Source organism: Caretta caretta, chromosome 2 (assembly GCF_965140235.1).
Source record: "Caretta caretta isolate rCarCar2 chromosome 2, rCarCar1.hap1, whole genome shotgun sequence".
Classification (NCBI taxonomy): domain Eukaryota; kingdom Metazoa; phylum Chordata; order Testudines; family Cheloniidae; genus Caretta; species Caretta caretta.
In genome coordinates, this window is record NC_134207.1 from 134,764,426 (window position 1) to 135,052,783 (window position 288,358).

At 42.6% G+C, this 288,358-nt stretch overlaps 3 long non-coding RNA genes across 3 annotated transcripts; 2 read left to right on the forward strand and 1 right to left on the reverse strand.

Moving 5' to 3' along the window:
- The first annotated feature begins 16,157 nt into the window (after window positions 1–16,157).
- Window positions 16,158–146,812, forward strand: LOC142071099 (uncharacterized). The gene is made up of 3 exons (XR_012667075.1): window positions 16,158–16,379; window positions 131,519–131,612; window positions 145,501–146,812. It is a non-coding gene; the product is annotated as an uncharacterized LOC142071099 (long non-coding RNA).
- LOC142071097 (uncharacterized) lies at window positions 20,936–28,878 on the forward strand. Its single transcript, XR_012667073.1, has 3 exons — window positions 20,936–21,102; window positions 24,257–24,441; window positions 25,248–28,878. It is a non-coding gene; the product is annotated as an uncharacterized LOC142071097 (long non-coding RNA).
- Window positions 146,813–200,412: 53,600 nt separating the features above from the next.
- LOC142070826 (uncharacterized) lies at window positions 200,413–271,693 on the reverse strand. The gene is made up of 6 exons (XR_012666749.1): window positions 271,632–271,693; window positions 270,437–270,505; window positions 207,031–207,108; window positions 204,108–204,196; window positions 202,933–203,671; window positions 200,413–200,556 (listed from the first exon to the last, which is right to left on the reverse strand). It is a non-coding gene; the product is annotated as an uncharacterized LOC142070826 (long non-coding RNA).
- Between the last annotated feature and the right edge of the window lie 16,665 nt (window positions 271,694–288,358).

Below are 288,358 nucleotides of genomic sequence, written 5' to 3' on the forward strand. Positions count from 1 at the left end.
CCCGCTCTCCTGCTGGTGATAACTCACCTTACCTGATCACTCTTGTTACAGTGTACATGGTAACACCCATTGTTTCATGTTCTCTTGTGCATATAAATCTCCCCACTGTATTTTCCACTGCATGCATCGGATGAAGTGAGTTATAGCTCACGAAAGCTTATGCTCAAATAAATTTGTTAATCTCTAAGATGCCACAAATCCTCCTTTTCTTTTTGCTAAAATAAAGGTATTTTTGTTTTCACTATAAATGTGTCTAAGTGCTGTAGTGTTAAGAGTCTAATCTTACAAGCTGGTACTGTTCCTTTGGGAGCAGCAGGCCAGATGTTCCTGTGAGTATTCAATGGTTAAGGGGCTGGACAGTATAAGGAATGCTCGGAGCAGGCTTGGGGGTTGGTGTGTGCCATTCACTAATCTGCACAGAGGGAATGAAGCCCTAGAGAGCAACGCTTGTGTTGCCAGAGGCTGGTGGATTCAGGGAGCTGATCCACAACAGGCACGGACAAGGCTGTTTCACACTAAGGGTAGGTGATTGTGAGGTACCACACAACTCTGGGTACCCCTGGGGAGCATCACAATATGGTATACATGGAATATGTAGAAGTGTAGTATGGTATAAAAGGATTTATCCATAGACCTGCAAAATTCACTCACAGCTTCATGAGTAAGGCAGCCATCTGACATTCATGCTGATAAAACTTATATACTTATTCAACACCATAATATATAGTCTTCATATGTACATACACTGAGCAATACTTAGATTTTAGTATTTTTATCTTACCATTTCCTATGGAATTTAAACTAATGCACAATTATATCATCATACATTCATGTATTTAAAAAGTTTTCCCACAGATATGTTAAACAGTTTAGTATTAACAATGCACAGCATCTTTAAAAGCTTACTATAGTCTTTAAATGGTTAATAATTTTCAGCGGTGATTAAATGTGTTTTTCCAATCTGTGCAATATCTGATTCATATTTTGGTGAGAACAGATTTATAAAATACAGATGCATCATAAATAACTGATGAAACTGATGTGTAAAGTCAGACATTGTTCTATTTTTATTTTTTTTTTAAAACCCCAGCATTGAATTACAGCATGTTTTAAAACACTTTCATGGACAGATATGAGTCATCATGGCAGCATTTGAGATTTAAGGAAACACAGTCTAACATTCTATTCTCTTCATAAAGATCCCAATTCAGGAAAACATTTGATCACCCGTTTAATGTGAAGCACGAGCTTACGTGCTTTTCTGAACTGGGGAAAAAATAGTCTAAATACCACAGATCTGATGCCAAATTCACCTGTAATAATACCAAGAGACAGGATAGATTATAAACATGGGTAAATCTTAGAGGCATTGTTTGGCACTGGAAAATCTTATTTACCATATGTCATATGTAGTATGTTAAACATGTTTAAAATATGACAAAATATAAACTATAAAAATTTCAAGCACAGCCAACTTGCCAGATATTAAAATCACCTGGTGCATCGTATTAAGCTGAGGATATTTTGAAAATGAACTTGTGCTATGAGCAAACATCCTAAGGTTGAGCTGAAGAGACATTACTGAAAAAATAGACTACGAAAAATCTCAGGCAAAAATTGAACTGCTGTTTTTGGTAACTGCTTGTTGATGAAGCAAATACTTACATGACAGTAGATAGATTTTCATGTCAGTCTCTGATGTGTATTGTAAGAGACAATTGGTAAAATACAGTTGAGAAACAGATGCATAACACTGACAACCGTTGCATTACTAAGAACCATGCAAGTGTGTAAAAAAATGTAACGGGTAAACTAAACATATTGGTTCAGTTTTACAAGCTAGACTGGCTCCAAAAGTTTAGAAGATACTGAAATATTTGATAGAGACCCCCACTTTTTTTGCATAACAGGATTCTTTGCACCCTCCATTGACTACCTGAGGGATCCTCTCCCACATATGGCATCTTCAAGAACCAGCTTAATGACCCTGCTTTTCCCCCCACTGCCACTCTCTGGCATCTTGGGAGTCTAGTTTGGGAGCCTCTTAGTTCTAGAGCCCCTGAACCAAGTAGTTCTTCTCCTGGGTGAAATTCACCCCACTGCAGGGACCACCACAATTCTTATGCATCACTTAAATGGGGGCTGCCATAGAGAGGTGAATTTCACTCTCAGATTATTTATTCCACGTTCTCACAGGGGGACTGAAGTCAATGAAGAGAGTCCAATTTACTTAATTGGGTTTTCGGTCCCACTCAATATCCTTCATTCCATTTCTGTAATAGCTGGAGACTGATTATCCGAATCAAACCTGAACACTAGACCTTTTGAGGTTCATCCATCACTAATTGCCATGCATGCATACACAAAGAGGCAAAGTTAAATTAGCCATGCACATTTTAACTGAATTTCATGTAATTAAAGCTCAGTTTTAACACTGCATTTATGTTGCTTCTTTTAGGCTATAATACACAAAAAGAGCCAAACTCATTGTTGGTGTAACCAAGTTCAGTAGAGTTAAATCAGAAAATTAGTAATCTTCTCCCTTCGCTCAACCCCCCAACATCTAGATTTATATTCCTTACATCCATTGTGGTCGGTCAACACCAAGAGATTTAATCTAGGGTGGGTTTTGTTTTTGTTTGTTTGTGGGGTGGTGTTTATCTTGTAAATTTAATTTATTTTAAAGAGAAAATGAAAACTTAATTTTCACAGATGGGTTTCTTATCTGCTACCCATCTTAATAGGGGATGTAAAATTCCCCTTTATATTTTGTCTTGCAATGGATAGAGGAAATGTTTTACTATCATTGTTTCTCCTAAATGAATGAGGACGTGAAGTCAGCTAACTGAAAGCCTGTTTAGGAAGTCATGTTCTCATTATCTTTTTTTTCTGACCTCTGAGGACCCCTGCATTTCTTTTGTGGGATTCCCATATTTGATGGCAGCAGGAAATAGAGGTAAACAAATTTACAGGTTATGGAACATGCTGTTCAAAGTCAATAGATCTACACATGAGAACAGTTAAGCACGTTCATAAGCATTTGGAGGATATGAGCCTAAAGGAGGAAAGGGTGGAAGAAGGTAGCAGTCGTAAGATTATGCAATTAAATAATCTGTGTGTATACAGACTCAATGTTCAAATCATTAGTTTTCCCATCCCATAAAATATTAAATATGGGACACTCCCAGAAGGAAGATTCAAGCACTATTTATTATAATCTAAATTGATCAATTTAGAATTTCACATTTGAGTTACTTCAGAACTCTTGGGTGAATACAATCTGGTCCTGGTGACTTATTACTGTTTAGTTTATCAATTTATTCCAAAACCTTCTCTAATGACACCTCAATCTGGGACTGTTCCTCAGATTTGTCACCTAAAAAGAATGGCTTTGTTTTGGGAATCTTCCTCACATTCTCAGCTGTGAAGACTGATGCAAAGAATTCACTTAGTTTCTCCGCAATGGCCTTATTGTCCTTGAGTGCTCTTTTTTTTGTGGATACAGACTAACACTGCTACCTCCGATACCTTTAGCATCTCGATTGTCCGGTGGCCTCACTGGTTGTTTAGCAGGCTTCCAGCTTCTGATGTACTTTTTTTAAAAAATGCTATCGCTTTTTGAATCTTTGGCCTTCTATATGCTCACTACTTTTATATTTCCGTATTATTTAATAGTTATTGCATTTCTCTCTTTTCAATTAGATTTGCATAGGAGCACAATTTTTTTTAAAATACAATGAGCAAGAAAAGCCTCAATCCTGCAAACTCTTAAGAACATGCATATCTTTACTCACAAGTTAGGCACATGCTTCAATCTATACAGGACTAGGTCTGTAGTCTAAAATGTAAGTCCACCATCTCATTCTTAAAAGAGACCAAAGAAAACTCTCGAGTGATGAGTGTGTTATTTTGTTTTACTCTACTGTTAATGTTAGCGAACATTTGACCATAAAGAATTGCTTTAAAATTACAGTGTGCCACACTGAAAAAACATAAAACCTAATTTTTCAATATACCTCCATAATTTATCCCCAATATATATGTTAATGGCAATTAAATATTGTAAAATAGCACGTTAATAAGTTAATACTAGTGTAGTTAATTTAATGTTGATTCTAGGCTTTAATGGTATATTATATCTCTCCATAGATGGACATAGGTATGTTCAGATCTTTTTGGAATATAAGCTTCAGACTGAACTAAGAGTGGATACCTGCTTTCATCTGGGGCTTGTTCTCTTGGAAGAAAAAACACATTCAAATTTATGGTTTGTGTGTATGGGATAGAGGGAGAAGGAAAGCCAACAAACAGAGGCCTTGATCCAGCAGATACTCACACACATGCTTAATTTTGACCAGGAGTAGCCCCACTGAACTTTAAGCAGGTCTGAAGTAAATGGGACTACTTCCATTGCTAAAGTTAAATATTTGCATAAACAAATACATTTTCTCTGTCTCATCTGTTTGCTTATGCTAGGAGCCTGGTATTGAATGCAGGTCTACCAGGTCCTGAGGCAGCAGGCTTAGCTGCTGCGCCACAGAGATGCACAAACCTAGCACCCCTGATCAACAGTCTTCATGCTAAATGCCTACAGACCCACAACAGCAACACTCTGGGCCCCTGATTGGATGGACAGGCAGCACTCTCATATGGTATTGGGCTATATAAAGCCCCTAATAGATAGCTTCCTCTTCCTGAGCAACAGACCAGTTTTTGCTAGTTGCTCTCTAGACCACCTTGCCTGACCCTACCCTTGCCACCTCATGCTAGTAAAAGAATTTCCATTGTCAGATACAAGCATTTCAGGTAAGCTATGGATGCTAAAACTAGTCCTTAGTCTTTCTATGGTGGCATCACTAGTGGATGTGTCCATGGGATAGGTGTCTACCCATTTGGAATGTGCATCCACTAGTACTAAAAACACTTCCCCTCCACCCCCTGACAGTATAATCAATGTGTTCTCTCCGCCAAGGCTTATCTGGCCACTCCCAAGGATGGAGTCGAGTCACAGTAGTCGAGTCACTCTGGACAAATAAAACAAGATTGTACCTTACTTTCAATATCAATATCCATTTTTGGCCACCACATGTAACACCAGGCTAACCCTTTCACTTTAGTAATATCTGGGTGTGTCTGATGGAGTTCACCCCTTTTTATTTCACATCCTTGCTTTGGAAAGATGACCCATGCTCCCTATAACACATGCCCATCTTGCACACTAAATTCACTGTGTTGCCTGTAATAAGGTGTGAGTTCCTGATCACTTTTGGTCTGGCATTTGGGGAATCTGTTTTTAACTATCCTAAAAGCATTCAGATACACAAACAGTGAAAAGTGAAAACAGAGTCAGTGAAGAATCACAATGTTAAGGAATATCAAATTTCACATGGAGAGCATGTGTCAGACTGTTATGTTTTCCTGGGTACCACATCACCCAAGGGTGGTATTTTCATAAGTAGGCTAAATTTTGTGCCCACAACTTTTAGGGTTGCCAGATGTCCAGTTTTCGACAGGAAAACGCCCAGTCAAAAAGACTGGCAGCGCCAGTCGGCAGCATAGCGGGAACCCAGAGCTAAGGCAGACTCCCTGCCTGCCCTAGCTTCCCACGGCTCCTGGAAGCGGCTGCCAGGTCCCTGTAGCCCCTAGATGCATGGGTAACCAGGTACACTCTGTGTGCTGCCCCCACCCTGAGGGTTAGCTCCGCAGCACCCATTGGCTAGGAACCACGACCAATGGGAGCTGCGGGGGCGGTGCCTGCGGGTGTGAGGGCAGAACATGGAGTCTCCTTGGCTGCTGCCGCAGCACCCATTGATCATGGTTCCCAGCCAGTGGGAACTGTGGAGGCAGCCCTCAGGGCAGGGGCAGTGCGCAGAGCCTACCTGGCTGCCCATGCATCTAGGGACTGCAGGGATCTGGCGACCAGTTCCCAGGAGCCTCGGTAAGTGTCACCGGAAAACCGCACCCCAAATCCCCACACACACCCCAACTCCTTGCTCCACCCAACCCAGAGTCCATTCCTGCACCCAAATTCTTTCACGGAGCCTACCCCTCTCCCCCCCACGCCCATCACCCTGCTCCAGCCCCCTCCTGCACTCCAAACTCCTCATCCCGAGTCCCACATCCCCAACTGGAGCCCATCCCTCCCTCCCACACCCCAACCCCATTCCCCAGGCCGGAGTCCCCTCCTGCACCCCAAACCCCCTCATCCCTGGCCCCACCCCAGAGCCTGCACTCCCAGCCGGAGCCCACACACACACACCCCTTGCACCCCAATGCCCTGCCTCAGCCCGGAGCCCTCTCCCACACCCCAAACCCCTCACATCCGGCCCCACCTCAGAGCCTGCACCTGCAGCCGGAACCCTCACCCTCCTCCCATACCCCAACTCCCTGACCCAGCCTGGTGAGAGTGAGTGAGGGAGGATATGGGAGAGGGGATGGAGCGTGCAGGGTGGGGCTTCGTGGAAGGGGTGTTCGGTTTTCTGCAGTTAGAAAGTTGGCAACCCTAACAACTTTGTGCAAGAAGTTTTGCACTTGTAAGTACAGACAACCCTATCCTACATTCCTTGCACACCCAAAGCCACTTCTGAAGTCAATAGATCATATTGAATTTCTGTACATAAAAATTTCTTCAAATTTAAGTCAGATACTTATACCTGTACTACCACTGATTTCAGCTGAGCAGGATTAGACCCTACATGACTATTGATCAACAAGTGTAAGTGCTTTTTCCACATCCAAATGCAGACTCTCCTGCAGGTATAAATGACTGCATCCACAAATCAAATTCACAGGTGAGAATGACAGTTATCCTGCACTTACACCAACATAAATAAAAGCAGAACCAGGCCCAGCAAGACCAGCCACTGAATGGAGGGATTGCTAGCTGGTTAGATTTTTAGTGTCTGACCACCAGTTGGCAGACAAAACATAATCCTAATATAGAAAGCAAAACCAATATGGATTGGATTTCACAATGTTCAATGTTACACCTTATTTGGCACATATATTTGTGACATGCCTGATGTTGTACATCAGTAACAGAGCTTCTTAAAAATAAAATCTTGGTGTATACTTGGACCAGAAGAGCAGAATCCTAGTGCCACTTATGTAACGTATTGGATTTGGCTTTACTTAATACTAGTCTTGTCAAAAAGTTACTTACACAAAGCTTCTCTTTCTGAGACAATTCCCCCTCCTCAGTTTCATTGCTATAAGTATTTTGTACAAAGCCTCTGCTTGAATTCAAGCAATCTTCCACAAAGCCTGCTAAATAGTATAGATGAAATGCAAAGGTAAAAAACCTAGCCATATCTTCCTGCTTTATCACTAATTTCTTATATCATAGTAGTGCATAGAAGTCCCAGTTAGGATTCGGGCCTAATCAGGCTAAGCATGAGTTTAAAAAAAACCAAAACCTATAGTGAGGCAGATTTGGTACCTAAAATATGAGTTGTGTTTTAAGTTGTACTTGTTTGCTTGGTTTTACCTTGGAAATACTAGAATGTCAAGTCCCTCTCCTGCTGGGACAGGGACACACCTCCCTGATTAGGGAGACTAGATGCAGAGGCAGAGGCGACCTCAGGAGACAGAGCAGTGAGTGGTTGCAGAGTAGCAGCCATGTTAGTCTGTATTCACAAAGTTGGAGAACATGGATAGCAGTGGAAGAGCTGGAAGGGACACAAAGTGCTGTTCCCTTACATGCCCTACGAGCACAGTCACGCACACCCAAAAAACATACATTCACAGCATAACATGGTGTAACTGGGGAACTTTTCAGAGAAGTCAAATCAAGGCTGTCTATGAAGTCATGACCCTTCCCCCCAAAAAAACAAGAGTCAATGTTTTCACCTACATATTCCCACTTTCCACTGTGACATTCCCCTGGTGTTATCCGGACCAGCGATCTGCTAGATCACTCCAATCCTTGACTCTGGGAACCAGCCTTACCCTGATCTGCTCTGAGAACCCCCACTCCCGGGCTGTTCACGCACAACCGCTAGCATGTAATCTGCTCCCAGCTACAAGAGTGAACACTTTTGGCCAGTCGCTGCTTGGATTGTGCAACTATATGGCACTAGTCAGTATCTCCGGTCCCAGACACAATGCTAGGAACCTCCATCTTGGAGTTTCCAGTTATGCCCGCTGGACGCTGCAAGCTTATATGAGTTCATCAATTTAACAAAGAAATTGATATGTACCAGGCTTGTTATCCCAAGGGGAGTCTCTGGCATGCTTCAAACCAAACACACTGCTTCAGGTAGAACAAACAAATGTATTAACTACAAGAGGTTGACTTATAATCACTTAAAATCTAAGCACAACAAGTCAGATTTGGTCAAATGAAATAAAAGCAAAATGTATTCTAATCTGATCTGAACACTTTCGGTGCCCTTAGAAACCTAGATGCTTCTCACCACAGGCTGGCTGGTTGCCCTTCAGCCAGGCTCACCCCTTTGATCAGTGCTTCAGTCGCTTGGTGGTGATATCTGTAGATGAAGGTGGAAGAGAGAGAGCATGGAAAACATCTCTCCCTTTTATCATGTCCTTTCTTCCCTCTTGGCTTTGACCCCTGCCTTCAAAGTCAGGTGAGCATTACCTCATTGTGGTCCCAAACTGACCAAGAGAAGGGGGGTGACTCACACGAGAGCACAGCAGATCCTTTGCTGCTGCTTAGGCCAGTGTCCTTTGGTCCTGTGAGGCTGGGCTGGGTTTGTCCCATATATGCCCTGATGAGGTGTGAACTGCCCCTCTGCTCCTGGAGAGTTTTGCCTGGGCTTGTTGTAAGCCATGAGGACACATTTGCAGCTTCGTAACTATATACATGAAATTACAACCTATAACAACAATGCTCATTGCATCATGAGCCTTCCGAAGACATCCAATATGACAAACTTTGCATTGGATATCACACAATCATATTAGAAGGATGAACATGGGGCTGCAGGGTGTTCCCCCGAGGTAGAGTGTCTCACCCACAATTTGTTATGGATGTCCACATGCTGATCCTGAATCACGCCTCCTCAACCCCATTTAAAGCAGGTTGTCCAGACAGAACTGACATCAGGTAGAACAGACAGAAGCCTGCATTTACTGCCCTTTACTACCTTAGCAATCCATTTATTGTGACTAAGGCAATGTAAGTCACTGATAGGAGCACACAGTTTTTTATTAAATGCTTGTCTAAAATGTACACTTCTAAAAATTTTACAAAACAAGGGTTAAAGGAGGTTTCCTCTTTTGGAACACAGAAAAATACCTCTCAGAAGAATGGTTCTCACTTTCCTTGGGCCTAGAAGTTGTGGGGCTTTTCAGCTATTTCCATCTCTAGCATAGCTTGATGTTCGCAAAACCATGTAAACAGCTGCTCATGTTTCTAAATCTTCAGTCTTAAGAGAAACATTGTACATTCAGTGCAAAATGCAAAACAAAAAACAAACAAAAAACCTCCGCTAAGAGAAGATCAGGGAGGATTTGCACCATACAGGAACTTATTGGGCCTTTATCAAATGTAGCCATGGAATTGTATGTTTTCATTGAGATAAAAGTAAATATTGAAAATATTAGCAAGCAGAATTTATGAAAGGGGAGGGCCAAGACTAAATTTATATGTGCATCTGTTCCCCCATTGAACCCCAGGTTTTTAAACAAATAAGCCAGCCTGAGTTTTTTTTTTTTTTTTTTCCTTTCCACCAAGCCAGGTGGCCTTGATCTATTCACAGCTTATAAATCTCAAAAGGCAGTTCACTGTAGCTGTAACAGTCAACTCTTTACAACTAGAGAAGGGGGTGAAGGGAAGTTCATTTTTATGGTGTAAGTAATGTACCAACAAGATCAGTATTATTTTTGTTAACTGGAATGTAGGTTCATTGCCTGATTCTGTTAATAGAACTTTTTGATCTTATTCATCAACACATTTCACAAGAATATCAAATTACTTCACATTTATGGGGGGGAGGGGGAGTTTTCCATAATTCTAATTAGTCATTTTAATATAACATTAGTAGCAGTAAATTAAAATGGACTCAGGAAATCTACTTTACACAAACATTTTCTTATTAAATTAAATCTCCTTTTACTTTATTTTAGTATTATTTACCAGGAGATCAAAGAGCCTCTGTTCACTTGCTCATTTTTATATTAAAACCTAGGGAGAACTGGGATTTTAGTTTGAGATTCACATATTGACTTTTTTCTGTTTTGGAAATTAGAATATGCTTTTCTTCACTAATATTATTTCCTTGAGTAATTAAAACACCTCATTAGAAGATGCACCAATAAAGGCGGCCTCCCCAAGAGCCTAAACAAGAGGCTGAGGGAGAGAAAATGCTTAGTTGTCAAAGCCAGTGTTTCCCAAACTTGGGACGCCGCTTGTTCAGGGAAAGCACCGGGCAGGCCGGGCTGGTTTGTTTACCTGCTGCGTCCGCAGGTTCGGCCAATCGTGGGAGCAGCGATTAGCCGAACCTGCGGATGTGGCAGGTAAAGAAACCGGCCCGGCCCACCAGGGGCTTTCCCTGAACAAGCGGCGTCCCAAGTTTGGGAAACACTGGTCTAAGCCATCCAAAATTATTAATAAGATGTTTTGCATCATTTTATAGCCAAAATTAAAGCAGATCACTGTTGTTCACACACCAGTAATGTATTAAGGCTTAAGCAATTTCACACAGGATGTGCTCTAAAAATCCATTAATTTCAATGGAAAGACTCCCATTGACTTCACCAATTTCTTCAGCTGAACTAACAAGCAAAAGGGCATACTGGATTTTTTGACTGAAAACAGCAGCCTAAAATCTGAATGTGGACATGGAGCCTGGCCACCTCCCTTGGAGGAGAGTGAGATGGCACAGATGGCAGCAGAGGCACTGAGAGTTAACTCTCCTCAGCTGAGCAACACCTGGGCAGATGGTGAAGGGCCTGAGTGGCCCTTGCTTGCAATGCCATCTGACAGAGCTTACAGACAGCAATCAAAGGCCAAGCATCACCCCCTGCCCAAGGATGAGAGGGAGAGGGAGAGGAAGAGGAGATGGCACAGCACCCCTACACTCCATTTTTTGAGAGAAGGGGACAAATATACCTACTGGAAGTGGGGAGGTTGATCTGTTAACTGTTTGCATGAGTTCCTTTTTCCTTTCAGCATGTCTGTCTCCTCTGCAAAACTGTGTCACATCCCCTTTCATGCTGGCCTGAGTATCTTCAGGGTCAGTCCTGTATAGGCTGATGCCTCTTATTCCTGCACATGGGGATAAGTCATCTCTCAGAGGATCAAGATCTGGCTCAGGATGTATTACATAGATATAGCACCCGCAAGCGCCAACCCAACTGCTGAGAGACCCTGTTGCATGGCATACACTTCACTCAAGCTAGAAAAAAAAAAAAAAACCACACAACATTTTAACATAATCAGCTTTTAAAAACTGCAGGAACGAGGTTCACAAACTAGGGCTATGTCTACACTACTGCAGTAAGTCGACCTACGCTACGCAACTCCCGCTACGTGAATAATGTAGCTGGAGTTGATGTACCTTAGGTTGAGTTACCACGGGGGTCTATACCACGGGGGATCAATGGGAGAAACTTTCCCATCGACTTTACCTTGATGAGAAGAGTAGGGCGAGTACAGGGGTCGACTGGAGAGCAATCTGTTGCCGATTTGGTGGATCTTCACTAGACCCGCTAAATCGAGCGCCAGTGAATTGATCGCAGAGTGTTGATCCCGGCTGTAGTGTAGACATAGCCTAGGTGAGTTGCCAAGAACCACCTTTGATGTACTGACTATTTTATACTCCCATTGACTTCAGTGGAAGTTAAGGGTGCACAGAATCTTCCACGATCAGACCCTAATTTGGCAAAACCCTCAATCTCCGAAGTTTGCAACACCTCAGACTTCAGATAGTTCACCCATTCCTAATTGAAACAACTCCTTACGAAAACAACAATGTTGTGTTTATATGATCCCATGGTACTTGGTTATCTGCCAGCATTACTCTTTTAGGGAGTTGCGCACAATATAAAACCCACACACAGTTTTGCACAAGACAGAGCACTGAAATTTTTATAAAGGAACTTGGAGTCAGTTCAGACTTTTACTGGATGAAAGAGAGTTTTAAAAGATGTCTTTACTGGTGTAAAATGTTGCCCCCTGGGAAAAAAAAACAAAACAAAAATTGAAGTTTAAAAAATATTGGCAGGCAGTTATCTATACTCTGAATGGGATAGTGGCGGGGGAAGGGCACCTCCATTTTTGAAAAAGAGTTTTGTAAGACTTGGGATATTAACTCTTGCTGCCACAAACATTTATAGACATCTAATATATTTAGGACCAGGTTATCAAAGTTAGCCATACCTTATAATGGGAACTGTGCTTGAGTTACAGTGTAATGAGTGCTATTACATCATAGTTTTGCTTTTCTAACACCACCAATTCATATTACCGGGAGGTTACATACATCACTATACTTTTACCCCTATTGTTCTTATGACACATACTACTAGAATTCAGCTATATTAGCCTCATTGTATTTACACTCTAGTTATTCTCAGTTATGTATTGCATTTTATTACAGTATGTTACCACTAATAATGATACAGAAATCAAAAAGCAGAACTAATGCAATTGCAATGTAACTACTCTGTAATTAGTCTCATTATAAAATGACCCAAATATTTGCATGTACTTATGTGTTTAGACATCAGAAAGCATGCATCCAAAATTGGTGTTTGTGCCTGGATGTGTCCAGTGTAGATGTCTCAGGAAGCCTTAGACATCCAAGGCTTTGGATTTTCTTAAATTGTGAAAACCTCCATAATACAAGCATTATTTAGGTCTGGACAAACTTTTCAAATGTGAGATCCTAAAGTTACACTAAATAACTGGCCTGATTTCCAGAGGATGATCATCTGCACTAATTAGGAGTCTCCTTTATTTAGATGTCTAAATATAGATTTAGAGCCTAACTTTAGGATCCTACATTTGAACACATTGTTCTATTTATAGCTAGAAACTGTAACTATCTCCACATGTTAAATCAGAGATAAATTCTGGTTGCCTCACTAAGGCAAATAGTTCCATTGAAGCTCAAAAAATAAAGGTTAGCCCTATTACTGTGGCTGTAGTTTTTATTTTATCCATTAAAAACCTAGTGTAGGGGTAGGGACCTGTTGGCTAGAGTCTGGATATCTTGCATGTTTGGCTTTGCATTATCGATGGTCTTTCACTTCTCGATCATCAGTTTGAATTCAACCCTGGTTAGTGTTGAACCAAAGATTTCATGGCTCTTCAGTGACCTGTCTGAAATCTGTGATGTCAATCCAATTCCTAATGGACAAATTAAAGTGATTTGGGAACACAGATAGTTGGCATTGTTGTTGGCAGCCTCACTGCCATATACTGAATTAACTCTCCAGTGCCTGTGAGTGAGCACGCACACCTAACTTCTAGAGGAAGATTTTGTTTATTGATTACCTGATTTCTAGTGACTGAAATACATACCAGTATTTAACTCAAACTTTAAAATGCACTACAGAAGTACTTTTATATATGTAGATAGAAACTCTCTTATTGTTTTGATTCTTTTACCATTGTGCAGTGTAGACAGTCTATATGTATGTGTTTAATACCATGGAACTGAACGTTCACTCGACTGTGAGAGATTGCCATTCTATTCAAATATTGCATGCTATGGGACTAAAATACAGACTGAATTTGGAGATGCCAACGTACAGCCAAAAGTCTGCCATACCCTTCTGATGTAGTCTTAAAAGATGGAAAAATAGCTTAGGAGGGATAGCTTGCCACTGTTATATTTACTCTAACTTAGCAAAATGCGCATTCCTCATTGCAGGCTATGCCTGTTCTGAGTTTGAAGGTCTGAGTTCAAATCATTTGAGTTATCCAAGCACAAAAAAACAATCTGAAAAAATATCACAACTGGTGGAAAACACTGGTTTTTAATGCTTGACTAACTCTGAAATGGCTGAATGGACTTTTCAAGCTCCCTATAAATATTCCACTCTGGGCTATGAGCAGGCATGAGAAATTTCCATGCAGAAACAAAAAAAGGGTTGGGGAAGCAACTGAAAATAAAAGGACTTACACTAGAATTAAACTGCCATCTCAGCTGCCAGCTGCAGCATTCCTGAAACCATTAGACAATACAGTCAGCTAATGAAGCTGTAAAAAAACAAACAGCACATGAGCACACGTCCCTCACATAGTACACCTTAGCTTAATGCAGAAAGTTAGCATGGTTTTTAGCTCTCCTATCCTATCTCATAAATGCAATGGATCTGACCTCAGTTGCTAATTTCTTGTTTGCTACTATTAACTGATATGCTGCTCTTCATGTTTACATTTGTCTGGAGACTAATAGCAAAGCTTTCAAGAAGCAGATAGTGCTGTTAAAAATAAACAAACCAAGGTCTTCAAATCAAACTTTGCCATTGCAAATTAGCAAAATACAGTTTTATGTACAACCATTTTTTGGTCTTATGTTTAAGTGGAAAAATAGTAATTAACTCTTGATAGCAGATGAATCTGAACACAGTTTGAAGAGTGCTATTTCTTGGATGACCCAAGTACAAATACGACCCCCATGAGAGCTGAAGCCCACTAAACTGATGCCACTATTAGTCCTCCAGCTTCCCAGCTCATTACAGCATTGCTGTAAATGACTGTTACTGAAGAGATACAGCTACTGTACCTGAATGCTCTAATAAAGACCGGTAGGGCAGGATGCCAGTTTGAGAGAGTTAGGATACACTTATAAGGATCGTTCGTTACTGGGGAGCAATTGGATCTCATGACATACATGGAATTAACAATTCACCAGTTAATTTTCTTATATACATACCACATCATACTTGGGGTCTCCTGAAGTTTTACTCCAAAGCATATTGGCAGTGACCTTGGGAATGGGAACACTAAGCAGGGATGATTTAAGACTATAACCTTCCCAGTCACCCAGTCCATCTCCTACAATTGCATAGAGATGGATGTGATATGATCCAGCTTATTTTACATGTTTTTGGATATTGTGCTAGGCCATCAATCAAATCTTCTATAGTAGCACTAACTATTGTCCAAAGAAGTTGCCTGTTAACGTGGGACAGAACATAGCAGGAGAGCAAATGTTTTTTTGTTTGTTTTTTTAATTGCTTCCATGAATATTTGGAGTTGAATATTAAGTTTAAGTTTCTGGCAACTACATACTTTACTATTGTGACTTTTACATCACCAGAACCCTACAATGAGATAGCCAACAACTACGCATTATGGCTCTATTTATTCTGTTGGACACCATGTCTCCAATACTATTACACTTCACTCTGTTTGTAAAGCAGTATTATCTGACATTTTGTGGCCCTACCACCTTGTGCTGTGGTCTCAGCTCCCACGAGCTAGGCTAGGGCAATACTTAAAACAGGAAACTTTCAAATAGCTATTTGCTACAAATAACAATGATAATGCAGTATGCAGCTTGTGTGTGTGTGTGTGTGTGTGTGTGTACGTACGTACAAGCAATGCCCTAGCATGACATTGGAGCAAGGTAATATTTTGAATGAACCCTGTAGCTAAGTTCCTTGTAGTTACCTGAATAGGGAGCTGTAATGACCACATTTTACCCATCTAAGTGTCATAACACAGGAATTATGTTATTGGATCAGGTGGATAAGCAACTGAGGGTTGTTTGCAAAGAACAAGGGACCCATTTCTGATCTGACAAACTCATTACACCAACCTATATTACCGAGTATTTATCCATGCGGGGTAACATGTAAGGTATCTAAAGCAGCAATTCTCAACCAGAGGTCCGAGTCCCCCTGTGGACCCGCGAGCAGGTGTCAGAGGGTCTGCCAAACAGAGTCAGCATTGGGACCCAGGGCAGAAATCATAGGATTTGGGTGCTAATAGGAATAATATGGGAATTTGTAAAGACTTCTGTCAAGAAGGTAGGCTGCCCTATAATGGCTATAGTATGCATATTTCTTTAGGCAATAGTTCTTTAGAATTACTTTTGAAGATTTGTGGCTACATTTTTTTTTCCTAAAAGCTGAGCCTGTGTCTTTTCCCCCCTTGTGCCCACAAATGTGTCTTGTCTCCAGCACACTTATCTATAAGTATGCCGTGTCAGATATTCCCATATTACAACTATAGCTGGAGTGGGAGAGGAGAGTGGAAGGAATTCTGACCATGCGTTTTGTGTCAGGAGCACAGAGGACTGGATGCAAATTTTATGAATAACAAAGTTCAAAAAGGATTAATTCGGTTATTTATGTATGAAGATCTTCTAGCCATGGGAAATGGAAGAAAGAGTCCAGTCATGGGAGTAAACAGTAATCATCTGGCTGTAGAGATTGCTCAGCCACCTCTGTGACAGAATCAGGTAAGACAGCTGAATACAGGAATTCACATTTTTCAGGGAAATGCATTCAGAGCAGAGTGAAGAAATGAATTCCAGAATTAAACAGTGTACTGTGTCTATCTGGTTCCTTCTTGAATGCAAACTGCATACACCAGTATGCCTACAGACTGCTTCATTTTAAGTACTGTGAGAATTTGAAACATGGTGAGCAAGAAGAATGTAAATGTCCCATTTTATTTACTTATGGTCAAGAAATTTTCTTCTATTTGAGGATGAACACAAGAGTCAAGTGTGTGAGCTGAGAAGGCAAGATATGCATTCTGAATCTTCATATTATAGCTATTATTTTATTATGGTAGCACCTAAGGGCCCCAACTGAGATCAAAGCCCTATTGTGCCGGGCACTGTGTAGATACATAGAAAGCCAACCCCTGCCCCAAACAGTTTACAACCTAATGTGACCAGGGACGGCAGATTTGTATAATTTTTGGCGGTGCCCAGAATGGGTCTAGTTCCTCCCCTCCCCCCCATAAGCCGATATATATTTTATTAAATAATGTAAAAATGGACTGGAAACCATAAACGTTTAACAGTTTCCTTTTAATGCACAATATCACTATTGTAAGAAAAAATTATTTAACTAAGAATATCAATGTTATTAATACTCTTCTGAATACAGAAACAACCCTCAAAAGCAAATATTTTCTAAAATTAAAACACATAGCTGATTGTGATTCTTTTCTGTAACTGGCCGACATTAGTGCAGAAACATTTACCTGTGATTGCAGAGCAGCATACTTCATTACCGCTTCCTTGTGACATTTTTTCGTGTGATGTAAAACCACACAATGCACGTCTCCAATCTTGAAATCCAGACGAAATAAATGTTTGTTTGGCCTTTGTAGAAAATATTAAGATCTTCTTTTCAGAACAGTTTTTGCAGACTGAGCAAAAAGCTCTGTTTAATTCACTATTGTATTCCAACCACTTAAATCCTGATAGCCAAGACTGCTGAAAACTCCTTTTCTTATCTTGTAGATTTGCCACATCTTTCTTTTGTATAACTTCAGTTTGAAAGCTGGGTATCGAACTCAGGCCCTCACTTGATGAATTACCCTTTTCTTCTTTTTCTCTGGGTAACTTTATTACGAATTTATCCCTTGTTGATTGTTAGTGGTCCTACAAATCAAGAATTTGTTTCTGGGATAAAATGAAGCTACAGCGCACCGGCGCCACAAGATTTCAAGGGTCAATTAAAAGTGGAAAGTCAGAAGCAGCACTTACCTACTTCAGTATATTTTATTTTGTTGTACCTGCTGTGACGAAGTGGGAATGTTCTTAATGTTTTCTCTGAATACTGTGTGGGTGCCTCAGTTTCCCCTATGCATTTCTTAAGGATCTAGGTGGTGGGATAAGGGTGTGTGATTGTTGTAGAGCCCTAGAGAGCCAGTGTGATGCTATCTGCCACACCGTGCACCTCCTGCAGTGAGTCTGCCCAGGCAGGGCTCCTGGGGAAGCCAGAGGGCCTTGCACCCCAACTCCACTGTCAGACGTGCCTCTCAGCCAGCCGGTAAAACAGAAGAAACACAGTATAAAACAGAGCTTGTTGTAGGTACAGAAAACAGGACCCCTAAATCAGTTCCAACTTGGGGGGTGGGGAGCCTAGACCCAAGTTCTGGGCCTCTTCCCGTTTCCCCAGCCAGCTCCAAACTGACACTGCCTCCGGTCCCTCCTCTGACCTTTGTGTCTTTTCTGGACAAGGAGGCCACCTGATCTCTTTGTTCTCCAACACTTTCAGTTGGCACCTTGGCCATCAGTTGCCAGGAGATAGAGTGTCGGCCATTCTCTCTGTAGACAGCATCACACTGGCCCTCTAGGGCTCTACAACAATCACACACCCTTATCCCACCACCTAGATCCTTAAGAAGTGCATAGAGGAAACAGAGTCACCCACACAGTATTCAGAGAAAACATTAAGAACATTCCCACTTCATAACACCTGTATACAACCAATTATAGACTTTAAAGGGTGTAAAATAATCAAGTATTGTGCTAAATAAGATCATACCCCAAACTGATCGCCAAATTTAAGTTGCATGTTTTTCCCCTCAGGTGAGGGCTCTGGGGTGTGGCTGGGGATGAGGGGTTCACACTGAGGAGGGGACTCAGGGTTGGGACTCAGGGTTGGGGTGCTGGGGGCACAGGCTCTGGGGTGGGGCAGGGCTGGTGACGAGGAGCTTGGGGTGCAGACAGGCTGCCCCAGGGCTAGGGTCAGAGAGGACTCCCCCCCGCAGCAGCGAGCTCCAGGTGAGGGACCCCCTCCCAGCACACTCACGCTGCACGTGCTCCTAGGGCCCCACTCAGGTCCAGGAAGCCCCCTCGCCTCCCCTACGGTGGGTAGTGGGGGGAGGGTGGGGGCTGCCATCATGTGTGGCCTCCCATGCTGCTGACCCTGACCATAGCCTCACGGGGGGGTGGGGCTGCCCCTTGCCCAGTGTGGGGCAGGAGTGGTGGCTGCGCGGGAGATCACAGGAGCAAATACTCACCGAAGCCCCAGCAGCTGCTCAGGTGAGTGAGGTCCCCTCAGAGTCTCCTCCTGGGGACGAGGGGGGGGGGGGGCTGCCAAGCACGTGGGTGCCTCCTCCCCCGGTGCAGCAGTCAGCGGCCTGCCTCCAACTGCCGCCGGCGTCTCCTGTTACCACAGGCAACAGCAGCCGGCGGCTGCGCGCGCGCTCTCCTTCCGGCGGCAGCCACGCTCCGCGGGGGGGGGGGGCTGCTCCAGGCGGGGCCGGGGGAGAGACCGAGCTCCAAATATTGGGGGGGCAGGGCCTCCGGCTCTGAATATTCCTGGTGCCAGGGCTCCAGGAGTCCATGTAGCGCGCTGCCTATGAATGTGACAGCAGGTGGGAGAAAGGGACGACCACTTTTCCTCAGTTTAGGGGCGGGGGCAGACTGAGGCATAAAAATTTACATCCCGCTTCCTCACAGGCACTATTCACGTGCTTAATTTTAAGTACTTAAGTGTGTTGGTTTACTAAGGCGCCTAAGAGACTTGCTAAGATCATGCAGTCTGTGGCAGAGCCAAGAAATGAACGCACATCTCTTGAGTCCCAGTCTAGTACCTTTTCAAACACTTGCTGTAAAATAGTAATTGCTCCTAACAGTGAAGTGTAAACTTTGCAAAAAAAAAAAAAAAAAAAGTCTTTACTGTCTGTGTCATCATGCATACAAGATGTCAACTGTATTAATTTTAGAGACTAACCCATTTATTTGAGCATAAGCTTTCGTGAGCTACAGCTCACTTCATCGGCTGCATACTGTGTGTATATAATGTCTTCTGCAGTTTCCACAGTATGCATCCGATGAAGTGAGCTGTAGCTCACGAAAGCTCATGCTCAAATAAATTGGTTAGTCTCTAAGGTGCCACAAGTCCTCCTTTTCTTTTTGCGAATACAGACTAATACAGCTGCTGCTCTGAAACTCTCGTTACAGTGTGTATGGTAACACCCATTGTTTCATGTTCTCTATGTATATAAATCTCCCCATTGTATTTTCCACTGAATGCATCCGATGAAGTGAGCTGTAGCTCACGAAAGCTTATGCTCAAATAAATGGGTTAGTCTCTAAGGTGCCACAAGTCCTCCTTTTCTTTTTGCGAATACAGACTAACACGGCTGTTAAAATTAATACAGGTTTCAAAGTAACAGCCGTGTTAGTCTGTATTCGCAAAAAGAAAAGGAGGACTTGTGGCACCTTAGAGACTAACTCATTTATTTGAGCATAAGCTTTTGTCAGAGAACACTTCAGTCTCTCTGGTCACTTGATTACAGACCTAAGAGTGGCAATATTACAACAACAACAAAACTTCAGAAACAGACTCCAATGAGAGACTGCTGAATTGGAATTAATTCTCAAACTGGACACCATTAAATTAGGCTTGAATAAAGACCGGGAGTGGATGTTCATTACACAAAGTAAAACTATTTCCCCATGTTTATTTCCCTCCCCCCCCCCCCCACTGTTCCTCACACGTTCTTATCAACTGCTGGAAATGGCCCATCTTGATTATCAATGCAAAAGGTTTTTTTCCCCCTCTCCTGCTGCTAATAGCTCACCTTAACTGATCACTCTTGTTATAGTGTAACACCCATTGTTTCATGTTCTCTGTGTATATAAAATCTTCCTACTGTGTTTTCCACTGTATGAATCTGATGAAGTGGGTTTTAGCCCACGAAAGCTTATGCTCAAATAAATTTGTTTAGACTAAGGTGCCACAAATACTCCTGTTCTTTTTGCGGCTACAGGCTAACACGACTACTACTCTGAAACCTATCCTGGTATGGTTTCATGGTTAACATTTGCTTCTCTTTACACTACATTATTGTAGCAGCATTAAAGATTTTCAAAATGGACTTTATCCTCCTTTTGAAATACTGGAAGCAGTGACTTGAATCACTAGCCTTCTTTACAGTTAAACTGGAAGAGATTCCTCCATGCCCCTAGCTCAGACCTGGTAATCTGTTTTCCTGCTGGGGGGGTGGGGGGGGGGGGGGGGGAGAAGAGCTAGTAATGTAACTCTGGCCCCTGCAGAGGTTAAGAAAGCTGCAGTCGTCTTGAATTTGGGAATTGTGTGTCTGGCTAGAATCCCAGACTCACGCTCCAAAATGAGGCTGCTACTTTGAACACATAAAGGAAATGGTTTCCTTAGCAACAGTATCTGAGGAGAAGAAAGTGTGTTTGACAGGTAAGTGCATATATGGCTTCTGAGAAAGATAGCAGTGCCCCACTGCCTAGAGTACTGTTACCGCTCCTACATGGTCAGGAAGCTTTGGACATTGGGAGGGGATTATTTTGTCTCTAGGAAAGCAAAAAAGGGTCACAGACACAAGCTTAGACTTTGTTTAGTTACAATATTTACACCTCCTGCAGATTGCAGTTTTGAGTAGTGACAGATATTAAGCAGCAAAGACATTCACTCACAAGGGCTTCTGAGGAACAGCTCTGCCAGCATGCAGGAATTGCAGAGGAGATACTCCCTGCTGAGCCTAATGCTACCTTTTCTATAGCTGCTTGGCAACAAAATGAAATCTACTCTCACTCAAGTGTTTTCAGTGACATCCTCGGAAAGCAAATACTGGTGGTGCCAGCTTATTATTTAGTGGGGGCTACTGGTAATTGTTTCTTCCCTTCTTGCACAATTTATATTCAATATAATGTTATGCATTTTTACCACAGTATTAGTACTGATTTACCATTTAGTAAATCACTAGTTACAAATATTATCTGGCCTGTTAAGGGTCAGTGTAAATCATGACCAGTACACATTTCATATAGCTCTCTCTCTCTAAGTCAACTCAAATATGAGTTTTGAATTTCTTTCTGAACTCAGTCGTGGCATCATTTTTATCTCTTGTGGGAGTGAATTCCCTAGTTTAGGGCCCAGCTCCTGAGAGTATTCTGTCTACCTTGTTTGTGAGTCTCCCCTATTAGCCATAGGTTCATGGTTCCAGTGGATTACAGCTGTTCTGGAAGGATATGATCATGATGAGAGAAGCAATTTCCTAGGTAGCTAGGGCTGATCCCATGGAAGACTTTGAATGTCACCACAGCACTCAGATTGGACTTTGTATTTAATAGGGAGCCAGTGCACAGAGCTTTCCGAATGACTGCATGTGTGATCAAGAGAAAAATCAGGGCTGTGTGATTTCAAGTGATAGATCTGTAAAAGCCGGGCTGGATTAGCTTTTTGTGGGCCCAGCACCAAATGTATTTGTGGGCCTACCCCCCAAGGAATGATTGTAAAAGAGGCTGGAGGCAAGAGCACAGTGGGGTGGGAGTTAGAGTTGGTCCCTGGAGTAAGGGAGGGGCAAGGGTAAACTGCAAGCGCAGCAGGGCTGGGGTGGGGGTAAACAGGATTCCCCCCCACCCCTGCCCACAGGGTGGATACCTACCTTCTCCCTGGTTCTAGCCCATTCTCTTAGTCTCTCTCTGCACTGAGTTGCCCCTCCTCCAGTGTGACAAAGTGGGAATGTTCTTAAGGTTTTCTCTGAATACTGTGTGGGTGCCTCAGTTTCCCCTATGAATTTCTTAAGGATCTAGGTGGTGGGATGGGGGGGGTGATTGTTGCAGAGCCCTAGGCAGGTGTGATGCAGTCTGCACAGAGAATGGCTGACACCCTGTCTCCTGGCAACTGCTAGCCTGGGCCCCTCCCCTGCAAGATGCCAACTGAAGGTGTTGGAGAACAAAGATCAGGTGGCCTCCTGGCCTGGGAAAGGGACAGAGGAGGAGCTGGAGGGGGTTGCAGTTTGGAGCTGGCTGGGGAAATGGAGGGAGGTCCAGCACTGGTGTCTAGGCTCCCTACCCCCCAAGACGGACCTGACTGAGGGGTCCTGTTTTCCATACCTACAAGCTCTGCTTTGACTGTGTTCCTCTTGTCTAATAAACCTTCTGTTTTACTGGCTGGCTGAGAGTCACAGTGAATCGCAGGAAGTGGGGGGTGCAGGACCCTGACTCCCCCACACTCCATGACATCCAGCAGCAGCAGGACAGTTCTCTTCCAACCCTGTGGGGTGGGTGTTGGGAGTGGGAGGAGCGGAGGCTAATGTGGTTACTCCTATAACTGAACTTTTCGTTTGCAGTCAGCACTGCTAACCAGACACTCAGGTCCCATTTTCTACTGGAGTTTCCAGTCTAAAACTGGATACCTGGCAACAGGGGTGTCACAGAAGCCTGAGTGGGGGAGGAGGGGCAAGCAATCATTTTTTAAAAGTGAGAGGGTTAAGCTTTAAGCAGTGAGAAGCAAGGTGTGGGTGGGCAGGCTAGGAAGTGGAGAGGAGCTAATGGGCAGGGCCATGTCTGCTGTACGGCCCAGGTAGGTTGGAGACTGGGGAGGGGGGGGGGAATCAGATGACACAGTATCCCCAGTCCAGGTGACATGACAGCCAGTAGTGGATTTAGAGAGTTAGTGGGGCCCCCCAGCCCTGTGCTCAGCTTCATTTTTGGGGCCCCTCCTTGGGACCCAGCCAAGAAAAATAACATTCTTTATCCTCCTCCTATAAGTAAAAAGAAAAAGGAGTACTTGTGGCACCTTAGAGACTAACAAATTTGGTGCCACATGTACTCCCTTTTCTTTTTATGGACACAGACTAACACAGCTGCTACTCTGACTCTTATAAGTAATAACAAGTAAATGAAAATAAAGTGAGGTACCTTGATTTTTTAAGTGGTCTGTGGGAAAAATAAGTTGCACTAAAAGAACAATCAGAGGGTCTCAATGGACCACTTAATAATCTTTCCAAATATTGTAAAAAAACATTGGGGTGAGGGCAGGAGGTTGGAGTGTGGCACGCTTACCTGAGGCAGCTCCTGTTTGGTGCAAGGGGTGCAGGTGGGAATAAGGTTGGGGGGGTGCAGATGTGGGGGGGGTGCAGGAGTCAGGACAGGGTGCTGGAGGTGTGTGTGAGGGGGTATAGGGGTCAGGGTGGAGGGGTCAGGTCAGGGAGCTGGGGGTGTGGGCTGGGGTCATGGGGGTGCTCATGGCAGGGGGCTGGAGGGGGCAAGGCCCCTCCCCCACCTCTTCTCCTCCTTGGAGCAGCGAGCGCACTGAGGCTCCACTCTTCCCCCTCCTTCCTGTGGGCAAACAGCTGATTGGCAGCAGGGGGAGGGTGGAAAACGTAGCATGCTGGCGAAACAGGTGGGGGGGAGGAGCTTGGCTGCTGGCGGAGGCTGCCCTGCTGCAGCAGGAGCCGGAAGCACCAAATTTCTGTCCCCATAAGGGGGCAGGTGAAGAAGAGCCAGCTGGGCCGGGCCCCCTTTGGACTGTGGTCCTGGTGCCATGGTAAATCTGGTACTGTGTAAAAGCAAGAAGTTGCCCCTTATATATTCTGGGTTTCTTCTAGGAAGGATTTGAACCATTTTAGGGTGTTTAAGGTCATCCCTTCAGTTTCTTGGAGGCAAAACAAGAGTGTTTGATCAATACTAATGTGCGGCAGTAAGGTCCAGCAGCAAAAGTATGAATTTAATTTCCTTGTCTATAAGAAGAAAGAAGTCATCCACAGGACCAACAACTGTTGTCTATGACCTGGTAAGTCATGTCTATACTAGGCAAAAACGGTGTGTGGTTTGGTTCCCTCCCCCCTCCATGACCAGCTAACAGGTTTTACTTTGACTTTATCTTAACCAGCTAAGATGTGCTAACACTAAAACTGCCTTGTATATGCTAGGATTTAAACATGTTAGCAACACACCCTTTTTTCCTCCCCTGTGAAGACAAGGCCATACTCCAAAAGAATTAGAATACTGTCTGCTAAAAAGCTGTGCTGGAGACTGACACTTGCTTAGAAATGGATGGTGGTATTTAGAACAGTCTAGTGTTAATTACGGCTGTCTACAGTAAGTCCTAGGCTGGTGGCTGATGCCTCTGACACTGAGCCAGCAAGGGTTAAACAACCAGCAGGCTAAGTGACCCCCCACAACCTTTAAGGACATATTAGAGAAGTACTGAAATGGTAAACAGGGCAATTTCTTGTATATAGTTATCAAAGCCATGTTATGTAAACCTGCATTGTTAGAGTATTATGAATAGATACCAATTGTATCTGTCTGGGTTTATCTCTATCTTGTTAGAGGTTAACACTGATCTAATTAGTTTGTAGACACTAACCTTCTTTTGTCTGTTTCATTACTATATTATATTGATTCAGATATCAAAAGGGATATTAACATTTAGGTGAAACCAGTGGTGCAATAATTGTCTCTTTGAAGTGTCTATGAACTGCTTGAATGGTTAATTGCCTTATGCTAATCAACACAACTTGTTACCTGTGTATATATAGGAAATAGAAGTTTAGTTTCAAAACAATATACACTGTCTATTCTTCATCCTGGAAGGCCCCTGATGTGACGTCTACTGTCAAGAGGCTATTAGCCCTCTAGAGACCTATAAAGGAAGCTTCAGGCCTGATCCTCACAATCTCAGCTCTTCTTAAACTTTGTCAGAAGAAGTTCAAGCTGCAAGACTGAGGTCTCCAGGCCTATGCTGGAATATCCCTGCAAATTCTCATGAAAGAATTTTTTGCAAACTCTACACATTGATTGCCTATTGGACTATAACCCACTGAATTGATTCTGGAAGGACTTATAAATCAGCATCCTCACCATCTCTACTATGAAATTGACTTAAGAACTTCATTCATATTTGTATGTATAATCTTTTAACCACAGTAGCTTTTTCTTTAGTCAATCTTAGATTAGTTAATAAGAATTGGCTATCAGCATGTATTTGGGTAAAACCTGAAATAGTCATTGACCTGGTGGCAATGTGTTCGATCTCTTGGGATTGATAGAACTGTTTGTGTGTTATTTTAAGTAATCCTCACTACATTTGACTTGGCTGTCTGGTTGGGAGCCAATAACTGGATTGCTTAAGGGGAACTATATTTTTGGCTTTTGTAACCAGTAAGGTATTACAGAAGCTGTTTTGTGACTGGCTTGGTTAATCTAATTATAATAAACCACCAATTTTGGTGATTGTTTGCCCCATTCTTTGGCCTTTGCCCTGATTGAGCATTCTCAGTGTGGCCCGATGGACAAATATAACTAAGTCTCTCATCGTAAGGTGTTTTCTTCAGCCATTGTATCACTTTTCAGAGTAGCAGCCGTGTTAGTTTGTATTCGCAAAAGTACTCTTTTTCTTTTTGTATCACTTTTGTGACTTTTTTGCATCCTCTCCCATTTTTCCATCATCCTTTTAAAAATGTAAACACCAGAACCGTACACAATATTGCATTATCAGTCTCACCGATGCCATATACAGGTAAAAATCACCTCCCTTCTTCTCTATTGTTTATACATCCAAGGATTTGAAGTATTGCATGGGAAGCTCATGTTTAGTTGCTTGGCCACCAATCTTTTCCAGAATCACTCTTTCTAGGATTCTGCTCCTTCCCACCAACTCTATAGGTATGGTGTGCAATCTTTGTTCCTAAATGTATAAAGACATAGCTATCATAACTAAGTCTTCCCTAGTAACCTAAATTGTGACCCTTTTTCATAAGCACTTGGAAAAAACACAAGGACCTGATTCTCAATGCTTTGTATCTTGTGTAGTGTTTGCACTCTATAGCGGAGGTATCAGTCCTCATCCTGCAAAAAGAAACCTACACAATACCTTCAAAAGAGGAGCCTGGGGACTCAAATTTCATAGTTTTGCTAGACACTGAAAATCATGGTCTTCAGACAATATTTATGGCTTTTTACAAATAATTTGTTACTCACTAATCTCCCTTTTTGTCCTGTCTACATGAGTGTCTACGTGGGTGTTAGCACATTCTACAGGACCATTCAAGCTGAAGTGGAATGCTAACTACTTCTGCCAAACTATCTGTTTGATCCAGGAGTGTGCACAAGTGGGGTGGGTCAAGCAGGTGTGCCCCCACTCCCAATAATCATCCGGGGCACAGAACTTCTGTCCCTGGAGCTACAGAGGCAGAAAAGATTGAGCTCCTGCTGGGGCAGTGTGGAGGGAAGATCAAGCTCCTGCCCAGAGCAGGGTGGAAGATCGGGCTCAGGCCAGGGCCAGGGAGGGAGGAGCAGCAAGCTTCCTGGGGGAACGAGAAGGGGCAGTGAGCTTCTGTGCCTCTCCAAAAGAGGTTGTGCATGCCCCAGTTCAATCTTCTATTTGGCTGTGATGCTCAGAGTACTTTTCCCAGACTTGAAGAGCTCTGGGAATCTTGAAAGCTGCTCTCTTACCAACAGAAGTTGGTTCAATAAGAGCTATCACCTCACCCATCTTGTTTCTCTAATATCCTGGGACTGATATGGCTTCAGCAACACTGCATACTTGCATCTTGGGTAGTCATTTAGAATTTCACACCCACTCCGTAAAAGTATATCACATCAGAATGCTAGAGGTACACCCATTTTACCCAGATGTAAATAATTTTACAAGATGCAAGGCAGAGACTCAATACCATGTCCTCTGCCCACCACATGGTCACATAAGGGATGACCTGGCATACCAAAATCCAAACTCCTATTCTACAAATGGTCTAAGGTATATTTTAACACTTTGCTTATATAATTAACGACTGCCCTGTACACAGATCTTCCAGGATACTGTGCAATGGGCCATTGCTTTCATGGAAATGTTTGAGGAAACATTTTGCAAACTTTTCTATGAAATTAAGAGTTTAGACGATAAATAAGTTACATAAAAATTAATTGGAGATCATATATATTTACACATACACAATCGGAGTAGCATCTGCCACTATTGTTAAGAATGCATCACGGTTTCAATCCTAAACCACAACTGTAGTTCAGTCACTTGTAACTTTCCACAGCTATCTGCGGGATGTCCTTTTCTCCAAACAAAGAAATGTTTTTGGAAAATTTGAGAGGGGAAAGAAAAACAAAAACAAAAACCAAACACCCACCAAAATACGGTTCAGTAGCAGATTGAATTAAATATCTGCACTATCCTTTAAAAGAGTGACCTTGTTTTAAACAGCTCTCCTGGCAAAATGGCCAGAGGTAGAAAGTTGAGATTTGGCTTGGAAACTGCGGTTTTCTACATTGATGACTTTTAAGTATTGCAGTGAGTATTGGTTTTCATATGACAGTTTGAACTTTACAAAATATCACATTCAGCATACACAGTAGATTTGGTATCTTGCTAACTAGTAAAGAGCTCAGCTAAAGGAGACCACTCCATGCATGCATGGCTCTCAAAAGAGAGGACAAAAAGGGTAGTAGGGGATATCAAGCCTCCTGTAGAACATTTGACAGCAAAATATTTTGTAAATATATTAGAAGTTCTAAACTCTATTGGTACTTTACTACATTTATTCTGAAAAAACAGGCTTCCTTAGTTATCATGGCAAATCCCAAAGCAATTTAGCCTCATTGCAGATCCCCTAGTATCATGAGTGCAAATATACAGGGCACAGAAAAGTTAACTGACATCTAAAAGATAATTTGAATGTACAAGATTATGAATTTCCAGGGCTGGAAGCCAATGCTATATAGCCCATTGGGAAGCTCTTCTTTCCAATAGTATCAAGCTACTGGTTGAAAGTTTCAAAGCAGATTAATATTCACTGGAGTTGTGTCTTAAATATTCTAGATGTCTTTAAAAATCTCAACCTGCATTTCTAGCCCTTTTGGGTCCTGAGAGAGCAGACATGAAATCTGTCACTGGTACAGGACAGTATTACCTTTCCTGGGCTCTGTCTACTGTAATTTGAGTGTGGAAGGAGAATAAAATATTGCTCTAATGTAACAAAATTTTACAAAACAATGGGAGCTGCTTGAAGCTGCATAAGGGTTTTGAACCTGGGAGGTTGGATTATTAAGCAGAATGCAAGTGAGGATATCTACAATGCCTGATAAATAAACCTTGTCACATGAGAAATTTGTCACATGGATATCAATGTGTAGTACATTGCAAATGTTGAAAGGCATTTTGTAAAGTACAAGATTCTCAAGAGCAAAGTGTCTCCAAGACTTAAAGTGCATACAATTAAATATCCACATAACATGGAGTGTTATTACTGTTTTTACTGTATAAGGTAATGCTTAATGTTGTAGCTCCTACAATGTTGTGGGTTGTGGCTGTCCCTCAGTATGAGGATGTCTGCTGGGGGGAAAAAAAGAGTCAGACTTTGATGGCTGAGGTGTCCAATCCATGCTTTACAGGTATTTCCACATGAGGCTTGTGGTTGCTTGGAGAGAGCATCACTGCTGGCCAGGATGCTGCACCCTTTCCCTCCTCCTCTGCCATTTCCCAGCCTCTTGAGCAAGGCGATTCTCTTCAAAATCAGGCTGAGGCTTGATGTATGTGATGACGCCATTGCAGTCTATTGCCAGCCAGCTCTTCCCAGTTCATGGGGTCAGTGCCTCCCTTCTTAAGATCTACTTTCAGTGTGTCCTTTTAGCATTTCCTCTGTCCCCCACGGGTCCTCTTATTGTGATTAAGTGGAGAAAAAAAAAGTTTTAGCTGCAGAGAGAACACTGATATTGGTGTGATGATCTTCCCATCTAATTACAGAGAATCTTCCTAAGGCAGGGCTGTTGGTACCACTCCAGATGCTTAAGATGGCTTCAATATGTCACCCATGTCTCACACCAATAAAAAGGAGAGGGGATGACTATTGCATTGTAGACCAGGATCTTAGTTTCCATCTGCAGATCTCTGTCAAAGACATGATTAAGCAACTTTCTGAAGGCAAAACGGATCCTATGTTCAATCTGTACATCAAGATTGGCTGTCTGGGAGAGGTGACTACCGAGGTAGGGGAAATGCTCGATGTTTTCCAGGGGTTCACCACTGATGACAGTTTGTGGGAGAACAGGGGCAACTTGTGCTGGAACAGGCTGGTGCAGCACCTTAGTCTACCAGATGTTGAGGGAAAGTCTCAGGCTCTGAGAGGCACCTGAGAAAAGATCTATGGTGAATTGTTAGTCAGCCTCTGTGTGCACGTGGATATCACAGTCATCAGCATACTGAAGGTTGGTAATAACAGTCCTGGTGACTTTAGTTTTAGACTGAAGATGCCACAGATTGAAGAGCTGGCCATCTAAGCGATACTCAATCCTAATTCCAGAAAAAAAAGGCAGTCACACATAAGAATCAAGATTACGGCAAGGTAGATGCAGGGGGGTGGGGGGGAAAGGGTTGGAACAATACAGTCCTGCTTAATACCAGTACACATGATGAATGGGTCCATCTCCACACATTAGAGGATGGTGATGGTTATCCCATCATAAAATAGCCTGAGAACACAAATGAACTTCAGTGGACAACCAAACCTAGAGAGCACCTTCCATAATTCTTCATCACTGATGGAATCAAAGGCCTTAGTTAGGTCAATAAATGCCAGAAACAATGACTGGTATTGTTCTCTACACTTTAGATCTGTCATGCAACAGAAAAAAAAAAAAGCCAAAAACAGTGGTGCCCAGAGATGGGCAGAAACCACACTAGGATTCTGGGAGAACATACTTGACAACAAGGAGGAGACTGTTCTGAAGGATGTGAGCAAGGATCTTCTCAGCAATGGAGAGGAGAGCAATGCCTTGGTAATTCCTGCACATTGACTTGTCCTCTTTCCTAAAGAGGACACAGTATTGGCATTCTTTAGGTCAGGTGGAATTTCCTCATTAACGTAAATTATAACAAGTTGAATTTTTTGCATGAGTGCTATTCCACCAGCTTGAAGACCTCCAAGGGAATGTTATCTGGGCCTGGCACCTTTGTTTTTTCTAGTCTGAGTGATGGCTCAAACTTACTCAGCAGATGGGGAGTCAGCAAGAGGTTCTATTACGGAATGCTGAGGAATGGACTTAGTGGTGGTAACTGGGACTTCTGATTCTCTGTTCAATAAAAATCTCAAAATGCTCCTTCCAACATTGTTTGAAGGCTACATTGTCCTGAAGAATGATGGAGCGGTCCTGGGATCTCAGAGGAGTTGTGCCACTTGAGCTTGGCCTGTAAATGGCTTTTGTTGCTTGAAAAAAAAAAAAGCTTCTCATGCCATATTGATCAGCGAAACTCTGGATCTCCATGGGCTTTGCTTGCCATCACTATTCTTGATGTCATGCAGCTGCCTTTGAACTGTAGCATTAAGCTGATAAATCTCTTGTTTTTGCTGGTTAGAGGGTTCACTTTGCCAAGTGCAAAATGTGCTTCTCTTCTGATGAATATGTGCCAGGATTTCCTCATTGTTCTCAAACCAATCCTGATGGTGATGAGTGGAATATCCAATCAGTTCAGCACATGACTTGTGAATAATGGTCTTGAATGCCTCCCAATGTTCTTGGATGTCACTGATGTTGTCAGGTAGATTAGAGAGCTTCTCACTGAGGTGTTGAAGAGTATCAACTAGTGTGATTTTGAAGTGCCTTGATAGTAAATCTCTTCTGCATTTCTTTTGGTTGTTTATGGTGTTGTGGTGCAAGCCACATGTTCATGATTGATCTGACCAAACAATGGTCTGTCCAGCAGTCATCTGTACCTCTCATGGCTCAAGTAATATGCACATCAGTATGATCACAGGCTCTGACAAGGACATAGTCAAGAAGATGTCAGTGTTCAGAATGTGGATGTTTCCAAGTGATCTTAGATTTGTCCCTCTGTCTAAAGATGGTATTTGTGATAAACAAATCATGCACTACACATTTGCAGAGGAAAATGCTATTAGAGTTGACTTCCTTCACCCCTACTTTCCCAGTGATGCCTATCCAGAGTTTGGGGTGTTTCCCTACTCTTGCACTGAAGTAACCCTAGGATAAGCTTGTCTTCCTTGTCTGTGGCAGTGAGAACTCCATCAAGAGCACAGTAGAACTGCTCCCTGTTGTCATCACCATCTAGTGACTGTGTCATACTGGTTGTTACTAAGCTTAAGATAAAGTTAATACCCATACGGAGTTCTAAAAGCGGTCTGGTAATCTTGTTCTTGATGGCAAAACCAACCCCAGGAATACGCCTCTGTGATAATGAGAGGGGGGATTGCTCCCTTTTGTGGGCACCCAGCCAGCCAGTTGGCTATGGAATCCCTCTTGGTGGTTGTTCTCTACTTGTTTTACCTGTAAAAGGGTTAACAAGCCCACAGGTAAAAGGAAAGGAGTGGGTACCTGAGCAAAAGAGCCAATGGGAGGGCTCAAACTTTTTAAAATTGGAAAAAAGCTTCCCTTTTTCTGTGTTGTGCTTCTCCGGGAAAGAGGGGAACAGGGAGCAGTTATGCTGTGAGAAGCTGAAAGCCAGGTATGAAAAACCATCAGATCATACCTAAAGATTGCTTATCTGAATGCCAGATATGTAATTAAATTAGGGAATGCCTTGGAAGATAAACCTAATTGTATTTCTGTTTATTTCTTATTGGCTTGTGGACTCCTCTGTGCTAACCCCAAATGCTTTTGTTTTGCTTGTAACCTTTAAACTGGACCTCAAGAAGGTTATTCTTTGTTTAATTTTTGTAAGTGGGTTTTTTAAAATCTACCAAAAGCCTAAGTTAGATGTATTTTCTTTCTTTTTGTTTTTAACAAAATTTACCTTTAAGAACAGGATTGGGTTTGTGCATATGTTGTTTAATAAGCTGGTGGCAACAGCTGATTTCCTTTGTTATTCTTTTTCAGCTCTTCCCCGGGGGGCGGGGAGTGAAAGGGCTTGAGGGTATCCCACAGAAAGGAATTCCCAAGTGTGCCTTTCTGGTTTCAAAGGGGTTTTTTTTGCACTTGGGTGGTGGCAGCATCTACCCATCTAAGGTCAGAGAGAAGCTGTAACCTTGAGAATTTAATGCAAGCCTGGAGCAACCAATATTAATTTTGAAAATCCTTGTGGGACCCCACCTTCTGTACTTGAAATGCCAGAGGGGGAATCAGCCTTGACAGCCTCTCTTCAGGTAGCTTTCCTTTTCAGTTGGTCTTCATTTGCCTGATGGGTCTCATTTAGTGTAGGAATATCAATGTCATATCTTGCTATTGTGGCACTATTTCTTTCAAGACAGCCCCTGCTCAGGGAATCCATGAAAGTGTGAACATTCCAAGTGGCGAACGGCATTACTTTGCTTCGTGTGTTCTGACGAGATGTAAAGTGAGCCCCCTGGACACAGCCATCTAGCTGGGGTTGGGGAGGCGGTTTTGAGATGGCTAGAAAAGGTGCCCTATACATAGGCTCCTTTCTCATTCAGGGTAAGCAGATGGAATCCTAAAAAGGACTGCTCAGTTGCAGCCACAGCTGCCAAATTGCACTTCTGTCTCACTCATCCAAGCACAAGATGACACCGCTGCAGCATGTGTACAGATTTGTGACTAGGGACTCTCAGCCCTGGTCTACACTGGGGGCAGGGGGGGAGGGGATTGATCTAGGTTACGCAACTTCAGCGATATGAACATAGCTGAAGTCGACGTGCTTAGATCAACTTACCGTGGTGTCTTCACCACCGTGAGTTGACTGCTGCTGCTCCCCTGTTGACTCTGCCCACGCCTCTCATGCCGGTTGAGTACAAGAGTCGATGGGAGAGCGCTCTGGGGTTGATTTATCGCATCTAGTCTCAACGTGATAAATCGACCCAGCTGGATCGATCGGCGGGTAGTGTAGCCATACCCTGAGAGATCAGTGCTCCTGTTCCCACCACCACTTCTCCATCACTCCAGGACTTTGCCAAGGGTATTAACATCTCCCACTAGCAGAGTCATACAAGTTAAATCTTTTAATGTGGGGGAGCTAGTGTGCAGGTGGCAACCCCATGAAATGTGACAGGAAGGAGTCCTGGATCCAGTGGCAGGAAAGTCCAAGACAACCAGAGGTCTCGGTCCTGCTTCAGCCCTCATCCACCTACAGTGTAACCTTAGTAAGAATCTCCAGTTGCCAGTATTGCAGATAAATAAGCAGAAAATGCAAGACTAAGTGTATACCAACTAGATCTTAGAGAAATGCTTATTGTCAGGTGAAAAAAATGTATGTTTCGATAGCTGATCATACCAACAACAGTATGTTTCGATAGCTGTTCTGCTTGAATCTGACCATTTTATTTAGATATGGAATTGCTGCCTACAGGTTATAACCCATTAGCAAAGAAAATATCACATGGTGCTGAACCTACAAAGACAATTCCATATACAGCCTGATTAAATCTCAGGCCATTCTTGTAGTAAGCTATGCAGCACCCTCAAATTTCTTGGTTCTATTTCAGGTTTTAGTATGGTTGACCCTAACCTATTGGTACTTACAATAGGTTTGGCATCATGTATGTGTCAGCACTATGATCTTCCCCCCCATTATGTAGCCAGTCCCCCTGGGACTGGAGACCCAAGTGGTGTTTGGCCATACACATTGACTTTCTCCTGGTGCCACACTATTTCTATAGTAAACAGAGCTTATTCCAATTGTGGTACTGGTATGTCTGTTCAATTAATGGACCTATAGGGAGTTAATGCTAGAATGAACTGACAGGAAGTCAAAAATAGATAACTAGTGTGTTTAAATATTTACAAGAAATTCGGGGAGAGGGAGGAAATGGAATTATACAACACTGAGCAAGTTTTATCTTAATCCATCTATTCTCTTCAATAAAAATGGAAACAAATTAAATATAAAATATTTATGAGCCTGGATTCTAATCAAGCAGTCTGTTCTTATTCAGCACAGCACTTCAGCATGTTTTTAAATCCCATTGACTACAGTTGGAGTTAAGCATGTGTTTAGGCACTGTGCTCAATAGGGATGGACTTAAGTACATGCCATGTTGAAGTAGGGACCTGGAGAGCACTACTTCCACGAGGAGTGGAGACAGCCAGTTCACATACAGCCTGCTTCTTCAAAGTCAATGTCAAATTAAGCCCTAGTTTTTGCACAATTACAGCTTTAAATAAATACGTATAGGGTAAAAAAACCAAAGTGTGGAATTTAAAAACTGTCAATCACTAGGAAAGCGGCGCTTGGTGAGTAAGGCTATTGCCTGTATTAATGTTTTGGAGGAGAGATTGGATGCGCTGTTGAAGCTTGTTGATAATGCCACTGGGCAAGTTATTTCAGATAGTAACAATCTGGAGGATTGTGAGAAACTGCAGATGGATTTTAATGCATTAGGTTGTGCGCACAACAGCATATGTAATTTGATCAATGTGAGGTAACATGCACTGGCAAAAATAGCCTAAATTCTCAAACACACCAATGGTCTGAGAAATTATAGGATTCTCTCAGTGGGGAGAAAATACACAGGAGCAGTTTTGGACAGCTGAATGAAGATGTCAACCTAATGTGCAGCAGTAGTTTAATAACGCAAGCTGGATGAGTGAGAGCATTCTAGGTGGGATACAAAATAATTCCCTTTACATCAAAGGGGAAGGGAGTTTGCCAACATTCAGTGCACTGTTCATGTTCCACTTTTTCAACTTCTCAGATCTAGGTCAGATTTTAAAAGTACACAGAAAACAAAGATTGTTAGTGGAAACCAAGTCTGACAGATTGCAGAAACTAATCAATTCTGAGTCGGATTCTCCTCTCACTAAACATGGTTACAAATCAGGAATAATTTCCCAGAAGCCAAAGTTACATTATTATAAAATTAGGAGAAGAGAATCCAGCCTTCTGTATTTTTCAGGAAGAGTCAAGTGCTGGGTGGCAATTGATTTAGGAATTTAAAATTTGTGAAGTGTTGTGGAAATAAACCCACCTTTATATTTTTACCATTTCTCCTAATGAGACCAAGGGGTCATTTGACCTGGAAAGGTAAGAGCTTTAGGAACAATTTTATATTTGTTCTTCATACATTGTAGAGGGAAGGTCATTGAGTCATATACTTTGGCTATATTTTAACAAGACCTGGCTCATTTTATGATAAGTAACACTGGTCCTACTGCAAATAATGTAAGGGTTACCAAATCTCATGTTTCAAGGAAGGAATTTTTGTATATTGGTGCCTACCAGGATAGTTGTATTAGATATTGGGGTAGAGGGAGGACTCCTCTGAAGCGTTATATATTGAGTACTGCTACTGACAAATTGGCCTTGATGGATCAATATTCTGATTCTATGTGTTAAATCCTGCAAGACATGGTAACCTGATCATGTCCATCACAACTTGTCAGCCAATATTTATGGGCTGTAGGAGACAGACTTTCAATGAAAGCTTGACAATCAAAGTTTAGTTCCATCATCAGAAACTGTATGCAGTCGTGTTTCTGAACCTTTGGAGGCTAAGCTAAAAATGAATCCTAAGTAGCTACCCACTGAGTCATACCTGGCCATAAGGGGGGGGGGCGGTGTGGGGAAAGAGAAATGGGTAGAATTTTACAGCTTCTAGGTCTCCATGAACGTCAGGAGAATGTACTCCGCTCTCATCTTACCATTACTACCATGCCTTTGCTCCCCCCCCCCCCGAAACCTATCACAGTGGTGCTCCCCTTTCCTTCTCCCCTAATCAGATCTGTGGAAGATTCTACAGCTGGCACTTCACCCAGCATCTCCACATCCAGCCCAAATACAAACAGCAGCACCCAGATTCAAATTAATTAAGAGATCCAGACACAAGAAAGGGCACTCGTGCTGTCCACCTACATTTATGTGAGCAATTACAGTTGCATACACAACTCATTTGGGCCCTGAATTTCAGCTTGGTCTCTACTTTCATAAGTGCAGTATTGCATCTGTGAATAAGTATACCCACAAGTTTGTGCCTGCTTTGCACAGTGGGCACAAACACTAAAAGACGTCAAACATAATTTCATTTGATCACACCAAATACAAAATTATAGAGGGAATTCTGTTTATGGGTGGTTTTCCATGTAAATCAGACTATGTCTAGATGCTGGATATGTTTATGCAATTGTTTGTGCAAATTTATACTGGCTTTCACAGGTTCACCTCAAGCTTTTTATTTTAAAAAAATCTGACCCACAGTGCCAATAAATCCATCAGTATCTGTTGTAGCTCCCCCTCTGCATTTAGTGCTGCACACCAGCTACTTGTCCTTTACACGACTTGGCTTCATTTTGGATAGGATTGTTATTGGACTCTAAGATGCCTTTTGTAGCAAACCCACCTCACATTTTAGAGAATTTGCACCCCTCATCTGCAGTGTTCTGAATCAACCCAAATCCCTATTGAAAAAGGGTAGAAGCAGCCAGTGAAGAGCAATTTCCATTTTGAGATTAACAAACCACCATTCTGCTGCACATCACATCCACCCTGTGGATATGGCTGGAGAATTTTGCCCTAGATTATTGGATTTTCCTTGCATACATATTTTTGTCCCTGGACATCACTGTCCTTGATAGGAACAACTGCTGGTATGTCTAATGACAGTGTCACATGAAATATGTACAGTATATTGAATAACTGTTTCCCTTAAGATTCATACTCTATTTGCAGTAGAAATTATTCGCCACCTTTAATTTGGTCTTTATCACCATCACCATGTGCGGTTATATTTGACGTTGCTTGCTTCAATACTTTAACAACATTTAGGAAATGTATTCTTGTCTGACTAAATAAGTCTGCTAAGAGCATCTATTAAGTACTGATATCCCTAGGGTCTGGACCAATTTTTTCCCTTGTATTTCTTGCCTGGTGAATCTGAGTTATAAGCACTGTCTAAATCATATAGCAGAAAGAAAAACGGTTGCCTTAGTAACAAGGCAGACCCAATCAACTGCATAGTCTCCCTTGAGACAATCTAATTTGTGCAGCGGAGAGAGGCTAGAACAGGTGGCTAAATTAGTATGCTAGACAGCCTCAAAATATTACACACATATATAGATACAAATACATAAAACTGTAGACACAAAATTTACTCTATGATGTACACTTGTACACCAATGCTCTTCTTTCAGCAATGCATTTTGAAAAAAAGTAAATAGTATCCGAGTCACAAGGGCACAGAAGACCCAACAGCAATGGAAATTCTGCATTTCCACTGCAACAGCAGACAGAGCAGGGGAGAAATCAGGGCTGGTTCAGACAAACACTGCCAAATCTGCAGTCATTGATGGGTGGGACCTCCTGCCAGCAGGGACAGGTTGAAAAAACTAGCATGATGTTTACTGCTCCAGCCCCACTGCCACATGATGTGCTGCTTCATGCTGACAGCATGATCTGTTGTGGTGTTGTGCTAATCCCCCAAGGTGCTCAAGTTCTCCTCTTTCATGACCCTTTCTAGGACACATCACCAGCTTTTTTCCTCTCCTTTGGTTTAAAGGAGACCTCCAGCCATTTTTTCTAATGAATATTAAACTGTCAGAGCAGATCTGGACACATTTTCTATTCTCCTTACTCCTGTTGTGGGGGGTTCTGCTCCAGCATTGTGGCATAGGAATTTGGGGCAGGTGGGATTAAAAAAAAAAAATCACATGCTTTTATCCCAGGGTCCCAATCTTTTAGTTGGCAGGGGAGTCCAGGTTTGCTTAAACCCATCCTGGGAGAAGCCAAGCAAGTGAACTCAGAACCCCCGCAAACGAAGATACTATGTGCAGAGCAAAGACAAATTGTTTGGTCCAAGATTTGATTTATGCTACTCTCTCAGTACTGAGATCTTAATTTTCTAAAACTTTCATTAATATAATTAATACAAAAAACTCCCACTGTGGGCTAGATTGTGACTCTCAGCACAGCCTGAGCAAGATATGCTGACCCAGGAGCTACTGTGACCTGAACACACATTGAGTAACAGTTCTTCCCTCCTTGCCCCTATACAGATGGAATTTACTGCTAGCCTATACCAGCAGTAAATTCCAACCTTTACCACACATGAGCTCAATTACACTAGCCAGCACGTCATTGTCTTCCCTCCCCACGCACCTGCTTCCAGGAAGGAATAAGTGAGTGATTAGAAACTGATAAGTTTGGGTAGGGGTTAAGGAGGGCTCATATTCCCGTTTCAATGTGTAGTCCAGTTAAAAATCGAGGCCTATGGAAAAAGGACATAGTCAGTGCCTTTCTTTTCAACGGATAAACCTTAAGATGCTTTAAAAAGGTTCAGAATTGAAATCTTACTAGGCATCCTAATATTGATATGAAAATTCTAGTGTCTCCTTGTTTTGGATTAGTTGAGACTATCATGAGAATAGCTTCTTACACTGTTAGTACATCAGGTTCCAAACCTGACTGAAAAACTCTAGAGAATAAAGCTGTATTAAACTCTTGACAAAACTCCAAATCAAGTGAAACTTGGGCTAGGTTTGCCAAAAACTTCCACTGAGGTTCATATAAATTTTGAGTGAACGTGGTCCAAGTTTTTAAAAATGTACTTTGTGTGTCAATTTTTAGTTTCAGACAAAAGCCGTAACCAAACTTCTCTGGCACAATGCCATTGAACAGGGGCATAACAATGTTTGGGTGGGTTCCCAAGCTCAGAATTAAAGTGGCCCACCCCATAACCTTCTCCTTAAATAGTCCTACTTCTACTGTGTTGGGTCCTCAACTCACCACCTCCATCACAAGCCTGCAGCGGTATGGCTCCTCTCTTCCCTCTCTCTGCATATCCACATCTACTGGTGGCCAGCAAGAGGGGCTGCAGCTCCCTGCTATACTTCTGTTGAGCAACAACTCCTTGTGCTACTCCCGCAGCTCCAAAGGGTGCTCGTTGACGCAAGTGGAGCCAGTTGGCAGATGGCTAGGTGGACAACTTTCAAGTACTTGCCAGTCACTTCTCCCAACTCCCTAGCAGCAAGTGGAGCATCTTCAGGGAAAATGGAAACTTGGCAGTTCTCTTCCCTCTTAGCTGTGCCATCTGTTGAACATGCTCTGCCCCCCATACCTTCCTCATCACACTTTAGACAGTTGTGGAGGCATCCTTTGGAGCCTGAATCTCTCTGCAGCAGCAGCAGCAACTCCTGCGGGGGACTCTGGAATCAGTGATAGTTACATCATGCCTTTGAAGCCAGTCTAGTTACACCAGAGATGAATTTGGCTACTGTGTTCAGCATAACAGGAGGTGAATATATGTCAAAAAACACTGTGACCCAGGACCAAAGAGGTACAGAAAATATAAAGAAAAATCTCTTTGAACTTCAGGTGTTTGGGTTAGTTCTTACCTTATCTGACATGGCTATTTGTCTTCAGTATTTATATGCTCCCCATCACAGTAGTATCTGAGCACCTTACAGTCTTTAATGATATCCTCATGACAGCCCTATGAGACAGTACTCTCCTATTATCCCTATTTTACAAGTGGAGAACTGGGGCAGACTGACTAAGTGACCTGTCCAAAACAGAAAACAAAACCCCCCACTCATCACACAGGAAGTCTGAGACAAAGCTGGGAACTGAACCCAGTTCTCCCAAGACCCAAGCACCCTAATCACTACCTCTCACATATCTCACTGCACTTTGTTTACCTTTGTAATAGCTTCATCTATCATCAGAGCACAACTATAAAGACATTTCCCAATGGCATTATAGTAGCCAGCCCCTGCAGTCCTTGCTCAGGCAGCATTTCCACAGATGATATTTTGAAACTGTAGAGGAGTTGCCTAGCCCCTTGTGCCCAGGGTGCTTCAGCTCTACCATGCCCTCTCTTCTCCCACTTCTAGGCCCCTTTCCTTTACAGAGATTCCACTCACTTGCTTATCCAATCACCATCCTGCTACAGGTCTGGGTTTATTCAGACAATAACTCAAAGGCCAAAAGCTCATATGTCCACAAATCTGTTCCCAGGCATGACTCTTAGCTGAGAGCCTGGGTTTGGCTTGTAGCTGTCCTGCTCAGAGCTGACTTCCCAGAGTTGGCTCCCACAAACAATTGCTCAGCTCTCTTATAAGGAACTAGCTACTTGCAATTCCCTACCTGCGCCAGGTGTCTCTGGTTAGCTCATTTAGCAAGCCTGCTCTAGGCTTCAAGTCTCTTGAAGGCTGCTCCCTCATACCTTCTTACTCCCTTTGCTCTCTCACAGAAACCAATAGGAGCTGGCCACTTCTACCACTGACACTGTTGGATACAAAATTCTGTTTAATCCAATGAAATGCTAATGGGGATTCCTTCAGTTGTGCACTATTCCCACCAAGAATACCAGTGGAATAATGTGCCATCCATATCATGCAAAATCCCAGCAAAATATTGACACTGTAAATGGCTTCTGAATATCTGTTACAAAGCAAATCTTAGTAGGCAATGTCTCTTTGAAATACATGGGATTTGTGTATGCATGCATCCAATCTATACAGCACCTCAGTTATAATGCAGCATCTGCAATGTAATGTGGAAAGCAATGCATATAAACCACTAAAAAATAGCTGGTGTTCATTTGTGGCTGATGCATTTTGAAACTTAAATCTCAGTTTCATATATACAAACACATACATATACACACAGAAATCAAAACACCCTAGCATATCTAATGAACTCATTCAATGCCTTTTAATCCATGACTTTCATAAGCATAAAGTCAAAGGCATTTATGCAAACCACGTATATCTTCTGTCAGTTGAGTGTCTTAGCTTTTAAAAAATATGCTAAATACACCCTTCTGAATGGGTGTTGCAACTGAACTGGGGGATTCAGTTGATGGTACTCTTCTCATCCCCTCCCACTCTAACCTATACTAAACCATTGCCCTACAATGGCAGTAGGGGACACTGCTGCTGCTGCTGGAATTGTGTATTTTGGAATAGATGTAGAATCGAAGGACCTGATTTTCCACTGCCTTGCACCTTGTTTAGTTATTTACACTAGTGCAAAGTGAGTGTAAAATGTTACCATTAAGATGTTAAGGACTCCCCCAGCAGGAAGAAAGCCCCAAGTAATACAGCCAGTGCAGCTAATTTAAGCCCTCCCTTTCACATCCCCTGGGTATAGGGGGCATGGCCAGGGGGCAGTTGTAGCAGGAGTGCTGCTGTACTGTGTCCCTCAGTCAGTGTAACATCCTTGATCAGACCTGGGGTGATCAGGTGTAACATGAAGTTCACGTAAACCCACTTTTGCCCTCAACTTAGTTTCTGCATGGAGTAGAATTCAGCAGACCAAAGGATTAAGTACACTGTGTGTTTGTAGAGAGAGACCTGCATAGGTGCAAATATTTGTATATCTATTATACACACTTACCACTAAATAATAAATATAAAATATGTATGTCTCATGATTGCTAGCTCTGTTCTTTGTTTTCAGTAGACCTATTTAAAGATCAGCTCCCTAGCACCATCATTACAAGCACCAAGACATTTTCAGTTGACTAAATTTATACAGTGAATGGAAAAAAAAATGGGAGCGAGTCTGTTGGAAAACAGAAGGCAAGGATATTAATTGAACAGTACCTTTCCATCACTGTGAGGGAAATTGCTGTAATGAACAAATGCATGATGGTCATTTCTCTCTGTTCTCAGAACTGATTCAGAACACTCAGCTGAGAAGGCAGCTGTGCCGAGCAGGTCACTGGTGAGCACTGCAGGAGTCCTGTATTCTAATGCTATTCAAATAAATTAATGCTTTCTGTTGTCATTAGCAATGCCAGAAATATATTTTCTTCCATAGTAGCACAAAGATTGGGCTGGTTTGGCCTTTAAAGATTTGAAAAGCCTATTTGTGCTTATTTTGTTTATTTGCAGCTTAAACTAAAGACCAGGCACTATCTATATTTCAGCAATTCAGTTCTGAGGAGAAATTTTATTAAACCTAATGCTCTAGAGAGAAATGGTAATGGAATTAAATAGTGTACAGTATTGCGATGCTATTTGTACTGATCACTACATTTAAGGTTGCAAAAACATTTCCTGTAACACCATCATGTTTTCACACTCCACTTCCTGACACATTCCCTTTTTTGGATGCCAATTTTCGATTCTGTGTTTAATCTGTGACCAAAGGTGAAATTTGGTGGTTGGTGTGGTTTGTTTTTTGAAGGTTTGAAGAAAAATCCTTCAGTCATTTTTGAATTATTTATATAATCATGTAATTGATGCTCTATCCCTGGTGGATGAACTCAGACATCATCTAGAGGTTTGGGATGATGTGACCAGAGGGAGATTTGTGTTACACACACTTTAAATCACAGAGACAACTGAAAATTGGCTAAATTTTGAAATATCTTGAAATATCTGTATGTAAACCATATGCATTAGGAAGTAGATGCTTTACTAAATCTGAAAAACAAATACAAAACTGGACAAAGATTTTCAATTGCTCTCCTGTCAATCAACAAAAATCAAAATAGCATCCTGCCCCTTTAAACTAACCAAACTTCTCCAAAGAGGGGTACAAGAAGAGAAAAAGCACTAGATGTATCTCAGCCTACCAGGGAGTGCTTGGGCATACTCCAGTTCAAGGCTCACAGCCCAAGTGGCCTTTGCTTCCATCCAGAGCCTCTCTCTCTCTACTTCCATTTGAAGAAGACTGGGAGACACTCACCTTACCCTACCATCTTGCTGATCCTGGCATGAAGGGAAGACAGCTATGGTCCCTTGGCAGAGAAGCTGCCTGCCAGGAGGTTATCAGTGGCCCCAGTAAGACAGTCTTAGTGGAGAGAAGGGGGCAAACCAGACTGCACAGGGAAGTTCACAGGAAGTCAAGGCACTGGGAACAGACAGTTCAGTCAAGGAGTTTGAATGTGAAAGAAAGATGCTGCTGCTGGTAGACCGGCCGGAGAGGTCAAGAGGGCTCCTTAGTATAAAAAAAAAAAAAAAAAAGATTATGGGAGATTTCAGGGCAAAGGAACCAGAACCAGGTGACAGGGGATGCAGAACAAAAGAGCCACATGAGATCAGGGAATGGGCCAGAGAGAGGGGAAGAATACAAGGTGTGATGGAAGTAAGGAGTTCAGCAAATTTACATACTGCGGTCCAACGGTTACTACGTAAAGAAACACACACAGAGGTGCGAGGAGAACCCTGCTCCATGAACGCCAAACTCAGACCTCTCTCTGTTGAGCTACAGACCTCCTTGTGGGAATGGGAGTGCCACTAAAGGGAAAATACATTCATCCAAAATGAGCATACTACGTAAATCCCCCATATAAAACAATGTATCTGAGGTTTGCAGCAGGAGTGAATATCCTCTGATTTCCCTTTTCCCACCTCCCACATTGTCAGTGCCCTTCAGTGTTCAGTCTGTGATTTCTTTCTCTACAGCTTATCCCTGAATTTCTTCATCCAATCACATTGCTCTAAATATGTCCTGTGCTGACTTCTCTAATAAGTTGCTGAGTCAAAACTGTTCATATTAGCTTTAACATCCTCCAGTAACATTAACTGACAGCTGAGTGATCATAAGGACCAAACACCAATAGACACTCCATTCACAGACAGGATATACAATATTCAGCAACAATCCAGTCCCTTGAAAACAACCTAAACCTATTTGTAACTGACTCTCATATCTCATTAACAAAAGAGGTGCTTGTTAAGAATAAAATCTTATTTAACTTTACATCCACATTTACAGATCCCCGCATTGCTATATGAATTGTGACCCTCTGAATGCCCCAGCTGCTTTCCACACCCTTAGACAACAGCAGCTGCTCCACAGTCTCCTTCTTTACTCTTAACTTTTGCACTCTGAGTCTCACATCTGCAAATGTTACTCCTGAGGGCATTCTGCATGAAAAAAATAAAAATTCTGTGCCAAAAAATTAAAAATTCTGCGCACAATATTTTAAAAATCTGCAAAATTCTGCAAGTTTTATTTGTCAATAAATAAATGTAGAGGCTCCAGCATGGCACTGGGGAGCACAGGCCACTGGCTGCACAAAGGTGGAAGATCATCGTGCAGTCCCCCCACCCCGGGGACACAGGCTTAGCAGTCAGGCTGCATCCTACCCTGACACAGCACAAGGCCTGGGCCTGCCCTAGAAACACCCTGAGGCCCTGCCCCTCTGCACCAGGCACACCAGGTGTGCGGCAGGCAGGCTCAACCAGGCAGGATCCAAGTATGGAGGGGCTCAGTGTGGGGGGATTAAGGATGTGTGGTAAGATTCTGTGTGGGACAATCTGAGTGCAGGCAGCTCAGTGGAGGATCTCGGTGTGTGGGTGGGTTTTCTGGATGCACAGACGCTTGTTGGAGGGGTTCCAGGTGCAGTGAAAATGGGACTTTGCAGGAGCTTCCAGGTGAAGGTGGTTGCAGCTCAGCAGAGGGGTCTGGGTGGCTGGGGGAGTCTGGGTGCAGCTAGTTGGAGGTCAGTGGCATGGGGGTCTGGATGTGAGGGCTCTGGGTGGTACAGGGGGTGGGGCATCAAGGTGGGGGTTTGAGGGCAGGGAGCTCAGTGAGGGGTGTCTGGATGCAGGGGTGGGGGGTCCAGAGACAGGGGGTCTGGGTGCATGGGGGCTCCAGATGGAGGGGTTGAGGTTCAGTGGGGTGGGGTTTGGGTATGGAGGGCTAGGGGGGTTCTGGATGTACCCGGTGAGGCTAGGCAGGGGTATCTGGGTTTGGGACGTCTGGATGAACAAGGATTGGGTGGATGGTGGAGCAGGTCCCCATACAGTGACCCATCCCCCCACAGCTGAGGAGCAATGGGGGGAGGAAGTCAGGGAGAATGCTGAGCTTCCTGCAGCTGGGGGAGCTTTCTGGGGGTGGATCTGACACAGCCATGGCAACTCCTCACAGAGGAAGAGGAAGTCCTGTTCTCTCCTGCCTCCAGCCCAGCCGGGACTAGCAGTTCAGGGTAGGAGCCACTGGCTAGCATGTCCCCAGCCCCGAGGAGATTTACTTTTCTGCTGGCTGCGCTGAGTGCCTGAAACAATGTACCTGCACTGCTAGGGAGTGATGAGTGGCTGCTCTTACAGCTTCACTTTGCTTCCCTGTCAGAAAATTATTTTTCTGTGGGGAAGCAAAGAAATCTGCAGGGGACATGAATTCTGGACACGCACAGTGGCACAGAATTCCCCCAGGAGTAAAATGTCTCTCTCCCTGAATTCACTGCTAGCATCACAAACTCAACATATGCGCTCCCCCTATGTCCTTCCTAACTTCTTTCTCATGGTAGAAAACACCACCAGAGTCCTGGTTTCCCTGGCATGCAACCTCCCTTCATCCTCAATTCCTCCCATTTACCTCTCACATCTAGGCCATTGGCTAATCTTATTTCTTCCACAATATTTACCAGATCTGTCCCCTCCTCTCCATCATTACCACCAAATCGGTTGTCCATGCCTTGGTAATCTTCTTTCATGAGCTACTGCAAATTCCATCTCTCTAGCCTATGTGAACTTGCCTCACACCCCACCCATCTAAGCACTATTCTTTGCCTGGTCTGACCTCATCCCATTCTCAAACTTCTTCACTGCCTCCACATCAAATGGAAACTTACTTTCCTTGTCTTCAAGGCACTACATAGAGCTGACTTTCTCTGCATCTCCAGCCACACCTACACTCAGGCCCTGTTTCTGTCCCAGTTCTGCTTCTTGTCACTGTTCCTTTGCATCTATCTCCCACTGGTGCCCACATTTCTCCCATATCTAGAGCAACCTCCTTGATCCCATATACTATACAAGCTTCACACTTCTCCTGCAGTGCCTTCATCATACCTCATCTCTGATTCCCCATTGCTGGCTCACACTCCTAAGACAATTTAAATACTGTATTTAAAAAATAATAAATAAGAACAGAACTAAAATCCCTTTAGGTCATCAGTTTCATTTTTCCAGTGGAATGTAACTCATGGGAGGACCTAGCCATGGAGTGTCATGGACATAGTATACAGCATGCAAAAAACTAGACTGGATATTAGCATATTAAGTTTAAAACATTATCAGGCTTTTGTGCAGAAATGGAGATATTTTGATTCTTGCCTTCAAGCCCTATCTACATTCTAATATTTATTTCTGCTATAGTAATACCTAAGGACACCAAACAGGCATTAGGGGCACTGTACAAACATAATGCAGACAGTCTCTGTCCCAAAACTTGATTCAGCATTTGGACAATACACAAGAGACCGGGGGTGGGGAAGGGGAACAATTAGGAAGAAGTAGTGGAGGAGGTGGTAATGGCAGACAAGTGTGTGCATTAGTAGTCAGTGGTATCAGTTTATGAGTAGTATAATTGAATATGCCATGAACAAACAGGCAGTATTTTACGACTATTTTATTGTTAAATGAATACGTTGATTGTTTCCATGCAGCTGCAGTTAAAATATTATGTGTCTTGTGCTCTGGAAATGTCCCTTAAAATAATTAGATAGGACAGTACTGGACAACATAATTACTACAGTCTCTGGCTGCAGGATTTGACTGACACTATAAGCCTGGCATAAGTGACAAATGTGTCACAATTCATAACTTTGAAAGCTGGTGGGATATAATTTTATCTAACTGTGATCTTCGAAATCAAGGCAAGAGCCATCGCTCAATACTCTGAAGCTACATTCTGTTTCACCTCTATCTTAAGCTTACTTCAGCTAAGGAGGAGAGGTGGTGGCAATAGTTGAGCAATTGGAGTGAAATTAATGTCCCCTGAATAAAACCTGATAAGAAGCTTTATGCAAGTAGGAGGGGGAGGTTCAGCAATGTGAATGTAAGCCTTTCATTTGCCCTGATATTGTGTCATATGAAACTGTGATTTAGCCTACCAGTATTCATAGTGCTCCTAACTAGCTACCAAAACGTCACGTGACACTTTAGACTCTCCTTTAGAACATTCAGGCTTTTCGGCATATAAAACAATATATCAGTGAGGGACAGGGGATGCCAGTCGCCTGAAAATGGCATTTGCCTAGGTTGCCTGATCCCTGGAACAGTGAAGATCACAACATTACAGGTCTGATCTGGAGCCTTTCCTTACACTGAATTGGAAAGGTCACACAAGGATGGGTGACAGGATCAAGCTCTACTTAGTAGATAGCCCTGATCCTGCAGTCCTTCTCAGACATGACTGAGATCAATGAAAATCCAATTCTTATTAAGGATGAGGGGGATCAGGTCGAATAGATTATAGCATTTTGAAGATGTGTATAGGAGGGGCTACATAGTAAAATTACATATGGTAAAGTCTAGACAGGTCATCTGATTTTTTGCAACAATCTGGAAAATCTTCTGCTATTACAAATTGTCACTCTCTCCTTCTCAATAGATCTCCCTCTGCATCCTAACATCAATTTAGCACTCATATCATAGCTGCAGTTTTGCATTAGAATCCACATGGGTTTATGAGCATAATGTAAGAACAGCAGCAAATGTTTCAGCTTGAGTTGTAAATTCTTGCTCTTTTGACCATATGATTTATTTCATACGCCTAACACTTGAGCCTAAGGCTAATCACACACTGGAAATTAAAAAAAAGAAATCCAGTGCATTTACCCAGGAACTACTGAGGAAAAAAACTACCAGCTTGCAAAGACATTTGTAGGAATGCTTAACAAAACATTTTTATTCCAGTATTTAAAAAATGCAAATAACCCTCCATTGCAAGGCTAATTTAAAGCAGGCGCGTGTGTGGCAATCATTTAAAGCCCATTTAAGATCTAAAATCAGCAATAGTATATTGCATGTTTGAAAGAAGATCTGTGTTTTATGTCCAATGAAGCTGAAAGTTTATTTCCTATTCTGTCACTGAGACTCTCAAAATGCTTTACAAAGCAAATGTAAAAAGAAAAGGAGTACTTGTGGCACCTTAGAGACTAACCAATTTATTTGAGCATGAGCTTTCGTGAGCTACAGCTCACTTCATCAGATGTATACCGTGGAAACTGCAGCAGACTTTATATACACACAGAGAATATGAAACAATACCTCCTCCCACCCCACTGTCCTGCTGGTAATAGCTTATCTAAAGTGATCAACAGGTGGGCCATTTCCAGCACCATCTAGCACCAGCAGGAGAGTGAATTTGTGGGGGGGGGTGGAGGGTGAGAAAACCTGGATTTGTGCTGGAAATGGCCCACCTGTTGATCACTTTAGATAAGCTATTACCAGCAGGACAGTGGGGTGGGAGGAGGTATTGTTTCATATTCTCTGTGTGTATATAAAGTCTGCTGCAGTTTCCACGGTATACATCTGATGAAGTGAGCTGTAGCTCACGAAAGCTCATGCTCAAATAAATTGCTTAGTCTCTAAGGTGCCACAAGTACTCCTTTTCTTTTTGCGAATACAGACTAACACGGCTGTTCCTCTGAAAGCAAATGTAAATACAATCCATTAGAGCCTAACAGCAGAGGAATGGAAAATAAGGGTGGAGACTGTTCAAAGTAGTGCAGGAGAATTAGCAATATTCCTTTTCTGTTAATTTCTGTGAAAGATGTAGCTAACACGTCCCGTCCCCCCCGCACTACTTTGAAAATCTCCACTAAGATGGTTTGGGTAGGGAGAAAAAGAGAGAATCCGGAAAAAAGATGGAGTCAGTGAGACCAAGAGATATAAGAAAACTGCTCAAGAAGACAGGAGCTACAGGGAAGAAGATTTCTCTCTCTACCTCCAACTGCAGGAAGCCTTAGAGGAAACAAATGTTAAGGGACAGAAAAGAGGGAAGGAGAGCCATGAGGTAAGCCAAGGCAAAAAGTCAACATTAAACCTTTAAGTGTGAACTGGGTCCTGAAATGAATAGCACGCTAGCATAACTAAGGGTGAGGGTATCATACTCATTTTTGGTTGTACATTTGATGCGATAATGGCAGAAGCATTCTGCATTTCCTAGAGTCTGGAAAGCTTGGACCTTTATTTAATTATGGACCATGGAGAATAAATGAAAATACTACTTTTTTATAGAGAGATGGTGTGATGTGTGGAGCTTAATAGAAGAGGAGCATCTTCAGTTTTTAAGGGTCAAAGATGCAAATAGGTGCCTAGTGGGATTTACAGACGTGCCTAGGCAGGTTAGAGGCCTGAGACTTAGATACTTGCTTAGACAACCAGCTTAGGCATTTTTGAAAATCCCACTAACTGCCTGTCTGCATCTTTCAATATTTAAATACCTTTGTAAACCTGGCACTGAGACATTTAGCTGAAGGGAAGTCAAGATGTATCTAAGTTTCGCTGGTCAAAGCAGGCAGAGTGGACTGAGGTTGAAGAAATACTAAAGGTGTGGAAGGATATGTAGAGTTGAGGTTATTCATAACCATGGTAGGAAGGGGGATAAATGGCTGGACACTACAGGGAATGCTCCAAGGACTCGCTACCTGTACAGAGAAAGAGAGGCAATGCATTTGTTGTCAGAGACTGGAGAATTCAGGGAGCTGATCCACAGCAGACACAGACAAGATTTCCTCACGCTAAGTGCACATGGTGGTGAGGTGCCTCAAAACCTGGGTACCCCTCGGGAGTATCACACTTGCATGTATACTTTGTTTATTCATTTCCTCTTGGCGGTTTTCTATTATCAAGTTTCCTATTTGGACTCTCTTCCTCTTAAACCTCAAGGACTCAGATTATTAAAGAGGGACATCTGGCTTTATCTTCCAGCCATTGGGTCTTGTAATGCCTGTGTCTGCTAAATTAGAGATAAAGTATAAGTTTTTAAACAGTGAGGGAAATTAAACATAGCATCAACTTAAAGGATATGGTTAATTCTCCATCCTGAAGTCTTTAAATTGAGATTGAATGGCTGGCTACAAAATATGTTCTAGCTCAACCACAAGGAATGGACTTGATGCATGCATTATTGGGCCAAATTCTTTGGCCTGCAAGATACAGGAGGCAAGACTAGATCATAATGGTCGCTTAGATTTGATTAATCTTGCTCCTGTTGAGGTCAGTGAGTTCTGCCATTTGCTTCCATGAAAGCAAGTTCAGGGCTTTAAGTCACTCCAGCCACTGTTGAAATTCTACCCCCAGGGTGGCTGTAAATTGCATGAATTTATAGGTACAAGGAACACAATATTTAGACTAGGAGTTGAGTATAAAATAGGAAAATAGGTACCTTTAGATTAGCATGACCAAACCCAGAGGCAAAGGAGCAGGCAACTTGGCTAAAACTGTTGTATTGGCTTAACTAAAAGGAATTTCTATATGTTTTTCTGCATGGCATGCTGTAATGAAGGATATTACAAGACCATTCACAAAAGGGTCCTGCTGAAGTTATAGAAAAAGATTGGAAAGCAACATCTATGGATGAAATATTTGCTAAAAATATTAAAACATTCAGATCATTCTTTCGGTATTTTCAGCATTGATACTTCTGGAATTTAAATTTATTGATTACAAATCAAATTGCTCAGAGCTCAAATAAAATTAAATGTATTGGTTTCCATTCTTTGGCTCTGAACAATTTGATTTATAGTCGGCCTGTCTACTGAAGTAGTTCTAATTTTATCAACCCTCTTTCCTCTGATTTCGCTATTAAGTTCTTCAAATAAAGTGTAAGGTCTCTCTCATTAATAGGAGAACACCAAGTAGTAAATACTCACAGGATTTGCTCCTCAGTATCTGTCACTAACAACGGGTAAAAATTCAAGATTGGTTAGATAAGCACTTAAAGTTTAGATGTTAATCTGAATCTTATCAGAGCCATTAAACCTCTTGAGTTTGCAAAACTGGGCTGGAAATCTCACAAGAGCAGGCTTATTGCTAGATTTATGGCCCTTTCTGCTTATTTTGGACCACAAATATGAGCGCAGCCTTTCTTGAGGTATCTTGCTTCTGTAACTTTTAGGATCAGGAGTTGTAAGATGCAGGCATGTAAAAATAATGACAGGCCTGATCCTGTTAGATGCATTTTAAAATTATATCAGGGCCTGTGTCTGCAATGTGCTAAATGACTTTTTAGAGATACTGAGCATTCTCCCCCTCCCACTGACTTATATGAGAAATGATGCCACTAAGTGCCCATAGAAAGACACTTGCAGAATGTTACTGAAAACATGCATCCCCCCTCTGGAATTCCCAGCAGATATGGTCTCATTTCCTGTCCTAAACCACTGTGGGCTATTAACAGTTGCCATGTTTCCCCCAGAAGTGGCGGCTATTCAGAAGTGAGCAACGTGTTTAATGTATACAGCCTCAGAAATCGGTAAGAGTTTGTAAAACATTTGGGGACAGATTTTGTTGGAAAATGCTATATAACATCATTACCAAACATATCTGATTAAGTAGAGATATTTCTTAAGAACGCAATTACTGTGTTGGAAGGTGAGCCCCAAGGGAAGAATGTGAGCAGCACACATGAACCTTGTGCCTCATGTATTGACTTGAACAGAATCCGTTTGATAGCTGAAGTGTTAAGCTATTTAATAAATTAGAAAACATTTGGAACTGGAACTGTTTCTTGAGAACATTGATGGTACTCTACATATTCATTCCCCCATCCCTAGTGAAATATCCAGTGGCTAGGGAATTAAAGTGACCCAATTAAAAGGTCTAATTTTAATCTACAATATAGCTTCATAAGGTTCCTGGGTCACTTTTGAAAATAGTATTTAGATTCCTAAGTCATTCAAGCATTTAAAAATTTACCCAAGTAGTAAATCAGCAATAAAAGTGCAAAACTGGGATATTATAAGAACAAATTGTAGTGACTGATACCAAGGGGAGAAAAAGTTATTTCAATAGATGGGATGAAGAAGATTGTGTAACTACATGCCCTTTACACCACCAAGAGGGCAATTAAACAGGATGAAGTGGTGGAAACATCCAGTGAATCTTGTGGCTCCTCTACAGAAGGCTATGGGGACATTCCTATTCCAAAAACACTTTGGTGATCAAATTCTAACAGAGGAGATTATGGAGCAGCTTTAGCTCAAATTTAGGAACAAGAGTTCTGAATTAAATACAATGTGAAGATACAGACAAATATAAGCACTACATAAAGCCTGGATCTACAGTCCTTACTGTTGTGATTAATCAAATTGAATCCAATGGGACTATTCACACAAGTAATGGTAGCCCTATATAACTGGTTTTAACCAAATCTTCTATCCAGTGTTCATATTGGCGACACAGGTGCAGAGAATTAGCGCCAGGGGAAACTGCTGAAAAACAGAAGTGTTTTAACTGATGTAAAAATCTTGGCACATTTAAAACACTTATAGATCCACCAAGATAACACAGGAAAATTTGGCATGTTAGCCAGCAAAGACAAGAGGAAAACATCAATAAAAATGTACTTGTTGGCAAATGTGACATTAATGTATGTGAGATACTCAGTTATTAGGGATGAATGCATTAAAATACCTTTTAAACTAATAAAAAATGCTACTGCTAACAGACATTGGTTTCAGTGCTGACCCTAAACAGTTCTCCTTTCATTTTTGGTTCATTTCAGAGGCCAAAGAAATAGTTTAAAAGATCATGAATTGTTATCACGAACCTATCATTCTTATTCTTACAAAAACAATGTCACAAAAAGTCTTTCATCCTTCACAAATGAATTATGCCATTACAAATGTGCTCCTCTTACAGTTGGCCTATCTTGACATTTTGTTGTATGTTTCAGGGTTCTCTCTTTGTCCACACCATTTCATCCTGAGTAAGGCAAAGGACAATGGGCACATTGAGAAAACATTATAGAAGTAGCAAAGGCTTGTATCATATTTCCCAAAATATCTGTACGAGTGGTAGAAAATGAAATAATACATTCATGTGGGAATGAACATTTTACCTGCACAGCACTGGTATCTTAAAGTCCAATTACATATTACTCATTCTTTTTTTAAGAGATAAACCCAATAGCAAATTCATTAATTTTCCCTGCTCTTCTACAAGTGAAAATACCATTGGCTGTGCCCAGCTTGTTGAATTTTTGATCTCTGTAGAGATGATTCTCAAAGGGATTACACTGATTGTTCTCTAACCTTGTATTTGCCTTAAATATTTCACTCGCCCTTTATGTAAAACCTGATTTTTGTCTACACTAATCTGGCCACATAAAGGAGCCTGAGTGAAAATGACAATCAGGCCCTTAATGTCAATCAACTTTTTCACTGTGCCTGAAGCACACAGAAAATGTTAAAGATAATTAACTAGATAACAGGGACCAAACTTTGTGTGCTTTGAAACATATGTTTGAAATTATGCAAAGAAGGCAGATATTAAAAAGGTACATTTTAAAGGAAAACAAGAAGTAGTGTAACAGGAAAAGAGAAATAGCATGTGTTGTACTTTTGTAAATATTGTGTCAACAAACCCAATAACTCTTGTTCTAGTCACTGCCCCCATGTAAAGAGATGTTTGTTTCACTCCTGACACATTGTTAGCGTAGATTCAGCGATTTCCCTTGCACTGTTGAACTACGACCAATACAGCTCTACTGCTGCTAGCAACACTGGGAGTACCAATGTAGACCAGCCACTGGGGTTTAGCTGTGCTCACAGCAAATCAAAACAGCATGACTAAAACACTGGTTGCCCTTAGCATTCTGTTCACAAACAAAAGAGCTGCACGTGTGGTAGTGAAGAGTGGAAAACTTCAAGAAAAATGCTAGTGTAGACATGGCCATTGAGATCAAGTCCAAGATCCTTTTACACAAGTTGTGTTTTCCAAGGCTAGAGGCAGTTATCTAAAGAGATACCACTTCCAAGGAAAACTTCAGATAAGGGACACTTTGTTTCAGACTCAATTATAATCAGTTTTAAGATTGAATCCAAGAAAAACAAGGGAAGCCCATCCTAAAATGTACAGTTTATCCATAGCATATAACTCAGATAAACTTCAAACTGATTTCTGCATCTCTATTTGTTAATCTCAAGTAGTCACCAAATACCTTGTGAGAAGAAACTTCAACTATTGGGTTGTCTGCAAACTGTTATTTCAACTACTGGTTATTTATGATCTGTGATTAGTCACATAATGTTGTTTCTCCTCTCTGATCAGAGGACTAAAGCTTGTAAAACAAGAGAATAATGAAGTATGGCTAGCAAAGAATGCACTTCCAACATGAATTTAAGACTAAGAACCACACTTGCTACAAAGTATAAAACACTTTCAGGACTTGCAAACATTTTCATGAAATAACTGGCAAGCCTCCAAATACTCATGAACAACAAATAAAATCCCACAAATCACAGTGAGCTCACCATGTTTATATGTGAAACTATTTGCAAGCCACATCTGTAAAATTTAACAAGCTCTACCCAAATGTTAGGTTATTAAAGAATAAATATATTATTAAAGAATAAATATTAAAGCAAAAAAGGGCACAAACCCAATATTTTAAATCTATTAGGCAGGTCAACTTTAAGAACAGTTTGTTTCTGATGCACAAGGTGAAGGTCCCCAAAACACTAGCAATGCCATATCAACAGCATTAACTATTCTTCAAAATGAGCAAGAGACAGTAAAAAAACACAGAACAAAGCATGTTTTTGTACATCCTGTTCTATCTATCTTTTCCCTCCCCTAATCAGAGGGCTTTGCCTTTTCTTGTAGCTTTATCATTCAAGAGCTCTATACAGACCAATTCTCTGTAGATAATCGAATGATCCACTCTACTTGTGCCAAGAACACTACAATCACCAAGCCATTGGCTTGTCTCCCCTTTGCTCTTCTTTATTTGTGGATCCAATCAATTAGCTCTTGGACAGGGGGATGGAAAAGGAAGTGAAGGTTAGGCTGCTATTAGATTAAAGTTCTCTTTCCAGTCTCAATGGCTTTCTTTATATTGAAAAAGGCATTGTAAAAGAAGCATAGGTCCTGCCTTTTCACTAACACTGCAGGGTCTGAACAACAGCTCATTGGAAAATGAGGTTTTACCCATAAAAAAACTACAAAATGAACACTTTGGGACAAGAACTTTCAGATGAAAGGCAAAAGCTTGATTTGGAAATGGTGTCACTGTGCTTCATGGGAGTCATAGTTTGGGAGCCTCATGCCCTCATTCTCCTCTAGGGCTGGGCTCTCTAGCCAGATTACGTCTCATGATTCACCACAGTCCATGCTCTTCCTGAGCCACCACATTTCATCATGGGAGTTCCTGGCTGCTGTGAATCAGGGAAGATGGAGCCTGAACAGGCAACCTGGCCCGTAGGGGAGAAGAGAGGTATCAGGCACCTGAACTACAACTCCCATGAGGCAATGCGGTAAAGCTTCTGAACTGAAATATTTTGGTAATTTCATGAAGCATATAGCCGTCGATGGAATGCATTTTCTGATGGAAAATAGTTCCATCAAAGTTTTTCTGACCAGCTCTTGTGGAGAGCAATATGCACTAGTCCAGGGATCGGCAACCTTTGGTATGGGGCCCGCCAAGGAAAGCCCTGGGTGGGCCGGGCAGGTTTGTTTACCTTCAGCGTCCACAGGTTTGGCTGATCGCAGCTCCCACTGGCTGCAGTTCATTGTCCCAGGCCAATGGGGGCTGTGGAAAGCAGTGCAGGCAGAGGGATGTGCTGGCTGCCCTTCCCACAGCCCCATTGGCCTGGGACAGCGAACCGTGACCAGTGGGAGCTGGGATCGGCTGAACCTGCAGACGCTGCAGGTAAACAAACTGGCCCAGCCCGCCAGGGGCTTTCCCTGGCAGGCTGCGGGCCAAAGATTGCTGATCCCTGCACTAGTCTGAGTGACTGAAAAACATGCCAAGCAGCACATTTCACCTTCCTGCTCACTAACCTGAACTGTCTGGCTCTGCATTGGCAGGATGGCTCTCGACAGGTGCACAGGACTACTTCACTTCTACTATTGGACTGAGCTTTATCAAAGTAAGGACAGGACTCTTTCCCCTAAGTCTTTAAAAAGGAAGGGGGGAAAAGATCCAAGATGACCTTCAGTCTTGAGTAAATAAAAATCTTGCAAGTCTACTAATGAGTCCACTGTTAAGTACATAATCTGAAAACAACTCTTCTCTACATCTTATAAACTATCTGTGGACAAAATATTCAAGGCACCCTAAAAAACAACAGAAAGATTTATAAGCCCCATGTAAGTTGTGCAAGTTCTCATGTACAACTTGTTACACTTAGAACATGTTAGTGCATTCTTAGTGGACTCTTGTCTTTTACAGTTTAATTTTACTCATTTCTATAGATTCACCATTGTTACATGACAACAAGGGCTAGAGAACTGATATCTCCACCTCCTAAAAACAGGGCATCAGATCCTCAGCTGGTATAAACTGGAATAGCTTGATTGGCTTCAAAGGAGCTACGCTGATGTATACCTTCTGAGATCTAATATCCAGTTGCCAGAAGAAAAGCATATGCTAAATTGTACCGAGAATAATGAGAGCCCATGTAATATATGGTCAGAAAAGCATTGAGTAGGGGTGAATGAAACAGTTCTGCTAAACTGAAGTACCAGGCTGAACTTTAACTCAAAAAACTTCATCCAGAAACAAAAATATCAAAATGCTGCAAGTAAGACTCTACAAATAGGATTATCCTCTGGACATTATAGTGCTCCAGTTTACTATGGAGCTCTTTATATCAAAGCACAATCTCTTGATAGAGGTACTCAGTATAAACTTTGAGGTACAGAGTATCCACGCAGCACTGACTATACTCCCAAAGTTATGTCCCCACATGCATTGAACTCTATAAAATCTGGGATGGGACTATTACAAATAGCTTGTACTTCCAATAGTATTACAACCTGTATTGGATTCCCTGGAAGGAATACCATCTTTTGTTCCAAAGTCTTGGTGAGGAGTTCAAAAGGGATACACCCAGTGTGTTGGAGTCAAATCGGGAAATTGGAGGATTTAATTAGAAATTGCGTGAGAGTTCCTGCCCAATTTCAAGATAAGAAAGTTTAAAACAAGTCTGGAATCATGTCGGATATTCTAAAGCAGTGGTTCTCTACCAGGGGTACGCAGAGGTCTTTCCACTGAGTGCATCAACTCATCTAGATATTTGCTTAGTTTTACAACAGGCTACATGAAAAGCACCTGCGAAGTCAGTACAAACTAAAATGTCATTCAGACAATGACTTGTTTATACTGCTCTATATACTATACACGGAAATGTAAGGACAATATTTATATTCCAATTGATTTATTTTATAATTATATGGTAAAAATGGGAAAGTAAGCAATTTTTCAGTAATAGAGTGCTCAGACTAACACAGCTGTTACTCTGAAAAGAGTGCTGTGAGACTTTTGTATTTTTATGCCTGATTTTGTAAGCAAGTAGTTTTTAAGGGAGGTGTAACTTGGGGATATGCAAGACAAATCAGACTCCTGAAAGGGGAGCAGTAGTCTGGAAAGGTTGAGAGCCACTGTTCTAAAGCACGGGTTTCCGTCTGTGTGCCACATCCTCTGTAGAGTCTGAAAGGGCTTCCCTAGGGATCTACAGCATTACCACTGCCTCTGTACTCCTGTGACTGAGCTCCACACAGCTCTGGCTACTTGTAAATCCTCATTTACATGACTCCCTTCCATTCCATTGAACAGAGAAGGAAAGAGGCTGGAACCAGAAGTCATCCTGATTTCAGCTCTTCTCTCCTTTTCTTGATGGGCAAGGAGGAGCAAAAGAAGTCACAAGCTTAACGCCACACAGCACTGTTTTCTGGCAGTAGCCATGATTACAGGCTCCAGAGAATGCACTGGGAGCTAGTCCTGTGAGCACTTCCTAACTAGGCAGCAGTCAGACCTGGAGAAGGAAAGGAAACTAGGGTACAGCTGGTATTGGAGGAGGGGGAAATACAACAGCTAAATTTCCCAACTCAGTTTGACAAACAGTCACATAGAGTAGATGTAGTAAGGCCTGGTGTCAGTGATGGAGTGAATAATAGCCTGGTACTGGAAGTGTATAATGCAGATGATGAAATCCCTCACTGTTGTATAAAGAGAAGGGATGGAAAGAGGGGTGGTAATGGGGAATTAGAGGACATTTTTACAAGTGCAGGAAGGCAAGGGAGAAATTAGAGTGGGAAGAAGTACAGAGACAAATGGGAGAGAAGAGAATGAGGGATGGAAAAAAAGAAAGGAACATTAGACACAGAGAAGGAGGAGATCCAAGATACGTAACTGGAGGGAAAGCAGAAAAAAACTTAAAGCACAGGGATGTATTTAAAGACTGATAGCTTTATTGTCAAGAACTCAGAAGCCCTGTAATCCCCTTGTAATCTAACAGACGGATTACACCTAAAACAATACAACAGAAAAAATGGGTTGCCTATAGCCACCCCACAGATATATATATATATATATATATATAGCTATATATATATATATATATATATATATATATATAGCTATATATTCCTATATCTCCATTTGCAAAGAGGAAAAAAGAGTATAGTAGCAAACTTAACTACTCTAAGGAGAGCTTGAGCCTGAAGTGCAACACTCCAAACACTTATCTGGAGTTTGTATAAGTGAGAAACAGAAGGAGAGAGACCCTCAGGTACACTTTCTCACCCCAACTGCTAGAAGAGGACCTCATCCTCTCTGATTGAACTAACCTCATTATCCCTAGCCTGATTCTTGCTTGCATATTTATACCTGCCTCTGGAAATTTCCACTACATGCATCCGACGAAGTAGGTATTCACTCACAAAAGCTTATGCGCCAATACATCTGTTAGTCTATAAAGTGCCACAGAACTCTTTGCCGATTTCTCATTATGAACTCCCTTAGTTACAGTTCCCTACCAGGTGAGGACAAGACAGACAGTCACAGGAAAAACATTTCATTTAGATACATTTCCAGCCTAAACTACTATAATGCACCAAGAAGAAAAGGAGTACTTGTGGCACCTTAGAGACTAACCAATTTATTTGAGCATGAGCTTTCGTGAGCTACAGCTCACTTCATGATGAAGTGAGCTGTAGCTCACGAAAGCTCATGCTCAAATAAATTGGTTAGTCTCTAAGGTGCCACAAGTACTCCTTTTCTTTTTGCGAATACAGACTAACACGGCTGTTCCTCTGAAACCTATAATGCACCAGTTAACATAGAAAACAAATCTTGAATACTGTAACCCAGTCATATAAAAAAGAGATCAATTTAGGATGTTATTACATAGGAATTTCCATACTACATCAGAATCATGATCCATCTACTCCAGCACCCTGTCTTTGATAGTTGCCAGCACTAGCTACTTCAGAGAAAGGTACAAGAAGCCCCACGCTTGACAGATGTAGGATAAACTGCCCTCCACCCATGAATTTCTCATCCTAATCCCTATTTAGAGATTGTTTTAAACCCTCAAACATGAGGGTTTATAGCCTTTCCCAAACTTCTTAGCTTTAACTATTATAATTCTATCTATTCTTGTTACCCATATATGTGTCCAATCCTCTTTGAGTCTTGCTGTGTTCTTGCACCAGTAACACATGGCAATAAGTTCCACACTTTAAATCACATTCTGTGAAATAGTGTTTCCTTTTACCAAGTTTTGAATTTGCTGCCTTACCATTTCATTGCGTATCCCCTTGGCCCTATATTACGAGAGACAGAGAACAGAAACTCCAGCTCTACCTTCTCTATCCTATTCATTATTTTGTATACTGCTACCATGCAGCCTCTTATGTCCTTTTTGAAGAAAGCTCCCAATATTTTCAATCTCTTTTCATGAGAGTATTTCTATTCCCCTAATCATTCTCTGCCCTTCTCTGAACCCCCTCTAACTCTGCAATATTAAGGAAATGGTACTGCAAACAGCATTAAAAAAAGTCACTAAACCTCATGCATATAGGGTATGACCCAGTCATCAATGAAATCAATGAGAACACTATCATTAACTTCAATGAGTTGAATCAATTCTTAATTTTGCAAACTATATATAAAAAAAATATCCTCCAGCCTATTTCTTGGACTACTAAAGCCTCAATCATGCAAATACTTATCCACATGCTTAATTTAATCATATGAATCTTCCCATTAACTTCAGCTGGACTACACACACGAATAAAGTTAAGTATGTATGTGTTTGCCTACTTAGACCCTGTTGTGAAAGAGTTGCCTGAAAAAGAGAAAATGAGCACCAAAATCCCCAAAGGGTTCGATACTATTCTAACATTTTGTGAGTAAAGTTTGTTTCTCACTGACACAAACACTAATTATTGTTTATTCACCAAGTTTCTAAAAGTTGGGGAAGCATTCCATGCCCCAGTGACCCTCCAATCTGAAGTTTAGACAACACATAATGAATAAATAAAACCAGGGCTGAAAGCAGCATAAGAAATGACGTAGTTATTTGTCATACATGCTACATGTGCAAGTCTTGAAGTTTTGACTAGGAGAATAAGTGATAGAAAAGGATAGTAAATTTATAGTTCAGGGTTTAGGCCAATCTCTAATTATAGCTTAGGATGAGACCTAATGTGGGGGACAGATTATCCAACATCTGTCAACTGCAGGGTTCTTACACCTTCGACTGAAGCATCTGGTGTTGGAAGCTGTTGAAAACAAGATACTGTGCTACATGGATCTCAGGTCTGAACCAGTCTGGAAATTACTATGTATCTAAAACACAAATATCAACTTCTAGGTATAGATATACATACTTTAAAAAAAAACAAAAACTTAATGACTTGGATAGTTGAGGTTAATCCAGAGCAGACTATCTACTTTTGGAATGGAGGACAAGGAAGTGATGAGACAGGGGAGATGGGAGAAAGTAAGTCTCCTGCAGATACAGGAGACGTGATTACGAACATAAACAGAGGACTTCGGTCTTCAACCTTTCATGAGGAATACATTCACACTTTTTAAAAAAGGTAAAGCAAGTCAATGAGAGTTACTTCAGAGTTTATACTGTTAATCTCAGCTGATCTGGATGTGCAGAACCATCAGTTACATGCTCCCAAATACAAAGATCTGATCAATGTGTGGTCCGAGTATGCTGTCCTCCAGGACTTCTCCTGGAGTGGCAGGAAACATTCCTGAAAATAAGAGTATTGTACTATTTTTGTTATGTCTTCCATAGAAAATGCTTAAATATTCTGCTGCATAGTTTGGCAAAAGATTAAGTGTTGAAAAGGTAAAACTGAAAACAAACATGAATGTTTTTGTATATATGATTGATAGCATTAGAATTCAGTCTTGTAACTATAATGTAGCCACTCTTGTGGCTCACAAATTACATTTGCAAAGATTTGAAAAGATGCATCAATACAGTTTTATATTCATCATTTACAATTGCAATGCCTATATCAATGTAGCTTCTGCACAAAGTGAATCAATAAATCCTCTTCAGTGAAAAGTATTGATTTCCTGCCAAAAACGACTCAGCGGGCATGGTTGTGTTATGAAAAAAGCATACAATTTAACATGGGTGCAAAAAAAAAAAATCTTTCCTGGGATGTCCTGAGTTTAACTTCTGACACACCCAGCAACAATTTCAGATTACCCTAATTCAGAGGCTGTTTATAGAGTACATTGTGACATTGCACCCCATAATACTTTATAGAAATATGCTTATGAATGTAAATATGACATAATTAGAATATGTTTTATTCTAGATATGCCATGTAATATATCTGTGCAAAGGTTATGTTCTTCTGCATGTATTCATCTTATTTGTATGAATGTATCATTCTTGTATCTGAAACTAGAAATATGAACTATAACTCTGAGGTCCTATTGTAATTATGCAAAGTGTGGGCCATTAATGGTGGTTTGGAATCTTGATGGCTCCCGTTAACCAGGACAATTGACTGTAGATGGTTCTGTTTACTTGCAAACCTTCCTGTGAGACAGGCTGGGAAGAATGAAGGCTTGGGGTCTCACAGGACATGTGACAATGTCATCTGGTACTGGAATCCATCTTAAACCTGGTGCTTTTCCATTTAGAAGGAGGGGTGGGAACCCAGAGAGGGACAAAGGATTCCTGCCTTTTGCAAAAGATATATATGTGCGGGAACAAAATAAAGGAGGCTGCAGTCATGAGAAATCCCCTAGCTACCACCTGAGCTGGAACAAGAACTGTACCAGGGAAAGGATTGGGCCCAGACTAGAAGGAGGCCAGTCTGTCAAAGAAGCTTATTGGAAAGGGTGAGGTGAGATTTACCTGCATTTAGCTTCCTATTGTATTAGGCTTAGACTTGCGTGTTTTATTTTATTTTGTTTGGTAATTTACTTTGTTCTGTCTGTTATTACTTGGAACCACTTAAATCCTACTTTTTGTATTTAATAAAATCATTTTTTACTTATTAATTAATCCAGAGTAAGTATTAATACCTAGGGGAGCAAACAGCTGTGCATATCTCTCTATCAGTGTTATAGAGGTCGAACAATTTTTGAGTTTACCCTGTGTAAACTTTATACAGGGTAAAACGGATTTATTTGGTATTTGGACCCCATTGGGAGCTGGGTATCTGTGTGCTGGAGACAGAGCACTTCTTAAACTGTTTTCAGTTAAGCCAGCAGCTTGTGGGGGACGTGGTTCAAACTTGGATCTGTGTTTGCAGCAGGCAAGCATGACTAGCTCAAACATGGCAAGGTACTGAAGTCCCAAGCTGGCAGGGAAAATAGGCTCAGAGGTAGTGTAGGCACATCACAGTCCCAAAGGGGTTTCTGTGACCCAACCCATCACACACATTTTCAAAGATCATCTTGATTATGGTAATGTGGGAAACATAGAAAAGATTTGGAGGTTTGGCTTGGTTCAGATAAGATCATCTGAACCTCATTCAAACTTCTTGAGTCTAAAACACTGAGTTGGAAATTTGGGGGGAACAAGTTTCCATAATATTTCTGGGAGTTTCTGCTTCACCTCACACTGGAAATACAAATTCAAACAGCTTTTTGCTTAGTATTTTGGCCCTTCCCATTTTGATCCTGGTTGGAACCAGAAAGTGCAGATGAGCCAAAAATTGATAGATATTGTAACAAATCATTAGTCATCTACGGTGCCACAGTTGTCATTGCTGCACATCACTTCTTAGCAACATCAGGGACAGAATTTATATCCTCTTTCTCCAAAAGCAGAGCCCTCTGCTGTTTGAGCTACAAGAGAATCTTCATTAGCTTTTGGCAATATGTGGCCTGAGCAATCCTGACTCCAGCCGGTGGTCACTATACACACTAGCTGGTTCATTTTTATGGTATGTACTGTATCAGCTTGGTGACAGTGTTTTTATTCTGAAGATGTTTGTTGAGTAAGTCAGCTAAGAAGTACATGTCATGCCATGTTTGGAATTCATGCCCAGCCCCCATTTGAGACTCTGCCCCTGAAGTCCCATTGGCAGAGTGCCAGAGCAGCTGATTGGTCCACTGGCCCAACTTAAGCCAGGAAGCTGTCCAAACAACACTTAGTTTGAACTGTGTACCTTGTGCTCCCTGCTCCCGTAGCTTGACTTCCTGGCAGCCCGACCTGGCTTGGCTCCAGACCTCCAATTGTGGTTGTGATCTCCAGGTTGTCTCCTGCTTCTGACCTGCTGGTATTCTTACCCTGGATTCCTTACTCTTGACTCCTGACTGTAGACTCTGGCTCTGACCACTAGGACTGGCTGCTTATGACCCAGCCCTGACACCATGTGAGCTGAATCTCCCATAGCTGACGTCTAAATTCACAGCTATTATTTTAATTTCTAATAAAAAACATCACCTGTAAAATAGCAACACACTGCATTTTGTTGTTTAAATTTACAAAATAATATTCTCTTACAAACAGATCCAAAGCTCACTGAAGTCATTTGGAGTCTATTGACTTTTATGGGCTTTGGAGCAGACCAATAAAAAAGGATAGACTGGCCAAGACCAGAACCTTGAATCCAGATGTCCCAAAATTGAAGCCATTTCAAACCAAAACCTGAAACTTAATACAAAGGTCATGGTTAGTGGAAGGACTGCAGTTGTAGACAGACCGTGCATAGGAGATGGGGAGAGGGAAGCTTGCATTGGAAGAAGACCCTATATGTTCCATACCAAGTCATCTACCCCACTTTAGTGGGGAGGCAGACAGTAGTAGGATCTGTATTGTTCAATACATGAATCACCAACTAGCAGGTAAACGGGCACAGAATCCTGCACAGCACAAGAAGAGACTCAGACCCACCATCTCAACAAAGCCTACCCTACCCCCAGCCTCCTCCTGCTGCTCCCTGAGCAGACACTGGCCCTTCTGCAAAACATGCTTCTGCACTGCCAGCAATCACAGTTCTCTGCCTGATCCCATGCTGCCAGAATTTACAAAGCCCTTCAATTGCCTTCTCTCTGCACCTGAGGTCCAAGTCACAGGTCCTTCTCGATCACCAGTATGCCTGATGCTACAGCAGTCTTCATCCTCTGGCAGTGGTGGTCCTGTTAGTATTCCCTCTGTTGTTCAACCCTGGTGCCTGGAAGCTCAAGCAGTGCTTGTGGCATGGAGAGCAGTGACTCCTCCGGTTGGATGTAATGCAGCATAAGCCTCTGAATGCAACTTCTAAAAATTGGTTGCAGGGGGTCTCGTTGTTCCACCTTCTCGCAGCCTGGATATGCTCCAGGCACACAGCGGGATGACTAGGGTGCACCACACCATGCCTGAAGTGCTGCCATGACTTCAAGCCTCTCCTGGTTATGGTTGCACCCCTCATCCACCTGATTACTGCTGCCCATTTTATTTAGTGGGTTTGTTCATTATTCTCTGCAAGAAACTTCATCCTCATGCTGCTAAATCCCCAGACATACTTTTCAAAATGGCCATGCAAACATGCAACTATCCTGTCAACCTGTTTCCTATCTCACCACAGCTGAGGACTAATGCATTCTTACATCTAGTCTCAGTCATTTATTTTTTTAAATGCCAGTGCAGGTGTACACACTTCAGCAGCAAATGTTTATTCATCCTAGCAGTCACAACACCTTTGAGTCCCATGATCCGGTTTGTAAATACAACCTTGTACGCTCACACTTCAAGTGCGTATTGGGTGTGGGGGAAGGGCGGGGAGTGTCACAAATATCAGCAAAGCAAATTCATGGGTTTTGTTTTTAAGAATAGTTGTGAATAATTTTTTGTGTATTTGCCCAGCTCTCCTGTGAGCTTTACCAGAGGCACCAGCACCAGTCGTCTCTCCCATCCTGAAAGCTGTGAGCACTGAGGATTCCAAGCAGCTGTTGCAGGGCTCTTGCTGAAGCTCAACGTATATTTTAATAGAATTGGGAAATTAGCCAGATTTCCACTGCCACCCCCAGGGAATTTAGTATGACATCCTGTGCCCTCCCCCTGCTTCCCCACCACTTCTTGGTTTTTTTAAGCGAGAAACAGATAATCATCAAAATAGCCTGGTGTAGGAAAGTGTGCAGGTTTTTGAGAAAATGTTAATTCAATTTCTCTGCATGTTAGTTACTGTTCAGTGGCCTATTACAAAGGCCTATCCTCTTGATGCATGTCTCAGATAACACCCCTCCCAAAGCACAGAATAATCATCTCTCTTAAATAAAAAGCTGTAGTAGAGCAGTCTTCCGGAGACTAATGCACACGCAGGTTAAGATGTCTGCGCTGCCAGCTTTGTTTAAGGACAGCCAAGAAGGGAAATCAGTATTCCTCAGGAGAGCATTTTGCTGGTACAGTTGCCAGTTGCGGAGACTGGTTCAGTGCAGTGCTTTCATTAATAGAGTCTAATGGCCACCATAAGATTGAGAATGTGCAGACAGACACAAAGTATTAAAAAAAAAAAACATATAGAAGGTCTGACTGGCTTTGTCTGATTGGGCCCTTTATATCTTCAGAGGATCATGTTTATAAAGTAGAGCCTACTGATATTTATGAATTGCAAAATTAAGCATGTCCCTGGAGCAATCATTAGCATGAAAGCAACTGCTGTTCCTCTTTTGCCCCCTTTAGAGCTTCAGTACAAAGCAACTGACTCGATCTGAAGCAGTTGTGTATTTTAGGGCAACTTACAGGATTGAAAAGAAAATACAATTTTGATTGCACACAGCTAAAACCACATCTTTTGCTAACATTAGTATATCTCTTCCCATCTAAATGTCTCTCACAATGGAGAAAGATACAAATATTGTAGCCTACCATTCATATCAAGAAAAAAATGTATTTTGTATTCATTGTTATCAGACTCTCTCACTCTTCCTTCAAACACACTCTCTGTCATGTATGCCATCTGCAGTGTTGTTGTGTTCGTGTTAGTCCCAGGATATGTGAACACAAGATAAGTGAGATACAAATTTTTCAAGTTTTTCAGCAAAGAAGAGCTCTGTGTAGCTCGAAAGCTTGTACATTCCAGCAACAAAAGTTGGTCCAATAAAAGATATTACCTCACCTACCTTGTCTCTTTCATGTATGTCATTTGTCATTCAGCTATTAGTTTTTCTGCCTGTACTGTTGAAGTCTGCAAGATGTAGGTGGGAAGCATAAAAGAAGCTACTGGAGGAAGTTTGAAAGAAGCAGCCACAGGGAGTTTGAGTAGAGGAAGCATGATGACTGAGAAATGACATCAATAATTCCTGAGTAAAGGAATGGGGGAGAGAGCTGAAAAGACTAAAAATGACTGAGGATCAAACCCAAGTTACTGCTTCCAGACAGACAGCTTAAGGCGGAATGTGACACTTATCTCTAAGAAATGACTATCAAGAAAATTTACTTGGTGAGGTTATCTACTTAACTATAGCCCCAGTCCTGAAATAAGATGTGCAAAAGTGTACATCTGTGCCTGCACAAAGCCCCATTGGCTTCACAGGCATGCAACACTTGCCTGTATCAACAATTATTACTGTGATTTGGGTACATTTGTTCAGTTGTGATAGAACTGAAAACCGTTTCGGAAAAATAATTTTTTGCACCTTTCTATCTTGAACACCAGTCACCAGTGTCACAGAACTCCACATAACACCTTATTTCTATGGACTATTAAAAATGTATGTAAACCTAAGGAGTAATGGTCTCCCAACATGGTGACAAAAACAGGTGGTATGGTAGCGTTATATCAATTGAATGTAATGCAGATGTTTTCAATATGGTGTACATTTAAAGAACGTTAAGGTTGCAAAGAGAGACACTTGAAATTGGGAAATGCCAGAATTAAGGTTGCTTGTGGAACTTTAATTAAACCCCCTTCTGTATATGCACTAGGATACAGTTTTGAATTACATGATCACATATTTCCCCTCCCCTAGATCCCCTGCCTCACTCAATGTACAGGAAGGATAGTGCTCAGGGAACAAATCATAGTTATGTAACAAAGCACGTCATTGTCTGTGGTATCCCTGCCTCTGCTGTTACAGAAGTTGGAAGGCAGATAGTGAAGGAGTCTAGGGACTGCAGGAAGAGAAAGGATGGTCTTGTGGTTAAGGCAGTTAAACACCACCCTGAAGAACTGGATCAATACAATGGATGGGGACAGATAGGCACCTAACAATAGGATCAACAAAAACCAGAATACTAGGCGACTCCCTGCCTAAGCTATGCAATGGGAGATGCTGACAAGAGGTGTGTATTCTAAGCTCTGATCCTCTCATGGAGATAGGTGCCTAAATACAGGCTGTAGGGGAAAGCTTATCTCTGCTGGCGATCCACAACCAGGGACCCCTCACATAGTTAAGGGCACTGAGCATTAACAATACAGCTAATAAAAGTGCATGAAGCTATACAACGAAAGTACTCGCTCGCATATCCTGGGACCAACCCTGCTGCAATAGCACTGCAGAGTTCTCCCTTCACTAAATCTGGGGAGTTAATTTTTAAAATGCAGGCTTTTAAATTAAGGGATCTAAATCCAATGCCTAAATGGCTATTTGGTGCATACATGACCGTTTGAATATCCAAAGTGGAATTCAGCAGCCAAACTTAGGCCCCTAAGTTTCAATATTGGCTTGGGAGAAACACTGTTCCTAGTGTACCCCAAACAAGAATAAATATGAATTTTTATACTTAATTCAACCTTGGTAGGATCCTCTGGGAGCTTCCATTAGAGGTGTTATTCAGCTGATAGCCTCCACTTGTGTGGCAAAGGTAGCACTTAGAAAAATGCTGCCTGCTTGGCAAAATGAGGGGGGAAAATTTAAAAATTCATAGGCCAGATTTTCATGCCAGCTACAACTCTGGAAAGGCACATCATTTCACTGAAGAGACTGACAGCGAAGCATGGCTCACATCTTCACATACAAATAATCAAGTAGCGAAAATTGGTGCTGTAATTTCACAGGGCCTAGGCGATTGTGTGCTGTGACTGCGACTTATTGTAGTAACAAATGACTGTTTTCCTGTTTCTTCTACCCCCCTTTTCCTCACCCATTTGTTTGGTGTATCTACCTGTTATGTCTAATTATATGCTAAGATTGTAAGATCTTTGAAACAAGGGTCTGCTTTTTAATTGTTTGCGTTCAGTTCCTGATAGGGGCCTCTAGGGGTTATCGTAATACAAATAATTACTAATACTATAGGCAGCTCTGCTTGCAGTTTGTCCCTGAATTCTGTAGGGCTGTTTCTAATAAAACATGAAGGAGTGAGTTCTTCATGTTCTTTGTTAGAAAAAATTCTTAGTACATGTTGAAGGATTATTTGATGAAGTTCTAGAAAGCTCAGAGTAATTAATGTTGACAAGTGACCAAGAAGGAGTAAATGGGTGTGTTATCAAGGCTGCATTATGTTGATTGTGTATACATGAGAGTGTCAGGGTCTAAGAAACATTAATGCACTTTAATAATTTTAAGTGTTTTCAGTTCCTTGGCCTCTTTCAAATCTACCACTGAATGACTGTCCTTCACTCTTACTGCAACAAAGGAGATTCAGAGCAAAATGCTAGAGAGGCAATACAAAGGGGTACAGTAATTGAAACCTCCACTGATACTTCTTTCCAGATATACAGTGTTCAAAGCTACAGCAATATAAACATTTATTTTTTATCTGTTTGTAATTGAGTAGGAAAAGACAACTGACTCACCAACATGTCTCCGGTGAATATTTTGTCAGCCTGTCCTTTCTAAAGGATTCCAGCAAGATATTCAGTGAACTTGACATGGTCTTTATTTTAACTTGGAGTATTAGGGATACATTTTCAACCCCAGCCTCCCAATGTGTGCATGAAAAATTGCATATGTGACCACACATTTTGCAAGTACAAATGTGGACTGTGGACTTGAACTTGAAGAAAGTCAAGTGGCTTTACAAAACCCAGAGCATCAACAGGTTTTCCTATTCATGTTTAAAAGGAGCGTGTTCTTCCTTCGATGTGTACGGTCATTCCCTTTAGTATTAGATTAATTATAGCGGAGCCATATGTAGCACTGACACAAGAAATTGGAGTGAGTCTAAAGCGCTTTGATAATCTGGACCTGATTCTCCCGTGCCTCACTCCTTGTGGAGTTATTTATACCTGTGCAAAGTGGGTATAAAACATCATCCTTCGGATATGGCAGCATTTTACACTCACTTTGTATTCATTTTGCACAGGAGTAACTGACAAAGTGCTAGGCAGTGGGGAAGTCCGGCCTATGATATTATCTAGCTGTGTATTAATTATCATGTCTGTATCCTACCAGAATATTATATACTGTTGCTTAAATGAAGTAGCTCTGTGTTTCTATGCCTGTGGCAGAGCCAATGCATGACCATGGAGATTTCAGTCCCTCCGACTGTGACACATGCAACTCAGCAACTCCATTTAATCCGCCTTAGTCACAGATTTCCTGGTACCTGCCAGCCATGATGTCAGCTTTCCAGACATTCAAATGTGCCTGGAACTGTCTCCTTCCTGCAAGACCTCCCAAAGGCTTGCAACTATCTTGGGGCACAGGAATCAAAATCCCTACTGGGAGCACCAACAGCTCTTGATCATAAGGACAAGCTCCTTTGCATTTGGATCTCATTGTCAGCAATATTACCACTTTGCTTTTTGAAGCTAGGGTGCTTCTGAATATGCACGTTCGGCTCTTTTAAAGCAGGACGTAACTCTGTTTTGGCTGATTCACTCCATTGTTAGATTGTGCACCCCTCAGGATCACACAGTGGTGAGTCAGTCATTTGTAAACAGAAGGGAAAAAAACCACCAGTGAATAGAGAAAACCACAGGCTCCATTTTTTTGTGATCAAAGGCTTCAGTGTCTCCATGTAAAAAGAGCACAATTATTTGTTAAACAAAACTCATAGTATGATCTTTTCTGCACAGCCTCACCAGTTGCCTCTGCGTCTGCTGGGGCCCACTCTCTGCAGAGCTGAGAGAAGATTTACTGTTCAAAAAAAAAAAAAAAGACTTGCTTATTTTGGGGGATTTCCTGAGCAGAGATCGAATTTGTAAATTCTGCTGTCAGCAACTCCCACAGTGACTGATCTGAGGGCACCACAATTAACTCAATTATGAGACCAAAAATAAGATTCCCACCGCGTTTCAGGAGTGCAAGGCCAGACCTTCTAAACCAGCCTCGGTAAAGAAGGTGATGTAAATGTATAGGATTTGCAGGTTTGAACACACGAATAAAAACAAAATCACTACTGATATAAGAAATACCAATTTACTGTCTAAGCAGACAGACTCTATTGGAAGATGCTTCAATAATAAATAATAATGCTTATCATGCATGAAATTAAAGTAAAAAACAAATTTTGCAAAGAAACCCTCATTAGCATGAACCAAAGGGGTCATTTGCTCTACAGTGTTCAAGCTGGAGAGGCATAGTGGTATTAGGTCAGGCATATGAAGTGTCAGCGCATTGTTTTTGTGCAGGAAGTTGAGGGACTGGTTGGTTTCTCTGGGCACTGGGCCCAGTTTTTGTTTAGTTTTCTGTAAGCCCAGATACTGCATACAGGGATGGTCAGCTTAGAAATAAACAAATACCTCAGTGCATATAGTAAATTTACACTTCTCAGACTGCTGAATGCACAATGACTATGTAAGGCATCTTCCTGCATTGCTTAGCAAAAAAAAAACCTCCCATTGATTTCATTGGGAATTTTGCCTTTGTAAAGACCATAAGACTACACCTCAAAAAAGGTTATTTAAAAAAAAAAAACAGTAAAACTTCAGCCATCAAAAAACAAAGTAGACCCTGATAGTGCAATGAACTTTGAGCACTTGCATGAGATGCCCTATAGGAGCAGGAGCTATGATGCCTAAAGTTAGGTACTGAAATAATTGGCTTGATTTTTCAGAGGTGCTGGGAATAAACAGCAATAAGAACATAAGAACGGCCATACTGGGCCAGACCAAAGATTCATGTAGCCCAGTGTCCTGTCTTCCAACAGTGGCCAATGCCAGGTACTTCAGAGGGAATGAACAGAACAGGTAATCATCAAGTGATCCAGCCGCTGTCGAATCCTTATGGACTTTAGGCAACTTAAATATATGTCTAAAAGTAAATTTAGGTGTCTAACCATAGACACCCAGGTTTGAATTGAGGACAGTTGGTTCTCAGCACCACTGAAAATAAGACCATTGGGCCATATACACAGTTTTGTGGCTATAATGATTTCCAGTAGGCCAAAGTGCACAATTAAATTTGGGTGAATACTGCAAAACATTTCTCACAGATAGTCATTTGCTCACCACAACTACGCCGCTTTTGCATTAGCTTTCTGTGACTATTGAAGCGATTGAATTTTACTGGTACAAATGTTTGTGAATAGTCCCATCTGACTGTTCATAGAAACTGAAATCTAAAGGTGCATGAAGAACAATTGGCACCAGAAATGCTTGCACAGTCATTCAGTCAAAGAACAAACAACATTATGTAACTTCTCTGACCAATCACAACCAAGCCATACAGTCTCTAGTAAATACAAACAATTAATAGACTTGGAGAAATGCTGAACTGCTTGTTTATATTTTCAGAGCAGACAGAGGATAAATTCGTATATGCAAACTGTGATGAGAATATTGGTGCCATAATTTCACGTAGATATCAGTTGGTATGCGGTAACTGCTGCTTATACTAAATATAATCATTTCACTGTTCCTTTGCCACCCTCCCCCTTCTCTACCCATTTATTTGTTGAATATAATTGTTGCTCCTCATCATATGCTTAGATTGTAAATTGTTTGAGGCAGGGCCCAGCACTTTCACGATGTATGTGTGTGCAGTGCATATGGGGCCCCGACTTCATCATAGAATAAACTGAGCCTCATTCTCCTCTCACACTGGTGAGAACTGCAATTAATTCTATTGAAATGAATGGGGTTACACTGATACAAGAGAGCAGAGAATGAGGCCCATTGCTTTTCTAACACAAACAGATTGCAACAGGCTGCTAGCAGTACATCAGGAAACTCTCACTCTCCTGCACTAACATCCATTGGATAAAATTATTTTTATCTCCCTGATATAACAAATGAAAATCGTTACAATGTATTAAAGCAGTGGCGCTCAAACTCTCCAGATTAGTATACCCTTTTCAGGAGTCTGATCTGTCTTGCATATCCCCAAGTTCACTTAAAAATGACTTGCTTACAAAATCAAACATAAAAATACCAAGTGTCACAGCACACTATTACTGAACAACTGCTTACTTTCTCATTCCTACCATATAATTATAAATAAAGCAATTGGAACATAAATATTGTACTTATATTTGAGTGTATAGAGCAGTATAAACAAGTCGTTGTCTGTGTGACATTTTAGTTTGTACTGACTTCGCTAGTGCTTTTTATGTAGCTGGTTGTAAAATTAGGCATATCTCTAGATGAGTTGATGTAGCCCCAGGAAAACCTCTGTGTACCACTGTGTTAAAGGATCAATCTGTGTGGCTATGAAATGTCTTTCCTTCATCTTGATATTCATGTTGCAGCCAGAGACCATTATCCTAAGACAACATTCAAAATTCATGGGGTCTCTCTTAATTTTGCTCTTAGTTTTTCTATCTCACTATATATGTTTTTGTGATGTTGGCAGACCAGGTGCCAGCTCATGCCAAGGTCCCCATGTCTCAACTAGACAGACACATGGCTGGAATCCATCTGGCTCAATTGTGGATTAATATTGATAAACTGGGTATGGGAATTATAAGAAAGTGTTTAGTGTTTGCACTCTCAAGTGGTTGTGAGTTGCTGCATGTATTAATCTTACTTGTAATGTCTGAGTTCCATACTGTAATGTATTATTTGAGCAGTTGCATTGTGAGCTTCATTGACTCTGTGGGTATGTCTACACAGCAAAGAAAAACCCTCAGCTGGCCCATGCCAGCCAACTTTGGCTCATGGGGCTGTTTCATTGCTATGTAGACTTTGGAGCTCAGACTGCAGCCTGAGTTCTGGGACCCTCCTATTCTGCAGAGTCTTAGAGCTTGGGCTCCGGTCCTGAAGCTCGGGCTCCAGCCTGAGCCCTGAAGTCTACACAGCAATGAAAGAGCTGCACAGCCCAAGATCCATGGGCAGGAGTCGGCTAGCACAGGCCAGCCATGGTTTTTTGATTCATCCCTGTATGAATCGCCATATAGTAGAGGGACATTAATTAGCGTGAACGCTGCTCTTCTTCAGAAATTGTTATGCCTCTTCCAAAAAAGGAGATCCATTGATACCAGATGAGTGATGGTTGGATCTTGCAAATGGAGCTCCCCACATCTGGACTGAGGAATCATCAACAAAGGGACTAAAGATTCTTACTATTATTCTGCTCTCCTCCCCGTGAAGATATGTCATGCAAGTGGACTCCTCCCATCAGCTGAGTTTGCAGCTCAGAGCTCATGGCAGGAGAGGGATAAAAACCCAAAAGCAAAGGAACTAAGGCTCTCTATGCTGCTTGGACTCTGTGAGAGCAAGGTTTTTCTAGGCATAAGCAAGAGATCCCCAGCTGCTTAGCCTGGGTTAGCCCTAGTGGACAAATAGAGTTTGCGGATTATAGAAGCCTGTATTGCTTTTGAAAGCAAAGACTGTGACTCATTCATGTATCTATGTTTGCTTACTTTAACCTTGTAAATAACTCTCTAATTTCCTTTTCATATTTAACAAATCTTCATATAGTTTACTATAGGATTGGCTACAAGCGTCATTGGTGTGAGACCTAAAGCACAATTCACCTGGGGTAAGTGACTGGTCCATTGATATTAGTAGTAACATTAATATTGGTATGATTCTTGATGTAAGGGGCCATCTATCACAGAGATATGATCACTTGGGTGGCAAGACAGATCAGAGTACCCAACGGGATGTCTGTGACTCTGTGTCCAGGCTGTTAAAGTGCCTGAGGAGTTTGCACTTGGGACAGTTGGTTGAGTGAAATCTCAGTTTAGAAAAAACAACCAATTTGAGGTTTGTGCCCTAGGTTTGTCAGTCTGTCTTGAGGTTGGTACTCACACTCTTTTCTCACAGTTTAATTGACCAAAATAAAGACTGACAACAAGAAAACCAAGGAAGCATGTTAAATCTTCCAGTCCCGCGATCCAGGTCCTCTCATTACACTTCAGAAAATTCTGATCAAGAAGACAGTCAATGAAATTTCTCACAGAAAGAGCGAGGGTAATTAACAATGGGAACAACCTCCCTAGGCATGTGGTGGATTTGCCATTACCTGAAGTCTTTAAATCAAGAGTGGATGTTTTTCTAAAAGATATGCTCTAGCTCAACCAGAAGCTATGGGTTTGATGCAGGAATCACTTGTTGAAATTCCATGGAAGGTGCAATGTAAGAGATCAGACTATCTGATCAGAATAATTTCTTCTGGCCTTAAAGGCTATAAAATCTACGAAAGGTTAAAACTTGAGCTGTGAGCAATATAAAGCACTGGGTCAGTAGGAACCAAGACTCATTGGCTCTCTCAGCCCATTTTATTATGGTAAGGCATTCTGATCATGAAACTCGCCATCACAATTAGCACTAATGGGCACCCTTTTTGACAGCCTCAGAAGAGAGGCCAAGGACTGACTGGAAAGGGACAGTGAATTATGGTACTGTCTGACCCCACCAGGTCAGGGATGAGGCACAAAGCTGTACTGGGAAGCGGCACGTCCCCTGCCTGTGTGGTCTGCACTAGTTCTATTAACAGGGGACTTCCATTTCAATTGCAGTGCCATCAATCAACGTACTAAATTTCAATTAAAAATAAAAATAGAGCTGTGAAAACTTGAAAACATCCCCTGGCAGGCAAGTTCTCTCTCTCTCATTTTAAAATCTTAATTAAACTTGATGGGTAAAATTCCCGGGAGGGAAAACAGTATTTATACAAATTATTTTTGTCAGAGCTCACACAGTCTCAATTTAAACTTCACAAACTTGGCTACCTTGACAAGGGAGGCAAAGAAGAAGAGTCTGGCTTTTGCTAATGTAAAATTGAGCCCATTCTGCCACCTTTACTCTTGCATAATATAGTCCCTTATTCCACAAGTAGTCCCACTGAAATCAATGAGTGCGTTCGTGGTACTATTCAAAAGATGGAAGAATTAGGCCCATTTGATTGGTTGTTTTCTGGAATTATGGATCAGTCTGATTAGAGCACTTGCATGGACGGGGGCTGGCGTTTCTGGCTTCTCTGGAGATTCCATTTGTTTTTGTCTCCTCGGATACTTAAGAATAAAACTGGGAAGCATCTCCCTGTTTCTTGCACTCTGAAAATCTGAGAGAAGATGAGTGCTGCTCTTAGTATTAAGTCTAAGCATTTATCCCTGATTACCCAGACTGTAGTTGTGTGTTTGGTTTAAAAATAAAGAACCTTCCATGAAAAAAAAAATGTTTGGCCATGATATTCAAAAACTATTGCTGATTTGGGGTTCCTCAGTTTTGCCTGTCTAGCTTGAGAGAATTTAGAGAGGCCTGGTTTTTAGAAAGAGCAGAGCACTGTTCCCTCCAAAAGCCCCTCAAGCTGTCTCTTTTTTAAGGGGTCTCAAGTTAGGCAGCCAAAATCTGAAGAACCCCAAATCACCAGTCATTTCTGAAAAATCCTGGCTGTGAGCTTTGATTCTTTTACTCAACATCTGGTGCCAGAAAAAAAAAAGGGGGTGGGGGTGGGGAGTGGAGACCCTCCTTTCCTCACAAACTAAATAAAAGATAGAGACAAAAACAGAAATACATTATGGCGCTCATGGGCAGCAGGTGAACCTTGGGCCAGGGGTGCTGGAACAAATTTTAGAGTGGGGGGTGCTGAGAGCCATTGACTCAAACTGTGAACCCTGTATATAATGGAAACCACTTCAATCCTCGGGGTGCTGCAACAACCTCCGCACCCCTAGTTCCAACAACTATGCCCTGGGCTCGGGGAGGCTAGCCCCTGGCCTGGCCCACACCTTCTGCCTGAGGCCCCACCCCTCCCACCAAAGCCCAGAGGCCCCCCTCACATGTCCACCAGCCCCCATCCCCCACAACACGCCGGGAGGGTGGCGTGGTCCCCCTCCCCCAGCCCCGGAGCACCAGGAGGGTGGGCAGCACGGCCCCCACCAGCCCTGGCGCATAGGCCAGCCCTCATTAGTCCCAGTCTGGGGCCCCAGCCCCAGGGGGAACAGACCCCCACAACACAGTGCTGGGAAGTAGGAAGGGGCCTGAGGGTGAAGTTTGGGTGGGGCCACGCAACTTGTTTAGGAAGGCTCGGCCTTCCCCTGCCTTTGATACCCACGGCCCATGGTGCCACTTGCTCTGATGACGCCACATATATAATACACTGTGTGGAGAAAGAGTTATTGATACAATATAACTTCACAGTGTGGGTTCACAAATGCAGAAAGAGTTCTCTGGACTCTACTACAACATTAATTACTTTAGAATCTCAATGGAAATTTTGCTTTTTCCAGAACTGTCCGTTGCTTGGAGAGTCTAACAAGAAAAAAGCATGTTTATTTTGTGCAACATCTTTTATGCAAACTAGGTGACTGGAGGAGTGAGGGGATTTATAATTAGATATAGTGCCTGTAACAGGGCGTGCTCCCTCCCCATCCCCTGAGGCCCCAGAATCCGCACAGAATCTGTTCAGTAAGTGGCAGCTTCATGTGAATGTATTTATATTCCCATCACCAACACCAGTACAGTCTCATGCAGCAAAGTATTTACAGTGTTTCTTGCCCTCTAACCCTTCCCCACTGGGGTTGGAGATCTCTTCCTTGCAATCTCCAAGCATACTGCACTCAGCTAGCCCAGGTCCTCCTGCTCACATCATCTTTTACAATTCACATTCCAGAAAACACCATCACAACCAACACTATCTGGCATCCTTGTTACCAATCCCATCAGAAGCACCAAGAAGTGAAAGAGAGGGAAGACTGAATTACAGTAACCTTCAGCCCATAAGAGTGGTTCCTCCAGGACAGCATTGTGGAGTGTGGATGGGAAGCGTGGAGGAAACCCATGACAATGTTCCATGAAGAAGTCAGTCTCTAGGGCACTCAAGCAAATTTCACAAACAAGACATTTCCTCTTAAAAATCCACACCAAATCTATTGCCAAGTGTTTTACAGAATTAACTTCATGGTGCCAGGAGTTAACTATTTCCCAGCTGAGGCACCAGCTGGTGGTAGCCAAGAGTTGCTTGCAGTTGACCTGACATTTGTTTATATCTCCCAAATTTAAGAAAGGAGCTCCTTGTCTTTGTACTCTTCCAACTGATTGGAAGAGATGCTAGTTCTCTAAGCAGCCAGTTAAAACCCCTCACTTCCATCTATTACAAGCACTGAGTTTTTATAATATCAAACCAACACACACCTCTCACTAATCTCAGCACATAGCTGGGAAGAGTGTTAGTGAGTAGAATGGAAAACTAAGGTATGTTTAGTCATTCGTTATTAAAGTCGTACCAACTGTTAAAAAGAACTGACCCTTACTGGCGAGGGTTTGGAAGAAGGAAGCACAGAACACACTAGATTGCCAAGTAGGCACTACTGTGAGTAAGGGTTAATGTGGAAATGCACCATCCCTAAGGGGAGTTCAAGTAGGGATTGTGCCTAAGGGGAGTGTGCAAGATGAAAAATACTAGAAGCGCATAGACCAATATAGTGGGGTGGATAGGGCTTGGCTTTGCTTCCCCCAACCCTTTAAGAGCAAAGCGTAGTGTGCACTGAAGGAGCATAACCTTTATAAATAACTTTTATTGTATTCCAAGCTACAAGGGCTGAGTGGTTCAGATTTAGGAAGATGAGAAGATTTGTAAAATAGTTTAGGCAGATTTAATGATGTACAGGAAAAGGCTTCTCTGCTTATTAAATCCAATTATTTTCCAGGCTAGACAGCCCATAACTTTTCTGCCCCTGCATGTTACTGGAACTCAGAAGTCATAGCACAAAATAGTTCTCTGGTCACACAGATAATGAATAAACTCATTTGTCGGACTAATAAATAGACACGTGCATCATTCAGACTGAGGATGCTTGAGGGATGCAAAGTTAGGTAGAGCCCAAAAATATGTCTTGCTTTTAAAAAGGATCTAGGATCTGGATGCTTCCAAGAACAGGCACCTGCATACAGAGCATTTCACCACTAGTTTGATGGTTCAGTCCACCACAAGAGGGCACCAGACTAAAATTTAATACCATCTGATGGGCCTTAGGTGACTTATTTGAAATGAGTTATTCCCACTCTTTTTTTCTCTTGGGCAAATGTTCATATCACAAAACCATCACATTTGAGATTAATTGACTATCTTGTCCACACTGTGTTTGTTCTCACCCCTACAGGTGATCCTTTCCCATCAGCACTGAAGCATTTGGCATGTCAAAATAGTTAAGCTTGTACCACTGCACTCATTCTGTGGTAAAACTATATTTATGTCACTATGGTAGGGTTACCATATTTGAACATTCAAAAAAGAGGACACTCCACGGGGGCGGGGGTGGTGATTTTCTCGTGCCCCCCCCCCCACCCCTGGCCCCGCCACAACTCCACCCCTTCCCTGCCCCCATTCCAACCCCTTCCCCAAAGTCCCCGCCTCAACTCCACCCCCTCACTGCCCCATTGGACCCCTTCCCCAAATCTCTGCCCCAGCCCCACCTCCTCCCCTGAGCGTGCCCTGTTCCCCCTCCTCCCCCCTCCCTCCCAGCCGTGCAAAACAGCTGTTTCACAGCGCAAGCGCTGGGAGCTAGGGGGGGAAATCGGGCACTCTCTCAAGTGATCAACATTCACTCTCTTTCTTGAATGATCAACTCTTCTTTGGGAAAAAATAATAATGGCAAAATCCCGGACGTTTTTAGATATTTAAAAATTCCTCCCAGACGGCAATTTAAGAACCAAAAAGCCGGACATGTCTGGGAAAATACGGATGTATGGTAACCCTGCACTATGGCACCTTTTAGCAGCACTAAATTCACATGAAAAAAATTAAATTCAAGAAAAACCCAGAGTCAATAGTTCCTATGAATGATTTTAAAAATGGATTTAAAAATGGATCAAGGAGAGAAGAATAAACAAATAAGAGGTTTCTTTCAAAGCTGTGCAGTTAAACAAACTTGGACTGCTCTTCCTTTGGCTTCTAATTTATGTCAAAGAGATTCTTAGGATCAAATTTAGTCCTGGTGAAAAGAGACACAATTCTACTGAAGTCAATGCAATTTTTCCCACTCATGCCAGGGCTGATCCAGCTCCCACTGAAGCCAATGGAAATACTCTGACTTCAGTGGGAATTGAATAAGACCCTGGAGGGGGAAAGAGGAGTAATGCCACATGTTGTACTGGAGATGCCAAAGATGGAAACAAAATCTGGTCAATAGTTTGTATGTCGCAGATTCTTTGTCTGCACAACAGTTTAGTTAGATCCCCCAAGGCTCTATGAGCAGAAGTGTGATGGCTAAGCTGACCACTGATGCAATGGAAGAATTTGCTGTCTTCTGCTCAAAAAGCAGCACTCATGAGCTAAAAGCAGAAATTACTAGGTTTAAAAAACAAAACAAATTAAGCTGTCTCCTGTGGCTCTTGTTTCTCTGGACTCTGAATTTGACCAGATGGTCACTGGAATCAAGAAAAGTCATTCAAGAAGCAAACTGCCTCACTAGTTTTAAGTCTGAAAATAGTAGGGAATTAAAATGATCTCATCTCAGAGTTATTTTAATGCAATTAAGAATAATAATATAGTAGCAGAGAGTCAGGAAAATCAGATACCTACAGTCAGTGCTGCTGTCCTGAACAATTTTCCTCTAAGATCCTGTCTACACTGGAATTAAGCCATATTTTAAGAATGGTTCACCAAGTCAATGAAAGCCAGGCTTTACGGAATAACTGGGATACAGATAAAAATAAATATTCTCAAACCCCCTGAGGACAGAGGTAAATTGAACACTTTAGTTAGGGATAAATTCTAACATTTTTATTAACAATGAGTAGTACCTTACCCATTGTTAATAAAATGAGTTCAGTAGGATCTCCTGCAGAGAAAGGTATTGCTCAGTGTGAGTATGGTATCATAGGCAGGTTTTTAGAGATGAAGGGCCTGACTGTGACTGGATCTCTACAGGTGTTCAAGAATGAGAGAGAGAGAGAGAGAACAAGTCTTTTCCCACATTGTGATCCTATGCAGGGCCAGTCACAGTCCTCATTTCCTGTTCTAGCAATGCCACACGGGTTAGGCAGGGTTGGAGTGAGAGCAGGACCACGTATGTGTCTTCTCCACACCTCTTCCCCAGCCAGCTAAGCCAATCTAAAATTGATGGAGAAAAATCCAAGCTTCCGGTTTGGAAGAAAAATAGCAGGAAACTTATTAATGAGGTGGACAGTCAGACTTGATAAATATTTAGGGTTAGACCATGTCATTGTCTTACTTGGCTAAGCAGGAGAGCGAGGCTGGCATGCACACGTACACATACATGTGCACACCCGCGCGCACACATACACACACCCCAGACCCAAGTAAGACCAACGCTGATCTTGCCTGATGTGGAGCACTGTCCCTGCTCTATGGATACTTTCTCCTCCATCAAGATAAGGTGCAAGCTTTGGGTCATGCTGATGACTGTCACCCAAAGTACCTTCTCTATCTAGAAAGAATCCATCTGTTCCTCCCTGAGGATAACCTGTCAAGGAGATGCATGCATTTGTCACCTCTCCACTGAACTACTGTAATTCTCTATACCTTGTTCTAAGTGAAAAGTTCACAAACAAGCAACTGCTAGTGCATATGGCCATGATTCAACTCATATAATCTGATAAGCCAAAGAGAACATAACATGCTGGGGCTTCACAACCTGCTTCCCATTCACTACCTGATCCACTTTGAAATCTGCTACTGATCTAAAAATCTCCAAATGAAATAGGGCCACCTTCCCTTTTGGGACCGACCACAATAACTACGATCATCTGGCATACTGCACCTAACAAAGGTACAGGTAGAAACTGGAGGGAGACAGAGGAAGAGCCTGCACAATAGTAGCCCTGGGGCTCTGAAACCTCCACCCTGACAAAAGGACATCAGAAGGTGCCCCGCCCTTACCATCAGCTAATCACTCTTCAAGAGTCTTCACCACAGATCATGAGTAGAAGAGAAGAAAATGCCAGCAGCATGCACAAAATTAGAAGCCAAAGACTATACCACACAGCAGGATGGAGAAGAGAAAGGTGAACTATTTTCTGTCAAAAGTTAATAATTAGATACAGTTTCTTCCTTAATTTATTCTCATTATTTTTCTTCTATTTAACAACAAAACTATATTGAGATTTTTAAACAGAGAATAAAGTAACATATCCCGAGACTGTTGGGGAGCCTTCACCATATCATTTTTACTCTCCAGTTTCACTAACAAGTTGCTCTTTTAAGTTAAATCACAGTACAGCTCTTAGCTAGTCCAGCGAGAGTTTGACTTATAATATCTGTCTCGCCAGAAACCACTAAAATATTTTGCAGGAAACGCAGCCAATCCAGATGTACTTCCACAGTTAAGAAAACCTGGATAACAATACTCTTTGTGCCTTCACATACTGTGTGTGGTTTGTGTCACTGTGCTATCATCTGCAAGGATATAAATTACATTCCGTTTGAGAGAGAGACTTCTCCATCCTCTCTTTTTCTCAGCAGTAGGAGATGTATTTATAGTAGTTGCCTAGGAACCAGGTTTTTTGGTTTTTTTTTTAAGAAAAAACTACCTTATCATTAAAAAATAACCTTAGAAACCAAATTCTATGCACAGCAAATACAGGGCTGCTGGCTTTTCATCTTTGATATGATAATTATCCAAGCACGAGTGAAGGTGCAATGTACAGAGGTGAGATAAATACATGCTACTTGTTCTACCAGTGGGAACTCCCTTTATCTGTGTATCCAGCACATGGTGATGTAGTATAACCTTGAGTAGCATATAGCGCTCTGCAGAAATGTTTGTACCCACAGCACAACTGATAAGAATACTTTGAACTTGTTTCATCCAGTGCTTCCTACGTGTTTTGCAAATATTAGCTAAGCCTTGTACTGCAATGTCAAGGTAGGTAGTGGACCCAATCCTCCCCCACTTGATCAAGCAAGGCTTCCACTGATTACAGTGGGAACTTTGGCTGAGTAAGACAACCAGGATCAGACTTATTACCTATCACCACAACATGAACCAGAATGTGATTTTAAGAAGTTGCTTGAAAAACCCTGAAAAGAAAGTTAGGTGCTGTAGTGCTTTTGAATATCCCACCAGGTGCCTAACTGCATCTTTAGGTACCTAAACTCGTGAACCAATCTGACCCCTAGTTTTGAAAATCTTTATCTGATTACACTGTGGCCTTTCATTTCACACGTGAACTTATTCTGGGAATTTAACTGGTTTTACTGGGATTTCACTGATTACTAAGGGAAGAATTTGATCCAAGATCTTCAATTTGCAGGTACCTTTTAAAATAAAAAAGACCATTGGGAATCAAGTAAATACATGTAGTTATGAGGATTTGGGAAGTTAGATGGCAACTTCTAAGCTTTTTTTATTCCATGAAAGAGTCTTTTTAACACTGATGGAAGGGATATGATCCTACACGAATTGCATCCACGATGCAAGGGAAAGCTACTTGTCTATACTCAGCTCGGAGGAGGCAATACTTCCTTTTTCAGACAATGTTTGCAAATTCTAATCAAACTTTTTACAGATCCATAGATCGAACAAACTACACACTAAGCTCCCTACCAGGCAAACAACCCCATGTTCAATGGAACGATGTGCCAAAGTTAAATACTTATGTGTCTGTAGGATTGGGGCCTAAAGTTTACAAATATTTTGACAGCAACAATTGAAAACTATATTCTGCAAATTCAAAGGCAGACCAAGGGGCTAAGTTGGCCCTAGTATAAGTGGATGCAAGTCTTTTGAACTCAGTGTAATAGTGACCCCCTCACACCAGGTCTGAATTATTTGATCCCAGGTCTTAAAGGTAAATTGCAAATATATTGAACATGTTGCAAAATAGCAACTATACAAAAATAGAGAAGGCCAGATGATCCTCAGCTGGTGTAAAACTGATGCAGTCAATAGAGCTATGCTGATTTACTCCAGCTAAGGATCTGGCCCATATTTTTTAAATAATGTGGAATTTTTACCTGAGATGTAGATGTCTCGCAAATACTCAGGAATGCCATGTACAGCTTTCCTGCAAATTATTCCTAAGGGGTAGATCCACAAAAGGCCTAACTTCAACATTTAGGCACCACTGAGGTCCTCAGATATCCTAGGTGCCACCAAACTCTGGATCCTGAGTTTCTACCCACGAGCCCGTGCACATCAATCTACATACCCAGGTGCCTATATCATACCAAAGCTCCAGGGGATCCTCAAACCAGATGTTGCTTTGTCTATTTTGCTGAATAATGCAGTGCATAAATTATTTTGTGAATCTAGCCCTAGATTTAGATCTGAAACAACATCACATGGGGTTTGTCTAAACAAGCACTTAGTTTGCGACAAGCTAGGATAGGGAATCTACCCTGCACTAGCCTGGCATGCTCTAACTATTCATGTGAATCCTGTTGGCAAGCATTAACAGTTCATTAATGCATTTTGATCTAGTCCTGTTTCTAAGAGGACTAGACAAAAATGCACTACAACTGTTAATGTACCTCAGTGGGGTCCATATGGACAATTAGTCCACAGCAGACTACTGCAGGGTGGATTCACACCCCAGCTTGTCATAAACTAAGGGTATGTCTATACTTCCCACCGGATTGGCGGGCAGCAATCGATTCAGTGGGGTCAATTTATAGCATCTAGTCTAGACGTGATAAATCGACCCCCGAGCGCTCTCCCGTCGACTCCTGTACCCCACCGCCATGAGAGGCGCAGGCAGTCGACGGGGGAGCAGCAGCAGCTGACTCACCACAGTGAAGACACTGTGGTGAGTAGGTCTAAATACGTCGACTTCAGCTACGTTATTCATGTAGCTGAAGTTGTGTAACTTAGATCTATTCCCCGCCCCCCCCCAGTGTAGACCAGGCCTAAGTGTTTGTGTAGACAAGTCCTCAGTGGGACTATTTGTGGGACCAGACTTTTAAAATAGTCAGATTTTTAAAAGTACTTAGTACCCAAAAGCTCCCATTGTAACACTTAAGGCCAGATTTTCAACATCGCTCAGCATACTGGGTTTTGTCAGTTTCACTCTTCTGATAATCTGGCCATGTACTTCAGAACCTAAATGATTGCCGATCACTTTTGAAAATCCGGACAACCATTACCAGAATACAACATAGCATGATATATTGGGATTTGAGCTAACTGAGAAAATAACTGTTGTGTCACAACTTTAATCTGCAAATTACTACTAGGGAAGGTCATCTTAAATTCTTGATCTGTAGTTAAAAAAAAAAAAAAAAAAAAGGTCAGTCTGTATGTGCAAGTAAGGTCACAATTTAGGCAGACACTGAATTCTGCCCCTGTATTAAGTAGAAAGACATTCAAATCAAAACAGTCTTTAGGGTTAATAGACATATTTAAATCATTAGAGAAAAAGTGTGAAGTGATGTAGAATAAATGTCTATAATCAGTAAGCATCTTGCTGCTCTTGCAAGGTGACTTTGACTAGAAGCCAAGAACGCCTCTAAATGTTTTTCTATTTGTTTGATGTTTTTATTTGAAAGGCCTTCTCTCAGTTGGAATGTAATCTGAGACAGATGCTGATATTTTATATCTGGTTTGATTTTCAGAGCACTTCATCAAGCTCCTTATATTGTTCCTTTTTTTTTTTTTTTTTCCTAAGAATGCTACATTAAAGCTCCTTCAGAGGCAAAAATAAAGAAATAAATAAATAAATAAATCCTTCCTCCATTGTAAAATTTCCCTGTTTCTCCAGAGAGAATCCTGGCCCAGCTAGCTGCTTTTTTGAGGTTTTAAAGATTCACCCCCACAGGCTGCAATTATTATTTGGATCCCCATTTGAATTGAAACATTGTCTCTCAAGGGTATAATCCCCCGTTTTTGGCTCTGACCACATATGCTTCACGGAAAGGAGAGCTCAATACACAACTCCAATTTCTTTCTTTCTTTTTTTTTTTTGTAGCTCCATACCCACGAAAGCCCCTCAACAAGTTGTTTTATTATTATCATTATTGTACTTATTATGATAGAAATCGGAGTGCAAGCATAGCTGAACAATTATAGCAACATGACGGGGCCGACCAGCCATAAGCCTATTACTTAGTATGGGAAATATTATGTAAGGAATGCGTTCTTTGCTACAAGCCCATGAGTAGAGTGTTGTGGGTGTCACTGAGGTATACTAGCTCAAGATATGGAGTTAAAACTCCCCATTTGGCTTACTATACTCAGAAAACTCATTTCTTTGATTAATAAAATAAAGCATGTAACTTCCCTTTATTTAATATATGGAGAGCAGTGTCTTTTTAAATATGGCTTTCCCCCCAAAGAGTATCAAAAAGCATGGCACAAAGGAAAAGGGAACAACAATTATTTTAAAAGTCTTTCATTCATGAAGTACTTTGGCATTGCAATTACTTTTTCTTCCTCCTTTTCGTTTTAAATGAACTTATCGGTGGTGAAATGAACCAAATTTATAGCACAGGAACCAGAAACCTTATTTATCCACTGCATGGGCAGCTCAAACTTCACTCCATTGTTCAAACAATGTGCCTCAACTCTCACCTTGATGGACTGTCCCTGGGGCAAAAGGGCAATTAAAGTTTCCATGTCTCCTTAATTTGTGGCCTCAATGAGACTGTCAGTAAGGATGCCAGTTAGGCCCTATTTTCACTGCAGCACGCAACCTACAAAATGTTTGAACATAGCTTGATCTTGTATACTCAAGCCAGCCAGATTGTGCCATCAGCTGGCTTAGCATGAACCAGCCATTCTAAAATTATATGTAATCTTAGTTGTTAAGCATTGGCATAGATCTGCCCTTTCTGATGTGTTTAAGTTTGCATTTATCAACCCTGAAAGTAATGCACATTGGAAAACATAATCCCAGCTATACATACAAAATGATGGGGTCTAAATTAGCTGTTATCACTCAAGAAAGAGACTTTGGAGTCACTGTGGATAGTTCTCTGAAAACATCCACTCAATGTGCACCAGCAGTCAAAAAAGAGAACAGAATGTTATGAATCATTAGGAAAGGGATAAATAATAAGACAGTAAATATCATAATGACATTATATAAATCCATTGTATGTCCACACCTTGAATACTGTGTGCAGTTTTGGTCACCCCATCTGAAAAAAAAAAAAGATATATTAGAATTGGACACGGTATAGAGAAGGCAACAGAAATGATTAGGGTACGGAACAGCTTCCATATGAGGAGAGATTAAAAAGACTGGGACTTTTCAGCTTGGAAAAGAGACAACTAAGGGGCGTTAAGATAGAGGTCTATAAAAATCATGATTGGAGAGGAGAAAGTAAACAAGGAAGTGTTATTTACTCCTTCTCATAAACATAAGAACAAATTAATTTCATTTCACCCAATGAAATTAATAGAGGTTTAAAACAAACAAAAGGAAGTATTTCTTCACATACTGCACAGTCAACCTATGGAACCCATTGCCAAGGGATGTTGTGAAGGCCAAAACTATAACAGGATTCAAAAAAGAATTAGATAGGTTAGGGAGGATAGGTCCATCAGTGGCTATTAGCCACCCCATGCTCTGGATGTCCCTAGCCTCTGACTGTCAGAAACTGGGAGTGAACAACAGGGATGGATCCCTCGATAATTACCCTGTTCTGTTTGTTCCCTCTGAAGTACCTGGCATTGGCCACTGTCAGAAGACAGGATACTGGGCTAGAAAGACCACTGGTTTGACCCAGTATGGCCATTCTTATACATTTACCATAACCTGAAGTGAAGTTACATCTTACTGTCAGGACATATGTACCCCATCCAGTGGTCCCCAACAGGATGGGCACCAGATATCTGCTGTAAACAGCAGGCATTGTAGTGTGACTCAGCCATGGGCAATGAGACAAACAAACTGGGAATAATTTCTTCATCACAAACCAATATAAAGGCAAATGTTCAGAAATTCTCTCTCATACACAAAGGGTTAATGTGAGAAAACAAAACAAGACCAAGATAAAACCCTCCATTTTCTTCCCTTCAAAGATTCTGGCTTCAGAAAATTATATTCTGGGCTGAAATGACTCAGGCCACAGGAAGCTACATTCCTTTTGGTTGTTTTGAACCTCAAGATGCAAGAAACCCTTTGCTTTGTATTCTGACTACAACCCCAGGGTATCAGTTTTCATTGACCCCCCAAGCCCGAAAGGAGCATGGGCCAGATAATTCTTGACGTAGGCTGACATTGGCTTGGTCAAGCCTTTACATTGATCTAAGAACAGCAATTCATTTCACAAACCTACTGAACAGCCTTCAGCAGTAATGACTCTTGGACATGGGGAGCCCAGGGTAGGAACTAAAAAGAAATGTCTCCTTGTCCAGTTACCAGTTCACAGGTTATATGTTGCAGTTCCCCAACGTTTTAGCTGTATGTTTTAAAAACACTGGGTAACTGGTTTTCTTCACAGCTGACATCAGGGCTATACCATGACAGAAAAGGTTTCACATTGACTTAAGGCCTCACATTTCATTATCCAAACCTCACTGGCTCAAGTTAGAGGGTCTCAAGAAATGAAAAATCTGAAATAGTGTTAAAATGTTGCCTTAATTTACCACTAGCCATTTACGAAGGAGGGTAGCAGGACTGTGGCTTAATCAAAAGATCAGCTTTGAATCTGATTCAAGATATTGGAGTAAGCCAGACATAGGGTGGTTGGATTATTGAAAATACCAGCCAAGGATAACCTCTCTTAAACCCCCACACAACCCCGAATGCAGTGAAATGGAATATTGCATTCCAAAGGACTGCAGGATTGGGCCATTAATGCTGTGACATTGTCAAGGAAAAGGAAAGTAAGAGCAGAGTCGGCACTGCTGCAGACTATAGTTGGAAAGATATATACAACCGCTAAACCCACAAAAGGAGGACTGGAGGACCAATAGCAATACGGCATGAATACAGTCTGTGGGAAGTATGGCAATCATAATAGGAGCTGATCAGCTAAACCCCTGAACCCCATTTGTATGGTAAATGTGATTTTTTTGTTTGTTTGTTTCCCAAGTGAAATCTTTTTAAAGTGATCAGGAGACCATCAAGTTGAAAAGGTCTTAAGTTTCACAAGAGGAAAACCAAGTAATGTGAATGCCTTTGTTGGATTCAGCACTTCTAATGTAACTGGAATAGTGGTGGCCCAAGAGACCCAGGAGCTTAGGGTCACCAATCATTTCAGAGTGAGTAAAATGCCATGTTGCAAAATTTTCATATACATTAGGCTAAAAGTCCCAGGCTGCAATCTGCTCCTGGAAAAATTCCTCTGGAATTCAATGAGAGCAGGAATAGGCCCTCACTGTAGTGAGTAATATTAGGAGGGTAAGGCCTTCAAAGTAGCTTACTACAGTTACACATAAGTTTGCAGTAAAATAAGTAAAAATTATGCTAGAACAGCAGTAAGACTGAAAATGTAAATACACAAAAGAATCTTTGGCTACTGTAAATTTTCTCTGCACACTGTGTATAGTAGTTGTGAATTTCAGCCCTTTTTAAGTATCAGAGGGGTAGCTGTGTTAGTCTGTATCCACAAAAACAATGAGGAGTCTGGTGGCACCTGAAAGACTAACACATTTATTTGGTCATAAGCTTTTATGGGTAAAAAAACCAAAAAATACCCCACTTCTTCAGATGCATGGAGTCTGAAGAAATCCATGCATCTGAAGAAGTGTTTGGGTTTTTTTTACCCATGAAAGCTTATGACCAAATAAATGTGTTAGTCTTTCAGGTGCCACCGGACTCCTCGTAGGCCTTTTTAAGTTATTCACCCCCCCACACCCGCCAAAAAGAGAGCGGGAGAGAGAGAGAGAGAGAGAGTCTAGGGAAAAAATATAAATTGTCACAGTCACATTAATCAAAAGGAACTTAATGGGTTAAAAAAAAGAGAGTTAGGCTTGAAGCCAAGTTTATGAAATTTCAACCAGAAAGATTATGTTAAAGTTACAAAACCTTGCTTTTCAGTTGCTTGTAACGTACTAACGTACTCTATCCTCAACCATGGGATCTCTGATGATGACAAAATAACATTCTTTGGACAGGTTTCAGTGGTAGCCGTGTTAGTCTGTATCAGCAAAAAAACCAAGGAAGCCTTGTGGCACCTTAGAGACTAACAAATTTGTCTGGCCATAAGTTTTCGTGGACTAGAACCCACTTCATCAGATGTATGAAGTAAAAGATGCAGGAGCAGGTATAAATACATGAAAGGATGTGGGTTGCTTTACCAAGTGTTAGGTCAGTCTAATGAGATAAATCAATTAACTGCAGGATACCAAGGTGGAAGAAATAACTTTTGAAGTGGTAAGAGAGTGGCCCATTACAGACAGTTGACAAGAAGGTGTGAGTAACAGTACAGAGAAATTAGTATTGGGGAAATTAACTTTAGGTTTTGTAATGACCCAACCACTCCCAGTCTTTATTCAGGCCTAATTTGATGGTATCTAGTTTGCAAATTAATTCCAGTTCTGCAGCTTCATGTTGGAGTCTGGTTTTTAAGTTTTTTTGTTGAAGAATTGCCATTTTGAGGTCTGTTATTGAGTAACCAGAGAGATTGAAGTGTTCTACTGGTTTTTGAATGTTGTGATTCCTGATGTCAGATTTGTGTCCATTTATTCTTTTGCATAGAGACTGTCCGGTTTGGCCAATGTACGTGGCAGAGGGGCATTGCTCGCACATGATATCATATATCACATTGGTAGATGGTGAGGCTCGTTCACCTGCACATCTACCAATGTGATCAGATTAGGCCTGAATAAAGAATGGGAGTGGTTGGATCATTACAAAACCTAAACTTAATTTCCCCAATACTAATTTCTCCCTGCTGTTACTCTACTCTGAAACCTGTCATTACACTTTCTTGTCAACTGTCTGTAATGGGCCACTCTCTTACCACTTCAAAAGTTATGTCTCCTCCCTTGGTATCCTGCTGCTAATTGATTTATCTCGTTAGACTGACCTAACATTTGGTAAAGCAACCACCTCTGCTCCTGTATCTTTTATTTCGTACATCTGATTAAGTGGGTTCTAGCCCACAAAAGCTTATGTCCAAATAAATTTGTTAGTCTCTAAGATGCCACAAGGACTCCTCATTTTTTTTTATTCTTTGGACAAGTACCTTTTCGCTTCCAAACTATAGTCTGAACCAAATAGCGATGTAATGGATCTTTTAAAGAAATCCCTGGAAAGATATAGGTGTATGATCTTTTGATTATAAGGGGCTGATCCTGCAATGAGATCCATGTGAGTACACCCTGGCACACATGGCACACAATCATTTCAGGATTGGGGTCTAAGTATCCTTATTAACTTGTGGTTTTGTTCTGCTTATATAATCACCATGTCCAGCACCACACTCCAACTGCACAGCAAAATAAATCATTCTTAAAATTGTTTCTGCCTAAAATAATAACATTTCATATCACCTAAGTCCAAGAACACTGAATTGATGGTGCTGAAATATCATTTGGACTATATCTGAACAGGAATTACCTGTGGCCAAGACTTATTTTCCCCCATCTACTTTTCTTAAAATGGCTACAATCTTGTCTCTTGGATAAGGACTTTGTTATAGATTGTTATAGACTTTGTTATAAGGACTTTTGTTTCCCCACTTGCCACCATTGTAATACACTCCTTAAACCACTCAAACATTTAATTCAGGGACTGTCTGAAAGCCCACTGAAGTTAACAGGAGTCCTCCTTTTCCACTGGAACAGGCCATTGTGCAGAGTGAGCCTGCCTACTTGTTAAGAAGAATATTTCACCATAAGCATCTTGCTTCATAGTCTGTGTTGGATGTTGATGGCCTGTTCACTTCTGGGTGAAGTTTAAGGTATTGTTTTCTGACTTTTATATTTGTTTTATAAATTAAGATTATTTAAATAAAACCTCCAAATTCAATCTTTCTCTGGGCTTCCCATGTCTCCTCTGTTTATTACACATAGTATGCTGTTTCAGGCAGGGGAACATTGTGTCTTCTACAGGGTTGACCACTTAGTAAATAACAGTATAAATCATCGGGAAAGAGGGTACCACAAAGGCAGATGTGCTCACATATACCCTATCTATTCTTATAAACTTCTTTTGGAGGGGGAGAAGGGGCGAGGGTTGTGGATGTGTAAATAAAAATGTGTATGAATAAAAAAAAGTGTTTATCTTTAGTTAATAACTAGCTGGGGAAATAGTTTCATTTACAAGACATCTCATCTGCAAACCAAAGTTATTAAACCCTTCTCAGTCACACAAATGATAAATGAAGATCCAGCTACAGAAACCTTGGCACATATGCAAGTATTCCAGCTCAATCTGTTATGTGGTAATTTACTATTTATGTTTCATAGGTCAGAATGACATAGAAAATATAGGAGACGATAATTGTATTAAGTAGCAGACATTCCCCTACAAAAGCATGCTGCTTTTCCAACATCCTCATAAGACAACATTTCACTGGAAAAGAAGGATAAGAGAATCAACTTGAGTGAATCCCAAGAGATCTGGGGATTCAGTATGGATAAACATTCAGAAGTTCAGATACTTGTTATTTATCCAAGCTTACCGAGGTTTGCACCTTCCATCTCCAACATCTGCAAGGACTGCTGCTCCCTGTCCTCCCCTCCCCACAATTTCCACAGTGAAAGCACTACGTACTGTATTTCTTTTCTGCTTTGCGAACCTCGAGTGGGGGGAACCACAGAGTACAGAGAAATCTGAAAGAAGCAGTAACAGGACTTTTTTCATGCAGTCACAAGTTGTGTAGGAAGTTCCATGAAAGAAAGAAACAAACAAGAGACCTAAATAAAGAAGTGGGGGAATGCTGGAAGCTAGAACCTTTGCAAGATACAGGAATTTAAACAAACTAATGCAAATCTGTAAAAATTAAGAACAAGAGAGAAAAATAGTGTAACATTATTTTATTCAAACCAGTTCTCAGATTCAGATCTTATTCTGTGGTTGAGCATGACTTGGACCTATCCTTAAAGCATTATACATCCCACCAAACTTTCTGAACATATTCTATGCATGTTATCTAAATTTACATCTATACAAAACAAAAAGGGACATTAAGTGCCTTTGCCTAATGCCACAGAGCAAAATCTGCAGCAGAAGCTGGGAAAACAAATTTAGGTCTTGCTGACTTTCCCTTTTGAGTGGCCCAGGCTGTCTTTTGTACTAATATATTGGAATTTGTTGAATCTAGGTGTACTAGGAAGAATTATATAAATAACATTAATTAAATACTTATAAAACATTGAGACTCTTGGTTGGAAGTGACTAAACTGTGTAAGGGCTAAGTAGTGGTATTATATTATTTCAAAATTAATTATAATAGCACTACTGATTTCCAAATAATTTGTCTTTTTTATTATATGAAAGTATATCCTCTCATCTAGAACTAGTCCATTCTCAACAGCTGAAGAAAGCTTATGATACCATAGCAAATGCTGCATACTGTATATTTCAGGAGCCATGATACAGAACTTTTAAACTGGAAAGAGCAGAAATACAGAGATTAAGCAGTAGCTTTAACACACACTCCCTATCTATGATAACAGCTTTGGCCATAACTGGCTGAACTGAGAGAAATACTCGGAAGTATCACCAAGTAAGGAAAATTTTTGCATGAATCTAAACCATGTGCAGTGTTAGTCCCAGAATATTAGGGAGACAAGATGGGTGAGATAATATCTTTTTTTGGACCAACTTCTATTGGTGAGAGAGCAGAGCTTTCACAGAGCTCTTCTTCAAGTCTGGGAAATGTACTCAGACGATATGCTTACATTTCAATTAAAAACCCATTGCTGGCCCATGCCAGCTGATGGAGGCTCATGGGAGGAGCTGTTTGATGGCGGTGTAGATGTTCGGCCTAGGGCTGGAGCCCAGGCTCTAGGACCCTGCAAGGTGGGAGGGTTCTAGAGCTCAGACACCGAAATTAAACACACCTGAGCCCATCTCCTCCTCCGCCCGGGAGCCCAAGTCGCCTGGCATGGGCCAGCTGAAGGTGTCAAACAGTAGTGTAGACATACCCAGATCACCACAAATACAGGGTGAAACAGATTGTTTAGTATAAGGAATTAACACATATTTCAGGGCACCATTCAAGGTGATAGGGCCCATTAATACTCCTCCAGTATGGTGGGGGGAAAGGGGTGGGTGTCAGTTTGAGGGGGTGGTTGTTAGTAGGTTATAGATTGTTGGAATAAACCATAAATACAGTGTATCTATTCAGTCTATGATTTTTTGTGTCTCACAAAGTTATAAATTTAAGCTCCCCGCTCAGCTTTTAAAAGTGTTGTGCAGGTTTCCTTTGAGGACAAGGACTGATAGGTCAGATATAGAGTGATCATTTTTATCATGTGTGTGTGTGTTACTTCATTCAAGAGTATAGTGATTATCTGGTTTTACCCACAAAGTTGTTATTGGTGTGTTTCGTACACTGGATAAGGTACACCTCATGTTGTAACAGGCATGCGTAGGACCCATGGATCTTGAAAGGTGTGTTATGGGGAGCGTTGATCATTGTAGCAATCAAGATGTGTCTACAGGTTTTGCATCTGTTGTTCTGGCATGCTACTTTGAGTTGGTGTGTCTTGCTTTGTAGGAAGCTTGCTTCTGATTGATTATGAGTTTGGAGAGGTACGGGGATTGTTTGAAGGCCAGAAGAGGGGTTTCAGGAAAATTTCTTTCAGAATGTGGTCATCACAGAGTATGGGTTGTAACGGTTTAATGATACTCTGAATGGGTTCCAGTGTGGGGCAGTAGGTGACAACTGGTATATATCTGGTTTCTCTCTTTGGAATTACTCATGTTAATGTCATAAATAAAACAAACAACAACAAATCATACATTGCATGCTCATTACAGCAACTGTAATCTGAAGAGGATGGATAGGGATAGTGGGCACTATCCTAGGATTTTGGAAATGCAGATTGCATCCCCTGTACTACCAGACTTCCTGTGTGATGCGCAAGTCACTTAGCCACTCTGTGCCTCAGTTCCTCAGATATTTAAAAAAATATTATAATAGCACTTCCCTACCACACAAAGGTGTTGTGAGGATAAATCCATGAAACAGTGGGAGGCACTATTGTGGAGCCATAGAAATATGCAAGCTAGACTATTCTGTTTACACTGGAACTAATTTTGAAATGTATTATGCAAAATAATAATAGTAACAACAACAACAGGCACTTAAATACTTATTTTAGGTACCAATGGTGGGATCCACAAAAGTAGTTAGGCACCTAAGTCCCAATTTTGGCACCACTACAATCCATAAAATTTCTGTCAAACTCCAGGGGTGCCTAAATTCCCTTGGTGCCCAACTTTTTCACGGTCAAAGTTCCTTCGGCACCTATGTTTCTGCCTCTGAGCATGCACGCTGCTGCCTCCCTCTCAGTGTCCAGACATCTCACCCCAGAGTGACTCACAAACCAGAGAATCATGGGCATTTGGCTGCCTAAGTTGCATGCAAGGTCCAATCCAGTAGGTGTGCTCAGAAGCTGCTTACCAGACCAGGTCCAATCCAGTCACAGGAGAAAGAGGTGGTAGTCCCCTTGTAACTTTAGCCCTGTGGTTAGATCACTCCAGGGGGATGTGAAAGACCCACATTCAGTTGCCAGAGCATGAGAAAGGATTTGAAATGGGGTCTCCCACTTTTCAGGAGAGTTCTCTAGCCTCTGAGTTACCCGGCACTCTGATTTGGGGCTCCCTCAATTTCTCCTGTTAGAGCTGTTCCGCTGTGAATTATTATTGAAAGAGTGGTTGAAGCAGGGGGCCTGGACCAGATGCAGGGTCTCACCTCCCAAGTGGGTACCCTAACCACTAGGCTACAGAGTCATTCTTATTTTATCTGTGTATCTCTGGTCCAATGATTGTTCCCCTGTGAATAAGCACCCCTTGAGCTGATTTCAGCACCTAAATAGGAATCCAGACACCTAAATAGCCATGTAAGTACCTGAAATGGATGCTTAGTGCCAAAGGGCAACATTTAAAAGTGGCATTAATCTACTATACAGTATTGGCACTGCACACGCCATAGCCTTTGGCAGTAGATCTCAGGCATTGGCAGCAAGACTTTATGTGAGCGATTGCTTTCAGGTCACCCACAAGTTTCCTAAACCTGCCAAAAGTTTGTAGGAAGATACCAGTTGAATACCACTTTGCAGAAATGTAATATTTTGTATAATGGCCATAAATATAAATGGATTTTCTTAATTTGCATGGACCTTGAAAGAGAGACAGAACGAAAAGTAGAAAGGAGGAGGGAAAAGAGAGAACAAGAAAGGGGAGCAGCACAAACAAGAAGCGAGGGACAGAGTGAGACCCAGATATTTTATTCACTTATCCCCTTTCCCTAGCATCAGCTTTGCAATCCCCCACCACAACCCATCCCAAAGCATTTCACTCTAATCCCCCCCACACTCACCCCTTGAGAAACCTGGGGGCTGGGTAAGCAGCTCCTGGCAGCTCTTCACCCCTCTTCATTTCCCCCATGACCTAAAACACTGCTGGGAGCATCTTCACTCCCCAACCTAGGCCTGAGGGAGCTGTAGCATGGACAGCTAGGAAAGGGGAAGTAGGGCCTGCAGGAAGCAGCTGCTCCCCAATGCCATGCAGCATTCTGGAGTACTCCCAGCTCCTCAGCAGGGATCAGGGAAGAAGCAATTTAGGTTTGGGTAGCCTGGAAATAAGCCTACTGCACATCACCAGAGCTCAGAGGTATCCCGCAGAGCTTGTGCTAGCCCACTGGGGGCCTTAAGCAGGAATATTCCCCCCACCCCATCCAATACTAAAGTAGGCATGTTGTTATCATAAAAAGCAAATAGGGGGCCCCCTTGAGCTGCTCAGGGCCCTAAGCAATCGCTTAGTCTGCTTATGCCTAGCACTGGCTCTGGGGGAGAACAAAGATTGCCTGCACACACACCCTTAAAACAGGACGGAAGTGATGCATCAGCTGGCCCTCTGTATGGGGTGAAGAGTAAATCCCCAGAGTGGGGAGTCAGAGGTTTCTGAACCTAAACGGGGGATTCACTTGAACCTATAAATATTTTGCTTCCTTAACAAAACCATGCAGTTTTACCATGAACAGTTCACAAACCTCTAAGTAGTAGTAGCCTGAGGGGAGGCTGGAAATGAGTCCTTTCTTCCTATCCTGCCCAGAAAGTAGCACCCATCCCAGGAGTCTATTGGGAAGGTATAAGTCAACTGGGTGAGGATAAGTATCCTGTGACCAGTAATGGATTGACTATGCTAATAACTTTTGAGCATGCCCAATATGAACCAGGTGCTTCCAGAAGCCTAGGCAGCCTGCCTGACTCAGGTTTGAGCTGAGTACTCCTGCAACTAATACAAAATATGCTCCACCCTTTTCTCCAGCCAATCTGATTCTTAGTGCTTTACCAAATGTTCCAGCACCTGCATGGAAACACCAAAATGTTTTCTTTCTTCAAAGTCTTACCTAGGATTGAAAGGGGAAAATATAAAGTGAAAACAATCACTTGGGCTGTTTCATGCTGACATCTACAGTATGCTGGTGTCACACATTTCTGTGGCATCAGCTTTATGATATTATTCCGCATTTTAAGGCATCTTTCTCTCTTTGGTCAGCAAATGGAGATATAATCACCTCTCAGTAGTTACGCTCTAAAATTTAAGGGATTTTTAAAGTTCACAATTACAGGAGGAAAGGACTAGTTAGTTCCTGTTGCTGCAGAAAATGAACTTTGCACATTAAAAAAAACCCATCTCCAATATTATGAGGAACTTCCAAGAGACTGTATGAAAGCTGCTACCAAAGGTTTAAATGCAAGTTCCTTAAATGCAAAAAGCTGAAAACGTATAAGTCTAGTAAAAAAAGCAGAAGTAAAATCAGCTGATGTATATCTGTAGCACCAGCAGTGTTTGTCAGGGTTCATTTCTGCATTTGAATTGAAAAAGGATGTAAAGGAGTAAAAAAAGAAGGCATGATCATTGCTTCATCTATTGCATGCTAAAAGTTCCCTCACTCCATCTGCACTCAATCCTGCTCCCAAGAAATATGATTTTTTCCCCAGTAACTTTAATAAGCCATGGATAGGGCCTTCTTATTGTGGAGTCTCTTAACTAGAAGTAAACAACCACTGTATATTGCCACTTAACATCTTGTCCCTTACTTTGGGATGAGTAGGTACTAGATCCAGACAATTAGCTCAATTATCTGGGATTCAGAGTTCATTAACTTGACCTTAGCTTTAACTAGAAACAGAGAAACAAATAGTATTATTCTGTGGCCAGGATAAGTTTCTAGGATGGGGGAAAAGTCAGCCCACAAAGAGTCACATTTCTTCGCAATACTACTGCTTTTGCTACTTACTTGCCATGCTCAAATCTGAAGCTCACATTTAATAACCATCTTCACCAGCTTTTACTTCTGCCTGGTCCAAGTTGCTTGCTGTAACAGATGCAGAAGTTCATTGTCTCACAAGTAGATGGAAAGCCCAGGACACATATAACTACTTAATATTATAGTGGATTGGAAAACAGGTGAAATTATATGGGTATTTTAGGATTTTTTTTAATTAAACACTCAAGCAATGGTAGACCCTTGTAGATGAATCAAGCTGTGATCCTCAAAGATATTTCAGTGCCTAAATCAAGGGGAGTTAGGTGCCTAAGTACCATTAAGAATCTGGGCCTCAGTCACTAGTATTTATCTGTTCTTTGCATAAATAGCTTTGCTGAGCACAGCATTAGTCATACCTTAGTAAATACAATTTGCCTATTGGTTACTGAACCATGTCAGTCTGCAGCTGGATGAATTATACAGGGAGATTGCTGTGCCCACTTGAACATCACAAATTCAAGTATTATATTTCAAACTGAAGCTAAATGTTCACCTAGCTCACTCCTGCCCTCAGCACCAAGCAATCTGTTAGAACCACAGAAACCTTAGGGAGGATGAGGCTTTCACATACACTACAACATACAGAATCATAAGACTCTTCTAAACCCATCTGAAATGCTTTCAGAATGAAAAATCTATTCAAAGAATACACTATCAATAACATTCCTAAAGCTTTCCAGGTATTTGTTGCTAAGTAGTCCACTCAGCTCTCCATAAGTTCAATGATAAAACCTATCCCTGACATAAGGCCATTGACATCAATGGATTTATATTGGGGATTAATCTAGCTGAATATTAGTTAAAAGCCTTAGTGTCTGGAACAAAATGAAATAATTAAAACTGTTGTCTTCAGAAGTCATACAGAAGTCATTTGACAGCAAGAGTGGATTCTGAGGCAAAGAGTTGCCATTCAGTGTTGTAAATGGCCCCATTCAGATAACTATCGTTAACTATCAAACCAAGTAACACATTGTCTCTGGGTGAATTCAAACACCTTTTGTCAGGTGGATCCAAAAAGCCTCTTCAGTTTTGCCCAAAACCTGTTGTTTTGGCACTAGCCAAAGCAAAGGCATCAGATACTTTATTTTGTTTTGAAAATTTCACACAGCTTTCATGATGATTCTGGCATGGTTACACTCTGACAAGTGACCATAAAGAAACACTGAAAAGTTCCACAGTTACTGTTTGCCATTGGTTTCCATCTCAGATTTGCTCTGTGTTTTACTGTTCTCCAAAATAGATATTTGGTATATATACATCATGCAGACTGTCAAGATGAAGGTGGATTCAGGCAGTGGACCACAGTATGAGGAGCTGTGCCACCTTTTATTAACTTCACTGACAGCATTGCAACATACACATGTGGCATTAGTATGACTTAGCATGATATCATGATGCTATGTTATCATGTGAGAATAGTGCTTTGGCTTGCTGAAGTCATTATTGACTTTCAAATCCAGAGGGTTAAGTGTCGAAACTGCCCTCCCACCCCGCCAAAAAAAAAAAAAAAAGGAAGGTGTCGACCACTCAGTGAGGACATTTGGCAGGGATCTACCTGAATGTAACGAGACTGTCATTGCACCAAGAGGTTCTGGAGACATAATAAATTATATGGATTTAAAGTGCTTCTGATTTTGTTTTACAATGGGTGAAGCCATAGGTATGCATAGTTGGCAGCCATGGTCAAAACACCTGTTTCAAGAATGTTTAGACAAACTTTACAAGTACACATAATAAAATCAAGTATTTTATTTGTACAGCTGAGATATGCATTGTTGTTATTGCTCCGTACTTAAAGAGAATAAGGTTGCAAACTTCTACAGGTGTATATAAATTGTATGGTTTTCATAGATTACATGAATTTCAGTGAAGTTGCCTTTGATCTCCTAGACTATTGCTATAGGCTGTTGGTGTCTTTTCTAACCATTGGGGTTACACTGATTGTCCCATCTCTTAAAGAAAAAACAGGAGATTTTTCATGAGGAAGAAAATTAGCTTTCTAAAACATCCATAATACTGCATGACTCTAAGGGATATATTCTGATCTCAGTTATATAAAGCCACAGTTACTTGACTTCAGTATATTTACTCTGGATATAAATTGGTGTCAGTGACAACCAGATTTGACAATAAGATCTTTAAACACAGCTTGAAAAGTTTGTTGCTATAACGGAGCTGAGAGAGGAGATCAGGCTCACTGCAACTTAAAAAAATAACTTTTATAATTCTGATTAAATATTTTAAATCCTTATGTGGCCCTTTACGACCAGAACTATTGGAATTCTAAAAGAACCTAGAAAATGTATATGCTATCTTTGCAGAAATTATACTATTTAGCTGGTCACCCAGTTGCATGATGGAGAATTAAATTTTCTCAAGCAGTCCAATGACAAATATCACTTAGCAAGTAACAGCATCATTGCCATAATGCAATTTTATGACATTATCATATGGCTGATTAGATTTGACAAAGTCCATCTGATAGGTTATTCTGTTGCAAGATGCTGACTGGTGTCACTCTGGATCTGACGTGTCCACACAGCCATTCTAGTATGTGGAATATTGATTTCCACCACCTCCTTCATCATCTGATGGAAGGGTAATTGATTCTTACCTCCCTCATAAATTGCCATGATGTGTAACTGATGCAGCTCCAAATCTCCCTGACTATGGTGTGTTTCTACAGCTGCTGCTCTGCCTTAACATCAGAGGCACTTGTCCTGACACATTATTTCTTTCAAACCCTACTGCTCATCCATTTTTTGAATTTGTTCATAGTTACCCATGCAGTGGTTGTGGCTTATATGGGTGCTGACAGATGTGGTTCTAAAGATTTTGATATTTACCTATCTATGGTAAAAAGAAAAGGAGTACTTGTGGCACCTTAGAGACTAACCAATTTATTTGAGCATAAGCTTTCGTGAGCTGCTGTAGCTCACGAAAGCTTATGCTCAAATAAATTGGTTAGTCTCTAAGGTGCCACAAGTCCTCCTTTTCTTTTTGCGAATACAGACTAACACGGCTGTTACTCTGAAACCTATCTACGGTACTTATTTTTCCCTCATTCCCATAGTCTCTGAACACTTCACAGTCTTTAATATATTCTCACAACATCCCTGTGATGTAAGAAAATGCAATCATCCCCATGTTAGAGATAAACCCTGACCACAAGAAAATTAATTCAGACACAGAGGCACAGATCTTCAAGGGCATTTGGGTGCCTAACGCCTATTGATATCAACTGTGATTGATTTAAGTGGGAGTTACATACTAAATATCTTTTAGGTTCTGGCCCAGAGAGACTATGTGGCTTGCCCAATTACACAGTATGTTTTTAGAGGAGCAGGGACTGGCCTCAAGGTCTCTCAAATCCTAGGCTAGTTCCCTATTTACTAGACCATCCTTCCTCATAATATCATCATTCCTTTCAACTGTCAACATAGCTAATCAATGGCACACGTCAAACTACTAGGGGAAAAAAAATCTCCTAGGCCATGACTTCTGCTTGACTACTTTACAGGAGATATACTTACTGCTGCAACACAATGCAAACCCCTTTCGGGGTACAAGTCCAACAGGGGCCTCTCTCAGTGCCCTCTGTGATGTCTCTCTGTTTGTCCCTGCTCTGGAATAGATCAGTGCCCCGGGGCTCCTTTCCTGGAGGCAGCGTCTTCGCCCTCTCAGGGCCTTTCTGGCCCCAGCTCTTCAGCTGTGCCACTACAGTTCAGTTCCCCTTCTGGGATACCTTGAAGTCCAGGCCACTTTCCCAGTGGCTGGGGGGAGGAGGGGAAAAAACCCAGGCCCACCCTCTACTCTGAGCCCCAGCCCAGGGACCCTATAGATAGCAGCCATCCATAATGTCCCTTTAAATAAACTGTGTTGCTGCTATCACTCCCTGGGCCACTTCCCCATAGCTCCTGCACGTTCTTCACCCTTACCTAGGGTAGGGTTGCCAACTCTGACTGGAGCTATTCTAGGAGATTTTTTCCCCCACTTGACATAATGTCATTTTCTTTAAATATCCTATTAAAGTCTCCCAGATTGCTTTCAATAATCACCAGGAGCTTGATGCCAATTCCTTGAGACTCCAGGCCAATCCTGGAGGATTGGTAACCCTAACAACTGGGGCCTTGTCCTTGGGGAATCTCAGTAGCCAACCTGGAGCCCATCCACTCTCCTCCAGCTCTAGGGAGGAACTGAACTCACTCTGGCCCTGTGGCTCTTCTTATACTGACCTGCTGGGCCCTGATTGGGGGCTGCTTCCCTCACAGCCTCTCTAGACATCTTGGAGGACCTCTCTACTGCCTTTTCTGGGGTGGGGTGTGGGAGGTTTACAACGGCCTCCAGCTGGGGTGACCATAGACTCCTTGCTATCTGAGGTATCCTCAGGAAGAGCTATCTGGAGAGTTGATTCTTCTTAATGGCCACCAAGCTTGAATAGTCCATCACAATGGGCTGGGAAGACTGGCATGTAAACTACCATGTGGGTGTCACCTCAAGAACAAACACATATGAGATACAAATACATAGCCAATATTCATAACTTTTGATACAAAGATGATACATTGATGTAACCAGGAGGATCATACTTGATAGATTGTAACTTTACTATTGACACATTACATGACACATTTTGTATAAGATTTGTTGCTATTGCAGAACAACAGTGATACAAATGGTCATTTTCAATCATATGGCATCACAATAGGTACCTATCTATAAATACATACTTTATATGCTTCATTTTTCTTTAGCTGTTAAAGTGAAAGATTTTTAAAGCTAACTGTGGAATTTATTACTGGAATAACATATGATAAGATCTAGCCATTTTCCAACTGCACCAATATGTGAATCATAAGGTACAATCAAAGAGAAAAATCGAATAGTTACACTAAATGTCTTACAAATGTGTTTAGTGGCCCTAAAATGGAAGTAAATGGCTGAAAATGCATTCAGTGCTTTGTGAACAGTGCAACACTATTTGCAAATATTTCTATAATAGCAAACCAATTTTTTTCTTGAATTCACACAAATTCCACACAAAAATTCTGCTCAAATAGACATTATTGGTAGCGTAACATTGTTTGTTCAGTTACTTCAGCTCAGAGAGAGAGAGAGAGAGAGAGAGAGAATGGCCCACTAATAAAATCACTTCTGTCTTAGTTGTTTTCCTAACATTTTTTGTGCTTCCATTGATGAATGGCGTGTAGGGTGATAAATGTTGTGGTCAAAACTTAGCTGCAGAATCTCTTGGCAGTTATATCAATGCTTCATTTGATAAAGAGCTGATGCCTGAGTCCAACATTCTTTTTTATGCATACAATATCGTAACCACATTAGCATGGGATGATTTCATAATAAATCTATTTTGCCACATTTTGTACGTTGTAATTTTTTCATGAAAACTAAGCCAAATAGTAATTTTACTTTAAAAATTGAGCAACAAACTCACACGCACTCTCATCTACCTAAGGAAAATAAGCCACTGTAAGCTTTTGGTATCTGTACCACCATTCTGCTTCTACTGAATTCAATGGGAGTTTTGCCAGCATAGGGACTTTGGGATTTGGCCATTTGTCAACTAAAACAAACTTTTCTGTAGAAAATCTCTCAGTGATTATCTGAGACAGAAATTCTAGAATGTCTTCTATGTAGTTGGACAAATTCTGAAGTGAAGTCAATGGGAGTTTGCCTGAGTAACAACTGAGTAAAACCTTTCAGACTTTGACCTATTAGTGGTAGAGGTCATAGAAGGAAGAAATATCATGCAATTCTAAACATGACTAATATGATTTGAAACAAGGAGTAAGCTTTTGGATTTTAAGGCGTTATTGTGCTTCCACTCTTCACTGGTGTAAATCTGAAGTAATTCCACTGAAGTCAGTGGCATGTTGCAAGTGTAAAACTGGTGTAAGCGAGACTGTCACACTCGTAGTTGAATGGTGCACATTTTTTGGTGAGATTTATTACATTTTTGTTACATTCATATTGCTGCCAGAGTAATGCTAACTGTAGTTAAATGCTAGAGTCTGTTTATGTGTGAAGGCATATCTCCATTTAGAAATCTGAATAGAATAGCCTTGACACCTTTTCTGCCAGTGCACTTCTACTGAGGAATTCACAGGCTCCAGCTCCCAATTGGCTTCTGGGCATAGAGGCATTCTTGTGAAATGTTTAGATTTTGTTGAATCAGCATTTTCCAACAGAAAAACATTCCATAGGAATATTTTCAACCAACTCTAGCAATTAGCACAGGGACAAGCTGATCTTGATCAGAGCCTCTCAATGCTACTGTAAAAATATAGCATTTCCTGTGCATTTCCTGTGCAAAGTAGCTGCAGGAATACTGAAGTATTGAATTGACACCACTGGTAACATTCCCACTCTTATTTTGCTTTGGTTTAGGTTACTGGGGATTTTGAAATCTTAACACAATGTGATGATAGCCAACACTAAAATAAAACAGGGAGTTAAAGCTAATTTCCTCATGTCACTCTTTTGGGGCTCAATTTCCCATCTATAAGCCTTGGCAGGTTCAGAGGTATGGACCCTGTAGTGTATGTGCCAGTTAAAAGAGAAAAGAATATTAAAAGGGGTGTGAACTAATGTACCAACACAACTGCATTGCTTTAAGAATGGATGTGATAAATACACTCACGAAAATTGGAGTAAATTGTACATCACAATATAAGGGTAAATGAGTAAAAATAAGACACTTTAAGCTTTTGGTATCTGGTATCAGTCCTTGATCCTGAGGGGACTTAAACATGCTTAACATTATGTACTTATGAGTAGCCCCACTGAAGCCAATGGGGCTACTTGCAATATGCAAAGGTAAGCATGTGTGTAAATCTTTGCAGCACTGGGGCCTTAGTGGGCAGATATACCCATCCCACTATTTTTGTATAGGTGATACTATGTCATCTGATATGTTAGTTTCTGTTATGCTTCTAGAAAAGATACCACAGTATCAGCCAATCATTTTTCAGTTGCCAGGGGAAGTACATCTGTAAGCAATAATGTACTGCAATGGTCCGTGTTACCTGTAGGAAAAGGGGAGGGGGAAAGATAAGTTCTAATAGCACATGTTCAGGTAACTAGTGAATGTGTTTAACTACTAGGGAAGTTCTAGGCAGTGTGTTGTTTGAATAATTTTCTAGGGATTTGCTACAATATGCATCAGCCACTCTGACACGCTCTCTCTTGGAGCACTGTCAGAGAAGGAAGTTTTGAAAGAAAATTCAGCTGCAGTGATTACAAGAATCATTCACACTAACATAAAAGCAGGTATCTGGAGATTTAGCACCATCGAAAAGAAACTCACGAAAGGGCAAGAATTTCTGCCCACAAGCTATAATTAAAAAGACACTGTCAAAAAGCTTGTCATCCTTACTGGCCTATCAAAATTTTAAAAAGTTTAATCAAAAATTAATTATAAGTAGCTGCCTTTCACAGCATTATGGTTGGTGGTTGATTAAAAGAAAGAACTACAACAAGGGAGACAAAAGTTTGGGCATAAATCCTCTTTCAAGGATAATGCTACAGGCTCCCAGATAGAAAAGTGCAGGGAGGAAGGGGTATTCTACAAAGCATCCATATTACTTCTGGAAGGAAACTACTGCTGAGGAAGTTGGGGGGAAATTGTTTTGTTGAAGCTTATCTGTGTCTTCACAGATCTCATTCTTTTATGATTATATACTGAACAATAATGCTGCCTAATAGCTTCTCGTCTGATTCCTTCTCTCTGGTGAAATTCCATCAAGCAATTTGCCCTCTAACAATCCTTTCTCGCTCACTAGAGTATGCTACTCATGCCCTAATGCCTGCTATAAGGGACTACATAAAAGAATGAGCTCCTATTATGTACTCTTTCATCCCCTCCTGCAACTGAATTTCATTAATTCCTATGGTGTTGGCATTGCAGATTTGGATCCATGTCATTTGTTAAATTCATGCAATAAAAAAATCCCTTTAAATGGGATTTTCTTTTAATAAAAATTCTTTCTAACATTCATAAAGATGAAGTGTCATAATCATCCTTTAATCAGATTTGGAGGCTGGTTGCCAAATGATAATACTTGTCAGTAACAAAAATATGCAAGAGAGTGTCCTGGGGAACATTATGCAAATTGTCATAAAGACATCAATATATGAGCCAACTCCTGACAATATATCTACTAAGGCCAGATTGTACTGGGGCCTCTAGAGCTGGGTGGGGACAAAGACACAAAGAGACTACTCTGCCTGTGCAATCTCAGACAGGGAAGAGGGGCCATTCCACCACCAGAAGCAGAAGCAAGATGGTCAGGTCAAGAAGGCCAGAAGAGCTGCTTGGCCTAAGGACTTGGATGAAACCCAGGCTTCACAAAGATAGTGGGATTCTAATGGGGACTGTTTTCAGAAATCTGTTGGTTTCCATAGACCTGTAACTTAGCTGTGCTTTTTAAGAGTAAACGTATGTGTCAGAGACCAGGACACGGTGATCATGCCTAGTGGTTAGGGCTGGAGTTGGTAGCCAGGAATCAAAGTTGAAGGTTAGAGCTGGAGTCAGAAGTCAGATGCCAGAGCCAAGGGTCAGAGCCAAAGACAGAAGTCAGGTATCAGAGACAGGGGGTCAGAACCAGGTTACCTGGAGTGAGGCAAGGCAGAGGCAGGGCTGGGTCTGAGGTAGAACCAGAGCTGGGAAGAAGCAGGCACAGAAGCTATCACAGCTATGAGCAAACACTTTGAGACACTGCTGAACTGCTGCTGCAACTGTTGGGCTTAAGAGCTGTTTTACTGACCCTTCCAACCACCCAGGCGAGGTGTTCCGTTCCATCAGGTGGTCTAGCGCAGAGGTTCTCAAACCGTGGTCTGCGGACCACCAGTGATCCACAAGCTCCATTCAGGTGGTCCGCAGATAGTTCCCTAAAATGTGCACCTGGGCGGCCACACATGAGAATGAAGGGCCACCCACTTAATTAGTGGGTGGACCCTGGAGAAGACACACGTGTAAGGTGAGGTGGTGGCTTTGAGGGGAATAGGGGATAGGTGGGAGGGGACAGTGGGGTGAGAAAAAGGGGGTGGAGGAAATTTGTAACGTGCAGGGCTGTCGTGGCCAGAGAAAGAGGCAACTTTCCCCAGCTCCAGGGCTGCGGCTCCTGGGAAGAGATGACCCTCCTTCCCAGCCCCAGCTCTGTGGCTGCTGTGGTGGGGGAGAGAGGGCACATCCATCACATTAGAAAGGTAAGACTACTGATATTAAAATATGAGTTGTGTGCTTTTATTTGTAGAACAAAAATACGTTAATTATTATTAAGGTTTTTTTTATATAGCACTTTTATACAAAGTACTTTACAATAGTTAGCTAATGGTTCAAACAACATTTGGAAAGATCATTAAGTGGCCCGCCGAGACCCTTGGCAATTTGCAAGTGGTCCGTGAAAAAAAAAAGTTTGAGAACCACTGGTCTAGTGTGTGTAGCACAGCTGTGCTCATTAGGCTGTCAGGAGACTGAGCAAGCATAGCTGCAGGACCTTATTCCTGACAGTACCCACACTTCAGAGGCACCATCTTGGCATCCCCGGACCCAACTTCTTGGAGTAGGCTCTGTGAAAAGTTCACAACAGATTCAGGGCATGGATGCATTACACCGGTTCCCAGGACTGTTTGTTGGGCCCCTAACTCTCTCAATCCACAAAGTGTTAGTGTTGTCCTCTAGTAAGTCAGGAGTCAAGGATTAGTCACACTATCTACTCATCTTGCCTTTGGACAATGGTGGGGGTGAAGGTCTGGAATAGTGCAGGAAGGGATTCTAGCTATATAGCTGCAGGAGGGTGACATGAAACATGGGGTGAATCTTCAGGGATTTAGATAATTGCAATTTGAATGGGTTGATCTGTGCATCAATCTTGAAAAGGCGCAGCTTTTGGTAGCCCAGTATGGCCAAGGGGCAATTCCATTTAAGAGTGTGGGTGGGCACCCAGACCTCGTCTCTTACAGCAAGGTCAGGGGAGGCCTGACAGCCCTCGTCAGTGTGATGCTAATAACTTTCTTACCAGTTTGCAATTGCTCCTTGAGCTTGTGCTGAACTTGGTGGAGATGGGTAGCTAGATCTGCAACAGTGGGTGCCAGGGATGTTCGGATGAAAGCAAGGATGAAACCTGTAGTTGGCCCTAAAAAAGGGTGTTTACTAGGTGGAAGCATAGGTGACATTATTATAAGCAAACTTGACATATGGAAGCAGAGACAATCAGTCATCCTGATGATAATTCTAGAAAGTAGCAAAGGTATTGCTCAAGAATCTGGCTGATCTGCTCCATCACTCCATTAGTATATAGATGGGAGGAGGGGCTCAATCCTCAGAACCCTTAGAAATTCCCACCAGAACAGGGAAATGAACTGAGAACCACTGTTTGACACAAAAGCCTGTTGATAATCCATCGAGACAAAAGATGTTCTCCAAGAAGAGGCGAGACATTTTTGGGCAGCGGGGATGTCACGGCATAGCACAAAGTATACCATCTTGTTTAAGAGATCGACCACAACTAGATAGCTATATGCCCCGGGGAATGTGGCAGCTCCATGATGAAATTGATGGGTATGGTAGCCCATGGCTGAAATAGAACGGACATGATATGGAGAAGGCAGAATGGTTCTGAGCATGGACATTTGGTCTGGGGTCAAAGGTCACAGGATCTTGTGTCATTCTTGACTGAGGTGTGCAAGCCTGGTAACCAGAAACTCTCTTCAGTTAGGGCCCAGGCCTTGAGATGGCCAAAGTGCCCCGCAAGGGGCATGTCATAGCTTCAGAACTTGACTATTTCTCCTGTGTGTATAGAGCCCTTATGGTAGAGAACCCCACACTGGAACCTGAACTCAGGGGATGGTGAGAAGCCAGCATTATCCAGGGTCTGACAGATCCGAATGGTGAAAGTAGCACTAAGCAACAAAGGATGGATTGACATCATTAGGCTGTTATGACATTCATCTCTACCCCTTGGCTCTGGCATCTGGCCTCTGACTCTGACTCTGGTTCTGATCCTCAGCTCCAATTCCTGGCTACCAACTCCTGTTCTAATCACTAGGCATGACTGCCCACGTCCCATTCCTGGCAGTCTGAGCAGCTCCAACCAAACAAGGGAACAAGAATTGGTAAGCGGTCCAGCTGGTGACTAGTAAGGATTCCTCCCAGACCAATATTTTCCGGCCAGAGATAGTGGGTGCCTGACAGACCCTCCAGGTACAAGTGTCCGCCCTGCTTCTGCAGACTGTGGCACCACAAGGGACAGGCAGTGCCATCCCCAACTCTGACCCCCATCCCTGTGAGCCAAAAATTCCCCTGCCTGACAACTTGAATGGTGATAGTGACACATGTCGAAGGTTTTTTAATCATTGTTGGCTCCTGTTTCTGCTGGTCATTCTGCATGGACCAATCCGGGGTGGGACTGATCATCAGCCTGCTGATTGGGGCGGCTCTGGCCTGGGCATCCCTACTCCTAAAGAAACCGAACCCACTCATGGGCCAACTTGAGAACTTCATTCAAGCCCTGGCTCTGATCTTTAACGATCTGAGTGACGAGTGTACAGCTGAGGCCATGCTTCGGGTGTTGCTGCAGGGGCACTGACCTGTTGTGAACAGGGGCGGCTCTACCAATTTTGCCGCCCCAAGCACCCGCCGCCGAATTGCCACCACGGCAACAGCAGCGGAGCTGCCGCCGAATTGCCGCCGTGGGCCACGGACGGCCGCCCCATTCTCAATGCCGCCCCAACCACCTGCTTGGAAAGCTGGTGCCTGGAGCCGGCCCTGGTTGTGAAGTATGCTGTGAAGTTCTGCTGTTTGGTAGCAGACACTGAGTGGAACCACACCACACAGCACTATCATTTTTTGCCTGGCCCACATTTTCCTATTTAAACCTTGTTTTTCTCCCTAGTTGCTATGTGAAAGACCCACACAAACAACAGGGGAACCTGTCTAACTAACTGACCAACAGGAGAAAACAATAAAACTGACTACACACAAAGGGTGAGATTCTCAACCACATGGTGAGTGTCCGGAGTGGCATGAAGGGGCCCTAAAAAGCACACACACATGGTTCTGGTGGAGGAAGAATTCCCCCAGACAAGATACAATGGAAGACAGCCATATGGCTACCTTCCCAGGACATCCTTGATTTGCAGGCCCTGTTGTAGGAAATGGGGTGGGAAAGACATGTCAAGGACAGGCCCTCAGCATGCAGCACTGCAGAAATTCTGGGCTGCGCTGCTGAACTTGGGCAGCTGGGGACAGGCTGTCATAATATAGGCAGCTTTCCCGTGCTGTCTAAATTATGTCAGGAGCTACTCCTTTCTACAGAGCAGCCCATAACAGGAAGAGCACAAAGAGCTTAAAGCCACCTTAGCCTCTCTCCTCCACAGCCAGAGAGTTCTGTGATATATCTTAGAGGTGCAGCACAGAATCTCACTCAAAATGCTGTCAGATACAGAAAGTGGAGTACCCCTCACAACAGAGAAGAGGCGGGACTCAGATATAATACACACAAAGGGGATGCTATGTCTAGGATGCTGGGCAAACACAAACATTTATGTCCCTGGATTCTCCAGCAGTCACAGACTAAGGAACACTGCTTGTGTTGCAGAGTGGTCCTTTACTGGTTCTGCCTAAGGCCCTCACTATGCAATGACTTGCTCCCATACTTAACTTTACAAACTGAGTAGTCCCATTGAAGTCAACAGTAAAACTCGTATTGACTTCAGTAGAAGCAAAGTTAAGCCAACACGGGGCTTTCAAATTCCTACCCACAGAATTTAGATGTAATGTGTCCACAATGCCTAGGCTACTTTGCCTTTAGGAAACAGCAGGGCTATTTTAAATTCAAAAGCAGTTTGAGTTGTGTGGGTCATTTGGATTTTGCTTTCAGGTGAAGTTCATACATGCAATTTAATGTAGTAAGGTATCCAGAGAGTTGTTCTGTAGAGAATTATATATAGGAACAGAACAGTGAGACGTCTAGGTCACCTCTTATGCATTAGCTAAGTGGAAATTTACAATTTCACTAAACAGATTGCTTGGGATTTGCATTAGGGTGTTTGAAGGTGGATTTTCTTTGGTCTGGGGATGAAGAATTTGGAAAAATTGAGGTACGGCGTGGATGCTCAGGACTCAGGGTTGTTTAAGACTTCATAGATGTTCATTACTATTTTATAGGAACAGAAGATAGGACATCTTTTTAAAAAAAAGTTATTTCATGGAAAATAAGGCAGTTCAGAAACCCTATTTAAAAGGTTGTTATGTTCAGTTAGGCTACACAAAATATATTTATCCAATAATCCCACTTAGACTCTTTAAGTGGTAAACTTGAAAAGAAGAAAAGCAAGCCTTTTTTTTAATAGTCAATGACAGTCGAAAGGCACAATGATACTAATTAAAAGAAATGTAATTTTTCAATTTTTGAATCAAAAAAATAATGAAAAGCATAAATTTTGTGGATTTTAAAAATCTAAATGCTGGGTCCGGGTAACATAGATACATACAATCTCCACCAAACTTCTTTGTAAATGCATAGACTGCGTAGACTGTCGGTCCTTCATCAGTTGAGACTGAGCCGATCACAATACGTCTTCCAATCTTCTTTCACTCTGGCCATCCTTTGCCATGTTTGTCCATATCTCCTTGTTAGGAAATCATCCCACCTCTTTGGAGGCCGACCGCTTGCCCGTTTCTGTTCTCACGGATACCACTTGGCTATAGCTGCGGTCCATCTGTTGTCACTGAGTCGGGTCACATGTCCCGCCCACAGCATTTTGCTGAGCCTGCTTTCAACAACAACTTCTCACACTCCAGACTGCTGCCTAATTATTTCATTGGGGATGCGATCGTGGAGCGAAATGCCCCAAAATGTTCTTTCCAGTTCTTCAATCTTTCTCAGCGACCATGTTTCACTGCCATATAACATCGCTGGAAGCAGGGTTGATTTAAAAAGATTTGCACAGGTTGTTTTGCTGATCTTTCCTTGGAGGATGTCCTTGATGTCATTGAATGCGCACCATCCAGCTTTTTTTCTGCGCAACTGTTCACCTTTTTGATCGTGGCGCATGTTGACTTCCTGGCACAAATAAACGTATTTATCAATCTCTTGGATCTGCTCTGCTCCAGGAGTTATTTGGGTTCTTGGCAGAACATCTGATCTCATGTATTTCGTTTTCGACAGGTTCATTTTTAATCCGACTTGACTACTTTTCGTGTTCAGTTCTTTAAGCATTCTCTCAAGCGGGGCTGTAATTTTGGCTATCAGCACTATATCATCTGTGAACCTGAGATGGTTTAGCCGCTCGCTCTTGATATTAATCCCACCTTTCTAGTCTGCTCATCGAAAAACCAATTCAAGACAGGCTGTGAACAATTTTGGTGAAACTGTATCTCCTTGTTTCACACCTTTCTCGATGGGGATTCGGAGGGGAGTATCGAACAGTGATAATGTCCGTGCTGCACCCAGAGTTTGCTTCCTTTAGTAATGTGATATATTTCACACTGATGCCCCGTTCTGAAAGAGCTTCAAGAACGGCAGTAGTCTCTGTCCTGTTGAACGCCTTCTCATAGTCCACAAAGGCAATGCACAAAGGGAACTTGTATTCCCTTGAACGCTCTAGTAGTTGGTTTAGATTGAAGATGTGGTCTATCGTGCTGTAATTCCTTTGAAAGCCAGCCTGCTCTCTAGGTTGCTGTTCATCTAGGTTTCGCGACAGTTGGTTTATTATTATTTTAGTGAACAACTTATAGATATGCAAAAGCAGGCAGATCAGGCGATAGTTCTTTAGATTTTCTCGATTGCCTTTCTTATGCAGCAAGATGGTATTGGACTCTTTCCATCTGGATGGTATCTTCTGGATTTCCAGGTAGCAGCTGAACCTTTGGGCGAGAACTTTCCAAAGTTCATGACCTCCTGCCTTAAGCACTTCTGCTGTCAGACCGTCCTTGCCTGGAGCCTTTCCCTCTTTCATTTGATGGACTGCGTGACGGACTTCGCTGATGAGAACCGAGAGTATGTGTTTATCGGTTTGTTGAAGTGATGGCATTGGGATGTCTATACAGGAAGCAAACAGCTGGGCATAGAAATCCCTGCAGGTTGCCCGATCTGTTAGATCGGTTATTGATTCTCCATCCTGTTCTTCAAAGCTGATAATGATGACCTGTACAATGCCAGTTCCGGTTGGCATTTTTTGAGACTTACGATCTTCAGCAGCCTTTAAGAGCTTTTTGGTTAGAAATTTCTCAAAGTCTTCCTTCAACTTCATTCGTATGAGCTTGCAGAGAAGGGAGTACTCAAGCCTGCTGCTGCCATTTCTTTTCATTTTCCTCCTCATCTCCAATAAAGTCCTTGTATTCTCCGAGATTCTTCCCCTAGCTCTTCTTGGTCTTTCACGCTCTGCTGATTTCACACACCATTTCAGTCTCTTACTGAAGTTCTTATAATCATCATCGCAGTCATCCAGCAGGCTCCAATCTTCCCCATAAATGTTTTCCTTCAGGATTGCCTCATTGAAAGCTACCGGTTGGTGCCTTCTGTTCACCATATACAGCACCTTTTTCTCCACCTTCACAGTGAACGTGAGTCTGGCTCTCAGTAGGCGATGATCGCTACTGACATTGAATGATGGCACTACTGAAATATCCTGCACAATTCGTCGTCTATTGATCAGAAAGTAATAGATTTCATTTTTTGTCTATTCGTTTGGTGCAATCCAGGTTCATCTACTGCTGGTCTTTCTTTGGAACCAGATGTTACCAATGAACGTTCTCCTCATCTCTGCCAACGTTCTCCTCACACGTTTCATTCTCTGATACTGTACCTTCCTATGAACTTTTTGCCCTCTCTCCCTCTTCCAACCTTGGCGTTAAAATCTTCCATCACAATCGCATATGTGGAACTCTGAGCGAGGGTTTCCTCCAGTTCCTGATAGAATCCTTCCACATCATCTTCTTCGCATGCACTTGTGGGAGCATAGATCTGGATGATTTTGAGGGTACTATTTCAGTTCAATTGGAGGTAAAGCACCCCAATACGCGATGGCTTCAAATGGCATGAGACAATTTTCAAAGACCATTCCTTGTTTATGATGAATCCAACTCCTCCAATTGTCCTCGTGCCTTCTCCTTTTCCTAGAATTTTTGCCTGTTGCATTTCTAGTTTTGGGTTAGAAATGCAGCTCATGAAAAAACGTACTGTGAACTTTACAGCACAAATTTGCAGACTCAAAAGACCAAATTCAGACCAGGTGTACATCAACTTCATTGAAGTCAAAGTGTTCAGATAATTCACATACAGTTCCAAACAATTTTTTCCCCAAGACTTTTGTAGAAGACTGAGGTTCACCTACTAACAGTTGGGAGCTTATATTAGGCCTCGTCAGTGGCAAAATTGTTGTTGACAGCAGGGGAAGTAGGATTGGAGATGCCATGCTAAAAAAATATTAACTTAATTTGTACTGTCTTTGGTATCACAAAACAAAAATTACTGTTTTATGTTAAACCATTATTTAATTATATTATTAGTATAACAATATCACAATATATTATTATATTAATAATAATGATATTATAACAATATATTTAAATAATAATCTAAACACAATTATTATTGATTACTTGTACTTCAGTAGTACCTATGAGAGGGAGGGATAGCTCAGTGTTTGAGCATTGGCCTGCTAAACCCAGGGTTGTGAGTTCAATCCTTGAGGAGGCCATTTGGGCAAAAATTGGGGATTGGTCCCGTTTTGAGCAGGGGGTTGGACTAGATGACCTCCTGAGGTCCTTTCCATCCCTGATATTCTATGATTCTATGAGTCCCAGTGATGGACCAAGACTCTACTGCATTAGGTACTGTACAAACACAGAACAAAAAGATGATCCCAGGTCTCAGACTTTGTTGGACCTGTTATTGTTTAATTACAGTAGTGCATAATAGACTGTTGTTGTTTTTTCAAACAAGGAAGAAAAACTAGTTTGCTTATATCTGTGACAGTGGAACCAATTCCATATCTGTTCTCTTGCTTTAAAGATTTTGGTAGTAGTTTATATGAATTCTCCAAAATTGCATCTTACTATACCTGTTGTCAGTCCTGACTTCTGTAGTTAAATACTATATGTGCCAGATATGTTTTAGACGTGGCTCCTAAGAAAATTTCTGTTGTAACAAACTTGAACGAGATTCAGTGGAAAGAACTGAAAAGGCTGGTGAACCAGAATACTGACTGGTTTGCAGAGAAAACATTTATTTATTTATTTACTGTAAACTAATTTTGCACCCCTGCAGTCAGATCTGATCAAGTTTCCACATTCTAAATTAAAGGCAGATATCTCACTTAAAAAAAATAAGATTTTCTCATTGATGCCATAGTAGACATGGTGTTGCATTTTGCCAGGATATATTATTTCATGTCACAGCATAAGTTGATCTGACATGACATGTGGTACAATCCAACAAAAATGCATCCAGCATTTTCCTTTCTTTCTCTCTCTCTCTCTTTTTTTTTAAATGATTAAAAAAAACCTTGCCCACTCTCCAGTGGAGGTAACTGAAGTAGAATTGATTTGGGAGATTGTGACACTAAGCACCTCTGTATTGCCACCCTACACACTATTTTAATGTATGTAGGTGCTGGGCATTAAGAGTTATGGATATATACTAGTATTATTACTAAAGTGTGTATAAACTAGGCATGCCAGGGGAAGTTGGGAAACAGGTCTGCCTTAGACAAAGGAATATGTGTTTGATTCTCTGGCCAGCCTGATCTTCAGGAAAAGACTGTGAAGATTTAGTTTTACATATTAGGTAAACAAAGCTATTAAGCTAACAAGTGGGGGAAGAAAGAGCACAGAGCTTACTTCACCACCAGACTCCATGTCATCCTCCTCAGAACTTGAATACCCTTTACTTTGAGAGATAACCCACAGAAGAATCCATTTCAAAGGTTTACTAGTCTATAAAGACAGGGGGGCTGAACTTCAAGTGATAAGCAGTTGAATCAACTGATTATATACAATATGACTGTATTATGAGAGTGTACAGAGTGAGGTCTTTTTTGAAAGCTAATTACACATTGTGAAGTTTGAATGAGGAAATATGGATACTTTATGCCTTCAGTCTATGACCAAACAAAGGGAGAAAGAGGCTTTTCCCCAGCTAGGAGGGAAGGCAGCTATCTACCTCTCTCCGATGAAATTAAGCAAGAAGTGACCAGAAACAATGGAAGCCCCATTTACATAGGAATCAACAAGAGAATGAGAAGACCACAAGAGGGGGGAAAGAGCATGAGGCCATCCTGCCTCTTGAACAAAGTCATTGAACTTTGGAAGATATATTCAAAGACAGAAGTCATCTTGACATCCATCACTAGATAGACACAAGGGAATAGAGCTCTTGCAAGCTGAGAAAGCGGGGTCCTTCAACCAAGCAGGGGTTGAAGTCTCTGGAAACTGAATATAGATGAGTCACCTTCTTAGGCAAAGACGTTGCACCTAGGAAGACAAAGGAAGGGAGCCTCTTGTACTTCTGTGGTCCTGACTGAGGGAAAGTCAGCAATGGCTGGGAAGATGAATGATTCATGAGAGAAACCATCTTGAACAAAGCCTGTACTTCGCTAGATTAAATTTTAGACTTTTGGATGCATCTTTTCACTTTTAGTTGCTTGTAACCCTTTCAAACTTTAGTCCTTTTACTTGGCATCACTTAACTTATGTCCCTATTGTTAATGAATTTGTTTTATTTTTACTATAAACCAACTCAGTGCAGTGTTTAAAGGGAAGGATGTATTTACCCCAGTTAAATTAATATGCTGGGATGTGCTTTTGTATCTTTAGAGGAACAAACAAACATTATTTCTCTGAAGTGTCCAGAAGAGAGCTAGACATTGCAGAGCACATGGTTTCAGGAAAATTCAAGACTGAGAGTTTGTTGGGGTCATCCTATTGGTTGTAACCAAGGGTGGTGGAAGCCAGAATGGGGCTTTGGGGTTGTATATCATAGAATCATAGAATATAAGGGTTGGAAGGGACCCCAGAAGGTCATCTAGTCCAACCCCCTGCTCGAAGCAGGACCAATTCCCAGTTAAATCATCCCAGCCAGGGCTTTGTCAAGCCTGACCTTAAAAACCTCTAAGGAAGGAGATTCTACCACCTCCCTAGGTAACGCATTCCAGTGTTTCACCACCCTCTTAGTGAAAAAGTTTTTCCTAATATCCAATCTAAACCTCCCCCACTGCAGCTTGAGACCATTACTCCTCGTTCTGTCATCTGATACCATTGAGAACAGTCTAGAGCCATCCTCTTTGGAACCCCCTTTCAGGTAATTGAAAGCAGCTATCAAATCCCCCCTCATTCTTCTCTTCTGCAGGCTAAACAATCCCAGCTCCCTCAGCCTCTCCTCATAACTCATGTGTTCCAGACCCCTAATCATTTTCGTTGCCCTTCGCTGGACTCTCTCCAATTTATCCACATCCTTCTTGAAGTGTGGGGCCCAAAACTGGACACAGTACTCCAGATGAGGCCTCACCAATGTCGAATAGAGGGGAACGATCACGTCCCTCGATCTGCTCGCTATGCCCCTACTTATACATCCCAAAATGCCATTGGCCTTCTTGGCAACAAGGGCACACTGCTGACTCATATCCAGCTTCTCGTCCACTGTCACCCCTAGGTCCTTTTCCGCAGAACTGCTGCCTAGCCATTCGGTCCCTAGTCTGTAGCTGTGCATTGGGTTCTTCCGTCCTAAGTGCAGGACCCTGCACTTATCCTTATTGAACCTCATCAGATTTCTTTTGGCCCAATCCTCCAATTTGTCTAGGTCCTTCTGTATCCTATCCCTCCCCTCCAGCGTATCTACCACTCCTCCCAGTTTAGTATCATCCGCAAATATATAGGCTGCTGGTGTCAGAGATGCTGAACCGGGGCTGTGTAGCACACAGACACTCCGGGTGTGACCTGTGTGCTTGTAGGCTGGGTGTGAGCCTCAAAGGTTGGAAGTTACAGCAGTGAAGCATTAAGAGGAATCCAGGGTTACAGGGTAAGAGGTGACACAAACCCCTTACTAGTCTGGATTGCAGTTGAACTCCATAAAAGTGCTCCTATCCCACTTCCCATTTGTGAATATCAAAAGACAGCCCCAGATATTGGCTTCTACTCTACCCAGATATTGAAATAATATGGGTATTTCAAGTCAGAGCTGAAATGCATTGGCAGAGTTAGGATGGAGGAAGAGTGAATTCATATTGACTGCAAATGACTGCATTACTGCCAGTAGTTTTAATTTCTCACCTTCAATGTACATGACCTACATATTTAAAAATAATCTAAAAATATTAACAGAAGAACTTTGTAACCAAACTTGATAGCTGCCAGGAAGTCAGGTAGAAGATATACATAGTCCAGTTTGAGAATAATTAGGAAGAAGAATATTGTTTATCACTAGAAGCAGATGTGGTATTTCTTGAAAAGCTCATAGGCGTTTCTGGATGTGAGGTATTAGCATGCAGACATGGTCTTTAGTTTACAGTTTTGTAAAGACCTTCTTCAGCTCAGTTCAAAAACTTTCAGGCTGATTGGAGTCCTGCCAAAATTTAGAGTACATTGACACATTCAATCTATCTCGGAACTAACCTCATTTTAGCCTTGTCACCATTAGACTGATGACAAGAAAAAGGGCAAGTCTTCTATCGATCAGAGAGCAGAAGAATATATAATTTATCATCTCCATTGTTTATTTTTTCTTTCCTATATATGTAATTGAATTAAAATATTACATGTGCCCGACACAATTTTTTTAAAATGTTGCTCAGACCAAATGTTTCTGTCACTTGTTGAGAATTGATTGTTTACCTTCAGCCTACACCGAAAGGGGCAAATTCCAGCTGCACCATACTGAGGGCAGACCAAGAAGGGAATTGTAACTTTTGACAGTCACAATTCTCTTTCTGGCTCCTACTTGCTCTTGGACAGGGGTTCCCAAACTTGGTTTGCGGCTTGTTCAGAGTAAGCCCCTGGCGGGCTGTGAGACACTTTGTTTGCCTGAGCGTCCACAGGTACGGCCGCTCGTAGCTCCCAGTGGCCGCAGTTCACTGTTCCTGGCCCATGGGCAATGCGGGAAGTGACACAGGCAGGGCCACCGCTTCCCGTAGCTCCCATTGGCTGGCAAGGGCAAACTGCAGCCACTGGGCACTGTGAGCGGCCAGTCCTGCGGCTGCTCAGGTAAACAAAGTGTCTCGCAGCCAGCCAGGGTCTTACCCTGAACAAGCCGCAAATCAAGTTTGGGAACCGCTGCTCTAGGAGGATAATAATCTGCTGCTGGTATATTCCAGTAGCAGATTATTTCCCCTGCCAATTTGGCTAAACTGCACTCGCCATACTTTGGTGGTACAGATCAAGGCTTCATCCATTCCCATCCCTTCTCTCCCACTCCACACCCATGTGCAGTACCTTGAAGGAGCTACTCTGCTAGCCATGATACAGGTAGCACACACAGAGAAGTAAAGGGTCACCTTACACCCCCTTACTCCCCTGTGTGATGGTTCTCAAGGAACCCAGGACTACAAGTCACCTTGTTATCACCCTGTCTCCAGTGAGATGGAGACTTGCTTGTGCTCAACTTGGTGTCAAGTCCTTGACTCCACCAGCCTGTTACCTACCCGAACAATCTCCTCAGGGCCACACTAGCCCTTACTCTGTCTTGCAGGTTAACAATAGGTGCATCACAGTCCTCAAGCCCCTTTGAAGCATTCCCCTGTTGTGTTCAGTCCCTTCTTCACTGAACACTCACAAGAGTACCAGGTCTGCTGTCCCCTAGGGAACAGTGTACACCCCAGCTTAAATTATTCTACTCAGGATCACTCCTTGTACAATACCACAGCACTGAGATATATTTATAGTGAAAATAAAAGTTTATTATCTAAGATTTGGGAGTCCAGAGATAGTAAGTAAGGATTGCTAGAGACTAAATGTAACTTAGCAAGCTAACCTTCTGTCTAAAGAAGTTTATCTCACCCCAAGTGCCCTTTGCAGCATTTCAGCCAGGCCTGGTCTAGATCACGTTTTCATTAACGTAAACGCACTGTCCATTTACTTCCTGGGTGCAGGATAAAGGGGCGTCTTCCTGGACTTCTCCTTGTATCACCCAAAGTTTGTACCCAGAGCCGGAATAACTTCCCTGTAGCTTATTCACTGGAGTGCTGCCTCCCTGTTGATTTCACATTCCCCCCTCCCCCCTGTTGACTTTGAATGTAAATGGGGCTCCCACTGTGTTGGCTTACAATGCTTAATTTACATGCCGACTGAGGTAAATAAACATATTTTGTCTGGCAGAAAAACCTGTTTGTTAACTCTGCCTGCATACAAACTTTAGGAACATATTTTCAATATACGTGCATTACTCCTTACATAGTATCTATACATACATTTCACAATATATATTAGTGACCAGCATGATCCTGGATTTCATTTAAGATCTCACATCATGTTCTTTGGTGAGCCAGAGTGCACATACCAGGATATTCTTGCAACCCTTTTGCCAGTTGGCACTGAAGGCATCAGGGATCACAATAGGCACATACAGAAAGCCACAATCTTGTTCTAAATCAGCATTATGCTCCCAGGTCTTTGGGGAATAAAAAGGAAGATGCGCATAACACAAATTTAAAAAAAAAACAGCAAGTGAACATCTTTACTAATACAATGAAATCTTTTCTGATCATATGAAAAAGAGGTAAATTGGGGAATAAAATGAAAACTTTACTGCAGCAAATGCAGACTTAAAATCATAGTTATTGATGCTGATCTATAAGCCCAGCAATGCCTGTGCTCATTGGAGCTTTGGATCTACTTAGATAGTATTTATAAACAGGTTCACTGCATATCTATTAACAGTGGTACAAAAGCAAAAGCCTCCATGTTGTTCAAACACATGCTGGGTGTCATTTTTATTAACTAGAAAATGGTTACTGCAGACAGAAATCACCTAGTGAATTGGTCTTGGGAAGTAGCATTAAAGACAATGTTTCATATGTGCCCAATTTTATATTTGATCATCATGCTGCTTCCTTTCAGAGCTTAACTGTCAAAGAAAGAAAACTGAAATGACAAATGCTGACCCCAGTTAACCCTATTCCATGTGTTCTGTATTTTAAATCAGCAATTTCTGACAGTGGAGAAACTTGTGAGGAAAAAATTGCGGGTAAATTAATCCAGATCTTGTTTTTTAAAAGGAGAATATTAAAAGGGAGAGTGGGGGGAGAGCTATTTTAATCAAAACACCATTAAAGTAACAGAACGCAGATGTGTCCCTTCACAATGTAATGTCTGGCATGAACATTCATTGTGGCCTGGTTTATTCCCTAGCCCCAGATTTTATTCAATCTACTTTTTAAAGCCTCTGTATACAAATGGAATTCCTATTAGTGCAGTCAGTGTGAGTTGATATTTCTGGAAGGAAATGCTGCCTATTTTTACTCCTCCACAGCCCCTCCAAAAGGACACTGCCTTGAGTTCTTATTAGCATTTGCATTTCACTCTCTTGAGAAATGCATCATATAAATTAAGCTAGCTATTCACTTTTACACATAGTAATAAAAGACAACTCAGCATGTCAGAAATCTGACCATTACATTCTTTTACATGTTCATTCTGTAGCCTTGCTGAGGGCTGAGAGCGAGCAAATAGACCCAGAGAAGAACATACCCAGAATCTTCGAATCTGACAGCTTCCATTTTATTCATAAAAAAAATCAAAATTAGTTTTGATGGCGAAGGAGAATGAGAGGGCACAAATTCACTAGTTACAGAATGACACCTTGCTGCTTAGCTCATAGTAACTAAGGTTTATTCCTCTCTTTGGAGCTTTGAGAATAGGATCTCCTGATCAGGGAGGGATAGAAAAGGATTTGATGACTGCAGCCCAGAACTCAAGCAGAGTGTATCAGAAGACCAGAATATAAAATTCAATTAGCATCAGATATTGCCCCCCGCACCTTACTCTAGTTGAGAAGTACCTTATCACAGGAATAGTCCCACTGAAATCAATGAGACTGATCATGAAATAAGTTACTATTCAACATGAATAAAGATAGCAGAAGATGGCCCTTAAATAGCTCCTTGTTCCATATCCAAAATAACACTTCAGGCCAGGTTTCTCAAATACAGAAACCATCCACCCAAATACCGAAAACTAAGAAATTCAACTGTCAAATCCCCTCACAGCAACCAATTAACCACAGCTTACATAAAACATTACAATCCTCACCTGGCCTCATTCAATACATGTACATCAGCCAGTACAATCATAAGCAAACACTCCAGCAAAGTATCTTAACTTCTACCCCTGCAGCGATTCAACCATAAAATGTGAGACAAACTTTTCTACCTGTAAGAGAGTTTCTAGTCATCATTGACCACAAATATTAGAAGTTTGTGCAGCTGTGACATTTTATGCAAATCATTTGATGGGCTAATTTGTGTATATGTGTAATCTTCAATGACCTAGCCCAAGCTGTGATGGGTTAAGGAAATAGAGCTGCACGAAATTTGTTACCTGTGGATATGAGGGTAGGAGTGAGGGCATGTGGTGGTACTTGGTGTCATGCTGCGTGGGATATATGGGACAGTTTATAATATTGTTGATACCAATATTGTAAAATTGCTAGGAATCTGACCAGATATGCCATGTAAGTATCTGTAAAAATGTTATGATTTGCAAAGTATGCTAAGCTTGTTTATATGTTTATATCACCTTTGTATTGTAAGTTATAGACATGTATGGTATATCTGTGTTTCCAAACTGGTGCTGTACATCTGGGTGACATCCCCAGACAGATTGGCATCAGCACTGCCTAGATGGCCCATCAGGGGACATCAACTGTACAATGAACTCATTGAAAGGGTCAGGGGCTTCACCTTATGACTCAGCAAGGCATGAGGGGTCATGCCTATGGCCAGAACTCTAAGGCTTCCAGACCATGTGCTGGGCAGCTTTGTGTTTGAAACAAAGGAAATTCAAGCTGCCTGGCAAAAGACTATAAAAGGCAGCTGCATCATCTCCATTTTGTCTTCATTCCTGCTTCATACCTCTAGAGGAGCTTTGCTACAAACTGAAGCTCTGAACAAAGGACTGAATGACCCATCCAAGCTGTGGATGTGTTCCAGAGGGACTTTCAAGCCAGCAAACTTGCCAGTACTGCTAAGAACCTTATATATGGACTTTGAAGTCTTTATATGTATGTGACTGCTTTACCATTTAACAGCTCTCTTCTTGTTCTTTCTTTTTTCTTTATAATAAACCTTTAGCTTTAGATGCCAAAGGATTGGCTGGGAGCCAGTGGCGGATTTATGATTTTGCCACCCCTAGGCCCTGAAATAATTGCTGCCCCCCATATGAACTTGTTTTTAGTTATTTTACAAATTCGTGCCATCATTGGTGGTTTCAATACGCTCTATGATTGGTAGAATCGCAGTGTCCATAGACGCCGACTCCGTGGGTGCTCCTGGGCTGGAGCACCCACGGAGAAAAATTGGTGGGTGCAGAGCACCCACCAGCAGCTCCCCACCCCGCCCCAGCTCACCTCCGCTCTGACTCTGCCTCCTCCCCTGAGTGTGCTGCTGGGTGCTGCTTCTCCCCCCTCGCTGCCAGTGCTTGTGCATGAAACAGCTTTGCACGGCTGGGAGGGAGCGGAAGGAGGGGGGGTATGCCGCACACTCAGAGAAGGAGGTGGGGCTGGGGCGGGGATTTGGGGAAGGGAACCAATAGGGGTAGGGAGGAGGCGGAGTTGGGGGGGGACTTTGGGGAAGGGGTTGGAATGGGGGTGGGGGCAGGGACGTGGGGGAAGTTGGCGCCTCTGTCTGCTATTATAAATTTGCTGCCCATGCAAATTTGCTGCCCTAGGCCTAGGCCTTGTCAGCCTAGGCATTAATACACCACTGCTGGCAGCATGGTATTTTGGGTGAGATTCAACCTAATGTTGACCTGGCAATGTGGCTGGTCCTTTGGGGTTCAGAATAACATTTTGCATAGTGAGAAGAGTTTTTAAACAACACCTTACCTTACTGCACCTAGGTACTGATTGGGAGCCAGAGAACTAGAATACAATGAAGGGGGAAGTGTAATTTTTTTTTTTTTTTTTTTTTTTTTGCTTCTTGATAACCAGCGTTGGGGATCAGAAGCACAGTTTGTGACTGGTTGAAGAGTTTAACTTTAGTGTTAACCACCAGTTTTGGGACTGTCTGCTCTCCCTTTTGCAACATGCCCTGACCTTGGCATTTCCAGTAAGGGCTGCCCCAGGCACCCCTGTGCCACACTTGGGTAGGTGGGAAGATGTTTGAGGATGCTGGATGGGTGGGTGAGTACTTCAGGGTACTATGGTATCAGGATGCTGGGTTTGGTGGGTGCTGGAAATCTGGGGGCTCTTGTGGATTAATTAGTGGCTGTCTGAGGTGTGAGGTGCCAGAGGTGCTGGGGTAGCTGAAGATGCTTCTAGAATAGGTGTATGTTTACTGGTTGCCTGAATTCCTCGGACGTGTGGGATTTACTACTGGGTGCCTGGGGCCTTGCTGGGGATGGATTGGTAATGAGGTGCTTGGGCCTGTTTTCTGGGGTGTATGAAAGAGCCTGTGGCGGTATATATCCCCTCACTTTGTGCTGCTGTCAGGACAGCAAATACCTGCAGACTGGCTATAGCTATGCTTGGAAGGATTCAATTTTTGTTGGTAGATGTCAGTAAACGTCGATTTCACTGTAGGCACACAAACCGACAAGAAAATATTTCCACTGATAATCATCAACATTTACAGAGAGGCAAAGAAAAAAAATGCTACTTGAGAACTTCTTAGACTTTAATGATCTTTACTTTGTAAATTTTGGCAAATGTTGCTGACAATTTGTGTTTTAACAATCCGATCCCCTCATCCCATAATGCCCTCCACTGTGAAAATTTAAGTAAATAAGAATTGGGGGGAAATGCTTAAAACCCATAATTTTGCACAACTGTGAAAAATTTAAATCACTAAAAATTGAAAAAATGCTTTAAAATAAATGTTGATATTATCCATCGAAATTATATATATATATATTAAAAATAAGTCTGCCAAGCCTACCTACAACTCAGCTGCAGGCATTCGAATCCAGCTGAGATGTGGGTAGCCATGAAAGGGCTGCCAAACATATGAGTGTCACATGAGCTGCCCGATATTTGGAAGCTCTGTATTTTACTCTTGGTTGTGCAGCTGCTCTGTAAATTCTAGACACCTTTCAATGCACACACAGAAAGACACGCATAAATTCATGAATAACAAAGGAGCACAGAGAAAGCCAGCATTCCTCGCTGCCCATTTATACACCTGGGGTCACCAACTAAACACTCTAGTCACAGCTGGGATTTTTAAACCAATCATGTGATGGGGTGGGAAGGGTGAACTCGTCTTTTTTGAATGCGGGGAGTTAGCAGTAGTGCATGTGGTGTGTTTTATATTTAATGCACAAAACTAACATTCAGGCAAAGTACAGGTTGAGACGGAAAGCTGTTAGAACCAGGAAATGCTCTGCTCCCCCAGAGTCTCCATTTGATGGCTTTGTAAGGATGGATTATAGCTTTTTGCACATTGTAAGGTGACTTAATTTATCATCTGTTTCAGTGAGAAAGAAGTGTCCTATAGGGCTGTAAGATGCAGAGGGGTAGCAGAAAAGTAACAGATTCAGCCTCGTCTCCAAAAGAACCTGCTGCAATCCCCTAAAACAAATACTATGGGACCCATGACTCTCCCATTTCCTCTGCACCAATCCCCCCGATACAAACTCCCAGAGATATACAGGGCTCCAATTCCTTTGCAATCCCTCCCAGCCATGCTTCCCTGACAAGCCTTGTAGACCCTACTCCCATTTTGAACCAGAGTAGGTGGTAACATTTCTTTCCATTATTCTATTCTGTGGTATCACAGTGGTATTTGAGTTCTTTGACAGATGCTTTAAATCTCTTTCTTACAATGCCTCCAGACCATCTTTTCCAATCGAGTCCCAAGTCCCACAAAAATAATTCCAATCTCCCCAAGAAGACAGATTTTTTTAATTAAACAAATGTAAATTGGCTTTTGTAAATAAAGGAAAGAAACCAATATTTGAAAGATATCACTTGATAATCTCCCAACTTACTCCTGAAAAATACACCAAAATATTAGACATGGAGAGAGGAAAACAGAGGTGTCCCCAGGACTCTGTACTGTTACCAGTGCTGTTCAACATATTCATTAATGATCTGGAAAAAGGGGCAAACAGTGAGGTGGCAAAATTTCCAGACAATACAAAGATACTCAGGATAGTTAAGTCCAAAGCAGTCTATGAAGAGTTACAACGGGACCTCACAAAACTGGGTGATTGGGCAACAAAATGGCAGATGCAATTCAATATTGATAAATGCAAAGTAATGCATATGGAATTATGTTTTCCAAACTATACATATCAACCAATGAGGTCTAAATTAACTGTTACCACTCAAGAAAGATCTCGGAATCACTGTAGATAGTTCTCTGAAAATATCCACTCAATGTGCAGAGGCAGTCAAAAAAATGAACAGAATGTTGGGAATCATTAGGAAAGGGATAGATAATAAGACAGAAAATATCATATTGCCTCTATATAAACCCATTGTATGCCCACATCTTGAATACTGCATGCAGATCTGATCACTCCATCTTAAAAAAGAGAAAAGGGCAACAAAAATGATTAGGGGGCTAGAACAATTTCCATGTAAGTAGAGATTAATAAAACTAGAACTTTTCATCTTGGAAAAGAGACGACTAAGGGGGGATATGATAGAGGTCTACAAAATTATGACTGGTGTGGAGAAAGTAAATAAGGAAGTGTTATTTACTCCTTCTCGTAACACAAGAACTAGGGGTCACCAAATGAAATTAATAGGCAGCAGGTTTAAAACAAACAAAAGGAAGTATTTCTTCAAACAATGCACAGTCAACTTGTGGAACTCCTTGCCAGAGGGTTTTGTAAAGGCTAAGACTAGAACAGGGTTAAAAAAAAACTAGATAAGTTCATGGAGGATAGGTCCATCAGTGGCTATTAGCCAGGATGGGCAGGGATGCAAAACCATGCTCTTAAGTGTCACAAGTCTGTTTGCCAGAAGCTGGGAATGGGTGATAGGGGATGGATCACATGATGAGTCCCTCTGGGGCACCTAGCATTGGCCACTGTTGGAAGACCAGATGGGCTGGATGGACCATTGGTCTGACCCAGTATGGCCATTCTTATGTTCTTAAACAGTTCCCCATTTATTAGCCACACTTGTTTAGAGATTTCCCCATGCTTGTCCCAAAGCCCCACTATACACATTTAGAAACTCATTATCACACAATAATGTTGCCTCTTGAATCTCTACTTGACTTTTTTTTATTTCTATTTTCTCTCTCTTTCCCTCACTTTCCTCTTGCACATCCCCAGGAGACTGTGCTCCTAGCCACTCTGTTCTCACTATGCTGCAGCTGCATTCTCCAGTCTGCCCAGCAAAGTGAGGCGAGGCCCAAAATGGCACTAGACACTTCGTCTCCCACTCAGGTACGATCCTGATTTCACTGCTGACTTCACAGTGCTGGGCTTTGTACTAATAGAATGACATCATGGTGAGGAGACGAGGTGGGAAACTGCTTCATCTCTAAATACAGTATCTCTCTATATCATTCAAAAGGTATTTGTTGAGTAATTATGAATCAATAACATGAATCAGGTTGAGAGTTGCTGTAGAATATTACACACAGTAAGTTTCAGTAGGATTCATACAGGCCAAGATTTTCAAATATAAGTGCCTAAAAGCTGGTCTTCTCAATCCATATTTAGACAGCTAATTAAGCACAAGTGAGGAATCCTTCCTGGAGATTAACCTAAATTTCTCATCATAGAGGGCCCAGGTGGAAAAACTGCTCCCAAATCTGACAGACATCCAGGGATCCCTTGGAAGCCAAGGCCTTCTACACAGCTGTTCTGTGGCCGTCAGGAATTCATATACCACTCCCTAGCAGCAGAACCATATTGCCTGCTAGAGACTTCCCCCCTTTAGTTGCAACAATTCTTGGCAATGCCAGCATGGGATACATGAACGTTAATACAGCGAGGGGCTATTCTAATTTTTTTTAGCATCTTCTGTGGAGAGAGAAGAGGGATGTGTGACGGTGCCCCCCATAAGGCTTTATGGAAATATGCTTATGAATATATATGACATAACTCAAATATGTTCTATGCTACATATGCTATGTAACATATCTATGTAAAGGTTGTGATCTACTGAATCTATTCATCCTATTTGTATGCATTTATCATTTTTGTATTTGAAGTTATAAATATTGGCCGTGTACTGGCTTGATTTCTAAATAACCTTAGTAGAGCATTTGGTCAGTTCCTGGAGAAAGGAATTCGCAAAGTTAAGTGCCCAGTCAAGAAGCACGTAAGGCACAATGCATCTTGGAATGCTCCAATCCACATAAGAAGTCTTCCTGGAGACATTCAAGATACCATGTGGGCAGTGGCTTCTGCCTGTAAAAACTGTGAGTCATGCATGGGCTGAGTCACTTGCCCAGGTGACTCCAGAACTCCATCTTGGAGCTGGACTTTGCATTGGAAAGAGGAGGGGGTCTCCACCCACAAGAGAAAGTCTATTTAAGACCGTGGGAGACTCCTCCATTTTGTCTTCATCTGGCTAAGGAGATAGCCTCTCCACCCCCAAGGATACCTGAAAGAAACTGTGTCAGGGTTCCCTCCCCACTCTGAACTCTAGGGTACAGAGGTGAGGACCTGCATGAAAGCCCACTAAGCTCATTTCTACCAGTTTAGGTTAAAAACTTCCCAAAGGCACAAATCCTTTGTCCTTGGATGGTACACTGCCACCACCAAGTGATTTAGACAAAGAATCAGGGAAAGGACCACTTGGAATTCCTATTCCCCCAGAATATGCCCCCAAACCCTACACCCCCGTCCTGGGAAGACTTGAGAATAATATACCAACCAAATAGGTAAACCAGACTCTAAAAACAGAATTTTATTATGAGGAGAAGAAAAAGTAAAAGAAGCACCTCTGTAAAATCAGAATGGAAGGTAACTTTACAGGGTAATCAGATTCAAAACACAGAGGATTCCCCTCTAGCCAAAACTTTAAAGTTACAAAAACAGAAATAAACCTCCCTCTTAGCACAGGGAAAATTCACAAGTTGAAAACAAAAGATAATCTAACACGCCCTGCCTTATTTACTTACTCTTTCTGCAATATTTAGACTCACTTTAGGATGGTTTATAGGAGAAGGCGTTTTCTGACCTAGTACTTCTCTGCTTCCCAAGAGAACACCCAAACAAAGAGCACAAACAAAGCACCCCCCTCCCAGATTTGAAAGTATCTTCTTTCCCCATTGATCCTTTTGGTCAGGTGCCAACCAGGTTATTTGAGCTTCTTAACCCCTTACAGGTAAGGAGGCATTCTAGGCTACCCTTAGTTGTATGGTTATGACAAACTGGAACAAAGGACAGTAACTACAGGGGGTGTGAGTGCTTGCTGGACCCAGACTAGAAGGAGGCTAGTCTGTAAAAGAGAGCTTACTGGAACTGGTGAGGTTTTTATCTGTATTCAGTTTGATTAGACATAGACTTGCATGTTTTATTTTATTTTGCTTGGTAATTCACTTTGTTCTGTTTGTTATTACTTGGAACCACTTAAATCCTACTTTCTGTATTTAGTAAAATCGCTTTTTACTTATTAATTAACCCCGAGTATTAATATTAATGTATTAATACCTGGGGGGGGGGGGGGAACAGCTGTGCATACCGCTCTATCAGTGTTATAGAGAGCAAACAATTTATGAGTTTACCCTGTATAAGCTTTATACAGGGTAAACGGATTTATTTAGGGTTTGAACCCCTTGGGAGTTGGGCATCTGAGTGTTGAAGACAGGAACACTTCTGTAAGCTGCTTTCAGTTAAGCCCACAGCTGTTAGAGGACGTGGTTCAGACCTGGGTCTGGGTTTGCAGCAGGCTAGCAGGTCTGGCTCAAACCAGGCAAGGCACTGAAGTCCTAAGCTGCCAGGGCAGGAAAGCAGGAGGAGAAGTAGTCTTCGCATATCAGGTGGCAGCTCCCTAGGGGGTTTCTGTGATCCAACCCGTCACAGGGCGAATACATACGTCCCTAGGCCTGACCCTAGGCCCACTCTCTCTTCCCCTGGCCCACCTCAACTGCGCTCCACAGAGCCCTCCACTTGGTCAAGGGACAGGGGGAATGGTGTTGTGGAAGAATCCAGACCTCCTTTCCATAGTGAGGAGGTGATATCTCTGTATGGAGGAACCAACTATGCAGAAAACTAAATGGGGTTTATCTGGATCAATGGTAGGACGATGCACCTGTTATTAAGCCTAAATTTTCATTGGCTTAATTGGATCTCCTGACTTCTAGTTATACTCCTGTGACCTTGGGATCCCCTCAGTGCCAACTGGCAGAGAGCCCGCCACACTGTAACTCACATCAGGCCTGACACACTGATTCCCCCCGATACACTGTTGTAATAGTATGTATCTGAAAGGCATCATATAAGGTTTCATATGTAAACTGGTGACATGCTAATCCCCAAAATCATTGTGCAATGTACATATGGGTTGTGTACAAGGAGTGTACTGGAAATAAGTTTTTAAAATGTGTTTGGAAGGCAGTGTATAAACCCAGCCTGCACTACACAAAGGAATGCATGTTTACCCATCTGATTGGCTTGATTACAGGCAGGGGACAATGAAAGTACTTTTATTTGTAAGGCAAATAAAGCCATCAAGCTAACGAGCGGGGGAGAAGACAATTTAGCGATCACGCAGGCAGAGAGAATCTGCACCCCAGGAAGCCTTCCTGGCTCTTGAGGCAGAGACAATGGACTTTGGGTAATATAAGGGGAGCATAACAACATTTTAGTGATCCATCGCTTACGGAACACATGATATAGCACTCTGTGAGCCTGTGAAAGTTGGCTCCGCCAGCCTAGAGAGCTGGAGATGCTGATAACTTGATGCAAGTCAGAAAACTGCTTAGGCAAAGATTGTAACGTGCTAAAATTAAGTGTTAGATACTAGAATGCGTGGGGGTTTTTTGGAACCATATCTGTCTCTTTTTCTCTTGCTTAGTACCACTTACTTTGCTGTTCTTTGTTCATAAACTTTTTCTTGTTTTATTTCAAAACCATCTCAGTATTGTGTCTAAAAGTGAAGTGTGAAGCCACAACTAAACTAACTGGCTGTTGTGTGCTTTGTAGGCAGCAAACACTTTCTGAGAGTATCCAGTGAGAGGAACTGAATATAGCAGGGAGATGTCTCTGGGGGACTCGAGAACTGATTGTTACCTTCAAGGTAAGGTTGAGACTGGCAGAGTCTCTAGGAGTTTTTTGGCAAGGCAGGCAGGCTGGAGAGTCAGGGAGATGACACACAACTTAGCAGCAGAGAAGCTCTCACTTGTTGAGACAGAAGGGTATTGGTTCTGAGTGCCTTGAGCAGAACATCACAACACCTCATCCAAGATGGCTCTCTTTGGTATTTAGGCCCTTCAGATATTTGTAGTTACTTATCACAGCCCTTCTTCATCAACATTTAATTAAACTACAAATAATTAATTTTTCTAATCTTTAGTCCTATGTCAACTCTTTGAAGTCCTTAACCTTTTGGATCCTACACCCACGCAACATGGAACTTTTACTGACCTGTGCAGTGTTTCTTCTGATTTGTCAACCACTTTGTGCTGAGGAATCCAGAAGTATGTAGAAGTCCAGGTACGGCTTTACATTTTCCCCAAGCAGAACCTCATTTTCTCTTCTGTACATGGCCCAATGCTGAGGGATGCTGAGCGTCCTCAACCTCCTCCTGAAGTCAGTGAGCCCTTAGCAACAAAAGAATTGCCAGAGTGGATCAGACCTCATGTCCATCTACTCCAGTATCTTGTTTCTGATCAGGTGCTTCAGGGGAAATTGTAAGAAGCCCACAGCAGGCAGATGTGGATAATCTGCTCCCCCCATTAGGTCTTGTCCTGATCTCTAATAGTTAGAGATTGGATTAAGCCCTGAAGCATGAGGTTTAATATCTCTTCCAGAATTTTTATAATTAATTATGAGAACCCTGGATATTTCTGTCATCTATATAACCATCCAATCCCTCCATACCTCTGAGGATCAAGCCATATATTTATCACAACCACTGTATGTACTTTTTATAATTTGTCTGCACTCGGTGTTTGCTGGCAATTTAGTATCATCTGTAAATGCAATTTAGTGCTCGTTAGCCCATCTTCCAGAACTTTGTTATAAAAAATAAAAATACCTACTAGCTCTTGTATTTTTGGCTCTTGAAAACAATAATTCTACAAGTGTCATAACTGTTTAAAACAATATAAATTGACAAATACAGACACTGCTCTCTCAGGAACATGACTTTCAAGGATGGTATTTCCTGCAATGATATCATTCAAGATTTTTTCCGGATCATCTGTAGAGCATTGGATAATAGAATTACCTGCTGCACTTCTGAACTATTGTAATATTCAGAAGTACCAGTCAGAGAAAATACAATGCATAGGACAATTCTGTCTGGCTAATATATTAACTGCAGTGTTGTTGTAGCCGTGTTGGTCCCAGGATATGGGAGAGACAAGATGGATGAGATAATATCTTTTATTGGACCAGCAGAAGTTAGTCCAATAAAAGATATTATCTCACCCACCCTGTCTCAGTAATATGTTGGTGTCATTCCTGGAAGTGATCGATTTCAGGATAATTTGGGGAACAATGTAAAAGCATTGCAATAGCCACTGATGCTGCATGTGGGATGCTGGCAATCACCCGGAGGTATCAGCTAGGAATCCTTCATTTAATGTACTACTTTGACATTGTTATTCACCACATTAATCATAGGAAGGGGCGGCAATATGAAAATGTGGAGATTATTGGTAAAATAATCACCTGTAGCCCAGATTCATTTTTGGACTTAGGTTTCTTAACACTGTCAGAGTGCTGTAAAGTAGCCGCAGTGCAAATGAGACTCTGGCCCTATATTTTCTTTCACCAGAGGCCAAGCTTCCATGAAAAAGCTAACCAATTTTAACTGAGGAGAAAAAAATAGTCTTTCCTCAGTCTCTATTTCCCTCTCGCTCTCTCTGGGGTACAGTGAGAATGTGGGAACTGGATTCAATACACTTCATGTATAACCATGAGAGGGGCTCATTGTTATACTACTCATGTTCCACTGCATTTTTTTAACACACTTAAAGGCAAACATGTCAGGAATGTATGCAATCTAAAATGGGAGAAGAAGGTGAGATTATTTTAACCTTAAAAATGACAAAAGAATGATTGGTTAGCCATTAGATTATTTTAGCCCACTTTATAGAGTCACAGTAGAATGGTGAATCTACAGATACCAGGGCCAAAGTGTTCACAGGACATGAATAAATAGCACAGTAATAGATCACTGTAATAGATTTTACAGAAGTACAAAACCCAGACTCCTTTGCTTTCCGATCAGAGGAAGTCAACACAAATTGAACTTTATATATCAAAGTTGTACTGACGATTGATCCATGCTATGCTATATATCCTCAATATCATGCATAACGCTTAATTTTAAGCAATGCATTCATAAATATGCCTACAAATCAAAATATAGGCTTAAGAACTTAAATAAAGACTAGGAAGTCTTTCTAATACTAAAATTTTCAACCCTGCAGAGCAATGATGTGCAACAGTCATATAAAACAACTGCTGGAACTGACTTGTCACAAGATATTCTACTGATTTATATTGTAATCGTTGAGTGCCGGTTGGTTAGATTAGGAAAAAAGAAAAAGAAAGAATGTAGGGAGAAAAATAACTGTGGTACATAAAGTTCTGGTTCTGAAACTTCTGATCAGATCAGATTCATATTCACTTTTTGCAAAATCAAAACCTTTAAATATTCTCTTTCCTCTGCTCCTCTCGTTGTTCTACACATAGAGAAGATGGAAGTAATTCAAACCGGCAGCTGCAGGCAAATTTCATGGTAAAAATAGGAACTAAGAGCTTGGAGCTGATTCACAAGATAATTTCTTTAGCACTGAGGTTTATGCTCAGAAAACAGATTAGTGGAGCTTTTAGTTCACTGGATGAAGTCCGGAAGAATCAATTATGAAAAATGAGATTTTTCATAAAGGGCATATAATGCCCAACATTATTGCAAAATCTCTGTTTCTTTCCTAACATTTTGGATATTTATAATTTAATACGTTTGCTCCCAAACCATCCACAGGACAGTGCTCTGGTTTCCTCCTGCGCAGGAAGAAAAACTCCAACAGATGAAAACTCAAAAGCAGGGATGGTCAAAATGTTTCAAAAATTCAAAATGTCAGTTAAAATATTTCCTGAAAAAAGAAGACAAGACACTAGGGATAATTCCATGCCTTTCTTCTAATCCTGGAAAATCTCTGTGACAGATGTGACAATGTCCTGCCCAAATCTTATTGAATTAAGTTTAAGTATTTTAAGAGTTCATTATATTAAGAATGCAAACGTTTCTGAACTAATGAGGGATTGTATATATTTCCATGGGGGACAGGGTCCACAGCCCCCCAACAAGTAAGAACAGTGCATGCGGGGCAGGTAGGCAAATTCATGTTGTAACATCTCAAGAGAGCTATCACTACCTGGAGAGAAGTTCACATATAGTGGTTCAAACTGGATCCTCCAGGGACCAAAAGACAAAGAAGGGATTTCTGGTTAAATAGCCTGAGTTAAAACTGACTCAAGGCCCTCTTTCTGATCCAGCAAACAAACAGAACCTCAGGTCAAAGGGGATGCCAAACCTCAGGGAAGAGTTTGAAGGACTTTGGCCTTCAGAGCCCACATAAGACTGAGGTGTTTGTTCTTAGCTGAAGTTGAGATGAATGTGCGACCACAGGAAAAAACCCTGTGTTGAAGAGCTGTTCACAGGCCAGAGCCCTTGTTGGAGTGAGGGGGTGATCTATGGTGAGCTTATTAGCATGCATGTAGGTTCTTTGATTGTTTTAGTATGTTTTCTCTTTAATTCTTATACCTTAAGAATAAATGTGCTTGCTTAGAACTGTATGGTAACTTACCTATGGCAATTACACTGTGTAGCATGTCTGAGGAGAGCAGCAAAGCAGGTATGCCTAGACAGTCCATCATTTGTTGGGGATATGACAGTATTGTCAGGGAACTGCACAGCCTGGAAATACCTGGTCAGGAGGGAGAAAGACACAGGACCCTAGAGTGGATGCCCTTGCTGGACCATAGAGGGGGAATACAGGTGCAGATGCCCTAAACTGTGACAATCACTGAGGCGAAGCAGATGGCCATGGAGAGTAAACTTTTTACTCAACTCATTTTAGCAGTTGAATCGAACTCACACCACACAAGCTGAAACTTTCATACCAAAGTGACACAAGGGCAGGACTGTATTAGGAAAAACAACCAACAGAAAGGTATGCACACATGAATATGTAGCTATTAAGCATACCTATACCCACAAACAGTCAGACACTTGTGATTCTGCTAGGCCCTTACACAGGTGGATATTAGGGGGAGAAGGCGTAAAGAGCCTCCTTTGCCCACACCTCCTTTCACAACCCACATAAGAGCTATGCAAATTGTCTTCCCTGTGTTCAGAGACTGCTCTGTAATTACTCCCTGAGGACACAGCAAAGAGAGGTAAGGGATGGAGATTTTCAGCAAGTAAGTGGAGCAATGACTCTTCCCCCACACTCAGTTGAACTGGCCAGCTACACAGTAAGGAACATGCTAAAGTAGTATGGTAGCTGTGCCCTTTTCCTATGCTTTGATGAACTCTTCTCCGAGGCAGAATGACTCTTGTGTTCCCCCGGGAGTGAGTGTAAATCTGCTTTTATGCTACTCTGCGCCACCCCCAATGCAGGACTGTGCCTAACAGGAACAATCTCATTTTAAAATGTATAACGAGATCTTGCAAACTGCAGTATTTAATCATAAGGTTTGAGTATCAGATAGTAATGTTAAGGAATCTTAATACAATGGAATACTAACCTTGTTTTCAGTCTTAAAGAGAAACATGACAAAGGCCAATCAAATAGCAGTCAATAAAATGGATTAAGAAAATGAAATATATGATGTATCGAGTAAAGACAAGACAGATGGACATTATCAAGGTATAGAAGATCAGGGGACCTGTGTATGCTGTTTGTTGACAGAAAGGTTTTTGATTCTTAAGTCACAGAAATAATAATGCAAATATCTAGTGGAATACATTCAACCATAGAAGTTTAGGGAAATACTGTAGAATTCCCTCCACCCCATTCATTTAATTCTACTTTAAGCCTTGATCTATTTTGTAACAATGGACCACAGCTGCTTATATGCAGGATAAATCTGGAAATAAGACTAGTGCAATGTCAGCATTTGGAGCGATAAACTCTAGGTTTCTAGTGTCTCTACAAAAGGTATGTTTAATTGTCTCCTGAGGAGACAAGACATAACAAGATTAAACAATGATCATTTTATTACTATTTATTACTCAAAGATCACTTCAGAAATTTAAACTCCAGCAAATAATCATCTCCAAACTTGTTTACAAAACTTGTCCACCACTGTTTCCCTGGGCTTTAAAATGTAATGAGTCTGAAATACTGCACTGATGCTGGATTTTGAAGTGATATAAAAGAAATATATTGTAGGTATTAATCCTGCATTGATAGGATGTGAAGCAACAAAATGGCCTAATAAATCTTTTCAAACCTGGAATTCTATATTCTTTGCTAGCTATTAGCTGCTCAGAGTATGTAGGGAGCACAACACACTGGGTCTATTCTCAACAACTGCTTCTTTATTAACTTACAAAATAGGCCCCAGGGAGCAGACTAGGGTTGCCAACCCTCCCACTTTGACCGGGAGTCTCCTGGAATCAGGATGTATCTCCTGAAGGCTACTGAAGCCAATCCAGGAGATTTTAGGCTGCTAGAAGTCAGGTGGTGCAGCAGGGCTAAGGCAGGCTCCCTACCTGCCCTGGCTCCGTGCAGCTCCCAGAAGCGATGACATGTCCAGCAATGGTGCCTAGGAGGAGGCATGGCCAGGGCGGGGGTCTCTGCGTGCTGCCCCGCCCCGAGCACCAACTCCGCAGCTCCCATTGGCTGGGAATGGGGAACGGGAATGGGAGCTGTGGGGGCAGTACTTGCAAGTAAGGGCAGCAAACAGAACCACCAGGCTGCCCGTGAGCCTAGGAGCTGCTGCCAGACATGCCACTGCTTCCGGGAACCAGCCAAGGTAAGCAATGCCCAGCTGAAGCCTGCACCCTGAACCCCTGCCCAAACCCCAATCCCCTGCCCCAGCCCTGAGCCCACTCCCACACCCAAACTCCCTCCCAGAGCCTGCACCCCAAACCCACTTCCCCAGGTTGGAACCCCCTCCTGCACCCCAACCCCCTGCCCCAGCCCTGAGTCCTCTCCCTGAGCCCCCTCCTGCACCCAAACGCCCTTCCAGAGCCCGCATGCCAAAAACCATCCTGTACCCTAACCCCCTGCCCCAAGCTCAGCCCAGAGCCCCCTCCCACACTCTGAACCCCTCGGCCCCACCCCCCCAGCTCAGAGCCCGCACCCCATCCCACACCCCTGCCCCAACCCGGTGAAAGTGAGTTAGGGTGAGGGAGAGCACATGATGGAGGGAGGGGGGCTGGAATGAGTGTGGGTGGGGCCTTGGAGAAGGGGCAGGGGCGTGGCCTTGGATCAGGGATGGGGTAGGGGTGGGGCAAGGGTGTTTGGGTTTGTGCAGTTAGACCGCTGGCAACCCAAGACCAGGCAAAACTCCCTGAAATACATGTTTAGGGACTATCCTAAAATAACTATCCTGAACCCCCAAGATACATCCTCAAAGTTCAACCAAAATTCCTTGATAGGAAAATCAACACCTCAATATAGTAACTAGAACTCTAACTAGAGGTGCAGGGTAGGCTACCCAACCTCATGTGGTAAAAAAGGAAAAGGAAGATTACTCTGTCCCAAGTCACACACCCATGCACATACACTCTATCTACAGACTTAAGTGGGCAGGGGACTTGTGTCATCTTGTGGATTGGCAGCAGACTGGGGTAGATGTTCCTGGTGTGCCAGGACAGGCAGTTATTTCACAGGGGCCTCAGGACTGAGATTTCCTCAAGAGGTCCATTCCAGTACCTGCTTCTACAGTAGACTACCTCCCCCAACTCTGAGCTTGGGTAAATCACAGAAACAGTAGAGGCTGCTGATCCACCATCACAGCTGGAGATGGTGAGTCCTCAGAACCTGACTCAGGTTCCTGGCATTCTCCACAGGAAAGAAGAAGATTGATATGCCATCTTCTACAGCAACCTGACCTGTAGCTTTTACGATTGTGCCAAGCAACCACTTAGGCATTCCCACAAAACTGAGAACCCTAAAAGTACTCTAGGAGACAAAAAGCAAGTGCCCTGTTGATGGTTATGATTGTGTTTCATATTTTGTTAATGTTGACACACCTATTTCTGCAGGCAAGGTTTCAAGAAACTCCAGCAAGTTTATATCAGTTGCCTCATCAGTAGTTCTGCAGGCAATACCACCATCATGGCATGAGGGGCTGTTCTATAATTACTCAAAAACTGAGACAGCCTGGTCCACAGCAACCCCTCAATTAGCTTCCTCAGTCCATTCTTAAAAGACTGAACCACGCTTTCTGCCAATCCATGTATGGGTGGGTGGTAGGGAGCAGATGTTATGCGTTTCATCTCATTGGCCCTCAAAAAGGCCTGGAATTCTTTCCTGGTAAAGACACTAGCATTGTCAGAATCCATGGTCTCAGGCAATCCATGTGTGCTAAACGAGAAACAAAGCTCCTCAATAGTTACAGATGAAGTAGCTCCTCTGACTGGAATGACTTCCATCAACTTAGAATACACATCCACCTCTACAAGGAATATTGACCTAAGGACAGGAACAGTATAGTTGATGAGTTGTCTGATCCAAGGCTTCCTAGCCATTCCCATGGTAATAAATTTGCTACTGGAGGCAATTTTCTTAACTGCTGCCATGTGCGTCAGCCCAGTAATACTTGCTCTATCTCGCCTGTGCCATCAGATGTAACTTCTGGCCAGAGTTTTCATTTAGATTATCCCAGGGTAAGCTCTGTGCAGTTCCTGCAGTATTAACTTTCTTGCCTGGAGAAATATTATGACTCCTGATCCCCAGAGGAGAACACTGCTTTGGAGACTTAGTTCTCCATGCCTGTGAAAATCTGCTTAGTGGAGCTTCTTGCACTCCAGCTAAAGCTAGCAACCCTTCTTGAGGTACAAGAGGGTCTTCTGGTGTTCTACCCACCAGGAGCCAACTGTGGCTATCTGCATTAGCAATTGCCAGTCCAGGCTTATAGATCAGCTATTATTGGTAGGCTGTTATCAATAATTCCCAACATTGCAAGCATACAGAAGCCAAAGGGGAAATAGATTTGGCTTTCCCCAGAAGTCCTAAAACTGGCTTATGGTCAGTTGTTATAGTGAATTGTTGCCAATAGACATCTTGATAGAACTTCCTGACAGCAAAGACAATAGCCAAACTTTCCTTATCTAACTGGAAATGCCATTGTTCTGCTGACAATAAGGAGCATGAGGCATAGCAGAGTGGCCCCTGTCAGCCCCCTGCAGTACTTTTTTAATGCAAAAGTACTGCACACTGTAGCGTGAAGTATCACAAGTAACCGGGCATGCTTGGGGTCAAAATGCACCAGGAGTTTGGCTGACTTCAGAAGTTCTTTGGTTTCTTTGAAGGTGATCTCCTGATCCTTACCCCCAATGCCATTCTGATACTTTTATTAGCAATGCACGAAGGGAGGTCAAGTGGCATAAACAGATTTTTTTAAGAATTGTCCAAAATAATTTTAAAAAGCCAAGGTATGCCTTGAGCTTACTCAAGTTTTTTGGAACTGGTGTTTCTCTGATGGCTTTAACCTTTTTTCCTAGTGATTGCAGTCCTTTCCCCAAAACACAATATCCTAACTAAACCACCTCCTGGCCATGAAAACACACTTCAAGTGCTTGAGTGACAACCAGCTTCCCTTTACCTTTGTAGGACTTTGTCTAGGTACCACAGATGTTCCACTTCTGTCTCTCCTATCAGAAGAGCATTGTCTAGGTATACCACAACATGGCACAGTCCAACCAATAACCCTTCCATGATCCTTTGGAAGATAGCACAAGCAGAGAAAATCCTTAATGGTAAGCAGGCAGTGGCAACTTACTGTATGGTGATCAGTTGGCAAGAGCAAATGGGACAAGTGCCCAATTTTGCCAAAAAAGCCAGGACGTCTGGGGCCAAAATGGGACATATGGTCACCCTAGGCCAGGGGTCCACAAACTTTTTCAGTCACACTCCCCATTACCTCGTTCATCTCCCCTGCCATCCCCCTCCCCTGCAGGAGCCAGGGCCAGGAATGGGGCCAGGGCCTACAGTTTGGGGCTGTGAGTGGGGCTGTAGCTGGGAGCAGAGTCATAGCTGGGGCTGGGGGCAGGGCTTGGGTGGGGCCAGAGCAGAGGTGTGGGTAGGGCTGGGCCCTGCTGCACCCCCCCACACCTGACTGTTCCTCCATGTCTCCCTAGGGGGCCATGCCCCACAGTTTGGGGACCACTTCCTTAGGCTGTGGTAAGAGCTGGCCAGGGAGCTCAGGAAGCTGTGGGGAGCCCTGGACCCTGCACCTGCCTTGGGCCGGGGAGTCTGAGAGCAGCCCCAGCCCATGACCCGCAGGGCTCCCTGGACAGTTCTTACCATGGTCTGGCTACGCCAAGGAGTGGGGCCTTGGTGGGAAGGGAAGGAGCCAGGGTAGGGCCCCATGGAAGAGGGGGGTTGTGGGAGGCCCAAATGTTCTTTGTACCCAGGGCCTCAATATATCTTCATCCCCCTCTGTAAGCGGGTATACTGATAGAGCCCCTTACGTGTGTTCATAGTGCCAAACCCTCCAAGTGTTCCTCCAGACTAGCGATTGGGAAGTATGCAACATATCTAGCTTGGTAAACAATACTTCACCTGCCAGCTTTTGTTTAGCTCTTCTATACAAGAAATGGGATAATGCTAAGAGTGGGAAGGTTGGTTTACAGTTTGTTTATAATCACTGAATATACGTACAGAGCCACCAGCTACATGCACTACCGAAGCATCCCATTCAGAGAATTTCATTGGTTGGATAATCCCTGTGGTCTCTCAGTGCCATGATTCCTCTTCTACCCTAGCTTGTAGAGCATAAGGAAGGGGGCAACGCCCGCAAAAATCAAGGGCATGCAGTGGGAGCTACATGTATTTTCATCTTGAGATTCTGGAGTTCTCCCAGCTCTTCTCTAAATACTTGCTTATGGTTTTCCAAAAGGTCATTGATCGATCCTGTGCTTAGGTGATACAAAGGTCCCAGGAGTCTTTTCCAGTCCAGCTTTAAAGTGGAAAGCCAATTCCATGCAAAAACTTTGGCCCTGCCCCAGCTACTGCTACATAGAAAGGGAGATGAGTCCTCTCGACTTCCTCAACTTCCACCCTTCCCAGTATAGGAATTTTGTCCCTGGTGAAGGACTTCAGTATAGCTCAGGTAGGGGATAGAGTCAAGTTGAGGCAATGTCACAGGGTCCATTCACCATTACAGCACCTACTCCTGGACACTCTGGGGATTAACTCCACTCCAGGTGCTGCGCCATCCTCTGGCGGTCTCTCAACCCATCATCCACTCTCACCCTGCTGCACCTCTCGCTCCAGCTGCCTCTTTGTGGAAGGAGCATCAGCTGGGGACTCTGACCTGGAGGAAGAGCCAGATGAGTTGTATGCTCTCCTGAATCAAATGGACTCTTGTAAGGAACTGATCTTAGTCAAGCTACAGCTGGATGCTCCTTCCTTGGCCAGGAGGCCAAGTCGTTATGGTCCTCCCCTTCCAGGGTATCAAAGTCTTTTGAGGCAAATTGTCCCAGGCAGTCTGTTCTCCACTGCCTGGTACCTGCCACTTCCCCAGTGGCTGGTAGGGAAACTCACGCCTGCCCTCTACTCTGGTTTCCAGCTCAGAGGCCCTCTCAACAGCAGCCAAGGTCTGTCCTGTCCCATATCTTGCTGCTTTTCCTCTGTGCCCTTCCTACCTCTCTGGCTCTCCCCCTTCTCCAGGTTTGCCAGCCCAAACTCCCTCCTTGCAGAGAGGCACAGTAGGCTACTTGCTGCTATAGCCCCAAACACACCTCCCTTCTACCAGAGAGCAACTACAGCCTCACCTCCATGACCAGCTTCTGGGCTTTATACAAGCCCCTCCTATTCCCATCCAGCTGAGCCTCATCTAACTAATCCCTACTCCTTGGCTTCTCCTCCAGGTGCAGCACTGGAAGTTAATTGGCCCACCTTGCCACCTACACCCCTTCAAGTCTGATGTAGGGTGGACACCCACCCCAAGCACATATCAGCAATTATTTTGTAGGTCTCTTGCCCCAATATCATAGCTGCTGCCCCTGGGTCAAGTTTCATTTTCACATTCTGCCCAGTCAGTTGTAGTTTGACTAAGATCAGTTCCTTACAGGAGTCTGTCTGATTCAAGAGACCATACAACTCATCTAGCTCTTCCTCCTCCAGGTCCCCTGCTGACACTCCTTCCACATGGTGCCTCTTATTCCCCCTCTTCTTCCAGATATCCCCACATTCCCTGTCTCTAGTTCTGCAGCACCTAGCCAAATGTCCTTTCTTTTTACAATAATAACTCTCTGAGGCTTTATGCCTGCACTCCATGTGAGAATGGTCACACACACACACATACCCCATACACTGGTAGCACCCTCTGTTTTCTTAGCATTAGCAGGTCTCGAGGTTGGACCTTCCTGGCATGGCTTGACCATCCCTTTCCTATCCCCCAACTTGTTGATCCACTTGGTGGGGATTTGGGAAAGATTGTGGGTGCCTCTGGTGGCTGATTCCAGTGCCACAGCAATATCCATGTCTTTCTAGAGTAGTAGAGTGGGCTCTGCCAAAACCATTCACTGAATAGCTTCATTATTGACGCCACAAACACTGCAGCCATATAAAATATCCTCCAGACCATTTACAAATTCACATTGCGCTGCTAGCCAGCATAGATTTTCCACAAACTGTGAGACAAATTCATTTGGCACCCTGAGGCAGGAGTTAAATTTAAACCACAGGACAGTGGCAGATGGGTTTGGTCCATAATGATCTGTCACTACTTTAACTGTAGCATCAAATGACATCATTTCAGGAGTTCTTGGCTCCAGAAGATCACAAATAAGAATGTAAAAACGGCCATATTGGGTCAGATAAATGATCCATCTAGCCCAGTATCCTGTCTTCTGACAGTGGCCAATGCCAGATGCTTCAGAGGGAACGAACAGAACAGGCAATCAACGAGTGAACCATCCCCTGTCATCTAGTCCCAGTTTCTGGCAATCAGAGGCTTACAGATACCCAGGGCTTGGGGTTGTATCCCCGACCATCTTGGCTAATAGCCATTCATGGGCCTATCCTCTATGAATATATCTAGTTCTTTTTTAACCCACTTATTCTTTTGGCCTTCATAACATCCCATGGCAATTAGTACCACAGGTTGACAGTGCCTTGTGTGAAAAATAATCCCTGTGGTCACTAAATGCCATAATTCCTCTTCTACCCTAGCTTGTAGAACATAAGGAATGGGGCGACCCTCACTGTCAGGAATGGGGCAATTAGTTCTACAGGTTGACTGTGCCTTGTGTGAAGAATAATCCCTATGGGATTATTGTTTTGTTTGTTTTAAGCCTGTTGCCTATTAATTTCATTGGGTGACCTCTGGCTTTTATGTTATGTGAGGGGATAAATAACACACCCTTATTCACTTTCTCCACACTATTCACGATTTTATGAACCTCTATCATATCCCGCCTTAATCGTCTCTTTTCTAAAATGAACAGTTCCAGTCCTTTTAATCTCTCCTCACATGGAAGCTGTTCCATACCCCTAATAATTTTTGTTGCCCTTTTCTGTACCATGTCCAATTATAATATATCTTCTTTTTTTTTTGAGATGGGGTGACCAGAACTGCACACAATAGTCAAGGTATGGGCATACCATAGATTTATATAGTGGCATTATGATGTTTTCTGTTTCATTATCTATCCATTTCCTAATAGTTCCTAACATTCTCTTAGCTTTTTTTTGACTGCTGCTGCAAACTGAGCAGATGTTTTCAGAGAATTATGCACAGTGACTTCAAGATTGTTCTTGAGTGGTAACAGCAAATTTAGACCCCATCATTTTGTATATATAGTTGGGATTATGTTTTCCAATATGCATTACTTTGCATTCATCTGCCATTGTGTTGCCCAGTTTTGTGAGATCCCTTTGTAGCTCTTCCCAGTCTGCTTTGAACTTAACTATCTTGAGTAATTTTGTGTCATTTGCAAACTTTGTCACCTCACTTTTTATGCCCTTTTCCAGATTATTTATGAATATGTTGAACAGCACTGGTCCCAGTACAGATCCTGCTATTTACCTCTTGTCATTGTAAAAATTGACCATTTATTCCAACCCTTTATTTCCTATCTTTTAACCTGTTACTGACACATGAGAAGCCTTCCCTGTAATCCTATGATTGCTTACTTTTCTTAAGAGCCTTTGGTCTAGGACCTTGTCAAAGGCTTTCTGAAACTCCAGAAGCAGTATATCCACTGGATCACCTTGTCCACATATTTGTTGACACCGTCCAAGAATATCCCTTGAATCTTCCTGAGACGTACTCTGCAATCTTCTCCCAAAGGTTTTGTGGGATGGCAGCTATATTTCTTCTTCCCCAGTAGGACACTTTCCCATACCAGTCAGTGATAACTTCAGCAGACACCCTTGCAGTACACAGGCTAGCAGCATATGGGCCTGGTGGGCTTCAGGATGCCAGTAACAGTTGTGCTATCTGTGCCTTTTTTACCCTCAGGAGTGAGATATCAGTTAAAATCACCACCGCCTGTGGAACAGGGTGCCAGTATTCCGTGCCATTGCCCTATACTCATAGTTTCATGCAACTGACCAACTCCCTCCTCATCTCCCTCACCCCTCCTGGGTCATATTCACCATGGCTGGTGCTATGAACAGCGCCATGCACAAGCTCTCTGAAGCAGAAGTGTCAATGTCTTGTTTAAAACTTTCAGGGAGCATGGGAAGGGAGTTCTGAATCTTAAGTTTCACTTTCTGTTGTGACTATACTGACAATGGTACCTCTGTGTATTTTATTTGCAGCTGCTGCTGTTGTGGCCTAGAGGGATTCTCTCTCCACACCCACAAAATGCCTGAGCCAGATAAGAAGAAAGAAGAGGAGTCGGTATCTCATGTTCAATGAGATCCTGCAAGCTGGTGTTGTATCAGACCACGAACAAAGGAAACATTGCAGGCAGCCTGGAGAAGGAAAGATTGGACAGGAGAAAGGCCACGGAGTCCCAGCAGGAAAAGGAGAGGATGCACCAGGGCATAATGGGATTTCTCTGGCAGCAAACACAGACGCTGCAGACTTTTGTGGACCTACAGGTTCAACAACCTCAGGTTTTCCTCCCTTTGAAGTGCATGCAAAACTCCATTACAGCACCTTCCTCTACCCCACCACTCAACATTTCACGTGGCATCAAGTGTTACCTGGAAAATGGATTTTGGGATGCCCCTATGTTGGATCATATTAAAGAAGTTCTGTATTAAAATCACAAATGAGTTTGATTCCCCATAGTTTAAATTCCAGGGTATTACTAATTAAGAGGTCTCTTGGTTTTTGGTACTGTTTCTCTCCCTCTATGTGTGAAACTTGCAAGCTGCTAATTGCGTTAGTACATTCTAAGACAGGGTCTGTTCTCAAAGCAATTCACAGAGAGAGAGACTCAAAGCAATACTCTAACAACAGAAACAGCACCCAGAAACTCCCCGCCCTTTTGTTGTATTAACAATTGTGATTAAAATAGAGATAGAGGATGTATGTGGATGGATGCTTGGTGTGGATAATAACTGAATGATCAGGGAGGTGCCAGCCTAAGAATCCAGTGTCCATCAGCTGAAGAAGGCGTCAAGTGGAAATAACCAGAGGACCCCCCGGAGGGCAGACTGGAATCCACCCAACAGCCTCAAGAATGGGAGAACCAAAGAACAAGATAACATCTAGCAGCATGGAGCCGTCAGGAATGTGCTATCTGCTGATTGATTCAGCAACAGCATGATGAAGCAATTCCCATAGACTGGCATAAGAAGAAACTCCTATAAAAATGGACTCTAGAAAGTGAGAACTTTGGGGTCTGATTCTGCAAACCAATTTCCAGGAGCATCAGATGAGCATCTGCCAAGGCCCTGCTCCCTCCTCATGTCCAGGCCACCTGGCCAGTGGCTTGGCATGAGCAACTCTAAGGCTGGTAACTATGATAACAACTTTGCAGAACCTGTGTGTGTGTGTGTATGAATGAATGTGTGAATAAATATGAGATTGAATGGAATGTTATAGCTATAACTAACTGCTTACTATGATTCTTTCTGTATTCACAATAAATGTGGTATTTTGCCTTTTTCCCTTTAATAAGATTCTGCTGGTTTTTATTTTATTGGTATAACACCTATAATAACCTGCCTATCATCCCCGTAGTCTGTTCTTCATGAGGTAAAAGTTCTTAAATCATACTTTAAGTTTTACATAAGTGAAATACAATTAAACACTGTGATACAGCATGGCCAGAGGGCATCAGGAGAGTGTTAGAAGAGAGCCTTTTTCCCTGTAGAGGGAAGAAAGTTTGCTATAGATAAATTAAAGCACATGAAGCCAATTGAAGCACCTGAAGCCAGTCACCTGATAAAACCCCCCTGCTTCAATCAGACAAGGGAAGGAGTTGAAGCAGAATGGATAGATATTAGAGCAGTTTGGAGGAGTTGAAGTAGAGTGGATTGGTGTTGGAGCAGAGAGCAGTTTGGAGGGAAGTAGAGGAGAGTTTGGAGAAGTGCTTTGGTGGGCTAAGAAGACCAAGACCCTAGGTAAAGGGACACCTGGTTTGTGCAGGGCAGGAAGCCCCACAACCTGAAGGGCAGGAGAGGGAAGTAGCCTAGTTCAAGCCGTTTACTACTAGCCGGAGGGCCCCTGGGCTGAGACCCGGAGCAGAGGGCAGGCCCAGTTCCCTCCCTCTCCATTCCCCTCCTCTAGGACACTAGTGGGGCAGTTAATACTCTAGTTCAGGAGCAAGAAATGGTGCCCTGAACCCTCCCCAAGAAGAGAAAGCATAAGACCCATCAAAGTAGTGCTGGCAATTTGCCACAGCACGCACACACACACACACACACACTTATTACATACTATGCTATACTAAAAATTATATTATTAACTGGCAAGTTTACTTTATAAATCTGTTGGTTTCCCTTTTAAAATTACTTTTGTTGCTTTATAACTCTGTTGGTATTCTTCTTTAATTGCGGTTGCTGCTCAGCTCCTGGTCAGTCAGCTTGACTCCACTCCAGTTTTCTCCTCTCTCTCTCTCTCTGCAGCAGATTTTCTGACTTCTTTCCGGCAGCTTTTCTTTGGCTCCCCTCACTGGCTTTCAATTCCTCTGTCTTCTCCTGATCAAATCTCTCTCTCTCTCTGACTTAGATTCCAAAACTGTTCACTAGTATCTGGTCTTTCCTGGTGCACTGTGGCTCTCCTTTAACATACCTTTCTATTCTTACAAGGAATTCCCTCAGCACACGTGCTCAGTATCAGTCACTACCTCAGAGCTATGATTGACAGCTCTGACTTTTAAAACAAGTTGTGGCCAGTATGAGTGGACTATGACCAGCTAGCTCCTCCGTTAATTGACCTCTCTGTCACCCCTTACTGCACCTGCTCTGTAGCCACCAATCTTGCACATGTTTACTGTTATTTACCTCAGTGCTGTGATTCTGCTGATTCTCACATATAGTTGGCTTTTTTCCAGGGTGCCATTTTAGAAATTCTTGGGCTTTTAACTGAGCATGCTCAGGGTTCACAGCATGCATCTCAGAGTGGAGTGAGTCTTGCTTATTCAGAATAAAGATCAGGCAAAGTGGAGACTGGAGAATTTCTCTAGTTACATAGGGGCCACATCCCTACTACTTCCTCTCCACCCCAGGGGACATGGAGGACAACTACAGCTTCACACACTGACTGGTGAGAGCCATAGTTTCATAGTTTTTATCTAGGTAAAATTGACCTAAATATTCTTTCCACATGTTAAGTTCCATTAGCAGATTCAGTTTTTAATGTCTTTGTTTTTAAATTGCTCAGATATTTTTTGCACTGATTTATGTTACTGAATAAAATTCTATTATTTGGGAAATAATTCATTTTTATTAGTTCACAACATATGCTGCAGAGTGCCTATCTGTTCTGAAGGCATCCACTTACTTGTTACTTGTCACTGTACAGTGTGACACAACTCAGAGGATCAGCGACAAACACAGTGTAATGTTTGTAAATGTACAGCAAGTGCTGCAACATTAATAGGGTTATCGACAGTGTTATATTCATAGATGTGTACCAAGCACCACACAGTTCCTAACAAAACTCAAAACAGCAGAGTCAGGTAGAGCACACTACACTACAATGCATTACTGTGGCTCACTGTTAAAGTGTCCTTTAGGAGCCTCCCTGAGGCATATGGCTCCACATTGAGCTCTTCTAATAGCCCTTGTGTGGCTGTTCAAACTCAATGCACCGCTGTTCCACCTCTGCCCTCCACCCAGCAGCAATTTTCCCTAACTTTGAACTTAAGTTAGTTATCCTTTTGCTCCGCAGATATTATGCAGGACACAGCAGAGAGCTATAACCATTGCGATGTTTTTCGCACTGAGGTCAAATCTTGTGGGTAAATAATGCCAGCGCCCCTTCAGTGTACCAAAAGTGTATTTGACTATCCTTCTGCACCTGCTAAGCTGGTAGCTGACTCTTTCCTGGATGCTGTTGAGCTGGCTGGTGTATGGCTTCATGAGCCTGAAGCTCAATCAGTTAGCTGGTCCCCCAGAATCACTTCTGGCGTTTCATCATCGCCAGTGGTAATCTGCCAGTCAGGAAAGAAAGTCCCTGCTAGTAGCTGTCTGAACGGTCCTGTGTTTTAAAGATGCAAGTGTCGCGCGCGTTTCCCTGACCAACCAACATTGATGTCAGTGATGATGTCCCTGGTGATCCAACAACACCCTGTGTAACCATAGAAAGGTAGCCTGTTCTGCTGATTTACTCTGTGACAAGGTTGTCTGATGCTAAAATAGGGATACGTGCGTTGCCTATTGCTCCACCACCGTTTGGGAACCCCCTTGCTGCAAATCCATCCACCGAGTCCTGCGTGTTGCTGAAAGTCACAGTTCTGTGTATCAGAAAATGATTAATGGCCCCACACACTTGCATGACAATGGCCCCCGCGCTGGATTTTCCAACTCCAAACTGACCAATGGCAATTCAGGGTTGCAAGTTTCCATGTGTGCAATTGCCACTCGCTTCTCAACTGTCAGTGCAGCCCTCCTTTTGGTGTCCCTGCACTCAAAGGCAAGGATGAGGTTGGCACACAGATCCAGGAATGTGGCCTACAGCATCCAAAAGTTCTTCAGCCACTGCTCATCCCAAGACCTCAATATGATGCAATCCCACCCATCAGTACTCATTTCTCAGGCCCAGAAGTGGTACTCCACCTCCACTCCTGCAGCTGCTCTGTGAACACCAGCAACAACCTTCTATTGCTTCTTGCTATGTCCCATAGTAAGCTGTCCTTCAAGAAATCATCATGTTCCCCACTGATTCAGTTTGTCCTATAGCTCTGCAAATACCAGAGGAGTGTACATCCTGTGCTTGCAGTGCTTATGACAATAGTGCAGAGCTGTGCAGGCTCCATGGTTCTGTCAGAGATGGCGGACAGCAAGAAGTGCCATCTGGGTTCATGGGATTTTTTTAAAAGGTGCAAAGTTATGGGATATAGATGACATTATGGAAGGGAGACCGTTGCATGCAGAGAAGTTGACCTCCCAGTCCCCCCTTAGCAACCTGTTTCTGCCCCACCATGTGTTGCCAAAACTTCCCAAAGGCAGTGTACTGGACAGTGGCGGGTTGCTCACTGGGATACCTACCCATGGTGCACCACAGTGTATGTTGACACAAGCATTCCTGGTGAGTATGTGCAGCAATATACGAACTGCAGCAGCTTTATGAGGAAGTAACCAAAGTTTGCAGTGTATGCAAGTCCTAAGTTCCTATTAGCCTGAAAGCTCAGCTTCCTCAAAGCCTGAGCAAATAGAGTGTTTTTTCAGCATACCTGAACATCAACAAATTCAGGCCATTTTTGATCAAGAAGGATACTGACTCTCAAGGGCAGGTGCTGTCATGGAGATCACCCATACCTAGCAATAGTACTATGGCTCTCAACTACAGCTGGAACCATTTAAACCAAGAGCCAGAGTAGGTGAGGCTATTGACCTGAACTGGAGCAGTGGGTGCCCAGCATCTCTTACAGTGAAGCCCTAATTGCGGTTAAATAAATCAGGTGTAGAAGGGTTTGTCTACACTTTAAACACTGCAGCTGCTTCGCTATAGCACGTCAGCGTAAACACTTCCTATGCCATTGGGACGGGTTCCCCCGTTGATTTAGGTAATCCACCTCCCCATAGATGGAAGAATTCTTCTGTTGACCTAGCACAATCTACACTGGGGGTTAGGTCATCTTTTTTTTTTCACACCCTGAGCAATGTAACTGGGTCGACCTAACATTTTAGCATAGACCAGGCCTAAGAGAATTTTTTTTTATTCTCCTAATGTTCATTAGAGCATTTTAGTGCCTCATTAATTCTGACACTAGAATCAGGTTTGGTAAGCCAGGCTGTTAAGTTTTTATTCACAGCTACTGATGAGGTATGAGAAATTGCTTTGCAAAAAGTGTGAAAGTATCTCCTGAATGCAGTGACCCCTTTGCCAAGGAATAAAATGTGGACTCTGCAGCCTGTGTTGCTTCTTTAGATTTTAGAAGCATTTTAATACAGTCTCTTTTCTACTATGAAGCATCATGTATACAGAATTCCCCCATAATAGTTCTTCTACACACCTTGGATTATATGTCCCATGTTACTCAAGGCCCAGTTTTGCAGCAGCCTTCCTTCAGACCCAGGATGGATGGGGTTGTATTCATAGTGAAAATTAAAACACTGGGGATAAATTAGAGAATTAACAACTCTCTAAGGCCTGGAATACACTGAAAAGTTACATTGGCATAGTTAAAAGAAAAGGAATACTTGTGGCACCTCAGAGACTAACCAATTTATTTGAGCATAAGCTGTAGCTCACGAAAGCTTATGCTCAAATAAATTGGTTAGTCTCTGAGGTGCCACAAGTACTCCTTTTCTTTTTGCGAATACAGACTAACACGGCTGTTACTCTGAAATTGGCATAGTTACAACAGTCAGGTGTGAAAAACCATACCCCTGATCAATGTTGACATAACCACCAGTGTGGAAACAGCTATATTGATGGAAGAGCGCTTCAGTCAACATAATTAGCATTGGTCTGGGCCATGGTGTTCCTACATCAACAGGAAAACCCTCTCTTCAGTGTAGACTATGTCTATACTATGGTATTATGCTGACATAGTCTCCACAGTTCAAACATACTCTTAGTACAGAAATGTAATTCAGCTACTTGAGCGGGAAAGAAGAAATATTCTCTGAGCTCAAAAGAGACCAGTTCACACCTGTTGCCACAGTATTCCATTCAACAAAGCGCTGAAACAGAATACAAAGTTACAAGCATTATGTCATCAGAACGTATTCTTAGTGGTTGGATGTACCCTGAGGGCAATAAACCTAGCGACTTTAAAGGTTTATCCAAACAAATGCTTTTTTTGGTATTTCATACACCCCAAGTGGGACTGACTCCCTTTGTATCTCACCCATGTTGCTCCTAGATCAGCCAGGGAAGTTACTACATAGCTGTGTGAGCAGCTCTCTGGGCCCAAGCATGCTGCCTACACAGGGTTCACACTTATTGCCAGTCCAGGAATTAGCACATTTTCCAAAAATAATAGCTAATGAATGTATGGGGCAGATCCAATTTACTCACTTGCCTGTTATCACGGTATACCACACTCACTGTTTACTCAGTACAGTCTCGTTTCTGTTTGGAAATTACCTTGCACTATACCCAGATTACATCTATTCTACAGAGAAACAAACCTTTCTAAGGGAGTCAACCTTGGCCTGATACTTAGCTTTTCATTATTTGACTAAACTAACCAGTTCCTACTTTCTGAGGTTTAGCCAGTATAATATTAATCCCCTCTGTAATTAACACTCCTTCACACATTTCACAAAAATCTTATACAAAGGTTTGCTTACTAAACAAAAATGCAAAATGATTTCCAAGGCTGGTTCCTGATAAGCGGAAAACTAAGCGTGTTGTGTACTTGCATTATCAGCTGAGTGTTTTGTTGTTCTACATAACACAGATTTTTTTTTTAATTTCCTTTGTTTGTATTTTGGGTTTCAATTCAAATAGCTGATAAGGTCTATGAGTAAGGTAGGGTAGCAACTGTACCTAAGAGTCTTCACACAGTTTCAGGTTGGTGAAAAATGGGGTGTTTCTCATTCACCGGACTGATTTTTTAACGTTTGTGTGGCAACGCTTTAAGCCCATCCTAGTCTGCTGCATCAGAAATGTGTCCCTACCCTGGGCACTAAGGCTCGGCATTGCAAGGCCTAAGTGATAAAGGGTATATCTCCGCTACAGCCGCGCGAGCAGCACAGTTCCCATGCTGCAGCTGTGCTGCTGTAGTGTAGATGCTTCCTGTATTGATGGGAGGGGTTTTTCCAGCAATGTAGGTAATTGACATCTCCAAGAGGCAGTAGCTAGATTGATAGAAGAATCCTTCCTTTGACCTAGCCTCATCTACTCTGGGAGTTAGGTTGACCTAACTATAATGCTCAGAGCATGCAACTTTCAGTCCTGAGTGATGCACCTAGGTCAACCTTAGCTTTAGGTGTAGACCTTAGGCACTTAGGAGTCTGGGGCCTGGTCTACACTAGAAAATTAGGTCGTCTTAACTTCATCATTCAAGGGTGTGAAAAATCCACACCTCTGAGTGATGTAGTTAAGCCAACCTAAATCCCAATGTAAACAGCGCTAGGACAGCATCTCTTATTGGAAGAATTCTTCCGTTGACTAGCTACCTCCTCTCAAGGAGGTGGATTACCTACACCAATGGAAGACACCCCCCTCCAGGTAGCGTAGGTAATGCTTACACTGACACGCTACAGCAAGGCAGCTGCAACTCTGCCACTGTAGCATTTCAAGTCTAGACAAGCCCACAGTCTCATTGAATGTCAATGAAATTTAGAGTCTTAAGTACCTAAGTCACTTGGTCAGATTTTTAAAGGTATTTTGGAGCCTACTGGGATTTTTAAAAGCACCCAACTCCCATTGGGATTTAGGCACCTAGGTCCTTTTGAAAACTGAAATAATGTCTCTCGCATTTACAACAGCATGCCCGTGTTGAAAAACTTGAAAAGCTTGAAAAAACTGCACCAGAAATAATAATTTTTCAGAGAGAACAGGAGGCTCATTTTTCTTTTGGAAAGCCCTGTTTTTCCATTTAGCTTTCTATACTGAATACAGTCCTTAACCCTCCCTTATGAGGTAGGCATGAGACAATTCACAGAACCATGACAGATAGACATGAATAAAGTGGCTCCACAAAAAGAGAGCAAGTAGGGTTTTATTTTTACTGTGTCTTAATATTTATATTTACTGCATGCTCTTTAGTCATTTAAAAACTGAAGAAATAACCACACAGTATAAAGTCAAAATACATCTCTAGAGTTTATTTCTAGCATATGGTGAAAATTCCCAGCTTAGCTCAAAGAGGACATTTAATCAGCTATTTCTGATTGTCTAAGATAGGCCTGTGCCTACCTACTACATCATATGGTAGGTTATTGCCAGCAGGGATTGAAAAAGGTCCCATTTGGGTCATCTATTTTGTCATTGTGGCGAATAATAAGAAACCACTATTTTCTGTCTTCCTGTAACCAAAAATATCCTAAACCAAAATAATAGTTGCAGAATGCTTTTTAAAATTATCTCTCTCAAATGAGGCTTTTCTTGGCCAGAATCTGATGTTATTTTGGTTTAGAAAGTTGGGTTTTTATTCCCTACCCCCCAGTCTTTGGAAATAAATAATATGAAAAGGTCTTCATCACAGATGTTATTCTATCCCTAAATGTTTATGTTCTGGAGAATTTTGTATTGACAAAGCATAATAACTGTATTGTAGTTATTGTTGGGGAGAAGCTGGAGATTTGAGCAGAGGGAGGGGACACTTGAGATTTTGTTCACCCAGGAAGGCATTAGAAGCAGTAAAGAACTGTGGGATAAGTACATTAGCTGGAAGTTTCTTTAAAAATGATCAGAAGTAGAACAGTTAATAATGCATACATATAAATATCAATAATAAATATAAATAGTCATCAATAGGTTACAAAGTAATTTAACCCATGACGACAAAATGAGGTAGTTCACACCTCTCAGAGTCATTGTTTCAGCAGCAGTCTGCAGACTCAGGGCATGTCTACACTGCAAAATTATGTTGACCTAAGTTACATCAGCATATAGCCGTCATGGTAATTAAATCGCTTTTGGGTGTCCACACTACTCTCCTTGTGTTGGCAGCGTGTAATCACCAAGAGTGCTTGTACTGACTGTAAGGCCAGTGTGGGGCATTATGGGGCAGCTTTTGAAAACCAGTTGATGTGAGCAATGTAATCGCTACTCTGACTACATTGACATTGACTCTATTAAATCGGCACAGTGGGACAGTTAGGTCAGCGGGAGTGAAATTTTAGTGTAGATACTTACATAGTTAGGTCAATGTAAGATGCTTTGCATCAACCTAACACTGTAGTGTAGACCAGGCCTCAGCAATTAGCACTGCATCTGTTCGCACTTGGTTCATACTTGCAAGGTTATCTTTACAAGCGTAAGGGCTGGAAATGTAATATTCCTTTAACAGTGGAAGCTTAGATTGTGGCCAGGGGGAGATTTAGGAGCAAATTCAACAGTCACACAATCAAGGAATGCACAGGGTCATGACCCTATTCTATATCTGTATTACTACACACAGTACCACTGTATATCTCTTTCACGCCCAATTGTACTTGACTATGGGGTGAGAGCTTGATGGGGGCCAGCATACATTGGCACATTATACCAGCAGGGATTTTTCTTCTTGATTCACTTCCTGCTGTTTTTTCCTATTAGCTTCGTAGCTTTAATAGGGCTACAGAGCTAATAGCAAAGAGCTAATATTCTACTAGCTCTCGGAATGCAGACAGCAAAAAGAGACTTTCAAAATACTGCACTTCAGAGACTGGGTTAAGAGCAGTGGCAAGAAGGGAAACAGAAAGAAGTGGATCAGCAATTGTTGTATGGCACAGAATGAAGGAATCTTGAACGATCGGTCAGATGACAAAAAATTTGCTCATATTGTCCCTTTCATCTGAGAAGCTCAAGGTGCTTTTCAAAAGTGAGTATTGACCCCATTTTACAGGTGAGAAAACTAAGGCATAAAGAGATTCAATGGCTTACTTACAGTCACTCACCAAGTTGTGAGCAGAGTTGGGAACAGAACCCAATACCAATTCCCACCGATTTAATCACTAGACAACATTACCTCCTTATGGACAGATAGATGTACAAATCAAGTTTTGTCTAATAGGTCTGTCTTACCTGATTTAGACTGTACTAGTAGCAGAGCCATGGCGGTAGGCCTGAGCCTAAAAAATTGGATCCAGATTATTCCTTTAAAGGTTGGGTGGATTTGGTTTAGGTTTGTCCCAATGGCCTGAATACACAAAAGGAGTTAGACACCCAAATTCCTGTTTTAGGCCCCTAAGTCCCTGTTTCACAAGCACAGTGATGCACTAAAATCATGCTGAACCCGATAGGCGCCTCATCTCACTCAGCCCCTAAGTTTCTGCAGTAAAAGTTCCATAGGTGCCTAAGTTTCTGCCCCTGAGCATAAATATTGTTGCCTCACTATAGGCATCCAGCAGCCTCACAGTGATTTACAAACTAGGGAAAGATAGAAGTTGTTCTGCCAAAAATGGACCCTGGAGCAGGTTCTGCAGTAGCTCAATCACAGAATATACCAGGACATTGAGGGAATTAATACCTGCAATTCAGGGGACTGGATGGTGGCTTGTTTCAATTCCTCCCTTGAGGTGACATGTTGGAAAAGTCCATGAAGTGGTAAAGGAAGATCTGCATTGAGAGTCCACCTCCTGGACATCCAAAGGAGAATGCATTATGTGGTCTAAAGTCATGGTGAAGGTGCAGCTGTTAGTTGTGTTGACAGCTATGCTAATCAGTGAGGAAATCACAGGAAATACTGACCCAAGTCAGTTACTGATAGCAGAACCAACAGTGCCTAGTGAGCTCTGTGAAGACCACACATGGAGCATGGGATTTGAATGGAAGTTAGATAATTAAGTACCAGTGGAACCGTACTAATCTCTCAATACTGTGGTATTACTGCCATCTCTCAGACCACAAAAATGCCCCACATAAACCTTAGGTGATCTTTCTAGGGGCAGCCATGGCAAAGTGAATGACAAGAAATGCTGATGTTAGCATGTGGTGAAGTTGTGGATTACATGTGTTCAAGAAGTACCAAGCCAAGGAAAGTGTGTCATCAGCATTGCTCACAAGGGTCTGGAGCTTTTAGCATAGGAAGGAATAAAGTCAAGGTAATAGTTTTCTAATCCCATGAAATAAGTGAATTTGGTCAAATATTTGCAAGTAAGAGTTTGGATGCTGGAATATAGGGACTGATTTATTAAACTAACCAAGTTCGTTTTGGTGGTCCAAAATGGCATTTTTGCCAGAGGCACTGAAATACCTGGGTAATGTGGGGTTTTTTTCTAGTCACTTACTCTGTCAGTTCATTTCAATATTGCGACAATCAGGGTCCACACAACCCAAGGGGAAAACAGGGGGTCTGAACCCCAAAGAATAAGCAATTGAATAAACCGGTTGTATACAATGTATATTAAGTAAAGTCTTCTATGAAGGTTTGTAATGTTCTGAATTCAGGAGCCATTAGGAGATATGTATACAGAGTATAGTTATGAAAGTCTGCATGTATATATGTGAAGGCCAGTATCTACATGGTTGCTATCCGTGAAAGACTGGATCCCCTCTAGGGCAGAAGGCATGCTGGGAAACTCTTCAGAGACAATAGGTAAAGCTGTGACTCTGTCATGGAGGTCGTGGATGTCACGGATTCCATGACTTTCCACGATCTGTGTGATTTCCACAGCTGCAGGAGCCGGTGTGGCTGACCCCAGGGCCAGCTGCACCAGCCACTGCTGGAACAGCCCCGAAGCCGACTGCTCGGGCAGCCCTGGGGCCATCTGCACCGGCCTGCCACCCGAGCAACAGCCAGTGCAGCTGCCCCAGGGACTGCTTGAGCAGCAGTCCCGGGATGACCCCAGGGACCACCGGAGCAGCCCCCAGGGGCCTCCCCAGAGGCAGCCTGAGAAGGGTCCCCAGGGGCAGCTAGAGGCACTCAGGCCCCGCCAATGGAACAGGGGCCAGCCATCAGCCCCTGGGGGCCCCCCAGAGCAGCGGCACCCTGGGCTCCCCAGAGCAGCGGTCACCCTAGGAGCAGCTAAGATTTAGTCAGGGCTATTTATGGTAAAAGTCATGGACAGGTCAGGGGCCATGAATTTTTGTTTATTGTTGGTGACCTGTCCATGACTTTTACTAAAAATACCTATGACTTAATCTTAGCCTTAACAATAGGTCATTTGTATTAGAAAAGGGAATTTAGCTAATATAGAAGTGTAACGCTGGAGGCTGCATCTTTATTTATTTTCTGTGTAACTTACATGTTTGCATTTCCTTACTATTTCATCTGTGAATCTATGATTTTTTTCTATTAAATATTTTTTTTGTTTATTTTTACCACAGGCAGGTCTCTGTTCTTGTGTGTGCCCAAGTGACCTGATAATTGGGGGCAGGGAAAAGGTCAGAATGTCTGGTCATTAAGAATATCGGGAAACAGATTTGAGGGGACTTGGGCAAAGAGGGGATTGTTGAGCTCATACTGCAAGGAATAACTAGGCTGGTGAAAACCACCATTGAGACCTTTAATGCTTATCGGTTGGCCAGCGTTACAAGGCAGGCGGTGATAGAACCCTGTACTGGTCTGGGTGATCTGCAAAACGTCACAAATGTCATTAACAAAAGCTAAATCAAATAATGCACCAACATTTCCTGAATGTTCATCTGCATTTTTAATTATTTGGCTTTGGACAAGTTCCTCAACCTTTTGTAGTCACTTACCATAAAAATCTGTGTGGTTGAGTTTTTACTCACATTATGTTTTTCTTCTGGAATTTAATTTTAAATTTGTGCATACAAGTATTGGCTCTTGCAAACTCATCCAGTCAGGGAATAAAAGCAATGATGTGTGATTTGTCTGATCAATCCAAACCTGTCAACACAGATTGATTTGAAAATATTTATGATCAATCCAGATGATTAAAAAAAAACCTGTTACATCCATTTGAATGATTAACTTTCAAAGATGGGGAATATTCAATAAGCAGAAAAAGGGACTAAATGAACCAAGTAACTTATTTATGTGAGTCATCTTTCTCCTCTCTAACCGTCAAGTGATGCCAATCCCAAAATGTCAGTGAGTAAGGAAGTAACAATTTTCTGAAAACAACTGTGGGCCAGACTCACTCTAAAGCCTTTGTGGGAGTTAAAACCAGTCCGGTTACAGCTGTGTTCAGTAGGAGGAATCTATAGATATCCTTGTGTCAGATCCAATTTATAAAAGTGAGGAGAGTTAGCCAGCTGAGAAGTCAGTTTCTGTGCTATAGATAAGAAGTAAATTTTATCTGGGATAAGGACCTTATTAACTACTCAGAGGTCAACACAAACCTAAATTCCTCTGGACTCTTTTTTTGTCACCATAAAATTTGAAAACTAAGGTGAAGCTTGAATTGGTTCAAAAATAATGAGTTCTCAAGGGCATCAGAGATCAGCATAGACTAGGTCACAGCAAGTCAGAGGAAACCTATGCCATCCAGATCTTGACAGCTTTAAATGTATTGATCCTGAAAACATTAGACCCGGGTGATGTAGCTGTACATGTGAATGTAGGCAGTAATTGCTTTATGGTTGCCTGGAAGCTAAAGTTTCCTGACTCAAATCAACCATTGCTCAGTAGCTGAACTATAGATGTGCTGAGTGGCAATTTCTGAATATGTTGCTCACAGGAATTTAGTAATAGTAAGGAGAGAGACTTTAGCACTGTTGTGTCCATGGAAAGTAGGACAAGGAAGCGTGAAAATTGGCAGTCAGAGGATAGAAGCAGATGTTGTCTTAAGATATGAAGTCTACTTGGCTCACCCACACTATTCATCACCAGAGTGACCTTAGCACCTACTTATTAGGTTATGGGGGATGCTGCAAGAGCATAAATGTTGCTCCATTCAGGGTAGTCCCTGGTGAATAAATACTGGTCAGAAACGTCTGTGACAAACGTGGGCTGAGAAAGCCCACTGTTCTGCAGGTCAGGTATAGGTGGTATAGATGGAAAGACAAGAAACTGTTAGGCAGCAATGGCAATGAGTCCAGACATAGATGAAGGTGTGGGCATGTCTGGATCTGTACCCAGAGCCTGAGCCACAGTAACACATCTGCTATCCTGAAATATGGCCTATAACAACAGAACAGCATACACTGCCCAATTTAATATATAATCGTCTGATTAGGACAGAGGCGGATTAGGGGTTTGTGGGGCCCTGGACCAGAGCAAGTCAGGGCCATGCCCCACCCCTTCCACCTGCAGTCTCACACCCACCCACCCCAGCGCTCCTGTCAGGGAGCAGGGTCAGGGCATGGAGGCTTGCCCCGCTCCACACATCCAGTGCTCCTGCCGGGGAGTGGGGGAAGGCCCCATGCCCCAACCCCATTTCCCTGGCAGGAGTGCCAGGGAGGGCAGGGGGACTGCAGGAGCGCTGAGTGGGCAGAGTGGGGGAAGCACCTGCACCCCAACCCTGCTCCTTGGCAGGAGCGCCAGGCAGACGGAGTGGGTCATTGGCTGGGGTCCCTGGGCACAAGCCATGCTGGCCCAGTGTTTAATCCGCGACCGAATTAGGATAAAACTCATTCCCACGGTTGAGGCTTTGAGATGGACAATCTATTCATTGTGAATTTAGCCCCCTTCTCAGTTTGTGAATCATTCCTAAATCACTCCGATTTCTGCAAACATGTTTATTATTCACAAGCATTTGGATAATTTGCATAAACAATTTTCAGCCTCTGTACATGAACGATTCACCTTCGGTATTTGCTCTTTGTTGTTTGTGATGTATGATTGGTCACTTAAATTCCATGGCATCATTTTCACTCCCTGAGTGGATAACAAACTTTTTAAGGGGGAGGATAAAAGCAGACAAAAGACAAACTGGAATAAAACACTTCTAGCCTGAATTTTCAAACAGATAATCATTTGTGCAAAGCATGTGAATATTTGGGGATTCATGAAGATTTTGCTGGGAAATTTTCAAAAGCACCTACAAGATTTAGGAGCATAAGTCCCATTGACTTTTGGCAGGAATTGTGCTCCTAAATCCCTTAGGAGCTTTTGAAAATCCCACCTTTTAAGTATACCTGATACTCATAGAATAGCTCTGGTTGATGATCACTTTGATACCTATTAAAATCGTCATCATCCTTTGCACTTTAGCTGATGGTCTCATAGCATTTTATTTTTGATTCATTTACATGTGAGTTATACCATAGGGCAAAAATATTTTTCTGATCACGTTTCTTGCACACTATGTAGGACCCATTAAGAATATGAAAGGGTGTTTTAATTTACACTATAGGTCTGACCCAAATCCCAAAGGAGTTAGTGGACTGAATCCCACTGAATTCAGTGGGCTTTAGTTCAGGACCTACATGAACTGTTATTGTATAAGAAACATTCTTTAAAGAGTAGAGCAGTGGTTCTCAACCAGGGTATGCGTACACCTGCGGATACACAGAGGTCTTCCAGGGGGTAAATCAGCTCATCTAGATATTAACCTAGTTTTACAACAGATGAATTTTATCTGGGATAAGGATAAGGTTACATAAAAAAGCAAACTAGCGAAGTCAGCACAAACGAAAATTTCATACAGACAATGACTTGTTTATACTGCTCTACATACTATACACTGAAATCTAAGTACAATATTTATATTCCAATTGATTTATTTTATAATTATATGGTAAAAATTAGAAAGTAAGTAATTTTTCAGTAATGTGCTGTGACACTTTGGAATTTTTATGTGTGATTTTTTGTAAGCAAATATTTTTTAAATGAGGTGAAAGTTGGGGGTACTCAAGACAAATCAACCTCCTGAAAAGGGTACAGTAGTCTTGAAAGGTTGAGAGCCAGTGGAGTAGAGCACTTTTCCATTCTGAATCATGTTTAACAATATTATGTTTCTATGAGCAATGGTGGAGCAAGAACCCAATGAAAGTAAAACTAAGAGAGATAATAATTGGTTCCCTATTCAGCAGTCATGTCTGGTATTGTTTGAAAGAGATCACTCAGCAAAGACACAGGTGCCAGGATAGAACGTGCCAATGTTGCATTCACTTGAAAATGTCAAGTTATTACCTCTGTAGCAGATGGAGGAATTGTAAGTTAATTTATAAAAATGGTGGACATGTTGCCTGCAGCCAAATGCGCTAATTCTGATTTACTTGCTATCAATAGAACAACAATAATCACACTCTGTATTTTCCTCTGAAGCTCTCAAAGCACTTTAAAAAAAATTAATTCTCACATCTCTGGCAGGAGAGAAATGTAAACAATAATATAATAATATTCAATTGAGTCAACTGAGGAACATGAACATTAAAGGATTTGACCTCGGCCACATAGTGAATCAATGGCAGAGATGAAAATACAACTCATGAATGTTCATTCCTAAGCCCTTGCTCTGATCACCAGACTATGGACCAAGTTCTCTTATGGTATAAAAGGACAAAATTCAATGGAATTGCACACATTTACACCAGCAGAGAATTTGGTTCTGCATTGCCAAAATCCATTCGTTCAAGTTTTGAAATCCAGGCAATTTATAAAGCCAGGGCCAGATCATTAGCCAGTGTTAATCAGCATAGCTTCAGTGAAGTTGAGTGAGCTGAGGATCTGGCCCCCAATTTTAACATTTCAGTAGGACTGAGTTATAAAAGATTTTGAGATTGTGTTCTTCATTTGTTGGATCATCACATCAGATTTTACACTTAGATGTCTGAGAGGAAGTAACCATTAATATAATGTCAAATTATGGAAAAGAAAAATATTTAACTGCCTGACTTCTGATGCAGCTCCAGCACCTTTGTACCTGGACAATAAAAGAAAATCAACAAAGATGATAGTAGGGCTAACAAGAACAAATTAAATTCTGACACTGTTTTTTTTTTAATGCAGAAGATCAATTTGCAGAACATCAGTATAGATGTTTAGTCTCTGACCTTTCAATTTAGTTGCTAATCCTAATTCCCAGCCTTCAATAGCAGCTCTTGAAATTCTTGATGTAAACAACCAAAAATGCACTGCAGAACCAAATGTATGTTGAAATACCCTGGAAATATGAAGTGGAGAGACCAGTGTCAGGCCGATAAAGGTATCCAAAGGCATAAAGGCATTTTGTAATTGGACTGATTAAAGCACTGGGCAATATACCAAAGGGAACAGTCTTGTACTGGCACCCGGTGGACTGGACTCAAAGCCCTGTAAGATCCTTCTCTGTCACTGGAATTTCTCTCTTGCTCTCTCAGCTAATTCCTAAAGCCTTTTTTGTAGTTTTTCATTCGGCCTGTTGTCTCCTCTATATGCCATACACACACACATTTTTAAATGGATTTTTGCCTTCCACGCCCTGCTCCAATTTGCACAGTATCTCCTAAGCGGACTCTGAACCCAATAATGTTTGAGTTGAATTTTCAAACCCAGGAGGTTCAAGTGGGTTAGAAATTACACAAAATGAGTTCATCACCCACTAAGGTAGTGCCTTTGCCTCTTATTAATATGACCCTACATATATAACACAAGCATTTCAGTAATTGCTAGAAGAAAGAGAGAGAGAGTGTATATACACATTTACACAGAGAGAGTGTGATAACATAAATAGAAGTGATATAAATAACTTCTGTGACTTATGGGCCAGATCCTCAGCTGGTGTAAATCAGCATAGATCCATTGAAGTCAATAGAGATACAGCCATTTACACCAAGTGAAGAACTGGCCCTTGATGTGAAAAATGCTCTCTGTTAAAAGTCCACAAGAACAGTCTGTATTTCCGATTAACAATAAATGTGGGAGTTCATTTCAGAGAGGAAATGAGGATAGTAGCTGCTGTGTTCCTATCAGATTACTCACTATGGTCCTGATCCCACATGCCCCTGGGGCATACCCAGGCACTCACATGGAATCCCACTGACTTCAATAGGGCCCCACCAGACAGGCAGTGTTCTGCCCACACACACCACATTGCAGGGCACTCATTACTTGGATTTATTCATTAAACATCTGCTTCCTAAAGGCAACTCACCTACTTCTAAACAAGGGAAAACAAAGAGACTCTTTCACATTTCACTTTGCATCAAGTTATAGCCAATTCAGTCACAGCGCACCATAAAACCCAGTGACCTTTCTGATACATTGCATCAATTTACGTTGATCGTGGCTCTCCTGTTCAGCAACTGCTTAGCTTCTCTTCTTCCCTGGTTGGCAATCTTCACAAAATCACAGGTGTCTTAATCCTACATATCATAGGATTTATTCACCTTAAAAAACAACACACCATCCCAGATCCCTACAATTTTCTACATCTCCAGGGAAGGAAGAGGGGTAGAAATATCTATTTTTCTTTTGTGCACAAATGCTTTCTCATTTTCAACAGTGATTCCTAAGTATCAGTCCTCACTTTGCTGCAATAACACCAGTAGATGCTTTTATATGTACTTCAATACAGAAACACGTGAGGCCAAATCCTGAAGTCCTTACTGAAGTTTTATTTAGTCATCATTCAAAATTCCCACTGATGCTAAGGTGAGGGAGTCAAAGCTGAGTAAACATTTCAGGATTTACCCAGTAATCTCCATTTAATGTAGATGACTCAATTTTCCCATTCTCAATCCTTCCGTCCTTATCCTCCATGCTCCTTCTAATACCTTCTCCTATGTCTTCACTTGGCCTCTTTCTACCCTTGACTGGTTACACCCTAAACTTGGAAAAAAACTCCCTATTCCAGTGCATGCCTTTTGAGAGCCTACTTCTTTCACATTGCCTTCCAATGCTAATCTCCCTTCCCATACTGTCTGCACCAAGTTTTGTACCTGATCCTTTACTGTTTGCATTGTATTCGTTTGAGTAAGTTCTTCAAAACAGGAATTGTTTTTTACAGTGTCTATATACAGGGGCACATACATTTATGACACTCTATATAATTCTGTGTTTTAAAAGAGTAAATATTTTTAACATTCATGACTAAAAATTCTCTCTCTGGCTTTTCAATGTCTTACCTCCTAGCATCTATTGAAAGTGACATATTAGAAATCAGTTTCCCCCCTCCCACAAATGCTGACATGAACTATTCATTTCCAATGGAACTGAAGAAAAGTGGGAATACTGAAATGAATACTATTCTGAATTATGTTTTTGCCTTTTGGGTGATGTGAGCTCAGTGTTCAAAAGTGCCTAAGGGTACGTGTACACAGTGAGCAGCAGCCCATGGCAGCAAGTCTCAGAGCCCTGGTCAACAAACTCGGGCTTGTGGGGCTCGCACTATGGCACTAAAAATAACTGTGTAGACATTTGGGCTCAGGCTCTGAAGCCTAGGAAAGGGGAAGGATAGGGGGATCTTTGCTCCTCTCTGCAGAAGCTAGTGGATTGTACTTTGCTATATTATTTCTGCTTCTCCAAAGATGGGACTAGTGTGTTTTTTCTCTCCTCTTCCGCATGAGGGCAGGAAGCACAGTAGATAAGTATCAGTAATGTATTCATTATGGACCCATCTGTAAAATTCAAAATTGCACCAGACCCCAAATACCTGTAACATACCCCCATGTGGCCATCCTGTCTGTGGTATTCTGAAATATTTGATTTGGCTCCCACTTCTGGTTCCTGCCCCATATTTGGTTTGGCTCTTATTCCATTCTATAATTTGGTTTCCATTCTGTAGTTTGATTCTGAATATCTAGAGAGGAGACAACACCCTGGTTACTGTGTTGCCATGATAAAACCAGTCTCTATCGCAAACACTTCAGATGAGTCATATTGAGATACAGATTCACTTACTACTCTGCCAAGCTGCCTTCCTGTTCTTTGGAATCTGAACTGTCCTTTAAAAATAAAAGATTAACTGGGAAGAAGGTAAAGGAAACCTTGAAAATGTGGAACAGGTGTAACTGAGGCAAAAAGGTCTACCTGAGTGTGCAGAGAGCCTGAAACAATAGCTCTGAGGGTATTAATTGACTTATGAATTTCAATGAGTGTAAACGCATATGCCGTTGATGATATTTTAGATGTCAGTGTTGTTAACTGTTTCACTGCTGATCAAAGCATGGCAAAAAGGAATGGAAGTATCATATTATGAAGATCTACAATCTACTCTGCATAATAGCTTATTTTGACACTATGACAGGGTTGGCCTAGATGATCATACCATTATATTTTTCTCCAATCTAAAAGGATCCAAGCCCAAGGAACCAGCAGGTATCTGATCCCCACCAAGATGAAATCAGGTCTGAAGGGCCCCGCATAGCCAGAGAACACTCCTGATCTGCACAATCTACTGAGAACAGCATCTTATTTTGGCCTGTAAAGTGGCCAGAACTTGAAGGAATACCATTACCTTTATTTTTCCAATTCAGTCGAACTCCACAGGGACCTTACCTGGCTAACTGAGAGTAATATTTGGCTCATAACAGTGGGGGACTAGTGTGTGCAGGATGTCTTTGATGCCAGTAGACTCAATAGGGAAGATTTTCAAAGGCACAAAGGGTTAGCTAGGTGCCCAAATACTGTTTGTACCTTTGAAGCTCGTTTGAGTAGCAGGAGACAGTAATATGCATGGCATTCTTTTACATACTTGGTACAAAAATGTGAGGATTGAATTACGTAGGATCCATTGTTTTCTTGTGGAAAAAATACCCAGATTTCTAACTAGCTCCAGATCCAACAATAAAAACATAAATTAGTTTCCTAAATCATATGAGTGTTCATCCATCTCATAATATATTAACTCGAAAACACGTTAGTCAGCACGAGAACTAATCAAATAACTCATTGCAAATAGCACTGGTTGTGAATTCAGGCAGCTTTTTAGGTAAATACATTTTTCCATTACTTGACCAGTTCCAGCCAATGATGCGACTTTTCAGTCGTGGCTGGCTGAAGCGAATCTGGGGCCTACTATTAAGCCACTCAATTAAATCCCCTGGCTCTAAGATTCAAGATTGAGTGTGCACTTTGCTCTTCTCCCACACACAGCCTCCCAAACAGCTCTGGCATGTCAGCTGGGGCGCAGGAGGATTTAATCCTATGGGGTGGAAATGGGAATAGGGAATGTGTGCAGTGCTGCCAAATGTATTTGTGGGGGGAGTTAGGGAAATAGTAGGTTAAATAGGAGAGAAGCGCCTTGATATAGGGAAAAACACTCCAATTCCCCACCCAATTGAACTTACAACTCTAGAACTATGTCAGCATGAAGCAGTAAGGGAGCGGTGAACCTGAGGCAGCTGGGCCCTAGCCCACAAGAACATAAGAATGGCCATACTGGGTCAGACCAAAGGTCCATCTAATCCAGTATCCTGTCTCCTGACAGTGGTCAATGCCAGGTGCCCCAGAGGGAATGAACAGAACAGGTAATCATCAAGTGATCCATTCCTTGTCGCCCGTTCCCAGCTTCTGGCAAACAGAGGCTAGGGACACCAACCCTGCCCATCCTGGCTTACAGCCATTGATGGACCTATCCTCCATGAATTTATCTAGTTCTTTCTTGAACCCTGTTATAGTCTTGGCCATCACAACATCCTCTGGCAAGAAGTTCCATAGGTTGACTGTGCGTTGTATGAAAAAAATACTTCCTTTTATTTGTTTTAAACCTGCTGCCTATTACTTTAATTTGGTGACCCTTAGTACTTGTGTTATGAGACTGAGTAAATTACACTTCCTTATTTACTTTCTCCACACCAGTCATGATTTTATAGACCTCTGTCAATCTCCTTCATCCCCGCTCCCCCAGTTGTCTCTTTTCCAAGCTGAAAAGTTCCAGTCTTATTGATCTCTCCCCATATGGAAGCTATTCCATACCCCTAATAATTTTTGTTGCCCTTTTCTGAACCTTTTCCTATTCCAATATATCTTTTTTGAGATGGGACAACTACATCTGCACACAGTATTAAAGATGTGGGCGTACCATGGATTTATATAGAGGCAATATGATATTTTCTGTCTCATTATCTATCCCTTTCTTAATGATTCCGAACATTCTATTCGCTTTTTTGACTGCCGCTGCACATTGAGTGGATGTTTTCAGAGAACTATCCAGAATGACTCCAAGATCTCCTTCTTGAGTGGTAACAGCTAATTTAGACCCCATATTTTATATAAACCATTTGAATTTCAGCTGGGAGCTTTCTGGTAGCCAGTGCAGAGCATGGAGCACTAGTGTGCTATGCTCTGTTTTGTCTGCCCCACTTAAATTATGGGTAGTTAAGGTTACCAACTGGACCTTGCAGTTGGTCCTAGGTGAAGTGTAGTGCGGGTGTCCAGTCTAGAAGTAATAATGACAAGGATGACCAATGCCCACTTCATAGAAAACAGAGTACTGGTTTGGGGGCTATTCAGAGGTGGAGACGGGCATTTCTGGCCACCACTGCTACTTTGCATTCCAGACTGGCACTTTGTGTGTTTCAATCACAGTAAACTGTATTCAAGCTTTTTAAACTGAATCTTTTTGCATTCACGTTCTGATCATAAGAACTATCAAAATTATATTGGAAAAGATGCTTCTTAAGTATATATTGAATAGTGGGTGCACTACATTTCTATTAACTCTAAATTTGGCAGATCTTATATCATATGACCTGATAGATTTGAAACCTTTACTCACATTTGTAAACCTATAATTGAATTTCCTATTATTTAACCACTATTCGACTATTGCTATTTTATAAAATACTGTAACCTGCATACTAGTGGTATATTTAGTCATTATCTCTCATTATTATTAATTTGTTTTACATAGCACCTAGGAGCCCTAGGCATGGACCAGAACCCCATTGGGCTAGGCACTGTATAAATACAGAGCAAAAAGACAGTCCTTGGCTGTCACCAGGGTTTCTGCCCCAGAGTGCCCCTAGACCCTGGACTGGCAACGAACAGGAAAAAAAAGAAATTAACACAAATTAATTATTGTACAACTGTGGTAAAACTTTCTTCCTTCAGATACCCCTTATCGGGCTGTGGCCCCCAACTAAGTTCACAGACATACGTAGAGGAATATCCTCAAAAGGTGAGTCAGCATCAGGCCCTCCTTTTCTTCAGAGAGGAGCTACCAGACAACATAGTCCATCAGCTAACTCCTAAAAAACAGCACATTGGTACTATTTGGATGGGCAAATGCATCTTCATGCATTTTGAACAGCTCTTGTCAATAGATGATAAAAGTTATGGTGGACCTTCCTTCAGAATAGTTTAGTGGTAGCTGTCAATTTTTGCGAGAAAAAAAGGATTTTTGTTATATAATGACTTGAAAGGAAACATACTTTGAGTATATTTGTTCAAACATTGTTTATTAGTAAGCAAAAGGGAGCATTTTCATATCATGCTAAGGACCTTAAAATTTCAAATCTAAATCTATGATTAAACCACTTTCACCATCTAAATACTACATAATGTAATAGAAATATCTCTCTCCATGTTTTTTGAAGCTTTTACAATGTTACTAATGTAATTGTATGTTCTGCCATAACTACATTGACGAGTGTCCTACCAAGGTCACAATTATATAAAATGGATAATCCACTAACAATCCAGTATTCAGTGTCTGACTGGAATGTTATCTCCATGTGTATTGACATCTTCTTCATCCAGACTGTCCCCCATACTAACTATCACCTCATCCTCATTCATTTCTCACATATTTGCAGCCTACATGCTGAAGAACATTTGAGTCTGTTTGCAAGGAATTGGCAGTCAGATAGTTTACATTCTTTGATGCATTTACAAGCCATCAGTTGCAAGACTACCTCAGGGGCAGGTGGGCCTTTCATCCATTTTGTTGTCATCTCAACCTTCTCCATGATCCAGCCATTCCCTATTTCAGAGCTGTAAGACAGGATACTTCTCCCAGCTCCTATGCCAGATAGCAGCATGGTAAATGGACATAGCATGTGGAGGCAGTCTTTGCATGGAGGCAACTGGCCAGATTCTCCTTTCTTACTTAGAGCAGAACAGCTGGTGTCTTGGCTCATTCACCTCTGTGACATTTGGCTGCATACCTTCTACAGGGAAATTCCAGAAGAAGATGATAGAGGTCTGGAGACAAGACCCAGTGTTGCCCTAGCTCTGCCACTGCTCTCCGAAGATACTCTTCTCTGATGATCAACTTTAGGCCATTCACTTTCACACATCCTGCCAATGCAGAATCACACACAGTGAATGTGAACATTCCTAACAGGACCGTCCAGACTCCCTTGCCTAGTGATGTGCCAAGTTTGCTTACATTGCTTCATTTGCTTTTTGGTACCAGATCTTACATAGATTTTGCCTATGTCCCTGAAGAAAACCAGGGTAAGAATTAGCACATAAGTGTCCTGAGATACAATAATAATTGATTTGCATGTAATATTATCTGAGTGTCTGCCTCTTCTTGCAAAGAAGCCAAGTTCAGAAAGTTTGATGCCTTTTGTAAGCTTGTTACAGTATTCCTGGCATGTCTCACACATGGTTTTCTCACCCAGTTTCTCCAGGAAATAGGGCCTTTTCCATTCATAACATAAGAACTTGATGAGAGCAATCCGGGGTTGGCTACTCTGTTTCCAGCCTGTTATATGTGAATGCTATGTATGCACCTTCTCCTTTTTCTTTTACAGGATTTGAATAGGAATTCGAACAGGGATTTGAACAGACATTCGAGAGGATCTGTTACAGGATTTTTTCCAAATGGATTTGATGACTCTGTCTGTACAGAGAAGCCTCTTTTTTGAACTGCTCAAACACCTCAGGATGTTCTGTTTCCAACAGTGTGTAGTACACAGGCAAATATCTTGGGTTATTCTGCTTGTCATAAACAAAACACCAGGTTATCAAGACTCTAATCACGAATAGGTGTGGCCAATTAGCTTTTCTTGATGCTCAAATAAGACCAAGAACTGCATCAATGACATCAGTGAAACACATCCAGAATGCTGATAGGTTGCCATTTTCATGCCTCGAGAAGTTCAGGTTAGAAAAGCTGACAGATCCAAACACAGGATGGATGGTTGAGGACATCACATAGCTTTTCCATCTGGATGATTGTGTCCTTGAGGCTTTGTCAATCAACCAGATGGTGTTTCTCTATCCAGGTTTAAAAGCCTTTCCAGGCTAACCTCAGCAGAGCTTCTTGCACTGATTTATGTAGTCTAACAGCTCAGTTGTTCTTCCATCCCTCCAGTATGTCGCGGCTGGAACCTTCAGCAAAAATAACAGACACAACTGCAAAATCTCTGAGATTAGCATCCTGGAAACTTTTCCTAAATGATCAACATCATATTGCATATTTTGTTCCGATTCCCATTCTGATAACTATGGATTGGAATTTTTATCATTCTTCCCCAGAATTTCTGCAGCCTTGGCATACGGTGCCTGGTCAAAAATACACATCTCTTTCAAATTGAGTTTTTCCAATATTTTTAGTCTGATTAAGGAGTTTGTAGACTGTGGACATCTCAGTTGCTGGCACATTCACGGTTGACAAATACCCAACATTGTCCTGAGTCACACTGAGCCTGATGCATGTCTAGATGTTGAAGCCAGTCCAGGAGCTGACCATCTGGTTATTTACTTCTGTTTGCCTGACCAGAGACCATACTTGATTTTTAACTTGAGCACTGTGAATATCCTTTTCACGGTCTATCTCCACGGGTTCCATCACAGGAGGAACAATTTGGTTACCAGCATTATAAGGAAGGAGCAGTAATGGTGGAGGAGTGATGCTGCATTTTTGGGAGTTTTTTTAAAACTTTCTCTGCATGTAGAGGCCTCTTGGGTTGTCCAACAGTTAATACCTGTGGCTGCACTGCAATACCAAGTACTCTATGTGATGTCCCTGCACCACGAAGTGTCTGTAGTTGTTATCATACGCCAAAGTTGTGGGGATGAAGGGCAGAATGTTCGATGGTATTGGAACATCTGACTCATCCTCATTTGCCAACTTCTGTAGACAGATGGCAGTGTCCATTTCCTCCCGCTGACTATAGGATATTCCGTGACCTTACCAGCTGAGTATCTTAATCAACTCCACATTGCCTGTGTGGGTTTTCACAGTCCATGGTAACAGGATGTTTGTCAGGTTTCTGCACACCTCCACTGATGGCATAGGTACAATCTTGGGAAAAGTATTGTCTGAACCTTTAAATTTGTGATGATGGCACAGTTTCTGTGTTCCCTATTAACACCATTGTGAGGAAGTCTGTGAGAGGCTTTCGCATTGCAGTGTAATCATGATCGAGCCTCTCGTTGTTTGGTCAGTTTTGTGAAAGGAGCCTCCATATCACATATCACATGTGTGTTTTTCAGCATTTGCTCTGTTCATGGATGCTTTTTGGGAATTTCTGTATAAGATTCCTTTGTTCATTCAGGAAGCACAACTCCAACACAGTCAAATCTGAAGCAAACAGAGGAAAAACACACACGTCTTCGCTGTCTACAACAACTACCTAAAAGTTGATTTTAAGTAAAAAAATAATTATATTAATGCTTGTAGACTGTGGACTTGTAAATTTGTTCACATCAGGCATGACCCCTGTTGTTAGGTTGTTGGCAGTTGCCATGGCAACAGCTATACAAATGAGACAAATTTGCATAGGCCTCATTATTTTAATGAAAAATGTAATTACCCAAAATTGGATGAAGATATATTCATTTTTAGTTAAAATATGGCACATACCTGTTTTCACCCAGTGCCTACCCTTACATGTATAGTTTCCATGGAAACAGCCTAATGCCACCTATAAGCTACCATGTAGAAAGGTCCATCAGATATTTCTCAAAAGTGTATGCATGGAGCTTTTAAAAAAAAAAAGAGGTGAGAATTTTCATACCCAGAAATACCAAAAAGTTTTCTGGTTCATGGACTAGCAGCCATCTGAAGAGCTCTAGCCTTCAGTCAGCCTGCCCTCCAGGAGTTGAGAACTGGTAGCCTCCCTAATCTGCCACCAAATGTGATGGTCTTCCCCCTTTAATGATCCTCCCTCCAGGTCTGACGTCTCTCACAGGTGGGGCAGTGCAAGGCCAAATCAGAGCATTAATCTTCTGTTCCTCAGAGTTTGGGATTTGTATACCCTATCACACTGCCCCACTGGGCTTACAAGCAATTTTTTCAGAATACTATTTAAAAATGGTTAAATGTGATTGCACCCAGAATTCCCAGTGAAGAGTAGGACTCCACTGTTCTAGCTACTGTCAAAACACAGATAAAGAGACAGCCCCTGCCCCAGACAGCATGAAGGTCCACACAAGATCCACCCCACCAGTAAAGCTCCATGGGTGGGCTGAACAGGGAAATGCAGGCAATCTGGTTACACTTATCCTAAGGGCTTTTCTACAGAGGCAAATTGACCAGAACAGCTATTCTGAAATATTCTGAAATGTGTGGATACACTATACAAGAAGAAAAATGATTTTCATTCGAGCATAGAGCATCCACATGGGGAGCTATTCCAGAATAGTTTTTTTCAGTCAAATTTCCTTGTGTAGACAAGCTCTGAGTATATCAGCACAATCATTGCCATTGGGGATGAGCATAGAGATGTGCCACATGATTGACATGGATATGAATATGCTACCCCCAAAAATCCATCATTGGTGGTGCTGTGTTTTTTTATTACAACCCATAGACTGTAAGGATATCTATGGGAGGAGCTTCACTGGAGCTCCATGACCTCTGTGAGTTGAACAGGAAGGATTCTGTCCCAACAACTTCCATGGAGCCCCCCCACCCAAGCCCAGTTTTGACCCTATGTGATTTTTTTTATAAAAATCAGACAGAGCTGCCAGAGTTGTTCAAAAACTGTTCCAGGCATGAAGGGTCCATTCTGATCTCCTCTGCTATGTAAACACTTATATAAATGTATCCGAAAAAAAAATCAGATCATTTTTAACAGAAGCAAATATTACTATATACATTTAGCTCACTTAACAGTATGCAGGAAAACTTGTAAAACCCACATTAAAATGTAGCTAGCTTTGCATTGCTAATTCTCTACGCTATTTTTTAAGGGCTAGATCCACCCCCGTCAATTAACGACACAGTGATTTCACAACGAGACTAATGTCAGCACCTACCCTATCATTTAATTTTAAAAGAAACCACATTTGCTTAAAAGAATGTGGTATATTACGATAGACTAAAAACATTCATCTACAATCATTGCCATACTTATAATAATTAATTATTATTATTATTATTATTATAAACTTATAGCTATATAGCAGAAAAATCCTGTGTCTTTATAAATATTTTCACCATAAACCTGAATTCTGTACATTCTAAAATCTTTTCATGGGAAAACATATATATTAAAGTCAACAGGCCAGATCCTTAGCTGATGAAAATTGGTGTAGACTCAGTGTAGCTGAATGAAGCAGGTCAATTTACATCAGATGAGGACATGATCCAGCTATTATAAAAAGCTAATATATTTTTACAAAAATATAAGTAAAGTGATGGGTTTGGTTCCACAACTTTTTTAATTGTCTTTGTTTCTTTAATAAATAAAATAAATGAACATTCTGCATCTATTCTAGAAATACAGTAAAAATGGCTATTTTGTTACATAATGGCTGCATGAAAAAGAAATCACTTGCACAATAGGTCATTTCGGGCCCTCAGTATATTTTATGCATCAATTGAAGCATAAAGTTTACAAGAAATCCACATGGAAAAAAATACATTTACGTAGGTGTGACGTTATCTGATTAAAATATGACCACATAGATCATTGTTGCAACCACTGCTGTATATTTGCAACAAATATTGTACAAAGGTTGTCGAGTGAGGTGTCTATGAAAAGGTTATGATTTGCTGGTTATGATTATGCTGTCTGTATGCATCTATCATTTTTGTATTTGAAGTTATAAGTATTGGATCTATAATTGGATTTCAAATGTTTGCTCCTGGGGTAACGCCCACAAGGTAACAACCAACACATCTTGGAGGGACTATTCAAATTAAGTGAAAAGAAAAGGAGTACTTGTGGCACCTTGATGCATCCGATGAAGTGAGCTATAGCTCACGAAAGCTTATGCTCAAATAAATTAGTTAGTCTCTAAGGTGCCACAAGTACTCCTTTTCTTTTTGCGAATACAGACTAACACGGCTGCTACTCTTGAAACCTGTCAAATTAAGTGGTTCATCAAGGAACACTTGGTTGACAATGGACCATGGGAGATGGCCATCTACACTGAGTGGACTGTCAAGTAAACATGCTGTCTGGAGTGTAGGTAATGGCTTCCTGCAATGACTGAGGGAAATTGGGCATGAACATTTGACTTGACCATGTGACTCCAAACTCCATCTTGTTGCTGTAATTTTCCACAGTAAGAACAATGGGATGCCCTCCACATGGCAAAAGCTATAAAAGGCCGTGGAAACACCTCCATTTTGTCTTCAATCCTGCTTCTTACCTCTGGAGGGACTTTGCAACAAACTGAAGCTCTGAATAAAGGACTGAATGACCCATCCAAACTGTGGATGTACTCCAGAGACTTGACGTAAGCCAGCAGTTTATTCCACCACTGCTACAAGCCCAAACCAAGAACTTTGCAATTACTGTATGTAATTGATTCTTTTAACCAATTTTAACTCTCACCTCTCTTTTTATAAAGAAACCTTTAGATTTTAGATCCTAAAGGATTGGCATCAGCATGATTTTGGGGTAAGATCGAAGTTACATATTGACCGGGGTGTGTGGCTAGTCCTTTGTAAAGAACCACTCATCTCTGAATCCAGTGTTTTTGGTGGTGATATAAGAACTGGAATGCCTGAGGAAACGACTTTTATGTTTTCTTGTTAGCCAGTGTGGTGAAACAGGAGTTTACTTTTGTGGCTGGTTTGGTATATCTTATAAAAGAATAACCACCAGTTTTCGTCTGTGTTTGCCCTATTTCTCAGCAGTTTGTCCTGAATTTGGCATCCTCAGTTGTGACCCACTGAGGCCCGGTTACAAGCACATCCTGTTGCACAGACCATGTTTAAGTAAGTTTTCCTGCCTAGAAATCAAATATGTGCACAGGATACACCCCTGTTTGCTCAGAGGTAACACCATCTACATCAGAAGTGTTGCCAAAGGACAAGGGATTATTTATTTAAAACCGTAGCACTGTCTTAGCCTCCTCTAAAACACAGTATGCATCACTTAAAATAATAAAATCCTCTTACCCACAAAAGTTCAAATGACGGCGTATTTCTCTGATGAAGGAGCACTGTGCCCCAGAGCAGACAATACCAATAGCACAGTGCTGGAGCCCTGCAATTCCACTTGTCCTGAATGGGATTTCCTGCCCCTGTTGGCTGAGTTCCCCTCAATAACACGGAGTTCCTGTTGAGACATATTATTAATTTTCTGCAAGATAAGAATAATTCTAAAGTTCTGGGACCTTATATGGGATGTACCACTTTCTACGATGAACAACGAAGTGTGTAAAACTGGGATCAATTTACATGTTATTCTTCCAGCTACTTCTAACCGAAAGCTATGGCTAGGTGTGCCCCAAAGTCACTTTTGGGGATGAACTAAGCAAGAATGTAGGTGCTCAACATATCTGAAAATCCACACATCTATAAGAGGTGCCTAAGTATGGATTTGGGTGCCCTGACTAGGTGCCCACCTATGAAAATTTTGCCCCAAGCTCCAGTCAGCTCTGCATGGATAGTGAAGATTCAACTTTTAAAAAAATTACTGTTCCAAGACAAAATTTCCCCTATCTCCCTGTTGGGCACCAGGGGTTGTCACCCTTGACCCCAGGTTGTTAGATGGCTGCATTTTAGTGTTGTCATATATGTATAAATTTATGAAATTCAAGACAATTCAGGGTGAAAGACACTATATAAATGTCTTTTTTTTTAATTTTTTTTAAAGTAATGACAGAATATCACCCTTGTCCAAATTCAGGAATTCTCTTGAACATTATATATTTTGTCCACTAAGCTCTGCAATGTGAGATTCTTTTCATGCGGCTCGGCATGAGAACAGAAACTTGCTAAGGGCTTCTGAAGTGTTGCGCTTAATGCTCATGTAGATTGCAGGTGGCCCCAGCACCTCTAAAGATCAGGCCATTTATAGTCTCGTTGCCCAAATATCACCAAAAAACATAACGGGTGTTTCAGTTTACTAATCTCCAAAGTAATGGCACAAAATCTCTTACCTCCTTCAGAGACATCTGGCCTAATGTCAATAATTTATGCTGACAAAGCACTTTGAGATCCCCAGATGAAGGACAAAGTATTGTGATGCTTGATGGTGTTGGTAGTTGCCAGAAATCATGTCTTTGATTATTGGGCAATCACAGACCACACTGAAACTGATGGACATGCTAGCCACCTTTCATTCTGGGTAAACTGAAGAAGAAATTAAGCTCTTTTATGGAGTAAGATGGTAAAACAGTAGAAGCCATTGCTCAAAGAACTGGCCAGATGCAAGGCCTGGGCAAAGATTGAGCCATGAGGGGTTTCCCTAGGAAATGACTGCAAACACAGCACTATTTTGAAGGGGGGTGTCTATATGTGAGAAGCAGAAAGCCAGAGAAGCACAGGTAGAATGACCCTGAGAAGAAGCCAAGAGAAAGAGCTTCTTTTGGGCAGAGTGCTGACTGGAAAGGCTTGGAATTATGACCAAGGAAACTGCCTCCTGCTGTTTGTTCCTACTGTGTTGAGGGAAATAGGACTGTATATTCTTTCTAAATAAACCGCATTGCACCAAAGAACTACCCATCTCTATCATCAATATCTTCTCCTAACAGGAGCAACCTGGCAAGGCTATGGTTCCCTTGGGTCAAAAGGGACATGAGTAGCATAGCTTGGTGTCAAGGACTGTGAGTCTCAAACACTGCTCCACAGGGGTGTTAGGAGCCAGTAAGTTCCAGCCTGCCAACCAGAGACCTGCTAACAGTCTCCAGAACTAGAAACACGACTCTGACACAGGACTCCAGATCTGGAATCAGACTGGAGGAATTCCTTGGGCCCTGATTGGTTCCCTGCCTCTATTTAAACCAAGCACAGGAACGTTGTCCATGCAAATGGGTTTTGGCTGCTTAGGACTGATTCCCCTGCAGTCCTAATCTCCTGATACCCTGCCCCTGCATGCCTCCTGACGCTTGAATCTCAGTTTGCCCTCTGGCTTGTTTTGGACTCTGCTTTCCTGGTATCTGACCCAGCCTGACTCCCGTGCCAACCATTAGATCAGATGCCAACTTTATTGCCCAAGTATTTAGCATACAGCCCATGGTGATATATGCAGCCCTGATATAGGACTTAGTCCTGCAGTCCAGCTAGGCAAAACTCCCGCTGAGGGTCCTGTTGCTTGCAGCATCGGGCCCATGCTGGAAATGTTGCCTGCACTCCAGAGACAAGACCCCATCTTGGCCCTTTTGGAGTTAGTGGAGCAGCAATGGACCCTAACTGTGTGCCTCCCATGAATTATGATAAAGTTTTCCTGCCAATGCCAGACAAACATTTTCTGAAAGAAGAAAACACAGCAACATGCTGTATTTCTTTGGGTTGTTTTGTTTGGTTTTTAAACATGAAAGAGGCCCTATTACAAGAATTAAGGTCAATTATCATACTTAACACACAGCAAGATCAGAGTTGGAATAAACATAAAATGCTTCCCATCCCAACTCCAAGTATACACAGATATATTTGTAAACACTGGATTTACATTTCTTCTTTGTATATTAAAGTGTAAGCTCAGAACTGCCAAACAATGGCTGTTTTGCCCCTGTCATTTCCTTATGATATTATTTGTCATTCAAATTATCCAACTTATTTTCTATCCCAACTGTAACATATTGTGATTATGATTCTCTGGTCCTTGTATGTTATGCACACTTGCACAGGTAAAAACAAATGCACATGTTGCAAGACACTGTAAAGCCAAGTCTGTATAAGTGTATACACTTCAGGATTCAATACATGAGGCAGTAGGGTCCAGGGAACTCAGCTGGAAATCAGAAGACCTAGATTCTAATCCTGGCTATGCTGCTGGCCTGCTGGGTGACCTTGGGCAAGTCACTTCATTTTTCTGTGCCTCAACATCCCCATTGGTAAAATGGGGATAATGATACTGACCTCCTTTGTAAAGTGCTTTGACATCAATAGAGGAAAAGACGCAACTACAATTTTTATATTTAGTGTCCTTTAGTGCTACCCTTGGGTAGATTTTCCACCACCAGGGTCCTGTACTCAACCCAGGACTTCCCAAAGTTATTTAGTTCACTTACTCTAGTGAGGAAAATTTCTTCACCTGCAGGAATTACTGGATGAAACTTCATGTCCTCTGTTATGTGGCTAGTAGAACCAGAATTTCTGTTCCACAGGAAATTCCAGCATTGGTGGGGAAGGGATCATTCCTAATTGGAACAAAAGCTGAAATTTGGCGGGGAGGGGGAATTAATGTGGCACCATCAAATCATTTCATTTTGTCTTTTACATTTTCTTCAAGTGTGTGTGTGTGTGTGTGTGTGTATACACAGAGAGAGAGAGAGATGTGAAAAGTAAATAAATTGAAATATTTGATCATTGTAAAAATGAAATGTTTTAAACTTTTCCTGGCAAAAATGTCATTGAAATTGACTCGTTCCCCAAAACATTTGACCAGCTCCGGTGGATAGATAAGGTCAGAAGGACCAGTAGCATAATGTAGTCTGACCTAACATCCATCAGACTTTGCAATCTGTTTCCAAATATCTTTTAACAACACTCTCTACCATTATTGCATTTCAGGTGAGTACCTGCAATCCTCCTTGCCTTCTCATCAGACAAAAGAACAGCATTGTCCCAGAGTGCTGCATGCCAATTTCTATTGGATGGGGGAACTAAATAGTGGGTTTTTCCTTAACACAATTCTTGATTCTCGTTGAAACAAGTTACTTAGCTTTCCATAAATTCATCACCACACAGTTGGGCGTTTCCTAGTGTCCATGCTCCAAGACATGATTATTTATGGTGGTGGTGAAACTCAACACGTGTGCAATCATAGAATAAAAAGACGCAAAAAGGAACATTCTGGTTTTGCTGTGTCATCTAAAAGTCCTTTCTTAAGCTGCTGCAATGATTAAAATCACATGCTCCAGGGTTGATGTTGCAACACAAGAATGATGATCAAATATTACTCAACCAAATAGCTTCAGTAGTGACCCTGAAGGTCCACCCTGGCCTTATTGATTTTTGTTGTCACTGCTGGCAGGACACATTAGGCAACAAAGATAGCAAGTGAAGAAGAAAAAGGAAAAACAAGCCAAGTTCCCTTTTGAAATACAACAAGCACAGAAAGTATAATAGAGAAAACACTGTTACACAATGTCCCTTTCAAAAGCTCCCTAAAGCAAAGTACTATCCAATTACATTTTATCAATCGGGGTGTTCATTTGAAATTCCAGAGCCATCTAGACAGGATTAAATGGGATAACAGATAATAAACACTAAATCCAGCATGTGTGCGCGATGGCCTCCATAGACTTAGGCGACTCACTGTTCTTTTTGGCAGTGCCGTTTATTCACGCTCACTCACACACATTCAGTATTTAACATGGGGGAGCAGTTGTGCTGTTTGTTTGGAATGCTGGTAATGATTATGTCCAAGCAGCTCCCTAATAAAGAGCAGATGTTTTCAAAATGGAATGGGAGCACTGGGACTCTGACACACACACACACCCAAACGTAACACACAATGTGGGCTTCTACATTCACCCTCTATTGATTGTTACCAGATGGGAGAGGAAAGAGATAGCTGACAGAGTAACCACATGGATCTGCTTTATTTTACACTGAGTTATAGGTTTCCAATTCTCCCCCCTCCCTTTTTGGCTAGGAATCTTGCAATTTGCTAAGAAGGAAAAAATGTAAACGTACTATAAGGAACTCTTTTCTCGTACAAACCTCTCCAGGCAGCTCTCAAGATCTTTTTTAGGGAGCTGCAGTTCTGGCATCATTTTCTAAAGCAGAAGCCAGTCCCATAAACAGCAGATTTCACTGTGGATAGATGAACAAAAAGAATTATTTTAATTATCAGCTTTACAGACAATAGCAATACCGTAACTGAATTTTGAATTTTGCTTTTAAAAATTACTTCATGCAGCCTCAGACACCGACTGATAAGGAGCCTAAAGACTGATCCTATGAGTCACTGAGCCCCATCAACTCCTATTGAGCAGGATTGAGAGCTCTCAGCACCTCACAGCTTCAAAGCCTTGGGTCTGGAGGTTCTTCCTACAAGAGTCAGGCAAATATGAGCAGTGCTATAAACTCTGCTAATGCAACAAAGGGAAATACATTCTCCCCAGGCAGTTGTGACCTTCGGAGAGACCCGTGCATAATGCATTAGAAGCTAAGAGGGTAAATGGATACTTCAGAAAGGCTTCACAGAAAAAAAGTTCTAATTAACAAAAAAAGCTCTTTAGTGTCCCTGTTAAAAGTGGATTTGAAACAATGTGTGTTCCAGACTACTTAACCCTTAATTTGGCTTTAAGATTTACAGTCACCTCCATCCAATATCCAAGGGAAAAATAACCTCCATCTTTTTTTTTTTTTTTGCCTGTAGGTTTATATATGTATTTGCAGCTCAGTAGTTACTTAACCTCAATGCCTTTCAAATCCAACACCCTAACCCATTTCCAAATGAGTTACTGGAGATTTTTCAGCAATCAGCGCTCTGTGGAGCCATAATGGGAAGTAGTTTGTAAGAAAAGGCTGCACTGGAGATCAAAGCAACAAAATGTAGATCCAAGATCAGGAGGAAGCAATAAAAAACCCTCAAATAAGCACCCAGAAGAAATTAAAACTATGCCTTATCTATGTCAGCATGGCCTAACACAAACAATTTAAGGTGCTAGGTTCAGATTTCAGTTTTCCCTGGGGTTGTAGGAGTGAATCTCTCTTATAATAGCTTCTGAGGAAGGGAAACTTGTGTGGTGGGAGGCAAGAGTTTGAGCTTCTTTTCATGGCTTTGCCACTGACTCTGTGTAACCTTGAACAAGTGGTTTAACCTGTATGTACCTCAGTTTTTACGTCTGTAAAATGGAATAATCATTACTTGAACAAAGCTGAATTGTGAGAGAGTTTGGTAAAACACTGTAAGATCATAGAATCATAGAATATAAGGGTTGGAAGGGACCCCAGAAGGTCATCTAGTCCAACCCCCTGCTCGAAGCAGGACCAATTCCCAGTTAAATCATCCCAGCCAGGGCTTTGTCAAGCCTGACCTTAAAAACCTCTAAGGAAGGAGATTCTACCACCTCCCTAGGTAACGCATTCCAGTGTTTCACCACCCTCTTAGTGAAAAAGTTTTTCCTAATATCCAATCTAAACCTCCCCCACTGCAACTTGAGACCATTACTCCTCGTTCTGTCATCTGCTACCATTGAGAACAGTCTAGAGCCATCCTCTTTGGAACCCCCTTTCAGGTAGTTGAAAGCAGCTATCAAATCCCCCCTCATTCTTCTCTTCTGCAGGCTAAACAATCCCAGCTCCCTCAGCCTCTCCTCATAACTCATGTGTTCCAGACCCCTAATCATTTTTGTTGCCCTTCGCTGGACTCTCTCCAATTTATCCACATCCTTCTTGAAGTGTGGGGCCCAAAACTGGACACAGTACTCCAGATGAGGCCTCACCAATGTCGAATAGAGGGGAACGATCACGTCCCTCGATCTGCTCGCTATGCCCCTACTTATACATCCCAAAATGCCATTGGCCTTCTTGGCAACAAGGGCACACTGCTGACTCATATCCAGCTTCTCGTCCACTGTCACCCCTAGGTCCTTTTCTGCAGAACTGCTGCCTAGCCATTCGGTCCCTAGTCTGTAGCTGTGCATTGGGTTCTTCCGTCCTAAGTGCAGGACCCTGCACTTATCCTTATTGAACCTCATCAGATTTCTTTTGGCCCAATCCTCCAATTTGTCTAGGTCCTTCTGTATCCTATCCCTCCCCTCCAGCGTATCTACCACTCCTCCCAGTTTAGTATCATCCGCAAATTTGCTGAGGGTGCAATCCACACCATCCTCCAGATCATTTATGAAGATATTGAACAAAACCGGCCCCAGGACCGACCCTTGGGGCACTCCACTTGATCCCGGCTGCCAACTAGACATGGAGCCATTGATAACTACCCGTTGAGCCCGACAATCTAGCCAGCTTTCTACCCACCTTGTAGTGCATTCATCCAGCCCATACTTCCTTAACTTACTGACAAGATGCTCAGATGAAAGCCATGACCAGCTATAGTGACACAAAGGGCATGGTTTTAAGGCCACAAAAAATGTCTCCCCACAAAACTGAGAAGGTTGGGCCCAGTCCTGCGAGCACTCCTCAGGTGAAATCCTAATCCTATTGAAATTAATGGCAAAAATCCAATTGACATCAACAGAGTCTGAATTTCATCCTCCTGTAAAATGCCTCGCCTATCAACTTCTCTGAGAATCCTAAAATCAGAGCACTTATAGGATCAGGCCCATTATTTATATTTTATTTTATTTTCAGTTTCAGATAGGCATTTTGTAATCTGTGTATGGTTGGTGCACTAAAATGCAATATTCAACAAAATCCCAGTGTGCAGAGATCTGTACAAATCACTGTGGCATTAAACACAAAAACATATTCAGTCTCTTTCTCAGTCACAAAAACATATTCAGATTGAATGGCTGTAAGGATAGACATTTGTTTTCCACTGTCAACTTGTGGCAAAAGCCTAGAGGCATAATGGTCTGTAGCATAAACAATCAATGATCAGTTTGGGGAATGTAACACACCTGTTGTATTTTTATGATATTTTTCCTCTGCAGACCAATTTCCCAGCTGATTATAAACATGAAAGGCCCAGTTCACTTCAGGCCACTGTTCTGCTTCAGGTTAATATCTCTTATATAGTACGTTTCATCAGTAAGTCTGCAAAGTGCTTCACAAAGGAGGTCAGTATCATTATCCCATTTTACAGGTGGGGAAACGGAGGCACAGAAAGGCAAACTGACTTGGCCAGGGTCACACAGTAGACCAGTATTCTCTGTGTCAATGGGAGTTGCACACACAAAGTGCTCACAGAATCAGGATCACTCTTTACAGCTCTGTGCAGAGAGATGACCAGATCCTCAGCTACAGTAAATCAGCATAGTTCTATTGACTTCCATGGAGCTACACCAATATACGCTAGCTGAAAGGCTGGCCCTTATTTTTAAGTGGCCTGACCCTGGCGTTGTGCTGGGATACAAACGGAGAGAGGCACTGGTGAATTAGGGCCTCTAAGTTTTGTTTGTTGCACAACACATTTGTACATTGGCCTCTGATTTATAGAATAAGGACTCAGCTGTGCAGGTACACATGGCAAAATATTTAGATTTTCATTCACTTTATTATGAATTCATGTTGAGCAAACCCAATTAGCACATAAATAACACACACTTTGAGAGCCAGGACTAAAATGCTTTCCCTTCAGCTCCAAAATCAGTAGCTTCAGAGAGCTGCTGGTATACTGTAACTGCATACCAGCCGATTCCAAGCCCGGGCCTTGGAAATCCTTTACATAAAGGTGGTTACAATAAATATTTAAAGTGGCCTGCTCAGCTCCTTACTCCAGACTTCCTGTATGACCAAGGGCAAACACTTTATCCTCAAATTTCCTATCTGTAAAATGGGGACAGAAATATTTCCCTGCCTTACTTGGCATGCTGTGAGCCACTCACACACTCTAGTATGTGATGATGCCATAGAAAGGTCTGTGAATTAATAGCCCTGGGAAAGTACCAAATAGGGTGTGCCGCATAGAGGCCCAGAATTTATTTATAGTTGAGTAAAAACTGAAATTCTGAAAAAAAGTAACAAAAATAATAATAAATAACATCCTACAGACAGAAGAGCTATGAAGTAAATAATTACTAGTGCTCATGCTGAACTCTGCTGCGCCCGCCTTCTGAAGCCTTGCTGAAAGAGTCCAGCTGTTAGCAGCATAACTTGAAATCGGTAGTGTGCTTTCAGCTGAAGTTCTAATACTAATGCAGACTAGGGTCCAGCCAGACTTATAATGAGATGTGCTCTCATGGAGTTCCACACCAGACTAACCATGTTGCACATAAAAATGCAGGAGGTGAAAAGCCTTGAGCTTTATTCAGGTTTTAATCAAATCCCTGGCTTCCTTGGACTTATTTCTTAAGAGACATATGACTATGGTGATGAGGGAGAGCTACTTCCAGATGTTGAATAGATACTGTTAATATTTTTGAGCTTTTTATATTGGAGAATCAATAAATAGATGGGCAGAAGAGGGGCCGCCTTAGTTTCTGGTTTCTATCAGCTGAACAAAAAGTAGACTGACGAGGCCTGCTTGTAATTTCTGTTTACTGGCTCTATCTTGCTCTTGAGTAGATAGAACCAAATACAAACACAAATGCCACCCACCTGCCTCAATGGATGGGGGGAGTTGATGGGGCTGACAATGAAAGAGGACCGTCCCAGCAGCAAGAGAGGAAGACAGCAGCTGAGGAACACCAGTTAATTCTTCCCCCACCCTTGGGGTTTCTGGCATCCATTGGCCAACTGGGGGGGGTGGGGGTGGAGGATGCTGAGTGGTCAGCATTCCCCAGTTCCCAGGATTTAACCTGGTACTGGAGCCACCTGGAGCCACTTTTGGCTTTGGTCCAGTAGCAAAATTTTCCAGCAGCAGCACTACAGCAGTCCTCCTCAGGACACAGAGGAATACAAGTAAATGCTCCGGAGACCCCCTCCCCAGGGACAGGGTATCTGCTGTGGCATGTGGGTCTGTGCACTGCCAGGGTATGGGGGGGGTCTGCCCTGCCAGGGGGTGTCTTACCCTTATCCAGAAGTGGGGAATGGGTGACAGGGAATGGAGCACTTGATGATTGCCTGTTCTGTTCATTCCCTCTGAAGCACCTGGCATTGGCCACTGTCAGAAGACAGGATACTGGGCTAGATGGACCAATGGTCTGACCCAGTATGGCTGTTCTTATGTTCTAGGTGCCATATATTTGTATTTGCTAAAATAATGCCACTCTACTTTTATTATTATGCCATCTTTGAAAATTAAAACCAAGCATTTTTAAGAGGTACAGAACAAGAAGCAGCAGCATTTTATCAGGGAGTCTTATACAAAACTGTGTTTTCTAGGGTATGAACATTAGAGCTTTTAGAAACTTTCATAAATAAGAAATGAAACCAGGCAGACTATGTGCGACCCGGTTTGCTAAAAGGTTCCAAGTGAGCACAGAGACAAGTTATGACTTTAGGTGGCAGCTATGCAGAACCCAATATAACAGTTCAGCTCTTTGGTTTGGTTTCAATATGGCAATATTTGGTTTCACTTTGAGATTCTGGCTATATTCATAAAAAGAACAGGAGTACTTGTGGCATCTTAGAGACTAACAAATTTATTAGGGCATAAGCTTTCGTGAGCTACAGCTTATGCTCTAATAAATTTGTTAGTCTCTAAGGTGCCACAAGTACTCCTTTTCTTTTTACAGACACAGACTAACATGGCTGCTACTCTGAAACCTGGCTGTATTCAAAGTCACAGCAAAGTGGAGTGAAATTCAGGACACAATTTAGTAATGGTGGCTGTCTCAATGTGGGAAGAGGGTTGCTGATATATCTGGCCAGAGAAGTGAATAATTGGTCCAAGGCAGTATAAACCCATAGGAACCAGATCCAGGGGGGAATAGTTATCTTGAATCTTTCTCTTGCAAACTTAAACTGCTATGTTTTATACACTGCACACATTTGACGGACTTAAGTGTCTTACAAAGAAGGTAACATTCATCTAAACAAAACATTTGTGCTTAACTCTCAGTCTAAAATTCTTTACTCAGAAATGTATCTCTCTATTGCTTATCCATTTTTATTTCACACACAGATTTCCATTCAACCAAAATTCCACAGGTGAAGCATGTAGAGAATCCAGTTCTTACTGTGTGTATTGGTAACAAGAATCTTAGGGCTTGTCTACATGCCATGGCAATGAGCACCAGAAGACTGATTTGTAAAGCACACCAATGTTCTGAAGTCTAACTGCCCCGTGTAGATCCTGCTGGCACACTCTAAAAGGTACTTAGTTCACGTTAATGAAGTTGGACAACATTTTAGCGCATGTCAACAGGGCTTACACAGGGTAGTTAAAAGAAAAGGAGTACTTGTGGCACCTTGGAGACTAACCAATTTATTTGAGCATAAGCTTTCGTGAGCTACAGCTCACTTCATCGGATGCATACTGTGGAAAGTTTAGAAGATCTTATTATATACACACAAAGCATGAAAAAAATACCTCCTCCCACCCCACTCTCCTGCTGGTAATAGCTTATCTAAAGTGATCACTCTCCTTACAATGTGTTAGATAAGCTATTACCAGCAGGAGAGTGGGGTGGGGGGAGGTATTTTTTCATGCTTTGTGCGTATAAAAAGATCTTCTACACTTTCCACAGTATGCATCCGATGAAGTGAGCTGTAGCTCACGAAAGCTTATGCTCAAATAAAATGGTTAGTCTCTAAGGTGCCACAAGTACTCCTTTTCTTTTTGCGAATACAGACTAACACGGCTGTTACTCTGAAACAGGGTAGTTAGAATGCAACACATTAGAAAGCTTTACAAATCATACCCCTCTACTGCACTTTGCCAGTAATATGTAGACAAGCCCATATTTTTTTAAGCAAGCAAGAAAAAAATACTACATAAGAGTTTGCTTTTCATATCACAAGGCAAACTCAAAAGATCCAGCTCATTTTGGCAGCCGCAGTGAGAAACAACTGCAAACAGGCCTGCCTCAACCATCTCTCTCTGTTTTTTCCTCAGTAAGCGTAGGTGCAAACTACAAAACCTAGGTGAGGAAAATTCTGTGTTGCTGCAGTCTACTCACCACTTTAGCTGCTAAAATTGACAGCTGGTTTTGAAGGGTTCTGAAGGTTACTGCAGTAATAATAGCCTTGTGTAATTTCAGAAACGTTTCCATCTAAGCCTCACAACATGTACTGTATTAATTCACTTAGATCCTGTAAAAATATTTGTTCAGGATGTGGCACTTTCAAACAAAAGAAAAACAGAGCACTCCTTCCCAGCTTTTTTATTTTAATACCAAATATGATATTACAATATATTTACTATATTATACTTAGGGCACAAATCATATTTTGGTCTTGTTTGCTTAGTTTTCATAGATTTGAATAAATATTCTGGTTGAATGTTCATATTGATTTTCTTGCTTATTGCATGAGAAAGCCAGCATTTTATAAATAATGTATAATGAATTTGTTTGATGGTGAAACATGCACACAGTGAAGTTCAAATGAATGATCATCAGATTAAGAGAGTTTCAATCCTCCTTCAAAATAAATTACTGCATTTATGCAAGGATGAGAATTACATCCATTCCTAACTGTTGTAAAACTCTGTTGACAAAATTATGAGTACGACTTAAACCAAAAAAGCAAGGGATGCTCAGAGCTTATTCCTGCCATTAACTTCATATAATGTTTTTTCTTCAAAGTGTTTTATAAACATCAGTGGCCAGATCCTGAGAGGTGCCAAGGACTCTTCATTTCCCAAATAATTAATCATCCCAACACCTATGTAGAGTAGGTGTTTTATTGTTATATCCACTTTATAAGCACTATATGCATTCTCAGATGGCTGAGAAGAGAACTTGCCCAAGGATACAGAAGTCAGCCCTGGTCTACGCTGCGGGGGTGGGAATCGATCTAAGTTACGTAACTTCAGCTACGTGAATAACGTAGCTGAAGTCAACGTACTTAGATCTACTCACCGCTGTGAGTCAACTGCTGCCGCTCCCTCATTGACTCTGCCTGTGCCTCTCACGGCGGTGGAGTACAGGATTCAATGGGAGAGTGCTCGGGGGTCAATTTATCACATCTAGCCTAGAGGAGATAAATCGATCCCTGCTGAATCGATCACTGCCCGCCGATCCGGCGGGTAGTGAAGACATACCCTCAGTGTCAAAGCCAGGTATAAACTAGGGCTGTCAATTAATCACAGCTAACTCATGCAATTAACTCAAAAAAATTAATTGCGATTAATTGCACTTATAACAATAGAATACAATATTTTTGGATGTTTTTCTACATTTTCCATATTGATTTCAATTACAATACAGAATATAAAGTGCACAGCGCTCACTTTATATTATTATTATTTTTAATTACAAATACATGCACTGTAAAAATGATAAACAAAAGAAATAGTATTTTTCAGTTCACCTCATACAGGTACTGAAGTTTATCGTGAAAGTGTAACTTACAAATGCAGATTTTTTTTGGTTACATAACTGCACTCAAAAACAAAATAGTATAAAACTTTAGAGCGTACAAGTCCACTCTGTCTTACTTCTTATTCTGCCAATTGCTAAACAAACAAGATTGTTTACATTGATGGGAGATACTGCTGCCTGCCTTCTTCTTATTTACAATGTCACCTGAAAGTGAGAACAGGCGTTCACATGGCACTTTTATAGCCAGCGTTGCAAGGTATTTACATGCCAGATATGCTAAACATTCATATGCCCCTTCCATGCCTTGGCCACCATTCCAGAGGACATGCTTCCGTGCTGATGATGCTTGTTAAAAAAAGAATGTGTCAATTAAATTTGTGACTGTACTCCTTGTGGGGAGAATTGTATGTCTCCTGCTCTGTTTTACCCGCATTCTGCATATATTTCATGTTATAGCAGTCTCAGATGATGACCCAGCACATGTTCGTTTTAAGAACACCTTCACAGCAGATTTGACAAAATGCAAAGAAGGTACCGATGTGAGATTTATAAAAATAGCTACAACACTCAACCCAAGGTTTCAGAATCTGAAGTGCCATCCAAAATCTGAGAGGGACGAGGTGTGGAGAATGCTTTTAGAAGTTTTAAAATAGCAACACTCTGATGCAGAAACTACAGAACCCAAACCACCAAAAAAGAAAATCAACCTTCTGCTAGTGGCATCAGATTCAGATGATGAAAATGAACATGCGTCAGTCTGCACTGCTTTGGATCGTTATCAAACAGAACCTATCATCAGCATGGAAGCATGTCCACACATCTGGCACGTAAATATCTTGCAACACCAGCTACAACAGTCCCATGTAAACTCCTATTCTCACTTTCAGGTGACATTATAAACAAGAAGCAGGCAGCATTATCTTCTGCAAATTGTAACCAATCTTGTTTGTCTGAGTGATTGGATGACCAAGAAGTAGGACCAAGAAGTATGACCGAGTAGACTTGTAGGCTCTAAAGTTTTACGTTGTTTTGTTTTTTTGTGCAGTTATGTAACCCCCCAAAAAATGTAATTTTTTGTACATAATTCTACATTTGTAAGTTCAACTTTCATGATAAAGAGATTGCACTACAGTACTTGTATGAGGTGAATTGAAAAATAATTTTTTTTGTTTTTTACAGATATTACAAATATTTGTAATAAAAAATAAATATAAAGTGAGCACTGTACATTCTGTATTCTGTGTTGTAATTGAAATTAGTATATTTGAAAATGCAGTAAACATCCACAAATATTTAAAATAGATATTATTCTATTGTTTAACAGCGCGATTAATTTTTTTAATCACTTGACCGCCCTAGTATAAACACATTGTTCCTGAGAAACAGATCTGCTGAGGACAATCCAGGTCCTGAAGGAGGAACTGGCCCTCCAGATAGCCGAGGCCCAATTCACTGGGGGCTTTCACAGACCTGTTAACTTGCTCAAAGAAGAGCCAGTAGGAATTCAGCCCACATTTGCAACAGTTTAAACACTTCAGCTGAATCTGGGGGACGTTTTGAACAACCAAGGATGTAAGTTCTTACTTTAATTGCAAACTCTTTGAGACAGTATGATAATGTGTATAAACCCTGAACCAGGCAGGAAGAGGTTAAGGATTTGCTCTGGGCTGGAGTGACCCTGTCCCACCCTACCTGCAAGTCAAGTCAAGAGTAGAGGAGTTGTTTAAGAGGGAGGGAGCTCAGCTCCAAGAGGAGAACAGAGTTCTGAGGTTTCCAGGTCCCAGGAGGAGACCTGGCAGAGAGCAGAGACTATGCCCTTGCTTAAAAGAACGCCAAAAGTCCCCTGAGAGGAAGAGGGCTGGTGAACAAGGAGACTTTGAGCCTGTCCAAGGTGCCACTGAAAGAAGAGAAGCCAGTGGTCCAGCTGAGATTGACTGTATACTTCTTTTTCCTTCATTTTCCTGCTCCTAATTAGTTTGTGTGTTCCCTCAGAACCCCAGAAGGGGTAAACATCCAAAGGTATTTGGCTGGAGGGCTGAGATTCATCCCCTTCAGGGTGCTGCTGAGTGCCCCATTCGATTAACCAGGCCTGGTGTGATTTGTGGAGTGGTTATGGGTTCTTGGTCCTTCACAGCCACCAAAGAGGACCGAGTTGTGTTGCAGTGGGGAGCTTCATAAAAGTGGCCCAAACTGAAGGAATTTTGAAAATGGGATGCTGAAGTAAAAATTCAGCAGCAACTAAACTTCAGGGTTCGGCACAGAACAGAAACAGTATCTGAACTGAGACTAGGGAACAAAGTTTGGCTCAAAAGCTCCCAGCCATTTGGAACTGTTTGGAACTTGGCAGAAAATCCCAGATCCTACCTAGTGGAGACTCCAAAAGGACTTCTCCAAAAGAATGAGGTTCATTTTCAATATTTCCCAAAACAACAATGAGAGGATCAGGGATCTGCAGGTTCTCTGTCAGGAAGTGAGCCCACTCCACCGGAAACTCCACACACAAACTCAACAGAAGTGAGAACATGGTCTGGAAGACTAATCAGGCCCTCACAAAGACTGGCTCTTTAGAGTACTGCTCATGACTATTTAAATGCAATTGATAAGGGGCCGTAGTAATGGAAATAGTTTTAAGGAATTTTAAGTTTACTCTGAATTGTTGTGTATATATACACATACTCATTTGAAATTTAAGTTTTAATAATTTATTGTAAAGAAAAGGAGATGTTGTGTGGTTATAGAGCTCCTAGTCCTCCAAAGTTATCAGAGAAGACCAGGATGTGTTACAGTGGAGAGCTTAATAAATGTTGTGACTTCCTGGTTAGGAATTTCTCTCGCTGCTGCTGCTGAAGGTGTGGTTCTTTATGTTTATGTCCTCATACTACATCCCAAAGAGGCACTGTTGAAGGACCAGAACACTATCAGGCTGGGACCATCTTTTCATTAGGAATGTGTATAAAGCCTAACATAATGGGGCCCCAGTCCCTGATCGGGGTTTAAGTACTACCACAACACAATGGGTAATTACAATTTATGCTTGACATCAAAACCATACCAAATTCATGGTTTCACATACATCTAATGAGAAACAAAGTTTTGTGTTTCATTTTGAGAGTCACTGGAACCTAAAACTAAGCAGATCTCAAGGGGCACAAACCTACGCAGATCAAACAAAACCACTTGCAAATTGAAACAGCAGGGTCTCACACAGATAGATCTATATAGAGGTTCTCTCTTAGCCCTGGTCTACACTAGGAGTTGAGGTCAAATTTAGCAGCGTTGATGAGCTGCATGCCATTTTAGGGGGGTCAGCCACCACTACCCCAGCCGTGTTGTTTGACTCCTTCAATGGAGATGGAGGCAACACGGAAGCAGGTTTTGGGGATGAGGAAGATGATGATGATGATGAGATTGTAGATAGCTCACAGCAAGCAAGTGGAGAAACCAGTTTTCCTGACAACCAGGAAATGTTTCTCACCCTGGACCTGGAGCCAGTACCTCCCAAACCCACCCAAGTCTGCCTCCCAGACCCACCAGGCAGAGAAGGGACCTCTGGTGAGTGTACCTTTTAAAATAGTATACATGGTTTAAAAGCAAGCATGTTTAATGATTAATTTGCCCTGGTATTCGCGGCTCTCCTGGATATACTCCCAAAGCCTTTGCAAAAGGTTTCTGGGGAGGGCAGCCTTATTCCGTCCACCATGGTTACCACTCCACTTTACCACTCCAGGCCAGTAGCACGTACTCGGGAATCACTGTAGAACAAAGCATTGCAGTGTATGTTTGCTGGCGTTCAAACAACATCCGTTCTTTATCTCTCTGTGTTATCCTCAGGAGAGTGATATCATTCATGGTCACCTGGTTGAAATAGGGTGCTTTTCTTAAGGGAACATTCAGAGGTGCCCGTTCCTGCTGGGCTGTTTGCCTGTAGCTGAACAGAAATGTTCCCCGCTGTTAGCCACGGGGAGGGTGGAGGGGTTAGCCATGCGGTGGGGGGAGGCAAAATGCTACCTTGGAATGAAAGCACATGTGCTATGTATGTAATGTTAACAGCAAGGTTTACCATGAAAGAGTGTACCCATTGTTCCATAAAATGTGTCTTTTTAAATACCACTGTCCCCTTTTTTTCTCCACCAGCTGCATGTGTTTCAAGGATCACAGGATCTTCTCCTTCCCAGAGGCTAGCAAAGATCAGAAGGCTAAAAAAAATGCACTCACTCTCTGAGCTCATGCTGTCCTCCCACACTGACAGAGCACAGACGAATGCATGGAGGCAAATAATGTTAGAGTGCAGGAAAGCACAAAATGACCGGGAGGAGAGGTGGCGGCTGAAGAGAGTAAGTGGCGGGCTGAAGAGAGGGCTGAAGCTAAAAGGTGGCAGCAGCGTGATGAGAGGAGGCAAGTTTCAATGCTGAGGCTGCTAGAGGATCAAACTAATATGCTCCAGCATATGGTTGAGCTGCAGGAAAGGCAGCTGGAGCACAGACCACCGCTACAGCCCCTGTGTAACCAACCACCCTCCTCCCCAAGTTCCATAGCCTCCTCATCCAGACGCCCAAGAACGCGGTGGGGGGGCCTCCAGCCACCCAGCCACTCCACCCCAGAGGATTGCCCAAGCAACAGAAGGCTGGCATTCAATAAATTTTAAAGTTTAAAACTTTTAAAGTGCTGTGTGGCCTTGTCCTTCCCTCCTCCACCACCCCTCCTGGTGCTTCTCTCCTCCACCACCCGGGCTACCTTGGCAGTTATTCCCCTACTTGTGTGATGAATGAATAAAGAATGCATGAATGTGAAGCAACAATGACTTTATTGCCTCTGCAAGCGGTGATCAAAGGGAAGAGGGGAAGGTGGTTAGCTTACAGGGAAGCAGAGTGAACCAAGGGGCGGGGGGTTTCATCAAGGAGAAACAAACAGAAGTGTCACACAGTACCCTGGCCAGTCATGAAACTGGTTTTCAAAGCTTCTCTGATGTGCAACTCTCCCTTCTGTGCTCTTCTAACCACCCTGGTGTCTTGCTGCGATTTGCCTCAACCTCCCAACCTGCCTTAAATGTCTCCCCCTTACTCTCACAGATATTGTGGAGCACACAGCAAGCAATAGTAACAGTGGGAATATTGGTTTCTCTGAGGTCTAACCGAGTCAGTAAACTGCACCAGCGCACTTTTGAACGTCCAAATGCACATTCTACCACATTCTGCACTTGCTCAGCCTGTAGTTGAACAGCTCCTTACTACTGGCCAGGCTGCCTGTGTATGGCTTCATAAGCCATGGCATTGAGGGGTAGGCTGGGTCCCCAAGGATAACTATATTTCAACATCCCCAACGGTTATTTTCTGGTCTGGGAATAAAGTCCCTTCCTGCAGCTTTTGAAACAGACCAGAGTTCCTGAAGATGCGAGTGTCATGTACCTTTCCCGGCCATCCCACGTTGATGTTGGTGAAATGTCCCTTGTGATCCACCAGTGCTTGCAGCACTATTGAAAAGTACCCCTTGCGGTTTATGTACTCGCCGGTTTGGTGCTCTGGTGCCAAGATAGGGATATGGGTTCCGTCTATGGCCCCACCACAGTTAGGGAATCCCATTGCAGCAAAGCCATCCACTCTGACTTGCACATTTCCCAGGGTCACTACCCTTGATATCAGCAGATCTTTGATTGCGTTGGCTACTTGCATCACAGCAGCCCCCACAGTAGATTTGCCAAATCCAAATTGATTCCCGACTGACCGGTAGCTGTCTGGAGTTGCAAGCTCCCACAGGGCTATTGCCACTCGCTTCTCAACTGTGAGGGCTGCTCTCATCTTGGTATTCATGCACTTCAGGGCAGGGGAAAGCAAGTCACAAAGTTCCATGAAAGTGCCCTTACGCATGCAAAAGTTTTACAGCCACTGGGAATCGTCCCAGACCTGCAACACTATGCGAACCCACCAGTCTGTGCTTGTTTCCTGGGCCCAGAATCGGCGTTCCACGGCAGGAACCTGCCGCATTACCACCATGATGTCCAAATTGCCAGGGCCAATGCTTTGAGAGAAGTCTGTGTCCATGTCCTCATCACTCTCGTCACCACACTGACGTCACCTACTCGCCCGGTTTCGCTTTGCCAGGTTCTGGTGCTGCATATACTGCTGGATAATGTGCGTGGTGTTTAATGTGCTCCTAATTGTCAAAGTGATCTGAGCAGGCTCCATGCTTGCTGTGGTATGGTGTCTGCACACAAAAAAGGTGCGGAACAATTGTCTGCCGTTGCTCTGACGGAGGGAGGGGTGACTAATGACATGGCTTACAGGGAATTAAAATCAACAAAGGGGGCGGCTTTACATCAAGGAGAAAGAAAAGTAACTGTCACACAGAATGGCCCCCTCAAGGATTGAACTCAAAACCCTGGGTTTAGCAGGCCAATGCTCAACCCACTAAGCTATCCCTCCCTCTAGTATTTCAGTCAGGACTGAATCTCCATTAAAGTTTTCAAGGTGCCCCTGACGGACCTCACCAAAATCATTGTCGGCCATTGATTTCACGGAGGGAGGGATGGGGGAGCAAATGAATACAAAACAAATCTGGTCTGTTTCTTGTTTTGATCCACTCCATCTATCTTTTACATCTTTGGCTGGCAGCAGACAGTGCAGTAGGACTGCTAGCCATCCTCATCTCCTGCCTGCTCACCATAAGATGGTACAATAGGACTGCCTGCAGGACTAAAGAGAATGACCTGGTTGACTCATTCCTAATTTAGTCCCTGCTCCCATGTCTGCCCAGGCGCTCCTTACCGACCTTACTGAGGCAGCCAGGAGAACCTCGGAAACAATGACGATGGTTTTCAGGCCTATTGCACCTTCTGCTGTCACAAGGCAATGGGTTGCTGCTGCTGTGTAGCAATGCAGTACCGCGTCTGCCAGCACCCATGAGACATACGGTGACAGTGAGCTGAGAGGGCTCCATGCTTGTCATGGTATGGTGTCTGCACAGGTAACTCATGAAAAAAGGAGCGAAACGATTGTCTGCCATTGCTTTCATGGAGAGAGGGCCTGACGACATGTACCCAGAACTACCCGTGACAATGTTTTTTGCCCCATCAGGCATTGGGATCTCAACCCAGAATTCCAACGGGCGGCGGAGACTGCGGGAACTGTGGGATAGCTACCCACAGTGCAACAATCCGGAAGTCGATGCTAGCCTCAGTGCTGTGGAAGCACTCCACCGAGTTAATGCACTTAATGCACTTAGAGCATTTTGTGTGGGGACACAAACAATCAACAATATAAAAACGATTTCTAAAAAAACGACTTCTATAAATTCCACCTAATTTTGTAATGTAGACATACCCTAAGGAAGAAAAATGACAAGCTATCTCCCCTTTCCATTTTCTCCTTTGATTTTAGTTGTTTAGGGAAGTAACTTTCCCTTCCCACATGCTCCCTAACGTCTTATAAACACAATAAAAAAGGAACTGTGTGTGTAATTTGCCGAAGTCACATTTAGCACAGAATACAAACAAATAAATTAAAAAGTGACAGGCAATTTTTGACTTATTTTAGCTACACTGACTTATATTTATTTTGGTTTTTCTTCTTTAAATGCACATACCGCCACTTTTCCTCTCCAAATTCTAGGCCCGCATCAGGACTTTCCAAAAGGATAGCTTATAATCAAACTAAAACCATGCCATACAGCAAGCTGAACTGAGGCAATAAGTCAGATCTTCGGCTGGTGGAAATCTGCATAGTTCTGTCTAAGTCAATGGATCTACATCAGTTTATGCCATCTGAAGAAACAGCCCTATTGACATGCAATTTGTGGCTTTGCTAAAGCCAGAAACATTTTCAGGAGGGTTTGACATAGGTCATAGAACTGCAAAGCAAAGGAAAAAAGAAACTAAGTGTTTAGCTATCAGTTCAGAGAGTAGCATCTAAGGAGAAACCAGCCAGACCTATGTACAGCAAAAGAGTGTGACTGTCTGACCATACCAGGAAATGTGGTTTTCCCACTCCTCAAGGTTCTGTAGGTTTATAGTATAATGTTATAGGGCGTTCATTTTGAGCTTTCAATTTGCAATTGCAGCAGCTTTTGGAAATTTTAGTTTTTGGTTTTCTATGTCCTTTTCTAAACTTACCTTTTGCCATTGATATTTTTTCCTTCCCTTCCCCCCTGCCCAATGCAATGTAGAAAAAAGTTAGTTTAAAATCAAGCACATTTGTAATAATGAATTAGCTTTTCACCTCCAGCAGAAAACTAGGTTGAAACCACAACTGAGAACACAAGTAAGAGAGCCTACTCCTGTTGAAGTGAATGGCAAAACTTGCATTGATTCCAGGGGGAGCAATATCATACCTCAGGACGAATTAGTTGTTTTTCATCCTCTGCCTCTTCCCCCAATGTGTCCACAGTACAAAGACACCACCCCAGTTTGGCCCGTTTGACAGTTTCTGCTGAACAGTGTTTTAGGGCTGTAACGGCACTGAGGGCACTCTAGATGGGCAGAAACGTTTTGATGCCGCTCAGGTGAAAAATAACGTGAAGAGTAGCAGCTAGCGTTATGTCTAGCCAGAGCAGGTGCTATCCATTCCTCATTTTCATAAGTACTGATCTCTGAGCAATTGATTCTGGCCCTCACCCCTGTCCAGCACTTTGGTGACCACTCCACAGGTTTCAGAGCCCAAGCTCCCTCCCAAGCCTGACCAGCAAGGGCATAGTTATTTTTAACACCCTAGTACAAGCTCTAGTCTGTGGATTTAGACTCTGAGATGTGCTGCCATGGCTGCAGCTTGCTCTGTAGACTTACTTAGGGGTCACTGTGGGTCAGGAGCATGTGCCAGCCCAACCACAACAGCAGCGTAGGAACGATGTAAGCAGCCCTGTGCTGTCCCCCGTCTTTCAGTCCCACGCACAGGGAGTGGGGCTGGCGTGAGGAGCGGGGATGGATGACAGCACTCAGTGGGATAGTGGGCTAGAGAGTAGCCTAGAGGCAGCCCAGATACAGCAGTCAAAAGTTAGCCACCTTTGTTTATCTCCCCGGGGCATTGTGCCTTCTAAATTTTTGTATTCTAAATTTGCTTTATTCTTCAGGAAGGCAGTGTAGTCTAATGGCTAAAGCAGTGGTCTGGGAGGCAGGACTCAGATACTATTCTTGTCCACCATTCTTGTTCCATAGAATCTTGGGGTAAATTACACAACCACTCTGTGCCTCAGTTTCCCTTCATGTAAAATGTGTAAGGGGGGGTGTATTATAATGCATACAAACACATATATAATTACCTACTTATAGTGCATATACATAATTCACAAGTGTATTCTAAAACTAAATTAATGTTGAAGGTCTTTGAAATCAGAAGATGAAAGGCACAGAGCAAAATATTAATTATTAATTCTTATGACACAAACTTAAAACCACATTCAAAAAAGGGGGAAAGTGCAAGGAAATTACTGGATAAAACTCAGACACAGATTCAGAGCACAGAAGGAGGGAAAGAAAATCCAACAAAAATAAGGAGCCTTTTCTACTAAAACAATCACTGAAACTATGATGTAATTCACTTATGAAATGGCAAGGTTGACGGTGCAGATCAGGTGTCTCCTTAAGTGTAACCGTACCATGTAATTAATATCAGCAGTCATAGAAGCTGGCGTTTATGGTTGAGTTGCCTTTCTTACTGCTGTCAGTCAGTTGTGCTATAATCTCAAGTCTGAGCAACACAGGCCAAGAGGTGCACAGAGCTCTTATTGTACGGAATGCATTGTATGCGGAAGCAGACCGTGCTTTCTGGTAAGGGAGGGGGCAACAAGGCAATTATGGGAGGGTGGGCTGGGTGAAAAAATAGTGCAGGAATAGGACTGCTTATTATTATAGCTTGGCTCTACAAGCAGAGAACTTTCCAGGACCATTTCCAGTCTATGCAGGAGACAGTCTTCTCTCCTGCTTAATCTGGAATGGCTGGGACTTCATCATGCCCTGTCATATTAGTCATCATCACTTTCCCAATGTTATATACTTTTCCATCAAAAATCAAAAAAAGAAAAGAAAGAAACAATTGTGACAAAGTTCCTCCTCTACCTTGGTGGGTCCTGCACTTATTGGCGGATTTTGCTCACCTCAGAGATTCACGGCAGGCCTCAGTTTGGCCACTTTCATGGCTCAAATCTGCTGTTCACTCAGATAACCTCATCACTGGCCAGCATGGGGAAAAAAAGAGTAAGAACAATCCCCACAGTTTCTGCTGATCCACCATGTGGGTCAGGGACCAGCTCAGAGACCTTCACCTCTGGTGGAAGATCCTGTGTTGGGTCAGGAGTTGGGAGGTTTGCGGGGAGCCCAGGGCCCTGTGGACTGCAGCTGTCTAGAGTGCCTTCTGGAACAGCTGCATGACAGCTACAATTCCCTGGGCTACTTTCCCTTGGCCTCCTCCCAACACCTTCTTTGTCCTCACCACAGGCCCGTCTTCTTGATGTCTGTTAACACTTGTACTCCTCAGTCCTTCAGCAGCACATCCTCTCACTCCCAGCTCCTTATGCGTACACCTCACTAACAGCCTTTTTAAACCAGGTGTCCTGATTAGCCTTAATTAATTCTAGCAGCTTCCCAATTGGCTACAGGTGTCCTAATTAGCCTGCCTGCCTTAATTAGTTCTAGAAAGTTCGTGAGTGTTCTGGAATAGTCCCTGTTATCTTACCCAGGGAAAAGGGACCTGCTTAACCTGGAACTAATGTATCTACCTTCGACCACTCTCTTGTAGCCATCTGGCCTGACCCTGTCACACAATGTGGCTCAATCAACTGTTTCAAAATATAAAAAACAACCACCACCAAAACAGCAAATATAATTAAACCTAAATCCAACTTAAAACATTTTTTGGAAGTCGTACAACTCCTGCCTACGAAGAGCTGCTATTTTCTGGGGGAGGCGGGGAGGAAAAAGCATATATTTGAACAAACAACAACAAAAATAATTATTTTGAACTGCTGGTTCCTCCTGTTTTATTTTAATAAACTTTCCAAGTACTGATTTAATGTCAATCCTGCTTTATTAAAGGTTCATTAGGGGATTAAGAGAGATTTGAAACTGAGCCCAATGTAGTCAGCAGAGTCAAGTTCCAAGTGGCCACTCAGCAAATAAAAACTGTACCATGCTGGCAGTATTTTGAGGAATCAGCCAATAAAATTGGGTTATGTTTCTAAACACATTTTTTTCTAGCAATAAGTTGAAATTCCACTTTCAGCCAACAATTTGTAACTCCTGGTTCATAGGCCCTACCAGCTCTTGTGAAACTTGTTCCTTTTTTGTGATAATTTTCCTAGAGATCATTATTTCAATATATCTATGATTGTTATTATGACTTACCCTATATATATACATATAACAAATGCACAAGTATAATGTGGGTTCAATATATTATGGAGTCAGAAACATCTTCATTGAGCTCTAAATCATACCTGAACTTGCTGATTGGGGAGGGATTATCTTTTCACTGTAGATTTTACAGGCCCCAGAACACTCGGGCTCCAATCCTTGATTGATTGGGGCCACTGGGCCCTTCTGCAATATAAATCATAACAGTATTATGTACTTGTCTATCTGAGATTCATTGACTGACTGTACATGTCCAGTCTTTGGACCACAAAATACCCACTTCTGAGTCTTGATTCTAACTAGGTACTTATACAGCCTCTATCATTTTAATATAGGGGCACCTGCTGTCTGTGCAGGACACACAGAGCAAGTCCTGAAAACGGAGGATCACTGCTAATTTTTTCATCTCACATTTGAACTTCTCACCATTAGGATTTGTTTTCTTTTCTACTGGTGCTCCCAGTCAAGTAATATCCACCTGACAGCCCTCTTCAGTGGTATAAGCAGGATACTGTTGCCAGGGGGTTGATTATGTATGATACAGATTAATAATCCACCAATATCTCTAATATCATATCAGCTACACTGGTGCTCAGGGACCAATTATGGGCTAAGGCCACCTCAGTGCCACCAGACTTGTGCTCTCCTGAGTCCCACCTCAGATGCCCCACCAGGTGGTGAGCTATGCAAGGGGCTTGACTGAAGGCCAAGGTAGAGTGCACCCCATATTGACGGTTCTGTCCTTTTCCTTCCTGAAAGAATTTCCTTCATTGGAGCAAGACCTTAAGGGTCAGAGAGAGATTTTCAAAAGCCAGCTTGACATTCATAGCATACATACAAAGAATTAGATAAAAACATAAATATTCTTGCAGGAAGGTTGCAACATAGCACTGCTTTATTTCTCAGCCCTGGTCTACAGTACGAGTTTAGGTCGAATTTAGCAGCGTTAGGTCAATTTAACCCTGTACCCGTCCACACAACCAAGCCTGTTTTGTCAACTTAAAGGGCTCTTAAAATCAATTTCTGTACTCCTCCCCAACGAGGGGTTTAGCGCTAAAATCGACCTCACTGGATCGAATTTGGTGTAGTGTGGATGCAATTCGACGGTATTGGTCTCTGGGAGCTATCCCAGAGTGCTCCATTGTGACCACTCTGGACAGCACTCTCAACTCAGATGCACAGGCCAGGTAGACAGGAAAAGCCCCAGGAACTTCTGAATTTCATTTCCTGTTTGGCCAGTATGGTGAGCTGATCAGCACAGGTGACCATGCAGTCCCAGAATCGCAAAAGAGCTCCAGCACAGTCCGAAAAGGGGGTACTGGATCTAATCAATGTACGGGGAGAAGAATCCGTGCAGGCAGAAATCTGTTCCAAAAGATGAAATGCCAATATATATGCCAAAATCTCCAAGGGCATGTTGGACAGAGGCTACAAGAGGGACACACAGCGGTGCCGCATGAAAATTAAAGAGCTCAGGCAAGCCTGTCAAAAAACAAAGGAGGCAAACAGCCGCTCCGGGTCAGAGCCCCTTACATGCCACTTCTATGATGAGCTGCATGCAATTCTAGGAGGGGCCCATACCACTACCCTACCACTGTCCGTGGACACCTGCAAGTGGGGAGTCTCACGCAACAGGGATGAGGATTTGGGGGATGAGGAAAATGAGGAGGAGGAGGAGGAGGAGGATAGCGCACAGCAGGCAAATGGAGAAACCGTTCTCCCCAATAGTCAGGAACTGTTCATCACCCTGGAGCTAATACCCTCCCAACCTCCCAAGGCGGGCTCCCAGACCATGAAGCCAGAGAAGGCACCTCTGGTTAGTGTACCTTTGTAAATATAATACAGGGTTTAAAAACAAGCGTGTTTAATGATTAATTTGCCCTGAAGACTTGGGATGCATTCACGGCCAGTATAACTACTGGAAAAGTCTGTTAACGTGTCTGGGGATGGAGCAGAAATCCTCCAGGGACATCTCTATGAAGCTCTCCTGGAGGTACTCTAAAAGCCTTTGCAGAAGGTTTCTGGGGAGGGCAGCCTTATTCCATCCTCCATGGTAGGACACTTTACCACGCCAAGCCAGTAGCAAGTAGCCTGGAATCATTGCAGAACAAAGCATTGCAGCGAATGGGCCCAGGCTTTGGTGGCATTCAAACAACATCTGTTCTTTGACTCTCTGTGTTAGCCTCAGGAGAGTGATATCATTCATGGTCACCTGGTTGAAATATGGGAAATTTGTTCCTGCTGGGCTGTTTGCCTTTGGCTAAAAAGAAATCCCCCCATTAGCCACAAGGTGTGGGGAGGCCTGTTCATGCTGAGCTGTTCGTGTTTGGCTGACAGGAATCTTCCCTGATACTAGCCACCTGGTGCGGGGGAGGGAGCGATCATCCCAGAGAATTGGAGGGAGGGGTTGTGCTGTGCTGCACATTCACCCTAAAACCACAGCCCCTCCTTTTAAATGGCCAACCCAACAGGCTTTGCTTGGTATGGGAAAGAAGGGCGCTGCTGTTTGAAACCATTCCCACATGTTATGAAGGTTGAAGAAGCCGAAACCCTTTGCCTTACCATGGCTGCCTGCAAGCCAAATTCTGTTGCCCAGCCGAGTGTGAGTGATGGCTACTTGGATCACAGCAGCCCCCACCGTAGATTTACCCACTCCAAATTGATTCCCAACTGACCGGTAGCTGTCTGGCACTGCAAGCTTCCACAGGGCTATCGCCACTCGCTTCTCAACTGTGAGGGCTGCTCTCATCTTGGTATTCTTGAGCTTCAGGGCAGAGGAAAGCAAGTCACAAAGTTCCATGAAAGTGCCCTTACACATGCGAAAGTTTCACAGCCACTGGGAATCATCCCAGACCTGCAACACTATGCGGTCTCACCAGTCTGTGCTTGTTTCCCGGGCCCATAATCGGCATTCCACGGCAGGAACCTGCCCCATTACCACCATGATGTCCAAATTGCCAGGGCCCGTGCCTTGAGAGAAGTCTGTGTCCATGTCCTCATCACTATCGTGATCGCGCTGTTGTCGCCTACTCGCCTGCTTTTGCAGGTTCTGCACATACTGCAGGATAATGCATGAGGTGTTTACAATGCTCACAACAGCAGCGGTGAGCTGAGCAGGCTCCATGCTTGCCATGGTATGGCATCTGCAGGAGAGCAGGAAAGCAGAGTTACTGCGGAAGTGGTGTATGAAGATGGTTAGCAGTCGTACTGCACCATCTGCTGACAGCAGCATCCAGGACACAACAGCAGCGGTGATGGTGAGATGAGATGAGCGGGCTCCATGCTTGCCGTGGTATGGCATCTGCATGGAAAAAAGGCGCAAAACGATTGTCTGCCATTGCTTTCACGGAGGGAGGGGCGACTGACGACATGTACCCAAAACCACCCGTGACAATGTTTTTGCCCCATCAGCCATTGGGAGCTTAACCCAGAATTCCAATGGGCGGCAGAGACCACGGGAACTGTGGGGTAGCTACCCAGAGTGCACCAATCTGTAAGTCGATGCTAGCCACGGTAGTGAGGACGCACTCCGCCGACTTAATGTGCTTATGGGAACATACGCAATCGACTGTATAAAATTGATTTCTAAAAATCGACTTCTATAAAATTGACCTAATTTCGTAGTGTAGACATACCCTTAGAGTCCAGAACGATAACACCCGAGAACCCAAAAACAGAGAGGAAAAAGAGGCTGCTCCCTAAGGCTCCCTCAGGCAGCGAGGCACAACTCATCCTACCTTGATTTAAGCTGGCTCCTTGCAGATTGGCTGTCTGCTGACTGACTCAGATGATCCAGATCACATGACTTCTCTCAAAGCTCCAAAACCTGCAAGCAAGACCAGGAAATCCCTCACTCTTAAAGTGATAGCTTGTCATGTTTAACACAGTTTCCACCACAGTACCTAACCCACACAGCCTTTGGCCTCCTAGTTCATGGTCATCTCACTGTCTTTATGTTATGCATTTAGGCCTCTGTAGATTTTGGAGGGCAGAAAGGGGTGGAAGCTAAGAAGAAACAACTCAACATACCATCAGGAACCTTAGGACTCCACAAATTTCCAAATAAAACTTCATGTGAAATCTAACGCTTCTAAAAGTAGAATTTTCTCTCACAGAAACCCTTCTGAAAGGGGGAAGGGGAAGGGAAAGCAGAAGAGATCCTGAGGGAGCCATGTTACCAGAGGGAAAGGTTGGGGAGCGGGGCAGTGTGGATGTGCATGCTTTCTGTGCAGAGGTTTGAAGCTAGGCAAGGATGGCTCCTAATTTCCCTGCCTCATTCTGAGAAACCGGTCATCCCCTGCTCCAAGGGGAAAATAGCTCCAGCTTTCTAGGGTTCTGCCCCTTCCCTGGATTTTTCTGCAAGACGGTTTTCCTGGGGTTTCTTAGGTGTTCTTAATAATGCAGATAGTAACTCCTGAAATGGATTTGAGTTATTACAAAACTTGTACACGTTTTGTTTAGTCTCGCAACCTCTCGTTCATGTAATCAAAAGAACAACATACCTCACCTGCTATAAATTGGTATAGCTACATTCAGGTCAAGAAAGCCATGCTGATTTACAGCAGCTAAGAATCAGGCATGTACGGAGATAGCTAGGAGAGAAGAGGCTAGAAGGATCCAGAGATGCCTCGATTTATCCACTTTTTTCACATTTCGGACAGGTTTAGCAAAATGTTACAAGCAGCTGGGCACCCTTTTCAAAGCCATATTTAACTCCCAGAAGTCATAATAGGCTGAAGACTACAGAATTTGCTGCCGAGAAAACAGACCAATATACTGTACAGTTTTAATGTCATATCATAATTGTCATGGAGGAAGATGCTTCTGTCCCTGGGAAAAGAAAAGCATCAAATTAGGCAGTCTCCAGGTTGCAGAAATTGAGGCTATCATAGATTAGAAGTTATTATTTATTGTTTATCATTTTCTGTGTACTGTCTGGGCCAAATTCATCCCATCTATAAGGCCTTTGACTTCAGTGGAGTTACACCAATGGTGAATTTGGCTCTGTATGCATATGAGTAAAACCACATTCTGAGGGTTCAGAGAATTGGGAAAAACAAGTGAGGACATTATGGGTTGCAGTTGTTTTAGGATATTGCCTTCAATGGTCAGAACTACTGTGACAGTTCCATGTGATTATAGCAACAGGGAACTGCATGAGTTTGGATCAGACTGTTATCAGTTCATATAAACTGTGTTTGAATAATCCCCTGTGCTAGACTTTTTTTCCTCTTTTTTTATTACAAAAAATTGTGAATGTCAAGGTAATGAAGAACAATCACCACAGAATATTGTTAATGCTGGTCGAGGGAGAAAGAAATCAGTGACACATGAACTGAAGTTTCTGTTTCCTTGCTTTATCCAAGTAACAGAGGTTTCTGTTGACTGGATTTGGTGTCACAAAAATCTAGTTCACTACAATTGAGACTCGCCTTGAGACACAGTATCATAAATTGCAATGGGTAATGGCCTCAAACAGCACTATTTATTTCAGTTGGGCTACTTGAAGTGTATGGGAATATACAATATGATTAAGTGGGGCAGAATCTGGCACATAATATGAACTATCTTAAAAGTGGAATCCGTGACCCTAATCTAAGAAACTGTCTCTCCCTGCAAGATACTGCTGCTGTGATCTATGGAGGTATCTAAGCTGAAGCCCTATTGGTATAAAAATGGGGGGGAGGGATGCCAACAAGGCATGCTCAGAAAAGTCTGATCTGTTGGAATGCATCCCTCTCTTGATCCATAATATCTGGAGTTTCTTAAGCTTCAGTACACTGCATCTTTTCTCCTTGGCTTATGAGGTACAGGAGGATGGCTAAGGGGAGGGACTCAGAAGGTATAAGTTCCTAATATTTTTGCTATCACTGGAGTATTGCGTTCCTGAAAATGTTAGAGAAGCCTGTGCATTTACTTGTCATAACTACATTTTAAAAGCACGTGAAGAGCACTCACATCTTCGGATGGGCTTGTTCTTCCTCAGCCCCTTAATAGTATAAATTGTAATAAGAAACTTGACCCTTTCATCATCAAGATGCAGAGTTCTGTATTCACCCCTGAAGTTATAAATCACATTCTGCTTTGATTTCTGAATGGATCAAACCATGGAAAGCTGCATTTGAGAAGTCTGACAGTTCTTCGACTATAGTCAAGGAATTTTCTCTTCACCTACTAAAAACTGGAAATTGTGTTCTCCATTTTCTTCACCTTGAACCTTTCAAGTGAAACCACCCACAGTGAAATGAAATGAAGAGAACTCATATGAAAGTTATTTGTAATTGAAACAGATATCAGACAGTGATTAGGAAAGTGATTGAATGACACTGTCTGGGAAGAGATTTTTATTTATTTATATAAAAACTTGTGTACAACATATACCACAATATAGCAGATGTCAGATAGCTGATAGGAGACCCAGTTTTCAAAATAAAGATACTTATCTTAATCAGCATGTTGAAGAAAGATGTGTCGATAATGCTCAGAAACAAATGCCATCATACAAACCAAGAGTTAATTACTTCTCCTCCTTCCTTCCTCAGATAACTTTATGCTTTGTGTTGCCTAATTTAAATTGTAAAATCTTCATAGCTTTTCTAATCTGAAAATTATGGCACTATATACATGTTTAATAAATAACAACAGCACAGATGGACCTACGCCACGGAGTTCAGATCCAGTTATGAACTTTCCCATAGCTCAAGAGAATTCAGATCCAGGGGATTGTTTCTGGCCCATCTATAGAAACAAACAAGAAAAAAACGTATTTTCATGAAAGGGTTTGAGTTTCTCAATCATGCTTATATTTCTCTTCAAGGAAGAAACAAAGACCCTTTTGAAACACAGCCAGTAACAATTTTATCTAGCTGTTGTAGGTATATTGTACCAAAGAATAACTGTCCCTAAGAGTACGTCTACACTGCACCCTTTTTTCAATAGCAGGTAGTGTACATACATGTGTAGTCCCCTCTAGCATGGGTATGAATAGCAATGTAGCCAGTGAGGCACGGTTTAGATGAGTAAAGACATGTGAGAAGGATGTGGATATGTACTTGCATACATATTCTACAAGCTGTGCCTCTCCGACTATACTCCTATTTTTAGCCATGTAGTGTCCCGCTGCCTCCCCACTGCTGGAGCCTTTCCCCACATCAGGAAAGGCTCCAGCAGGGGGGAATTCTCTGGCAGGAGGGAGGTCGTTGGGAAAGGCTCCAGCAGCTCCCTGCTGCTGGAGCCCTTCCTCACCACAGTGAAGACTCTGGCAGTAGGGAGCTGCTGAAGCCTTCCACGTGGAACTGGAGAGACCCACACAGAGGATCCACACCATTAAAATGGAGGCATGAATCCAGCCTCTTTATTCTTTACCTTTGTAACTCATGATGGAGAAACATCAAGAACTTTAGACCTTCAGTTTAGAGAAGCTTCCAAACATGTGGATGCTTCTTTGAGCCCCTTTAGTGTGGAAACTGTGGTAAAAAGCTGGAGACATCAGGCTTTTGCATGACATTTCCAGTACTTCCGGGTTTTGGCTGGGTAAACAATACCACAAAAGCCACCTCTCTTGGTATTTTCTCTTTCAGCCAAATCTAGAGACTACAGAAAAATTAATGCCTTTTTTAAAATAAACCTCATAATTAACCAAACTTTTTAAACCTCAGAAGGGATTTGGGTTCAAGTAATGGAAGGAAATAGCAAATCAGTTCATGTTTTATCCAACCTGGTTTGTCCATGTCAAATGTTAGCCTTTTTCAGGAGCAGATTTACCATGAAACAAACTGTGCAATGGCACGGGCCCCCCAACAACAGGGGGCCCCGAAAATGCAGGACAAGTATCTGACAACCTATCCCAGAGTTTCACCAGCAGGGCAGCAGGGCTCAGGCAGGCAAGCTGCCTGCATGCCATGGCTGGTGGCCCCACACCGCTCCCGGAAGCAGCCAGCTGCTGGCATGTCTCTGCGCACCCCTGTTCGGGGAAGGGGAGGCAGTTCCCTGTGCTGTCCCCACCCCGGGCAGCACACCGAGACCTGCTGCCTCCCCTCCCTGCAAGGGGTGTGCAGAGACATGCCAGCAGCAAGGCTAAGGCGGCTCCCTGCCTGCTCTGCCTCTCTCCCTCCGTGCCACTTCGCTCCCAGAAGCAGCCAGCATGTCCCTACAGCCCCTGGGGGAGGGTGTCTCTGCGTGCTACCCCTCCCCAAGCGCCAACTCCGCAGCTCCCATTGGCTGGGAGCTGCGGCCAATGGGAGCAGCGGGGGCAGCACCTGCAAGCAGCAGTGTGTGGAGAGCCCCTGCCCCACCCCCGGCCTAGGAGCTGCTGCCGGGGAGTGGGGGAGGGTGCCGGTTGCTTTGGGTGCCGTGCCACCTGAGGTAAAATGCCGCCCTCCTGCCCCCTCCCACCCTAACCCCATGCCCCAGCCCAGAGCCCGCACCCAGCACCCAAACTTCCTCCCAGAGCCTGCCCCTGCACCCTCTCCTGCACCCCAACCCCCTGCCCAAATCAAGGTACCTCACTTTATTGTCATTTACTTCCTATTACTTATAATATAGGAGGAGGATGAAGAAAAAAAGAATGAAAAATGGGGGCAGCGGGAATAAGAGAATGTTCTTTTTCTTGGATGGGTCCTGAGGTTGGGGGGGGGCGAAAATGAAACTGCCCTTTGGGCCCCACTAACTCTAAACCCTCCACTGTCCCCGTTTTTTGGTAGCTCGTGGTTTCTGTATTACTATCTGCGCCAATGTAGGTTTTATGGCACTTTGCATCAAACAGACTAGCGATGCCAAAATTGCAAAGAATCTTCTGTTAACATCTAAACCTGTGTCTTAAGTCTGAAGAGCACATCAATAAAGCATGAACGTGAAGAGCCAAGGAAGTCCAAGATGACTAATGTTTTAAAAAGAAAAAAAATTCCTAGTAAGCCATAGTAATTCAGAATACTTTCCTTTTGTAGAGGTTTCTGCTATGAAAACCATGGTGTAATCCAATCATTTCCATCTGTCGCAGGGAGAAATTGCAGAGGACAACAATGGAAAAACATGAATTAGAATGTATAGAATATAAACCTCTTAATCACAGGAGACTTTAGTCCAAAACTGAATAGGGAGAAGAAAGGGGAAGGACAGCCAGACATTGGCCATTCTGTTCCTTCTACTTGTTTTTTGCAGAATAGTCTATCTCACACTTAGGGTTTGTCTACCCGGTGGAGAAATATGCTCAGTGGAGGTGTGATCTCTAAAGCGCACTAGGGTGTTGCTCTTTAATTGGTCCATGTAGACCCTGCTGGTATGCTTTAACATAATGCTGTTTTAAATAGTCATATGCTAAAGCTAACTAGGGAATCCTTAGTGCACACCAGCAAGGTCTACACAGGCCAATTAAAGTGCAATACATTTGTGTGTTTTAGAAATCACACCCCTTTGGAGTACATTACCCCACTGTGGAGACAAGCCTTAAAAAATAACTCATGCTGATTGCACTTGGTACCTAAGTGACAGTGGTGATACAGCAAAGTGCAAATGCAAAACATCTTAAAGCCAGAAATAAAATCTGTTTTGCCGTTTTTCCAGTAGTTTGTGTTTCTTGGCTAATTTCAAGCAAGATCACAATGGGTTGCTAATCTTGAGTGCCAAGTTTTTAAACTCCTAAAGGAAACTAAAACACACACATAACCTTGTGGTCTGCTCTAAACAAGCAGCAATCTGTTCCCTGTCATTAAAATGAAGTAAGTAAATATAGGAAGCCTTTTAATGATTTGATTCAAAAATATTACTGAATGATCCAGCAGACACCCCTCATGCCATTTGCAGGACTTTCCAAAGCAATTTAAGATGCTCTACCCCGCATTTTCGCGCTCTTCTTATTGTAAGTTACTGAGCACTAGTGTATACATAACTGAAACACGGTTAAAATAAGGCAAATCGAACAATGTTTCGTCAAACTAGAGTAAAATAAAGTCAGATTCTCGCTTGCACCAAAATATACTCGGCATAAGAGGGGTGAGGAGGCTGGCTTCTCCCATACTTCCCTCCCACCTCCCTCATTTAGTTAATTGTATGGGTTAATTGTATGTCCTGATGGTAAACAATTCACACTATTACCATGCATAATGCTTACTGTGGTTATGCAAAGAATGGATGAAATACCAGTTATTTTTTAAAAACTAGGGCCCTGGGCCCAATCCTGCTCCCACTGAAGTTAGTGTAGGTTTTGCTATTGACTTCAGTGGGAGCAGGATTGGGCCCCTTGACTCTTTAATATTAAAGTTGTTGTCCATGTGGACTGTTGCAGTGAGTCAAAGGGTAAGGAATTCAAACAGTTTTCCCACCTAGAGTCAACCAATCTGATGTTGCAATTCAAAATGAATGTTCAGGAGTATGTATTATACAAGAAAATGCTTACAATAAAAAGAGAAAAAATAAATGCTTTCCACTCAGCTCAAAGAAAGCCCCTCACCAGCGGGACAAAGCAGTCTGCTAGCAGCTGAACAGCATGTAGATCAAAAGCTGTGATTTGCATGGGATTCAGCGAAGGGCATTTTTTATTTCAGTTCCCAGGGATTTGCAGCAGAGTTTCAGATAAAACTAAAGACTTTGAATAAAACCCAGATAAATAGACAAATTTCCCCTAATGTTGGTAGGAACCATGAGAAACCACTGGGTTTTACATCAGCCAGCATCATTCTCCTTTAGGCTTTAGTGAGGAGGGAAAGAACCACTCAGGCCAGCAGGGGGGAAATTCAAGACTGGAGCTTCTTTCCCTCAGGTCATATTTTGAACACATACATAATAGTTTAGTCTCCTGTGGGTTGTAATACTTTGGTCTACTTTTGGTTGTTGGGTTTAATTTGTGAATGCTAGGTAATGTTGGAGGCCTGTGATATACAGGAGGCCAAACTAGGTGATCTGGTGATCCCTTCAACCCTTAAATTCTATGACAAGCTTCCCCACCTTACCTTTGCTATCTCCTTGGGGAAGATCCCATCCTCTCCAGTGACTTTTGACTTCCTCCTTCATCCTGCTTCTTGGGTAATTGGACCCACTCTTTTCAGTTCCCAGTCCCTGGGAGGTACTTAGTGAGTGGGCCTACCTCGATAGCTCTTCATGTCAAAAAGCAGCAGGATGGAGGAAGTCAGGTATCCTACCATCCATTTAAAATGCTAGGAGTGGAGAGTCCCCTCCCCCCATAGCCTTCTTTTGAACCCATAAATTAAAAAGACTGAATAATTCTTTCCATAGAACCCCCAGAGCACATTAGCTGACTTATGACTTGGTACCACATGACATGTTGATTAAAAAATTAGAATATAAAATTAGCTTCCGTTGCTGTGAGAGACAAGCTTTCAGGCTATACAGAGCTCTTCTTCAGGTCTGGGAAAGGTACTCCTAGCATCACAGCAAAATGAAAGGTGGAATGGATTGTTTAGCAGACGTTGTTAAAACTTATTTTAAGGGACCATTCAAGAGTGGCCCGTTAACACCTCTGCAGTCATAGGACAAAAAGAGATTAGTGGGTTACAGATGGTTGGAATAAGCCATAAATCCAAGTCAGGGCTATACTACAGACATATATCGGTATAACTACACCACTCAGGGATGTGAAAAATCCACATCCCTGAGTGACTTAGTTATACCGACCTAACCCCCGGTGTAGACAGTGCTATTCAACGGGAGAGCTTCTCCCATCGATATAGCTACCACCTCTCCGGCAGGCGGATTAACTCTGCCAACGGGAGACGCTCTCCTGACGGTATAGTAGCATCATCCCTAAAGCACTACAGCGGTGCAGCTGCCCCGGTGAAGACAAGTCCCCAGTGTCTATGGGCTTGTCTACACTTACAGTGCTGCGGTGGCATAGCTACGTTGATGCAGCTGCGCTGCTACAGTGTTTAGTGACAATACTATCTGCACCGACGGGAGAGCTTCTCCCATCAGCATAGGTCCTCCACCGCCCCCGAGAGGCATTAGCTATGTTGATGGGAGAAGCCCTTCTGTCAATATAGTGCTGTCTACACCAGGGGTTAGGTCGGTATAACTGTGCCCCTCAGGGACTTAGTTATACCCACGTACGTTTGTAGTGTCGATCATGGTTATTACCTATGACTGCAGAGGTTTGAACAGGCCACTGTACTTTGAATGGTCCCTTAAAATATGTGCTAACTACTTATGCTAATCAATCCGTTCCACCTTACATTTTTCTGTGACGCTGGGAGTACCTTTCCCAGATCTGAGGTAGAGTTTTGTGTAGCTTGAAAGCTTGTCTCTCTCACCAACAGAAATTGGTCCAATAAAAGATATTACCTCACCCACTTTGTCTCTCTAATATCCTTGGACCAACGCAGGTATAACTACATTGCATACATAAAATTAGCATGGCACACATTACATGGATTAAGAGCTGGCTAACTGATAGGTTTCAAAATGTAATTGCAAATGGGGAATCATCATCAAATGGGCGTATTTCTAGTGGAGTCCTGTAAGGATCTGTTTTAGGCCATAAGTTATTTAGCATTTTTATTAATGACTTGGAAAGAAACATATAATCATCACTGATAAAGTTTCAAGGTGACACAAAAATTGGGGGAGTGGTAAATATTAAAGAGGGCAGGTCACTATTGCAGAGCATTCTGGATCACTTGGTAAACTGGGTAAAAGAAAACAATGTGCTTTTTTTAAAATATTGCTAAATGTAAGTGCATTACGTCTTGGAACAAAGAATGTAGGCCATGTGTACAGATGGGGGGGTCTCTATCCTGGGAAGCAATACGTCCGAAAAAGATTTGGGGATCATGGCAGATAATAAGCTGAACCTGAGCTCCCAGAACAATGCTGTGCCCAAAATAGCTAATGTGATCCTTGGATACACAAAAAGGACAGTCTTGAGTAGGAGCAGAGAGGTTCTTTTATCTCTATATTTGCCAGTGGTGTAACCACTGCTGGAATACTGTGTCCAGTTCTGGTGTTGACAATTCAAGAAGGATGTTGATAAATTGGAGAGGGCTCAGAGAAGAGCCACAAGAATTGTTAAAGGATTAGAAAACCTGCCTTATAGTGATAAACTAAATAGATTCAGCTCCTGGAGTCTAACAAACAGAAGGTTAAGTGGTGGCTTGATTACAGTCTATAAGTATCTATATAGGGAACAAATATTTAATAATGGGCTCTTCAGTTTAGCAGAGAAAAAGTTATAACATGATCCAATGGCAGGAAGTTGAAGCTTGACAAATTCAGAGTGGAAATAAGGTGTACATTTTTAACACAGAGTAATTGACCATTGGAACAATTTACGAAAGGTCATGATGGATTCTTCCTCTTTGACAATTTTTAAGGGGGAGGGATGGCTCAGTGGTTTGAGCATTGGCTTACTAAACCTAGGGTTGTGAATTCAATCCTTGAGGGGGCCATTTAGGGATCTGGGCCAAAAATGGGGGATTGGTCCTGCTTTGAGAAGGGGGTTGGAATAGATGACTTCCTGAGGTCCCTTCCAACCCTGATATTCTCTGATTGTTTTCCTAACAGGAATGCTCTAGGAAATATTTTGGGGAAGTTCTATGGCCTGTGTTATACTGGCTGCGGTCCATGGGCCACACGTGGCCTGACAGGGTAATCTGCTGGCAGTCCGCCAGACAATTTGTTTATATTTGCACGGCTACCCACAGTTCCCAGTGGCCATGGTTCAATGTTCCCGGCTAATGGGAGCTGTGGGAAGTGATGGCCAGCATGTCCTTGTGGCCCGTGCTGCTTCCCACAGCTCCCATTGGCCGGGAACAGCAAACTGTGGCCACTGGGAGCTGCAGACGGCCGTGCAAATGTAAACAAACTGTCTGGCGGCCCAGCAGTGGATTACCCTGATGGGCCACATGCGGCCCGCGGGCCACAGGTTGCCCACCACTGAACTAGATTATCACAATTATCCATTCTGGCCTTGGAATCTATGAAATTATGAATTTACTATGAGGGCTGCTTTCCTCACTGATTCATAAAAGAGAAAACTTAAATGCTTCCTAACGGCCAAGCTTCTAAAGGATCCAAAGTAATTGCCTCCAAGTTCAAATTTGCTTGGGGATTCTGGGATCTATCAGGAGGGATTGTTTTTGTATACTTTTCCTTGAACCTCTTTCACCGCACTTACAGTTCTTCATAATTTAAGGCCCTGATTGTTTAGATTAAATTAAAACATTGTGTTTATGTCCATACAGTGCAGTACTAAATAAAAGCAAAGTCACATGAAAGCTTTTGGAATAAGAAAAGAAAGAAATTAGACCCCTGATTTGACTTTGGTGTGCCACAGAGTGAATTTATCTTAAATCTCAAAAATAGCAATGCTACTTCAAACTAACCAAGTTATTATATCAAAGAACAGGCATTCAGAACATACATGGTATGGATATATTCATTCTACTGAGTACTTACACTTCTCGTTGTCTGACAATATGGTCAATGCTAACCCAAAGCTGAGCTCCTTACTAAGGTCTTCTTCATACATCCAAACAGATTCAGCTAACTGAAATGAGAGTGTCTACACAAACTTGCACTGGTTTAACCAAAACAGTTTAAAACACCCCATGTTAAAGTGGTGCAAGTTCAAGCATGTACAAGGCCTTAGATGTTGAAATTGGGGTTCCCAATTATAATAACTGATCAACATACTGGCTGTTCGCTATCTATTAACTATACCTTTCAACCACTCCCATCTGTAGAGGAAATTAGTATTCAAATAACCATTAGCTGCACATTCATGTTTTTGTATTAGTAGGGCTCTATTCTAAAGATTCAGAAACCTGTTTAGTGGTGGGACAAGGAAGCGATGGTTGAAAAATGAAAATCTATTTTCACCAAAAAAAAATTACATTTGTTTTCAAGTCGCACTGTTTACTACGGAACGGTTTATCATTTTTGTGGACTTAAATTGTTTTACTGAAAAAGTGTAAGTTTTATTGACTGAAAATCAGGTTTTCTGTAAACAAAAAAATTGTATAGTCATTTCCAAAAATCTTTACATTATATATACACAGAAAATGAAGAAAAAAAATATTTTCCACGAAATACATTTATTTTGTAAAAAGGACATTTCTGATGAAAAACCTTTCATTCAGAAAAAATTCAGCTAGCTGTATGCAGAAGGTGTGATGAGTAAACTGATAATAGAACAGAAAAATCAAATCATTACCTTTTCTCTTTCTCTTTCCCCATAAGCTTCTCCTCTAAGTTTCTTTAACCAGGGCAGTTTTTCCCAAACTGTGGTCTGTACACCACCAATGATGCACAGAACATTTGCTGGTGATCCACAGTGATAGATGATCACACATGGCTGGCTTTCTTTCTACCGCAGCAATGATCACTGTAAACACCTCATGCATTATCGTGCAGTTTAGGAAGAACCAGCACCTGAAAAACTAGGCGAGGAGGTGACGGCAGTGTGGTGATGAGGACATGAACGCAGATTTCTCTAAAACCGCGGTCCCCAGCAATTTGGAGATCATGGTGTTACGGGGCAGGCTCATTCCATGGAACACCAATTCTAGGGCCCGGGAAACAAGCACAGACTCATGGGACCGCATAGTGTTGAGGGTTTGGGATGATTCCCAGTGGCTCCAAAACTTTCGTATGCATAAGGGCACTTTTACGGATCTTTGTGACTTGCTTTCCCCTGCCCTGAAGCGCAAGAATACCAAGATGAGCGCAGCCCTCACAGTTGAGAAGTGAGTGGCAATAGCCCTGTGGAAGCTTGCAATGCCAGACAGCTACCAGTCAGTCAGGAATCAATTTGGAGTGGGCAAATCTACTGTGGGGGCTGCTATGATGCAAGTAGCCAACTCAATCAAAGATCTGCTGATATCAAGGGTACTGACCCTGGGAAATGTGCAAGTCATAGTGGATGGCTTTGCTGCAATGGGATTCCCTGACTGTGGTGGGGCCATAGACAGAACCCATATCCCTATCTTGGGACCGGATCACCAGGGCAGCCAGTACATAAACCACGAGGGGTACTTTTCAGTGGTGCTGCAAGCACCGGTGGATCACAAGGGACATTTCACCAACATCAACGTGGAATGGCCGGAAAAGGTTCATGACGCTCGCGTCTTCAGGAACTCTGGTCTGTTTCAAAAGTTGCAGGAAGGGATTTACTTCCCAGACCAGAAAATAACTGTTGGGGATATTGAAATGCCTATAGTTATCCTTGGGGACCCAGCCTAACCCTTAATGCCCTGGCTCATGGAGCCGTACACAGGTACCCTGGACAGTAGTAAGGAGCTGTTCAACTATAGACTGAGCAAGTGCAGAATGGTGGTAGAATGTGCATTTGGACGTTTTAAGGGTCACTGGCACAGTTTACTGACTCGCTCAGACCTCAGCAAAACCAATATTCCCATTGTTATTGCTGCTTGCTGTGTGCTCCACAATATCTGTGAGAGTAAGGGGGAGATGCTTATGGCGGGGTGGGAGGTTGATACAAATCGCCTGGCCGCTGAATACACGCTGCCAGACACCAGGGCGATTAGAAGAGCACATCAGGAAGTGCTGCGCATCAGAGAAGCTTTGAAAACCAGTTTCATGACTGGCCAGGGTACTGTGTGACACTTCTGTTTGTTTCTCCTTGATGAAAACCGGCCCCCTTGGTTGCCTCTAAATTCCCTGTAAGACACCCACCCTCCCCCCTTCCATCACAGCTTGCTTGCAAAGGAAATAGAGTCACTATCATTTAAAAAACATGTATTCTTTATTAATTGATTATAAAAATAGGGAGATAACTCACAAGGTAGCCCGGGTGGGGTGTGGGAGGAGGGTAGGAGGGAAGGAAAAGGCCACTTCAAAACTTCTTGAATGACAGCCTTCTGTTCCTTGGGCTGTCCACTGGGGTGGAATGGTTGGGTGCCCGGAGCCTTTCCCCTCTCCCTTCCCCCCCCCCCCCCACGCGTTCTTGGGCATCTGGGTGAGGAAGCTATAGAACTTGGGGGGAGGGAGGGCAGTTAAACAGGGGCTGCAGCAGCAGTCTGTGATCCTGCTGCCGTTCATGAACCTCCACCAGACACCGGAGCATGTCCGTTTGATCCCGCAGTAGCCCCAGAATTGCCTCATGCCTCCTCTGATCTTCCTGCCACCACCTCTCCTCATGTTCATCACCCACTTTCCTGTACTCTGCTGTTGTGTCCCTCCACACATTCTGCTGAGCTCTGTCAGAGCCGGACGACTGCATGAGCTCAGAGAACATTTCATTGCGCATGCGATTTTTTTCGCCCCCTTATCTGAGATAGCCTTTGGGATGGAGGAGGGAGGCTTGAAACATTTGCAGCTGCTGGAGGAAAAAAAGGGAGTGAAGTATTTTAAAATATACACTTTACAGAAAAATGGCTATACTCTTTCACAGTGAACAACACTGTTCACATTACATAGCATATGTGATTTTGGTACAAGGTCGCATTTTGCATCGTATATTGAGTGCCTGCGGCTTTGGTGTTAGAGATCACACACGCAGTGCCGGGCAACAGAATTCGGCTTGCAGGCGGCCACGGTAAGCCATAGTCTTTCGGCTTCTGCAACCTTCATAACAGCAGCGCCCTCTTCTCCCATACCAAGCAAAGCACATTGAGTTGGCCATTTAGTGCTGCGGTTTTCCTGTTAACGTGCAGCAGCAGAAACCAAACTAACCGCTCCCCCCATCCAATTCTCTGGGATAATCGCTTTACCCCCTCCCGCCACCACGTGGCTGGTATCAGGGAAGATCCCTGCTAGCCAAACGCGAATAGCTCAGCACCAATGCCCCCCCCCCCCCCAACCGCATGGCTAACTGGGAGGAGGATTTCTTTCAGCCACAGGCAAACAGCCCAGTAGGAATGGCCACCTCTGAATGTCCCCTTAATTAAATTCCCCTATTTCAACCAGGTTACCATGAACAATATCACTCTCCTGAGGATAACACAGAGAGATAAAGAATGGATGTTGCTTGAATGCCAGCAAAAACCGGGACCATACGCTGCCAGGCTTTGTCATGCAATGATACCAGATTACTTGCTACTTGCATGGCGTGGTAAAGTGTCCTACCATGGAGGACAGAATAAGGCTGCTCTCCCCAGAAACCTTCTGCAAAGACTTTTAGAGTACCTCCAGGAGAGTCCCTGGAGGATTTCCGCTCCATCCCCAGACACGTTAACAGACTTTTCCAGTAGCCGTACTGGCCACGAATGCATCCCAAGTCCTCTGGGCTAATTAATCGTTAAAAAACACTTGCTTTTATAACATGTATTATATTTAAAAAGGTACACGCATCAGAGGTCCCTTCACCGGCTTCGTTGGGTTGGGAGGGCATTTCAGTCAGGGTGATAAAAAGATCCTGGCTGCCAAAGAGAGCTGTGGGCTGTGTGCTCTCCTCAAGCTTCTCCTCCTCCTCCTCCTCCTCCTCCTCCTCCCCATCCGCAAAATCCTCAGGCATGGTGAAGAGTACCCCATCATCAGAGTCCATGGACAGGGTTGGGGTAGTGGTGGTGGCCCCCACTAGAATTGCATGCAGCTCAGCATAGAAGTGGCATGTCTGTGGCTCTGTCCTGGAGCATCTGTTTGATTCTTTGGTTTTCTGGTACAATTGTCTGAGCTCCTTAAGTTTCACGCGGCACTGTGTTGTGTCCCTGCTGTATAGCCTCTGTCCCTCATGGCCTCGGAGATTTTTTGAAATGTTTTGGCATTTCGTCTTTTGGAACATAGCTCTGATAGCATGGATTCCTCTCCCCATACAGAGATCAGATCCAGTACCTCCCATTCGGTCCATGCTGGAGCTCTTTTTCGATTCTGGGACTGCATGGTCACCTGTGCTGATGAGGTCGCCTGGCCAAACAGGAAATGAGATTCAAAAGTTCCCGGGGCTTTTCCTGTACACCTGGCCAGTGCATCTGAGTTCAGAGAGCTATCCAGAGCGGTCACAATGGTGCATTGTGGGATAGCTCCCGGAGGCCAATACCTTCCAATTGCATCCACTCTAACCCTAATTTGAAATGGCAATGTCGATTTTAGTGCTAATCCCCTCGTGGGGGAGGAGTACAGAAATCGGTTTTAAGAGCCCTTTATGTCGAAAAAAATGGCTTCATTGTGTGGACGGGTGCAGGGTTAATTCGATTTAACGCTGCTAAATCTGACATAAACTCATAGTGTAGACCAGGCCTCAGTGGGCATTGGCTCAGGCCCTATGAGAACAGCCAACAGTTGCCTCTTATGAATCACTCCTACACTAGAAACAAAGAAAAAAGCTTGACAACTTTGATTAAACATGCTTAAAATTACCACTGTGGGGCTATTAAGGCAACTGTTATAAGCTAGTTGAAAATCAATCCAATGAAAAAGAACATTTGTTGAGAGTATAAAAATGTAAATCATTGTAGAGTCTAGATAATGGACATATTCTAATAAATGAACCCTATATTTTCAAAGCATTGCACTGAGGTTTAGCCAATCAGTTGTCATAGAAATTCACGGGATCGACATGTCTAAAACCCCATGTGTCTTTTTGAAAACATGCCCCTACATGCCTAAGCATGCCTCCAACTTAATGAGCATTCCCAGAACATCGAAAATGTAAGTGATAGTGCATAGGGTTGTTCCTGTTATGAACATTTGGATACATGCATGCACCACAGTGACTGTTTAGGACTTTAGCTTACCTTGGAAACAGGAAAATAGAGTAGACTGTAAAATGCAAAAGCTAAAATATAATATATGAAGTCTTTCAAATCAGCTAAAACACTAGACACAGTAATTGTCATACAGTAGAGAACAGTGCATACAGGGCCCAGTCTTCTGGTCCAGATGAGCTGCATTCAGCACAAGGACTCAAGAAGAGGGAGGGCAAAGGTGACTGTCAGCCCCCAATCTCTAGGGATACTGGGGGTTTAGTTGGGCCCACAATAAATATTAGAACATTCCTGAAATATCCTCTCTGCCCAACGTGCCGACTATGCTGGTGAAAGAGGTGGATACATTGGTTCTGCACCATTTGAGAATTCCTCTTACCCTAAAGGACACCTCAGCTGGCTTCTTAGGCTAGATGTGAGTCTGCTTGGCAGCCCTCAAGTGACACAAAGCAGTCTTCATATAATCAGGACTGGGTCCACAAGTTATAGACAAAACATCTAAGTTATTTTAAAATATATGGGGCAAGTTTAAGGTAGGGGACACACAACTGATAAAGGCAAATATGTGGAGGCATATAGAACTAAAGGAGGGGAAAGTCATAGGTGAAATTAGCAGATTGGTGGGACTACAAAGAGAGGAAATTGCATAGACAAATGAAACAGATAACATAAGGCCCAAAATGGGGGAGTGGAAGGAAATGTTAATAGAATTTGTTTTACTTCAAGAAATACACCTTAATTCTTCTCCCTTCTTCCCTATCCTTCTCCCCCAAGTAATAAAGTAAGCCATTTGAAGTTCCCATAGTGCCAAGACACACCAAAAAAACCTTTGTGAAAATAAGAAAAGGAGTACTTGTAGCACCTTAGAGACTAACCAATTTATTTGAGCATGAGCTTTCGTGAGCTACAGCTCACTTCATCATCTGAAAGCTCATGCTCAAATAAACTGGTTAGTCTCTAAGGTGCTACAAGTACTCCTTTTCTTTTTGCGAATACAGACTAACACGGCTGTTACTCTGAAACCTGTCTTTGTGAAAATAAGGAAAGTACAAGTGTATGGTATGGACACAAAGGGAAACTGAAATGTGAGACAAACACTAAAGGCAAGATTGTTTAGAACACCGTTTCTCAAACTGCGGTCCGCAAGGGGACTCCTGGGGGTTTGCTGGCCCCACTGATCAACTCGTCCCCCTCCCTCCCAGTGTCAGCAACTTCAGCTCTGGCTGAAACACTCAGCAGCCCGGGGAGTGCAGCGCGCAGGTGCAAAAGGGACTGGGTGTTGCAGAGTGTGCTGGAGTTGTAGTTTGCATGCTGCTTTGTTCCGCTGGGGCCTTGGGACCTGCACTGCCAAGTGCACAACTGGTCCCAGAATGCCTCGCACGACAGTGCCCACTGTCTCAGTTGAAGTGGGCAGCGCAGACCAAAAAAAATAAAATCCCAAGCAAGGAAATGGTCTGGTGCAGGGAGAGGGTTCCTGGCGCTGATCCCGCTGTGCCCCCTCCCCCTTGGGGCACAGGGTGGGGGCTCCTGGCTCACCCCCACCCCCGAATCTCCCCCACTCTCCTGGGGTGGTGGGGAGCTGGGGGCAGCTGCAGTGCTGTGACTCCCAGGCGGTGTGCAGCCCCCCGCAGTGACCATGATGCCGAGAAACTGCCCTCTGCACTCGGGGGAGGGGAGGGTAACAGAGTGGTTTAGGGTGAAGGGGCAGTTGTGGGGCAAGTCCGGGTGCGATGGGGGAGTTGGTGGTGACTTCCTGTGGGGGGATAGAAGAAGCAGGGTATTAAGGTGGGGGTTGGTGTGCCAGGGGACAGAGGGAGGGAGGGGAGAGTCTGGGTTGCAGGTGGGGGTTAGCTCTGTGTGAGGGGGCAGTGGGAGGGAGGTGGCAGCCCTGGAGTGAAAGATGGGGTATGCTTGGGGGACGGGTCAGAAAGAGGCAGGGAAGAGGAGGGGCAGGGGTATAGTGTGGACGGGAAGAGGTGGAGTGGGGGCAGGGCCTGGGGCTTAGTGGAGGACTTGGGGTCTGCGAAAAAATTTAAATCAAAATGGGGGTTCTTGCGTTGCTAAAGTTTGAGAACTGCTGATTTAGAACACACTGGAAAGAACAGCGGGGGAAGAAAATAGAAGAATCTTATATTTGGAATTATGTTTTCAAACTACAAATAGAGGGCCAGATTGTATCATCCTTGTTTACACTGAGTAGCAACTCCATTAATAGTGTCAGCTGAAATCATTGGGGCTACCTACAGAGGAAGGTGCTATTCAACGTAGAGGTTGCAGAATGTGTCTTAGAGAAACATTGGTTGTTGTCAAGCACCTAATCAGAAGTAACCTGGTATAAGAAAATAATAAAGGTTCTGGGAGAGATTCAACAATAAGCTGATACTAGCAGGAGATTTCTACTAACCAACCAGAAATTGGGACACCCACTTGGAAGGTGGGAGAAAGACGTTTAGTACAGGCCACAGGAAGGCTTCCTTGCACAACACACAGAAGAAGAAGAGTGACAGGAAACAACTCATAAGGAATAGTTTTGAGTAATACACAAAATAGAGTTACAGTGTGTGTCAAGACAGAGTGGGAGGGAGAAGGGTGTAAATATAATGTTCAAATATCAGTCCCTGAATCACACAAAACAATATCAGGAAAGTAAAACAGAGAGGAAGGGCCAAGTGGTCTAAGCAATTCTTTTATTCCCAAAGGGGTTGCCTACCATCTAACAAAATATAACCCAGAGTATTAATGAAGGCCAAAGAGGATGAATAAAAAGCTTCAAAAACTAACTAAACGGAAGATAGAGAAATGTGATGTATATAATATCAGGAGTGGGAAGAAGAAAATTTAAAAGGTAACAAGTAAAAAAGCAGACAATGAAGAGATGATTGCATAAATTGGGACAATGTAGTAACCAGATGTATGTATGTAACAGGTGGGTATGAATATTATTGAGCGTTGGATAAGCCTGGATCAGAAATTATGGATGGAATGCATTCCTATGAAGGGATAAACTAAAACCCCAGATCCAAAGTACACCCCCTTCTCCCAAATTTAGAGAAAAATCAGATCCTGAGCCAAATTTTGCAGCTCAGACCCATCCTTAGGATTTAAGGAGGAGGTACTAGTAGAGACTTCCAGAGACGGTATGGAAAATTCAATGGCAGTGCTGTCCTTTTAAAAGTGATGCTCTCCAGTCATGCAGTACAGCTGGCATTTAGCCCTGCATTCATGGAAGCAGTGGGGATGGTGGCAATTTATACCATGTCCACTTGCCAATTTAAAACAAGAGTGTCACTTCAGGAAACATGGATTTTGAAGGTGGAACCTTCAACCCTTTCCATCAGAGCAGTTAGAGTTATTTAGGCCTCAGCTAAGCAAAGGTACTTAAGCACATGCCTAATTTTAAAGCCCATGAGTATCCCTCTGAAGTCAATACAGTATGCGCATTGAAATCTTCATGGTTACGGACTTCAAGTTAGGCATGTGCTTCAGTGCTTTACTGAATCCAGGCCTGTTTGGGAGAAGTGGGGAGGGGAGAGAATGACCAAAAAAAACCACATTGTAAGCACAGGAACTACAATGAAAACAAGATTCCCCTCCCCCCCAAAAAAAGCACAAAATTAATAATATACCTGCAGTCAGGGAACACTGAAATCGGTCAATGGTCAAATTTTGCAGATACACTATACTTTGACTAGGAATGCACTCTACATATTGCTGAAAATTCAATGACTCTGTTACCATTTTACCTTTTAAGGGATATGTAGGAGCAGGATTTTACAATTGTACTATAAGAATAGAGCTACTAATGTATGTCTTGATTTCATTTTACCAGTCACCCCATTTGAATAGCAGAAAGGAATGACCCTCTGGGACATAGGTAGAAATGCATCTGACAGACTGCCAGTGTCTGTACTTATGTTAAGGCAGGAACAGACCAGAACAATCCTTACGACTGATTATGGTCACCCTTTTGTTTTAGGATAAGTTATAATGTCCACTATGGTTTCCTATATGTATTACAAATTAGGCACTCTAGTTAAATATACATTTCTTTGTTTTAAGGTTTAGTAAGTAAGAGACAGGATCTTGAATTGTGCCTATGTTAAGGAGATTCAAAATAAACTGACACTGTTTGTATTCTCAAAGGTCTCTGTAAAAAGACTGTTTGTGTGAATGAGGAATGTATGCATCAGGAAAAGATAAGGTGTGAAGGCTATTGTTAAAGATAGATGGCCAAGGAAGGAGGAGTAAAGAGACTTAACGACACCAGAGAATCATCAGCGCACATCTATAATGAAGGAAGGGCAAATTGACGGCCCTGAGGTGAAGGCTGGCACCCCTAAAGACAGGAAAATTGATTAAATTGGAACCAGGAGAGAATGACCCTCTCGGAGGTGTATTGGAATGTTTACCTCAAAAGATACACCAATTAAGTAGTAACCGGTCACAAACTGACACAGCAAAATCCATAGACTTCAACAGAGAAAAAGACTATAAGAACAGGGTGCTTGGCCATGGGACTTTGGGTTCATCTTGCCACACTCCAGGAGCATCGGAGCATGATCGACAGAGCCTTTCTCCTCTCTGCGACCAATCTAGCTGGCCACTAAATTGATCCAGACTCTGGACTGGTAACCATAAACATCGACTGGCAGGACTGTGTGTGTGTGTGAGAGAGAGAGATTGAAAAGCATATGCTAACTGTTGTATTCTCAATAAATGTGGCGTGCTGCCTTCTCCCCTATAAAGATCCCATGTGCTTCTTATAATTATAACAACTCTTACGATTTCTTTGACCATTTTAACTCTCCTTCTTTTCTCTTATAAATAAACCTTTAGATATTAGATACTAAAGGATTGGCAACAGCGTGATTATTGAGTATGATGTTAAATGTTCACAGATAAAGAAGCAGGGCAGATAGCTGGAAAATGCATGTTTTCCATGAAAAAGAAGGTGATAAAAAATGCTTAATGTAAGTCATACCAAAGATAGTAGTAATCAAGACGTGGTAACATCTAAGGACTGTCCAATGCAGCAATTTGAGCAAGTGAAAGAAATATTTTAAAGGAATTCAAGTAATATTTGAAGGGAAAAGAAACTAGAAATGCATGAGGTTGGCTGTTGATTCGTAAAGCATGATAGACTGATGGCTTATGTGGCTTCCCATCCATTATTATATTTCCTTTTGCTCTCTCTCACTATACACAGTGTTACTTTTATGCTTTATTGGCTACTGCCCCATCCAGCAGTTCTTTGGCATGCACAACTAGCCAGATACTTCGAAGAGAGATATGCATGGAGAACAATGACTCAATCGAACTATCAGAAAACAAGAAGATGCCAGTAAGGCCAGTCAGTATTTGTTTCTATGATTACACAAATACAGCCTATTGTGAGATCTCAAAGGGTAATATAATGATCACACAATGAATGTGGTTATCTTGTCATTATAGCTCTGGTATCTTGCTCAATAACAAATTGTTATCTAGAAATTAGACTTTTTTCTCATATGAGTTCAGATTTCATGTAATTTGCACAGAAATTTCATAGAGTGATCCTTCCATCTAGCTTGTATGGGGGGTGCTAAGCCTCAGTATGTAAACAGAACTTACGGCCAACGATCAGGTGTTGGTATCGGGGAAACAAAAGTTAAAAATAGAGAAGACAAGTAGAGGAAGAAGTAATGTGAATAAAACAAATTAGAAAGATAGGAACAGAGGATTTCCCATTCTAGATCAAACCATTGGGCCATTCAGTCTGCTATTTGGTTTCCCTCCCAGACTCCTTCACCCCCTCACCTCACCCTCCTACCAACAACATCTGGAAATTAGATTAATTACCCATTACCTTAGCTAGCATAATTATAGATGGTATAGAGGGTAACCAGCCCCTTTCAAAATCCAGCTAGAATGATGATCATGATGATTTCTGTTAATGAATGCTATCAGATAACAGTGAATGTTTTTCTATTGACTTCAGTGGGGCCAAGATTTCATCCTCTGTGCGAGCACGTGTGTAGCTTTTTTATTTGTCCTAGTTTTACTCCCTTTTCATTTCACCACATGATCCTTGATAAAAAAGGTTAAAAAGGTGACAATTATCCATTTTCACTCTACCTTTTAGAAATGAGCAAAGCAGATTGTTGGACTGAGGTACACATCAGAGAAGCTCCACTGCTGGTCTAACTTTAGCAGTTCTTAATATCTATGAAGTATTAGTGTAATCTTTCAAAGCAATGCACTAGATTTCATTGAAAAGACTCTCAAGGATGTATACTTTGCTCAGTGCTTTACAAATTTAGGGATAAGTGTTTTATGAGAACCAGACAAAAACTGAAATCGAGTTTTGTGGTATGCAAAATGGAACTCACAAAGAGAATAACTGAGTTTATTTTCTGAAGTTACCGTACATGGAGCTAAGAAAACTAACTGATTTAAAAAAAAAACACCCAGCTTGTATGCATTTTCAATCAACACCGCATTATTAAAATCAAACTCTTTCATACTTTCACCCAATATCTCTGTGATATTCCCCAGGGTGCAACTTGAACTGCTGTGTCCCCTTAACCCTCTAGCCTGGGATGCCTTTTACACTTCTTCACTAGTGAACAGCAAACCCCTCCAGACCCTGTTCACTCACAGCCACCAGCATGTAATCCATACAAAAGTGGTGAACATGGGGCACAGGGTATCACAATCTCCCTCTGTGATTTCAATACAAGAATCTAGGTGTTCACTGCTATGCACAGCTGTGACGCTGTATGATTGAAATATGACCATTTATATCATTAATATTGCCATTGTTAGACAATAGCAACAAATCTTATACAAAGTATGTCATGTAAGGTATCAATGGAAAATTACAATCTATCAAAAATGATTATCCTGTTTGTATGCATGTATCTTCTTTGTATTTAAAGTTATGAATATTGAGTATGTAAAGTGTTTGCTCCTGGGTTAAAACCCACAAGATAGTTTACATCCAGTCTCACCAGCACATTGTGAATGGACCATTCAAGCTGATGGCCATAGAACACTCAACTCTCACAATGCGTCATAGAAGAAGCCTGTCTCCACCTAGGAAGCCTTTCTGTGGACACCTTAGCCGGAATATGGGTAATGTCTGCTCCTATGAGTCACCAAAGCACGTAAGGGCATTTGTCTTTTTCAGGTGACCCTGGACTCCATCTTGTGCCTGTAATTTTCTACAAACTAAGACTGAGAACATTCCTTCCACATGAGAGAAGGTATAAAGGATCCTGGAAGCATCTCCATTTTGCCTCTTTCCTGCTCTGATCTTTGGACTATGGACTTACTCTAAAAGGAGCATATTGACTGAGGTCCTTTCAATCTTTTGGAAGTTACCAGAGACTTTATAAGCCAGCAGTCTGTAACATCACCGCTACAAACTTGATATGTATATGATTTCTTTGACCATTTTAACTCTTCTTCTTTTCTCTTATAAATAAAACTTTAGATATTAGATACTAAAGGACTGGCAACAGCATGATTATTATTAGCCTCAGAAGTGTGATATCATTCATGGTCACCTGGTTGAAATAGGGGAATTTTTGTAAAGGAACAGTAAAAGGACCCTGTTCATGCTGGGCTGTTTGCGCTTGGCTAAAAGGGAACAACCTGGAGAATAGCCACGTGGTGGGGGGAAGAGTGAAGGGATCATCCCAGAGAATAGCCATGCGGTAGGGTCAGGGGAGGTGTGTGCTGCACATGCACCCGAAAACCGCAGCCCCTCCTTTTAAATGTGAAACCCAACCAGCATTGCTTGCTATGGGAAAGGAGGGCGCTGCAGTTTGAAACCATTCCCACATGTTATGAAGGCGTAAGAAGCCAACCCTGCGTACCCTTTGGCTTACCATGGCTGCCTGGAAACTGAATTCTGTTGCCCAGCCATGTGTGATGTGTCACCATACCGCAGGCGCTCAGTATAAAAGGCAAAATGCGACCTTGTACCTAAAGCACATGTGCTATCTGCTGTGAATTGCTTGATTCACTGTGGAAGAGTCTCCCTTTTGTTCTCAGAAATGTATCATCTTAAATTTTACTCTCCCTTTTTATCCCCCCACAGGTGCAAATGTTTCTATGCTCCCCCTATCATCTCCGTCCCAGAGTTTATCGCAGATTAGAAGGCGAAAAAAATGCACTCGCGATGACATGTTTTCCGAGCTCATGCAGTCCTCCCACACTGATAGGGTACAGCTGAATGCATGGAGGCATTCAGTGGCAGAGGCCAGGAAAGAATTACGTGACTACGATGAGCAGAGGCAGAAGGCGATGCTGAAGCTAATGGGGGAGCAAATGGACATGATGAGGTGTCTGGTGGAGCTACAGGAAAACCAACAAGAGCACAGATCCCCACTGCATCCATTGTATAACCGCCTGCCCTCCTCCCCAGGTTCCATGTCCTCCTCACCCAGACGCCCAAGAATGTGGGGAGGGGCCCTCCGGGCACCCAGTCACTCTACTCCAGAGGATGGCCCAAGCAACAGAAGGCTGTCATTCAAACAGTTTTGATTTGTAGTGTGGCTACAATAAGCAATATGGCCTTGTCCTTCCCTCCTCCCCCACCCCACCCAGGCTACCTTGTCCACTATCTCATTTTTTTTTAATTAATAAAGAAAGAATGCATGGTTTCAAAAAATAGTTACTTTATTTCCTTTGCCAGCTGTGATCGAAGGCGGGAGAGTGGTTGGTTTACAGGGAATTAAAATCAACAAAGGGGGTGGGTTTGCAGCAAGGAGAAACACGCACAGCTGTCACACCATAGCCTGGCCAGTCATGAAACTGCTTTTCAAAGCCTCTCTTATGCGCAGGGTGCCTAGCTGTGCTCTGCTAATCGCCCTGGTGTCTGGCTGCTCAAAATCGGCTGCTAGGTGATTTGCCTCAACCTCCCACCCCACCATAAACGTCTCCCCCTTACTCTCTCAGATATTATGGAGCACACAGCAAGCAGTAATAACAATGGGAATATTGGTTGGTCCCCAAGGATATATATTGGCATTTCAACATCCCCAATGGTAATTTTCTGGTCTGGGAAGTAAGTCCCTTCTTGCAGCTGCTCGAACAGCCTGGAGTTCCTAAAGATGCGAGCGTCATGTACCTTTCCCGGCCATCCCACGTTGATGTCAGTGAAACGTCCCTTGTGATCCACCAGTGCTTGCAGCACCATTGAGAAGTACCCCTTGCGGTTTACATACTGGTTGGCAAGGTGGTCCGGTGCCAAGATAGGGATATGGGTTCCATCTGTTGCCCCACCACAGTTAGGGAACCCCATTGCAGCAAAGCCATCCAGTATGACCTGCACATTTCCCAGAGTCACTACCCTTGATAACAGAACATCAGTGATTGCATTGGCTACTTGGATCACAGCAGTCCCCAAGTAGATTTGCCCACTCCAAATTGATTCCTGACAGACCGGTAGCAGTCAGGCGTTGCAAGCTTCCACAGGGCTATTGCCACTCGCTTCTCAACTGTCAGGGCAGCTCTCATCTTGGTATTCCTGCACTTCAGGGCAGGGGAAAGCAACTCACAAAGTTCAAGGAAAGTGGCCTTACACATGCGAAAGTTTCGCAGCCACTGTGAATCATCCCATACCTGCAACACTATGCGGTCCCACCAGTCTGTGCTTGTTTGCCGGGCCCAGAATCGGCATTCCACTGTATCAACCAGCCCAACTGCCACCATGATGTCCCAATTGTCAAAGCCTGTGCTTTCAGGAACGTCTGTGTCCATGTCCTCCTCACAATCATCCTCATGCTGGCGTCTCTTAGCCAGGTTCTGCAAATACTGCAGGATAATGCACATGGTGTTTACAACGCTCGCAACAGCAGTGGAGAGCTGAGCAGGCTCCATGCTTGCCGTGCTATGGCGTCTGCACAGGTAACCCAAGGAAAAAGGTGCGAAATGATTGTCTGCCATTGCTTTCATCAGGCATTGGGAGCTTAACCCAGAATTGCAATAGGCAGCAGAGACTGCGGGAACTGGGGGATAGCTACCCAGAGTGCACCGCTCCATGAGTCAATGCTAGCCACAGTATTGAGGATGCACTCCACCGACTTAACGCGCTTAGTGGCGACATACACAATCGACTGTATGAAATCGATTTCTAAAGACCGATCTTTATAAAATCGACCTAATTTCATAGTATAGACATACCCTAGAGTGCCACCACAGAATAAGCAATAGGCCAGTTCTTAGGACAATCACCTTCTGTGTGGGATACCCAGATTGATGTCCTAGTCCAGATCTGGGACTAGAACCTGGCTCTCTCATATCTCACGTCAGTGCCCTAACCTATTCTGGGAGATGGGGAAAGGAATCTCTCTCTCTTTTTGCCTGATATGTTTCCAAAGATCTAAGTTTCATTCTAAAACCTCAATTTTTTTTTTAATTCTTGTTGTCCAGCCAGCCCTATTTGTGACATAAGAAAGTAATGCTTGCTAAACAGTCAGTATATTTACTTTCTATTTTTCCTGTGTCATGAAAGTCCCACCTATATTCAATCTGCAGTTCACATATATAGCCCATTATTATTCTCTTTATGTAGCAGAAGACAAGAAGAAATGTAAGTGCCCTAAAATTTCCTACGCCTGTTATTTTCTTCCTTAAGTTCTCTCCATCTTCTCCCTCAGACATTCAGCTTCCCAACAAATGTCTTCCAGCACTCCAATTTGTAGACACCATAACATGTGACGTCGATGACCAATCACATAGTTCAAATAACAAATCCTAAACAACTCGCATTTGCAGCACTTGCTATGAGGAGATTCCTAAACAATATATAGGCCCAAATAGGCAGATAGAACCTGCTCGAGAACAAATTAACAGCAATTGACACATAGGATATAGAGCAAAATAAAAAAATAATAATTTGTACACAATGAAAAGTCTGACCAGCTCTAAGTACAATACAAAACAAATGTTAAGTTGGATGGAATGTGTTTTTATGGCTTAAATGCTTCAGTCTCACTAACTGTGGGAATCAGAGCATTCTCCCATCCCCCTTTTGCTTAATCCTTCCATCCTTAGGTCAACTATTTGGCTAATTAATTTATGAACATCTGAAGGGATCTTCATGATCTTTATGAACATCTGAAGGGACATTTAAAAAAAGTGCCAGCCCCTTTATACTTCATCTATGCTTGTGGTAATAATTTCATCAGTCTTGTATTGCTGGCTTCCTGCTGTGATGGAAAGTTCCCTACAGGAGTTGCAGGATGGAAGGAGAGGGACATGATCCAAAACATTTTAACCCAAATTTTTCTGACATTCAGGTTCTAAGGTACAGCTCCATACATATCTCAGACTAAATATATTTTTAATTCTGATTAATTCTTCATTAGTTATTAATTCCTTCACAGACAGCATAATAAAAAACCCCTTCACTGAAGAACTCCATCCAACACTCTACCACAAAACATGCATTTTGCAGTGTACCTTGGAAAGTCCCAGATTTTTGCTATTTTAGACCAATGAGGGAAGTGAATTCCAGAGTCAGGGGAATCTCTGCTGAAAATACACAGCTGTGGATGTGAAGACATCAAAGGGTCATCCTCCATCTTGCAAGGGCCCTGGACCACAGAGATAGAGTGAGCTGATGGCTATGGTGAACAGCAGGCTGTGTTTTCCATTCTGTTAGAGTCAGATAATCCTTATATAAAAAATCATCATCATAATTCAGCTGTTCAATACAGTCTTTCACCACTCTAACTGAAAGAGCACACCACCCAGTCCTGACCGCCCACCCAAAGCCAGCCCCAAAAGGGAAATTCCTGTTCTGCCACTCAAAACCACCTTAACCCTAACCATTCTGTCATGCCTGAAAAGATGCACAGAAAAGATCCCTGGTCAGGATAGGCTTCCTCCTAAAATGTCTCACTCTCCTCCTGTGACGTTCTCATTCTCTGAAGGGAAGTGAGTATAACACTCCCACCGCATTGACACTTTTGTTTGTACACCAAAGACCGATTAACGCGTTGCACATCCTCATGGAATTCCCCTCTCCCACAAGTTTTACATGATTTCTATGTTCTTGTTTATTCACTAGTATAGACAGCCTCAGCAGTCTGTCCCATAAGCAAAATAACTTTAGGAAAGTGGTCTGTTGTAGCATGATCTGCTCCATTTTAGACAGGCTCCCTATTAAGGTACCAAAGATTCCCGTCAGAATGCCCAATAGATTCAGATTGAAATGTCAGCAGCGGGTGTTTTTGCTCATCTGGTTGTGATGAGCCATACCTATAGGAAGTCTCTAAATACCTGATGGAGAAAACAGCCAAAGAGTTAATCCTTCCTTCCTGTGTTATTACACTGTACAAAAATGGCTAGGAGAGGATTTAGCTGTGTTTAGGGTATACAGAGAAACAGGGAGCCAAGGGAGATGCATTCCTCCACCCTGCCCTAATCCTGTACTAGGTTCATCCTGTTAGCCTTTAGGGACTTATCCAAAGACCAGTGAAAAGAGTTTTATTGACCTCATAAGCCTTTGGATCAGACCCATAGCCCCAATCCTACTAGCTGATCTGCATGGCTGGTCCCATGCACCCGTGCAAAGCCCCGTTGACTCCCGTGCAGCCAAAGGTTCACAACCAGAGTCAGAGCCTACAAGGGTATTTCATACTTATTGTTGCTTGTATTTATAGCTCACTACTCTCCCCTCCCCCTTTAGGGGATGTGTTTTTATGCTGAGCTTGCCTGATTTCTTTTGCTGTGTTGTTAGGTGCTCAGATGCAACAGTGATGAGGGGGTTATACAAGTAGATCTAGATTAGATAACATTAGACTCTAACAAGCATGGGAACAGGTTTCTATTCTCTGAGTGTGGCCTTGAACGAAGTCCTCAAAACCCAGCTCTCCTGCAGGTCATGAATCTCTCATTAGATTCCAAGTGGGGAGAAGAGGAGAGACACAACATGATACTAGTTGGCTACAATCCCAATGAAGGGATTTATTTTGGCTTCTCGGGCCTCTTTATTTTGTATGGATTTTTGCACATGTTTATTTTTATATCCTGGGTATCTTTCTTTTGCAGTGCAGTGTATGGCCTCTTTGTAAAGTAATAAACACCCTCCTGTTCTTACGTAAACTTTTGTAAATAAGCAAGACATTTTTTGGTTGTAACAATACCTATCTTACAGATTGGAAGTGGCACCCTAGTTACTAGGCCTCAGGAGCCTCAGCAGTCAGTTACCCTGGTACTCTCATCAGGCTCCTGCCTAGTGAAAAGTTAGGAACTAGTATGTTCTTCTATTGACTACTAAAACTTATACCTAACATATGTGCACCCCCTCTTTCCTGTCAGCCTGTCACAGGCATCCCTTCACTTACGCTATAAGTATCGCTTTCTTGTGGTGTATTAACCACAAACACATGCAGGCTGTTTCCCCTTCACCATGCATGCTTTTAACGTTCAGCTTCAAAGCACAACAGAAGGAACCACAGTTATGCAGCAGGAGGAGATTTTCACACAGCTTATTCTCCCCTTCCCGGCTCACGCTCTGAGCACTTCCCGTTACTTCTCCCAATTACTGAGCCAATTGCCTCATGAACCCAGCAATTGCCACCCAAGTGTCAATAATCTCAAACAGAAACTGGTTAATTGACTTCAGGAAAGCCTGCCGTCTTCTCAGTGCTACAGCAACCTCAGTGACCAGGATGCTACAGATAGCACTCTGTAACACAGCCCTAGAAAAGAATCCTCCTATACTTACTAACAGTGTGAGAATGACCATTGGGAACCTGCTAAGGTCTACGGCCTAGTGAATAGACTGCCTCAGGTACTTGTCTGTGAACTAGGGTTGCCAATCGTCTAATCGCACAAACCCAAGCACCCTGCCATGCCCATTCCCCGAGGCCATGCCCCTGACCCGCCCCTTTCCCAAGGCCCCGCCCCCACTCATTCCATCCCCCCTCCCTCCATCGCTCGCTCTCCCCCACCCTCACTCACTTTCACCAAGCTGGGGCAGGAGGTTGGGGTGCAGGAGGGGATGCAGGATGGGGTGCGGGCTCTGGGAGGGAGTTTGGGTGCAGGAGGAGGTTTGGGTAGTGGCCTCTGGGAGGGAGTTTGAGTGCAGGCTCTGGGCTGGGGCAGGGGGTTGGGTGCAGGAAGGCAAGAGGGGTGTGGGCTCCGGCTCAGCAGTGCTTACCTCAGGCGGCTCCCGAAAGAGACTGGCCCATCTCTCTGGCAGTGGCTCCTAGGCGGAGTGGGGGAGGCAAGGGGTCTCTGCATGCTGCCCCGCCCACAGGCACCACCCCCGCAGCTCCCATTGGCCGCAGTTCCCGGCCAATGGGAGCTGCTGAGTCAGCACCCAGGGCATGGGCAGTGTGCGGAGACCCTCTGCCCCCCACCCTCCATGGTCCACAGGGACATGCTGGCTGCTTCCAGGAGGGGCACAGAGCCAGGGTAGGTAGAGAGCCTGCCTTAGGCCCGCTGCGCCGCCGGACTTTTAGCTCCTAAAATCTCCCAGTTAGGCTTCAGTAGCCTCTGGGAGATAGAGCCTGATTCCAGGAGACTCTTGGCGAAACCAGGAGGGTTGGCAACTCTACTGTGAGCTCACAGGACACAGAGCACAATACCAAATATCTAAAAGTGTGTATAGTACTCTGCTGTATGGTGATACTTTGCAGTTAGTGGCACTCTTTACCCCACTCATATCTTAACAGATTTAGGGGGGGGGGAAATATGTAAAGAATTAGTTTTCAGCTAGAATTCTGTTGTAACTATCTTGAAAAAAAATAGTCACTTTTTTTCTTAACTAGAGATTTGCCATGTCTATCATGAAGTGAGGCTCCAGTGGGTACAATTTCTCAGAAACTGTACTGTGAAGCCTGAAAGCATTTAAAGATGCAAAAGCTACAAATATATCCAAGCCCTGGATGTTTCAGTGAACAACAGTTTTTTTGGGAAAGTAAATGAAAATGAAACAGAGCCATATAAATGTACATGCACTGTTTACACGGCTGCCGCTCATCTCCAGGGTTACTTCTGGTTGATCCACAATGGTTGTAATTTGGCAACAGAAAAATAAGTGCCCACTGTAAGGCAAAAATAAGGGAGTAATGATGGGTCAAAGTTAACTTGGGTGTAACTCCAGGGAAGTCAATAGAATGACATCAGGAATGTGACCCCTCATAACTCTGCCAGCTATTATTGTAGTACCCTGCAATATGGTGATACTTTGCATTCCTCTACCCCACTTATACCTTAAGAGATCTGGGGGAAAATATGTAAAGACCTATTAAAGCCCCAGTTCAGAAAAGCACTGCCTTAAATGAGATTTTGGCACGTGCTCATGTGTTTTCCTGACCTGTGACCTAAATGTGGAAAAACAGGATTAGTAGAAGTTGATTCTGCTTGGCAAAAAAAAATTGAAGAGAAGAGCTATAGAACATAAGGAAGCTACTTCAGTTATTTGCTCACTTGACAGGGTTGCTTATCTACCATATACACATCAAGTTTCATAAATTAAAACAAAAAAGGGGCCAAACACACCAATGGGTTTTGGCAATGTTTCACCTACTTCTTTTCATGGGAAAAATGCATTCAGTAAACCTCTTCCGTCAAAGGGCTTATTTGCTTTGCCTTTGTTAAGTAATTTCAATGGAAATTGGATTGGGCCAAAAAAATCAAGTGATTTATCGAGAAGCCTAACTTTAGACAGCTAGGTTTCAAAGTCTGGAACAAAGTTCATACTTGTCATTGAATAGCCACAAGTTTTCTTTAAATAAACCATAAAAAAATAAAAAGCATAGTAGGTTTTGACCTTTTGTATTAAAAAGAATATATCCCACTAAAGAGATTTTTTAAATGGCCAAGGCTTTGACTCCCAAAGATACTATAATTAATACAATTAATTACTTAACATTTTATATTGTCAAACCTCACTCAATTTGACTAACCTTATCTCAGAGACAGTAAGTAAAATAAAGTTGATGCATTATTAACACATGCATTTCTAACAGATGCGTTACTTCAGAATGTGGAAACCAGACTGGTGGTGTTGGAGATTACTCTAGTTTGAAGAATAGAATATTTCAATAGATCTAAAATAGATCCACAGTCATAAAGTTAAACACTTTTTCCGAATATATAATCTAAATCTCCCTTCATGCAGAATAAGCATAGTATTTCTTGTCCTATCCTCAGTGGACATGCAAAACACTCACCACCCACTATATGAAATCCCTTAAGAGAATTGAAGACTCTTATCAAGGCCTCTCCCACCCCCAGTCTTCTTTTCTCAAGAGTAAACATGACCAGCTTTTTTAACCTTCCCTCATAGATCAGGTTTTCTAAACTTTTTATCATTTTTGTTGTTGTCCTCTGGCCTCCCTCCAATTTGTTCACGGCTTTCTTAAAGTGAGCCCCCAAAACTGGACACAGTACTCCAGCTGATGCCTCACCAGTGCCAAGTAGAGCAGAACAATTCCCTCCTGTGTCTTACATACACCCTAGAATGAGATTAATCTTTTTCACAACTGCATCACGTTGTCAGCTCATATTCAATCTGTGACCTACTATAACCACTAGCCAGTTATTGCCCATTTTGTATTTGTGCATTTTATTTTGCCTTCTTAAGGTTATGTCTACACTTCAAACTGGGGGTGTGATTCCCAGTTCGAGTTAAACTTATGCTAGCTCAATGCAAAATAGAAATGTAGCTCCAGTAGCATGGGTAGAGGTGAATGGTGGCCCAGGATACTCGGTGCTGCCCATGCTACCATGGCTATAGTATTATTTTTAGCATACTAACTCAATGGGAACTAGCACAAATATGTCTATGTGAGCTGGGAATCATATCTCCAGCTCCAAGTATAGATGTAGCCTTAGAGTAGTATTTTGCATTTGTCTTCATTGAATTTCATATTGTTGATTTCAGAATAATTGTCCGATTTATCAAGATCTCTTTGAATTCTAATCCCATCCTCCAAAATGCTTGCAAATCCTCCCAGCTTGGTGTCACCTGCAAACTTTATAAGAATACTCCCCCATCCCATTATCCAAGTCTTTAATGAAAATATTGACCAGTACCGGACCAGGAGAGACCCCTCTGGGAACCCACTAGTTACGTCCTCCCAGTTTGACAGCAAACCATAGATAACTACTCTTTGAGTATGGTTTTTCAACCAGTTGTGCACCCACCTTAAGTGAGCTGTAGCTCACGAAAGCTTATGCTCAAATAAAATTGGTTAGTCTCTAAGTTGTCACAAGTACTCCTTTTCTTTTTGCGAATACAGACTAACACGGCTGTTACTCTGAAACCCACCTTACAGTAATTTCATCTGGATCACATTTTCTTAGTTTGCTCATGACAACTCATGTGGGACTGTGTCAAATGCTTTAGAAAAATCAAGATTAATCACATCCACTGCTTCCTCCCAGCCACTAGGCCAGTAAATGTGAGTTAAGAATTTAAAGCTGTAAGGAAGTTTTTCTTTGCTAGACTTCATTCCCATCGTAGCCCAGATGGCAGTAAATTTAGTACCTTCACTCAGATAATAAATACAGAGTCTTTTACACAGTAACCAATAATCTAATTACAGGAAATGCTGGTGAGTCCTTTACTCCTGTTCATTTCAGCTTTTGCTCAACTGACTGGAAAACACTGTAGTACTTTAAAATATTGCAGAAAGTACAACCATTTAGGATCCACTGTTTCTATCTCTAATGTATCAGTGTGAACTCACCGGGCCAAATTTAGCCCTGGTGTAACCACATTAACTACGACTGATATCAAGACAGAACTAAGCCCTCAAGTTTTAAGCTAGTGTAAATGAAAACATTCAAACAGCAATTTGCAGCAACAATTTGGTGTTCTGTGCTTTTACAGCAATGGGATCCTGATCCTTGACAGGGGCTCCTAGACATTATGATAGTACAAATAAATAATAAATAAAATGAAATAATAAAATAATAAATAATAACAGTAATTAATATAGTCACAATTCTGCCCATGAGAAACAGCAAAAATGATCCCTCTGGATTATCTAAGGGGTCATCCAGGACACAAAGAATGTGTGTGAAAATCAATTCTAAAAGGCTCAAGCCTTTACTTGCAATATTTATTTTTAAAATTATCCAATTAGAGATGGGCTAAGCAAGTTCAGAAAAGTTTCCCTGCCTCTCTGTGCTAGCTGGTTAATTACACACCAGCTCTCCATCATCAACAGTTTGGGTCTATGCACCCACTTCAAACCTACAGTACTTTGTGGGGTTCCTTTGTTCTCTGACCTCTTTTCGATTTCCTGGCACTAGGAGTAGCGATTTCAGTTGGTCTTCAAATCTGTAAGCAAAAACTGGCTTTTGGACTGGTGAGAAAACTGTGAGGCTCTAGTCTAATAAAAAATAAACAAAAGGACCTCTAAGGGCTTTGGAGGTTCACATTCCTAGATCAGTATTCCTTTGCATCCACTAAAAGTCTACCTCACCTCTTTCATAAGCCCTCAGCTCGCCAACAAATGAGTTTGGATACCCCATGTCCTTAGTCTCTTTGATCTACCTGAGAAAGAAATAATTGCAGAGCAGAGGAAAAAGAGAAATGAAACAACACATAAGTAGAAATAAATGTGTTTTCCCTCTAACCTACAGTGGTTATCATTACATTGACAACCACACAGAGTGGTATCTGAGATGCCACAACTGATTTCTGTTCTAAGTACAGAGGAAATATTGTGATATCACACACATAGTAGTAACTGTTGGTAAATGATGACTTCTTAATAGCAAGAATGGTACCGCTCAAGACTATGCCTTAAAAGCAATATCAAATGGCTAATTTCTATGGGAATGCTGGATGGCTGGTATATTTCTAATAAAGAAATATGAACATTCTTTTCCCTTGGACATATCATCTTAAGATGATATAGGAAGTAAAATTAAACCTTTTGAAAAGATGGCATGCAAATTGTAAATACTAAAATACTTAGTAAATATTAGTAAATACTAAGTAAGTATTCAGCTTTGATTCTTAAACTCCAAAACTTTAAAAATACCCCGCAGCAAGCAATATCCAATACTTGCCCACACAGCTAACGAGCTGTTAGGCTCAACACTCGCAAAAAAACTTACACCTCAATACTGCAAAAACCTATATGCATAGTTAACAATGCCACGTATTGTTTAAATATGTGTGTGATGCCAACGCCACTAATACAACTGGGACTACTCACAGTGCATTAAACAGAGCACATGCATATATCATTGCAGGATCTGGGCCTTAAGTAAGGCCGGGGTACTGGATGGGAGGACATATGCTTCTCTGATGTTGTCTCTTCTAGCATTTTCCCCATGTACTTATTGGGAAATACCCACATTTCAAATGTTTCCCCTTCTTGAGCAGATTTAAATATTTGGGGGGGGTTGTTTGTTTGTTTTTTGAGAGAAGCCCAAATAAAACATAGGGATGAAATTGTCTTGGTGCCAAAACAAACGAGCCCCAATATTTTATGAGATTTCAAACTGTAATCTTGTTTTAAAATGAAATATGTTTGTGTTATGCAGGATTATTAATCACCTTGACACAGACACAGTTTTTGCAAGTTTGAGGGTCAGGACCTCTGCAAGTTTCTAATGTTTACAATTTTCCCATAACAAATGCCTGAATGGAATCCATGGATCTTAAAAATTTACTGCTTCCTTCAGTTACTAAATTGCTTGACCTCAGTTCATTTAGTGATAAAGAGTCAGATGGTGTCTTGAGAAAAGATCCTCTTAAAATTCAACCACATATTAAACAAACCCTTCTAATAGGATACTGACAGACACTCTCTGAAGTTCAGAAAATACAAGAGGTTTAATTAGCTACATACCTTAAAGCAGGGCTTAAATTCAGTTGCAGCCTACCAGAGCAGATCCCCAGTAAATATTTTCAAACCCATGGAAGCCCTGGTCCCTGCCGCATACCAATGGGGCTGAATCTCCAAGCCCCGGCGCCTACTACGAGGTTAAATCCCCAAGCCCCTGCACCTTTTCCTCCCATGGGGCTGAAGCCCCAAGCCCACCCCACTATGGGGCTAGAGCCCTGAGACCTCCCACCCTGCAGCCGAAGCCCAGATTTCCAAAAGCAGGTGGTGAGTGGGCTCCATGAAATAATCTCTCAGAATTTAAGCCTTGCCTTAAAGTATGCCTCATCCCTTGGGAAAACAAGCACTGGCAAGGGGACAGGATTTCAGCCCAAGATCTAAGATGTTTAAAGAACTGCACATGTGTATTGTTCATTTCATTTGCTACATTACTCTCACCTCTTTATTTCCTCATTTTCTAAGTTACCCCACCACACGCTCACTCTCTTTCTCAAACACATACACATTTTCTCTCTCTCTCTCTCTACCCAATTCCTGCTCCTGACTCCTCCATTTCCCTACCCCTGCTTGGTCAAGGAATATGTCTTTTGAATGCTTAGCCTCTTCCTACATGTAGCCCATGTTCCCATGGATAGGGTACTGGAGCATAGAACCTTCAAGCTGGATGTCTTCTGAGGTCTTCCCAAATCCCCACACACTTCCCTTTATTAATTCCTTACTCTAATCTTGTAATATATATGACTGGATTTTCAGAGATGCTAAGCACCCACAACCCCCAATGAGGTCAATAAACTGAGAGTCCCTAGCACCTCCACAAACCAGCTCAGTTGTTCAAATGTGCATTTCATCAATTGCTCAAAGGGAACATTGTCATGAAAGATACTTACTGTCCATGTGCCACAGCAATGCTTCAAAATTACAGGCCTGGAAACTGGTGCATAAAACAATCATAATCAACAAGGGTTTTTTCTCAAGAAAGTTAACATAGAAAGAAACCAGTGATGCTTCCCAGCTTGGAGTTTAGCTCATTGCTATGATCAGCTAGGATCTCTCCATTCCCCAAACCATACCCCTTCTTCACAGCCACTCTGATAGCCAGAGTGGGCACCTGTGCTGGGGGAAATTGAGCTGAAGTTAACCCCTTGTTCACCAAAGATCAAGTAGGGCCCCAGAGTCTTATCTTACCATTAGTTTTTATGCAAAACTCCTTTTGATTTCAAAGAGAATATCACGCTTCTAATAATGATGGGAAAACAGTCATTTTGTTAATGCACCAAATCAGAGTGCCCCCTCCCTCCACAACTGAGGTGCTGCATAACATAGTAAAATGGAATTAAAATACAATAAAAATATTTTAAAGCATCTTTATTAACATTCAAAAAATGTAGAGCCTCACAAATGACATAATTGACAGTAAGACTTTCAGAAAATGTGCAACACACTCTGTGGACGGGACATGGTCCAAAGAATATGGTTGAAATTTACCTGCTACTTCTGACTAATTCTTCTCAATATCGATAGCTGGGGACATGAAAGAAGAGAAAATATTCTCATAACAGCTACGTCTCCCCATCAACGCAATTTCTGTTTTTCTATAAGTGAGGACAAGACAGCTGTATTGAATCCAGCTGAAAATATTTTCAAAGCATTTTTCCACAACAGAGACTGAATTAGCAGAGTCCATGAGGCCAAAGAAAGAAAGAGAGAGTTTTACAATTCGTCCATAATATATTAGAATATATTATGGACGAATTGTAAAACTTCTTATTTAAAATCCGTAGCTAGTTAAAGGACACTGACAGAGTAAATCCAGCCCCAAATTTGCAACAGAAATCTTTGCAAGCTTTTTATAAAAATGGATTACCACTGGGAGGAAAAATAAATGTAAGAACAAACCAACTATCTCCATTAGTGCATGCAATCCAAACTGCAGCATAATGCTAATAGGTGAGACTTAGAATCTTTTTCCCCCCCAAAGCTGGAAATAAAAATAAAACTGACTAATCTATTCTCCATGTTAAAAATCGCAAAAGTTAAATAAACAAAATAAATATTGAAAAGTTTTATCAGAAGTTTAAGTTTATTAATCTAAGGTTCTATTAAAATGGGTAAAAGTATTTTTAAATCTATTATTCTTAACCTTTAACTTTGTATTGACATCTCTCTTTTTACTCACATTGTTGTATAATTTTGAAATTAAACAACATAAAAAATATGGGGAGAAATCCTGGCTCCACTGAAATCAAAACTCCCATTGACTTCATGGATTTTACCCATTGGGTTTTAATTAGATGGGATAAAAAGAAAGGAAAAGTAGCTCTCAGATGATAGTATCAAAAGTGTAGTTTCATCCTAAAGTGAAGCTTTGCTCTGTATAGACTGACTTTTATAATGAAAACATCTACTCATCTTAACTCTAATGATGCACATTGTGGGTATATACCTGATGAAAAAATACCATTTTATTCTTCTCTTAATTTTTCAGTTATAACATCTGACTAGCTCACAAAGTATTTACCCTTCATATTCAACACAAATAAAAATTATTCCATGCCTTCCTCTACCCCCTGCTCCTCTTCCAACCCACCCAAATGTCTCATACTTTGGTATCTGGTGTGCTCTGTCATTCCTCATTATGATGGGCCTGCCAAAGAGTGGCATTTTTTACTCAAATAATAATACCAAGATATCATTTGGTTATCATGGTGTAATAACATTGGATCTAATCACATCCTATGAGTCCTGTGAGAAGAGTCCCTTTTGAGCAGAAGTGACGCTCGGTGGTCAGTGGCCTCTCTCTGGTGCTAGAGTCTGGATATCCACAAGGGAAGAGGGAACGGAGTGTGGACAGGCCAGGGAGAAGTGGACAAGCTGGGATGAGGCCTGGTTTACCTCTAAATGGCCTCATGGAGATTACTGAAGGCTCTATAAAAATGGGTTAAATACTGCTAGAAAGACAATTCTAATGGGATTCCTGGTGAGGCAGAACCAAGAAATTACTGAACAACAGTTGCCATTTTTATATTTTAGCTTTTATTAATATATAGGGTTTTTTTTAAGTTAAACCAAATTAGGTGTGAACTATGAACTTCCCATACTGAAACCCTGCATATATCACTGAGTGAAATTCCATGGCCTGCGTCATGCAAGAGGTCAGACTAGAGAATCATAATGGTCCCTTTAGGCTTTAAAATCTATTAAACTGAATTTCAGCCCAGAAACAGTTCTCCCAGGTCACAGATAACTCCCTGTAAAAAAAAAGAGTGCTGTTTTGCATTTGTGGGCAAACTCTTAATCACAGCAAAGTTAGAAGACAGCTTTATAATGAAGAGTGGTTTAACTGCACAGTCCCCATGAAATTTACACTCTTGTTTAAAGAAAAGGAGTACCTGTGGCACCTTAGAGACTAACTAATTTATTTGAGCATAAGCTTTCGTGAGCTACAGCTCGCATTCGATGAAGTGAGCTGTAGCTCACGAAAGCTTATGCTCAAATAAATTGGTTAGTCTCTAAGGTGCCACAGGTACTCCTTTTCATTTTGCGAATACAGACTAACATGGCTGTTACTCTGAACACTCTTGTTTGTTAGCATGCTGTAAGTTAAAAAAGGACTGCAACAACCAGAGGAGAAAGCTAACAAAAATGTGATGTTTTGGAGTATTTTTCTTCCTTCTTTCTCCAAAACAGGGATGGAAGCATTTTTCTGACTGATAAGAAACTTTAATTTGTATCTGTGTCATTATCCTGTCAGCCTGCACGTGTATTGACAGGAACACTTAAATAAACAAAATATGCCCAAAGCTCTAATGTCTAATTAAACCTGAAACTTCAGCTAACTTCAAAGTGGAGGTTCTACTCCAATCTCCAATGAATGTGGCAATTGCCACCTGTTGGAATGTTGAGATATTAGGAAAGAATGATACTGGGGTGTTTTAGTATCTCATATTTGACTTCAATCTGCTCTGACAAATACAGGTTTTCATTAGCTAGGACCAAAAAAAATAAATCCCAAACACCTTACTCCACATTGTAATAGCAACCAATGTGGGTGGATTTTATTTTCTCACAGACCTTTTTCATTCAGAACACTTTATCTCAAGCTAGTATTCCATGTTGCAAGACCTGACTTCAAACTATATACATTATGGGAGGCACAGGGAGCTCTGCCTATAGTTGAAGTTGTCAGACACTTTTTGTTATAAGGTCCTGTTTTCAGTTCCTTATAACTTTGCCAGATGTTAATCATTCGGCTGAAATTTTCCATGCTGTGTGTCTGCCTCAGGCTGTTATTAATTATCAATTTATGTATTAATAATTAATTATGAATTATTAATTATTATTATTGACTTTTTCAGGAAAAAGATTGTTTCTCAGAAGCAAGTTAATGAAAAATACATTGTTTTGCCCATGATAAAAATTTCCCCAAGCCATTTCATTGAGAACTCTAACACCTTCATGCTTTGGAGCAGTGACTTAATTATCTGGCAGATGGGTCACCCTGGTGTCAGGGGTTTTACCATCCCCATGAAAATCCACCCAAATTTGACCAATTTATAAGCCTCTGACTACTTCAGTTCACACACTCTCAATAAAGACTTGTTACTGTTTGACTGCTAAATTCTCAGAAGATTGCATCTGGACTGAGCATGCTCCAGCCCAGATCTACAGGGGCTGAGCGTGACTTTCCCTACAGTTGCACCTGTCAGGGCTACTGTGGTGCCAGGCATGGGAACTGAGAGGAGGGAGCCTGTCTTTCCTGTGCTCAGTGACTTCCCAGCTGTTATCCAGGCAGTGTGGAGGAGGAGGAAGCATTCACTGAAATGCAGAGGGCTGAGGAGCTAGGACTGGGAGAGTGGCAAGGAAGGAGACTGAGATGAGGACCCATGGGGTGGAGGAGATTGGAGAGAGAGAGGACCTGGGACAAGAGGGTGGACTGAACAAATAAAGTGCTACAAAATGGGAAGTTCTCTGAAAAATCAAGTCCCAAGTATCGAAAACTGGTGAACACTTTGCACATTAATCTGTTGCAGGGACTCAGTTCTCCAGCTGTAAAATGGGGATAACATCCCCTCATCATACAGGGTTGTTGTGAAGATAATGTCATTAATATTTACTCACTCGGGTACTCGAGTGATGAGCCCCATAGAAAAATCCATGAGGAAATTAATAACTCTGTCTTCAGAACAGTGTTTGAATCGTGTGCAGTAAATAAGGCTAGGGCCACACACTGAATCAGGATAAAACAAAATATTGAAAAGCTGCTCATGCAAACACTGTCCCATTCCATGTACAGACTGGCGCAGGGGACCTGTGAGAAAATAGTATGTGATCACATAATTAAAGAGTACATCATAATGCATATGCACAAGGGGGCTGAATCATGGCTGCATAGGCAACCTTCATTCTGGCACATCCTAGCTTTGGAGTGCTTGACTTTGCAACCTTAACATCCTTTTAAGGTAGTTTATATAATAAATATTTAGAAAACATGTTGTGGGGGGGCGCTGAATTTGACCCACAATGTTCCCAGCATCCTCCACCGAGAGAGCCTCAAATGTGTCTTCCCATCCTACCAACTTCATTATTGTTTAATTTCTCACCAGTTGTTACAAAGTGTAAAACCACAACTGGATAGGGGAGTATTTGAACAGACAGTATTTTCAGAATCCACAACAGTCTTTTTAAAATGCAGTGTATTAGCAACAATGCTGAAACTCCTTAGCTTTATCTTAATGTTTGGAATGTGTTGTTTTGCTATTCCACTGCTCGGGGGGGACTTCCTGAAATTTACCAGCTGTTAATCTTAGAGAAATATTTGCCACAACAGTGTTATCGGTTTGCCAATTTTAATGACAATTTTCCATTTTATGTCATTTAAAATCCAACATGACTGTAATGCCAGAAGCACACATTCCTTCTAAACTTGTCTTTAACGTCTAACATTATAATATGATATGTTAGGGAATCAAAATCTCTGCTACACATGGTTTAAGAAAAATAATTATATGAGGTTTGATTCTGCATCTCTGAAGTCAATGGAAGCTTTTGCCATTGACATCATTAGGCACAGACCATACCAGGCCTTTGAAGAGCAAAAATATAAAAATGCTCCAACCATGTGAATGTCAGTGCATCAGTCCTCAACAAAAGGATCCATTCTTGCTGCCTAACGGTGGTGTATGTAGTTTGTATCTGTTATCATTACTCATTTTCTGTGTACTGCTCCTGTCAGTCTCTGACAGAGGCATGATCCTGGCCCCTATACACTGCTCTGGTGTAAAATAGGGCTATAAATGAGCCACAAGGAGCCAGAGGATATTTCCTCTTTGTGGTGGAGTGTGCATACCCCGCACTGGAGAGAAAAGGGTTAACCCCACACAATGGGCAGCTGAAGTCCTGCCCCTCAGGCAGTGCTGGGTATGCTCCAACTGCTGCCTCAGTATAAAAGGGAGCAGCCCAGCTCATTCTGGGCTGACTGCTGGAGGGGAAGGACCTTTGCCTGAAGTGCCAGCTGAAGAGCTGCCACAGCCCTTGCCTGCAAGAGCCAGAGACTCTGCGAGCTGGATTGGAGGCCTGCAGCCCAAGGAGCCCCAGAGGACCATCCATGCTGAGGAGCTTGGAGATCCTGATGCCCCACAGATAGCAGCTTCTGGAACTACAGTAGGAAGTGACCCAGGGAGGGTGAGCAAGTGGTATCTCCCACCCAAGTGAGGTCAGCATGTTTCGATGGGATTACCCACTGACCCAGTGATGGACTGCTCCATCACTGTTAGAGCCCTGGGTCCCCCACCATATTGACTCTAACCATTACGCTGTGCTTGCCTGTGTCTGAGGGCCGCCATATCGACTTTAGCCATTAGGCTGTAACCTTGGCCTCTGGGCCGTACCACGGCCATCCCAAGGGCCGCCAGGGAGACTAACTGCGGTGATATCACCACCCTGCCCTGCCCCAAAGGGGAATTGGGTGTGCAGTCACCACAACATATGGTGGAGAATACAGGCAGTGATTGGGCACTGCTGGAAGGCCCCAGTGGGAGGAGATGATTATTAGAGTAATCCTCCGTCACCTGCCTACTTGTTGCTTTGGCCAAGATGGAGACGAAGAAGATTTTGAAATGGATGCTGGAAAGTCAGCAGCAGCAGGCAACCCAGCAGCAGCAATTAGCAGGCCCAGGAGATAGCTTGTCAACACCAGCTCCAGATGACCCAGCAGCAGGAGCAGCAGCAGCTGCTTCGAGAGTTGGCTATCCGGCACTAGAATGCCTGATCCAGCAAATGGCTGCATTGATGTGCCCGACCGGCGCCCCAAACCCCAGCCCAGTTGGACAAGTCCCGTGGGCTCTTCCCCCAAGTCTGCCAATATGCCTGTCGAAAATGGGACTGAGTGATGACTTTGAGGCATTTTTGGTGACTTTCAAATGGGTGGCTACCGCTGCCAGGTTGCCACCAGAGCACCGGGCTCCCCTGTTAGCACCCTACCTGACGGGGCCAGCCCAGGCAGCCTCCCGGGGGCTAGACCCGCAAGACACCCTAGTATATTAGAGAGTGAAGGCTACCATCCTGGACCATTCAGGAATCAACCCCGACACATACCGATGGTGCTTCCACCAAGAAAAGTACCCGCAGGGGGCTAGACCTCGGGTGGTAGCTCAGCATCTGAGGGACAATGCCTGGTGATGGTTAGAGCCAGAGAAACAGTTGGGGGCTCAAGTAGCAGAGACCGTTGTATTGGAGCAGTTTATCCAGATCCTCCTGAGTGGAGGGAAGGAGTGGGTACAGCGGCACCAGCTGAAGGCGCGGACAGAAGCTGTAGAGCTGATGGAGGACTCCTTGATGGCTGATGGGCGGGAGATGCAACTGAGGCAACCCGGGAGTCCAAGGAGGAAGAACAAACCGGGTGAGGGGAACTCTCGCGAAATGGATTCAGGGAGATCACAGCCCCTTCCCTGGCCACCACCTAAACCCCCAACCCTCGAATGCTGGAGCCCAATCAGCTGAGCCTGGACTGACAAGGTAAATGACCCACAAGAAGGGCAGAGCCCACCGACGACAGATCCTGGGACTGGAGGAACCCAAGGCCATTGCTGGGAGTGTGGCCAAGAGGGGCACTTTCGGCAGGACTGCAGTTATGGGCAAGTCTGCATGGCTGGCACCTGAGTCCAGAGGAAAGACCCAGAAAAACTTGTAGTCCCGGTCCAAGTAGAAGGAATCCCCACAACAGCCTTAGTAGACTCAGGCAGGAGTCAGACAATTATTTGGGAGAGGCTCGTCTCCAGCCTTGAACTCTCTGGGACGAGTATACATCTACAGTGTATTCACAGAGATATACAGCCTTACCCAACTGCCTGGGTAAGACTTGAGATTTATGGCCAGGGAGAAACTCTCCAAGTCAGCGTGACTCCCAGGCTAGCCTACCCCGTGGTGTTAGGGCAAGACTGGCCATAATTTCGGGAAATCCTGCAAGGCCACAGCCATCAACATCTGGGAGGGGGAGGTGCAGGATCAATGAGGGGGGACTCCTTGGCCACCCTGCAGAAGCTGATCCTGGAGAAGGGCTGTCTAAACCCCCGGAGCCGCTCACCGAGTCCCCTCCAGGCACAGGACACCCTGTCGAAGATGCCCAAGCGGAGTTGGAGCGTGACAGACTTCGTCCAATAGCAAAGGGAAGATCCGACTTTAAGCTGGGCCTGGGAGCAGGCAACCACCCCGACCAAGAGGGGGACGATACACCACACCCGCCTCAAAGGACCACGGTTCGAGATCCGGAGGGACCATGGTACAAGAACGCCAAATGTGGGAAGTTATCTGACAGTGCTTGGTGCCCTGGAGATTGTGCCCGAGCCTCCTGCAGCTGGCTCACACAGTACCCTAGGCGGGGCACCTGGGTAGAGATAAGACCTTCCAGAGGATAGCACACCACTTTTTTTTTGGCCTGGCATACACCAGGAAGTAAGAGATTATTGCGCTTCCTGCCCTGAGTGCCAGTGGACTGGACCGAATGGAGTGCCCCTCTCATACCTCTCCCCGTCATAGGCATGCCATTTGAACGAGTTGGTATGGATCTCGTAGGGCAGGTAGAGAAGAGCGAAACAGGGAACCAGTTCATCCTCGTACTGGTCAATTATGCAACAGGCTACCCTGAGGCTACCCCCTTCCACATGGCTACGGCCCCTAACATCGCGACAGAACTAGTGAAGATTTTCGCTTCAGTTGGGATATCCAAAGAGATCCTGACTAGTCAGGGCACTAATGTGTCCTCCAAATTGATAGCTGACTTATGCCACCTCATGAACATCCAGACTTCAGTGTACCATGCACAAACTGATGGGTTAGTCGAATGCTTTAATGGAATCCTTAAGTCAATGCTCTGCAAGTTTATAGAAGATGACCCCTGACATTCGGACTCGCTATTGCCCACCTTATTATTCGCAATGCGGGAGGTCCCTCAAGCCTCCATTGGGTTCTCTCCCTTTGAGCTCCTCTAGGGGAGACAACCCCAGGGCATCCTTAGTCTCCTAAGAGAAGACTGGGAGGCACAAGAGATGTGCATCTTAGGAACTACCCATTATGTGTTATGACTCCGTGAGCATCTCCAGGCCTTAGGTGCATTCGCTTGAGAGAATTTGTTATGGGCCCAGCAAACACAGGAGCAACAATACAACAAAGGGGCTAGGTTACACGACTTTGAGCCAGGGGACCAGGTTCTACTATTATTGCCCTCCGCTGAGTCAAAGCTATTAGCCAGGTGGCAAGGCCCCTTTGAGGTGTCCCACCAGGTAGGACAAGTGGACTACGAGATCAGGCTGCTGGGTGGTGGAAGGAGGTATGCAGATACCACGTGAACTTGCTGAAAGCCTGGAAGGACCAAGAGGCTCTATTTATCAATCCTTCACCTCCTGAACCGGAATTGGGGCCATTGGTGGGCAGACCCCTGGATCCAGGACCAGTGGTAATGGGAGAGGGCCTTAGCCTCTCACAACAAGAAAAGTTACTGCGTCTCGTACAGGACTTCCAGGATGTCTTGTCAACGCGTCCAGGACAGACTGACCTCCTAAGCCATCACATTGCAACAACACTGGGGCAGAGGGTAAGAGACAACCACTGTCCTCTCCCCAGGAAAATGTGGGACACAGTACGCCAAGAATTAGAGATAATGCTTTAGATGGGAGTGGTGGAGAAATCTGGGAGCAAATGGCGAAGTCTGATCGCATTGGTCCCAAAACTTAGGGGGGTCATCGACTTCTGCATTGATTTTTTTGAAAAGTCAATGCTATTTCCCAGTTCGATGTGTATCCAGTGCCTCTCATCGAAGAACTCTTCGGGCAATTAGGGGGAGCCAAATATTTTTTGACCTTGGATCTAACAAAGGGATATTGGCAGATACCCCTAACATCTAACTCCCAGGCGAAGACTGCCTTTCCTATTCCATATGGCCTCTTCCAGTTTATAACAATGCCTTTTGGACTACATGGGGCAGCCACTACCTTCCAACGATTGATTAACTGAGTACTGCAGCCTCACAACCAATAGCTGGCAGCATACATAGATGACATTGTGATCTATAGCAGCAGCTGGGAGGACCACCTTTGACACCTAACCAGTGTTTTCAAGGCCCTTCGGGAAGCGGGTCTCATGGCCAACCCCGCAAAATGCCATCTCAGACAGGCGGAGGTGACCTACCGTGGGTATATAGTGGGAAGGGACAAACTACACCCTCTGATTGACAAGGTGAAGGCTCTAACTGATACCCCAACACCAACCACGAAAAAGCAAGTGCGCCAATTCCTGGGATTGGCCGGATACTATTGGTGCTTTGTACCAGGCTTCACAACAATAGCAGCCCCCCCACTCTGACCTGACCAAGAACTCAGAACCCCAACAAGTGCGGTGGTCCAGTAAGTGTGAGGAGGCATTCCAGACCCTGAAGAAACGGCTAGTTCAGGAACCAGTCCTCGTATATCCAGACTTCTCAAAGGACTTCCTACTGCAAACAGATGCCTCTGAGGTGGGATGAGGGGCTCTCTTGTCACAGGAAATCAATGAGGAAGAACACCCCGTCTTGTATCTGAGTCGTAAGCTGTTCCCCAGAGAAACATATTACTCAATGATCAAGAAGAAGGCCTTGGTGATAAAGGGGGCTATTGACACCCTGTGCTCCTATCTACTCAGCAACACCTTCACATTGATTACTGACCAAGCACCCCTCTGGTGGCTGCACAGCATGAAAGATACCAACCCCAGGATTATTCATTGCTACCTCTCACTCCAATCATATGATTTCCGTGTCTGTCATCAACCTGGTAAGGCTCACGTGGGGGGAAGAAATGACAGGGTGTGCTTACCCCGCACTGGAGAGGAAAGGGTTAACCCCACACCATAGGCAGTGGAAGTCCTGCCCCTCAGGCAGTCTGGGCATGCGCCAACTGCTGCCTCAATATAAAAGGGAGCAGCCCAGATCATTCTGGGCTGACTGCTGGAAGGGAAGGACCTTTGGCCGAAGCTCCAGCTGGAGAGCCGCCACAGGCCTTGTGAGCCGGATTAGAGGCCTGGAGTCCAAGGAGCCCCAGAGGACCATCCACACTGAGGAGTTTGGAGACCCTGACACCCCAAGGACAGCAGCTTCTGGAACTACAGCAGGAAGTGACTCAGGGAGGGTGAGCAAGTGGTATCTCCCACCCCAGTGAGGTCCGTGTGTTTCGATGGGATTCCCTGCTGACCCAGTGATGGACCGCTCCCTTGCTGTTAGGGCCCTAGGTAGTGACCCTGTGGAGTTGGGTGGGACTGGGCCTACTCAGGTGCCAGCCCCTACCCTGGTGGCAGCCCCCACCTTCCCCCACCATATTGACTCTAGCCATTAAACTGTAACCTTGGCCTCTGGGCTATACTGCAGCTGCCCTAAGGGAGACTAACCACGGTGATATCACTGCCCTGCCCTGCCCCAAAGGGGGATGGGGTGTGCATACACTGTGACACCCTGCCACAGTAGCAGTGTGGGGCTGAAGTAAGCGGCCCTATGCTGATCTCTTTGCAACCACTGGTATACTGGCTGGGAGAGGGAGTAGCTGCAGAGCTCAGTGCTATGGAGAGTTTGGGCTGCAGATATTATGGGATCAACTGCCATAAGTTAGGGCATCCTTTTGGGGCTGCTCTAACTTACACTGGAGAACATTTTGGTCTCTGTGGCAGCCCAGAATCTTGGTGGTGCACAGGTGGCATAAAGCCACCCACCGCCACCATTGGGCTGGTCCTTCTGGCCCTCAGAATCTGCTGTCTGCAGCTGCAGGCAGCCATTTGGGGAGATAGAGTTCCATGTAGATAGCTCCTGCACAGGTACACACCAGGCACTCACTAATAGAGATCTTACTTTTAGTTTTGTAGTTCTCTTGATATATATAATACAGGCCAATCTGACTACTTATAATGTTGCACTTAGAAAAACATAAGACTAACTCTGCCCAGGAAACACTACAGCAACTTTATCAGCCCCCCTCTACTCTTTCCTCTAGTAACTCTATCTGATCTGTTAAGGCTTCTGATAGCCACTCCATTCTTTATGTAAAATCCCTCCTCATTTGCCATCATCAAGAATAGAATCTGAGATTTCTAGCACCAAAAGTATGGGTCTTTACTTCTTGGGTTAAAGAAGTAACTCCATTATCTGGTACCAGTAGTAGGCTTAAGATTGTTTCAGTTGGACAAGACGTGACATTTCATTGGTGAGTATTAAAAACAAGTGGAGAGTCAAGCCATTCACCAATGGACCTACTACTAATTTACATAGCTGTAAGTTAGAGCTGAATCAGGCCCTCCATAATTTTCTTGTTTTGCCTTTGCCAGTATGGTTATGGATACATGCAGTTGAACAGGCTTCAGGGTGTCCTTACAGTTAAATGGACATATTAGAAATCCCCCCCTCCCCCATTTAGAAGAGTAGAGTCTTCTGTAGTAGTTCTTCTGTGTTCCAGAAATTACAGTGAATGTGTAAAGTAATAGCAGTAAATAAAAGTAAAGACATCTTTCATATTTGTTCATAAACATAAGTACTGATGACTCACATGCCTTACTGTATTTGTTACAAGGTTTTTCAGATGTATTGTGGGTTTTTACTTAGATTGTTGACATATAGTTTAAATTCTCTGTTTGTGTAAACTGGCAGAGCTCCATTGAATTCAGCCATTACTGTTCTATGCTGATTCAAAGAGCATCTAGTTAATGGACCAAATTCTGCTCTCAGTTGCAATAATTCCATTGATTTCAAGGTATTGTACTCTGGATTCTCACCAGTGCAATCAAGAGCAGAATATGGGCCAAGGACATGAAGGTAAACAACTTTTCAAAAACATTTGACTAAACCCTTAGCTACAACTCATCACATTTCTGGCTAATTCAAAATATTTCTACACCACAAACAATTTTCTGGAAAATAGCTCAGGTATTTTCATGGTGTTTGCAGAACATCATGAAATCAATGGTCCTACAGGTCCTATGAAAGTCAAGCTTTTCCTTGGAAGGTAAATACCATCAAGTCTCTTTAATCTATTTTGACAGTCCTATATTTATCCATTTCATAGTGCACTGAAGGGATAACTCTGACAGGATTTTTCCTCATTTTTCATAAAAGTTTCAGTGCTGCTGCAAAGCTTGGCAATTTTCTCTTTCCTTTGAAATGCAATTCTTTTATGGCCTCTGCCCTCTCCCACCTACTGCTTCTTGCTGGCCATTGCCATCTCAGGTGGAAGTGAGAAAGTGCCTCTCCTAAAATTAATAGAATTCTATTCCTGCCAAGTCTATAGGCTCCCACAACTTGAGGCTGCATTTTGAAACTGATGTCAGGTTTTTAAAAAATACCACAGGACATCTATAATTACAGCAGTTCTTTTTAAAGAGGCAGGGTGGTCTTGTGGCTAAGGAATAGGAGTCTGTCAGCATGGAGATATATGCAAAAAGAAAAGGAGTACTTGTGGCACCTTAGAGACTAACCAATTTATTTGAGCATGAGCTTTCGTGAGCTACAGATCACTTCATCGGATACATACCGTGGAAACTGCAGAAGACATTATATACACACAGAGACCATGAAACAATACCTCCTCCCGCCCCACTGTCCTGCTGGTAATAGCTTATCTAAAGTGATCATCAAGTTGGGCCATTTCCAGCACAAATCCAGGTTCTCTCACTCCCTCACCCCCATACACACACAAACTCACTCTCCTGCTGGCAACAGCTCATCCAAACCAACCACTCTCCAAGTTTAACCAGAACGTCTGGGGGGGGTAGGAAAAAACAAGGGGAAATAGCCACTCCCAGTCTCTATTTAAGCCTAAATTAATAGTATCCAATTTGCAAATGAATTCCAATTCAGCTGTTTCTCGATGGAGTCTGGATTTGAAGTTTTTTTGTTGTAAGATAGCGACCTTCATGTCTCTGATTGCGTGACCAGAGAGATTGAAGTGTTCTCCGACTGGTTTATGAATGTTATAATTCTTGACATCTGATTTGTGTCCATTTATTCTTTTACGTAGAGACTGTCCAGTTTGACCAATGTACATGGCAGAGGGGCATTGCTGCCACATGATGGCATATATCACATTGGTGGATGTGCAGGTGAACGAGCCTCTGATAGTGTGGCTGATATTAGGCCCTGTGATGGTGTCCCCTGAATAGATAGGTGGGCACAATTGGCAACAGGCTTTGTTGCAAGGATAGGTTCCTGGGTTAGTGGTTCTGTTGTGTGGTATGTGGTTGTTGGTGAGTATTTGCTTCAGGTTGGGGGGCTGTCTGTAGGCAAGGACTGGCCTGTCTCCCAAGATTTGTGAGTGTTGGGTCATCCTTCAGGATAGGTTGTAGATCCTTAATAATGCGTTGGAGGGGTTTTAGTTGGGGGTTGAAGGTGACTGCTAGTGGCGTTCTGTTATTTTCTTTGTTAGTTCTGTCCTGTAGTAGGTGACTTCTGGGAACTCTTCTGGCTCTATCAATCTGTTTCTTCACTTCCACAGGTGGGTATTGTAGTTGTAAGAAAGCTTGACAGAGATCTTGTAGGTGTTTGTCTCTAAGGGGTTGGAGCAAATGCGGTTGTATCGCAGAGCTTGGCTGTACACGATGGATCGTGTGGTGTGGTCAGGGTGAAAGCTGGAGGCATGTAGGTAGGAATAGCGGTCAGTAGGTTTCCGGTATAGGGTGGTGTTTATGTGACCATCGTTTATTAGCACTGTAGTGTCCAGGAAGTGGATCTCTTGTGTGGACTGGACCAGGCTGAGGTTGGTGGTGGGATGGAAATTGTTGAAATCATGGTGGAATTCCTCAAGGGCTTCTTTTCCATGGGTCCAGATGATGAAGATGTCATCAATATAGCGCAAGTAGAGTAGGGGCTTTAGGGGACGAGAGCTGAGGAAGCGTTGTTCTAAATCAGCCATAAAAATGTTGGCATACTGTGGGGCCACACGGGTACCCATAGCAGTGCTGCTGATCTGAAGGTATACATTGTCCCCAAATGTAAAATAGTTATGGATGAGGACAAAGTCACAAAGTTCAGCCACCAGGTTAGCCGTGACATTATCGGGGATAGTGTTCTTGACGGCTTGTAGTCCATCTTTGTGTGGAATGTTGGTGTAGAGGGCTTCTACATCCATAGTGGCCAGGATGGTGTTATCAGGAAGATCACCGATGGATTGAAGTTTCCTCAGGAAGTCAGTGGTGTCTCGAAGGTAGCTGGGAGTGCTGGTAGCGTAGGGCCTGAGGAGGGAGTCTACATAGCCAGACAATCCTGCTGTCAGGGTGCCAATGCCTGAGATGATGGGGCGCCCAGGATTTCCAGGTTTATGGATCTTGGGTGGTAGTAGAATATCCCAGGTCAGGGTTCCAGGGGTGTGTCTGTGCGGATTTGATCTTGTGCTTTTTCAGGAAGTTTCTTGAGCAAATGCTGTAGTTGCTTTAGGTAACTCTCAGTGGGATCATAGGGTAATGGACTAACATGGCTGTTACTCTGAAACCTGTCAGTATGGAGATATAGATGTAAGCAGTGTCAGGATGAGCTCCACCCTGACATCTGGTGGTGAGGTGTGGCAAGTTGTGGAAAAGAACTTCAGGGGCCGATCTCATTTGCATAGGCACACCCACCCCACCTAGAATGAGACCATAGCTGCCCAAATGGTCACTTTGGCTGCTGTGGGATCCCCAGTGTCTCTGTTATTGGGGCAGGAAGAATAAATTATTACCCTGATTATGGGAACTGTGCTTGGAACTGTACGTGGCCTTTTGTTATGATGGAGGGATTCACCATCAACTAAGTAGCACTCGCTAGGCAAGGGTCATGGGTTCCAAAACTGTGTGAATGGAGAGAGGCTGGGGACAAGTATTAACACTTGGTGGCATGGGCCCCTTGGTGAGGGCCTTACATGCTAATTGCACTTCTTCCTCTCTCCACTGTGGAATATCAGAGCTAATTTTGATTTCATTAGAAGTCTAGCTATAGGCTGCTGAGTTCAATTTGGGCTGACAGTGCACCAGCACTGGGGCTCCCCTACTACAAGCTGAATTCACCTAAGAGCTGAAATCACTGAGTGTTGTGTTAAGTAGTGGGGGAGCCTGAAGCTATATTGTGGAGCGGTTGGCGGGCCGGCTGGTGGAGCAGTTTGTGGATGGCAGGAGCTGCTTGTGGAGCTGAGCGAAGGAGTTCGTGGGGCGGCTGGCAGAGCGGAGCTGAGCGAAGGAGTTCGTGGGGCGGCTGGCAGAGCGGAGCTGAGCGAAGGAGTTCGTGGGGCGGTCAGCTTCAGATCATGTAAGGTGCCTCTTACCCCCGTCCCATTTCCACCCAGGTTGGGAGGTAAAGCTCCGCAGATAAACTTTCGAACTCTGGGGCTGCCCTGACCAGGGACAGAGACTTTTGGGGCATTGGACTTTTGGGACTTTGGGTGATTTGGGGTTGCTGGACTCAAGAACCAAAGGGAAAAGGGCATGCCCCAATTTGCTTACTGTTCTTCTGCAACAGACTTCCTGTGGGAATTCAGGCAACTCACTTAAGATCTCTGAATCCTAGCTGTTCCATCTTTAAAATACCTCTCAGATAGGGCTGGTTGAAATTTTTCTATCAAAATTCTGTTCAAGTGAAAACTTTTTGACTTTTCCCTCAAAGTATTTGCTTTCCTAGAACAATTTTGACTTTTTTCCTTGCCCAAAAATGTTTTTTGGCAAAGTCAAAATTTTCCATGAGGTGGGAAAATTCCATTTACCTATAGCTCTATTCTCAGGTATGCTTTAAAGTGAAGCTCAATATTTGTAAATTATATTGAGCTCTTCAGACAAAGTGTTAGATAACTCAAAATGTTATCCTGTAATTAAATACTGCTGGTTTTTTGGCCTGCCTCCATCAGCAACCAGTTGAGATTTAAAGTGGTGCAGCCAAGACTAATTAAATTAGTTTTTCAGGTGGAGCTGATAGCAGGACCATAGCTCTGTCCACAAAAAAGAGTGGGTAGAAGCTACTGAGAGAACACTTTGCTCCATATGTTCTGATGGAATCATTAGGAATCAGTCTGCTGAGTTCTGAGGAGAAAGTACTGAGGAGTTTTCATGAAACAGTTTCTAAATTTAATTTGGCAGATTTCAGAGGATTGATTTTTAGATTTATTCAATATTTTTCATAAGAATTTCCACTTTTGGAGAGCAAGTTTTTAATACTTTTTGGGTTGTTTTTCCCCCTTCCTCCCCTCTACCACAGAAAAGGAACTGAAAATAGAACAAATTTAAAGAACGCAGTTTTTAAAATTGGGTTTGGGTATCATTAAAAAGTGGAAAATAAAATAAAATTTTTGCAAAAATATCTTTAAAAAAGCAACCATTTTTTCCAACAAAAAATATTTTGTATAAGATTTCAATGAGCGTTAGTTCTGAGCCATTTGTAACCTTAGTAGCCAAGCTCTGGCCAATATATCTGATACAGCTGATTGGTTCAGAATATTAAGACCACCATCCGCTCTGCAGAGACAGGTATGTCATTTTTATCCTGTTTCGGCTCTTTTGTCCAGAGCCTAGAATCCTTATTCTAATAATCTTTCTCCTTCTCTTTTATGCAATATAATGCTAGTCCATGAAGATTTTCCTCTCCATTACTATGATTTTGTTCTCCTAACCAACACTTTTCATTTATTTTAAAAGAGAAACTTTGGCAATTGAATTTCCATGTCCCTGCTAGAAAGAGAATCATATGAAATCTGACACATATGAAATACACGGGTCCCATGAAGAGAAAGACCAGAAAAGATTTAGGAGCATAGAAAAAAACTCTTAATTTTAAGATCCATGGGAACTGAAATAGTTCAGATTATAAAAATGCCAATACAAGATGATGACAATATTGCTCCCAGACAAAGCAAATAAACACCACCACTCAGAATTAGAGCAAGCCTTTGTCCAGGCTAAGCAAAATGTTTTCAGGCCAATACCGGCATCTGCCTTAAACCAAGCTTCCCCGGTAGACTAGAGCAAGCTTCTGCTTCAGTTAAATCCCCAGGTTAGACTGAATTTTAGGTTAAATTCCCAGGTAAGAAATGTTTCATAACTGGAGCAGGACTCCACTTTTGTCAGATTTCCCAAGTAATCTCTGCTCTTTAAAATCTAGAGCAGCAGGCTTCTCTCTCAAATCAGACATCCAGGCAGGAATGTATCAAAAAAACTGGAACAAGCTTGTGCCTAAGCCAGACTTCCAGGTTAATCAAAGTCTTTCAGGACTGGAATAAATCTTTCAAGCTGGCCAGGACATTTCCTAAACTAGACTTTAAAGGCCAACTTTATTCCCAAACTGGCTAAATCCTCCCAAACTCGAGCAGGCCTCTGGCTACACTAAGCTCTCAGGCTAGACACTTTTAAAACTTAAGCAGGCTTTATAACTAGGGCCCTACCAAATTCATGGCTGTGAAACACATCACAAACCATGAAATCCTGTCTCCTCCCATGAAATCTGGTCCTTTGTGTGCTTTTACTCTATTATACAGATTTCACAAGGGAGACCAGCATTTCTCAAATTGGGGGTCCTGACCCAGAAGGGAGTTGCAAGGCAGTCACAGTTATTTTAGGGGATCACAGTATTGCCACCCCTACTTCTGCACTACCTTCAGAGCTGGGTGGCCACAGAACAGCAGCTGTTGGCCAGGCGCCCAGCTCTGAAGGCATAGCCCCGCCAGCAGCAGTGCAGAAGTAAGGGTGGTAATACCATACCGTGCCATCCTTACTTCTGCGCTGCTGCTGGCGGCGGCTCTGCCTTCAGAGCTGGGAACCTGGCAGGCAGCCACCACTCTCCAACACCAGTGCAGAAGTAAGGGTAGCAGTACCACAAACCCCACCCTTACAATAACCTTGCAACCCCCACAACTCCTTTTTGGGTAAGAACCCCTACAAGTAAAGTTTAAAGAGACTAGGAGTTTTCAGCTTGGAAAAGAGGAGACTAAGGGGGGAACTGCAGAAAAACCTGAGTGTCTCTGGATTAAGTTTAGAAGTGTGTGCAACAAGAGTGATGTAGTGGTGGGAGTCTGCTATAGACCACCGGACCAGGGGGATGAGGTAGATGAGGCTTTCTTCCGGCAGCTCACGGAAGCTACTGGATCGCATGCCCTGATTCTCATGGGTGACTTTAATTTTCCTGATATCTGCTGGGAGAGCAATACAGCGGTGCATAGACAATCCAGGAAGTTTTTGGAAAGCGTAGGGGACAATTTCCTGGCGCAAGTGCTAGAGGAGCCAACTAGGGGGGGCGCTTTTCTTGACCTGCTGCTCACAAACCGGGTAGAATTAGTGGGGGAAGCAAAAGTGGATGGGAATCTGGGAGGCAGTGACCATGAGTTGGTTGAGTTCAGGATCCTGACACAGGGAAGAAAGGTAAGCAGCACGATACGGACCCTGGACTTCAGGAAAGCAGACTTCGACTCCCTCAGGGAACAGATGGCCAGGATCCCCTGGGGGACTAACTTGAAGGGGAAAGGAGTCCAGGAGAGCTGGCTGTATTTCAAGGAATCCCTGTTGAGGTTACAGGGACAAACCATCCCGATGAGTCGAAAGAATAGTAAATATGGCAGGCGACCAGCTTGGCTTAATGGTGAAATCTTAGCAGATCTTAAACATAAAAAAGAAGCTTACAAGAAGTGGAAGGTTGGACATATGACCAGGGAAGAGTATAAAAATATTGCTCGGGCATGTAGGAATGTTATCAGGAGGGCCAAATCGCACCTGGAGCTGCAGCTAGCCAGAGATGTCAAGAGTAACAAGAAGGGTTTCTTCAGGTATGTTGGCAACAAGAAGAAAGCCAAGGAATGTGTGGGCCCCTTACTGAATGAGGGAGGCAAACTAGTGACAGAGGATGTGGAAAAAGCTAATGTACTCAATGCTTTTTTTGCCTCTGTTTTCACTAACAAGGTCAGCTCCCAGACTGCTACGCTGGGCATCACAAAATGGGGAAGAGATGGACAGCCCTCTGTGGAGATAGAGGTGGTTAGGGACTATTTAGAAAAGCTGGACGTGCACAAGTCCATGGGGCCGGACGAGTTGCATCCGAGAGTGCTGAAGGAACTGGCGGCTGTGATTGCAGAGCCATTGGCCATTATCTTTGAAAACTCGTGGCGAACCGGGGAAGTCCCGGATGACTGGAAAAAGGCTAATGTAGTGCCAATCTTTAAAAAAGGGAAGGAGGAGGATCCTGGGAACTACAGGCCAGTCAGCCTCACTTCAGTCCGTGGAAAAATCATGGAGCAGGTCCTCAAAGAATCAATCCTGAAGCACTTGCATGAGAGGAAAGTGATCAGGAACAGTCAGCATGGATTCACCAAGGGAAGGTCATGTCTGACTAATCTAATCGCCTTCTATGATGAGATTACTGGTTCTGTGGATGAAGGGAAAGCAGTGGATGTATTGTTTCTTGACTTTAGCAAAGCTTTTGACACGGTCTCCCACAGTATTCTTGTCAGCAAGTTAAGGAAGTATGGGCTGGATGAATGCACTACAAGGTGGGTAGAAAGCTGGCTAGATTGTCGGGCTCAACGGGTAGTTATCAATGGCTCCATGTCTAGTTGGCAGCCGGTATCAAGTGGAGTGCCCCAAGGGTCGGTCCTGGGGCCGGTTTTGTTCAATATCTTCATAAATTATCTGGAGGATGGTGTGGATTGCACTCTCAGCAAATTTGCGGATGATACTAAACTGGGAGGAGTGGTAGATACGCTGGAGGGGAGGGATAGGATACAGAGGGACCTAGACAAATTGGAGGATTGGGCCAAAAGAAATCTGATGAGGTTCAATAAGGATAAGTGCAGGGTCCTGCACTTAGGACGGAAGAACCCAATGCACAGCTACAGACTAGGGACCGAATGGCTAGGCAGCAGTTCTGCGGAAAAGGACCTAGGGGTGACAGTGGACGAGAAGCTGGATATGAGTCAGCAGTGTGCCCTTGTTGCCAAGAAGGCCAATGGCATTTTGGGATGTATAAGTAGGGGCATAGCGAGCAGATCGAGGGACGTGATCGTTCCCCTCTATTCGACATTGGTGAGGCCTCATCTGGAGTACTGTGTCCAGTTTTGGGCCCCACACTTCAAGAAGGATGTGGATAAATTGGAGAGAGTCCAGCGAAGGGCAACAAAAATGATTAGGGGTCTGGAACACATGACTTATGAGGAGAGGCTGAGGGAGCTGGGATTGTTTAGCCTGCAGAAGAGAAGAATAAGGGGGGATTTGATAGCTGCTTTCAACTACCTGAAAGGGGGTTCCAAAGAGGATGGCTCTAGACTGTTCTCAATGGTAGCAGATGACAGAACGAGGAGTAATGGTCTCAAGCTGCAGTGGGGGAGGTTTAGATTGGATATTAGGAAAAACTTTTTCACTAAGAGGGTGGTGAAACACTGGAATGCGTTACCTAGGGAGGTGGTAGAATCTCCTTCCTTAGAGGTTTTTAAGGTCAGGCTTGACAAAGCCCTGGCTGGGATGATTTAACTGGGAATTGGTCCTGCTTCGAGCAGGGGGTTGGACTAGATGACCTTCTGGGGTCCCTTCCAACCCTTATATTCTATGATTCTATGTGATAGAGGTATATAAAATCATGAGTGGTGTGCAGAAAGTGAATAAGGAAAAGTTATTTACTTGTTCCCATAATATAAGAACTAGGGGTCACCAAATGAAATTAGTGGGCAGCAGGTTTAAAACAAACAAAAGGAAGTTCTTCTTCACACCGTGCACAGTCAACCTGTGGAACTCCTTGCCTGAGGAGGTTGTGAAGACTAGGACTATAACAGGGTTTAAAAGAGAACTAGATAAATTCATGGAGGTTAAGTCCATTAATGGCTATTAGCCAGGATGGGTAAGGAATGGTGTTCCTAGCCTCTGTTTGTTTGTCAGAGGGTGGAGATGGATGGCTGGAGAGAGATCACTTGATCATTACTTAAGTTCACTCCCTGAAATCATGAAGCTTATGATTTTTTAAATCCTATGATCGTGAAATTGACCAAAATGGACCATGAATTTGGTAGGACCCTATTTATAACACCTAGTCCCTTCCCTTCAGGCTCTGATCAATCAGCCCCTTCCATCCTACTCAAAATGGAGTCTCTCTGCAGTCATCCCCAGTTCCAAGGTCCCAGCCTAACTCCTCCAGAGTAAATCTATTAGTTTCAAGAAAAGGAGAAACCAGTTCTGCACATCACATCCTGCATTTGGTGTGTACCTTCCCATTTCTCTTGGAAATCAATGACCATTTAGCTTTATACCAACCAACACCCCCTGGGTCTCCCTGCTCCTAGTGACAGAGGAGCTCAAACAAAGTCTCAATTCAGAACCCCACCCAATTGTGTGGGGGTTCACATCTGAAACTCTAGATTCAAACCAAGCTGCACAACTTTGATTCTGGTTCAGATCCAAAAACAGTCATTTAACTTTGAATCTGGTTATGTTGTGGCCAGAATAGTAAAGATCTTGCATGAACAGTTGATCTCACACAAACTTTGCCATTAGGGGCCATAATCTCACGAGAGCAGAGTGGAAGATTTTAGCACTGCATAACCTAACTTCAAATCTTAGCCCTCATTCAAGACCCAAGCATGAACCTAATCAAGGTTTGACCAATGCCTCCTTGCCTCAGCCCTAGCTTTCAAATACATGTGGTGTAGGGCAGAGCTACTTTATAAATACCTAATTATATTTGAGGGTGGTACCTTGGAAAGTTTAGGCTCTGTATTCAAACTCACCTTGTAGAAAGGCTGTCACTGAAGATGGAAAATATGCCTGTGCTCACATTCCACAGGGTCAATTAAACTAGTAAAAATAAATAAAAGGCCTTGACAACTAAAATTGTCAATTTGGTTTTCTCACTTTTTCAAGGCTGTGCTACTGTATGTATTCGAAGATTAGGGCAAATGTTTGCTATTTTAGGAGATTTGGTGAGGTTCCTGCTTGACATTTCTGGGGGTTGAAAGAGTGCTGTGTAATAACTTTGGGCCAGATTTTAAAAGGTATTTAGGTGACTAGTGAGATTTTTTTCAAAAGCATCTAGCTGTATTTATTTCAATGGGTGCTAGGCACCTAGATGCTCTTGAAAATCTCAGTAGGCACCTCGATACCTTTTAAAATCTGTCATCAATCCAGCTATTATGGTCATCTCCTCTCTTCTGCCTTTTGGAGCCATTTGTACTTTTTTTTAAATTCACTATAGAGAGTATTAATGAATGGAGTGCTGACAAAATGTGCCGAACTGATAGACCTAGGAACTGAAATCCTCTTACTATCCATAGCATAGGTGTAGGCTAGGCAGAAGCGTGAAAGTCTCACTATTCCCTCAGTGTGCCTCATGCATATTCTGGAGGGTCTACCTGTAGATGAGAGGATAGGTCAGTTTCTATGTCCAGTCACTCTCTTTAGAATCTCATCTGAGATTGCCAAGAAGATTCTCTCTGGAGTGTAAAGGACAATAAAAAGGCCTTTCTAACAGTGGGAATCCCTAAACACTCCTTTTCCAGTAATACAAACCTACAGCTGATTTATTTCCATACAAAAGTCCACATATCACTGCTCTCAATCTGTGCCATAACTTCCATTGATGATGGATTTCTGTGTACAATGGAAGGAAAGTATAGCCATGGCTTGCTAAATGATCTTTGCCACTGGAAGCGATTAATAGCCTTAGCCTTAGTAATGCTAATTAAAACATAGCAGTGAGTCCAAAATGGGAACCAACCTCTTTCCAAGCCAAGTTTTACATAATGCTCCTGAACCTTGAGTCAGTATCAGGGTTCTGGTTCAGAATCCTTGTGTTATAAGGTCTGGCCCACAATTTGGCTCCAGATGTAAACTTTTGCCCTAACAATGTTCAGAGCTAGGAAATATGAGTTAGCTACCTGCACATAAAGACACACAACTGGGACACTAAGATATTCTTTTAAAACAGAGGTATTTTAAGTGAACATTTCCTGTAGTGAGGAGAGAGCATCCCTTTAACTTGTTTGTTCTGCTAAGAGTTGCCTACCGTTTGCCACTGGGGTATCTGTGTGAACATGATGCTCTCCAAGGGTTGTAATTTAAAACTCTGAGCAATGCGTTCATAAATCTGATTAATAACACAATGAACACTTGGGAGCTGCAGCAAATGCTGAAAAGCTGATGTGGCTACAAAAAATGTCTCATGACTGAATTGGATTGCCCTTTAAATGAGTCACCGACCTCAAAATGAGAGCTTGCCAAGGCTGGATTTTTTTTATTCTGGGTTTATTGTTTCTTAGGTTTTACATTGCTGAACTGCCATTCTAGAAAATGACAGTAACTGATGGCAGCTTCTTCTAAGGGGTTGCCAATGGCTCATTCTGTGTGCTGTGATAACGTTGCATAAATGCTTTTGTTACTAAATAAATAGGGCACTAAAATAGTGACACTGCAGAATTGTGTAACATGGTGTTAGGAGATCCTGTTGTATATTTGTGTTAATGCTTAATCTGTAAAATGACTAATTTTGTCACACACCAAACATGCTTGCACCAAAACAATGAGTCAATATCACTTCAATAAATTATGAGAATAAATTCCACTGCTATCAGGAACTGGCTTTTTTGCCCAACAGGTATTAGCAGTAATGGGGCCCTGGCAGTAATCAGACATTGTGCTAACAGAGCAGGAGTCTTTCAAAGCAGCTTGAATTATCAAGAATTTAATTTGCTTATCAGGAGGGGGATACATTGCACATGGTCAGTGTATTGACATGCCTAACTCAGAAGTACATGAGCCATAAGGAAAGTCTTACTGAAGTCCACAAGACTATCTTGACAAATGGCAGCAGAAGGCATAAAATAAGCACAAAAAAACTAGGAGTAAAGGGAAAAACTCATCCATATCAGTCCCTTTTATTTCCAGATATGAATTCTGTCTGTAAATCCAAACTTCCTCAGCCTGACTCACATTTATACTAAGCACATGTCTGCACAGGGATAAAAGACCCATGGCATGGCTGCAGCTAGCCCATGTCAGCTGACTTGGGCTTGCAGGGCTTGGGCCATGAGACTAAAAATTACACTGTAGACGTTCGGGCTCAAGCTGGAGCCCGAGCTCCATGCTCCTTCATGCTCACAGGGTCCCAGATCTCGGGCTCCAGCCCAAGTCCAAACATCTACACAGTAATTTTTCAGTCCCAGAGCCCAAAGCCCCAAGCCTCATGAGCCTGAGTCAACTGACCCAGGCCATGGGGTTTTATCCCCATGTAGATGTTCCCAGTTCTATCAGTCTAAAGGCAACCTTAAGTGGGGGAGGGGAGGGTAAGTGTAACTTGCATCCATTTTAAGGCCCCTTTCATGAACCAAAACATAACAGATCTGAACACGCCCAATATGGAGGGTGCAAAATACAATCCTTCCCAAACTGCAGCATCTTCACATTCAGCCCATTCCAGATCGGTTTGAAATGTAAACTCTAACTCTGATCTGGGATTTTGATTGGTTCCATCTCTACTTCTTGTTAATCTTGTTTCTATTTTTCCTCTTTTTTTCCCCAAACATATCCCTTTTTTAAAAAGTTTGTCCCCTGGAACATTTTCATTTATTTTAGCTTGGTGAACACCTTGCTACTGATCTGTATTTTGCTTAAGCACGCATTCTTTTTCCACTTTGACAATTTTGCCCCAATTCATGTTTTCATAGTTAGTTATTTTGCTTGTGAGCAGGAGAGGGCATCTATAAATTCTTGGGTCTTTCTCAGGTTGAAATGTTACTGTGAAGTAGCCACAACTCTGTTCTCTTCCAGGGCAAAGATACTGTGGGTCAGATCTGGTTTAAATGGACATATGCTAATTCACATCACCTGAGGATCTGACCTTTTAATTCCTAATGCACCATAAATTTAGATTTAATACATTGAAAATCTGATATTTTCATGGTCACTTTTTTACATTTTGCTCCTTACCTCTTACTGCCTCAAAAAAAAAATTTTTCTTTTTCTAAAATGTCAGGGGATAGAGAAATTCAAGTGAATTTAAATATGATTTATATGCCAAATAATATTGCGTTCCTTTAAACAAGGTAGCTCAGTACCTTCACTTAAGGCTTTCAGCTCATTGTGCAATTGAACTAAGGATTTTTTCCACCATTATGCCAAGAATTCTTCTTATCATTGTCCTGTAGTAGTTAACCATTAGATAGACCCTCATTAAGACTGATTCAGCAAAACTTCCCCTTTCAGAAAAGTACTGTTCTGAGTACATGTAACAGTTAAGTCAATGAATTCTGAGTGCTCTGCATTTCTGTTGGTCTTCGGTTCTTGCCCTAAAACATGTTCTCCGTTTATCTGCTTTGCCATCTGTTAGCAAAGGAATATACAGCCATCTAAGGGATGGAGCTGGCTGAAAAACTTTCAGTGGAACCCTTTTTTCCATGGAAGAAGAGTTGAATCAAAATCTAAATGTTTCACAAGGATGTGTTGATTTTGGCAAACTTTTGATGGGGGTTAAAACTAAAAACCAATCATTTGGGCTCTTTTTTTTTCCAATAATGTCAACATTTTGCTTCCACTTTATCATTTCAATTTTAATTTTGCATCTACTCTTACATTATATCAAAATATAAAATTTTAGAATGAATCTAATATTTTGACAGTATCAAAATGAAACATTGATGTTTCCATATCAATTTTTTTCAGAACTTTCTTGTCTGGACATTTTTTTTCTTCTGATTCAGAGTAACAACAAATTTCAACATGTCAGAACTTTCTGTAGAATGGAAATTGTTTTCCAACCAGCCCTACTAAGGGGTTGGTATTAATTGCATAGCTTCTTACTAGCTGCTGCTCCTTTTAGTTATTGTCATCAGCAAACATGGAAATCTAGTTTTCAACACGCTCCTTTAGAACATAAGCCCATTGTATAAATACAGTCCCTCCCTTGCCAGGTTTCTCAGTGTTCACAAACTAATCTTGCCTTTTAAAGGCAACAATTTCCTATGTTCAAACAAGATATGGTGCATCAGATATTTATGTTCAATGAAAACTCATAAATAGGAATTGATAAATCTCAAACTTCAGAGATTGGTGGCAGGGCTCTTTGGATGATTTAAAAAGTAAAAATATCACTTATACAGTGTTACACATCTTCAAAGCACTTTATTAATTTTCAAATGCCTCTTAAAAGGTAGGTATATAAATGATATTGCCAGGGCTCTGTGCACAATGTGGCAAGCCAAGTTAAATTCTGCAGGAAGGGCCTCTGTTTCTGAGGCCTAATGGTAATTCTGTAGCAGTTGCATTTACATTATAAAATTAAAGGCCAGATCCTGAATTGATGTAAACTGGCAAACCTCTGAAGTCAGTGGAGCTATATTGATTTACAGCAGTTGAAGATTTAATTAAATATAAAAGTACATGTTATGATACAAGATTCAATTTAATTTGCACTGTCCCCACATTTTCAATGTGCCAACTTTCTTTTTTCCGTGTATACATAATGCATAACCACATCAGAGAAGTTGTCAAGAGGAAGCTAAAGGTTTTGGCAGTTGGGCATGGGGCAGTTGGCATCCAAGTTAGCATCCAAGAAGGTGGTTTGAGATTGACGAAAAACCACAGTAACTGAATACTTCTGCTAAAATGTTCAGTGAAATGTTCCCTAAGTTGGTATTTAAATTGTCATTTTAGGATTTCACTGTTAACATTTCACTGAAATGAATGGGACAGTTCTCAACTCAGTTATTGTTAAAAGGCTGTTTGAAGAAGACAACTTCGCTATAATGCACATTAGTTCACATTTTAAAGATTTGCTTGAGAAGGCCAGACTTTTTTTAAAAAAAAAAATTGAAAGATGAGATTCTGGATCCTAATTCCAAATTGATGAATGGATTCCACTCCTACAGAATACATGTGGTCCTGATCAGCTGATGGCCCATCAGATGACAAACTGTAATAAGTAACCAAATGCCAAATGTGGTTATTCTGCACATTAATTCAGATTTCTACATATATCCTTGTCCACGCGGGCATAGTACTTGTATATTTGTTCTGCCTGTCACAGTGACAATGAAATGAGCATCAGCTATTCCCTGAGGTAAAGGTCAAAGGAATTCAGTAATCAACTCTATTAAGCACTCTGTCCTCCATTAACCCTTAGTGCCCTCCACTTTGTTCACAACTCTACCTAACGAGACTTCACTAGCAAATGGTGCTTGTAAAATTCCTTATTTTATGAAACTTAGGGATTGTTGTGCCACCCACTGAAATCAGTGGCTACGCTTCCACTGACCACCATGGTGAAGAATCAGACTCAAGTTTATAAGGACCTTGTGCTGCTGTTGAGAGCAATGGTGAAACTCCCATGGATCTTAATGGTTGCAGGATTAAGCCACTTACTACTTTGTATAAATAAAGACTACTGCATAATACAGAATGGGATAAAATATTGACACAGTTCAGAGAGTAATGGATCATATAATAAGTACAGTGAATCTTTCTAGAGTGTGAAGCAAAAGAACTTCACTGGAATCTTATAATTGTCCTCACAAAACCCAACTACTCCTTTTCAGGCAGAGAAAACAATCAAGTCCCCATATTCAAGATTTCCTGGAAAAGGCCACACAACGAGAAATCAATAGAGACAACCCTCTCTATCAGTTTACCATTATGACCTTGTACTTCAAAATATTTTCTTTCCTTTTCTAAGAACTCAGTAAATGTGAGCCATGTTTCTAAACATCTGACTTGTGCCTCTTGTTGACTTTGGGCCAAATGCATCTATTTCCCCCTTACAACTACTTCCCAAACTGTCCCATCAATGACTAGTGACCAGGCATCTAGCTAACACCAAAAAGATGTGCTATTCACTTGTTCTTTATTGGCCTCATTTGTTCCCATATCTCCCTTGTTCAGATCTACTTTTACTGGAAAAAGAAGTGTCTCCTCATGACATCCTTTCAATATCTGAGGTACAAGAGTCTGAAATGATTATGTCTTTGCTGCAGAAACATAAAGTGAACCAGTGGGGACACAAGGGCAGTCAGGAAGGCCAGAGAGCAGGAAGAGGGTAGGGTACAGAACCAACAGCTGAACTAGGAATCACACAACAGTGGATTTTAGACATATGATAGAGGGAGAAGTGTCAAGAATTGGTGAGAGCCTACATGTGAAGAGAGGGGGGGAAAATAGGAGGCTGTAGATAAAGTAGCATCCTCCTCTTTCTCCCCAGTTTATCTTGTACTTTCTCAGACCCTGCTCTTCATCGCTTTTCCTGATAAACCCTGTCCTCCCAAACCCTCAGCAGGCAAATTAAATCAGACATTCATTTACACCAATGTAATTCACATCACCATTTATGTCATGCCTGAATTCAACCCAATAATTTCATCTTTTCCAAATATTGGCTTGTATTTTACAGATATGTGCAGGAACAATGTAGGTACAATAGACAAAAAGGTTGACACTGTAATATGTACACAGACATAGTAAATTCCTATATATGGGGAGAAATCAAGGGAGTAAATACTATTAAAGATACAAGAAAATATAAATCTTAAAGCTATTCAAGTGCAGCATCTCACCATCATAGTTTCTCTTCCAGGATGATGCTTTCCATACCAGACCAGAAATTTTTTCAATTTTTTTTTCTCTCAAACAAAATCAATTGGTTTAGCCAGACTGCTCAGTTTTAGAACCAGAATCCTCTTGAACTCTAAAGATGAGGCACAGTCAAAACAGTGCACTATGAGATGGGAGGTATGTGGATGAGATGGAGTAGAATGTATTCCTGAAGAGCTTCTCTTTCCCCCACCCTAATATTCAGCCAAAGAGAACTTCCCTTTGATTCAAAATGGCTGATCTCTCCTCAAATGCTGTGCAAACACTGGATAAACTACTATTTAACTGGGGTGAGGGATGGAAGAACGTTTTTCCCCCCTGCTGTCCAGCTCTTGCCATTGTGACCTTTCCTAGCCCTCAGACCTGACTACTTCAGTGATCTGACGATATGGAGGAGTGGTTATGTGCTGTTTCATAATTTTACAGTGTGCAGTGATCTGAGGCAACTTAGCAGAGTTTATAAAAACATGTGTACAATTTCTCCCTATATCTGTGAACTGTAATTAGACCAGTCCTTCCTTTTATCATTCATATGACAAGGTCCCAAACTTCACCACTTTAGTAAAAAGTACTGAATAATATTACCAATCTGGCTCCCATTGAACTCCAAGCTGTATCTTTGAGATATTGGTCTCGGTAAAGAGATCCCACCTCCTGGAAAGAAATGTATTTCTATTAGTACTAGAGAAAATGATTTTTTTAAAAAATATTGTGTAGCAGCACACTGCCCAACCTCTAGAACAGCAGTTACAATTAATAAAGAACATTTTACTAACGGAAACGATTAGAGACATTTTGTCTGACATGGGTCTCTCCAAAATCATGTTGCTTCCAGTTAGTCTACACAACAGACAAAATGGAACAGACTGCCAATTACAGTATGACACAAACTATTTGGCTCCACATTTGAAGATAGTCTATAGCAAGCAGCTCCAGATAAACTTCAGGCTTTATTCATTGTACAAAGAAGTATTGATAGAACTTTGATGAACACTGGTGGTCATTTTCTGACTCATTAAGGGGCAGATCTTGCACCCATTGAAATCCACAGCCAAACAGAAGCCCTTAAGACCTAATAATTGAAAAGATGACTATTAAGTACAGTACCCTTTTGAAAGAAACAATCTTTGTAAAGACACTGCCCAATGTTGAATAACCAGGAAAGCATTGAAGAGAAAGATGTTCCTCTTCCCTCCCAGCATTCCTTGATAGCATGTGTCAAGGTTCCTTCCCCACTCTGAACTCTAGGGTACAGATGTGGGGACCTGCATGAAAACCCCCTAAGCTTATTTTTACCAGCTTAGGTTAAAACTTCCCCAAGGTACAAACTATTTTACCTTTTGCCCTTGGACTTTTTTACTGCCACCACCAAGCGTCTAACAAATTATATAATTGGGAAAGAGCCCGCTTGGAAACGTCTTTCCCCCCAAAATCCTCCCCAAACCCTACACCCCCTTTCCTGGGGAAGGTTTGATTAAAAATCCTCACCAATTTGCATAGGTGAACACAGACCCAAACCCTTGGATCTTAAGAACAATTAAAAAAAGCAATCTGGCTCTTAAAAGAAGAATTTTAATAGAAGAAAAAGTAAAAGAATCACCTCTGTAAAATCAGGATGGTAAATACCTTACAGGGTAATCAGATTCAAAACATAAGGTTTTGCCTAGAAAGATTCTCTAAGTTACAAAAAGACAGGAATACATATTCCATTCAGCACAGCTTATTTTCTCAGCCATTTAAACAAAACAGAATCTAACACATATCTAGCTAGATTACTTACTAAGTTCTAAGACTCCACTCCTTTCTGTTCCCGGCAAAAGCATCACACAGACAGAGAGATCCTTTGTTTCTCCCCCCCCCCAGCTTTGAAAATATCTTGTCTCCTCATTGGTCATTTTGGTCAGGTGCCAGCGAGGTTATCCTAGTTTCTTAACCCTTTACAGGTGAAAGGGTTTTTCCTCTGGCTAGGAGGGATTTTAAAGGTGTTTACCTTTCCCTTTATATTTATGGCAGCATGTATCATTATCTGCTTGTACAGTGGTTTGAGATGTAATTGAAGCAGACGTGCGAAATACAAACTCTCATTTCTGAGAGTTAAATGCCTCATTAAACTAAACAGAATGGTGATAGCTGTCATTGTGTAGGTTATTAGCTACAGCAGGGCTGGCTATACTTGTCACATGGGATCCCAGTTGCCACTTGCCACCATGGCACAGTGCGCAAAATGACTAGGCCCATCATGACAGCTATGTACAATGGAAACATACGTATTGCCATTTACATCATGAAAGCTAGAACTTAGAGATCCTTTACATTCCCTCTGCAGATGCACTGATCTCACTGACAGTTACCAGGTGCACCTATTAAACAACTTCACTTCTTTAAGACAATATTGTGTCTGCACAAATGAAGGATAACTAGCATTAAAGGGAACTTAGAATCCTTCTTACTGATAAACAGTGAGATTGTGGGGGGAGTTTGGGAGTTTTCCATTCAGCAAATTATGAGCATTTGGGGGACTACAGAGTCATTTTACTCTTCCCCCAAAAAAACAGTGAAAGTGGTTTGCTCATTGCCAGCCCTTGGCCATTGTTCATAGCATCAGAGCAAAAAGCGGCTCTATCTATTCTGTTTATATGCTCAGCTTTGATACAATGGCTCAGGGAACACTGCTAACCCTCCCCTCCACCCAAGTTATTCAGTAACTCCTCCTGACAGGTCCAGTTGTAGACTCTGTAAATAATTTGTGTTTCTTATTTGAAAAAAGATAAAGGTGTTCAATAAACATAGAATATCAGGTGTTGAAGGGGACCTCAGGAGGTCATCTAGTCCAACCCCTTGCTCAAAGCAAGACCAACCCCCAATATTTGCCTAGATCCCTGAGTGGGCCCCTCAAGAATTGAACTTACAATCCTGGGTTTAGCAGACCAATGCTCAAACCACTGAGCTATCCCTTCCCCCACTTTGTGTATCTTCTAAATAGAGACAGACAGGGACTGAAATACTACCCACCTGCTCATGTGTCCACCTTTACAAAGAAAATATCTATAGAGTGACAGGTACCAAGTGAATTAACTTAGTAGGAATGTGTAGCACCTGAGTATCAATGTGCCAGTGTTTTGTATAACCACCCAGAAAAGTCCTGAACACTTCTATTTTTCATTGCAAACAGAAACTTAGGCCTTACCTACACACACAAAACTTGTACCTGGTTCACTAAAATTGGTTATTAAATTGGAGGGCTTATTTTAATTAAATTTTAAATGATTTTAGTTAAACCAAGACATGCTTTGCATGTAGGGTGGCCCTTAGGCCAAGTTTTCCAACCTTTCAATGAACTTGGCCCACATGAGCCTGAGGTAGTTTATAATTTCAGGTGGGAAATATGCAAAAATATGGTGTTTCCTTGGTTTTGTGTCCAAACCATTTGAAGCCATGTGGCTGTTTTAGCAGATGTTGCTTTGAAGTTTTGGGATTGTTGGAGGCCAGACATCAAAGCAAATTGCAGGGGTGCAAACCCACAAAGCTTTAAAGTGAAAGTGTTTGCAAGACTCCTCAAAAACCCCAGATGCTGAGTTTCAGACAGATCTAATTGTTGTACTTCCAGATGAATCACTTCTGAAAAGTGTGTAGCCCTTCCTTTCTTTCCCTCCAGTGTAGAGAGAGATACAGGTTGTTGAGAAAAATCTAACTAGAGCTCAGTCTCTTACCTCACTGCTCCCCATACACAAAAATCAGAGGTTTATAAAAATTACATTTGTGTGGAGTTTTCCCCCCGCTGTGTGTTAACTCAGCATTAATGTGTCTGTACACAGCCCAGCACAAAGAAATTGCTGTTCTGTGGTATGATTACTCAGCAGTTAGCACTGTATATGATGCAGAGATTTTCCACATCATTTTTATGCAGTTCATCATTGCAACTTGCTGCCCCAATTGCTAGATCAGCAGATGTGTTTCTTAAAAGAAAGTCTCACCCATTTTGCACAGGGCAGAACCTGAAAGTTCACAGTGTGAGCAGCATTTTGCAACAGCTATAAACTGTGAATTGCACTGAACATTAGCTCACTAAAATAGCATCAGGGCCTCCCCTCAGCTGATATAGATCAGCATAGCCACTTGCTGATTTATACCAGTTGATGGTCTGGCCCATTGTTTTTGTTATTCCTAGCAAGATGGTCACTGCCAACAGCAGACTTAGAAATGCCAACTGTAATTCTAAAAAAAATTTTCAAAGACATCACAGCTAATACGAGGGATAATGTTTCTCATGCTGTGAATGATCAATATGTGGTTTGGCTGAATGTAAACAAGAGAAAACTGAGTTTTGCACATTGTTCTCTTGTATTTAGGCAGAGTGGGGGACAAGGATTCATTCAAGAGAAAAATAAAACAAGCTTAAAAAAGCATTATTCTAGGTTCAGACCCCTTTATTTAAAAAAAAAAAAAAAAAAAAAAAAAGTACCTTGGTGTTTCAGAGTAATGGTCCAGATCTCTGCAACAATTGTAGTGGAACACAGTGGTATTTATTTAAAGCTTGATTGTAATCCCCTTTGTTACATTGGATAGTTCCTTACACCATGAGTATTCCCACTGAAGTCAATGTAACTACATGCAGAGTACATTACTTCTCAAGGTACAAAGATAGTCTAGCCGTTCTTTATTTAGCTAATCATCACCAGGGATCTGCAGAGCCTTTTCTAGTTGTTTTCAGAATGAAACATTTTAACAATCTAACAATGAGAGTGAGGGGAGATAGTTTAAAAAAAAGCCCCCATTTAAAATAATCCACATAATGAGGAAGTTGCAATATCACTGTTTCATGCATGAACATGTGTTTAGGGCAAGCTGCTTCTCTGAGCAAGGATCCACATGCAAACCTCTCCACCAGAGTGGAGTGCTTCACATGTGTAACAGTACAGGATAACTGCATCTGTGTTCCTCCTCTGCTCCAGGAGTGTCCAGCTAAGTCTCAGGCCTCCAGCTGTTCCTTGTCTCTGGGCAGTGTTGCCGGCACCCAGTGCCGAGAGGCTGAACAACAGCTTGAGTTGGTTCGCTACCCGGTGTGCTACACCCAATAATCACAACGGGGTGGAGAAGCAGAAAAGTTTATTTGAAGCTTCAAAAAGGTACAGGGAGATTTGAATCTCAAATCCTGTACCCAGAGCAGGAAGTTACACAGGCTTTTATACATCCTTTTTCCCAGGATGTATAAATAGCCTTTATATCCAATAGCAAGCTGCCCTAAGTATCCATATAGCCAGCCAATCCAGTTCCCAGCTAGTTCCCTGGTTCTCTGTTATCATTTGTTAAACTATACATAAAGCTGCTTTATTCAGCATTGTTCTTCCATATCTCCCCTGTGTGGCCTTGCTTAGTTTAAGGCAGTCTAACTCTGCAACATATTGTTGCAGATTCTCAGCATAACCGCTGTGTGTGCCTCCAGGCGGGGGGGCCAAGGACACTTGGGCCTAGTATGCAGAGCTGCTGCGAGTGCCTCCAGGCGGGGGGGGGGACGGGGCCAAGGACACCTGGGCCTACTGCGAGGGGGTTTCATTGACACTCGTGGGAGTTACCTAATGGCCATGCCCCAGTGTCCCCAACAGCAGGGACCCGCATACCATTCCCTTCTGACCAGGGTTTTAAGGTTGCACAACCCTCTGCCATGCAGTGTGCCTGTGCTGTGCTTTCTCTCCAAGGGCTATGACCACTGTATGCCAATAGTTGTAAGTTACCACACAGCTCTTCCAAAGCAAGCGCGTGTAGAGACAAAAGCATACAGAGAAAATATATAAAAACAATAAAAAGGTCCTATATACTTAAAGATATCAGAAATAGCCCATCAGTCCTATGGGGCCCAGGTAGGCCAAAATCTTTCTGTACCTTAAATAAGGATGAGGGTGCCCGGTTTGCTAAACCCAACTCTCTTTAAACTTTTATACCAAAACACTTACTTTGTCTCCTAGTCTCTTGAAAACAGGTAAATGTTCCCTCCCTTTATTCCACAGGAGGATAAGCTTCAAAGCCAGCCTTGGGATTTTGACTTAATTACCCCCTAGTGATTCCAGGAACACACAAATACACATCACCTGTATCAGTCCAAAGGGTTATGAATACTGTACAGGTCACACCATCTGGCCCATCTCAATATAATTTTTTTTTGATGTTTCCATGCTTTGAACATAGATTGGAATATGGTCCCCTACTGCAGGAGGTTGTAATACCTGTCACAGCCTGCTCTTCCCTCCAGATATAAGCACTGAGCAATTGAGGAAAGTGCTGCCTGGCATGCATAAAGCTGTGCGCACTTCAGGAAGAGGAGAGAGAATAATCTCAAAGAGTTGGAGGGAGCTGACAGGAGCTGGACCGTGGGAAGGAAAGGCAAGCAAATAGATTTTGTAGTACTGAAGCAAGGGAAAACTGGCACATACGTAGGGAGTTTGAGAGAAAAGAGTGGCATTGCTGTCACCTAATTAGGTGGGTGAAATTAGAGAGTGTCTGATGAGGAGATTTCACTGAGGACAGGGAAGGCAGGAAGCCCTTGGTCTTCCCCACCTTAAGCCCTCACCCCAGCTTCCTTTCTCAATCACCGTGGACAACAGCACCATCCTGCCTGTCACTCAGGCCCATAACCTCGGCCTCATCTTCGACTCAGATCTCTCTCTAGGTCCTCAGGCCCAGGCTATGTCTAAATCTTGCCTATTCCTTCTGCATAACATCTCTAAGATACAGCCTTTCTGAACCTTCCAGGCTCTCTTCTCAGTTACTTCAACAGCCTTGTCTCTGTCTGTGACAAAACGCAAGCTTGCCCTGCTCATGCCCATTCAGAATGCTGCTACTGAGATCATTCTCCCAGCCCATCTCTTTGACCATGTCCCTCCTCCCTTCGCAGCCCTCCACTGGCTTCCCCTTCTCTATTGCATTAAATGTAAGCTGCTTGTCTTCACTTTCCAAGCCCTTCATGGCTTTCTCCCCACCACATATCATCCCTCAATCGGTAATGAGATGCCAGTCTCCAGCACCCATTTCTCACATTTTCAAACAAGCATCTTTGTGCTTTCTCCAATGCTCACCCTCACACTTGGGAGAGCTCCCCATAAACATCCACAAAACTCCTTCAGACCCCTTCTTTCCATGTTGCCTGCAACAAACTTAACAACTGTTAAGCCACTAGTGTGCTGAAGTGACTACTGCCTATCATGCTGACAACTCTGTCGCAATGTTGCTTCATACTCCCTCTTTGGGGCTATAACTATCTGTTGTCTCCTCTCTTATACTGAGCTTGTAAGCTCTTTGTGACAGGGACTGTCTTTGTTTTGTGTTTGTACAGAGCCTGGCGAAATGGGGTTCTGGTCCATAACTAAGGCTCCTAATGCAATGGTAATACAAGTATTACATCATAATAAACAAGGAGAAAATCAGGAGCCTCTCTGAGAGAAGTGAGCTCCTCTGGACAAATGCTGTTGACAGGGAAAGGCGAGATCCACTGTGCACTGCACCAAACTGTGTATCTGCCCACACACATGCAGGTAATGAACTGCCAAATTTTGTGCAGGTCCATGTGTCAGAAAAAAATCACTGATTGGCTGCCACTGACTGGGGGAACCTAGAGGGGCAATGTTGGAAGGCAGGAACCTATTCCCCAGGCACCTCAAGGGCTTGGAAGGTAACCAAGGCACTGGGGAAATCAGTGAGGACCACAGTTTTGGAGGGAGCTGGAATGCTGAATGGGGGGTTGGTGTAGAAGAGACAGTGTTAGTGGGAAGGAGGGTGCAAACATGGGGCAGCCTGGAGAGGGGAGTCTTGGAGGTAGACAGTGTCTGGGCCCTAGGGAGGAAGGAGTTTGGGGATGGAGGAATCTGGGCCAGGCTCCCCATTTCTGACCCCCATTATGTCCTCTGTTCCTCACTACGCTCCAGCCTGTCCTCCCTATTGGTTCCTTCACCTCCTTAGAAGCAGCCGCTTCCTGTGTCCCATAGGCTGATGTTGAGTTAGAACCAGCAGTGGGGGTGAGGGAGTGGAGAAGCAGAGGTCCCAGCTTCCTAAAGCCAGGCACTGCATTGGCCAGGAGGAGCAACTGCAGCTCCTTGCCCACAGGCCAGCTGAAAGCAGGAGAATGCGAGAAAAGGGCTGCCAATATGTGTCGTGCCACATACAAGGTAACTCTTGGCAGCCCTGGTTGAGAGGCCAGACCTACAGCAACACTGCAGGAATTCAGTGTCAGCTCCTCAGGGCCTTGACTCTCTCTCTCATTTATACATCTGTACAGTACCTAGCTAAATGGTACCCAATCTCCATCGGGCCCTCTGAGTGTTCCAAAATGCAAATTAGTATCATGCCAGCTGTGGGCATCTACTGGCAGCCCTGTCCCTTCTCCCTGTAGAGAGAAATGTACAATAAATTGCATGCAAGTTTTTCTGTTACTTACACACTCGCTCACACTCTCTGTTAGCATCTTTCCACACAATGGAAGGTGCCAGCAGCATTTACCTTCCTCACAAAGCAGCAGATTCATGGAACAGTTTAAAACCCAAGGGGAGATATTCAGATCTCATTTACCTTAGTACAGGTCTGGAGCAACTACTTTTAAAATCAACCAGGGAACAGAATCTGGGTCATTATTTATTACCAAAAAAATATCAGTAGGTGGTTCTGCTTGAATTAAGAGGAGTGATTCCTACTCTGCAAAGAGACATTTCCCTTGGTTCTTGGAACCTGGGCCTCTTCATAAAGAAGACAGGATCTGCAGGGGCTCTGTACAAAATCTATGGAAACCAAACTTTGTGCCTTGTGAGTCTACATCTGTGGAAAGCACACAGGCTGTTTGGCCCAACAGCACTTTGCTGCAGGACCACAGAAGTGGGAAGACAAAGGTGACTTTGCACCTCCTTTGTCACTTTTCAGTCCCACATCCATCTGCCAGCCAGTTTGCCAGCAGATTAAAGCAGCCTCAGGAGTGTTCTAAATTATGCCCTGCTAATCAAGATGGCTAATTATGACCCTAATGAGGATTGCCAAAGCAGAGTGAGGCTCCAACTATGCACCCTTTTCCCTAACCATACCTCAGTGACAAGGGTGGTGTTGGAGGTTACATAGAGCTATTATGTCATCCAACAATTCCCCATACACATGGGAGTGCCCAGATAACTGGCTAAGTGCTAAGACTGCTTCTTTACGAAGCGTGACACTGAATGCAAGTTAAGTTGAACCTGTGGAACTTTATTAAATGCTGTCCATGTGGCTGCATTGCTTCCAGACTACCTTCCCACAGTCCCTGTTTTCTTGGTGTCTCATTAATATCAATCCCTCCAGGGAACAAGGGCCCTCTGACTTTAGATCCACTGATCATGATACACTTTCCCTATTTCACAAACATTTTAATAAAGCATTAAAGCCACATAATTGACACCCAGACCCCCATCCTGTGTCCCTTCAGCCAGAGATTGTTAACACATAGCCATGTTGTAATCTCCTCTTTACCACAGACTCCGCTGGTTACATAGTCTGAGATAGTTTGGTCTCCTCAACAGGCAATTACACCAGCAATGATCTTTCTCTGTCACTTCTCTTCTAGCCTAGCAAACTCTCTCTGTGTGGAGTCTCCTCCCTGTCAGTGGTGTTGGCCTCCAGATGGTTCTCCATCTCTCCATTCTATGGTGATCTCTCTAGTCTCTCCCTGAGTGTTGTGTGAACATGCTCATATCTCCTGCTCCTTTAGATCACTTGCCCCTCTTGTGTAATCACCTTGTATGACATAAGTGCCATTTCATGACTCCTTTAGTGCACTTCTTTTTGTGTCTCTCTAATTGCTGGATTCTCACAGGAGTACCTGTCTCCAGAGCCAGGAGGTCCTTGGCTAACCTGTGGTACTCTAGTGCCTGCTTTCTCTGATTCATGGCCATCTCCTCTTGGTGATGTCTCCATCCTTCAGTTTGCAGCAGGTCTGCCCTCATTAGTAGTAAGATTTTGAGCCTTCGACCCATCAGGGCCTATGCTGGACTGCTTTGGCCCCCCCTGTTATGAGGTGTTCCAGTTTTCCAAAAATGCTAAGAAGGGATCTGAACCAGAAGAAACATCCTTAGAATCATAGACTATTAGGGTTAGAAGAGACCTCAGGAGGTCATCTAGTCCAATCCTCTGCTCAAAGCAGGACCAACACCAACTAAATCATTCCAGCCAGGGCTTTGTCAAGCCAGGCTTTAAAAACCTCTAAGAATGGAGATTCTACCACTTCCCTAGGTAACCCATTCCAGTGCTTCCTCCTCATGAAATAGTTTTTCCTAATATCCAACCTAGACCTCCCACACTGCAACTTGAGACCATTGCTTCTTGTTCTGTCATCTGCCACCACTGAGAACAGCCTAGCTCCCTCCTCTTCGGACCCCCCCTTCAGTTAGTTGAAGGCTGCTATCAAATCCCCCCCTCACTCTTCTTTTCTGTAGACTAAATAACCACAGGTCCCTCAGCCTCTCCTCATAAGTCACATGTCCCAGCCCCCTAATCATTTTTGTTGCCTTCTGCTGGACTCTCCAATTTGTCCACATCCTTTCTGTAGCCGGGGGGCCCAAAACTGGACGCAATACTCCAGATGTGGCCTCACCAGTGCCGAATAGAGGGGAATAATCACTTCCCTTGATCTGCTGGCAATGCTCCTACTAATGCAGCCCAAGATGCCGTTAGCCTTCTTGGCAATGAGGGCACACTGCTGACTCATATCCAGCTTCTCGTCCACTGTAATCCCCAGGTCCTTTTCTGCAGAGCTGCTGCTTAGCCAGTCAGTCCCCAGCCTGTAGCGGTGCATGGGATTCTTCCAGCTTAAGAGCAGGACTTGCACTTCTCCTTGTTGAACCGCATCAGATGTCTTTCAGTCCAATCCTCCAATTTGTCTTGGTCACTCTGGACCCTATCCCTACCCTCCAGCATATCTACCTCTCCCCTCAGTTTAGTGTCATCAGCGAACTTGCTGAGGGTGCAATTAATCCCATCATCCAGATCATTGATAAAGATGTTGAACAAAACCAGCCCCAGGACTGACTCCTGGGGCACTCCGCCTGATACTAGCTGCCTACTAGACATTGAGCCGTTGATCACTACCCGTTGAGCCCAACAATCTAGCCAGCTTTCTATCCACTTTATAGTCCATTCATCCAATCCACACTTTAACTTGCTGGCAAGAATACTGTGGGAGACCATATCAAAAGCTTTGCTAAAGTCAAGATATATCACATCCACTGCTTTCCGCACATCCACAGAGCCAGTTATCTCATCATAGAAGGCAATCAGGTTGGTCAGGCATGACTTGCCCTTGGTGAATCCATGTTGACTGTTCCTGATCACCTTCCTCTCCTCCAAGTGCTTCAAAATGGATTCCCTTGAGGACCTGCTCCATGATTTTGCCGGAGACTGAAGTGAGGCTGACGGGTCTGTAGTTCCCCAGGTTCTCTTTCTTCCCTTTTTTAAATATGGGTACAATATTTGCCTTTTTCCAATTGTCCAGGATCTTTGTGTCAGTATCTTAGCTTTTTTCAAAGCTGATTCATTTTACCATTACTCTGGATACTCTAGGGAGGAGGTGTGGTGCTCAAATTCCCATTTGCATGCAAATTCTTCTGAGGCAAAATGGAGTCTGTTGTCAGTGAATACAGTGTCTGGAATTCCATATCTTGCAAAATGGGCCTTCAGTTTTCTAGTCCCTGACTTGCTTCTTGTATCAAGCAGGTTATCAACATCCCCAAAAAACTTTTCCTCTGGTCAGGTGGGCAGCTCGTGTGATAGTTAACACATGACCAGCAGATGTCAGTCTCTTCTGTGAACATTGATAGCTGTGTATTCATTCCTGGCCAGTAAACACATTCTTGAGCCCATGTAAGATTGCTTTCAATGCCCAGATGTGAGGCATTTATTTATTTCGATGACATCCTTATGTAATGAGGTGGGGACAACAGCTTTCTGTCCTCAAGATATGATTACATGCTGTACACTCAGCTCCTCTTTAATTTGAAAATATGGATCTGCTCCTACTGCTACTTGGCTTTTGTCTTCTGGCAACCCTGCTGTTGCTTCCTTGACTGCCTGTAGTTGAATGGCCTATTTTTTTTTTTTTAAGCCTCTTAGATTTCCAACAATTTTGCAGTTGAAACTGGGAGCAAGTCCAGCATGTTAATAGATTAAATGTCTTGATTGCCTTCCTCCAACTCACAGATGCTGACTATATATGCCCTGCTCATGGTGTCAGCTAACACCAGTAATCATCCTATGCAATATCTGATTTATACCTAGTAGTGTGGGAGGCTGATCAACATGTGCTGCAATCTCTTTGCAGCACTATGAAAGGGCCTTGAAATTGTTGAGTCTTGGGGTTTGTGGTCTGATTTAACTATTAGTGGGTGGCCAGAGGTGTACTGATGGAATTGCTTCATTCCAAATACCACAGCCAGCTCTTTTTCCATTTGGGCTTACCCCTGTTCAGTCTCTGACAGGGCATAAGCGATCGACTGCCACTGCAAAAGAGCTACACCCAGTCCTTTCTCTGATGTATCATACCAGAGCATCAGTTACTGTCCTGGTTGGTATCATCTGTTACAGCATGCCCAATGTTTTCTTTGGGGACCTGGCCAGTCCCACTCAACTGCCTGCCTTCTGAACTCGCATATGTGTTCCACTACAGCAGCCAGGTGTGGACAGAACTTGGACAGAAAATTTATCATTCTTTGAATTGCTATTACCCTTTCACATCTACTGGAGCTACCAGTTCTGACTGCTTTGATCTTGGACTCTGCGTTCAGTCCCTCTACTGTGAGCTGACATCCCATGTACGTTACCTCGTGCTGTTTGAGCTGTGCTTTTTCCGAGTTGAGTTTTTTATGTTCTTGTCCCTGTATTGCTGAAGAAAAGCTTGTCATTTTCTGTCATGGTCTCATTCAACTTTTTTAACACTGCTCCATTCACCAACAATAAGGATATCATGTGTGAGTATTTTCACCTGAGGCAGTCCTTCCAGCACTCTGATGAATCTTCTCTGAAACACCTCTGGTTCTGGGCTTATGCACATTGGCTTGCACAGCCTTCTGCAGTGACCAGTGTTGCAAAGGTTGTCAGCATGCTGGACTCTTTATCCAGGCTTTATCCAGTGCCACAACCAATTCCTCACATCACAGACTAGATAGTAACATCTTTTCAATACCCAGTTCAGTGGCTTTGGGTCTGTGCAGATACATAATTTGCCTGATGGCTTCTTTACCACCACCATGCTGCTTACCCAGGCTGTTCTGGCCTCAGTGGGTGCAGATATCCCTGCCTTGCAGACTTTTGAGCCACCTAAATGCTGGATTACATAGTGCCACTGCAATTTTCCTTCATGGTAAGCACACAGGTTCCACTGCCTTCCCCCCCCGCCCCCTTTTTTTTTTTTTTTTTTTGGAGCAATAGTTCCCCAAGGCTGCTAGGACAGCTGTGTGGCTTTAAGCAATGATGAGCTTCAGATTAGCATAGACCTCTCTTCCTTGTTCCCCAATGAAGTAAAAGAGGAGTGTTACTTTCCTGTTGCTGTCCTCCTGCATGGCTAGGTCTGTACACAGCTCTAACTCCTCCTTCTAAGTTTGTGCCTGCAAAATCCAGGCCCTGGGGAGTTTCAGACTGAGTTCCATAGCTCATGTTGCCAGGTGCTGCACTGCAAAGAACTCACCCACTGCCACCAGGCATCATTCACAAAGAAGGAAGCTGAATGCAGATTAAATTGAACACGCAGAACATTATTAAACCCCGTGGACTGTTCTGTCCATGTGGCTTGAGCTGCTTCCAGTCTAATTCCCTATCTTCTCTGTTATCCTGCTATCTCATCAATAACAGGAAAGATGGGCTCTCTGACTCCAGTTCCACTGATATTACAAGGCCTTGATTTTTAAAGATATATGGGTGCCTAATTGTCTTGATATCCTACATCCCATTTTCAAAACGATTTGGGCCCCAGATCCTCAAAGGTAACTAGCTTCTATTTATTTCAGCTGATCAGTTGGCAGTGATCATTGTGTGCAAAAATGACACCTCCCATCCGCCACATATTTTCATGAGAAACATCATTGTAATTTCATTTCTGGCATTTCATGGTGCAGAAAGTTTACTTTTTGTCAAAGTGGCATGCGTTGCATCATATGCAGTGTCATTGTAACAATGTGTGTCACACTGATCTGTTTGAATAGATGAATTCTCCTGTGAGCATGACAGTTGTCTGAATTAAATCTCAAATAAGGTCAACTCCTTTAATCAGTGTACAAAATTTAAGTGGCTTCATTACACAAAACTTTCAGATTTTACCATGAAAACGGTCAATTTTAGACAATTTAAGCCCTCCATTGGAACACCTGTTGGTAGGCTTCAAATTTGGATCCTAATGCTTGCAATTAACTGCAGGTGTGAGTATATCCCTGCATCCCTATTGACCCTCACTGGGGCTATGCAGACAGCAGTTCTGCTCCTATGTAGCAGTCATTTCTCTTTCTCAAGGTAGCTACATCTCTGCACCAGGAGTCCTCCTTTGTAGCATCCCACAAGATTCAATTTTTACCCTTCTCTTTTTCTCTACATACATTCTACATCTTCAACCTAAATCATTGCTTTTTCACTAATACCCAGCTATCTATGATGGCTTTCATGATTCTTCCCTGTCTGTTCTCTGCTTGCCTTGACTGAGTAAATTTGGGGCTTCTCCAAAATTTCCTCTTGGGAAAGAGGAATAGCACATTCTCTCTCCTCAGGTCAAACCTTTCAGTTACCTTCACTTGTCCTATGTTTGGAGTCATCCATGTATGACACTCACTGCCTTAATTCCAGTTTTGCTGAAATCAGAATGCAGCCTTTAATTTCTCATCTTAACTGTTGTAATTTCTTCATCTAAGGCTTCACCAAATCCTAGTCCTCTCAGAGTGGCAGCATGTGCAGAATGTTGCTTGCCGTGTCAAATTACTTCATTGGTTTCTCATTCATTTCCCAGATTGCCCTAATGTTTTTTTAAAAACTCTCCATGAAATTGTTACAGCATCCGACAGACCTTTTTTTCCCTTAGCTCCTCCATGCATTCATGTAGTGGTCTCTTCTCTCTATCTCCAAGCAATCGTACCACTGTTGGTGAAAGACTATTTTCTCCTGCATCTTCTACGGTCTGGAACCTTTTTACTGTGCCTCTCTGCTTCATTAATGATCAATTTCATTAAATTCCCAAACACTTCTCTTTTCTCTCCTTTCAATGCATGTTAATTTCCCTCCCATTATTTGTCACAGAACCATCACTGTACCTTTTACTTTAACTAAAGATGTTTTGGGAAGACAATATCAAAATTCCACCTGAGGATCTGGTCCAATATGTATTGTACAGGTAAGCTATGACAAAATGTAGCAGTTGGAGTGGGGTAAAGTTCAAATCTAGAGTACTAGATACAGCTTCACTGCTCAAATAATACAGCCATCCTACAACTCATGCCTATAAAAATAGTATATATCACTTTCTTCCCTTTTTATTATGAATTTTCTCCCCTCAGTGTGTGCGTGCATATGTATCCTTAATTTTTCCCATTAATTTCAGATTTATACAATTTTCAGTGTTCATAAAAAGATTATGAAAAGTCTTGAATAAGCTCTGAAATCTGCTATGAGATTTAGTGCAAATTCATATAAATTAGTACTCAGTAAACAACTGCAATTCAGATCCAAACTTATCAGTAATTAAGTTATCACAAAGAATAAGAGTTTAATTCTCTAGCAGCCTGTGATAGTGACTGTGTATTGTAATGCAAAATGATAGTTACGAGAATATTTTTGCACAAATTGTGCGAAATAGCTCATTAAATTAAAATGGAGGACAAGTCTTGAGTACAGGGGGCCAGATCCTGAGCTGGTATAATCGGTGTAGCTCCCCTGACTTGACTGAAATTACGCCCATTTACAACAGCTAAGGATCTGGCTCAGAATCTAATTAGTAAAATGCTAAATGGATTGTCAAATGCTTAACTAGGACTAATCTTTGAAAATTTGCCTTTTTTATGGATTGATCAGTACCACTGAAGCTTCAGTCAACAATGAACATGTTTTAAATGTTAGATAAAATATTTAAATAATACATTTTAGAAGTTCTTATACTATGAAAGGTTATTTAAGGTTTAATGGGATTGAAATTGTTCCTGTGCACCATACTGATTATGAGATACTGTAGTTTGTCTTTTGAAACACAAAAGGCTCGCTCGGTAATACTTCCTTTTATTTAAAAATAAAAATAAAGTGCAGCTGACAAAATTACAATAATCAGATAGGGCAGCGGAGCTTAAAACAACAATGTGTTTAGCACACAGACGTGATATCTTTTGAAATCTATGCAGGGTCTTTTCGCTTACAGCATTCCATTTCAGAATCCAGGGCTATCGTAAAACAAAAGGTTTGCTCTTTCAACCTTGTACCAATTTTCATCAATATAAAAATCTTTGACCTCTCCAGCCCACTGGATCCACTTAGCCACATTTGATTAATGAATTGTGTGATATCTCAATGGTTCCAATCCCTAGGACACTGAAATTGTCCAAACACAATTGAGAAGCAGGGAAAAATCTAATTAGTGGAGTTAGGTATCATGGAATTCTATCATATGTAGTTGAAATATAGGACCATGAGCTACCTTCTAGTCAAGTTACATTGACTCTTTGTGGTCTCAGGTACAGAAGTCAATCTCAGTTGTAGATTTCCCCTGGGAGGTACTGCAGGTACTATAGGTAACCAACCCATTTTTCAGAGAGGCACTTTGTGGATTGTGTTTAAAATACTAAATATTAAGAGCCTCCGCCATTCTATTGCCTGTAGGATTTACAGCGCGGGCAGCACTTGTTCCAGTTTTCAGTTAGTAGCTCACGAAAGCTTTTGCTCAAATACATTTATTAGTCTCTAAGGTGCCACAAGTCCTCCTTTACTTTTTGTGAATATTTTTGAGAGTTCCATTTTTTTGTCCAGAGTTAGGACTGGGAAAACTTTTGAAATCTTAAATTCTTGTGGGATGGGAAAACTGTTTCCTGCCCAGCTCTAGCTAGGATTGTAAACCAGTTCCGTTTACCGTGATGGCCTCTAGTTCTACTGCCCCCAAGGAACTGGAATGTGATCACCAACTCATTGCAACTTTGGCCCCCAAGACACTGAACAGATGGTAAGTACATTTTGGTAACATTGGTGTGTTCACATTTTTTAACCTCTTCACAGTATGCTGGGTTATTCCTGAATTTACACCAAACTTTCAGGTAAAACTGTGTAAACTGACATTATGGGCCTGATAGGCCTCCCATTAAAGTAAATAGAAATAGTTCCACATTAACTTTAAATGGGAATTGGATCAGGCTCTAGACTTCCTCAAAGTCTCTGACTAAATGATAGTAGCAAAGGCATGAGACTGTGCATGCTATTGTGACTTGACCAAGTGCCTCACTGTCCCATAATCAACATAACAACCTATATTACAAAATGGCAGCACCACAGAGTATTGCTGACAGTCCAGAAGAACTATTTAAAAATTATTTCAGGGTACAAAAATATAAATACACTTTTAAATCCTATCATTTTTTCATGTGAATGATAGGACATACTTCCCCCGTCCTCTCCCCTTTGAAAAGAACGCAGTGCGATTCACTTATGTTCCTGATTCCATCTGTCATCTGTAACTTATACCAAAGTTAATTCCGTAATGGAAAGATAGTGAAACACACATTTTGTTAGCCAAAAATTTGGCATGCCACTTTGAAACACAGGAGCCAGTGAAAATGCAGTTATACAGAGTATGATGACAATTCCAAGACCTTATTATAGCGACAAATTTTGCTATCATTAGTACGAACATTTCAGTGGAGTTATTTCAGGATTACCCTGGGGGGACAGAGCAGAATTTGGCCCGTGAGTATTAAAATGCAGAGCAAGATCCAACTGGTAAGCATTAATCCATCTCAATATTTTGATGCTTTGCCAAATCTTTTGACATTTTCCCAACCCTTCTGTAAACATGACAACCCATTTTTAGGCTATGTAGGTTCTAGGTACAGCAAAGGTCTCGTTGCCACATGTTATGGTACACCTCTAACATATTGCAATATAGGATTTTATTTTAAATGAAATCCTGTCCTAGATTGATGCCCAAAGTAATGTAGTGGTTTAGCTAAGGAGAATGTCACACTACCTGCACAAGACACATCACTCTCCTTGCAATGAAAAAGTGTTAGATGAGCCAATGGAGATGCCCATTCTGTTGCCCTGGAGGGACTCAGGCAAAACTCCATGACATTCTCCAAAGCAAAATAAGTTTAAGAACATTGCCATTCTGGGAAACAGTGAAGACAACTACTGGTAAGTACTTTCAGCAAACAGTGCATCATTCCTTCCCCTAGTTTAGATTCCCCTTTTATTTCTGTGTCATATACTTCCATGAAAGGAGTGGAGCTTTTTAGAGTTCGACATGTCTAAATGAATTTATTGGATCACATGCTGGTTAAC